The 243,793-nt window shown below is 43.3% G+C and overlaps 2 protein-coding genes and 1 pseudogene across 5 annotated transcripts; all 3 read right to left on the reverse strand.

The window, feature by feature from the left end:
• Positions 1-19,669: 19,669 nt before the first annotated feature.
• Hsd17b4 (hydroxysteroid 17-beta dehydrogenase 4) lies at positions 19,670-87,383 on the reverse strand. Its single transcript, XM_075968679.1, has 24 exons — positions 87,192-87,383; positions 85,012-85,065; positions 72,745-72,852; positions 72,039-72,098; positions 69,543-69,564; positions 69,402-69,448; positions 66,395-66,479; positions 64,597-64,784; positions 58,607-58,698; positions 55,067-55,091; positions 53,160-53,288; positions 51,897-51,997; positions 48,606-48,842; positions 44,384-44,435; positions 43,002-43,073; positions 41,829-41,932; positions 40,259-40,324; positions 36,814-36,883; positions 34,431-34,537; positions 33,263-33,349; positions 30,178-30,264; positions 28,723-28,861; positions 22,473-22,600; positions 19,670-20,086 (listed from the first exon to the last, which is right to left on the reverse strand). Exons 1-24 carry the CDS (start codon positions 87,247-87,249, stop codon positions 19,997-19,999), a joined length of 2,208 nt encoding a protein of 735 aa, XP_075824794.1. The 5' UTR covers positions 87,250-87,383; the 3' UTR covers positions 19,670-19,996.
• On the reverse strand, positions 67,771-68,714 carry LOC142847719 (small ribosomal subunit protein uS2 pseudogene; annotated as a pseudogene).
• A 40,683-nt stretch (positions 87,384-128,066) lies between the features above and the next one.
• Positions 128,067-241,472, reverse strand: Tnfaip8 (TNF alpha induced protein 8). 4 transcript variants are annotated; one of them, XM_075968683.1, is made up of 2 exons: positions 241,317-241,472; positions 128,067-129,600 (listed from the first exon to the last, which is right to left on the reverse strand). In XM_075968683.1, coding segments are annotated over exons 1-2 (567 nt in total). In that variant the 5' UTR covers positions 241,318-241,472; the 3' UTR covers positions 128,067-129,034. The 4 variants fall into 4 exon arrangements, with proteins under 4 accessions (XP_075824798.1, XP_075824797.1, XP_075824795.1 ...); XM_075968682.1 differs by lacking the exon at positions 241,317-241,472 and adding an exon at positions 190,885-190,903; XM_075968680.1 differs by lacking the exon at positions 241,317-241,472 and adding an exon at positions 166,571-166,702.
• Between the last annotated feature and the right edge of the window lie 2,321 nt (positions 241,473-243,793).

Below are 243,793 nucleotides of genomic sequence, written 5' to 3' on the forward strand. Positions count from 1 at the left end.
CAAGGCCTTTCACTGTATCAACAGGGGTAGGGGCTCATAGCTGGACTGCTTCCAGCTGAAGGCCTACGTTTTCTGATCTGGGAAATAAAACAGGTGCCCTCCACTTCCATCGACACAGACGGAGCACCCATGGCTCCCCAGATGGAACTATGAACCAAGATGAGTGCTTCCTCCTCTAAATGCCTTCTTTCCCTGAATTTGATCAGTGACAAGAAAGATGACGAATATAGTTATATAGTTCAGAGCATTACTGCTCATATATGGTTATATATATAATAGCATTACTGTTCATAGATTTTTATCCTTTTGATCACATTTGCTTTTTTCTTTTAAACTCTATTCTAGTTTTAACTGATATTTTGTAGCAATTATACATATTTTTATTGTAACATTTCAATGTGTGCATACAGTGTGTTGGTGTGGGAGGTCCTTCTGTCTCTGTGTTGCTTTTATTGGTTAATGAATAAAGAACTGCTTTGAGCCTATGGCAAGGAAGAACAGAATTAGGTGGGGAAAACTAGGCTGTATGCTGGGAGAAATAAAGGAAGAGTCAAGGAGAAGCCATGGAGCCACTGCCGGAGACAGAAGTGCTAAACCTTTGCTGGGAGGCCATGACCTCGTGGTGATGGACAGATTAATGGAGATGGATTAAATTAATATGTAAGAGTTAGCCAATAAGAAGCTAGAGCTAGTGGTCCAAGCAGTGATTTAAATAATATGGTTTCTGTGTGGTTATTTTGGGGCTAAGTGGCCGGATACAAACAAGCAGCTCTCTCCTCCAAAAGTGAGTAAAAATTTAATCATGTCTGTCACCTCAGATGTTTATAATTTCTCTGGGGTGGGACCATCACAACTCTTCTTTCATCCATTTGATATATTCAGCTAAATATCATCAACCACGGTTGTCCTGTGTGCTACTCTTTCTACGTAACTTCCTCCTGTACCCACTCATCATCCTCCCTTCATCTCTGTCCCCTGCCTGTTTCCCTTCTCTGGTTCCCAACACTCTACACTCTATGAGATGAAATGTTTATCTTTCACATGTAGGTCTTAAGGTGTGACATTTACTTTTGTGTGTCTGACTTATCTCACTAAATACATTTCCAGTTTTACTCATGCTTCTGAAGGGGTTAGACTTTTATTCTTTTACTGATGGACATTATCTTTCTATAGATATGCCGTATTCATTAATGGATGAACAAAGTGGCTTCCGTACTGGCTTCCTGTGAATAATCCTGTAATAAGTGTGCTCGTTGGTTTTTATTGTTAACCTGACATAACCTAGGGTCGTCTAGAAAGAGGGAACCTCGATTGAAGAATTGCTTCAAACTAATTCCCCTGTTACCATGTCCTTGAGGAATTATTTTGATTGCTGACTGATGTGGGAGGGCCCAGCACACTAGGGGCAGTATCATCTCTGAGCAGGAAGGCCTAAACTGTTTAGGAAAGCCAGCAGAGAGCAACTGGAAAGTGAGCCAGTAAGGAGAATCTCCTCTACGGTTTCTGTTTCAGTTCCTGCTTCATTTCATACCCTTCGTGATAGACTGTGGCCTGAAAATATAAGACAGAAATTAACTCTTGCTTGCTCTAGTTGCTTGGCATCAGAGTGTTTTATCAGAACGACTGGGAACAAACTAGAGTCGTCAGCATTCTGGTGGCAATATTTCTCCAAGTCTCTGATTTCATGTCCCTTGAATATATATTTGTGGTTATAGGAGTGCTGGATCACAAGACTGTTTTGTTCTTAAAGAACCCATGTGGTGCTTTTTGTAGTAACTGTAATAATTTATAGTTGTACCAACAATAAGAGTTGCCCCTCTGTGCCTCCTCACCAGAATTTACTATGCTCCTCTTTGAGATACTAACTGTTCGAACTGGGTAAGATGATACCTTGATATATTTTTTTATTTTAACTGGATAATAGCCCCTTGTTTCCTACATCTAACCTCCCAATGTCTGAAGTACAAGTGCAATGTTCTTCCTTCACTGTAAGTGATAAATTATTTGGCTAGCCTGTAACAGGGAGTAGTTTACATAATCACATAAGTATGTTGATATAGTGATAGATTTTATATGTTGTTAACAGCTGTTTATTTCTGCCTAAATCAAATATAATAGATAACCTTGTAAATACTATATAACCACATATTTTAAACACTTTTATAATATTATGTTAAAACATATCAATACATGGGTTTATGTCCTATAGGGTGTTTTTATTTGTTAAGAGATTGTTGTGTTTTTTAATGTATTTCTGATTACAATTTGTTGCTTCACATTTATTTCCCAAAGATGTTGCTAAATGGACTTTTATCCTGAGTTCCTGAAGTTTCATTTGTTAAAAAGAGCATTAACATAAAAGAATCCTGACTAGGGCTCAAAAGAAGATATATTACCTCATTTTGTCTAAACATCTAAAAACAGAAATCACATATTTTATTTAGAAGACTACAGCTTATCAAAACAGCATATGAAAATCAGAATCATTATTTCTAAACTATGTAATGGAAATAGTAAGTCATGGGGTAAACACGAAGAACTGAGGCATCTTTTTCTAGTGTCTGGGTCCAACTTTTCTTTTGTTTTGTTCTGTTCTGCTTTATTGTTTTGTTTTTGGTTTTTTGTTTGTATTTTTTGTGACAAGGTATTACTATGCAGCCCTGCCTAGCCTGGACCTTACTACGCAGACCAAGATAGCCTCGAATTCACAGAGTTCCTTCTGCCTCTGCCTCCTGAGTGCTAGGATTCCAACTTCCCTTTCTAAACAGTTTGAGTATTCACCATTTCAAACCATTCATGACAGAAAATCCAGTTAAAATTATACTCAACAGAGGGTTATTAGTTGAGCACATTATATACAAGAGGAAAAGGGGATAAAAGCCCAAGATCCCAGCATAAATGGCTCCTCCTTCATACGTATAAAGTATTTCACTTTCAAAAGTGAAATAGTGCTTGAGGTCAGAGTTGTTTGTTTATTTTTTAAGTTGTCTATAATCACATAGCTTACCTACTCTTCATGCGGTATGGCTTTCTTTCTATTACTGCTTGTAGAAAGGATTGCTATACTGCTTCCCCCCCCCCCACACACACACACACAAGACCTGCGCTGCTGGTTACATTGATGAAGGGAAAGAACCATGAAGTTCTATATTCCATTGGCTGATGGCATGTTAGTGAATGAATCAACCTCACCGCAGGATAGCTTTGCCTAGAGGATTAAGAAAGGTTTTGTATCTATGCCGGCACCATTTAATAGGAATTAATAGGAATACACACGGACCTGCAAGTGTAACAGGTTACACTAGGCTAATCATCTCGTGACACTGAGAGATGACTCTCCTCTGCCTCTGGTTCCTGCAGAGTTAAAAGCGCAGTCTTTGCAGAGGACAATGGCCTGTAGAGAAATTTTAACAATTTTATTGATAACCCACCCAAGATTAATTTTATATGGCATTCAATTTACTTGTTCATATTATGCATTTAATTTAGGATAGCACGTACTCAATATCATCAAATACGTTCCCCCTGGAGAGCAAAGATTGTCATATTGTCAACTTGATAATCCTGTCAGGTCTGTGATTTAGTGTTTCTCGGAATCAACCTTTCCGTATTATCTGCCTTCATAGTTCCAGAAGTATTTTTAAATTTTTTATTTGTGTAGTGTGTGTGTGTGTGTGTGTGTGTGTGTGTGTGTGTGTGTGAGAGAGAGAGAGAGAGAGAGAGAGAGAGAGAGAGAGAGAGAGAGAGAGAGAGAGAAAGAGAGAGAGAGAGAGTATAACTCGAAGGACTGGCATTCTCTTTCTAAGTCTACATGTGTTCCTTGGACCAAACTCAGGTCTCCAGACCTGTGTAACATGATTGCCCACTGAGACATCCTACCAGCCTCCAGAAATATTTCATATGGCAAAGAAAAGTCCCCCAGAATTTTACTAAAAGAAATTTTGTAGAATTTGTACTCAGTGTTAGCCGCTGAAACTCTACCTCCTGTTCCCTCGTTCCCTATCACAGGGCTCAGAATCCCAGTTCCAATCTTGGCCATTTCACCAAGAGTCACTCTGGAAACCCCAATGATCCTGACTTGGTGGGGATCCATCAAAGCCTCTTAACCTGAGCATGCATCAGAATCAACAGACCCTTGTTCAACAGATCGGATACAGTAGGTATGACGTCTGCCTAAAAACGTACCTTCTAGGTAGTAGGATGTGGCTGGTGTCTGGGTTCAAGCACAATTTGAAATCTCTGCATAGATAATAAAAAATTAATATTTATTCTGAGAAGAAACTATCTTTCCTGAATGCATGTCAGCTTCAAAGGTTAAAAGGCGTCTATAGGGCTACAATCCTCAGAACCCAGTTTTCAGCCTGTTTGTCATTTATCTTCTGATTCAAACAAAAGCCCAGGGAAGAGAAGTTACCCACTCTCTGAAGACAGATAAACTGGTTCATCCAGTCATTCTTAATCTAAATAGTACTCTTAAGAAGTAATTATTTATTAGCAAGTTAGTAAGCCCCCATAATTTATTATTAGTCTCTCCCCGTCTCCCTCTCTCTCTCTCTCTCTCTCTCTCTCTCTCTCTCTCTCTCTCTCTCTCTCTCTCCAGTGTGTCTGTGCCTCTGTGTGTGTGGGGGGGGCTGTATGTGTGTGGCTGTGGGGGTGGTTGGGTGTGTGTATGAATGTGAGCATGCCCATGCCTATGTGTATGGAAGTCAGAAGAAAACTTGTTTTTGATGCAGAATCTCTCTTATTTCTGCCAGAAACTGTAGGCTAGCTGGTCTGCGAATTCCTGGGAGAATGAATTTCTCTGTCTCTGTCTCTCTCTTTCTCTCTCTCTCCACCATGTCAAAGTACGAGAGCTAGGGTTATAGATGTGTGCCACCATGGCCAGTTTGATTCACATGGGTTCAGAAAGTTGAACTCAGGTTGTCACGCTTGTGTGACAAGCACTCTTACCCACAAAGCCATTCTGCCAGCCCCCGTACACACTGTTAAACACCACCAATTTACTAAGAGACAAAAGACTTGCATTGGCTTCCACCACTGTGAATGCTTTAAAGCTATGATCAATAATGAGAGTCAGCTGATTTTCCATTGTCCCCAGTGAGTTAAACAGCTACGATGGAAACTGATAGACCAGAAGAGGAGACACTGGGTTGGAACTTACACCCATGATGAACATCTTATTTCTTATCCAATCCATCTTCAAATGTACTTAATATACAACTTATGCTTTGCCAGGATTCCTGACACAGATAAGCCCCAGATACAGTCGTTGCTATGTTCATCATGAGGTAAAATAGAGTGTTGATTAGCTTGTACCTGAGATAGCTTAGGAAACAATCCTGGGTAAGTTTTCCTGAAATATTTTAAAAATATTTTTAGTAACCCTCCCAGCCACCAAACTACTGCACACAATCCCAAAGCATATTAATACCTACAAATAATTTATGGGAGGGACCTAAAATCACAAGCAAAGCAAAACAAAACAAAACAAAATGCCTTGTGTTAGGAATTGTAGCTCTCCTTTGTTCACCAAATCTCTATTCAACAGACTCTGAGAAAGAAACACATATACACACACACACACACACACACACACACACACACAAAATGAAGTGACCACCTTAGCATCCAAAGGCAAAGAAAACACGTCAGCCATATTTGCCTTTCTCCCAGGTTCTAATGTACACATTTGGACCTGTTTCTCCATTGCATTTGGAGGGAGAAAAGCTCGTAGTGGAAAGTGGTGAGATTGGTTTTCTTCACCACATATAATAGGGATGCTTCAGGTTTCAAAAACACATATCAGGTTCCCCCCCACCTCAGGTCTTCCATACCTGAGCCATGCAGGCCCCACAGAAGGGAGAAAAGCCTTGTTGGTCCACATAACTAGTGAGCAGCAACTACAGATGCTCCCCAGACAATCCACACACCATGCACACCGGTGCTGTCCCCTTCCTTAGGAAAGGCTCTGATGCGGCTGCTTAGGACTTGTCTGTCCTTCAGGATTCATGAATCCCAATGCTTCGTGTTAATAAGTTGTTTACTGCCAGGTATTTTATACAGTGAAGACATTTCTTTAGAAGCATGCTCGTGGTTAGCGAGTAGATTGAGGGGAATATTGTGAAGAGCAGTTAAGATGCTTTATAAATAGAAGTGGTTGAGTGGAAGGAAGGCTAAAGCAAAGCAAGGTGGCATGCTGTAGTCACAGCCTTGGAAACTACATCCCTGCCTTCCCCGGAATAAGCATCCCAGCCTTTAGACTGTTTCAGCCTGAATGAAGGCAGCAAGCCTCTTTTTTCCCACCAGCCCACTTTGGATTCAGTGATACAAATGTCAAGGTCCTGAACCAATTTAGACACAGTAGGGGGACGGTTGTCCATTTGTCAAAAGAACTTGGTGGTAGTATTTCCCAGGCTTCCTTGTTTATCCTTTACAGCTACACTGGGGATGGCAGGCTATTGTACTGAATGCCTTTGTTGGGTCACTCCGATGGCCAGTGATTTCCCTAAATGAGAGACTTCAGGTAAATAGAACTGGAAATGCAGTTTAGAGCTGCTACAAACTAGAAACTAATTCCTTTTACCAAGGTTTTGCAGCTGTGTCCTATAAGCCCAGGAACTCTTAGAGGAAATGTGATTTTGCATTAATAATATCAAGGGCTCTGGGCAAAACATCCCCCAAAAGCAGTTACGTGTGCCAGCAAAGACAGCCATCTTTAATACAGACCGAGTTTGGATCCTATTGTCGGTGCATGTCAGGCTCATTCACATTGTTCTAAAGCACATTTACTAGAGGGCTATCTTGTTTTCATGACATGTTCAAATATCCAAAGAAAGCAGAAAAAACAAGATAGCCAACTATCATTATAATATTACACACGTCAGCAAGCATTCTGTAAAAAGTAAACATTTTTATTATTAATTATTACTAGTTATTAAATTTTTATTATTAATTAAATGTATTAATTTGTTTTACATCCTGACAACAGTTTCCTCTTCCTCCTCTCCTCCCATCCCCTCACTCCTCCCCCTGCCCCCAATCTACTCCTCCTCTGTGTCTGTTTAGAAAAAGGCAGGCCTTCCATGGGTGTCAACAAAGCATGGAATATCAAGTTGAGGTAGGACCAACCTCCTCCCTTTGTATTAAACTGGGCAAGGCAGCCCAGTATGAGGAATAGGTTCCTGGAAGCTGTGCAAAGCATTAGTGACAGGCCCTGCATCCAGCACTGAGAGTCTTACAACTTGATCAAGCTACACAACTGTCACACATATGTAGAGGGCCCAGGTCAGTACCATGCAGGCTCCCTTGCTGTCAATCAAGAGTCTGTGAGGTTCTACAAGCCCACATTAGTTGTTTCTGTGGGACCTATTATGACCTTGACCCCCTCCCTGAATCATACAGTCCTTCCTTCCTCTCTTCAACAGGATTCCCTGAGCTTGGCCCAGTGCATGTTGGAAGAGGCCAATCGTTTTGTTCCCAGCTGCTCAGCCCCAAAATAATCACACAGATACTGTATTAATTAAACCATTAGCTTGGCCCATTAGCTATAGCTTCTAATTGGCTCTTACATGTTAATTTAACCCATTTCCATTAATCTGTACATCACTATGAGGTCGTGACCTACCAGTAAAATTTCAGCACATCTGTCTCCGACAGTGGCTCCATGGCTTCTCTCAACTCCGCCTATTTTCTCCCAGCATTCAGTTTAGTTTTTCCTGACTACTTCTGTTCTGCCCTGCTCTACTATAGGCGCAAAGCAGTTCTTTATTAATCAATGGTATCACTGCATACAGGGGGAAATCCCACATCAAGTACATGGCTGTGGATCTCTGCACTGTTTCCATCAGTCACTAAATGAAGGCTCTCTAATGACGATTGGAATAATTTCCAATCTGATTATAGGAGATGGCCAGATCAGGCTACCTATCCATTGTTAGGAATCTTAGCTGGGCCATCCTTGTGAGAGTTTCATTGCACCGGGTCAGTTTTGGCCATTGACCCTAAAATGCACCCCCATGGAGAAGTCTCTTTCATTACTCTCCCCTCCACTACCCCCAACCCAACCCCTCATGTTCCCAACCCTGCCAGCCCCCAGTCTACCCAGGAGATCTCTTCTATTTCTCTTTCTCAGGAAAATTCATATGTCCCCAACTCCCTCTGGGCCATCCTTGTTTCCTAGCCTCCCTGGGGCTGTGGACTGTAGCATGGGTATCCTTTACTTTACAGCTAATAATGGAAACATTTTAATATCTACAGAAGCATTAGTGCATGGAATGAAATCATTTATGTCAGCTAAAACCCAGTCTATATTCAGTCCTAATTGAAATGTTTCATTTTGCATAAAAGTCATGAGGTTTGATTTTAAAATTGATTATAATAACACCAATTATAGATACTAAAGAACTAGCAAGGAAAATCAAAAACCCACATTTTGTTTAACTGTGAAAAAAAGAAAAAGAAACGACTAACACAATCTTTTTCAACTTTCTGACATGTGTCCTTAACAGTGAGAGATGACAATAACAACTTTTGTGTCATTAAATATGTGCCAGATTAGGGTTGGAATCAAATAAAGTCTGTATGAGTGATACTGTCTGCAACTTTAAAGGGAAATGTGTGTGTCAAAAGAAACTAAATTGACCTAGATAATCTGCTTGCAGGCTGAGGGAGGTGTGGCTGAGTCTATGGGTACATCAAACTGACAGCCTTCTTGCGGTACTTTGGCAATGGTTGGTTATGCTCTTAGGTTTGAAAAACACTGATATGAAACTTAGTGGTTGCAGAAAATATAGCTCTGGAATCTCTGAAGGGGAATTCTTTTCATGTGGAAATGCTAGGTCCCAAGGGCCCTGTTTTGCACACCATAGCTGTTTGCTAACTCTACACCCTTCTCTTCCTACTCCCTAAACCACTTCCGTGTAGAAAACTGCACATAGGTTAGGTTTGAAAAAACAGAGATTCTATTCTATGTGACCTTGATTAAATTACTTGCATGACTCAGACTGTCATTTAGGAAACACTGCTGGTTACATAAGAAGGCTTTCTGCAGTGTTCTTGCTCTGAACACAAGAGCTATGTGCCGATTCCTTTCTAAATTGGAACTAAGATGATGAACTTGGTTTGGAGGACAAAGAACTGAACAGGGGGGCACTCCATATACTCAGGGTCACATTCACTCTCTGGATTTGCTTTTTCCCCAAATTTTTGTTCTTCCCTCTTCCCAGATCTTGTGGCTTTCCTGTAAAAAATAAAATCTGAAATCAAATTCTTACCCGAGCCCAGTGATCAACCAACCCTAGACTCTCTCTGAGAACCTCTGAAATGCTAGCTACTATTTAGCAAAGCTGCAAGAGTAGCTGGACAGCTCTTGTTAAGTTCACATTAGCCTTGGGCTTCTGCAAAAAGGGACAAAGGGAAGAAGAGTAGGAAAAGAGGCTAAGGGGAGAAAAGACATGCTGAAGAATGGATGCTCCTACCAGAGCTCTGGTACTCATTATAGTCAGTGCCTGATGCCCCAGCTTTTCCCAACCATGGCTATAAAGGGAACATAATTATACTTAACAGAAGCCACCTGCATTTTGAAGTCATCTTAAATTTAAAGCTTGTGGAGAGACTTAATTAAATTTAATGAAAACCATGGCTTCTAAACAAAGATGTATTATAGTTCCCCCATACTTATTTCTGAGGAAATTGAGTAGCGACCATGAAGGGTCCCCGTAGTTCTCACATTTAACACCCCAGTCTATAAATAAGACACTACTCTCTCCTATTCATTACCTAATAACGTTGTCAAAGTACTCACCTGTTCCTTTAGGAAGAAAGCAAGCCCTAGCTAGAAGGAAAACGATGAAAAGGGAGGAATTAGAAGTTATTCTGAGCATGACACATGGGGTCATCCTGACCTTCTTCCCATGCCTGGGATATTCAACCACCACACCTACCTTTTCTGAAAGAACTGTCTATTATTTGCCATGATGTGGAAGTGTCCATTTTAATGTCATAAGAAGTGATGCCTAAATCACAGCATGGAGATATGTGGCTCATGGTGGTCTCGCGGTAACTGTGACCACCATGTGAATTCACCAGTCAGGAAATCTGATGGCGGACCTCCTGCTGCATTTTAGGAGGCTATGGAGTTGCAGCGCAGAGCAACAAACACTGACTAGGACAGAACAGGAGGAGGAAGCAAAGTGGCCTCACCTAGGTCCACAAAGGACCTTGCAAAAGTCAAAGTCGGGATTCTCAAACGTTACTGTGCATCACAGTCCCCTGGAGAGCTTGTTAAAGCAGATTTCTGGACCTCACCCCCAGAGTTTCTGATTCAGTAGATCTGGAGTGAAGAAACCTGAAACCCTTCCTTTCTAATAAGTTCCCAGGAGATGTTGGTCCGACTAGCTCAGGAACTCTATTTTAGAACCACTGGTCTAAGATACAGTGTCTCCTGGATGTTCACCTTCCTAGATATGGACGGAGCGGGGAGGACCTAGGACTTACCACAGGGCAGAAAACCCTGACTGCTCTTTGGACTGGAGAGGGAGGGGGAAAGGAGTGGGGGGAGGGGGAGAAGGGTGGGAAGAGGGGGAGAAGGATGGGAGGAGGGGGAGGGAAATTGGAGGCTGGGAGGAGGTGGAAACTTGTTTTTTTTTCTCCTTTTCTCAATAAAAAAAATAATAAAACTGTTTTAAGGTGTAAAAAAAAAAGATACAGTGTCTCCGAAGTTTAGGGAACTGATGTATTATTTAGAAAGCTGTTGGATATTGGACAAAGCCAGCCTAAAGGGCATTAAAAAAATCTAAGCTACTTACTAATGACAAGAAATGAGTAAAAGTTGAACCCTAGAAAGCTGCCCTATGGGGAAAGATCTTCACCACCAGGATAGGGTTAGAGTCTCCCTGGGAACACTGGACAAAGCTATGAAGCATCCCACTGATATGATCTACCTGTTGGGGGCAGGTCAGGGACAGGCCTCTTGGGCAAAGCAGGCAACAGGTTGCAGAAGGGCTCTGGGTAAAGAGCCTCAAGGTGGGAAAAGCCTAGAAACACCAGAGTCATCCACAGGTACTTTGTAATTTATGTTTCCTCCCCTGGCATCAGATCTCTGACAGGCAGAACATAGCTTCATCCCACATAGACAAACTCGCATCTTCAGGGCTCCAGGACTTGACAATTCATATATAATAGAACAGTATCCTAATCATGAAAGGCTTCTTTCATCCACCTACACTGAGATCGCTGTCAAACGCCATCTTTATGAAACAGGAAGCACAGGACAATAAGGCAGAGATAGCAGATTTTCATATTCATTCTTATCTGACTCTTCACTCCATACGGTGGGACAAAAGAACAAGCAAGAGAACACATTCATGTATCACACAAGAGGTCCAGAAGGACAAGTCTTAGGCATTCTTAACAGAATGTATTCTGTTGTAGAAAGGATCTAAGCCAACTCAATAAAACAAGAGAGCTTTATTCTCTCCTGTTTCGTTAAGCAAAAAAAACAGTCAACAGGTTGCAGCAGGTAGCATGTCAGTACAGCACTGAGTTTGCTAACACTAGGTCAGTCCCTCACAGCCTTAGGACCAGAGAAGGTCTCCAGCACTGGAGACAAGCAAGTACCGGTTACAAAACCATTTACCAGTACATTGACAAAGGGATTAAAGCACACATCTGGATAGACCTCATGCATCTGATTCTGTTGATCCATGACTTTAGAAGCCCCAAACTAGAACAATATTAATCTCAGGTATATTTCTTACCCAAAGATACCTTTACAAAAGAATTGTCTTTAACCCATTTTAAATTTATCTTTTTCTGTTTAACTAAGCTCTTAAAAGCAAATGTCCTTTGAACATCAGTTCGGTATTCCTTATCATAAAATCTTACGTTTTTTGTAGAATCGTTGGAAATTCTGTTTGTGAAATTCTTTACTCTTTTGAAAAAGATTTATACTGTTCCAGAAAATAAATAGATTGGTTTACATCCCCACACATCAGCGCACCAGAACTTCTCATGTTCCACGCTCTCGTGAGCACTTGTTCTATACATCAGCCATTCTCACTGGGGGCAATTGGATCTGCAGCTTTAATCTGTATTTCCACGATAGCTAATGATATTAAACAGTTGCTTATATGTTTATTGGCCATTTGTATCTTCCCTAATCACATTCTCTACCCATTTTATACTGAATCACTTGTTTTTATTAAGTTTCTGTGTTTACTTATATATTCTGGATATCTGTCATATGAACATTATATTTTATTGCCCATCTCTTCACCATTTTGATTGTTGTGGAAAAACTTTTTATTTTTACATAATGCCATTTGTCAACTTTTGTATTTATCTTTTGTATGTATTTTGGAAGATCTTATTTTAAAAAAATCACTACTTGTCCCAATGTCTTCTAATGTTCTCCTCAAATTTTCTCTATTCGTTTCAAGTCTCAGTTTTCAGTCCATTTTGAGTTGATTTACAGGTAGAGCTAGAGAGGGAGTCAAATTTCAGTGTTTCTATGGATACCCAATTTTCACAGCTGCATTTATTGACAAGGCTGTCCTATCTCCAAAGCATGTTTCTAGCACCACTGATGAGAATTTGTTGGCTGTAAATACATGTCTCTGGGATCCATATTCTGTTGGTCTATGTATCTGTTTTTATGCCAGTATCATGGTGTTTTGATTGCTATGGCTCTACAGCTCCAGTAATGTCTCCAATTTTGTTCTTTTTCTAAATATTGCTTGGCCTGTTCGTGGTCCATTTTGTTTCCTTGTAAATTCTGGGACCAATTTCTCTAGCTCTACGAAGATGTCATTGTAACTGAAATGGATAACACATTGAGTCTTTGTACTGGTTTCAGTATGTGGACATTAATTTTCCAATCCATGAACTTGGAAAATCATTCCATCCTTTTTGTGTTTTCTTCACTTTTTCTTCAGTGTGTGTTTATCTGCATGGTATACATCTTTCATTTAGTAGGTTAGAGTTATTTCTTGTGATCTTCCTGTAGCTTTTTGAAAAGGAATGTTTTTATGATTTCTTTTTCAGCAAAATCCTGATTGTGTATAGGAAAGCTAATAATTTATATACTGGTTATGTTTCATATAACTTTGCTGAATTTACTCATTCCTGTAGGGGTTTTTTGTTTGGTTGTTGTTTTAATTTGTTTTGTTTTGCTTTTTGGTTGAAGCTTTTACTAAGTATAGAATCATCTGCAGACAGATGATTTTTTCAGTTCTTTCCATCTTATTTGCATGTCTTTCATTTCTTTCTGTTGGGAAATTACTCTGGCTTAAACGTCCACCAGTATATTTAGTAAGAATAATGAGAGCAAACCCCGCTCTTTTGTTCTGACTCTTCTAGGAAAATTTTCAGCTTTTTCTCCATCAGCATAGAGCTTTGGCTGGGGTCTTCATATACAACCTTGTTACTCTGAAGTATGAGTCGTCTATACTTAGATTGTTCAAGAATTTTTTTCAAGAAGGAATGTTGAAATTTAACAAATTGTTTTCTGCATCCACTCAGATGACGATACAACTATTTATACTTCATTTTATAAATGAAAAGTGCCACACTTAAACTGATTTCCATATATTGAACCATCCATTTATCTCTGGAATGAAAATAAGTTGGCCACAGGGTATGGCCAGTTTGGTGTGCTGTTGAATATAATATGCTATTATCTTAAGAATTTTTACATCTATTACTATCATTATCTATAGTCTCCTTTTCTTATGTTTTTCTCCAATTTGGGTAACAGAATACTTGCTTCATACAATAGGTTTGTAAGGATTCCCTCACTTGTAATCCTGTGGAAGAGTTTGAGAAAAATCATCATTAGTTCTCTTAAAGTATGGTAAAAGCCAGCAGTGAACCCAGCTGATCCTGAACTCTTCCTCACTGGGAGACTTTTTACTACTGACTCAACTTCATTACTTGTTATTGGTATATTTAGGGTTTTTCTTATGTCTTCATGATTCAAGGTTAGTTGATAATCAATGTCTAGAAAATGCTTTCATATCTTCTAGATTTTACAAAATGTTATCACATAGTTTTCCATATTAATTTCTAAATGTTTTTATATTTTTGTATTAATTGTAATATCTCATTTCTAATCTTAATATTATTTCTTTAGGACAGGATTTTCTTGTTTTATCAGTTAGTCTAACTAAAGATTTGCCAATTTTATTTGTCTTTTGGTTTTTTTTAGTCCTTTTCATTTATTTCTTCTCTGATTTTGCTATTTCTTCAACTAATTTCATGGTTCATTTATTCATGATCAAAGTTATACTGCTTGAGTTCTTCAAGTTTATATGCAAGCACCCTTGCTCTGTTTTCTTCTTTTTATTTTATATTTCTGATATATTACCATTTCATATTCAAAAATTTCTTTTCCATCCTGATTTCCTTGATAACATAGTGTACATCCAAAAAATGTGCTGTCAGGTACCAGGTATTTGTATACATTCTTGATATTTTTTTGTTTTTTTCTTTTCATTTTAGTTCATTGTAATCAGGACAATACATAAAATGTCATTTCAATATTAATAAGCCTATGGTGTTCATTTGTTTTCTAAGATTAGATATTCCAACATTAAATAGACAGAGGTCTATGATCATTATGATTCCTGTTGACTTGATCCCCTGGTCATATATAATTTTCTGTTTTGTCTTTTCTTCCAACTTCATCTCAAACCCTGTCTTGTGAGATATTTATAGTGATACCTGAACACTTTATGTTCACATTCACTTGGGATAATGTTTCCACCCTTCTGCTGTTAGTCATGTCTCGTGACTGCAGAGACAGTATGCTGTTGAATCTTATTTTTTATTCCATTCTTCTAGTTTGTATCTTTTAATAATGTAAAAATGTATTCCATTTACATCTCAGGCTCTTATTTATAGTTAAGAGTTCTTTCCATTTTTATTTTACTTTACTTCCAATAATTTCAAACATTTTTTTTCTTTTCTTCCTTATTCACATTTGTAGTTTAATGGTTTACTGTAAGGATAATGATTGATTCTGATTTTCTTCCCTTTTATGTATGTCTTTTATTCTAATGGAATTGCTAGTAAGCTTTGAAACCTGTCCTGGAACTAGCTCTTGTAGACCAGGCTGGCCTCGAATGCACAGAGATCCACCTGCCTCTGCCTCCCGAGTGCTGGGATTAAAGAAGTGCACCACCATGGCCAGGCCTTAGTAACATTTTTTTATGTTGTATGTAGAATGCCCTTAAGCATCTTTTCTATTGTTGTATTGTTTATATGTATATGCATATGGTACAGGCATGTGTGTACACATTAGTGGGAATATAGACATTTGTGCTTGCATATGCAAAGCCTAGAGACTACCATAGGTTACCATCTTCTATCACTCCCCACCTTATTTCGTTTTTATCTTTAATGTATTATTTATTTGTGTGTGTTGAGTTTATTTTGTTTATTTTATTGCATTGTAGCCCTCTTTTTATCATTAATTTTTTTTTACTATTTTAAACAGGCTTTTATCTCTTTTTTTGTTTTTCAAGACAGAGTAAATTTAAATATATTTTGATCATATTCTTCCCCATCCCTAAGTCCTTCCAGATCCTCCCCTACACCCAACCTTAAGTCCTTTTACATAAAAAACAAAACCCAATACAATAAAAAAAATCAAGAAAATGAAACCACACCCAAAAGGAAAAAAAAGAACCACAAAATGTAACCAAATAAGTGTGCATGTACACATGCGCCCACTCACACACACACACACACACACATACCCCACCATGCCACACCACACTGAACTGTGGAATTCATTATACATTGCTCAACTACTTCTAAACATGTGCACCTGTCCTGTGGTGGTTGATACACCCAGTGTCACTATTTTTTGTGGCTGGGTCTCTCACTGAAAATGGAACTCACCAGATCCAGATTGCCTGGCTTGGCAAGCCCCCAACACACACATATCCACCTCTCCCCACCCCCATCTCTCCCATTATGGATTACAGGCTGATGTCACCAAACCCAGCTTCTTATCTAGGTACTGAGAACCAAACTCAGGTTCTCATGCTTGCCTACAAATGATTTACCTACCACACCATCTCCCTGGTGCTCTCTTAAACATCTTTTAGAAGGCTGATCTGGACCTCAGAACTTCATTCAGTTTTTATGTCTTCAGAAGTTTATATTTCTTCTTCATCATGAAGAATATTTTTGTTAGGTATAATAATCCTGAGTAGCAGTTATTTTGATTCAGGACAGAGAATATGTCATTCCATTCCCTCCAAGCCTTTATGGTTTCTTCTAAGAAATCTACTGGTAGTCTAATCAGGATATTCTTAAATGTGACTTTGCACTTTCTAGTGCAAAAATTGGACCTTTTTTTCTTTGTCTTGTACTTTTGAAAGTTGGACTATAAAATTTTATCATGAGGATCTTACTTGGTCATATTTATTCAGGTTACACAACCTTTCTGTATAAGAATTTTTTCTTCTATTAAATTTGTTTTCCTTACCATCTTAACCTTTGAGTATCTCAAAAAATTGTAATTTGTTCCATTTATGATGTCCTGAAAAGTTTTAGAGCTATTTTCTTGCCTGCTTCCTTGCTTGCAAGTCTCATGTGGCATGCATTCACCTTTGTGAAGCAGATATTAAACTTGTGATCAACTTGTAATAGAATTATCCCTCAGGACTGAAGAGACTTGGTTACAGTAGTCTTGGAGCCTGGTCCTCAGTTACAGTCGAGAACCTGGTTGAAAGATGAAGCCAAGATCATTGAACAAGAAAGTATGAATAGAGTTATGGAAATCTCCTAAGACTAACTTCTTGGAGAGGGAGATTATGCTAATGTGCAAAGGCAAACTCTATGATGACCACACCTTGGTTTTAAGCTGTATAGCAGCTTTGAATGTTTGAGGCAGAATTAAAGAAGTAGGAAAGAAAATTGAGTCATTTACTAAAGTTACACAAGACCCAAAGGAAACCTTCATTCATTTCTTACAAAGATTAGCTTCAGCAATAAATAGAATGATACCAAATTCAGAAGCTAGACAAAAAAAAATTGAATCTCTGGCTTCTGAGAATGCTAATGCACAAAGCAAAAGGGTAATTAGGTCATTAAAGGCAAGATCAGCACCCTTAGAGGAATGGATCTGAGATACAATCAATATTGAATCGCATGACCAAGATGATGCTTAGATAGGAGAGTAATTTCCAGAGGTTTGAATAAAAATCAAAATATCAAGTAATTTCAATTGCAGTAAACAAGGTCACCTAAAAAGAGATTGTAAACCGGCATTCCTAGAAACAATGTTTTTTTTTTCTAAGCCTGATCCAAACATAATGCTCTTCCTTCTGGATTATGCAGAAGATATGGCAAGAGCAGACACTGAACTAATGAATGTGGATCAACAAGGGACAGTCAAGGTAACCCTTTGCTGTCGGGAAATACCTTGAGGGGCTTCTTGCAGACCCACAGGCCAAATTCGGTTCAGTTGTTTCCTGTCATCATGGAAGAAACTTCTTCCCAGAGCCATTAAAGAAAAGAGTGACTATTGTAAAAAAAACATACTGCTCTGGATGATAGAACAGCTATAGAAGAGAGAACAAAAAATTTAGGAGAAATGGTAAAGCAGATAGTTTGGCAAACTTCTATAAATGAACAAAGACCAAAATTAAAAATACAAATAACTGACATCACTGAAAATTTTGTACACACAGGTGCAGGTGTATCAATAACTGTAGCAGAAAGTTTGGCATTCAAATTGGCCTCTTCAGTAGGTAAATGTCCAGCTTTTAAGGATTGGATTATTATCTTAGGTAAAACAGAGTGAGATCTTGGATTGAATGTATAGGGCTAGAAGGACAGAGAAGAAAATTATGCCATACGTAGCTAATATAGCAATGAATTTGTGGGGATATGAATTGTTACAGCAATAGACAACTTAGATTTAACATTTCCCCACCAATTAGATTTAGTACACAGAGAAGGTTTTTTGGTGGTCAGACTATCAGGGAACCCAGAGTTTACAATCCACGAACACAAACCAGAAAGCTGCATGGGTGGGCAGACCACAGGAAATTGTCAAGTCACCACATGGTGGGCCATGGGGAGTAACCAAGTCACTGACTGTACCAGCCAAAATATTGGCAGCTGCATGCCAAAGACGTATCTCAGCTGCAGAGGGCTTTCAAGCCATGTGGGCAAGGTACCTGCTCCATCCTGTTACACTGCCCAATTGGGCATCAGATGAAGGGGATTTCAATAAAGTAGTCCCACACTAGCTCAGAATGGAGTATGATAAAGGGTTCTTTATTTGGGGTAGACTCACAGATCAACCATCCTCTACATGAGCAGGGAACAGGAACCGAATCCAGCAGACAAGAGAGTGCATCTTCTACATCTGCTTTTATAGTACCCAAGACCATGTCCAAAGTGGTCCAGCATCTCAAAGGCCATTGACCAAAGGAGTTCCCACAGCACCAAACTGCTTGTATAGCTGGGGCAGATTGCGAGGATACTAGCAACAGCACCAGGACTTATCCCCACTGTTAGTACTGGCTTTTTGGGAATCTATTCTCTTTAGATGGGTACGTTGCTCAGCCTAGATATAGAAGGGAAGGCCTTGGACCTTCCCCAAAGCAATGTGCCTTACCCTCTCTGAGGAGTGGTTGGGAGGAGGGAGGGTTAGGAGCTGGAAATGGGAGGAGAGGAGGGAATGGGAACTGGGATTGGTAAGTAAAATGAAAAAGATAGTTTGTTTTCTTTTAAAAAAAATAAATAAATAATCCCAAACTGCTATGAAACATGAGACTAATAACATGCTTCAGAAAGGTAGATAAGATAACCAAAATACAACTTACTTGAGACAAGTATCGAGAACCTAATAACCAACATGTTCATTAGTGAACTGGAACATCTAACTTGATAAGCTTCTTCTACTAGGACACCATTGAGCTTCCCCAAGTTCATCATGAGCAGGAATTTGGTATAATAAAGACCAACATTACAAACTACCATTGCTTTATTAAAATTAAATTGGCAGAGAGTAGATCACTCTGCACTTTAGGGTCAAGTCTGAGGGACCCATTTCCTTACCTGTAACCGTACTCCAAAAATTCCTTTGCTGTTTGGCCCAAGGTCACACCCCTATTCAAGGCTAATCAATTATTAGTTGTCTCAGGATACTTCTTAAGGATATCTCAGCTTCAAAGAAGCCTACCAAGAAAATCTGAGGCTGTGTAGCATCCTTTACCCCAAGCCCACTTCTGATAGATACAGAACTTAAGAGTACCCCTATGACATCTCCATCACAAAGGCTGATTCTCAAAGAGTCAGCAAAGAATGGGAATTCCGAGTGTAACAAAACTGATGCCCTCCATCCCAGCCTTACTATTCACAAGTCCCTGGTTCCTCTGCAGACAAACCAGCAAAAGCAGATGCACTGAATCTGAGGGAAATGGGGAAAAAGAGCTACGTGAGCACACTTGCTAGAGACTATCTTTATGATTTCAGGCTACTGATGAAGCAAAATGTCTCATTTGTGATGATATCAAGTTTCAAGCAGAGGGGATCAAAGAATTATTTGATAGCACAAAGACTTTGTTCTTAAGCACAGAACTATTCTAACAGCGGAAAATGAGTCCATTCTGGGAAATCCATGAAATACGGGATATGAAGAGAAAAGAAGTGAGATGAGCATTAGGTGGCTTTTATTCATTCAATTTTCCTTTCAACATATTATTGCTATTACAAATTCTAAAGAAACCAGACTTGAAAATTTTTTATTAAGATACAGATCTAAGGACAGAATAATTACTAGCTAGCTAGATTACAGTTTCTTGTAAAAATAATATATGAAAAATTAGTAGAAAATGAAAATCTGAAAGTCATCTGAAATCTGAAAATGTTAAGCGATTTCTGCTGCATGTTACTGTTGATCGTGTCACAGAATATTGGAGCATAATTGGGCGGAGTATGTAATTATTCCATTTTTGTTGACAGCACAGTGGGCCCTTCAGAGCTTGGCATAGTCTTTAAGAATCATCTGGAGCTTCTGACTCAGCAAGATGTTCCCTTTGGCCTTCAGTTTGCCACTGAAGAAGGCCTGCAGAGGGACAGGGAAAGATACCAACCATTACCCTTGCACTTAGTCCTTTTCCAAGAATACAGTCCTCATGTCATGTCCTTTCCACTGACTGCTGGTGTGGTACCCCTGTCTCCATCTCCTTCACTGCTGCTTACTCTGAAGTCTTCTCCCATTCTGAGCAGAGCTTTACTTGATGTAGTAACCTTGGTGGGCAGTTATCTCTTTCAGGCCTTAAAATACATCCTTCCACACTCCCGCCCTGCAGTGTTTCTGCTCAGAAGTCTGCTAAGTCTAAAGGGGCCATTAAGGACTTACATGTGATTGGGCACGTTCTCGGGTTTAAAGAATCCTCCTTTATCCTGTAGTTTGACAGTCTGACTAGGTCACAGTGACTGTTTTTCCTGATCACATTCATTGGGAAACTCTGAATCATGTACCATTACGTTCATGTCTTTCTCAACATTGGGGAAGTTTTCAACCACACTTGCACTAAATAGTTTCTATGTCCTAACCTTAACTTCTAAGAATTCTGATGTAAAAGTCTGACATTTTCATGCTGTCCCATACATACCAAATCTCTTAATTCTTTATTATTATTTTTGTCTGAATGTGAAATTTTTAAAGACATATCTTCAAACTAATATTCTTTTTTATGCTTGATCTAGTTGGGGGCTTTTACTAAAGTCTTTACCTGTGTTATTGAGCTCTTTGTTTTCCAAGGTTTCTTCCATATCTCATTTATATCCTGCATGTATTCCTAATTTCATTCATGTGTACCACGTGTGTACAGGAATTCAAAGAGCCCAGAGGGTATCAGATACCTTGGAACTGAACTAAAGTTACAAGTGGCTCATAGCCACCTGATATGGGCAGTAGAAACTGAATCTGGGTCCTGTCCAGCAATGGAGTGTTCTTAACTAGTAATCTCTCTAAGCCCATCGACTTGAGCATCTTTAGGATCCATTCCTAAAGTGCTGTCATAGGCAGGAGGTATCATCATATTACATTTGTTTCTCATATGTGACCTTACATTGAGATTTATGCTGTATGGTAAAATGGATATCCCTACTACTTTCATGGAATGGTCTTTTTAGAAAGCAAATTTCGCCTGAAAATGTGTCTTGGGATGCTGGTTTGTTATGCAATTTTGAGTTTGGCACCATGGGTTCCTATAGGTTCTTTTGACCATCATTAGTGTTTGGGCAGTACAGCATACTCAAGTCAGAGACCCACTGTCTCTGCAGATTATGTAAGAGTTGGGGGACTCAAGAAAAGTGGGTACACACTGTGTATAAATATGGGAGCAGTGACTTCTGCCAAAGGCATGCGTTAACTGTCAACACTGTCTGGGACTATATGCTCCAAGTCCTGAAGCAGTGACACCCCAGTGTTTCACAGGAGACACTTGGTTGTATTCACATGCAGTTTCTTCAGCAGTAGAGGAACAGCTGACGCAGCTGGCCCACATGTTGTGGGTGCACACACCCAAAAACCCCTAGCTGTGCACCCTGGGAAAGGAAACAACAGCCAGGGTTGGTTTTGTTGTTTGTTCCCAATTCTCAGTGGCAGTTATCACCAGGGACCAAGTAAAGTTGCATTTCTCAGAAACTTTCAAAATCTGAGGATTACTTATAAACAAGTATTTTAAAATAGCATATAAATATATACCTTTTAAACAAGTTTTCTTCAATTCTTTCATCTCATGAGTTTTGCTGCTATGTGGAAGTCATTTCTTAATACTTGTACATTCAAATAATTGTCTGAGCCCATTCATTTGTACAGACTACTACAAACTAAAAATAACTAATTTTCTCCTCTATGTAAATTACTGCATGGGCTACTTCAATTTTGTGTTTAAAACAGATAACATTTTCAGAATAATATTAACAATAGTCACAGAGGCCTCCTGTCTTACTGACGATTTCCATGCCCCGGAATGCTTTAACTTCAGTGACTATTACAAATATTCTATTTCTAGGTTTTCCATGAGTTATTAATACTTTATGTTGGCTTTAGTGACATTTCACTAAAGCAGAACTCTAACTTCCTGAGAAAAGCAAATCAAGGTGTTTTGGGGGGGTCATCTGTTTGTTTAATTTTGGAGGATTTCCGATTCCAAATTTTTAGATTAGTAACATATGTACAATCCCAAAATCTACTAGCTAAAAGTTGAAATACCTCAGATATTATTCAACTTATATCACACACAAGTTTTACACCTCAAACTATAGATTTAAAATGCCTAGTTTGGGTTTTATATTGTTTGTACTAAATGATAAATTGGACTTACAGCCCCCCAAAAAAATATTTCAAAGCTACTAACTGAAATAGTAATTTTTAAAATCTGACTTGTTGATGAGAATAGAAGTATAAACTTAATTAATGAAAACCTTCAGAACATTACCTTCTGAGGGTCAAGCTTGCCCAGGACCACTTCCATGAAATCCTCATCAGAAATTATGATGGTGGTGTCAGCGGAGCCCTTTGCGGGGCCTTGGTACACTTCTCCAGAGCCATTCTTCAGGTCAATGGCTGGGAAAACAAAAAAACAATGTGTTACATTTTCTCCAAAATACGGCACAAAAAGTGAACTAAAACGGAAGCTGTCGCAGCTCCCGAGTTATTCATGTGTTTTATACTTGTTCTACATGTTCTAGAACATGTTCTTTCTGTCATGTAGAAAATTTTTGTTGTGGTTGCTGAGATGGGGTCTCACCTGGTAGCCAAGACTGGTCTAGAACTCACAGCAATCCTCCTGCAGTGTTCACCAAAAGGTAGAGCTTGGAAATCTACTTTTTCTAAAGTACTTTGTAATAGTCGGCTCAGTAAATAGCTTTTTCTTAATGAGGCATTTTATATCTAGAAATACTCATATAAATAGGAATTGAATGTAGAACAAGTTTCTAACAAGTGAATTTGCTGGGATATACCTAAGGCCTTTAACGGGGTTGGGCCCTCAGCAAAGAAGGTACCCAGTAACATTGACATTGGAGAAAACTGACCTTCCTTTCCCAGCAGGAATCAACTACATGGCAAATAGCTTCTTAAGCTGGGCATAGTGGCAAACGCCTTTAATCTCAGCATTCAGAAGTCAGAGGCAGGCAGATCTCTGTGAGTTCAAGGCCAGCCTGATCTATAAGAGCTAGTTCCAGGACAGGCTCCAAAGATACTCAGAGAAACCTTGTCTCAAAAAAACAAAATCAAAACCAACAACAACAACAAAAAAAAAAAAGGCAACAGAAGGGGACAGAAAGGAGAGGGTATGGAAAAGTAAAGGAAAGCAAACCTCTGTCAACCAATAGACTCACCATCTACGGTTTTAATGCTGCACACCTCTGTCCAAGCCCCACTGGGGGGGCGGGGGTAGTGTACATAAAAACTGTGCTCAGTGTTAACACTTTACTTTGCACACATTCATATCAGAGTAAAGGAGTAACTATACCAAGCAACAACAATCCGTGGTTGTTCTGTTCCTCTTTCCCTCAAACTAACCCATTCACCATTTGCAGACATGAGACTTGGAACTGTGAGAAGCTCATGGCTACACTGATACAAGAAAAGATAGTGCTTAGCAAGAACACAGACATGTGGGGTGAAGGAGCCAAACAGTCAAATGCACAAAGGCTTTGGTGTATGTGGGAGAAGCATCACCGGGCCATTTAGAATCCAGATGTCTGTAGGTTACTACTGGTCTTCTGTAGGATAAACAAACTGCACTTCCACCCAATGGCAGAGTTCACTGTGCTCACTGTGAAAGTTCAGATTTATGATCATTAAGTCTCTAAAAGAGTTCAGAACAACTTCAGCTAGAATTACTGTCTCTACAGGGCAGCGGGGAGGTAAAACCACAAAAAGGGTGACAGAAGACGACGATGCCTTGGACAGAAAGGCCTTGGTGGTTAAAAACCCATCTTGTCACCTAATCCCATCCACTCTGTGAAGATAATATTCAGGAAGTGGTGAGCGAGCGAAAGGGCAGAGAAAGGTTCTCTACGCCCACCAAAGAGGAGCGGCAAGGCTGTCCTCAAATTCATAGCTAGGATTACAGAAAGCAGCCATCACTCCCTACTAAAAAATAAGATTTTTAGGAGAAGAAAAAGAGAGACAGCAAAGACATAAAACTTTGCTACTCTTCTGTCTAAAATTCGCAAACCTGATCATGAATAATATCAAATAAATCAAACTAAAGAATATTCTTCAAAATAACTTTTCCAAAACATCAAGGTGATAAATAAGACAGACAACGTATCTGGGTTCCAGCAGCCAGGAACTTGACAACAGCTCGGAGTGTGAGCAGGCCAGAAGGGGGCATTCACCCCCTCTCTCTCCGTTTCTACTCTTGCTACTACTACTGTTATTATTCCTTTGCTTTAAACAACCTATTGGGACAAACGGTGAAACACTAATAAGGTGGTAGAGCAGATAAGAACAGTGTATAAATGTTAACTTCCTGACACTGACAACCTCTCTGTGGTCAGAGAATGCCTTTGTTCTTGAAATAATAGAGTAGCCTTACACCCTTACAATACCAAGTCTCCAAGTTATCTTACATACATACACTTTTACAAAATGGGATAAAATTTGAACAATTTGAAGTAGCAGATGAAAGATAACTGTTACTTCTCATTAGAATCTTTGCAGTTTTATCTCTATGTCAGAATTTATTGTTAACAAAGAAACTTGGCAAACGATGTTAGGGCACGCTGCATGCCAAGAGGACTGTCGGCCTCTGAAGCGGGAGGTTCTGTGGGCATGGAGTCGGGAGCTGCACTAGAAAGCAGCAGCTGCTCACTGTTGGGAAAATCCTTGCTGATGATTTGATAGCAGATCCTTTCCAAAGACAATCTGTTTTCTGGAAATTCACAAGACACTTCTGAATCTCAACCCAAAATCTGAAACTGGCATCTTTAAATTTTAGTGTTAGGCCTAGTGAGCTGGCACATGCCTATAATCTAGCCACTTATGAAGTTAAGGCAGGAGAGTTTCTGGTTTGAGGCTAGCCTGGGCTATAAAGCAAGATCTTGCCTCAAAAGATAAAAAATTTATGTTTTAGCTGAAAAATCTTAAAGGATAATCCAATTTGACTTCAGAAGAGGAATCCCAAGCCACAGCTCATAGAATCTGATCAAGAAGGTTTGGATTCTCATCTGCAGGGAATCCACACTTCTTCCCATAGGGACAAGTTCCCAAAATGGATAAACATATTCAGAGAGCACCGCCATACGGCCACTGTCCCACTGCACCGGACACGCCTGACTCCAGTCCAGATATGCAGTCAGCTCTGGACACTTAGTTAAAACTCAACTAATTCACTTCACCAAACAATATTCAAACAAAAATTCATTGTACCTCTATGATCTTGGTATCTAGATGAAATTTTTACACATTGGTTCATATAATATAAAAGAATACAGGTATGGTATTGGAGAGAAATAAACCAGCTCAAGCCATTTGCCTAAACCTATCACTCTAAGGAACGTAGAACACCTTCTGTTTAGCAAGCAACATTGTGTATTTAGGATATAATAAGTACTTGTATACAGTTTCATAGTTTGAATGTACCCTATAACTCTAAAGACTCAAGCAACAAACGAATGACTTGGAAACATGTACCATGCACTTAGCATTACAATAAACTGTACAATGGAAATTTGTAAGTGGAATTTTCTGTGAACAGGAGTGACAGACATCCTCCACTCTCGCATCGCATCCTCAAGGTGGCAAAGCTGATGCACTCTGACCGCGCTTCCCACCCTCCGCTTGCAGCTGCGACCTACCCACGAGCAGCAGCACACAGCCACAATCTAGCCCAAACCTTGACTGACCACAGTTCTGCCCTCACAGTTCATTTTCTCGCTACAAACTGCTTTTCTTCCCCATTTTGCCCTTCCAGAAATGAGCCTCCATTCTCAAGAGCACAAGTTTAAAACCTCAGTGTTACCCCAGATGTCTTCATTTCTTTTGATATTCAGACATAAAAAGTGCTCAGGAGAGTTCAGTAGTTTCACATCTGTCCCCTCCTCTCCATTACTATCCTGACTCTAACTTAGGTCAGCCTTTCTTCTAGTCTTTTCATGCCCGTTTGTTTCCAACCCAGTAGGGGCCATGGTACATGAATCCTAAACTCTTCACTGAATGACCAATTTCTCCATCCTGACGCTAAGCTCATCTTTCCAGGCTCTGTCACCCGTGTTCCTCATGCACACACGCAGGTCTGTAATCAGCCTGGATATGTTCTGAATTCAGAATTGTTCTGATTTTAGTGACTCTGAACTAGAAAAGCCCCACCCCCAGAGGTGCAACACTGTATAAACAAGGACATTACTTCTCCACTCTGACACCGGAGAAGCAAATAAAGACAGTAATACCACCTACGCTGGGTCAGACTTTGTTAGCAGTGAGTTGTAAGAGGGAAAAGTTTCCCACCTCCAAATCTTTCAGCTTCCAAATTTCAAATCAGAGTAACTGCTTAACTTTTCAGGCACAAACGATTCTGTAGGCTACCTGAAGCCTCCTGCTCGCTCTTTCTTTGTTGTTTGGTGCTGGAAATGGAACCCAAGGCCTCCTGCACAGCAGGCATCCCCAGACCTAAGCCGCTTATTCTGCCAACTTTCATTCCTCTGGCATTACTGTTAACAAAACACTAGATTAGGACCAAACCGCTTACTAGACAATTTTTGAATGGAATTAATAAAAAAAATATGATCACTGCTAGTAAAACGTTTCAGTGGTACATTTCACCACCAAAGAAAAAGAAAGAGCATCATCTATACAGGAAACCTACTGAACAGAAAGCAAGCATCCATTTTTTGCTCCTCTAAAAGGACAGTGATCTCATCTCTCTGAACTGTGAGTCCCACGTGGCTGTCAGCACTTACCAACCTGCACCTGTGCATACTGACATGCGCTATAGCCCTGACAGGAGCTGCCAACAGAGGAACTGCGGTCCTTTCTCAGAGTTAAGCCCAAGGTCAAATAAAAAGAGGAGTATAACTAGGAATAGCCAAAGTACAACAGGTACAATCAGGACAAATAAGAGTCTGTTCCACGGGGACTCACAGACTTCTTTATTGACACTTTCAACACAATCAAAGATCCCCAGAAAAATAAAGGGACAAGGATGGCCTTTATTCAAAGGCGAGGCAAAAAATGGCATAGATCCTTGGGAAGGACTGCCTGTGTCCTGACGTTCAGTGCCAATTTTTAATTTTATGTAATAAAATGACACTAACAACAGTCACTGTTCTTAAACAAAGACAAGTGTGAATTTAGTCCCTAGCTTAAGGATGTACTATGAATACTGCTATTACTAAACACTGCACCCCGAGATATGAAGATGAGGGTAGACTGCTTTCCTTCCAAAAGCCCCGCACTGAGGCACTGAGGCCCTTCTCTGACTTGCTGTATTAACCAGGGGCTTTACCTTTCCCCTTTCAGTGGCAGGAGGAAGGGCATTAGATTTTCTCAGCCCTGCCAGTAGAGGTAACTCTGCCCTCACTCAGTCAGCCCTCCTGTTTCTAACAATAGGTGATGGGCCTTAGAAATAGCAAACTTCAAGGCACACCCTCTGTCTTCATAATCAACACTAACAGTGTCTCAGCTGATATCAGCATTCTCTCTAGAACTAGATTTAATTTTATTTGAAAAAAATTTCCCCACTATACACACACATTCTGCCCAGAAATGTGGTACTACCAGAAAGCGAGAGGAAAACATGGGCATGGTCTGGGACCGTGGGGAGGAATGCGACCCATCAGTGCCTACATTTGCTCAAGGACAAGGATAGCACACGGTAGCACACCTAGCCTATATACTCATTTCTAGTCCCTGTCCCTGTATCCTGTTTCTGGTATACCATGATATGAGCACAGCCGGACTGCTTACCAACAATATAAAACACGCAGTTCTCAGTACTTCAGCATTTAGCAAAACATCTTAAAAACTTATTGTTGGGGGGAAAGAGTAGAGGCAAGATATTCCCTAACGTAGCCTTTAAATATCTACTCTCTAGTGCAACACAGGGCTGGCACAAGGGATGCCTTCTACCATACCAAGAGACCAAAAGAGATTTTCACTGCAGCCAAATACTGTGATTTGCCTCAGTTACACAAAGACTGGAAGGAAAACAAGAACCCCAAACAGTTCACGGTCAGTAGTGGATGGTGGATTCTTATGGAGTCCTAGCCCTCCCTGGGGAACTACTGGCTACTGACAGATGCTGGAAGATGGGGGACTCATAGTCACGTCTTCAGTTACTGGAACTAAGGAGTGCACCCCTCGAATGGATAGGTCCACACCCATGCTCACATGGATAGTGCTGGTTAAAGTCAGTGGGTCACAAAACAAAAAGATACGAATGTAGATGAAGAATTGACAGAAAGAGGAGAGATTAACAGGCTGGGGTGGGTCAGAGTAATTAGAACACACTATATATGTGCATGAAATTGCCAAATAACATTTGTGATTTAAGAGAAAAAGTACATGCCTTTGAATGTCCTGAGACCTATTAGCTCTCATGGAAAACAAAACAAAAAAAAAAAACCTATGTAGGTTAGATTTAAATGCTTTCAAAGGGACTATTATCAACTATAAAATATACTTTACCTCCATTAAAAGTTACCTTAGAATAATATAAAATCAGAAATCTTACTTACTCCACTTGGCTGCAATATTTCCACCTTTCGTGATATGCCACTCAAATACAGCATTTACTTTCTTTACCACCTCACGTCCAATGTCCTTAAGGCGGCGACCTATTTCCCCAAACACGAGAGCACTCTGAAGCTCCTCACCCTGACAAAGAGGAAATAATATTTGAAAACTTCACAAAGAAATGATTACACATACATAAATTAAGAGTGATTTTTTTTTCCAGGTCATAGATAACACAGCTAACCTATTTTCTTCACACTAGGCTTATTTCACACTTTCTTTGTATTATACAACCCAGCATTGTTTGCCCTATCAGAAAAATTCCTTTTCTTTTTCTTGACAGGGTTTTTCTGTGTAACAGCCCTAGCTGTCCTGGAACTAGCTCTGTAGACCAGGCTGGCCTTCAATTCACAGAGATCCACTTGCCTCTGCTTCCCAAGTATTGGGATTAAAGGCACAAGCCACCACCATGTACCATGAAAATTCTATTTTACCATAATTTTAAGATAATATTTTAGTGTCTTAGGTAAAGTGCCTCCTGTAAAACCATGAGGTTATAATTTGAATCCCAAGCAGCCATGTCAAAAGCTGGGTGTGGTAGTGCACGGCCTAACCCCAGCACTGGTCCAGAGGCTAGCTGGGAAGCCAGGCTAGCTACAATGGTGAGCTCCAGGTTCAGTGAGGGACCTTGTCTAAAAATCAAGGGGGAGAAGTAACTAAGGAGGACATCTGATAACAAACTCTGCTGTGTTCCTGCAAGGTGAGTCCACCCAACCACGCCCCACACAAATTAAGGAAGAAAAAAAAAGAGGAAGCAGTGTACCTAGGTCTAATTAACTTCTCAAATAATCAAGTCCTATGGTATTCAGTTTTTGTTTCTAAAATAGTAGTAAATTCTGTGAAGTGTTTAGTTATTTCTGGCCGTAAGGTGTCATAGGCTTTAAGCTTAGATTATTCTCATAAAATGTTAATTTTTGTCATATAATAACATGGTTTATGAAGGAAAAAGATAATGCTTGTGAAAGTTTCAACATTATTAAAGTTAATATTTTGGACACAAAATACAAATATTTTATCAAAAGTCTTAGTATACTAAAATAATATTTTAATAAATAAGACATGATATTGTCTTCAATCTTCATACAAACCTTTAAATCAAGAAAAAAGAATAGGTTACTTAACTTTTCACCTTTTATTCTCCAAATACTTTTCAAAATTTCTCATTAAAACTGAGCTAGACATTCTTAAAGCAGACTATTTTCTCCTAAAGTATCCCAATATTCTGCAAAGATTTTTCAAAGCCTAAGTTATCAAAATATTTTTCATTCCAATCAGTTTTAAATTATGTCATTTCTTCAATAGGCTTCTCATAGCTAAAGGAAGTGGCCTGAAAGTCCCGAAATGGCATTAACTAAGGCTCGCGCAGGGAAGTCTGGGCGCCAGACTTCACAGCCTACCTTAGAAGGTGCCTGAGCTGAGACTCCAGACGAGGGCACAAGATCCACATACGCATTTGAAATGACAATGTCTCCAGTCTCTTGAACCTGAAGAGAAGTGGGGTAGGAAAGAAACACAGTTCACGCTGATAGTTTGCATGTCCATCATGAAATGCTACAGTCATTTTAAGGAAACCTCAGACTTTTCTTTGAAAAAAAAAATAGAAAGCCAAATAAGACAAAAGGTCAATGATGTAAATAATAAAATAATAAACATAAGGATTTTCTGAATTAATACAACTGTTACTAAGCCTGGAAAGAGAGTCAACTGATGACTTTTAAAAGAAAAAAGAAAATAAAAGACACTATGATCAAGTCTCATCTTCCAAAATACAAATCAAAGGAGCTGGAGCGGATGGCTCAGTGGCTAAGAGCACTGTCTTCTTCCTTACTCTTCCTCAGGGCCCCAGTTCAGTTCCCAGAACAGTTGGCTTTCCAGCATCTACATCAGGCAGCTCACAAACATCTACAACTCAAGCTCCCAGAGAGCTGACCCCTCCAACTTCTGGGAGCACCTGCACTCTCGTGCACGTACACATAATTTAAAAACAATAAAACCAAATATTTTTCAAACCGGAATGCTAATTTAATGACCTAGGCTAGAGCCTGAGTGCCGGTATTTTGGAGATTTTCTTTTCCTAAGCCTAAGAATATTTTTAGGGGAGCAAGGGTGAGCAATCAACTGTTGGAAATAGTAGAAGGTATGCCCTAATACCCCATGTGGAGCAAATGTGTTCTGTTAATATAGGTTAAAACTGGCTAGGAAAAGACAATTGTTTGCAAAGTCATAACTCTGGGTCCTATTTCAAGTCAGATGTATACACAGCATAAAGTAAATATCCCAAAAACCTTTTACACTTGACATTAAAGAAACTCTCCTTCCTCATTCTATATTTCAAATCATTCGGGTGACAATTCTTCCATAAGAACAATACAAGCCAGGGGTGTAATGTTAGCACCCAAAAGGCTGAAGCAAGAGAACTTCAAGTTCAAGGATAGCCAAGACTAAGGAAGTATGTTTCTGTACAGGCTGTGTTATAGCCAAACACTGTCTCAAAAGGAAAAAGAAGGATTTACAGTGAAGAGAACAAGTTTCCCAAAGTTAAGGTAGCAAGTGATACAACTTTGATCTTAACTCCCTTGACTACCTCCCTTCTCTCTTGAAAGGAGGGAAAATACCTTTCCCACAATTCGTTCTTTTGAAACTAAATATCCAGTGAAAAACACAGACATGATTAATGAAAAACCAAAATACACTTTAGCAAATTGCTTTCTTGTAAGCACATGAGCATAGAGTTCTGAAACACTTGTTTTAAATGTTTCTTAAAATACACTGGAAAGGAGGGAGTCACGGTAGGAGTCTTCTATGTCCCTGTAATTACTGGGGAAGGAGAAAATACTCTGAAAAGAGAAAGCATGTTTAGAGCCATTTAAAATGGAAGAACACATTACATTTAGGTTATTTCTCAGCTCTTTCAGTTCATAGAAAGTGCCCATGTATTGTTCATGCTAGGATTGTGTGAAAATAAAAGCCTATAATGTTTCATACGGTGCCAGGGTCCTCACATCTTTGAGTTCATACTATTTTGTGTTTGTGTCTTTCTTGCTTTCTTCATGGCTCTAGGGATTGAACCCGGGGCCTAGTGCACAGCAGATAAATGCTCTGTCACTGAGCTACATTCCTAGCTCATTTGTGCACGTTAATTTTCAAGTAAGATTCTGAATTCTAGGGCTGGGGTTATACAGTATTTGCCGAATACGGGCAACACCCTGGGTTCAATCCCCAGACTCCACCACCATTTTATGCAAGACAATAAGAAAACGAGAGAGCTGAAGAACAGGAGGAAAAGGTTTTAAGTGAAATAAGGTTTCAGAGAAATCCAGGGTGTGTGCTGTGTCAGTGGGAGTGAACGATAGAGTTTAAGGTACTACTTGAGCTGGGCTTGGCAATGCATGAAAGTTCTAATGGGGCAGCATGGGCTACAGAATAAGACTGTTTAAATTTTTTAAAAAAAAATCAGAGAGACTGTTTCTAAGGGTAAGGCAAAACTTACACCGGGGTCTTTAATACAGAAGAAATTTGCAAAATAAAACAAATGATTTCCCTAAACCATGAACGTGTCATCAGCATCAGGAAGGCATTAACACTACAGCAGAATTCTGCTAACCTACCAGTTCCTGAGGGGACAAACTACAGCAAAAATAAACCTGGACACTGAAGCTTTGGAGCCATGTGAAGCTGTATTTGTATCCTACTCAAAGACTGCTTATGGGGCCATCAGCAAGTCATTACCAACACCAAGGTTTTCTTAGGAACCTAGACTTTCTTACATTTCAATGCAGAGTTGTTACTGAAAGTTGCTATTGAAGACAACAGTGCTTATAGCATCTCCATAAATAAAAGTGTTACTGCCACTGCTGGAGACTTCAGTCTGTTCTACGCGATACTGAGTGATAGACAGAAAACTATTAGCTGCGCAGCTGTGGCAACAAAGGCTGCTTTGGAAACTGTGAAGAGTGAAACAGTTGAATGTCCTCCTAGTGCTTTTCTGGAGCATCACTGCGTTTCCCTCGAAATCAGTTAAATCAGCAGAGGGACACCTTGATGGGCTTGGCAATTATTAATTAGGCCCAGGCTCTATGAGGCAAAATGTTAATTTTTATACTTTTTGTGTGCTCAAGAGTACATGGTTTCTGTCCAGGGAAAAACTAAAGGCTCCAACCTCACAGTTCTCTAGAACACAAGTAAATATGCCATTAACACAGCAAAAACTTGTCTCGAATGCCTTTGCTGTTAGACCAGGTAAACTGCTGTTCTGGTTCTCTTGAGCCAGGCTGCAAGATCTTTCATTAGTGAGTGAGGGAAAAATTTAAAAGGTACATGAGGAATCTTAGTTTCAACTAAAAGACAGCATTAACTTTAAGAGTACTTCAAGTTTCTTCTCAAAGATTCCTATTACTAACCATAAAAATGCTAACAGAGAACAAAATGACAATGTGTCGTGAAGGGTCACACAGCACATACTTCCAACTCTATGATGTATACCTTGGTTTGAAAATGAATTCTGTTTCCTTCCTTCCACATCTCAGTTTGAAGAGTTTGTCCTGGATACACTGGCTTGGCAAAACGAACCTATTAAAATAAAAGTTTAAGCATTAAAAATGTTTTTACACGAAACTCTTCTACTTGGAAGGGAAATTTCAGAGGTCTACATAAGAGGGAAAAAGTAGAGATTTAAATACATTAAGCTTCATAAACGATATCTGAAATGTAGGAAATTAATAACGAAAGGATGCTGACAATCATGCACATTCCATAATAAGCTAATTTTTTTCTCTCAAAACAAGAAGCAGGGCTGGAACATAGCTCGCTGGTAGAGTGTGTGCTTGCCTGGGTCATCTGACGTCCTAAATTCAGTTCCCAACACTGGGAAAAGGAAAAGAAAAGGCAGCACCAGTAAGCAGCATGTTCTTATGACAAATCAAAAACCACAACCATAATCCTATTAGGTAGTGATACTGGCAGCCACCAGAACAATCTGGAGTTCAATGTAGTACTAATTATTCTGGGAGCTGAAGGCTCAGGTGAGCATACAGAAGAAAATATTTGCATATTTTAGAACAGGATCATTTATGTTACTGTGTAAATCTATACACACATTACTAAACTTAAAAAAACTAATTGTGATTAAATAAAACACATGAAAATCATGAGTGTTATTAAGGTCCAGGCATCAGAACATTTGTCTCCACTCTGGCATGGAGATTAAACTAATAAATAATTTTAAAGCCATTTGACACTGCCCTAGCGTCTTTCAGGTACACATCTTTGACTTAGACAAAACTATTGTAGGCAGAAACAGTTTCCTTTGTTAATAACAAAGTGAGTAAACAGTAAAACCTTGAATTCAGCTTATAAGCACACCTAAACATGAGGTCCCGTCAGAGCTGATGTGTTGTGAGAGATCAAACTCAGCCCCGACATCTTCTGTACAGCAAAGGCAGAGTTTCAAAAGTTTATATGCTGAGGCTGGACAGGGTAGTACACATCTTTAATCCCAGCACCCCAGAGGCAGAAGCAGGTGAAGCTTTGTGAGATAAAGGCCAGCTTGGTCTACAGAGCGAGTTCCAGGACAGCCAGGGCTACACAGAAAAATCCTCTCTCAACTCACTCCTCCCCGCCAAAAAAAAAAAACTATGCAAGAGACATATACCTTAATCGCCTTGAATCTTGACACATCATTATCTGCAAACTGCTGTAGAACATGCCTTGCAGAAAATCCAAAAGTACATAATCCATGTAATATGGGCTTCTCAAAACCTGAGAAAATTTGGAAAACTGTTATACACGAAAAATGCCATATCTAAGTATATATTTAATTCAGCATTTTAATGTCTTTTAAACTGCAATTTTACAATGAATTATATCATATACTAAGAAAAAGAACACGCCAGGAAAGAGGGCATCACCTTTATCACAGCACTACAGAGACAGGGGTAGGCAAAACTCTCTAAATTCAAGGCCAGCCTGGCCTACTTAGCAAGTCCCAAACTAGCCAGTGCTACAGATTGAGACTGTATACTTTAAAAAAAAAAAAGTTTTACCAACAGTACTTCATACGTCATAGGGAAAAATTAAGATATAAATAACAAAAACTATTTTTTGAAAAATTTGGAAACACAAAAAACGTTTTCATTTCATTTATTTGCAAAAAACCACAGTGGGGGACTTCATAAACCTTTTTTTTTATTGTTTTTATTGAGCTATATATTTTTCTCCATTCCCCTTCCTTTCTCTCCCCTCCCCTTCTACCCTCTCCCATGGTCCCCATGCTACCAAATTTTCTCAGGAAACCTTGTCTTTTTCAACTTCCCATGTAGATTAAGTCCATATATGCCTCTCTTAGGATCCTATCTGGTAGCCCTGTCCAGTGGTGAGAGTGGGGTGTTGAAGTCTATTGTTATTATTATTATTATTATGATGATGATGATGATTTAATGTGTGATTTAAGCTTTAGTAGTGTTTCTTTTACATATGAAGGTGTCCTTGTATTTGGGGCATAGATGTTCAGAATTGAGATTTCCTCTTGATGGAGTTTTCCTGTAACTAATATGAAATGTCCTTCTTTGTCTCTTTTGGTTGATTTTAGTTTGAAGTCTATTTTATTAGATATTAGGATAGGTATGCCAGAGGTCCATTTGACTGGAAAAATTTTTCCCAACCCTTTACTCTGAGGCGATGTCTGTTTTTAAGGTTGAGGTATGTTTCTTGTATGCAGCAGAAGGATGGATTGTTTTTGTATCCAATCTGTTAGCCTGTGTCTTTTTATAGGTGAGTTGTGTCTATTTATATTAAGAGATATTAATGACTAATGATTGCTAGCTCCTGTTATTTTAGTTTTCATTGTTAGTGATGTTATTTTGTGTGTTTTTCCTTTCTTTGGGATTTGCTGCTGTGAGATCATCTATTGTCTGTGTTTTTGTGGATGTAGCCAACTTCTTGGGTTGGGGTTTTCCTTCTAGTACTTTGTGTAGGACTGGGTTTGTGGCTAGGTATTAGTTAAACCTGGTTCTGTCATGGACTATCTTGTTTTGTCTGTCTATGGTGATTGAAAGTTTTGCTGGGTATAGTAGTCTGGGCTGCCATTTGTGGTCTCTTAATGTCTATATAACACTTGGCCAAGTCCTTCTGGTTTTCATTGCTTCCATTGAGAAGTCAGGTGTAATTCTAATAGGTCTGCCTTTATATGTTACTTGGCATTTTTCTATCATAGCCCTTAATATTCTTTCCTTATTCTATGTTTAGTGTTTTGATTATTATGTGGCGAGAGGACTTTTTTGGTGATCCATTCCATTTGGTATTCTGTAAGCTTCGTGTACCTTCATATGCATGTCATCTTTAGGTTGGGAAAGTTTTCTTCTATGATTTTGTTGAATATATTTTCTGTGCTTTTTAGTTGGACTTCTTATCCTTCTATCTCCATTATTCTTAGGTTTGGTCTTTTAATGGTGTCCCATATTTCCTGAAAAGTTTGTGTTAAGCTTTTGTTAGATTTAATGTTTTCTTATTTCTTCTATTGTATGTTCAGCACTTAGTATTCTCTCTTCCATTTTGTATTCTGCTGTTTATACTTGCATTTGTGGTTCCTTATCATTTTCTCATAATTTCCATTTCTATAATTCCCTTAGTTTGTGTTTTCTTTATTGTGTCTATTTCAGTTTTCATGTCTTGAATAGTTTCTTTCATCTGCTTGATTGCTTTTTTTTTGGTTTTCTTTAAGGGATTTGTTGGTTTCTTCCAATTTTTTGTTTGCTTTTTTCTCAATTTCTTTGAGGGAATTTTTCATTTCCTCTTTAAGGGCCTCAAACACTCTTCTAAAGTTATTTTTTAGGTCATTTTCTTCTGCTTCATCTGTATTTCAAGCAAAGCACACTCCATTTCCTGAACACTTCATACCTTTCTATAGCCTTTGAATAAATATGAGAACTGTCTTGAAATGCCATTGAAATTAGCAGTCGCAAGCAGCACTTTTTTTAAGTGTACTCTTAGTTAACTGAGCTAAGACTTTTCAGTAACTCACACAATTTACAACTCACCAGCAATGCTAGCAAAGCTAGGGTCAATGTGTAAGGGATTCCAGTCTCCACTGAGGCGGTACAAAGCAGCCTGCAGAGAAAAATTACCACAGTACTCAGTATTTTCTGAAAAAGCATTAAGTGCAGGGCAGGAGGCACAGCCAACTATTGATTAAAATATATAATGTACATAAATCTAGACTGTGATCTAAAAGATAACTATTTTCTACATCTGTAACTTTAAGTTTTAATAAGGTCTTTCACTGTAATCAGTAGAGTGAGGGATAAAGCAGTGAGAAAGAAAAGCAAGAATTACACACACACACACCCATCACCACCTAAGAGGAAACTCACAGAAAGGAAAACCCCACCAAGATAGGTAAAGGGCTAAAATCTCTTAGCCAATCAGAATCTATGCCAACTTTCTTAATGGGTTTTTTCAATTTGAAGTCTGTAACATAGTACTGGGCAGATATATAGCTTCTCACACACTTTCATCTTTCTGGCACACTAAATCCTGAATATCAGCTCGTGTACAAAACCAACCAATAGCTTGCCAGTATGACTCAGTAGCTCAGATGGTCACACTGCTGATTTACATAGGTAAGGCAAGAATAACAGGAAAATGTAGGCAACAGCAGGGAAAGCCGTCATTTTCTGGTATTTAAACTGTGCAGTTTTCAAACTAGAGTGCTCTTCAGAACTGAAGCAGAGATTCACAGGGCAGCTGGGTATTTAATGCATCTTTACAGTAGCTTGTTACACTCTATGTCTGACCGGACTCAGCATCTTTTCCTTATCAAGTCTGGTTTTGAGAAAAATTTCACTTCTCTGTGGCTCAGTATTTTTTACTGTAGTTATGTTCTTCTAAATACAAGATTTTTATGTGTTAGAAAAGAAATGGTTATTTTTTTCAAAAGCCGTACACAAACAGTAAACACCAGGAAACTATGCACCATCCAGTACTGTGTATACAAAGAAAAAGAACATCTCAGGCCCACAAAGGGAAGTCGTCAGACACGAGCCACATAATAGACTTTGGTTCCAGAGGGACCTGGATTCACATCCATTCCTATCATTGCTAAACAAGTTTCTCTACCAAGATAAGCCTCAAGCTAAGAGGACTCACTTTCAAAGAAGAACTGGAGAAATTAAATGAGATAAAACTCATGGGTATTGCCTCAGCGAACATTAGCAATTTCTAAATCTTTTTACAAGACTTTAGCAACAGTGTAAGTGAACAAAGTCTCTTGTTAGCACTTGATTAGAGCCCTGTCTACAGAGGACAAAGTGTGTGTGCCTGCGGAGACAATCCCCAGAAAAGCGCGCATGGCTGCGGATGCAAACCCCAGAAAAGTGTGCATGTCTACATGCAAGTCCCAGAAAGCATCTCTTTTGGGGAAGCAAAGACAAAAAAATATCCCCCAAGAGCTGCCTAGTGAATGAAAAGCACCAAGGGGGAATCTGAGGCCCTGTGAGACACAGAAAGCTAAACATCTTTCCAAATAAAACATCTCCCTACAGTACTCCCTACAGCCATCCATTAAGGAGGCGGCAGACAGCACTTTGCTATGGAGAAAGGATGCCACAGCTCCAAATTAGCAATCTTGGAAGCCAAGCCATCAGCCTTATGAAGGCCGTGCACAATGGTGAACAGATTGTGTAGCTTTACAGGACTGCATCTCAGGGTGGTTCACTGCTGCTGATAGTTTTCGCTCTCAGTATGCTGGATCTTCCTGTCTTTCTCCCAACTACTCTCTACCTAGCCTTTCAGTTCTTGCCCTCGTTTTAATTTTTTTTTCTTGGATTTATTTATTTTTATGTGTGTGAGAGCTTGGCCTACATGTATGTCTGTGTACCACATGCATGCCTAGTGCTCAGAGAGGCCAGAAGAAAGTACGAGGTCCCCTGGTACTGGAGTTACAGAAGGTTGTGAGCTGCCATGTAGGTGTTGGGAAGTGACCCAGAGTCCTCTGAAAAAGCAGCCAGTGCTCTTAACTCCTGAGCCATCTCTCCAGCCCCCTTCATTTGCTATTCCATTGCTTTTTCTTCCTCAGTTTAACTTATTACTAAGTTGCATTTGTTTTTAATTGTCTTTCATCTCCCATGTGCCCTTAACAGCAGGGCATCTCTACATCCCTCTGCATCCCTTTCTCCACTCCCACAGGGGGTGGGGTGAATCACGTGTACTTTCTCTCTCACACTGTGTGTCACTTCTGCCCGTCCAGTCTCTAGCCTAGTCGTGAGTCTGCACTTGGCTATTTCAATCCTCCTGTCAGTGTTCCTCAGGCCCAGCTAGTTAGATGAAGTTCCTCCTTCATGTGGAATGTTCTTTTACAAGGACGGGTGGTTGATACAAACTTTTATTTCTCAAGAATGGTGCTCCATTTCTCCCCTGCTCTGGGGGAATCTGATGCCATCTATCTTCCTCTGCAGGATACTTCACCATTGCCTTTCAGTCCCTCAAGGTCATTTTTATCTTTAAAGTTCAAAGATTTTACCAGAAACCCTCTCAGTGCTACTTACTGAAAATTAGCATTTCCTGGTCAATGTAAGGGACCCAGACAATCCCATGAAGCATTTGTGATTATTTTCAGTGTTCAGCCCTGTAAAGGAATTGTCTAAATCTAAAAGGGACATCAAGAAGACCTGGTTTTGAGGTCATATCTGCTTTCAATTTAGCACAGTAGGGATTTTAATAAGGAATTATCTTTTAATGGAAAGTACGACCTACTCAGTAACAACTGAAATCCCAACAGTGCAGTTAGTGCTAGACTGTATCTGGTGAAACCACAGCTTGTTTCTCGTCCTCCACAGTTACAACGCCTGGTGTTGAGAGCTGTCACTGCTTGGCCTTTTTACATCACTGCATGAAAATCTTGATTCTTCATGAAACACTTGTTTTACTTGTTATGGTCAAGCGAGCTAGCAGTGAAGAAACTGTGCTGTGGACATTTAAACAGCATAGCTGAGAAGTGGCATCTGTAGGGCTAAGACGGTACAGTTGTGCTTGCTTGCTGACTAGAAAGTTACTACTATACAAAACCCAGCACAATTTATGCTCTAATGCACAATTTTTCCATTTTTGGAAAGATCTGCTCATACACATTGTCCTCCATTAACCACCAATGTAAATGTGACTTTGGCCTTCACATACCCTGACCCACACCCTGCCTCTGCCTCTCTGTGCTCCGCTAGGCTTCCCCACATCTTCCCTGACAGCCTGAACGCCCACATCTCTGAGGAGGGAGCATCCATACCCCAATCACGTTTCTGCCAAGTCAATCATTACTGGCAAACCTTTCTGCCTATCACTCAAAGGAGTGCCCTTCTCCAAGAACTTAGCAAAGTCTGGTGTCTCATATTCCCTTGCTTGGAATAAGATGCCCAAGTTAACTCCAGAAGTATAGTGTGTTCACAATGTCAACAGAGCAGTTTCATCAGCCAGGTGATCAGCACTTCTCACCTGATTCAATGAGGTGGTGTCTCTCAGGACCGCATCAGGAGGTCGTCTCGGTACAGCCACAGCTGCCTGAAATCAAAATAAACGCATGTCAACTTAAATATATATGATTCTCTAACAAAACTAACATCACATAAACAACCAAGTGTCAACATAATAAACTCTGAAAACTAGATTAAAGATTTTTTAATATTTTATGTCAAGAGAAAAACTACAATTAAAATTTCATACCTCCTAGCTTTTTATAAATTACAGTTTCCCTAAAATGACTCTTTTCAATATAAGAAACATTATCAGACCTATTCTCAGGCCACAGGGGACAAAAGACAGTTTTTCCTATGTAAAAAGGAATTAAACAATTTACATATTTTAGTTTGTCATGTTAACAAAATAATGCATTTTTATCAACTTTTTAAATTTTGATTTTTATTATTAATTACATGGGTACACAGGAATGCAAGTGTGTATGGGGATCAGAGACATCAGATTCCGCTATATTGGAACTACATTGTATTATATTCAAACAACCACATCAATTTTTTATTTATTTATTTATATAGAAATAAAATATCACCAGGGAAGTGGCTCAAGCCTTTAATGCCAACATTCAGGAAGCAGAAGCAGGCAGATCTCTGTGAGTTCGAGGCCAGCCCGTCTACAGAGCAAGTTCCAGGACAACCAAGGCTACACAGAGAAACACTGTCTTGAAAAACAAAGAAAAGAAAAAGAAAGGGAGAGAGGGAGGGAAGAAATATCAACTGTGCCACAATTACACAATATTTTACAAGAAAGTCAACTTTTCTAATTATGGAGCCGGTGATTTTTACTATGAAATATTAAGCTTAAATATCATCAAATTTGTTCCACAAATCCCAAAACCACAATCCTAAAAGGCCATGAGTAAAAGGGCTACTTCTATAGTAAGAAGTTGCTGCTACTCAAAAGAGATTTTTAACTTATTTTTAAGTGGTTGGGGGAGAGAAAGGGAGAAGGGAGGGGGGAGAGAAAAGCTGCTATAGAAAGACTCATTCAGAGCCTATTAAGTCAGCCTTAGAGGAGAGTGAAGAAAGCTGAGCCCAGTGGCTCACTCCTACCGCCCTGGCACCCCAGGAAGCTGAGGCAGGAGGACTGCTACCAGTTTAAAGCAATCTGCTCTGCTTCATCTGACAAAAAAGCAAAAACAAAAAGGGTGTGGGGCTGGAGAGAGAGCTCAGCAGATGGAGTTTATACTACTCTTGCAGGGGACTCAAGTTCAGTTCCCAGAAGTCACCAGCAGTCTGATGTCTCTGCTTTCCCCAGACACCTGCATATACCCACACACAAACACATGATTAAAAATGGAAAGACGACAGTGGTCACTAGATAAGAAAGGGGTAGTGGGAAGGAATGCAGCAGCCTGAACCAGCCAGTGCGGACCAGGGCAGCAGGACAGCGGAAGGTCAAGCAGCATATATCGAGAACAGGTTCCAGGACATGCCAATGCTGTTTTCTGACTTACATTTTGAACACAGATACTGAGTTGCTATATGCCGCATAAAAATGTACAAATATTATACCCCCAAAAAATTCTTACTTTGAGTTTTTCTGATGTCCGTTTTCCACCAAAGCCCCCAGAGCCAACAACAAAGATTGAGAACTGATTATAACATATGAGCTCCTTCCCAGAATAAGAATGGACTAAAAAAGAAGAAAAAGGAAAAAAAGAAGTAGTTAATGAAGATAGGCTTAACACTTCCTTTAATAGCTAAAAGAATAAAACACGGCCAGTTCAAAGGTCAGCACCTACAGTGAGCATGGGGTTTGCCAAGTTGTACTGCAGTTTTCTCATCTCCAGTCTCTGGCGGCAGAGAGAGCTGCCCAGCTTCCTCTGTGAACCATGGGCTTATCGCTTAAATCGCCCAACTACCACCTAGATCTCAAGCTTTATCTGCCACTAATATTTCAAACAATTCCTCGAGAAAATCCAAGCTACCACACTCCAACCCTGAAATACTGTCAAAGCACTGAGAAAGAACATGGGTCTTAAGGAGACAGGGCAAGAATGAGGCTGTAGGATGGCTCCGGGGGTGCCATCATGCTGGTTCTGTTAACCACTCTATCCCTAGGGTGCCCAATACAAAGGAGGTTCCTCCTGCCTCAGCCAACTGAGTGCTGAGATCATTATTCGTGGCTTTCCATGCATTTTTACCTAAGATATTTCAACTTCCAATGTGTTTACTGGGGTGCAACCCCATGGTAAGTCAGGGAGCACTGGCACGGCCCCCAGGATTTCTCTCAGAAACAACACATCAGGCAGAGCTGGCAGTTCTACTCAGATAAAATGTAGTCACAGTGTTTACGTCATGAGTTCAACAGCCTTACATGCAGCCTAGAAACCCAACCGCAGTCTACACTAATTGAGTTCCAAACAGCTAACACTGAAAAGAGCATCAATAGCCCAGCCCAGCTGCGTCAACCCTACTGCAGGAGGTGTAACTCTCCCTGTGACGTGAACAGGAACACACTTCTCACTTCTGTGCTTAGTTGCGTTGTTTCAACCCAGTGACATGTTCCACCTGCCATAGCTTCAGCTCCAATCTACTCCGCCTCCTCCCTTATTTTTCTTAAAAACCCTATGAAAATGCTCACTTTGATCTCTTACACATTATAAAATGAACACAAACTGAATCGATCTCTGTGGTGAAGTGTGCTACCTGCAAAGCCTATCACTCTAATGATATTATTATAACAATTATAGATGAGTTACCGTCCATAACAATCACTATGCCCGATCCTTTATCCAGGATGTCAGCAACAACTGCTTCACATTTTAATTCTCCTAAAATGAAAGATAAATAATTACATGATAAATAATTAAGACATGAAAGGAATTCACCACAGTTTCCACTTACTTCAGCAAAGCTTAAAAAATTATGGTTTTAAATATTTTCCCCTAACTTTACACTAAAAAAGTATAATTGTTTATACAAAACATAAAATACAGAACATATAAATCACTAAACTTAATAATTACTAAATTTCTGATGTAAAATTGTGAGACGTTAATATTTCTGATGTAATTTTTTAATAATCATTTCCAATGACAGTGACACCTCTTGCAAGGTCCAACTGGCCTCTCAATCCTGGGTAAGCACAACTCCACTTCCTCCATTCCTTCGCAAATCTCTATGGCTTTTGTGAAACACTACCTAAATTTTCTTCTCCGAACTTTTTTTTTTTTTTGAGTCCTCATTTAACTGGTTAAACTCAGCGGGTAACAAAACAAAAGGAAACACAAAAGATAAAAACCAACGTGGGGGGGGGGGGACACAAGACTTGTGGAAAGAAGCAGATGGACATGGTGGAAGGAGGAGGGAGTGAGGGTTACCAGGAAGTATTGTTTACAAGTGTGAAACTGCCAAGGAAAAAAGTCAGTTATTTGAGACCTGCTTTTCTCTTTCCTCCACAACTGGACTCACACCCAGCCCCGACCACACCACTTGAACCCACAGGCACCAAATCCATGTTAATCCTTGAATGTACAGAGACAGGTACATTTTTAACTTCAAGGTTATCTTCTGCTAAGGAAAAAACTGAAGGTCACCCTGGGACATGACAGGCCTTATCTCAAAAAAGGATGGATAGATGGACAGAGGGGACAAACAGACGGATGGATGGGAGGAACAGATGGACAGATGGAACAAACACACGGTTGGACAGATAGACATACAGATAAGCTTTGGTGAATATCCAAAGTATTACCGAGAAAAGAAAAAAGTTATTAGATAGGTTTAGTTTTCTTCTCTTCCAAGGGAATAGGGAAAAATTACAAAAGCTACATCTTTCAACATTGTTTGTTTATGCAAATTAATCTTAAAATAAACAACCACAGGAACCATAACTGATACACAGTCATAATGGTACATATGTCACTACAGACAAACTGATAGTACTAAGTAATTTTACTGTTAGTGGAAGACAATTAGAGATCAGTATAACTACTGGTTAACTTTATCTACTCTCAGGTTACATGGATGCTTCTGACATCTTGTTGGATTGGGCTATGCTAGTTTAAGACAATAGATTGGCTTGGGAGGTTAATCGGAAAATTAAAGCATAGTATTAGGCAATTAGTTCACATAAACTCACCTGATCGAGGAAGCGGTTTATACAACTCCAAGTATTGCTCCCCATGAAGAACCTACGTTACAACAAATGCAATCTTATTAGCCAACTTTCTTGTACCAGTGTCTACCCGTGGGTACTGCTAAGCACAATGACATTTTACTATCCACACACCACGTCAGTATTCGTCCTGTGTCATCTATATCAGTAAGGTGTTTACTTCTTAATCATGCAATGTAGAAATAATTAGTATGACAGCATAAAGACAAACAGATCTTTTGGAGGAGAAAAGATAAATCTGTGTCCTTCAAATCCAGGGATCCTTACTGGCTCTACTGATTTACCAATGGAGCCACTCAGTCAGGCTCTGTGCCAAGGACTTATAATAATGCCTAGATCATACTGGGTATTCAGTAAGTATCCACTCAGTAAAAATGAACCAGTGAGCCTGGGCTGGTAGCTTCAAGTCACACAAACCAAGCAGAGATGACTCAACTAAAACATGAAGATAAACCTTACAAGCATATCCAAAGGCAAAATCAGCAACATTCTCTCTGTGTGTCTCAGAGTACAACCACGCACACTGCAAGGAAAAAGCAATGTGAGCTCAGCACAGCAGAGCATCATATGCAAGTAAACCTGAGTGGAGTTTCCACATCCAAGTGCCTGCACCACTACAGCAGGACCGCTCTCCAGGCTTCCCATATCCTAGTTCCTGCACCACCACCAGCAGGACAGCTCTCCAGGCTTCCCACATCCAAGCGCCTGCACTACAGCAGGACAGCTCTCCAGGCTTCCCACATCCAAGCGCCTGCACCTACTAGAGCAGGACCGCTCTCCAGGCTTCCCATATCCTAGTTCCTGCACCACTACAGCAGGACCGCTCTCCAGGCTTCCCACATCCAAGTGCCTGCACCACTACAGCAGGACAGCTCTCCAGGCTTCCCACATCCAAGTGCCTGCACCACTACAGCAGGACCGCTCTCCAGGCTTCCCACATCCAAGTGCCTGCACCTACTACAGCAGGACAGCTCTCCAGGCTTCCCACATCCAAGCGCCTGCACCTACTACAGCAGGACAGCTCTCCAGGCTTCCCATATCCTAGTGCCTGCACCACTACAGCAGGACAGCTCTCCAGGCTTCCCACATCCAAGTGCCTGCACCACTACAGCAGGACAGCTCTCCAGGCTTCCCACATCCTAGTTCCTGCACCTACTACAGCAGGACAGCTCTCCAGGCTTCCCACATCCTAGTTCCTGCACCACTACAGCAGGACCGCTCTCCAGGCTTCCCACATCCAAGCGCCTGCACCTACTACAGCAGGACCGCTCTCCAGGCTTCCCACATCCTAATGCCTGCACCACCACCAGCAGGACAGCTCTCCAGGCTTCCCCCAAACACAGAAGGAAGAGAGTGGAGCTGGAGTGAGTGCCTTCCTCACTGTGCCACGCTGCCGTGAAATCCAAAGCTAGGAAAGCTGAGAAGCAGACTTCCAGATGGCTGTCATAGAAGGTGAACATCTTACCTGATTTAGCACATAACATGGGACAGCAATTAAGAAAGCAAAGTGACAAGCACAGGTTTCTGGTCTTTCATCTAATGTAATCAAACATTCTAAGAAATAAGCTACCATTACTCCAACAGGAAAGTCATCAGCAACGGACTCATCAGTTCCAGAAACCTGTTCATAGCTCTGATTCAGTAACTATTGCTAGAGTCAGCTCGCACCTACATAAGGAACTAAAACAGTCCCTAGGTCAAGTTGATTTTAAATTATTTCTTCCTTCTTGAAATACTTTCTTCTGTCTTCTTTAGTGTCATGTTGCTAAGGTCATGGGCCATCCTATCCAATTTTTTGCGCTAGTTTTTCCACATCTCTTCAACCTCTAAATACTTCGGAGGTCCTAAACCCAGGTGTCTTCTCTACTTAAATTCACAGCTTAGGTGACTTTAGCTAATCCCACACTTTTAAACATCGCCTAAATGTGGTAGATCCTTATTAGATCTTCCCTTACCACTCTAGATACAATCAACTACACCTTCTTCATCTTCACTTAAATAAGTACCAGACAGGTCAAGCTTGTTCAAAACAAACTGCTGACCATCCTCCCTTAAAACAAGTACGTAAAGACTGGAGAGATGGCTCATCAGCAAAGTGCTTGCTATGGAAGCACGAGGGCTGGAGTGTACCCAGAGCCCAGGGAGAGGACCCAGATGTGGTAGTGAATGATTGTAATCACAATGCTGGGAGGGTGAACACAGGCGGATCCCAGGGCTTGCTGCCAGCCATCCTAGCTAAATCTGCAAACTCCAGAACAATGAGACCCTGTGATGTGGGATTCCGCTCTGTATGCTGTGAATACCATTGGTTAATAAAGAAACTGGCTTGGCCTGAGAGAGTAGAACAGAGCTAGGTGGGGAAAACTAAACTGAATGCTGGGAGAAGGAAGGCAGAGTCAGAGAAGCCATGTAGCCCCTCTGGAGACAAATGCTGGGAACATTAACTGGTAAGCCACAGCCACATGGCAATACACAGAGTACTAGAAATGGGTTAAATTAATATGTAAGAGCTAGCCAAAAAGAAGCTAGAGCTAATGGGCCAAGCAGTGGTTTAATTAATACAGTTTCTTTGTGGGTATTTCGATTCTGGGTAGCCGGGAAGAACAAGCAGCCTCCTTACAACAATCCTGTCTCAAAAAAAAAAAAAAGGTAGACAGCACTGAGAAATGGCACCTTGTGCTGACCTACGGCCTCTGTGTGCCCATACACATGGTATCAAGATGCACATGTACACACCATAAAAACGGTGTGTGTGCAAAACTATGAATGACAGAACATGCCTATAATTCTAGCACTCAGAGGGCTGAGACAGGAAGATTTCAAGTTTAAGCTCAGAACAGGGCTATATATCAAAACTGTCTCAAACCATGCAGGAGAAGGTATACAACTTATATGACTATATATTATGATATATTCTATGATATGCAAATACTATATATATTAGTCATATACTAATAATTATACATACATCTGAACATAATTATATCTACAAGATTAATGTTGTTTGAAAAAAAACACCTTCTACCTCACATTTTTTTGTCCTTTTATTTGGAGCTTTTGCTTAGATTACTAAAATCAATTCTTTAATGGTTTCTCAGCTTCTCCACTCGCCTCTCATACCCTTCTCCACACAAGAAGATTAAGTCAGAAAGTGGTGCACATCGCTCCTCAGTTTAAAGGATTACAAGCTGCTTCCCCTGCTCATCGAGAACACCAGCTGAAGGGAAGCTAGACATTCATGCCCACCCCTAGCCATGGAGCTATTGGCAATTGCTAGCTGCTGGGAATAGGGGAGACAGTTTTCTCCAAGAGCATGGCCCTGGTAGATTAACCAGGCTTCAATTGAAGACCACACAGCCAACAATATGTAGCCAGCACAAATCAATCTTGTTAGGCTTTTAAAAAGACACAAAGTTGTGTGGATAAAGACTGGGAAGGGCTGGGGTTGGAGGAATGAATATGACCAAAACGCACTGTATTAAACTCACAAAGAACTAAGAAAAAGATTAAAAATTAAAAATCTTATGGGACAAAAATTAGTATAAACTAAAATCTTTATAATTGCTACAAGGTTTTCTTCTCATAACAGCCTCAAATAGACCCTCTCTGCACTCTACAGTTAAGACTGACGTCTTGCTGTTCCAAAACAAGTCAAGGACATGCTGTCCTGGGGCCTGTCTATGCTAGAGATCCTTCCCCAGGTAATTAGTGGATGTTCTCCTTCATCACTGTTGTGAGGTGAAATCTGCCTATCCACTCTATGGATGAAGAAGCCAAAGCCGAGAGCAGCTACTTACAATTACAGTAGTAAGTAAATGGCAGAGAGAGGATTAACATTATTCCAGGATTGCAGGTCTATATATAAGTATTTTCTTCTTAGCATTTTAAATTAACTCTCCCCTCTTTTATTTATGAAAAGAAAAATCAAAAGATATACTAAATCATTAATCCTAAGCCAACCACCAAAGTCAGTTTATATAACCTTTATATATATATATATGTGTGTGTGTGTGTGTGTGTGTGTGTGTGTGTGTGCACGTGTGTGTATGTGTGTGTATGTATGTATTCATATTATATATAAATTGCATGGATGTAATGTTTAATAATATAGTATGAGATATTTATCAGTAACATTTAAAGAAACAGTTTAAAAAAAAGCCAATTAAAAGTTTCTTAGTAGGCATACCTTTGAAAACTCGATTGACAGCCCAGGAATCTCTGCTAGCCCTCCATTCATCATGGACTTCTGAGCAATAATAACACCAAAGGTGGGCAAACAGGAGAAGTCAGCACTTCCTTCATACACAAACTTCAAATCCTCCGGATTCTTGACAGAAGCTCCTACACCAAGGGCATACATAATACTCTCCAGTTCCGAATATGAAGAGGAGAATGAAGGAAGCTTATGGCCAATAGCAGCAGCCTAAGAGAAAAACAGGAAAACTATTGCCCTCCACATTAGCATCCATGGCCCCGACTTCAAATCGTAACTATAAGGTAGCAATACTCTCAGGCTCAAAATCAGATTTCTAACTAAAAACCACAGCTTCCTGGGTCACAAAATACCAGGGCAATCTGTAATAAATGATTTCTTTCTCGTCTACTACACTTCTTTTTTTCCTTCTAATGAAAATAGATCTTTTTTCCTCACATAATATACCCTGATTAGTTTTCTCTCCCTCTATTCCTCCCAGTTCCTCCCACCTCCCCTCATCTGATCCACCCCTTATGTCTCTTGTTAGAAAAGTGGCTTCTATAAAATAATAATAAAGTAAAATATAACATGATAAAATAAAACAAAAACTAACACATGAACTAGGACAAAACAACAGAAGGAAAAGCCCAAGAAACAGACAGAGACACACTTATTCACACACTCAGGAATCCCATAAAAACACTAACATGGAAGTCATAATATCTATGTGAAAGACCTATAGGCTAAAAAAGAGAATTACATATACATATATATAATAAAAATTAGCTTTCTTATATTAGTTTTCCATATAATAAAAATAAAACTTTATATGTATATATTACATAAATTATACATATATTCATATATATGTGTGTGTGTGTGTGTGTATATATATCCATATCCCCTGGCCTGACATTACATCCACCAAACAGTAAACTGACAAATATCCCAGAGAGAGAGCTAGAACCCTCCTCATATTCTGTCCCTAACACAATGAAGCATCTGGCCGGGTCAGGGGGTCAATATTTTGTAATACAGTTTATCAATGCTTTCCCTTAAAAGATCTTGCCTAGTGGACCAAATGAAAAAATGGAAAAGAACCATCAAAATAAAAATTCTTTCGCAAAAAATTATAAAAATTATGACTTTAAAAGGGTTACTAATGTCCAAGAAAAAAGACACTTGTCAAACTGAAGGAAAACAGCAAAAAGAAAGTTATATTTTAATGTTCAGCTTGTATGTGTTCATTCTATCTACATTTAGGGCATAGTTTACAATAAGCCACTTATTTATTTTTTCAATTAATGTCTTAAAGAATAATTTTGTTAAGAAGTTTTGGAATTATTGAACACTAGATCCCAAGTCGTGGCTGACTGACAGGAGCACCACACATGAACATCTTTCATCAGCAGTCGAGGGAACGGCTTTCTCTCTCTTCCATCCACTATCTCCCTGGGTTGCTTTTCAAATAGCAAGAAGGATGTCGGCTAGTGATGTGGGATGTCCTTATGTATATGTGTTGTTTTTATTGGCTAATGAATAAAGCTGTTTTGGCAATGGCTCAGCAATGTAAAGTCAGGCAGGAAATTAGAACAGAGATATAGAGAGAGAGTAGATGGAGTCAGAAAGATGCCATGTAGCTGCCTAAGAAGCAAGAGGTAACAAACCACGACGCTTGTGGTAAAATATAAAATAATAATGGAAGCCGGGCGGTGGTGGCGCACGCCTTTAATCCCAGCACTTGGAAGGCAGAGGCAGGCAGATCTCTGTGAATTCGAGATCAGCCTGGTCTACAAGAGCTAGTTCTAGGACAGGCTCCAAAACCACAGAGAAATCCTGTCTCGAAAAAAGCAAAGAAAAATAATAATAATAATAATGGAAATGGGCTAATTTAAGATGTAAGAACTAGCTAGAAATACATCTAAGCTACTGGCTAAGCAGTGTTGTAATTAATATAGTTACTGTGTGATTATTCAGGCCTGGGTGGCCAGGAAACGAAAAGAGCAGTCTCCTGCTACAAAGTGGCACCATCGTCATACAACTATACCCACATAAAAACTGAGAAATCTTGGGAAAGAATTCTAGACACAAAAGAACAGAGTTAAGCACAGCTTCTTGGTAGCCACATTTTTTCAGACAGGCTCTGTTTGCTGGCCAAAGCAGAGGTGCTGCTTCTTTAAGAAAAGGCTTCCTGGCTCATGCTGGTGGCACAAACAGCTTTCCAAAGGCTCTGGATCTACAAGGAGGTACTGCTATAAAACACTTATATGGGGTCAGTGAGCAACGTGGTACTAGTTACTTAATGGCAATATAGACCTGCTGCATCCCTGGCTTTGGGGCAGTGAGAAAGACTTGCAGAAGCAGTGAACACACCTCTGCCATGTTGGACTGGACAAAGTAAGCAGGCAGGGCCACAGAGTTGGTCCTATCCACATGCTTAGCATCAAAAAAAAGTGTTCCTGGTCAGAAAATGATTACAGACACACAGTAAAGACAGACTCATATGAATAAGACTGCTGAATGAGTCACATTGTTGAATAAACGTACATAGGCTTGGGAGAGAAAAGAAAGACTATACACAGTTCTAAAAAATAGATTAAAAAATAAAACAAAGTTTTTAAGGAGACAGCAAAAGTAATATAAACACTGGTCAAGCAGTGTTGTAATTAATATAGTTTCTGTGTGATTATTTGAGTCTGGGAAGCTGGAACATGAAAGAGCAGTCTCCTACAACAAACTAGTTAACACATCAACTGAGCAACTAACTTAATTCATCTCAACCCCAAAGAAAGACTATCAAAAATTACATGAAAACTATACTCCTGAAAACAAAGAAAAGCTTCCAGCTCCTATACTTATCACATAGAAATACCCAGGACAGAAGCTGAGCTGATACCTTCTACTCTCCTATCCCAGCTCATACACCAAGAAGAGCTTTGGGAAACAATATCCAAATCCCTTCCTCTCCTCTCAAGACAGACTTCCATCAAAGCAAAAAGCATGGTCAAGCCCAGAAAAATCTCAGAGGAAAGGTGGAAAAGATGAAAAGAGTTATCTGGACAGCTTCAGAACTGACTTCAAACCACATGCTCATGTGGTCACCATGAATTCCCTATGTGTTAAACTTAAGTCTTATTCCAAACAATAATAAATGGTTCCTGAGAACACACAACTGATTTTCTCCATGACAAATGACAGAGTGGCCATCTCCAAAAGAAAGGCTAAAAGGAGGAAGGGGGAGGATGAGTCTGTAGGTAGGCTTCAGGCATTTCCCCTACTTACAAATCCTGATGTGGCTGCAGATACCGCATGACTTGTGTGGTTTTGGGAGACTCCTTCTGAATCTACTTTATGTAAAACTTCAAGTATGCCACTCGTTGATTCTACAATAAAAAAGATAAGAAAAGATAGAATTTTGCTGTAAAATCTGAATAAAGAAAACTGCAATATGCAAGAAAGCACCCACAATACCCTTCCACGGATGATCCCATTCCAGTGGATGGCCCCACACCCGTGATACTGAACTAAATGGGTTACTAAAACAACAACAACAAAAAAAAGAGGATATGAAATGAGAGCACAGAAGGTGGATATGGGAGCAGTTAGAGGATGGTGTGGGGTGTGTATAATCAAAACACATTGTACACATATATGAACTTTTCAAAGAATTAATTTAAGATACGTTTTTAAAAGGACTCCACATGAACATGCAGTTAGTAAGTCATACATCTGAAACAAAAGCAGGAAGAAGAGTTACATTAGATGTTCGCACAGTAGGTCAGCTAACAGAAGAATATCTGGGACTACCCTGCTGAGCATTTGGGGTCTGAATTTTTCTAAAGAAGTCCTAAAATTAGGTATAGGTGACAAAAGGAGGCGGGGGTGGGAGAAAGAGAGAATAGCAAAGACGATGAGCTGAACCAATGCCACTCCTATAACTAAAGAAGAGAGCTAAGCCTAAGCAAAAGAACCAGAACTTCCAGGGCAACAGAGAAAACTGCATCAGATTATGAACATGTGGCCAAAGGCTGGAGAGATGGCTCTGAGGATAAGAGTGCATACTGCTTTTACAGAGGACCTGAGTTCAGTTCCCAGCACCCACATGAGGAGTTCACAACCTAGAACGCCAGCTCCATGACATCTGATGCCCTCTTCTCAGCTCTAAAGGCACCTGCACTAATGTACACACACACACACACACACACACACTTAAAAATATATGTAAAAATTAAAGAGAGCATATGGCAAGAAAATGGAAGACTCCAAAGCCAACCACCATCTGGGAAGAAAGTACATGAAGCACAAATAAGTACACACCCACAGCCATCCATCTACCAGAAACACACCAACCAAACACACAGGACTAAGAAGCACTGAACAAACTGCCTATGAAGACTCTTAGTACCTAGTGGAGCAGAAACCACGTATGTTCTCAACACCTAAGTATCTGCTTCGGCACAGTCAAAACAGACGAACTGCATACGGAAAAGACAACTTGTTGCCTCTCCTTCCTGGCCAAGAAGACCAAAGAACTTGGGACTGTACCTTGAATGGTCCGCGGCTTGCTGGCATTGCTGAAGTCACAGATCTTCTCCCAGTTGTCCCTCACTGCCTCAGGAGTCATGGGCTGATTCCTCTGCCTAACAGTGGCTCCGAGGGTCCGCTCCCAGCGCACTAGTTATGGAAACAAAACTAAGACACTGTGCACATAGCTTGAAGGACACAACATAAGACGCTTGAGAGCCATCTTCAAGAAAAAGGAAAATCCTAAAGGAAAGTCATGCTGGCTTCTGACGAGCTCTACCAAAACCCTTTGAAGATATTTTTCTTTAAAGGCCCGTTAGCAGAAATGTCAGGTTTTTAGAGAAAGATCTGCAGCTGAAGGACAGAGGGACACGGATAGGCACAAAGCATAAGAACATAAATGGATGAAGATGCTGTAGCAAGACCTACCGCTTTGCATGCTAAGTTAAATAGCACAAAATTAGAAATATCTGAAACTGAAGAGAAACTTCTCTAATTCTGTCAGGAACTGCTAATAGCATTGTCTCCAGCTGAACCTGGAGACGCAGTTCCTCGCAGTCACACCGACGGCAGATCGCTTAGCACAAGACAGTCCACTTTCCTTGTTTGTGGATGAAGACTGGCCAGACAAGGCCTGCTGCTGCTGCACACTGAGAACCAGAGTGACAGCAAACAGGTTCCAGCTACAGATCCTGGACTCCACAGCTACCAACAACTCCCCTCCAACCATCCTTGGCTCGCCCTCCATTCCCACAGCCTCACCAGAACCTTGCAGGGTCACAAGAAGTCCTACCGCTCTTGAGTTCTCTTGAGAAATTGAACACTGTTTTCTGTTTTAAACATCCATAGCAGTAACTAACTACTATAACATTTGAACATGATGGTGGACACCGGTGACCACTCAGTGTACAACATCTTAAAGGAAAGAAAACGACAGACACCAGTTTCTAGAGTTTTTCCCTCCTGTAAAAAGGGTCCATATGTAGTGTAGCTGTTACTGCAACCCTTACCTTGCTGTTTTAAATGTTATTTAAATGCTGTTAAGATAACCAAATGCTTAAGAAATATAAGTTACTTTGTGGTTAACTGATGGAAGTTATTAATGCATATATATACACACATACATACCTATATGTAGATATTTAGATATACTCTATAATATGTGAAAGTGTCCTTCATTGATACCAATCTTCTAAATAATTCTATGATTAATTATGATATCAGCAAACAAGTAAAAGCAAGCTGAGATTCTGAATTTTCCACTTTTTGGTTTTATTTTGCTTTGTTTTTCAAGACAATGTTTCTCCATGTAGCCCTGGCTATCCTGGAACTTACTCTGTAAACCAGATCCACCTGCCTCTGCCTCCCAAGTGCTGGGGAAAGGAGTGCGCCATCATGCCCGGCAAGTTTTCACATTTTTTAACACTATAAAGCAACTACTATATTTGAAACTTAGAAGATTTAAGAAAGAAAGTATCAAGGGTGAAGCCAAATGAATTTCCTGTGGGGAAACAATTCCCACACATCAGCTGCAGCTTCTGTCCCTGAAAGCTCTCCCCTGTGCTCTTACTTGCTCCTGACATCTTCCATTCTAAAAAGAAGAGAATTACATGAGAGAATTGGGAGATCTGCTTATCCATCTAGAACAGGCTCCTCCCACTTTTCAGACAGGCCAAATCTCTGTTCAGATTAAACAGCAGGAAGCATGTGTGATAATATCAACAAAAAGGAACTACAGTATCTGAAGAGAATAAGGTAAACCCAGTGCTACCTATAGGGATAGCAGACAGGTCCTTAAAAACACAAGAGGCTGGCAGAATAATTCCCATGTTTTAGTACCTTTAGCTGGAACAGTATTCTAGTCTGAGTATAAGCAGGTTATAAAATGAAAAAGAATTATCACAAGCAAAAACACAACAGAGACTTACATTTTCCAATCCAGCCTGCTCCAACCTAACAAAAAGAAGGGAAAAAAATATCATCTAATATAAATCATTAAGAGACTGTTTTGATTATGATTAATACTAGGATGCTAGAGGACAATGATAGCTCTGCACAAAGCCCCGGCTCCATCAAAGCAGAAGCCTGCAGCAAGCAATGCTGTGGGTGGGGATGCAAGAGGCTGAGATAAGGCAAGGGACCACATTCCAATTTCTGCATTATATTAGAAGTCATTCCAGTAAACCTTAAGGGGGACAAGTATCTGATTAAAGAAACTCATACCTGCACACACTACTATTGGCCAGAACTTACTGGAATTCCTCACACATAACAGAAGAAACACATTAGTAGCAGACACCTTAATGGAGCTAGATCCAACATTAAGACTTCTCATCACCTTTTGCCTTTGCTATGTATGGTGATTTGAATAGGTATAAGTCCCATAGACTCATGTGTTTGAATTCTTGACCCATAGGGAGTGACACCATTAGGAGGTGTGACCTTGTTTGTGGAAGTATATTATTGTAGGTGTGGGTTTTGAGGTCCTTTTTTTTTTTTTTTGAGATTTGTTCATTTATTATGTATATAGTGTTCTGCCTGAAGGCCAGAAGAGGGCACCAGATCTCATTATAGTTGGTTGTGAGCCACCATGTGGTTGCTGGGAATTGAAATCAGAACCTCTGGAAAAGCAACCAGTGAGTGCTCTTAACCTCTGAGCCATCTCTCCAGTCCCACGGTTTGAAGTCTTATATGCTCAAGCTACACCCAGTGTGGCACATGGCACACAGTCTCCTTTTGCTGCCTGAAGATCAAGATGTACATCAGCTATCTCTCCAGCACCATGTCTGCCTGCATGCAGCCAGGTTTTCTGCCATGATGACAATGGACTGAACCTCTGAAACTGTAAACCAGTCCCAATTATGTGTTTTCCTTTATAAGAGTTGCCATGGTCATGGTGTCTCTTCACAGTAAAAACCCTAACTAGGACAATATGCTCACATCTTTTATAATATATCCAATTAATAGTGGATTGATCAGCTTCAGTTTTGACCACAGGCAAAGGCAATGGATGGGGAATTGGAGAAATAGACAAATTTTCAAGAAGGCAACTTAAAACTTTCAAACATCAGCCTTTCAATGAACAATCCTCAAACATTCTGTCACTGGTTACTTAAAAGCATGCCAGCACAGAGCACTCTTCTGACTGACCCAAAGCTTTAAAGTAAACAATATGGCTAGATATTTCCTCCTAAACATTCATTCTAAATTTGGAACCACATGGAATCACCTTAGCTAACATCAAAATCAAAGCCAACATAACAAAAGATGGTTATTTTCCTCTGCTAAGACAGCACATATTTCCTGCTCAAGGTTCAAGTCATTCTGGGCAAAACACAGTTTCCATGGTCCATCTCAGCAAACACTATGAGCCCTTCTCAGAACAGCTGGCTCTTTGCTCTTTCTCTACTGGCCTGACTTGCTGCGCTTGCCAAGCGTACTTCATTTCTGGACTTCTATATCATTAGAATCTTACTAACCCTTTCCTCTGGTTGCCCTTTAGATATTTGGAAGGTGTTCAAGGGTAAGCTTTTCTAACTTCAGACCACCTAACCTCACTTGAGCAATTTGGTAACAACATCACCTTTAGCCATATTGTGAGTAAAGTAACAAACTACAGGGGCCAAAATATCTGCACCAGCTGAACCAATCTCATCTCCCACCAGCAACTCCAGGAATCCATCAGATCTGAGCAAAGCATACCTTCGAGTTTAAATTCAGATTATTTCATATATTTCCTACTATATTTTTCAATTGTATACATCAAACGTTACTCATTAAAAAATGTCCGCACATAGTAAAAGAAAGTAACAACATAAATTTTTATATGCATGCATGATCTCAGCCATATGAGTACAGAGATGAAGATTTATATAAAATATCCCATCTGAAAGAACAGTCTATGTAAAATGTATATCAAATAGAAGACTGGAAGGAGATATTGGAAAATTCATAGCAGATCTCAGGACAGTAATAATGCATGGTTTTTATTCTCTCCTATTCACATTCTTATTTAAGATTTCTGCACAGATGATATATTATTTTGTGTAGTTAATAATAATGTAATTATAAGGAAATAAGTAATATTTTGATTCCTAGCTAGGTAGAAAGAGGCCAGATCAAATTTCAAATTTTAAGTGGCTCAATATCATTAAATTTTTCTATTCTGTAAAATTAAGAATGCAAAGTTCCTTCTACATCTAATTTCTGTAATTTACACTTAGTTGGTATAATTAGAAAGGTGGATGTATATAACTTCACTCAAATATATGAGACCTTTCCTCCTTAAATCATTCATCAGCTTTTAATTCAAATGAAATTGGCTAATAATATATTAGTTCAAACCTAGGCAGGTTCTTATGCTCCTACGAAGCATTTTTAATTCTATAGTCTATATACTATGGGTTCATTACTGTTAGGGTAAAGGGATGTCTAACATAGAATGCCTTGGCTAAAATAAGGAGATCAATCACAAATGGATATAAAAATATGTAAATTAACTGGGTCTGGTGGTGCACACTATAATCCTGCCTACCTGAGCAGCTGGGACAGGAAGATCTCAAGTTCAAGGCCAACCTGGGGTAAGTACTAAGTTAAAGGTCAGCCTAGGTGAGACCCTGTCTAAAAATAAAAATATAAACATAAGAGAGCTGAGATGCTGACCGAGCCCTTGCCTTCTACAAAGCTCTAATCCAGTCTGCAGCAGCACAAATGGTTCCAACAAATGGTGGACTGTGCATCATTTTATTTTGACAATATTCATGGAGAGCTACAAAATAGGGAAAACTAGAAGAGCTTACTGCTGAACTCTAAATAAACAAGCTGTATTTACTGCTCTGTTACACACAAACATCATTTATAACTAAATTGGAGGAAGGAAACACTAGGCTCTCATGCGGGTTTTAAATGGTGTGCAGTTTTCACAAAGACCCCAAGAAGACTAAATTCTTCAGGGTTAATTTACCCCACAACCCTGCGAGCCAGCCAGTGCTAGGCCAAGTGTTCAAATTCTGGCCTAGCTGACTCTAAACATCTGTTTTATCATTTATCATTCATCTTCTTAAATCAATGAGATTTTCTATATTTTACTAAACACATCAAATCAGCCACATTGCAACTAGGAAAAAATATTAAAAATGAACAGCTTTGAAAAAGAGTTTGTAATGATAATGTCATTTTCTAAAACAATAGATCCACACTTGCCCGTGTAAAACAAGGTCTTGCTATGTAGGCTCGTATCCTCCTGCCTCGGCCTCCAGAGTGCTGGATAAAAGAGTAATAGTACATACCACCTTTCCCAGCTTGACACTTGTTCCTTAACAACATATACACAATATGTGACAAGCCAAATGTTACAACTACAACAGATTTTTTCTAGGTGTAAGCATTTGGGAAATACTAATATACAGTCTTTTTAAAATTTAATTACATAAACGAGGCTTTAGAAGAAATACAAAGTTTCACAGTACCTCAAATAAGCTACCATTTTCCTCACAGCTCTCATGGCAAAGCCAAAGGACCAGAGGGGCCACATAATCTGGCTTCAGGGCTTCAATAATGTCTGAAATAATACAAAAACATCAATAAGCAAGAGTACAAACAGGTTTCATACATCATTTTACTTTCTGAAAATATTATATATAAATAATCAAACTTTTTAAACAAATATGATAAAATTTTATGTAGATAATTCATCTAAGTTTAAAAGCTTTTAGAGATTTTTCATCCCAACTGAGAAAAACCTAACATACTCCCAAGTTTCTCCAATCACAGGCATAATGTGTGCCTTTCAACAGGCAAGCACTGTTGATAAAAATAAAACAAAAATGGACAATCTTAGGTACCACTCACTCTCAAAGGAGATCAAAGGGTTATAAACTAGAAAGGAAGAAGTCAACCATTTGCTATTTGCACAGGATATGAGAGTATATATAGGGATCCCAAAAATTCTACAAGGGAACTCCTATAGCTGATAAACACCTTTAGTGAAGTGACTGGATATAAGATTAACAAACACACAAAAAAAATTAGTAGCCCTCCTATAGGCAAACGATAAACAGGCTGAGAAATCAGAAAAACAATGCCCTTCATAATAGCTACAAATAATATAAAATATTTTGGTTTAACTTTAACCAAGTGAAAGACCTGTATGACAAAAACTTCAAGTCTTTGAAGAAAGAAATTGGACAAGACATCAGAAGATGGAAAGATCTCCCAAGCTCATGATCAGTAGGATTAACAGTAAAAATGGCCATCCTACAAAAAGCAATCTACAAATTCAACACAATTCCAATTAAAATCCCAACACAATTCTTTAAAAACTTTGAAAGAACAATACTCAAATTCACATGGAAAAATCAAAAAAAACAAGATAGCTACAACAATCCTGTACAATGAAGGAACTTCCAGAGGTATCACCATCCCAGATTTCAGGCTTTACTACAAGGCTATAATAATAAAAACCTCACCGTACTGGCATAAAAACAATTGGGTGGATCAATGGAATCAAATTGAAGACTCAGACGTAAATCTACACACCTATGGACACCTAATTTTTGACAAAGAAGCCAAATTTATAAAGAATGAAAGAAAGCATCTTCATCACTTCCCAACCTTTTGGCTAAGATCAAGTGAAGAAAACATTTTCAACAAATGGTGCTGGCATAACTGGATATCGGCATGTGGAAGAATACAAACAGATCCATACCTATCACCCTGCACAAAACTTAAGCCCAAATGGATCAAAGACCTCAACATAAATCCAGATACACTGAACCCCATAGAAGAGAAAGTGGGAAAAATCCTTGAAGGCATTGGAATAGGAGACAATTTCCTAAACAGAACATGAATAGTGCAGATACTAAGATGGACAATTAATAAATGGGACTTCATGAAACTGAAAAGCTTCTGTAAGGGAAAGAACATTGTCAATTGGACAAAACAGCAGCCTACAGAATGGAAAAAGATCTTCACTATCCCCACATCTGTCAGAGAGCTGATCGCCAAAAAATGTAAAGAAATCGAGAAACTAGACATCAACAAATCAAATAATCCAAGTTTAAAAATGGGGTATAGATCTAAACAGAGAATTCAACAGAAGAATCCCAAATGGCTAAAAAAATGTTTAAAGAAATGTTTTAACATTTAAAGGAATGTTCAGCATCCTTAGCGATCAGGGAAATGCAAATCAAAACAACTCTGAGGTTCCTTCTTATACCTATCAGAATGGCAAAGACCAAAATTACAAGTGACAGCTCATGCTGGAGAGGATATGGAGCAAAGGGAACACTCCTCCATTGATGGGAGGAATGCAAACTTGTATAGCCACTTGAAAATCAATATAGTGGTTTTTCAGAAAATTGAGAACCAATCTACCTCAAGACCCAGCTAGGACCGGGTCTGAATGAGCATGTGATCATACTGGACTCTCTGATTGTGGCTGACAATGGGGACTGACTGAGAAGCCATTGATAAAGGCACCGGGACTTGTTTTTACAGCATGTTCTGGCTTTTTGGGACCCTAGTCTATATGGATGCACAGCTCTCTAGGCCTGGATGTAGCAGGGAGGGCCTTGGACTTCCCACAGGGCAGGGTTCCCTGCCCTCTCTCAAGCAGGGTGGGAGAGGGAGGAGGGGGTGTGGGAGTGGGAGGGGATTGGGAGGAATGGAAAAATAAAAAAAATAAAAATAAAAAGACCCAGCTATACCATTCTTGGGCATATACCCAAACAATGCTTAATTATACCACAGGGCACTTACTTCACTATGTTCATAGAAGTGTTTTTCATAACAGCCAGACAAAGAAACAACCTAGATGTCCCTCAACTGAAGAATGGATAAAGAAAATATGGTATATTTACACAATGGAGTATTACTCAGCTGTTAAAAACTACGGCATCGTGAAATTCGAAGGCAAATGGATAGAACTAGAAAAAATTCATCCTGAGTGAGGTAACCCAGACCCAGAAAGACAAACATGGTGTGTACTTACTTATAAGTGGATATTAGCTGTAAAGGATAAGCAAGCTACAATCCAAAGACCAAGAGAAGCTAGGTAACAAGGAGGCTCAAGGGGGACACTCAGATCTTCCTGAAAAGGGGAAACAGAAGAGATTTCGTGGTGGACGGGGGGCAGGCAGGGATAGGACCATGAGGGATCAGGTGGGAGTGGGGGAGGAGAGAGTACTGAAAGAGTTGAATAGAAAGGGGGGTCATTCCGGGGTACAATGGAAACTCCCAGGAACATACAAGGGTGATCCCAGCTAGGACTCTTAGCAAAAGCGGATACACAGCCTAAACTGGCCACCTCCTGTGATCAGGCAAGACTGCCAATGGAAGGATTGGGACACCAACCCAGTCACATAACCTTTGACATATAGTCTATCCTGCCTATGGGATTTGCAGGGATAAGGGTGACACAGAGGTTGTGGGAGTGTCTAATCAATGACTGGTCCAGCCTGAAACCCATGCCATGTGAGTGAACCCACCCTTGACACTGCCTGGAGAGCCAGGATCCACAGGCTGGATGGCCCAGAGACCCAGGATAGAAGCAAACATGACTGTAAAAAAAAAAATGTCAATGTAATGATGCCTAATGATATTCTGCCATAGTCATGGATTGGTACCTAGCCCAATAGTCATCAGAGAGCCTTCATACAAATGCAGAGACCCATAGTCAAACACTAGGCTGAGTTCAGAGAATCCTGAAGAGAGGGAGGAAGGATTGTATAAGGCAGAGGAGTCAAGGACATTACAGGAAAACCCACAGAATCAACTAACCTGGGCTCACAGTAGCCCACAAAGACTGAACAACAACAGAGAGCTTGCATGGGACAGACCCTCTGCATGTAGGTGACAGTAGTGTAGCTTGGTCTTCTTGTGGGACTCCCAGTAGTGGGAGCAGGGGCTATCTCTGACTTTCGCATGGCTTTTGGGACCCTATTCCTCATACTGGGTCATCGTGCCCAGCCTTAATACAAGGTGAGGTACTTAGTCTTACTACAGTTTGATATGCCATGTTTTGTTGATATCTACAGGAGGTCTGGCCTTTTCCGAATAGAAATGGAGGAGTGGATGGTGGTAAAGGTAGAGGGGAGATGGGGGACTGGGAGGAGAGCAGAGTTGGAAAACTGTGGCCAGGATGTAAAAGACAGACAGACAGACAGATAGAATGAACATACCTTGTTGTAGAATATTATTTTAGGATATGTTACATTGGTTTATGCTATGAAACATTTGTTTAATGATGCAAAGATGTGTTGCATTCCTTTATGTTGTATTTGTTTAACTCTGTGAAGCTGTGATTTTTTTTTTTTTTTTGCCTATCTAAAATACCTGATTGATCTAACAAACAGCTAAGCGGCCAATAGCTGGACAAAGAAAGGACAGGTGGGGCTGGCAGGCAGAGAGAATAAATAGGAGAAAATGGAGGATCAAGAAGAAAGGAACGAGAAGAGAACAAGAAGAGGAGGATACTAGGGACCAGCCACCCATCTATCCATCCACTCAGACACCCAGACACTCAGCCAGAGAGTAAGATTGAAAGTAAGATACACAGAAGAAAAGGAAATGCCCAGAGGCAACAGGTAGATGGAATAATTTAAGAAAAGCTTGCAAGAGGCAACCTACTGACTGGGAGAAGATCTTCACCAACCCCGCAACAGACAAAGGTCTGATCTCCAAAATATATAGAGAATTCAGGAAACTAGACTTTAAAATGCTAATTAACCCAATTAAAAAATGGGGCACTGAACTGAACAGAGGAATTCTCAGCAGAGGAAGTTCAAATGGCCAAAAGACACTTAAGGTCATGCTCAACCTCCTTAGCAATCAGGGAAATACAAATCAAAACAACTTTGAGATATCATCTTACACCCGTCAGAATGGCTAAAATAAAAAACTCCAATGATAGCCTTTGCTGGAGAGGCTGTGGAGGAAGGGGTACCCTCATCCATTGCTGGTGGGAATGCAATCTTGTGCAACCACTTTGGAAATCAGTGTTTGGGTTTCTCAGGAAATTCGGGATCAACCTACCCCTGGACCCAGCAATACCACTCCTGGGAATATACCCAAGAGATGCCCTATCATATGACAAGAGCATTTGTTCAACCATGTTCATAGCAGTATTATTTGTAATAGCCAGAACCTGGAAACAACCTAGATGCCCCTCAATGGAAGAATGGATGAAGAAAGTGTGGAATATCTATACATTAGAGTACTACGCTGCGGTAAAAAACAATGACTTCTCAAATTTTGCATGTAAATGGATGGAAATAGAAAACACTATTCTGAGTGAGGTAACCCAGACCCAAAAAGATGAATATGGGATGTACTCACTCATAATTGGTTTCTAGCCATAAATAAGGGTCACGGAGTCTACAATTGGTGATCCTAAAGAAGCTAAGTAAGAAGGTGAACCAAAGGAAGAGGCCAAGATAAAAAACACTGATGACAACTTTTATGCTGGAGAGGATGTGGGGTGAAGGGAACACTCCTGCATTGCTGGTGGGAGTGCAAACTGGTGCAGCACCTTTGGATGTCAGTATTGTGATTTCTCAGAAAATTAGAAAACAATCTACCTCAAGACCCAACAATACCACTTTTGGGTATATACCCAAAGGATGCTCAATAATACCACAAGGACATGTGCTCAACTATGTTCATAGCAGCATTATTTGTCATAGCCAGAATCTGAAAACAACCTAAATTCCCCTCAACCAAAGAATGGATAAAGAAAATGTGGTACATTTACACAATGGAGTACTACACAGCAATAAAAAATGACACCATGAAATTTGCAGGCAAATGGATGGATCTAGAAAACATCATATTGAGTGAGGTAACCCAGACCCAGAAAGACAAATATAATATGTACTCATTCATATGTGGCTTGTAGACATAAAGCAAAGGAAAAAAAAAACCAACCTACAGTCTAAAACCCCAGACAACCTAGACAACAAAGAGGACCCTAAGATCTACATGGATCTACATAGGAAGGAGAAGAAGACAAGATCTCCTGAGTAAATTGGGAATGTGTGGGTCCCAGGAGAGGGTAGAAAGGGAAAACGGAGTATGGGAGGGGGCGGAGATAAATGTATAGCTCAATAAAAACAAATCAAAAAGAAAAAAGCTGGCAAGAAACAAGCCAAACTAAGTCTAGGCATTTATAAGAAAAAATAAGACTCCTTGTGATTTATTTGTGTATTACACTGTCTACAAAAATATATATCGATGTCCACCTAACAACACAGAGAAAAAGGAGGAAGGTTCATTTCTATGAGGAAATTAATGGTCACTTTTCAGACTTTCCACTGTACTCTAAATTTTTCAACAGTAGTCATAGATTACACAAAATGCTTTTGAAATTGGAAATTTTCTTTAAATATTCAGAAAATCAGATCCTTTTGCCAAGCTTACTGCACACCCATGTGACACAAGTGCAGACCCTGAGCACACTCACCTTCCGGCATCACAGTCTGTGTCATTCGGGACCCCGCACTGGGGGCAATGGTGTTACAGTGAATGTTGCTCTTCCTGCCTTCAATTGCCAGAGTGTTGCAGAGGCCCAGAATGCCCAGCTTTGCAGCACTATAATTTGCCTGGCCGAAGTTGCCATATATGCCAGAAGCTGAGGAAGTCATGATGATCCTAAAAGAAAGCAACCCCTCAGCATCATCTCTCCCGTGGTTTGCTAACACTGACACCCGACCTCATTCCTGATGCTGTGGAGTCTGTCAAAGGCAACTCTACAAACCATCCTTCACTTCTCACAGCTGTGATTCCTATAGTTACAGTACTGTTGATATAAATGTGATGCTTCAAAACTCAACTACAGGATTTAAGTGCATAGAAAGGATCTCTGGTCAGAGCCAAGTGAATTTAAATATAGAAATGTTTATATATTATCTATAAAAACCAAAAATATTTACAAATATAAATTAGCAACATTAAATTAAAATTTTAGCAAGAAATAATATACTTGTAATTCTCATCACTTGTCTGCTCAGTTTCTGAATAATTCTAAACGCCATCTTATAACCTAACCCACCCTCACTCAACTTAGAACATAAAAAATAAATCACACCATTTACTTTCAGAACTGTCAAGATCATGATAAAACAGAGGTCTCAGAAAAATTTAGCATTAATACCAACTGCTCCTATAAGTGTCTGAAGCCTAAATTGCAGGGCTGAGTATCAGAGTAGACAGTACAAATGGACCCACATCGAGTTATACTTAAGCAGGAATACACGGGAGTCCTGTTGCCAAGAGTTCACGAAGTCTAACCCATGGTGTGCTAGCACAGAAGAAATGGCAACTCATCTCTGTCTAACTGGTTACTGGGCACAACAAATAACATTGTGGTTAAGAGCAAATCTTCAGTGTCTACACAGCTTTCTATTATTGTTGTGTGCAGTTTCCTACAAAACTAAACATCTTCCATCTTGAAAGGAAGCACTTTAAGTCACACAATGATTACAGAGGTGAAATAACAGGATGTTCTGAGGAGAGGTAAAAAAAATCACACAATGATTACAGAGGTGAAATAACAGGATGTTCTGAGGAGAGGTCAAAAAAGCATTCCATGCTGCCATGATGCTGGGAAGCTCATTAAGTAAACTACTCAACAACTTCAGGAAGTCCCTGAAACCAACAAGATTCACTAACCTTTCTCTCCCCAAGGGTATAAGAAGTAGTAAAGACAGTTGCTAAAAGACACTCTCAACCTAGCTGAGCTGACTGGAAGAGGCTCAAATCCACTGAGACACCTGGAATGTCACTCCCCAACCTGTTGGATGTCCTGCAGGCTGTTCAGTGAGCTCCCGATATCCAGCTTTTGTGAGCTGTCACCATGCTAAGGTGTTGTTTTGGTGACACAGTTGTCTTGAGTCATTTATGCTCCTCTTGGTGGCCATCACCCCTACTCCTTATTTTGTTTTGTTTTGCTGAGCTGAACTCTGGTGGTTTCTGTACTTCTGGTCTATTGTTGGCTCTCTATCTGGGATGAATAGACATTGATTCACAATTCATATCCCCAAAAGTAGTGTCACACAACAAAAGTGATAAAGGCTCATGGGAAATGTATTAAAACTAAAGCGCACATGGTAAAAGAAAAACACAGACCTAGTGAGTGTGCACTGTCCAGCACTTTAGAGCCTGCACGTACGTGAGAATACTTGCCCCAGGACCAGACAACTGTTTAAGAGCACTTGGTGCAAACACCTCCAGTCCCCTCTGGTGACTTCAGATAACTCTACCTTCCATATTTCTGTTTCTTCATATGATCCCACGCTGCCCGGGTCACTTGGAAGGAGCCCCGCAAATGAACTCTATGAATTATATCTAAAATGGAAATTATTTTCTATATATTTTGTCAAAAGTTAAGTATGCCTCAGAATGAGCTTATATAAACATATTAGACTTGTACACATTTACACAAACATATCATTTTATATCCAGCATTTATAGCCACCTACTGTCATATTCAGATAACCACTTTTGCTTTTGTCAAAATTATACAACCAATCAGTAATTCATACCCATACCTGTGAACTTTTCCTATAACTTATAAAATTATTGTAATCCTTGTATATATCTAAGCATAACGCTATACTTAATTAATGACCATTCAAGATAAAAATCTATTACTATAACCTGCATGGGCAGGGAGACAGTTCAGTTGGTTTTTTTACATCTCTACCTGAATGTATACCAGGCAAGACAAACTTACCAAAGCAAATTCTGACTACCCTCCCCTAAGTAAGCACGTGTAGGGATTCAGCTCAGCTGGCAAAGTGTTGTCACATATGCACGAGACCCTGGGTGAGAGTCCCAGAAGTCAAGGGAGAAGTTAGACATGGAGGTAAATGTGTGTAGTTTCAGTGGAGGGAGGCGAAGAAGGTCATGGGCCTTCCTACCCAGCCAGTCTAGCCTAACGATGCGCTCCAGACCAATGAGAGGCCCTGGCTCAAAGGAGGTAGGTGGCATTTCTGAAGATGATAATCCAGCATTGTCTCTGGCATATAAATGCCACAAATTCACATGAACTAATATACGTGCATTAAAAGCAAATATCTAAATAAATAATACCCATGAATTTTACATATATAACTTGTACAAGAAATAACAAAACATAGTTAGACCACACTGCTCATCATCGGGGAATATTTATAAAATACTCACTGTTATCTCTATTTTTGTCATGATTTTCAAATGAGTTAGAGGGGTCTACTTTCAACGACTTAAATCCAGTGAGCCAACCATTTGGGAACACTTTAGAGAAACAACTCTAGATTGAGTGTTGTCTTGGTTTTGACCATTCTTACCTATTTGGGTTCACTCTGGAACCCCAAAAAAATGTTTTTATACAAATATAGATGAAAGGGAAGGTAAATGCAAAACCAAGACTAGAAAAGCGGGTGAAGGGTTGGAGGACTGAGTAGGGTGGAATCTCTTCAGTTAGACGGCAAAGCTCCACATGCTAGCCAATCTTCTCTTTCTCAGCTTTCCTTTCCAAACTGTCCCAAGGAAAAGGGACTAAAAGCTTTCCTTTGTTTAATAATTCTGGGTCACAAGGATACCATCCATGCCTCTTCCAAAAGTTCAAGGGCCAGAAGCTGAACTCTTTTTTTTTTTCAGCTTGTAGGAACTTTATTTTCCTTCCACCTTTTTTCCCTTTGCTCAGGTGACTGCAGAGGAGCTCCAACCCATTCGGTGGCCTGCGCTGTGGGAGCTGCTGACCAATCCTCAGTGGTTGGCTGGGCACTCCAGTCTTCAGTAGGGAACTGCTGGATGGGCACCAAGGGCACCTCACCCCCTCAGACCAGTCAGCCACCTCTGGCTGAGCAGCAGTGAACTCAGGAGCTGGTGCGGTCCATTCGCCCTGAAACTCCTCCTTGGTCACGGCCTTCTCAGCAGCAGCCTGTTCTTCCTTCTCAATCTCCTCTGGGTCCCTGTAGAAGTAAAGATCAGACATAACCTCCCATGGGTGGTCACGGGAGATAGTGCCACGCATGCGGAGTACTTCACGGGCCAGCATCCACCACATCAGGCCCAATGAGTGAGCTCCCTTGTTGTTGCACGGGATGGCGATGTCCACCTAGCGCAGTGGTGAGTCTGTGTTACACAGGGCAATGGTGGGCAGGTTCACGTAAGACGCCTCTGTGAGGGGCTGGTGGTCAGCCCTGGGATAGGTCACCACTAGAAGCCGTGGCTCCCTGAAGGCTGCCTGGATCTGGTTAGTGAAGGTCCCGGGGGTGAAACGGCCAGCAATCGGAGTGGCTCCAGTGGCGGCAGCAAACTTCAGCACGGCTCGCTGCCCAGTGTTCCTGGAGGAGATGACGCTGACATCAGCGGGGTTCTCGATGGCAACAATAGCCCGAGCTACAAGCAGCAGCTTCTCCCAGGTCCTCTTCAGATTGATGATGTAGATGCCATTGCTTTTCCTTTCGTAGATGTACTGCTCCATCTGGAAGTCGAGGTTGGTGCCACCTAAGTGCCTGCAGCGAGGAATTTGAGGACATCCTCCTCCTTCATCTACAGGACATCAAGGGCTCCGGACATTGTGTAAGTTTCCCTTTAAGTTACGTCGGAAACCAAGAACAATGCCGTATGGACCCGTCCCGGGGCAGCGCGGAAAGGCCAGAAGCTGAACTCTTAGCAATGATGGGATCACCCCAGCTTAGCTGCTAAGCCAGCCACTGTCCCACCACCGATTTGTTTACCTGTGATGGCTGATGAAAACTACCACAGACAGGAACAGAAGAAAAATAAACTACAAATGTAATTTCATCATTGTATCAACTCAACCTTGGCAACACGGGGAAGGAAAATGAAAAATATTTCCTATTTATTAGAAACTTCAGATAAGCGTGTAGGTTTTGTTCTACTCTCCTAACATCTTTGATTTTAATTTGTAGTGCCCTGGGCTCTTCTAAATCCTGCTCTACTCCTGGGGGGCAAGAGGACAACTATATAAAACATACAAAAAAAAAAAAAGAAGTTGACAGCCTCTTAGGGAGAGAAAAGGAGAAACATTGCAAGAAACAAAACTGTTTTCCGTAACTTCTGCAAATGACTTACCTATTTTTTAACAAATGTTTAAAAATATGATACTTCTAACTATAAAAAAATCATTGTCAATAGACTAAATTCATTTATATTAACAGCAGCAAATGGCAAGTATTTCCTTAACTACATAAACACATTAAATATTAAAAAGACAATGTATAGTTCCATTCCACAGAAGCATGAGAAACAGCTTACCCCAGTCTTCATCACTTATCCTGGAGAAGGAACGGTCCCTCAGGATTCTAAAATATTAAAATAATACGTATGGTCAGAGTAAAAGGGAAAATATATAGTGATGAATACAATGGTGTGTAAAATGAAGATTAAAAAACTCACCCAGCATTGTTGACCACAATATCTACAATATAAGAAAGGTCAAAGTTACATAAACGAAAGCAATCATATTAATTTGCACCTGCTTACAACTCACATTTATTTTAAAACCTGATTTTTAAAGCCTACCCCACCCCAAGAAAAACTAAACACAACAAGAATGCTGCCAAAACAAAATTTCATAGCGATAGCCAAAATGACTAACTGCAAACAACACAATCATCATGTCGTACCTTCCTGTCAGGCCTAAGTATCTATATTTCCTTTCTTCTACCAAAATCCTTTTCACTCAGAGGGCTGGCTACACCCTCTTGAGTTCTGAGGACTCAGAATCAATATAAGCCATCTTGCACTTAACTTCAAGTCCACTCAGAAAGGTAACAGTTCTCTCCTTGCTCCTGAACAGAGAAAAGATCAAAAGTTCAGGAAGTCACTGAAGCAAACACCAGGATTCAGGCCTGCAATCCAACCACTTGAGAGGTGAGGGCCAGAGGCTCTTGAGATGAAAGCCAGCCTCGGCTACACAGCAAGTCTGAGGATAGCCTGTACTACAAGAGACCTTGTCTCAAAAAAAAAAAAAATATCCAGTCCTCCCCCAAAAAAAGAGAAGAAAAGAAAAGAAAACCACTGAAGTCAGAAACTAATGCTCTATTTGATGTCTTCATAAGTTCACGATCCAAAGCAAGGAAAGCTTTTGCAGATTCAACCACTGGAATCCTTGGCTGTCCCCATCCTCTGCCTTCACACTCTGCGGTTTCTGTCCCTGTCAAATAGCACCTGACCATGGCTCTTATGTTTGACCTAACCAAACTAGAACAAGAAGTGTGTTAAACTCAACAAGGGAGGGGCACACTCAAGTGACAAAAGGAAGTGTCGATCAGACTGAAAACACAGTTTCCTTTCCCTTTAGCGATCCATTCATTTTAGTGAGAATGTGGGGGCTAAACCAGGAGGAGGTTCCAGAAAGAGAGGAAGGACCAACAGTACACTTCTAAAATGAAGAGCCTGACTGTGCTGGGTAGTTTTATGTCAACTTGACACAAACTAAATCTGAGAGATGGAAGCCTCAATTAAGAAAATGCCTCCCCATGAGTGGTGGTGGCGCACACCTTTAATCCCAGCACTCGGGAGGCAGAGGCAGGTGGATCTCTATGAGCTCAAGGCCAGCCTGGTCTACAAGAGCTAGTTCCAGAACAGGCTCCAAAGCTACAGAGAAACCCTGTCTCGAGAAACCAAAAAGAAAGGAAGGAGAGAGGGAGGGAGGGAGGGAGGGAGGGAGGGAGGGAGGGAGGGAGGGAGGGAGAGAGAGAGAGAGAGAGAGAGAGAGAGAGAGAGAGAGAGAGAGAGAGAGCGAGCGCAAATGCCTCCCAAGATCTGGCTATAGGCAAGCCTGTGGGGCATTTCCTTAATTAGTGATTGATGGCCCACTGTAGGTGGTGCCATCCCTGGGCCTGGGTTCTATAAGAAAAGAGGCTAAGCAAGCCATGGGAAGCAAGTGAATAAGTAGAGTTCCTCCATGGCTGCTGCATCCGCTCCTGCCTCCAGGTTCCTGACCTGTTTGAGTTCCTGTCCTGACTTCCTTTGATGATATGGAAGTGTAAGCCACATAAATCCTTTCCTCTCCATCTTGCTTTTTGTTCACGGTGTTCATCACAGTAATAGAAACCCTAAGACACTTATATATATATATATTTCTTCTAAATTTATATGCTATCAAATCTTATGAACATAATTATTAAAATGAATGCACCAGGTCCATTACTGCCAAAATACTGATTTATCTCAAAAATAGTATTTAAGACTTAATTGAATTATGATTAAAAAGGGCAAAGATTTTATGCTCATAAAACTTTTTAATCATATAAGGTGCAAAAAATAAAAAAGCTAAACATATATATATATGTTATTATATACCTCACCTATTATGAAATAAAACAGGTTAAATAAAATATTTGAATTATAAGACAAACCCAAAAATGTAATTAGCAAGAGAGATTTGTTTGTTAAAGAAATGTCAATTCGAAAATATTGTATTGGGAAGCTAGGAAATGCTTTATAAGGCCATGTACCAGCTAGCTTTCATTGTCAATTCACCCACCCTATAAGCACCTGGAAGAAAGTCTCACTGAAAGATTGTCTACATTGAGTTCGCCTATGGGCAAGTCTGTGGAAGACTATCTAATTAAACTAATTGAAATGTGAAGACCTGGCCCACTACAGGTGGCACCATTCCTTAGGCAGGGTTTTCTGAACTGTGCATGGGAAATCGAGCTCAGCCCAAGCAAGCAAGGAGCATGCACGTACTCACTTCCCCTCTGCCAACCACTGCCGCCACGCCTGGTGTTTAAGCCCTGTCATGACTTCTCACAATGATGGGCTATAGCCAAGGCCTACAAATCAAAATAAATCCCTTTCTCCCCTAAGTTGTTTTTCCTAGCAGTTTTTAACCATCACAACAGAAATGGAACTTATAGAAACCACACAACCAGGAACGCTCACCTATTCTGCCGAAAGCATCCAGTGCTGTCTTCACGAGCTTCTCTCCTTCTTCAACGGAATCTGAGAAGAACGACGAGGACAAAACATCAATAGTTTTCCCACAAATCACTTTCTGTGGCTCAGGGCGCACGGCTGATACTATCACCAAACAGAATTAAACTCAAAAAAGGCACAAGCAATCAACACAGAGTCTAATATTACCAAAGAAATGTTTATGCCAGACAGTTCATTAACCAGCAAAATCAGGGTAGACTGGATGAATAAAAGATGCTTGCAAGAACTATAGCAATACTGCCCAATAAGACTGCTTATGGAAAAGGGGAGGCAGCTGACCCAGCAAAGGCTGCTCACCACTTAGCACAGTAGACTGAGAAGCCTTTAAAAGAGTACTAAGAAGAATAAAAGATGATGCGGTGGAGATATGCAAGATCTTTAGTTTAAACCAACCTGTAAGAACACAGCAATCTAAGTACCACAACCATTGATGAAATTACCTACATTAAAAGTTTAGAGATTTCTCACATATGACATAAAGTATGTTCTCAAAAGGCTTGGTAGATAGGTAGACTCTAATTTCATAGTTACAGTGTAATGCTGAGTTACGTCTCCGAGATGACTAGCGTGAGCAGTGTTCATCAGCAGAAGGAAAGCTGAGAGTAACGCTTGTCACATACCGTTGCTGGGACAGTCTATGCCTGTCACATACCGTAACTAGCCACTGCCTTCCCACCTCTCCTTCTTATTTCTTCCACGACTTTGTCTGCAGCTGAGGAGCCTTTACCAACTCCCTTGAAGTCTCCTCCTAAGTCATTCACTGCAATGCAAAAACAAGCAAACCGTTCATTTTTCACATCTTCCAAGTACATTAGATATAAAATCCAAATTATCGGTGCATCTCTTCAATCACCTGCCCACGTCCCCAGCTACGTCACCACCAATCTTACCAAGTACAAGGTAAATGTGTGTGATTAAAAGAGGCCTCTTGGCTGGGACACAGCTGTGCTGTGTGGTGCTCACCTCACGTGGGCAAGCCCAGATTCATCTCCAGCACCAAGAAAACAAAAGTTTGCAACACAAAGACGAACAGCAAATACTTAAACCCAGGCTCCGATCATGAATTCTTTACTTTCACTATGCTTTTCCGACAACCCCTTTTGAAAAAATAAAAAGGGGGGGGGATGAGGGAGGGGTGCGAAAAAAATCACTTCAGGAGTAAATATACAAGAAAACAATGCACAGGTTTCGAGAAGCTTTAGAACAAACAAAGAAGTGGGCCTTGGAGTTTCTGACTTCCTGAAAGTTAAGTGAATAACAGAAGTTTTAGCCTAAGTACTTATCCAGGCCAAAGTAACCGAGTACTAGGGACAGATGACAAACTCAACTACACAGAATTAAACATAACATGCAAGCACTAATGATACGTACAGATCAACGCCAAGTAACCTAGAAAAGCAGAATTTAAGAAAAATATTTGGAGCATTTGGAGTAGATGGCTCCTGGAAGGGGGCAGTGGGGAAGGACTTGGTTTTCTTTAAGGGGCTGGCCACTGGGAGTCTGGCCATGCTCCATTGGGTATAGGGCCAATACAAACTGAACTTTTCTTTTTCTCCTCCTCCTCTCCTTCTTCTGGGAAAGGAGGTCACAAGGGAGGGTGGGAGGTCTGACCTGGGAGGGCCTGGGAAGTGAGTGTGATCAGGGTGCATGATGTGAAATTCCCAAATCATCAATAAAAATACAATGTTTGCTGGGGGAAGAAAAGTATTTGTGGTGAAGACTGCATTGTGAATGTCATTTCTTTATGGCTGTCACATGATTTCAGCATAACCTAATAAAGTACTAATCACAATGGTGAGAAGTTACATACTACAATTATGTTTTCCAATATTGATGAGGGGTTTTTTTCTGAAGGAAAACATCCTTTTTAACTGAAGTGAGGTGATAAACGAAGGAGAGAGGAAAAAAAAGCAAACACCTAGCACACTAAAAACCGCCACAAGAAATATGTTTTCAGTTTTTTTTTCTTTTTTAAAAAAAATGAGTTTTCCAAATTTAGGCAGGGATGTTTTCCTAATCTAGTAATATTACTAATCTTGTTGAAAATGAAAACTCTCTGTAAATACACAAATAATAAACAAGTTTACACTACCCTCAAGACATGGAAAGAGGGATGATTATTCAAAATCTGAGTTCTATTAATTGTTCATTTCCATGCAATTATTTAAATGACAGAAAACAACTACTTAAAAACAATCAAAATTTAGAGACAGGCAAGAGTTTTGATGACTCTTTTTAAATTAATTTTACATTTTTAATTAAAATATAATTACATTACTTCCCCTTCCCTTTCTTCCTTCTTTAAAAAATAAAATATCACGAGAACTTCTAAGACCAAATTGACAAATACAGCATTTCAGTGTAATGAAACACTGCCCCCAAGTGGAGAAGTTAGAAAGTGCAATCAGACACAAACACTGAAGGTTGGATAATGCAGAGAAAAAGGACACTTTGCTAAAAGTACTGGAACAGTTAGTTACTCAATAGATCGCCACATTATAAAACTAAACTATCAAATTCGCTCCGTTACCAGGTCTCAATCCTGCGACCTAGAAACACCCTATTCAAGTGCTGAATGGCTGGGAAAGCAATAATTTACAAGTTTATTTGTAATCAAATATGAAAAGCATTGTCGGTACCCATACTATGTAGCAAGGCTGCCACTCCAATGCATGGTCAAAGTTCCAGATGCAATAGTAACACACCAAGCAGTTTATATTTATGTAGGTCTCCCATCCTTTAACAGTTATACACTGAGGCATTTAAGGTTCACAGTTCTTTAAAACTTCACAATAATAACTACTCCTGTGTTCAGTGATTAAAACAGTTTACACCTTAACTCAGACTAGTATAAGCAAATGTTAGTCTAGAACCAGAACTTATTGTGCTCCTCAGTCACACCCAGGTTACTTGACCTTAAAAAGAAGAATCATTTCTACTGAGAAAATCAAGCACGTTCACTTGAGGAAGACACAGAAAAAGGCTAAAACAGCCACTCCCCTCAGGTCAATGGCACGCGCAGGCAGATCATAAGAGCGGAGGATAGCATTCTCAGCTGAATCAACAAGTTTCTACAGTGTGATATATTTGTCAGTTCTCCCTTTAAAAATCCTTTTCAGGGGCCTGGGTCCCAGAATGTGCTTGTAATCCTTGCACACGGGAAACAGGAAAGAGGGCCAACAGCTTCAGAGACACCCTTCGCTACGCAGTTAATTCTAGACTAGCCTGGCTACGGCAAATCCTATCTATAAAAAAAAAAAAAGCTGGGCAGTGGTGGCGCACGCCTTTAATCCCAGCGCTCGGGAAGCAGAGGCAGGTGGATCTCTGGGAGTTAGAGACCAGCCTGGTCTACAAGAGCTAGTTCCAGGACAGGCTCCTAAGCCACAGAGAAACCCTGTCTCGAAAAACCAAAAAAAAAAAAAAAAAAAAAAAAAAAACAGCTCACACCCTGGAAGGTCTCTAGCTGGGCAGTCTACTAAGGACTGTTTTGTTCTATTTGGTTAGGTTGGGTTGGGGGTTGGTGCTCCTAAAAATCTACTCTCAAGAGTTTCAGTATATAATGGCTATATTGGAAATTCACAGATCCAGGGAATTCTAAAATACACATGGACAACACACCTCACATACATACACACTCACACAATCACATACACACACACTCACATATACACACTCACACAATCACATACACACACACTCACATATACACACTCACACAATCACATACACACACTCACACAATCACATACACACACACTCACATATACACACTCACACAATCACATACACACACTCACACAATCACATACACACACACTCACATATACACACTCACACAAACATACACACACACATACATACACACAATCACACAATCACATACACACACTCACACAGTATTCCACAATTAGCTTCACAGGTAAATTAACTAAAAGAGCCAAATTATCCAGCTGTAGTCATCTGAGAGCTGCACACAGAGAACTCCCACTTCCCACAGTTGCCCGTGCCATGGCTGTGGCTCTGGAGAACTCATAAGCGCCAGCCACTGCTCTAACTCACGTTTCTCTGAGCACTGCTGACCTCACACTTCATTCTCAGGTCCTTCGCCGCTTTGCCTGCTTAGTTCACCACACTTTGTTTGGAATATGTTTCTCAGATACATTTTTTCTTTTTCTTTTTCTTTCTTTTTTTTTTTGTTTCAATACAGGGTTTCTCTGGCTGATTAGGCTAGCTGACCACTGGGCTTTCAAAGGGCTGAAATTACGGCCACCTGGGCCATGACATCCAGCATTTTCTTCTGTCGTGACTTCTGGGAATCTAACTGAGGTAGGTCCTCAGGCTTACACAGCAAGCATTTTTACCAGCTTTGTCATCTCTCCAGAACCTGCTCACCTTTAATCTGCATAAACCATGCAAACCAAACAGACTCACTTCCCTCAGGGCCCCTTTTCCACCTCACTAAGACTTCCAACATTCTTCCTCAACCTCTCCCTCTTCAGAAAAGCACAGACCCTGGCCTTCAATTTCCTCAGGACTCTTAGTTCCCAATTCAGGTCCAGGGCTCGACCAGGAGCTCCGCGCTCTAACCCTTGGGTCTGCAGTGAACTGCGGGGTGTGCTGAGAAGTCCCTATGTCCCTTTCCTTCCTTCTACATCACTCCACGCCTAGCTCGCTGCAGCTGTCCCTAGGTGGTTGCCATCTTAAGACCTCTGCTGCTGCAGTCAGCTTCCCAAGGCAGCTGTCATGGTGTCTCAGCACCTTGCTCAAATCTGTACTAGTTTCCTGCCATTCGGTAGTCAACGCTGAAGCCGCCATGTAATCTAGGCTCACTTCAGCACTTTCACTAACCACAGGCTCTTCCCACGATAGTTTATATATAGTTTACATAGCAATTTCTTCTAACTCTCCACCCAACGAGCAAGAGTAATACTTGTTTAACTTAAAGGGCACTGCATATGTACACATGTTCACACTCATATAACATTGCAAGGACCTGTCTCCGAGTCATATCCAGTTCCTGACGATGGAGATGAATGAGTAAAGGAGATTATTACCAAGCCTGGCAACCTAGGCTCATCCCCTGGACTCTCATGGGGGAAGGAGAGAACTGACTGCTACAAGCTGTCCTCTGAATGTTACATAATGTTACATGTACATTATGGCATGTACAGCCCATCCTCCATGCCCACACATACACCAATAATAATAATATAATTTAAAATTTTGTTTTAGAAAGAATTACTTTGGGGCTGGGGATATAGCTCAATGGAAAAAGTACTTCCCCAGCTTGCATAAATTCTAAATTCAATCCCCAGCACGAGGAGAAAGGTCATTTCATCCCGCTGAGGATGGAGGTCAGAAGGAAACAGAACATGTGCATGCAGCAGGCACAGAGCCTCAAATATAATCCCTAGCATCTCCCACATCCCAAAAGAGGCATTTCATTAACTTTACAACAGCTTGGTTCCAATGGATTTTTTAACCAGCTTATATTTATGCACTGATAACTACCAAAAAGAATTTCTAAACATATGTTATTTGGGGATCACAAGGTGTCAAGGAACTCATATGAAGGCTGAAAGGAAAGAGCTTTCCTTCCACTACATAGGTCCGGGGGGGGGGGGGCTCAGTCACCAGGCTTCTCTGTCTTAAGAGTGAAGGCAAGTGGCCGGGCGATGGTGGCGCACGCCTTTAATCCCAGCACTCGGGAGGCAGAGGCAGGTGGATCTCTGTGAGTTCGAGACCAGCCTGGTCTACAGAGCTAGTTCCAGGACAGGCTCCAAAGCCACAGAGAAACTCTGTCTTGAAAAACCAAAAAAAAAAAAAAAAGAGTGAAGGCAAGACGATTAGGGGTTCAAGGGCAGACTAAGTAACCTGACAACAATACCTGTTTCAAAAGAGAGAAAAGAAAAATTAGCAAGGTATTACATATGTGTTGTGTATGTTATACATGTGTGTGTGTGTGTGTGATTTTTTTACATTCGAGAAAAACAGCTTCTACAAGGCATAGCCAATAGTTGCTGAGGACCCTGTTGAGCTTCATCTAAAGCTACATAGCTACCAGGGAACCGAGGGAAATCGGGGCTGGCTATCATATTGTTTCCAAAGTGTGATAGAAAGACAGACAGTCCTCAGGCTCAGGAAGAATCTTTTCTAGAATGGCTACAAATGTATCTGAATGCATGAAGGGCTCAGAAATGAAGAGCCACTCAGAAAGCAAAATCCTGAACTAGCTATCTGACTTGACCCTTGCTACTCCTGCTACTCAGAACAAACACTGCAGGCTAGGGAGCTACTAAACAGGATTCCCACCACCACCAGCAGCAGCAGTTCTAGTGATTAGAATGGCCAAGCCTCAAACTTATAGAGGACTGTTCTCTGTGGGGTTCCCTGCAGACTTTAGAGCAGGCAGGGAAAAAAACTTCAGAGGGAGGTAAGAATGAACTCAACTGGATTTTATTATAACTAGAGCTGGACCAGGACTTCCGAGAGTCTGGTCCAGATCATTTTCCTTTGGCCATACAATTTTGGAGAAAAGGTATTCGGATAACAATTAATTCAGCCCCATGGGTACAGCAAAGCGTGCATTGAAGCTCTTCGCAAAATACATGTGGCTTCATCTGTAAGATGGGTTCCTGCTGAAGTAGAGACAATGCTCTAGGTAAGGGTCTAGGGAGAACGACTGAGGTAAACACAATGCCTGTGGGAGTCATGACTGGCCTGGCCCTAAGATAACACTTAGGCTATAGTAAAGTACAAATGACATCTCTCATAAGGATGGGGTATAGGGCCTAAAGGCAATGCTCAAGATTTAGGGAGAATGGGCCTGGGATTAATAAAAACATAAATTCTGGGAGGTCCGGGCAGATCCTGCCTCATCAGACAGCAACGAGCACCAGTGGTAAAATGCACCACCCCTGGAATTCCAGGGGAGCAGCTCCGCACCTCATTCCACTGGAGAAGCAAACTGTGGGTGTAACTTCCCTGGCTCCTCTGGCACTTACCTGTGTGCATGAGGCCTTTCTGCCCCCTACAGTTCTCTATTTCCTTAATGGGGCCAGATGGGAAGAAGCCTGAGGCCTGAGGCCTATGTCCGAGGGAGAGTTTCTGCAATCCTAGTCCCTTTAGATGTCCTCTCATTAGCGAGGACACAGCCTTCCTGACTTAATCCTCATCAAAGAGCCACACCTCGGCACAGCTGGGACTCAGTTTCAAGACCATCAGTCAAGCTTAGCAATCCCTGTAATTGATTATCTTTGCCTCACCAAGGAGGCCAGCATTTCCTTAAAGGAGAAGAAAACTGGAAAAGAAAGACGAAGACCGATCCTTGGATCTCTTTTCCTGTTCATCTGTACCCAGTGCCTAATCAGCCCTGGCTTTAAATACTACCTACACAGGGGCGACGCTCAGATCACATATCAGAGGAGGAGCAGAGGAGCAGCACCAGCTGATTTAATACTAAATCTAACATTCTGTTTTGTTTAGGAACTGAACTGTCAGAGACCGAGAGTGCATTTGTAATGGAGACTGGTCACTCAAGAGAATAAAGAGTTGAAGGCTATCCTTGACCAATGATTGAATTCCAGGCCAGCCTGGGCTACATGTAGCAGTGAGAGAGAGAAAGAAAATAAAGAAAGGAAATCAGCTTTTCAACATAGACCTGGCCTCCATCTCAGAATGCTGCTCCCACTGCCTACTGCAAATCTAACAGCGATGTCTGCTGCCTGCCAGTTTGCTCCTCCGCCACCCTCCCCTGACTTGGGAAATGGACACATTTAGTTTTTCAGATGCTCAACTCAAAAACCTAGAATCATCCTTAACGTTCCTTCCCTTTCATTGCACACATAACCATTCAACAAACCCCACCCTACCTACGTTCAGAATACACCCAGAGTTCAACCTCCATTCCAAACACCCTTTCTTTTTTTTTTTTCGTTTTTCGAGACAGGGTTTCTCTGTGGTTTTGGAGCCTGTCTTGGAACTAGGCTGGCATTGAACTCCCAGAGATCCGCCTGCCTCTGCCTCCCGAGTGCTGGGATTAAAGGCGTGCATCACCACTGCTCTGTGTTCCAAACACCCTTTCTAGACCACTAACGTTTCCTGCATGGATTTATGGTATGCTTTTCATGACCAAAACCAATTACCTAAAGCAGGCTATTTAGGTAGAAACAAGAGCTTGATTAGTACAATGCTTGCTAGCATGCACAAAGCCCTGGGTTCTAGAGTACCTGTACCACAAACACCAGGCAAGAAGGCACACATTTGTAATTTCAGCGTGTGGGAGTGGAGGCAGGAAGATCAGTTCAAGATCTTTGTTAACCTATGGGGTTCAAGGTCAGCCTGAGCTATGTGAGACCTTGTCTCCAAGAAGGGAAAGAGATCCAGAGCTTGGGCTATAGCTCAGTCAGTAAATGACTTGCCTTGCAAGCATGAAGCCCTGAGTTGGATCCCCAGAATCCACAAGAAACAACTGCGGATGGTGGTGCCCTCGATCCCGGGGCTGGGGAAGCAGAGCCGGGAGGACAGCTGGAGCTTGCTAGCTAGCCTAACCAAGTGCTCTCCAAGCCCATAAGAACCAGCTCCTGATGAGCGGTACCTGAGGGTGACCTGTATGCACGGGAGGGCGAGGGGGGGAACGGACACAACAGAGTTAACACCACATGACAATAGGTGGAACCTGCATTTCTCCCGCTCCCTGGCTCTTCTCTTTCATCACAACGTCAACAGATTTTATGAAGGCAGTGCACAGAAGGTTGGTTCACTGAAACCTAATCTCCTCCAAAGGTCCCACCTCAAAAACATCAAAACACCACTGTGAGACCAGACCTCACCATCTTAACACACACACACACACACACACACAAAACCAACTGGGACTAAATTTTACCACACGAAGCCTTGGAGAACACCCAAATCCTATGCAGTGAATTACTGTAATAGGTTCTGGCTAGTCTCCTTGCTTATACTTGTTTATTTTCATTTTAAAAAAATTACAAAGTATGTGCAAAACAACCAACCCATGTGCCCAGTCATCGTGCCCCTCCACTTCCTTTCCACTCTTGATCTAGTCCAAGATGAGCACCCAGAACAAAGCTTTCATCCCCTAACCAGGACACTTGTGCTGCTCCTCCACGCTCACTCTGCGACCTTTCACCATTCGAATCAGGTCAGAAGCCAACCGTTCCGTGTGTCCAGCCTCACACTAACTCTATGCTCTTGTTTCTGGCTTTTATTCCCTTCAGTGACCCCACCAAGTCCAGCCACACTGACCCCCTTGCTAACTTTAAAACACACCAAACCTGCCCCCAGCCTCAAGAGTATAATTTCAGAGCAGAGGAAATCGCTGGATGGCTAAGACCACACTGCCTATTCTTCCACAGGACCCAAGTTTGATTCCCAGCACCCACATACATGTCAAGTTCCAGAACCCTCTGCAGCTGTAGTCCCTGAGGATAAGGTACACACATGGTGAATGAAACATAAGCAGACAAAACACCCATAACACATATGATGAATGATTTTCAATAAAGAGTGTGATTTTACTTTATCACTGTTAGAAAAGAAACACTCTAGATGCTTGCCTTACCCACCGCTCTCCGAACGTTTTCTCATCAACACAAGAACCAAGACCGCTGCTGTGGTGGTAGAGGCTGGAGGAAGACAAGGCCTCCCAATACCACCAAGGAAGCAAGATCTCAACTCAAGCTGGTGACAGGCTCATGTGGTGCCATGCCTGACGGCCTGAGTTTAATCCCTTAGATCCACCAGCATGGGGAAGGAGAGAACCAGCTCCTGAAGGTTGCTCTCAGACTTCCATACATGCTCCACAGAACACACACACACACACACACACACACACTTTGACTTTTTAAAATTAATTCTTTTACAAGATTTCATGTTGACTTATGAATTCAGTAGAGCTCAGACACACAATGTGTACTTGATACTGAGGTGTAACTCAGTATTCCTATATCTTCTTTGAAGGCCTTAAATTTTTCATCCAAGTTACTCAGTTAATACTACAGATTGGGGAAGTAGGCAGAAAGGGATCGTGTAACTAAGCAGTAGATGGAGATTTCACCTGGTTTCAAGGTCAATCAGTGGATTTGCCTCACGGACTGACTTTCCATCTCTCGGGATCAGGATTGCACAAGGGTGGGAACACTCTGAATGTAGCCCGCAGGGATTTAAACTGTGGTTTACCCATGGCTGTGTAAGTACAGCAAAGAAAGAAGTCATGCCCATCTTAGTTCATAAGACTATAGCTTGACTTGTCCAAGATGCTACTTCCTCGGTTCAAGAGAACAAAACTTTCTGACTTGTCAACTGCAGTTCCTGCTAGAAGCCCTAACTCTTGTCTTTTATGTTCATGATCTCCAGTTAAAGCATAACTCAGAGACCTGGGTGCCGCTATCTGCTGCTCAGTTCCCTGCACCTGCCTCAGACGTGAGCAAAGTTTTACTAAAATGTGCCACTTATACAAAACCAAATTTGGGCTGTTAGAGTGGCAATCCCGTGCACTGGATTACAGCTAACATGGGGTTGATAGAAAGTTTAGAACGAAGCTTATATCTTAGTCAAAATAAAAGAAAATCTTACGCACAAATTTAAACATTCCACAATACTTTATATTTGTATTGTCATGAAATTAGAACGTGTCTTCAATGATGCCCTCAGCTTCAGGCACGGCTCAAGGGTTTGGTCACGGAAGTAAGAGTGGACGAAGAACCACAGCACTTTTGAGCCAGGGTTTCTGGAGCCAGCCACCACAGAGCTCCAACATGTCTTAGGGTTTCTACTGCCGTGATGAAACACCGTGACCAAAAGCAAGAAGGGAGGGGAAGGGTTTATTTAGCTTACACTTTCACAACCAAGTTCATCATCAAAGAAGTCAGCACAAGAACTCAAACAACCTGGAGGGAACCTGGAGGCAGGAGCTGATGCAGAGGCCATGGAGGAGCGCTGCTTACTGGTTTGCTCCTCATCATGGCTTGCTCAGTCTGCTTGTTTTTTTGTTTTGTTTTTTTGTTTTGTTTTTTTGTTTTCAAGACAGCGTTTCTCTGTAGCTTTGGAGCCTGTCCTAGAACTCACTCTGTAGACCAGGCTGGCCTCAAACTCACAGAGATCCACCTGTCTCTGCCTCCTGAGCGCTAGAAAATGCCCTACAGCCAGGTCTTATGGAGACATTTTCTTAATTAAGGTTCCCTCCTGGCAGATGACTTTAGCTTCTGACAAGTACAAAACTATCTAGCACACATCCTTATGTCCCCTCTGAGTAAGAGCTGCCATCTGGGATCACAGTACAGGAACAGCTGAATGGTCATAGAAGGATGGAGTATCCGCCTATCCGAACAAGTCACTCCGATGTAAAACTGTGAACTCATTATAATCTAGCATAAGATGATTTAGATAGGAGACAAGCTACTCTGTTTCTTAGGTCTTATACTTCTTAGGTCCTCTGAGCCAATGAAGGGATATACAACAAGTCTTCCAAGAACAAGATAGCCTGAATCCTAACAATGAACCAGAAGGTTATCAGTGTACAGCGCAACGTGGTGCTAATTAGGAAGGAACATAATGCCTTGGTGGCCCATGAAGTTTCCAGGAAAGTCACAGATGAGAAAAGGTGAGTGGCCATCAGAAAGGGACACTGTATCGAGCTTGGTGTGGTGTTGCACACCTGCAATCCCAGCATTTGGGAAGTTGAGGCAGAAAGACTGCAAGGTGAATACCAGCCAGGGTTAGTAACAAATTCCAGGACAGACTTGGCTAACTGTCTCAAAACTTATGTGTAGTGTGTGTGTGTGTGTGTGTGTGTGTGTCTCTCTGTCTGTCTGTCTGTCTATAGTTTCACAAAAACGGAATCCTGCGTGTGTGTGTGTCTGTCTGTCGCTTCAAAAAGACTGAATCCTGCCAAGTAACACCTAACTAAAACCATCTTTCTGCCACATTTAGCAAATATTTTATTTCTGCTTCCTTGAACTTTCAGCTAGGACTTATCGCAATAGCACAGTAACCACCCATAGGCAATAAGAGAACAAACAGACGTATTGTCCTTGTATATCTGGTCGCTTTTTTGAAATCCAGTACTCATCGTCTGAACTTGACATATTCAAGGTTATAGGAAAGCAAGACCTGACACCCACGCTTATGTCACTGTAGTTTATTCCCCCTCATACTCTGAGAGAGAGCCTGACTGCAGAACCCAAGTCTGCCTGCTGTGAAATTATTTATGAAATAAGATTTGTGATGTGGGGGTGGGTGATGTCTGTGCAATTCTGTGTGCTTGGTTTGTTGTTCTGGGGGTTTGGGGCAGATTGTTTGCTTGTTTATTTCTTAATTTTACCAAGGGCTTCTCCTTTAATCTCTTGTCAAGAGATGAGCTTCTACCTCAAAACGTAACAGTCATTGAGATGGCTCAGTGGTTAAGAGAACCAACTGCTCTTCCAGAGGTTCAATTCTCAGCACCCACATGGCAGCTAACAACTGTCTATAACTCTAAGATCTGACACCATCACACAGGCATACATACAGGCAAAACACAAATGCACATAAAATAAAAATGAGTATTTTTTTAAAAAGTTGCAGCTCATGAGACTAAAGCCAAGAGTCAATGCTTATACCTCTTTATCAATTCTTTTAAATGAGAAAGTCTATAAACACACTTTACTTTAGAAAGTGAGTTAAGCCAGGCATGATGGTGAAAATCGGTAATCTCAGCAAGCCAGGGCTTAAAAAAATAAAAATAAATAAATAAGCAACCTTTAAAAAGGAAAAAAATTAGCCTTGAACTAAAAACCTCTCTGACAGAAGTAAAAACTATGACGTTAAACCATAATTCATTATGCACCAGGAGGACAAAAGGCACCTGTGAAAACTGTGCTTTTGCTGGCAGCTACTAATTAAAAAGACAACTTACCAACCACAAACGCTCCTCTTTCTGCAAAAGCCAGGGCATAAGCTCGGCCCAGTCCTAATCAGAAACAAAACAAAGAGAAAAAAGTTGCAAAATATTAGCATAATTATTTTAGTCCATGAAACTTGATCTCCATCTTAAAATAACAAGTTAGCAACTGGTTACAATTGCAGATGGCATCTTCATTGGTACTCTCAACGTCCTCTCTTCTGACTGCAAAAGATAGAAAGTTGGAGCCGCTTTTGCTGGCCTGCTTTCCCTAGAATTCCCTAGCATCCTCCCCGGTTGCTCAATGCCAAGTGTGAACTGGAGACCATCACTAGGTGGATTTTCATGAAATTTTAAAAGTAGAAATGACAGCCGGGCGGTGGTGGCGCATGCCTTTAACCCCAGCACTCTGGGAGGCTGTGAGTTCAAGGCAGGTTCCAAAACTACACAGATAAAACCTGTCTAGGGAGGGAGGGAGGGAGGGAGGGAGAGAGAGAGAGAGAGAGAGAGAGAGAGAGGAGAAATGACACAGATACCTTATTATTACCAGTGCTCCAGCACCTGCTGCTTAAGAAGCTGCTTCTCCTGAAATATCCTCGTATTTAAAAAACCCGAGCCTAAAGAGGTAACTTCTTTTTTAAAAAAATATTTATTTATTATGTACACAATATTCTGTCTGTGTGTATGTCTGCAGGCCAGAAGAGGGCACCAGATCTCATTATAGATGGTTGTGAGCCACCATGTGGTTGCCGGGGAATTGAACTCAGGACCTTTGGAAGAGCAGGCAATGCTCCTAACCACTGAGCCATCTCTCCAGCCCCCAAGAGGTAACTTCTTGATCTGGTCTCCTAATCCTTGGGCATCAGCTTCCATACTTCAGGTCCCTGATGTCCTAGGCTACTTAGACTATGACAGAAATCCAGCAACAGATCAAAGGGATGACTTCCAAAACCCCACTTCAAACGCAAATGCTTCTGCTGAATTCTTTACCGTTCTAAAACATCCAGTGATTTCTACAACCTGTGCTGAACCTTGAATATCCAACTGCCAACTTCAAATCATTTTAACTCTAAATTTGAGAGACTAGCAAGAAGAGACGAGCTTTGGGGAACCAACCAGCAAGAAGATACTTGTCTGGCTTAAACGTCTTTAACTTTTTTTTTTTCAATTTTAGTTGCTAAGGGGAGAAGCTTAGCAAGAAATTTATATTTGGAGTAAACTGATAAATACATATACAAATGAACCAAAATGGATAAATTAATCAGACTTTTCCCAGTGTTGGTGGCAGACATGGGTAATGACAGCCCCTGGGAGATGGAGGGAGGAAGCTGAGGAGTTTAAAGCCAGCTTGGGCTAGATGAGACCCCCACCTCTTTAATAACAACTGGTGCAAAAGAGCCCCTTTACCTATAAGGGTGAGAGATCAAAGGTTTAAGTCGATGCACTACACACGGAGGTTAGAGGCCACTCACTGCTGTGAAACTAATGGGGAAATTTCACTGCAAAACATCTGTCTACGTGGAGTTGTTTAATTTCCTGTCCTTTAAACTTAGCATTGCTTCGATTACAATTCTCCTAATCTGCAATACAAGACTGGCAGCTTTTCCACCGCCTGACTCACTTCAGAAATGCCTTTGCTCTCAAGTTCTCCTCTCCTCTCCCATTATCCCTGTATCATCCCTCGCCCTTTCACACATTTGAGTTTGCGACCTTTGCCACAAGTCAGGTGAACTTTGGTATGTGGCCCTCTCAACAACCTGAATCACAAGACAGAGGAAAACAAACACTAAACGACCGACTATTCAAAGTCAAGGAGCTGGCAACTCAATCCCTTGGGAGGAAAGCCGGGCCCAAAAAGTCTTTTTAAGCCCATGTGTGACTTGACAGAGGCCTAAGCGTCCAAAGGCAGCAGAACTCACAGTCCATGCCCACACACGAGAGAGGAAGAACTTTTACACAGTTGTGCACCCGGCTACACTGTTGACATCTCTCCCCTGGGAAAGCCGTGGGCCTTGGACGCTCCATCCCGGCTGGGGACTCCGGAGCACCTGCCTGCATGGTCAATGTCCCGGTGCACCCGGTGCCCCTACGTGCTCGGCCCACCCGGGTCCCCCTCGATCCACCACCAGCTCCGCATCCTGCAGCTGCACGCCGCAGCCCTGCCATAGAGACAGTGGGCCCGGCGCGAGGCTCACCTCCCCCGGCGCCGGTGACCAGGACCACACGCCCGTCGAACCTCAGCGGCAGAGCCATGAGTCTAGCCGGCACCAAGCACACACTGGCAGTGCACCCGGGTACGCTCGGCTTGATCAGGACAGCGGGCAAGGAGAGGAGGGGCGGGACACCAGCAAGTCACCCGCCGGTTTCAGGAAGCACACGCCTGTTTCCAAGTGGGCCTGCGTGAGGAAGGCTTGGCATCATGGGAAATGTAGTCCAATACGATTCCTCTTAGAAAATTCGTCCAATAGCATTGGCTTGGAAATTCTTTTAGAAGAAAGCGCCGCCAAGATCTGTGCGGCGAAATGGCTGATTCCGTTCTCTTCTTGCTTATATCTCCCTATACCTTCACAACGCGTTCTGAGTTCAGCCACTGACCTAGATAAATAGTACTTGACTTCCATTCTGGGGAGGCTTTTTGACATAGCCTCTGAAAAATACAGTTATCCTTCACAGCACTGATCAAGACTTCTCAGAGTGTACCCCCCTGGATCTACTATATGAAAATCATTCTGAAACTGTCAAAACGCAGAACCTGCACCCCCACCCCCACCCTCCCCAAACAAAGCGGGACCCCTCCCCCCGAAAAAAAATGAATTGCAGCTAAATGAGTTTAGGATTTACATGTTGGGAACACCCATACAGTGTTTTTTTTTTAAATTCAACAAATATTGGGCAGCTAGACCTTAGAAACAAACTTACAGCTCGGCAAAAAGAAAAAAGGAAAGAAAAAAAAAGGCCAATGTCATTGATAGAGTTAGAGTGCTGGTTAACTTTGAATAGCACTGCAACCTGACAGGACTTGGGAGAAAAGTGTGCTGACAGACGGTGGCAAAATAAAAGACCACTATGCACCCACGGGAGGGGGGGGGGGAGCCTTCCCAAGGAAACGAAACAGAAGTACTGAACCTGGGGTGGGGAGGGGATTGCAGGTAGGGGAAATACTAGCTAGGTTGGGGCAGGAAGAGAATGGAGCCACCAAACTAAAGAGAGGGATGAGATGAGATTTCAGTGTGTGCATTTCCTGCAGAAAATGGTCTTGAGCAGGGCTCCTCCAGATGGTGGTGAGAATCTGCTTATTTACAGAAAGGTCACTTTGTCCTTCTAAGGAGTCTTGAGGAGAGGTGGACAAGAACACATAAAGGGCCAGGGAGGAGATAAAAGAGGGCGGAAGAGGAAACACTGAAGAGGAAAATGTTGGATACATTTTGGACAGAGTGAATAGATCTTTAGGGGCTGTTGGATGTGAGGGGAAAGCAACTGAAAGACATACCCTGCCTTGACAAGCTGTGTTATGATGGGCTGTTCATCGAAGCAAATAATGGGAAGAACCACTCCCGAAAGAGAACACGGGCTCAGTTTTAGGCAGCTGCGTTTGGGGAAAGGGGGTGAAGATTCTGGGGTAGGTGCCTAGCCAACAGCTTTAGTGCTGAGATCTGGCTATGGGGCTTCCTTGCTCCAGCAGAGCAAGAGTAGTCAATGCCAAAGTTCATGTCCCTTCGCTGGCAGCAAAGAGCCTAGCTCAGCCAGCACTTCGTTCTCTGGGCTCTGTCCAAACGTCCTTATCTGGTTTGACCCTTGAATTTTCACCTGCCTGAAACCCGAGCAGCGAGCAGCGCAGCTCAGAGAGTATGCAGGACTCAAGATGGAAGGTGGCTGGGGGAATGCCTCTCAAGATGGAAGGTGGCTGGGGGAATGCCTCTCAAGATGGAAGGTGGCTGGGGGAATGCCTCTCAGGATGGAAGGTGGCTGGGGGAATGCCTCTCAGTGGTGAAAGGCTTGCCTGGCATGAGTGAGATCTTGGGTTCAATATAATTTTTTTAAAAGATGTTTAGTATTGAAAAATTAGCAAGCTAACAGCCAAATTTACCAAACAGGCAAGATAATTTAATTATCTGTAATTGCCAAGATAATGAGGCTCTCTTCAGCTTAGTCTACATAAAATAAAGTAACATGGTGCTAATTAACCCCTTATTTGCCCATTGTCCTGGCTCCTATACTTTCCTTACAAGGAAAATAATTTTGAAATTACCAATCCATTTGAGCTTTCTGTTCTGCTTTTTTTTCAAGCCCTTCTCCGTCTGTAAAGTCAACATCCTTCACTCAGACTGTGAACACACTGTTTTCTGGACAATCCTTGAATAGAAAAGCAGAGACAAAGAAGAAAGTTAGAAAGGGGGCAGAGCGGGGTGTGAAGCCAGTGACACTGGCCTTTCCTGCTCCAGGCTCTGCTTTGTGCTCAGCACCCACAGAGCATAGTTAAGGAGGGAAGCAGGGAGGAAGCACGAGACGCCAAGGGCTCGTCAAGCTCCGGATCTTGGGACCTTTACTCCGACCCAGTGACCTCCAATAAGGCGGGTTGAGGCCACCTCCGCCCAGAAGGCACGTCTGTCCTCTTTGCTGGATTTTCTGCTTTCCTGACTGACCACGCACAACCCAGCATGCGAGCATTTCTAAACAGAAGCTTAAGTTCAAATGTAAAAGTTAGCCTAGATGTGGGGAATCGGGAACCTGACTCTGGCATAAGCTCAGAAACAACTTTGTAACAGTGTGGGTTTTGTGGCCCAGAGCCCCTCTGGGGAAGCCTCTACAACTAGCTCAAAGGGGCAATACACCAATACTTAATTATGTGTACTGGTGTTTGTGGGGGGGGGGTCTTCCTTCCCTCTCAGCCTGTTGGCTACCAGGTCAAGAGGGGAAAGAGGCAGATGAGACAACAGAGTGCTTTGGCGGCCCATGAGCATGAATGGAGGCAGCCCTCCAGGAGACAGATTTTGGTGAAAATTTGCATTAAGTTGCACAGCCCTATCACAGGGCTTAGTATGTGGCAGTAGGGTCCAATAGTGAGTCCCTAGTTTTATGGTTTTTGTCTCTTTAAGAGGCAAGCCACGCCCACTCCCAGTGACCCCTGCTTCCCCCTCCCTGCCATCTTGAATCTCTTACGGTTCCTTCTTTGCGCAGGTGTCTCTTCTTCTCTGTCTCTTTCCTCCTCTTCTCTTCTCCTTCCTCCCCAACTTTCTCTCTCTCTCCCCCCTCTAAGTAATAAATATCCAATTCTATTCTCTACGATGTGTCTATTGCCTTTTACCCACTGCCTGCTCAGCCACTGGCCACTGGGAAACCGCACGGGAAGGGACCAGCCCACCGGGGATGGCTGCATACTGCTTCCTGGGACCCGCCAGCATTTTTTAAAAAATCATAAAACCTAGCACACGTGTTCTCAGCAGAACTGTGCCAAGAGTCTAAACTAAAGCTGAATAGGGCCTCTGATTTAGAGATAGCTTTTAGATAAGGTCAGTCCTCCTGGCCCAGGGACCTTCTCAAGATAAGGATAAGAGCAGGTAGAGGCAGGAAGTTCTGCTGCAGGGAGGGAGCTCCTTTTTTGCCCAGCTTATGGAGACAAGCTGCTAAATGGTGGGAAGAATCTGACCAGCAATGACTCCCAACATGTATTTGGGATAGCTCAAGTTCCAACGTAACCACTGCAGAAAGCCAGTTTTGATCTTGTCTTGTAATCTTCCTTGGTATTCCACTGGCCAATCTCAAACTTAAAACTCAGTTTTGGCTATTTCTAACTTGTCCTGGACCATGGCCAACAGAAATAGGTAAAAGCAGGTGACAAACAAAGTAAGTCTACAAATAAATATGTCTAGAATATGAATGATTGCATATTTAGAAATTGCAATCATTGAAATAGAAGGAAGTGTCTGATTTAAAATATTACAAAAGAGGTGTTGTTCATAAAGGATTGTTTATAAATGTTTGCTTACATTTAAAGGGGGATATAATATATAGATGAATACTTTACATTGATATGGATCTTGGTTTATTGATACAAATTTAAGGTCAATTTTGTTATATGTATATTTCTGCTCTTGATTAAGGTATTGTGAGTTGAAGAATAGTTATAATTATAGTTTTCCTTAGTTATGATAAAAGATAAAGTAGATATAAATGTTGTAACTATAATTCTCGCTTGATACTTGTTTTGTTATATGTAATTTTACTAAGTTAAAATTAAAAACTTTCTTTTTATTTAAACAGAAAAGGGGAAATTGTGTGGGAGGTTCTTCTGTCTATGTGTTGCTTTTATTGGTTAATGAATAAAGAATATGCCTTGGCCTGTGATGGGGTAGAGTAGAGCTAGGCAAGGAAAACAAAACTGAATGCTAGGAGAAAGAAAGCAGAGTCAAGGGGAAGCCATGTAGCCACCAGAGGGGAAAGATGCAAGCTGCCAGCTAGAACCTTACGAGTAGGCCACGAGCCTTGTGGTAAAATATAAAATAATGAAAATGGGTTAATTCTAGATGTAAGAGCTAGATACCAATACACTTAAGTAATTGGCCAAGCAGTTTTGCAAATAATATAGTTTCTGTGTGGTTATTTGGGGCTGAGCAGCTGAATGAACAAGGTGCCACCTACTACAGATTGGCACAGTGATGTGGGTAACTGCAGCCACATAAAAACCTGAAAAAGCTTAAAAAGAGAGTCTAGACACAAAAGAACAGAGGTAAGCATGGCTTTTGGTAGCCACAATTTTTTTTTATGTCTAGATGGGCTGCTTTAAGAGGGGTGTGGTAAAAACTGTGTGGCTTCTTTATAAACAGTGGCTTCCTGGTTTGCCAGCACAAATGGCTCTGACTCTTTTGGGAGGTCCAGCTATGGAGCATTTTAATGGGGTCTGTGAGCAGAGTGCTACAGCTTGCTTAATGGTCACATAGACCTGCTGTGTGCCTAAAAATGGGGCTGTGAGCATGGCTCTCAGAGGCAGCAAACATGTCTCCACCATGTTGGATGAGGGTGGGCAAGCAGGCAGGACTGTGTTGGCCCTAGTCAGACCCACTTAGGATTTTAAGAAGCAGTCCTGGTCAGAAAATAATTACAGGTACACAACAAAGACAGATTCATATGGAAAAGACCTCTAAATGGGTCACAGTGTGTTTTAAAAATGTGTGTAGGCTTAGAGAGAGAAGCAAAAGAGTAAAGAGACAGTAAATGTAATACAAAAGAGTACAGACAGTCATAGATTAAAAGAGTAAAGATAATAAAATAAGTATTAAACTTGTAGGAAAAGTAATAAAGTAAGAAAAATAAGTCATGTAAAGATGGAATATACATAAAGAGTCTGGATTACGTATATTATTGTGTTTATTTAAATTTTTGACTATGAAGGTGCTAAATACAGAGACACATTTCATTGTATAGGCTACTAAGCTAAACCAACATATATATCCTAAAGGTGTCTTGACTTCAAAATATGGGTCTAAGGATATGTTGCTTTGGAAAAGGGGTTCTTCTTTTGTTTCCACAGAAGATGAGAACCTGTGGATTAATTCTAGACTAATGTGGTTTGATGGACCAAGACCCTCTGAAAAATCACTGTGAACACCCTCAAAAATACTTCACCCAACAAAAAGCAGGAAGCAGTTTGGAGAGACCTATTCCCAAATATTGTTTATAAATGTTTTTATATATAAACGGGAATATGATATAGAGATTTACATTGGTATGGATCTCAGTTTATTGAAACAAATTTTAGATCAATTTTGTTATATGCATATTTCTGCTCTTGATTAAGGTTTTGTGTTTGTGCAGCCATTTAAAAACATAATGTATAATTAAGAAATTCAGGTTACTAGATAATCATCTATATTAGTCAAGTTTGTAGTCATGTTAGTTAGGTTTTCTATATATAAAGAGAGACAGATTTCAGTTAGGTAGGTATCAAAGACTACAGAATATAGCATTTAAAATGTTTTAAGAACTTAGTACTTTTCATGACAATGAGACACATCTACTCCTGGCAGTACCAATCTACTTCAAGAGGATGATGGGCATCGAAGAAGCTCCTCATGGAGTTTGTTAGCCATTTGGGAAAGAAAATACTCTTGCCTGGCCTGCTTGATGGTATGCTGTGTGAACTAGACATGCAGGACCCACAGAGAAATGACTACTAAACTCGCCTAAAGGTGAGACAGTCCCTTGGACACACACACACACACACACTTATATACTTACAGCTTTATATACTTAAAATCTTTTAAGCAGTATAAAATCAGAATGTGGTTATCTATTTTTAAGTAAATGATTACAATGAATACAAGTAAAAAACAACATGTTTTCTATATCCCTTACATGATTAAACATTTTATCTATTACAGGTAAAAAACAAGTTTTCCCAAGAACCCATATACATTCACACCCAAGCAACTTATTATAGATTGAGTATAAGCAAGAAAGGCATTTTTCTTAACCAGTTCGTGTGTGCGTGTGTGTGTGTGTGTGTGTGTGTGTGTGTGTGTGTGTGTGTGTGTGTGCATGTATGTGTGTGTATATCAGAAAGCTGATGGCAGAAATGGTACAAGGAATTAATCATCACCCTGATCACCAACCCATCCCTCCTTCCTAGCAAGAAAGTTCATCAGCCAGCAATAGCCAGACTGCCATTGTTCTTGTTTCCTGACCTCAATGAGTCCTTCAATCAACTATTAAAAGTGGGCCTTTCTAAACTTTAAATTATTTTCCAAGATTTTCTACCTGAGAGCCATTAACAAAAACATCTCGCTCTAACCTTAAGTCATATCTAAAGCTTTGTTTCAGCTGTGGTGTACACCAAAACCCTGTACACATCTCCCAACATTAAGATTCAAAGAACTTGCGCTAGCTTAGCTTCCAGGACTGTTTCTTTTCTTAACCATGAACCTAAGCCACAGTTTATGTAGTTCCTCAAGAGAAGCTAGCTGTGTGACATTTCCTTGTTCTTATTTTTCTAGCCTCAGCAGGCCCTGTTTTACCAGGGGCGGGGACAACACCATTCTTGCTTTCACCTGTATTGGTTTTCCACTAAACTAACTTCTATCATAGTCCCTCACTGTATTTATTAAAGACCCTCAGTCATCAAAATCCTACGTAAACTTACACTATTATACTATAAGATTATGGCATCAGTTGAACAGTACAGCTTAGTAGAAAATCATCTTCATAATGATCCACAGGTAAAAACACCCAGTAGGATGGGATATTTCCATGAAGTGATCATACCACATCAAGGGCAATGGGAATCTCCCCTTGCCTATTCTCATCATGTCAGAAACCAGAGAAAACTGGCAGCAGCAAGCACGTAAAGAACAGCAGTAGCAAGACACATTCTGGAACCATGGCTCTCAGAGGTCTTGCCTATCCAACATTCACCCATCAGTGCCTTGCATGCTGGCGGGCCAATCCCCTGAAGTCAGCTGCCACCTGCTGCTCCTCTGACATGGCCACTGGCAGGTCTACATAGAGAGTTCTAGGCCAGACAGGACTGAATATTCAAATTCTGTCCAAAAAAAAAGGCACCTTAGTGTATTTAGGGTAAATAAATGACCTTTGGGATTTTCCCCTTTCTGTTTTCTAGCATAAAGGACAAGTTTAGTAGAATAGAGATGTCCCTAAGTCCAGCATAATACAGACCATGACAAAGAAAAGTTCTACTTCATTCCCTCAGTGACCCTCAACCCACCTGCTCTTGGCTTCACCTCAAATCTAGATAGGTTCTAAATCCTCTTACAACACTATGCGGACTTAAGTATTCTTCAAACCTGCTGCAATTTATCTACTCTTTGAACTCATTTAGCAACTTCTATGTGAGCCAAAATATTACAATAAAAATTACTTTTAAAATGCTAGGGATTAAATTCAGAGTCTTGCACAAGATAGATGTACCACTGAGCTAAACCCCCAATCCCCATAAAAGATAATTTTCTATTCGAGAATTGTCCATAAAATAGCCTGCTCACAGTCTGAGTGACGACCCAATCAAATGGAAGATAAAAACAACATTCCTATGAAACGAAGTTAGCAATTATTGAGTATCCAGGAAAATAAATATTCCCTTAAGAGCAAGGGTCAGGTGAGTTCCTTTTAGCCATTTTAAAGAATCTCTTCAGGTATGACACAAAACCACTTCATCTCAGTACAGATAGGTCCTTCTGCCTCCCAGTCATGGGACAAAGTAGAGACAAGAGAACCAATGACAACGTAATGTTCATTGAGCATTCTCTGTTATAAACAATCAACTCTTGTGTCTGACCCTGTAGTCTTTAAGGTTTACTTTTACTATTTTTAAATTATATGTATAAGTGTAGGAATGATACGTGTGAATGTGGGTACCTACAGAATCTAGACAAAGGTGTTGGGTGCTGTGGTGATTTAAAAAAAATGGCCCCCAAAGGGAGTGGCACTATTAGGAGGTGTGGCCTTGTCAGAGTAAGTGTGGTCTTGTTGGAGGAAGTGTGTCACTGTGAGTTTGGCTTTGAGGTATCATATTTGCTCAAGTCACACACAGTGAGACAGATCACTTCCTTTTGCCGGCAAGTCAAGATGTAGGCCACTCGGCTATGTCTCCAGCACCATGTCTGCCTGCACTCTACTGTGCCCCACCGTGATGGTAATGGACTAAACGTCTGAAAAATGTAAGCCACCCCAATTAAGTGTTTTTTTCTTTATAAGAGTTGCAATGGTCATGGTGTCTCTTCACAGCAATAGAAACCCTAAGACAAACGTCCTGTAGCCAGAGTTACAGGAGGCTGTTAGCCACCTGATAGGCGTTCTAGGTACCAATATCCTGTCTGCTGGAAGAGCAGTATGACCTTTTAACCTCTGAGCCATCTCTCTGTCCTCCACAAGTTCCAGCTCATTTTTTAAAGACTTATTTTTATTTCAGCTATGTGCTTATAGATGTGAATATGTGCATGTGTGTGTGGGTACTCTCGGTGGCCAGAGACATAAGATTCCCCTTGAGACTGGAGTTAAAAGACATGTGAGCCACCAGACATAGGTGCTGAGAATCAAATTGAGTTTCTCCGTGAAGCAACAAATACTCTTAATCTGAGTCATCTCTCTAGCCTGACCCTGGACTCGTTTGTTTGTTTGTTTGTTTGTTTGTTTTTGTTTTTTCAAGACAGGGTTTCTCTGTGTGGCCTGGCTGTCCTGGCACTCAGTCTGTAGCCCAGGCTGGCCTTGAACTCAGAGATCTGCTGCCTCTGCCTTTACAGTGCTCAGATTAAAAGCGCAAATTACTGCCATCCTTTGACCTCTACTAAACCAAGTACTTAACTTTCAGCTTCCTCAAAATCCTTACCAAATCCGTGCTGGGCAGGCAGTGGCGCAAATCTTTGATCCAAGCACCCTGGAGGCAAAGGCAGGTGGATATCTGTGAGTTCAAGGCCAGTATGATCTACAGAGTGAGTCCCAGGACAGCCAGAGTTACACAGATAAACACTGTCCTGAAAAAAACCAACAAAATAAAAATAAAAATCCTTAGCAAATCCATGGGAAAAGAAGAAATGCAAGTAGCATATTGCATAAAGAAAAGAGCATATGATTTCAGCCTCGATATTATGCAGGAGGTCACAAAAGAGAGGCATCGATCTCAGCTGAAGGGGTTTAGATGGAAAGGCCACCAAGCAGAACAGAGATTCCTGGAGCAGAAACGGCTTTGTCCAGCTCAACGGGAAGAAAAACAGGAGCAACCAGGGTAGAGTTGATAAATTTGGGATGACATGCAGATTTTCAGATGTTTTTGTGGGCAAAACAAAGAGTTTAGAAAATTAAGGCTGGAAACCAGGGAGAGGAGTGAGAATCTGAAAAGCAGAAAAGACTAATAATATGCAAAAAAGAGTTGATCATGTGGAATAAATGAACAAAATTATTAAGGATGGGGAGCGAGGAAAGGGGAAAGAGAGAGTGGGGGTGAGTGCAGGGAATCCCCATATTTACAATCTGGCTAGGAAGGGGCATCCCTAAGGAAGTGTGTGAATGACCGCAGCATGCAGAGCACCCTGTCAGGAGGAACGGACAATGGAGATGGCAGCAGCAGGTGCCGCGGAGGCTGTTTTCCCAAGCTGATCTAGTGTCAATCATTAGTCGAGGTGAAGACGTTTTCTAAACCTTAAGCCATGTTTTAGCTTTGGTCACAATAAACAAAAGAGAAAAGAACACATTTCTCCACCCCCTGATAGACCACCAAACTTTATATCTCTCCTCAAAGAGGAATGGTCAATGATTGGAGAAAGTCAGAGATGTTCCCTTAATGAACCACGTAAGAATGGATACAAATAGGGCTGGAAAGAAGGCTTGGGGGTTAAGAGCATTGGCAGCTCTTCCCGGTGTTCTGAGTTCAATTCCCAGCAACCATATGGTGGCTCCCAGCCATCTATAATGGGATACGATGCCTTTTTCAGATATGCATGAAGATAGAGCACCATATACATTAAATATTTTAAATATTTTTAAAAAAACAAACAAAGAATGGGTAAGAATTCCATAAGAGAAATGCAATCATAACAGGGCCCTGACATTTCTCTTTCACTTCCTACATCTCTCCAGAGGGCTTCTTCCACTTCCTTTCCTTTAACATGTGGACCAACAAGCTGCCGAGAGTGTTTCTCAGCCGGTAAGAGGCTCATCCATTTCCCTTTTCTTGTATGGCAGCTTTGTCCAGATTATCACGTAAGACATGAAGGTGCAGCCTAGATATACTTGATACAGGGCGGCAGGATGAAATCAGCCTTTTCATCTATCTATATGACGTGTTTCCTGTGGTCTTCACTTTACCACCTTAAGCTGAAGAGCTAGGCGTGTGAAACAGAGAGTGACATACTCTGAACCTTTAAACATATTGGTGTCAAATGTGGTAACACAGGAGAAATACTTTCTTGAAACCAAAATATGAAGTATTGAGATGAAAGCTTCGTTTCCCGGCTAACAAAAACATCATGGTTGAGTAAGCAACTGGATTCTGGCTGCCGCTTTTCCTGGCTGAGCTCACACTTAGACCTGAGCAGCAGAGGTAAATAAGAAAACCAGCTCATTTGGGGATAATACAAACTGTCCAAGAATGCATCTTGCTAAAGTTTAGGTGTGGTTTCTCCCCAAACTCAGCTGGTAAAATGAACATAGCACAGGTTGTTTGGGGTTTTTGTAGTGATGCTGCTTTGTTGGATTTTTTGTTTTGTCTTGTTGGTCAGTCTTACTATGTAGTCCTTGCTGGGCCAGAACTTACTGTGTAGACCAGGCTAGCTTTAAACTTTTAGAGAACTTTTTGCCTCTGCTCCTTGAATGCTGGGATTAAAGGCATGGGCCTCTACTCCCTGCCAAATATTGTGGGCTGTGTTTTGCTTTTCATTTAGCTTCTCCTCCATTTTTTTTTTTGAGCTAGGGTTTCTTGTAGCCCAGACTAGCTTCAAATTTGCTCTGTAGTTGAGGATGACCTTGAACTCCCATAACTCACTCCCAAATGTTGAGGTTACATTTCTTCCTCCTTTATCTTATTTCTTATCCATAAGTAGATAATATACACTGATTCTGCTACAGGAAGACAATTTTTATAAGAAGTCATGTCTGATGTCACAAGCCTATTAGCCCAGCACTGGAAATGCTGAGGCAAGGGGATCATAAAGTTTGGACTACATAGGAATTTTGAGACCCATTGAGGTACGTAGTGACGTCCTCTAGAAGAGGAGGAGGAGCTGGAGGAGAAAGGAACTGATTTGTAGGAAAGAAGCTTACACATCCTTTGGAGTAGCAAAGTTTATGTCTTATGTCCTTCCTGGGCCTCAAAGCCTAGTCCCAGTGGAAACAGTAGCTGCAACACAGCTGTAAGGAAGCCTTAGGTTCATGCGGGAGATCAGAAGAAGCACACAGAAGCATAACTAATCTGTTTATGAAAATATTTCCCAAGGGAGCTTAGGTTCACCAACGCTGGTCAGCTCACCACAGTAGACTGTAAATCCAACAAAGTCAAACAGGAAGCTTGGTCCCCAGATAGTCTTAAATCACTTTGCTGGCAACTGCTACACAGGTCTGGCTTGGGCCGAATCTGGCAATGTCATTTGTGCTTTCGATACCGTCTGCTGGTGTTTTCTAAATATCATGAGCAGGCGACGGCTGCCGCAGTCGTGTGAGTTATAAACCTTCGGCAAAAGTAAGATTCGTGAGAGAATTACAGCTGAGTTCATCTTACTTTAGAAGTTCAAGGAGATTACATTAATTCTTGTTTCAAAGCACAAGATATAGGGATGGCACTCGGTGCTGACCAGTGTATTAAAGTTAAGCTTTTAACAAAACCCATCCTTCCTGAGCCTCCCCTGAACAGGGCTTGTCCCACAGCCACCTCCCCACCCAGGTCTCCCATACCTTTTCTCAGGTGTTGATTATTTACAGATGTATTTACTATCAAACAGGAGGATTTTTCTAACAAGCTTTCTTACTGGTGATTTTGAACTTAATACATTCATATCGAAAAAGATACATTGACTTCAATCTTTTGGAATTCGTCAGATTGGCCTTCTGAGACATCATTTTGCCTGCGTTAATCAGGATTCCACATGTGTTTGACAAGAATGTGTGCTTTGTTGTCTGGGGCTTAGGCTCTACACATGGCCATTAGATCAGGTGTGTGACTCATACTGTTCCTATCATCTGTGCTCTTGCTGCTATCTTTACTACTCTCTAGTTACTGAGATATCTAAAATATCCTATTCATGCATCTTTCTAAATCTCTTTCCATTTTTGTCTTATTTGTTGTTTTGCCTTATTCTGCCTTCCTCTGGTTCTCTACTCTGCAGCAGGCCAGGATCCAGAAGATACTCAAACCACCATAAAAATCATGAGAAGCCTAGTAAGATTTCAAAAATCTGATAGGTTTTCTGGATTGCTATTTTACTAGGAAATAATAACTGTGGGAAGGGGATGCCTTGTGATGCAAGACTTAGGCAGGCAGCCCTAAAACACGATAAATTCATCAAAAGGTGTAGACTACCATTTTTACCAACAATACAACTGGGATTTTGAAAGTTAGATAACAGGAGAACATTGACATCTGTTATGCCCAAATCCCCGAAGTCCCTGAAAAAGCCAACAAGGAGACTGAGTCCCGTATGTAAAAGCAAAGAGCCTTTGTTTTATGCAAGTTTGCAAACTCAGTCTCTTGGCATGTCCAACATATTGGAATAAACTGAGAGTCCCGAGCTCAGTTAGAATAGGGCTTTTATAGTAGTAAAGGTGGGGGTGAGGGGTTTCTGAAATTTAGGACCCCTGACTGGCTGACATTTGTCTAGGGGTGTCCTGGTGAGTGTGTACTGACAAGTAGTCCTATCTACAACAGTTGAAATGTTAGGCCTTTCCTTTGGATGGTCTGTTTTGGGGTGGTGCTAGGTAATCTCAGTTTGTGGTTCTTTCTGCAATCAGGTATTGCTTCAGGGTAAACAACTGAGATTCAGGCCTCTTATTAAATTTATCGATGGCCAAGTTCCACACTGGCAGGTGATAATGGTTGGAAGTAAAGAACTTCCTTTGGGTGATCTGCCCATACTTAGCTTATCATGGCTGGCCCCCACATTTCCCCCTTTACAAGCACCAATGTCAGGACCCAACCTTGGGTCCTACCTGCCCTTGGTTTTAAGGACTCTGGACCTAGTGTATTAGCAGGCACTATAGGTAGTTATCTTGTCCCCCATGCTAGGGAGAATCCCCTTGTCTCAGTCTTTTAATTTTAATTTTGGGCAGGGGGCATGGGATGATGTGTTTCTTTCTGCAACTACTTCAAGCTGACCTTGGGGTGCTGTTTCCAGGCCCAAGCAGATTGAAAGGCTAGCCAAAGGTGGGGGGAAGGACATTTAGGCAATGGGGCACTCATCAGACTTTGTAGAAGGAGCAGGGAGTGTTCATATCAGCTGGACTGGTCCACATCAGCTTTCGGGAAGTCCAGGGCTCGCCACCATTTAGAGCAGGTTGCAGTCAGCAACTGATGCTTAGATGCGTCTACCAGCCAAGTGGAAGCCTATTGAGATAAATTTAAACTGGGAACAGAAATTAAAATTTAGATAAAGAGCAGATAACAGTTGTCTGTAAACAGGAGGTAAAGACTCACACCTGAGTCCTAGCTAACAAGTTGGCTATAGCTTTGTGGAAGAATCTGGATACTTTTTGCTGTTAAACTGACATTATAACTGCCCTAGCCATTAATACTATTAGAGATCTCAGAGGGATAAATAAAGTATTTCTGAGTACAGACCAAATAGTTTCTGAATCTATTAAAAGTGACAGGGACCAGAGTCCATATAGAGTTAGTCATACCCAAGTCTCCATAGCATTGGAGGCAGACATATTCCGAACAGCAGTCTTACTGTCTAAGCCAGGCCCATAAGGTGAATTTTTCTTTTTATGTGGAAGAGGGACATGGAAAAGACTGACCTTATTTTGTCTAGGCAAAAGTGATGCAATAAATTCTCCAAGGTCCTGCTGTTTGTCCACAGTCTGGACCGGGTCCTGGCAGCAGGTGTTGCTCTAGGGGTCATCTCGCCCAGTTGTCAGCGTCATCGTAATCCAGTAGAGACACCATGGTGTCTCATAATCTTCTCTGGAGACCTTGGGTTACTGCTAGGATCTCAGAGTCTCTGTCTCAAATAATAAGCTTCTTAATCATTATTTTAAATGCCATATTTTGCAGATCTCTGAAGTATGAGGGGTGCCTAGGTATGTCTGATTAGACAAACTTTGTTTTTTATTTCTTGCTTGAAGTTTGACTTTGAAAACATATATAGGGAACTAAATAAAGCTTATTCCTATAACCAAGTATATTAGGACTTTAAGGATGACTGACTAACTTGTATTTCCTAACAGTCTATGATGAGTTAGCAGCTTTTACAAGACTGGAACTCCACACTCTGTAAGGACTTTGAATTAAAACTAATAAAGAAACCAAATTATTCATTCTGAGGGTAAACACAGAACAAGTTTATATCTAGCTGTTAATGCTGTCTCCTGCAAAGGCAAGGAACAGGTCCCAGGGTGAAATGGGAACAGGAGAGAGTCTAAGAGCTAGCATTGCCCTAGGGCAAACTGAGACTCAGGTCTACCTTCCTGCTGATCTATAGAACCCATCTTGGCAGGTGTGTACCAAGTTGACCTGGGAAAGCTGCCCTGGGCCCTACATTTTTTCCCCCTTCACAAGTACCGATGACAGGACTCAATCATGAGTTCTGTCTGTCCAGGGGCTCAAGGGGGTGATACTGGAACCTTAATACCATCAGTTGAACACTATTGACCCACTTTTTTGAACAAAAGCCATCAGTCTGTTGATAAGAAGAAGCAAGATCATTAGGGGCCTGTTAGAGTTGGAAGTAAGGTTGTTAACCAAGGAGACCAGCTGAACAAGTTTTCATCCCTGTGAGTGTTCTGTTCCCTATCATTAGGAAGGCCATTGAATCTCTAATTACCCCAGAGTCATTGACATAGAAACAACATTCTTTCCCCAGAAGAGGAGGTCCAAACCTCTTAGTATCTATACAAAAATTTATGATTCAGTTTATCCAAATAGCTTAAACCCTAACAATATAAAACATAATATATTGTATAGCACAGATGTCTCACCGCCTTATAAATTTATTTAAAAACTTAAAATCTCTTAAATGTCTTTTTGTAATATTAAAAATAAAGTACTTCTTTGGCCCTACCCTCGACAGCATATGCAGCCTGTCTTTTAGATCTCAGCCTGCTCCATTTCACTGTAGCTGGTACTTTTGGTGACTATCACCTGGCACTGGCATTTTTAAAACTATTAAGGTCGGTCCATTGTTACAACTGCATATTATTTGAGATTCTAGTCCTGTTATACATTTGTAAACGTTAGCTGGTTTTTTTTATGATCCCTTTATGTCTTTTTAACCATGATCACCTGGGTGACTCTTAAATTAACAAAGTCTAGCTGTCAGAACAAGGTACATTTTGAGTATAAAAACCTTGAGGAGTAGCTTTAATCAGTCAAGATGGTGGTAAAATCATGTGGCATCCATTTTTTTAACTCTAATAAAATGACAATCTAAAATTTAAAATGGATTATGCCTTATGATTTTTTAATTACCATGCATAGATTTTAAGTAAATAAAACATCTGCTCAGCTGACGAACCCATACTAATACATCATCACTCCAAGTCCACCCTTGCCATTAGAGTTTAATCTCTGGGATGATACGCATCTAACATGTCAAACAAGGTCATTTCCCCACCCGTGGCTATTTCTCCTTCCTGCCTCCACTACTCCCTTGCAACTGCTGATCTCGTTGCTGTCTCCACAGTCTGCCTTTTCCCAACTGTCAAGTCACCTGGAGTCCGACCCTGGAAGCCTTGTCTGACGGGCTTCTTTCACTTAGCGTGCATTTAAGCTTCCTTTGTGTTTTTCTGTGGCTTTGACAGCTCTTTCGGTGTGTATTGCTGGATATGACTTCGGTGTCTCATTGTGACACAATGCCGAAAAGTATCTTTGCTTCCAAATCTGGGCAAACTACAGAGATGATGTAATAACCTACTTTGCAAATGGTACCTTATTCCTACTGGGCACTGAAAGCAAATTAAGCTCAGCTACAAGGACACAGAACATGAATATATTATGAGCAAATCATCTAGGGGAAGACCCTGAAGTTTGTCCAGCGTGAACAGCGAAACAAATGCCAACAGCCACCTTGACCCCGTGCAAGCACCAGGCCAGTTAAAGAAGGCCCTAATAGAACCTCTCCCTGAAGAAGGCCTCATCTCAACAGATGCCCTTGACCCTACCCATTGAGAAGGTCTCTAAAGAAACATACAACATGTAAAGCTTGGTGCCAGTTCACCTTCCTTGGCAAAAAGAGTCTATTTCTGACTATTTCTATTTCTTCAGATATGCTAATCCCATGCAGAATTTCAAAAGGGAATTTTTGAAATTGTGTTATTATTTCTGTTCCTCCCTATGGACAACAGAATGGAACCTAGAACTTAATAAGTAGACAAGTTCATAGATGGTGCCTATATACAGGCAGTAGAATATGCATATGAATTTAGACCTCACATTTCAAATTTGAAGGTTATGTTGTTTTCCTTCTGCTAGAATAGAAGTGGAGAAATTAGGTATTTTCGTTTTTACTGAATTCCTAAACCCCCATGTTGATCCAGAATTTGGTAGAGAGAATGTTTTGCATTGTTTTGTTTCTGCTTTCTTGTAGTGCTGGGGATAGAAGTGAGGACCTTGTGTGTTCTGGCCAAGTGTTCTACCACTGAGCCACATCCCCAGCAGAAAAAAGAAGTTTATAAAACGGTCTATGGAAGGGCATAGTGAAGCTACGTGCTTCTATACACAGCTAAGTTCCAGAACTCTCTAGAAGTACCCACTTCTAGACTCTCTGCTTTTAGCTCTATCAAATTGTTATACCCAACCCAATTCTAGTGAAGAACTAAGGTGATTTAGCCAAGCAAGTTTGTGCTTGACAATGGCGACACCCCACCACAAGAGGGAGTAAAGAGCCACCGTAGCAGCTCATTCAGTGTGTGGACTGATTTATTTATTCATCTACACATTGAATTACTTATTCAAAAAGGACCTCACTCTATAACTTGAATTCATGATACTCCTCCTTCTCAGTTTTGAAATTACAGGCATGAGCACCACACCCGGCCAGAAAGCAGTGTTCAAGCTAAACTCCATTATGCTGGAAAGTACCAGCAACTTTCGTTCCAGCCGCTCTAGCCCTCTTTCTCCTAATAATCCATAAACTGACAGAAGGTAGAGCTGATACCGGTGCATCCTGCTGCAAAGTCCAGACCACGGGAAAGCAGCTCCTTCCACTGTGTCCCCAGACTGTCTCTGCAGCGGAATGCAGATAATACTGATTTCCACATCAGTGGGTTCCTGTCTCCAGGCTGAAAACGCCCTTCGGGGTTTGTCTCTGTCCCCTGAGGTGCCTTCTACCAGAGTCTAGATAGCTGATTTAACAGTTCAACTGCCTTTTGAGCCTGCCCTCGGGTGATTAGATGACATTAGGAACCAGTGGTAACCTTCAAAGGCCAACAGCAAGCTGTAGGCAGAGAAGTGTCTCATATCTCAAATCTAGCTCATAATTTATATCTTGAATGACGTGAGGACGTATCTCTGGTTACAATGCCCTGTCATCATTGGGTCCTTTGCTCCTTAGGAAATCTTAAAAACAGGTACAATAAATGGTAACACGTTGAGCTCAATACCATATAGGGGCTTAGGGATTTGGTTTTTCATTATGGTATAGCCTCATAAAGGGATGGTTAATGGAGCCAAGTAGGACTATTCTCCTCAGTAGAATCAGTCTGATGCTGCAAGCAGAAATAGTAGTCGAAATATATTAGGAGGTGTAACACAAGGGTTCATTAACAATGGCTGTGAGCCTCTGTCGGTGATTTCCCAGGTTCTGGCTGGTGCAGCCCAGCACAGGCCCCAAATGTCTGGGACCTCATTTCCTGTCTTTGTTTTGTTTTGTGAGACAGTGTCTTACCTGGCTGGCTTCAAATAAAAACATCTTCCTGTCTCAGCATCCTAAATGCTTGGATTAGAGGCCTGTCATTCACACGCACACACACACACACACACACACACACACACACACACACGATTTCATTTAGAAGATGTCTTCGAAGAGTTCAAGCATATTTGCCTGGCGAAAACATGAATTTCATTTGAACACTGCCAGTGTAGGCATCGTGGAGGGGAAGAAGAGCGGGGGTAGAAGCAAACTGAGATCAAGAGGTTTTACAGAGACGAGGGCTGAGAAAGAGAAAAGCTAAATCTTTTTGGTGTGAAAATATCCAGAGGGCTAAAGGAAGGAACGCGGGCGGCCCTGAGGCCCTGTACTGCATCGATGGCAGAAACTCTGGGGGAGCTTACCACGCCCACACCCACTGCACCCAGAATCCTGGAATCCTCCCACAGGCTTCAGATGGGGAAAGTCTCCTGGTTCAACGCCATAAACGCCTCTCCCTCAGGCCTTTGACCGTTAATGCTGCCCCTCTTTCCCCGCACCCATCTATTGTGGAGAACATAGGACTCCGACTCACCAGATGCTTACGTCCCTATCCTTTTATCAGCCGTTTCCTAAGCTCCAGATCTGCGAGAGTCAACGCTATTTACAACTGGGGTCCAAAGCCCAGGGATTCCAGAGACGCGCAGGCTACCCTTGTACTCGGGCTTCAGCGAAGAGGACCGCTTCCTAGTGCCTTGTCGTTTCCCATCTCTGAATCAAGTTAGAAGAATGGGAATTTGGTCAGATTTTTTTTAAGCTGCGACAACTCTGGACCTATTTCTACGAGAACAGATTGTCTGGAATGCCATGGGCTACGCAAATACAGTAAATGAGCTCTAAGAACTGGGGTGAGTTCCCTAGATCTCTTTCCAGCCCACCCCTCTGTATCACTGAGCCTCACATAACGATAACGAAATACTTGATAAGCTACTTGTGAAGTTTAGGCTTATTCTGGCTATTGTTTCTGAAGGTTAAAGTCCAAGATTAGGCCAATTTGTTTAAGCCTTTGATGAGGGCCCCATTTCATGGTGGATCGACGTGGTTAAACAATTTAAGTGTCCACGTCTCAAACTAGAAAGGAAGCGGGGCGGAGTACGGAGTTACAATAATTCCTGGCATACTTCCAAAGAACTAAAGCACCCTAGGTCCTTCCTCCTACGGATGCAGGGCACCCCCATGATGTCACTCTGCATCTTAAGTCTTAACCGATGGAACTTTGTGAAATGCTCATCGAAACCGTAGAAGTCTCCTGATACAGCCTAACTAGAGCTTTAAAAACAATGCAAACAAACTCTTAGGGTCAGACAATGTGACAGCCTTGACTTTCAGCTGTATTGTTTGTGTCCAGGCACACCTTGGCCCTGCCCCTTGGGAAACTGGTACAGTATGTTGCACTCTGCGCCCTGCATCAAGCTTGCGGACAAGGCAGACAGTAGCCTGTCCCTTTTAGAAGACAAGCCCCACCTACCCACGCTTTCTCTTCTCTCCTCTCCTCTGAAAGCGGGCAGATCTCTGCATGCCCCCTCTCCTTCCCTCCCTACCCCCTTCACTCCCTACCCTTTTTCTTCCCTTTCCCTCTCTTCCAACCATATTCCTCTCTGTCTCTTTCTCTCCCCCCCTCCATTCTTTCTTCCCTTCCCATTCCCTTTATCTCAATAAACTCCACACTCAAGCTCTGTCTGTTGCGTAGTCTCTCACCTGCTCCGGTTTGGACACACCCTCCACCAAGGTCCCAACTGGCACTGTATCATAACACTGGTGTGAACTGCTTTCATGAGAATCACTCCTGTCCAACTGCTGGGTGCTGTGTTTCCATTTCTGCCCATATCTTCCATTGATTTCTGTTGTCACCAAGTCACTTACATATGCAGAGCCATCAGGAGACAAGCCTAGACAATAATAAGAGTTGACAAACAACACAGACTGCATATTATAATCAACGTGGCATGGGAAACTTGAAGGTGCTATAGCACAATGGAAAGTGTTCTGTTGTTAATTCCTTGTGAAGCAAAATGTGTGGTTAATGAGCAATCATCGATATTAATCATCAATAAAAGTAAAATAAATAAAAGTAATTGCCTTTCATTCTCATCGGGCTCATTGCAATACAACTATGTGAAGTCAAATGCAAGTGACTCATTAGGAAAGAATGGTTGTCCTCCCACAACGAGGACATCCTCAAATGCATAAAGAAACAGGCAAACAGAATTTAATGAATCTCCTCAGAAAAGACATCATAGTTCCTCAAAATGGCTCAGTCTGTCCCCACTAGAAAACCCCACAGTGAGCCTTGTGGATGTCCCAGGGAGTCCTGAGTCCCGGAATCCAGGTCTCCTGTTGAGTTGAACCCTGATCTAGAACACACAGGAGCCCGAGGGCAGAGGCAAATCCTGCTGAACTGGATGTACACTGACTGGGGCAGGGTCGTGGGGCAGTTTACATAAGAGTGTGAGGGAGGAGGTCGGAACCCACACAGCCTGGACCGTGACTCTCGCTTCCACAGTTTAGCAGCTGGGAATCCTTCGGCAATTCCTTTCTTCTAAGCCTCAGTTTCCCTATCTGTAAACTGATGTTTGTACCTTCTGGAGTTCTGAGAGACAGAAACAAAACAGACCTCCTGCCAGGCACAGAATTGGGTCTTTGGATCAGTGTCTTGGACCAGTCTTGGGTTGGGTCTTCTTTTGTTTTGTTTTGTTTTGTTTCTTTCCACAGATCCAGTGGGAAAAGTTTAGTCTGAACTTGTCCATTAGGACAACTGCCATGGACAATGTATTTCAGCCTTAAACGGAGCAAGGAGAACACAAAGACTCAACTCTTCATCGACACTCTGTCCACATTTGTTTCCTACACTGTTAGAGCAAAATGTGACTGGGGAAGAGAGGATTCATTCCATTTTACAGCTTCCCATTGAGAGAAGGCAAGGCAGGGACGCCAATGGACCTAAAGGGAGGAACTGAGGCAGAGGCCGTGGAAGAATGTTGCATACCGGCTTGGTCTCATGGCTTACTCAGCCTGCTTTCTTATATAGCTGCCCCCGAGGGCTCTGCACACAGTGGACTGGGCCCTCCCACGTCAGTCATTAATCAAGACATTGCCTCACAGACTTGCTATAGATCAATCTGATGAAGGCATTTTCTCAACTGAAATTCCATTTTCCCAGATGACTCCAGGTTTTTTCAAATTGAAAAAAAAAAAAAAACTTAACCAATAACACATTCAGCAATAGTTAGGTGTCCCTTTGCCTATTAGCTTGAAAGAGTTGGTGACTAAATCTGAGGCAGCACAAAGATTGTTTAATAAATCCAATGGCTTCTTTCTAAACAGTTTGGGCTTCTAATTTTAATCTATGTGATTTTTTTACTCTATTTCTGCCTCAATGCTGCAATAAAAACCACTATCACATTTTCCAGAAAATGAAAAATTAAAAGCATTATTAATAGTGACATCGTCTACTTGTGAGGATACACTAGATATTTTGGTCTGAATTCTTTAGGTCAATCATTGATTATAATAACTTCTTGAAATAACTGTTCTTTAATGTAATATAGCCACTTTTCAGAAGGGAACATTGAGACTCAAGAAAAAAATAAACCAGTTCCCCACATTTCAACTATAAACCTTGTTTTCTTCATTTAATATACTTTCAAAATACTTTAAGTGAAAATTCCAAAATGAATAAGGAGGATTAAAGAGCTGACTACGTCGTTAAAGAACTTGTTGCTCTTCCAGAGGACCCTGGTTCAATTCCCAGTATCCACACAGTGACTCACAAGACTCTGTACCTCTGACGGCACGAGGCATGCATGTGGTATACAGATATACATGTAGGCAAAACACTCATATACATAACATAATAAAATAAACAAACATAAAAATATTTTGATTTAAAATGAATGAAATAATAGTATAGATTTGAATCAATACATTCTCATGATTCTTCAGGACTTCAGTTCTGAGATCTAGCTGACCTGTCTTCCCTGACCATGTCTGTATTTGGTGATCTATATTACAAGGCTTCCTCGGCTCCTTCTCTACCCTAACCCAGTTAGAACTCTCCACAAAGAATGCAAAAACAAGCTCACAAAATCATCTTGCATCAACCAGAACTCTCTTGGTCATGCATAGTGAAATGTTACTCAAAATTGGCTTAAGCAGCCAGGTGGTGGTGGTACATGCCTTTAATCTTAGCACTCAGCAGAGGCAGACAGATCTCTAAATTCGAGTTCAGCCCAGTTTACAGCACAGCCAGGGCTATACACAGAAACCCTGTCTCATGCAAACAAGCCAAAAAAAATTGACTTAAGAATTACAGTGTGTTGTAATAGGAGCAGCGGGCTACGTTCCGGCACCCGGCCGCCCACATGGCTAGCTCTAGCTTATGCCCCGAAATAATTACACAGAAACTGTATTCTTTTAAACACCGCTTGGCCCGTTTCTATCTAGCCTCTTCTCGGCTAACTCTCGCACCTGGACTAGCCCATTTCTAATAATCTGCTGTAGCCCACGAGCTGACTTACCAGGAATGATCTTAACCTGCGTCTGCCTGGAGTGGGAGAATCATGGCAACTTCTTGACTCAGCTTCTTTCTCCCAGCCTTCTGTTCTGTTTACTCTACCCACCTATGTTTTAACCTATGAAGGCCAAGCAGTTTTTTTATTGCTTAACCAATGAAATCAACAGATTGATATATGACACTCCCACATCACTTCCCCTTTTTCTGTTTAAACAAAAAAAAAAGGAAGGCTTTAACTTTAACATAGTAAAATTACATATAACAAAACAGTTATCAAGCAAGAATTACAGTTACAATATTTATATCTATTTTATCTTTTATCATAACTAAGGAAAACTACAACTATCTATTCATTCTTCAACTCCATCAAAGACTCCAGAAGGATATAATACTACCTAAGTAAACAAGAAATAAGAAAACTCTAGAAATGACAAAAACATCTCGCTGCCTGGACAGTCACCCAAAGTTCTTTTGTACTGTTGGGGCATCCATCTTCAGCCTTCAGGCCCATAGTATCCAGAAGACATTTTCATCAAGCAGGAAATTCCAAAGACAGTTCAGTCACTTTCTGCTGTGTCCTGCAGAATGTCTCGCAGACTCTTTTATGAGTCAGGAACCCCCGAAAGACCATCTCACCTTTAGGCAAGTTTAGCAGTCCTCTCTCTGCGGGTTCTCTTTGTCCAGTTTATGCAACAGTCCAGGCAAGAACAGTTTCTTGCCCAAATGGCTATCAAACTCCATAAGGATCCTCTTCGATGCCCATCTTCTTCTTGAAGTAGATTGGTGCTGCCAGAAGCAGACATGTCTCATTGTCATGAAAAGCCCTAAGTTATTAAAACATATAAAATGCCATATTCTGCAGTCTTTGAAAGATATGAAGAATGTATATCTAATTGAAATATATCTCTATATATCTAGAAAATCTAACTATCATGACGACAAGCTTGACTATTACTGATGATTATCCATTAGCAACCTATATTTCCTAATTATACATTACATTTTAAATGAACTACACAATCACAATAGCTTAATCAATATCAGAAATACATATACATATAACAAAATTGACCTTAAAATCCATACCACTGCAAATTATTCATACCTATATCATTTCCCCCTTTAAATGTAAAAGAACATTTATAAACAATATTTTGGGAACATGGGTGCAGTTTTTTCTCTCCAAACTGCTTCCTGCTGAATAGGGGCGCTATTAATCAGATCATTTAGGGTGTAACCTGTGTGCCAGGTTTATCTCAGTTGTCAGTTGAGTGAAGCAATTTTTTGAGGGTGTTCACAGGAACTTTTCTGGAGGTCGTGGTCTATCATACCATATCGGGATAGATGCAATCCACAGGGTCTGGTCCTCTGTGAAAACAAAAGAAGACCCTCTCCAAAGCATCATATCCTTAGACCCAAATTTTGAAATCGTAATACCCTTATATCCATTCTGGTTTAGCTTGGCAGCCCATGTAATGAAATGTCTCTCTGTACTTAGCTCCTTCACAGTCAAAAATTTTAAAGAAAACACAATGTACATAATCCAGACTCTCTGTGAATTTTCCATTTTTACATGACTTATTTTTCTTTATTTTTTTAATCTCTTAACTATCTGTACTCTGTCTCTTTAAAGACTTTACCTTTTTAAAAAAAAAAAACCATTAATTTTTTCCTCCATATTTTTTTTTCTTTTCTCTGTCAAGCCTATGTACATTCATCCAACAGTGTGGTCTTTTATGTCTGAATCTGTTTTATTATGAATCTGTAACATTTTTTTACTATCCAGGAGCATTTCTTAAAATGTTAAGCAGTTCTTAAAAACTTAAGTTGCACCATGTACAGATAATACGGTACCGCCTGTGTCCTACCCAGTTGAAACCTTAACTGCACTGTTATTATGGTAATTATGGTAGTTCCTGCCTGAGGTCAGCCCAGGTCAGCATGGAGCAGCCGCTCCTGCCTCAGATCCATTTGGTGCCCCTGAGCTGAGCACAGTTCCAGGCACACAGCAAGTCCACATTGGAGCCTCACTCAGCGGTTTAATTCTGAGACTGAGCGTGCAGCACAGAAACTCTTTTTATCCAAGTTACAGCCAAATCTGACACGCAGAGCACTGTGCAGTCTGAAAACACGTCTCTCCCGCCATGCTCTTCTGCCTGCCTAAGCCTGATTCTGCAGTCTGCCCAGGTGCAGGCGGGGAGCGCTGAGAGCCATCAGCACTCTCAGAGCACTGTCCTTCAGATCCCAAGAGGGAACACAAGCATCCAGTCCCATAAAATCCATTGAAATGCTTTAAAGCCAGAGTTCACGCTGGCAGCACAGCCCTAAGAAGCTGCGCTTTAAAATGACACAGTGTTTTTCTGCTGCTGATGCCGAATCAGGAAATCTCTCTACAGCATGCCAGCAACAAACAGCAAAAATCTGTGTTAAACTCTCTCTCCCTTATTTTTAAGCCTTCTCAAGTTTTTAAGTGGATTTAGTCCATCACGTCTGGGTGCCACTCTGTTGTAATAGGAGCAGCGGGCTACGTTCCGGCACCCGGCCGCCCACATGGCTAGCTCTAGCTTATGCCCCGAAATAATTACACAGAAACTGTATTCTTTTAAACACCGCTTGGCCCATTTCTATCTAGCCTCTTCTCGGCTAACTCTCGCACCTGGACTAGCCCATTTCTAATAATCTGCTGTAGCCCACGAGCTGACTTACCAGGAATGATCTTAACCTGCGTCTGCCTGGAGTGGGAGAATCATGGCGACTTCTTGACTCAGCTTCTTTCTCCCAGCCTTCTGTTCTGTTTACTCTACCCACCTATGTTTTAACCTATGAAGGCCAAGCAGTTTCTTTATTGCTTAACCAATGAAATCAACAGATTGATATATGACACTCCCACATCAGTGGTGGCCTCCATAGGCTCATATATTTGAAAACTTAGCAAGCAAGAAGTAAAGCTCTTTGATAGGATTAGAAGGATTAGGACGTGTGGCCTTGTTGGAGTGGTGAGTCACTGGGTATAGGCTTTTAGGTTTAAAAGCCCAAGTCAGGCCCAGTGTCTCTCTCTCCCTCTCTCTTCCTATGGAGAAGGATGTAGTTCTCAGCTACTGTTTCAGCAACTGCTGGCAGTTTTTCCTGCTCCCCACCATGATGATAATGGACTAAAACTCTGAAACTGTAAGGATACCCTCAATTAAATCCTTTCTTTCATAAGAGTTGCCTTGATCATGATGTCTGTCTTAGTCAGGGTTATGGCTGCTGTGATGAAACCCCATGTCCAAAGCAACTTGGAGAGGAAAGGGTTTATTTGGCTCACACTTCCAAATCATTGTTTATCATTGAAGGAAGTAAAACGAGGAATTCAAATGGCATAGGAACCTGGAGGCAGGAGCTGATGCAGAGGGCAAAGGGGCGATGCTAACTGGCTTATTCCCCATGGCTTGCTCAGCCTGCTTTCTTATAGAACCCAGGACCACCAGCCCAGGGGTGGCCCCACCCACAATAAGCGGAGTCCTCCCACATGAGTCACTAATTAAGAAAATGCCCCACAGGTTTGCCTACAGCCCCCATCTTTTGGAGGCATTTTCTCTATTGAGGCTCCCTCCTCTCTGATGACTCTAACTTGTATCAAGTTGACATAAAGCTAGTCAGGACAGTGTCTCTTCATAGTAATAAAACAGTGACTAAGATAAAAATGATGATGGTAGGTGGTATAGAAGTGCATTGGCTTTGAGCTTGAGATTCCCACGATGGTCATGGCCCGAGCGTTTGTTTTCTCTTCTTTTGTTGACTTTGCATTACAGATTGGGTTTTTCCTCACAGAAGCTCCAGACTCACAGCCTCACTGTCTCTTGTCGAGTGGGAAGAGACAATGGCTTCTTCTAGTATCTCTGGCAGAGATACTGGAATAAGCTGAGCCTACTAGTGCAGCTCTGTAATTGCAGCTACTCAGGAGTCTGAGGCAGGATTGGAAGCTCAAGGCTTCCTTGGGCTGGCTGCTCAGTAAGTTCAAGGCCAGCCTGGTCAATTTCGTGAGACCCTGCCTCGGAAAGTAAAGAGAGGGAAGGAGACACATAGAGTGCTTGCCTAGCATACTCAAGGCATCGGGTTCAATTCCCAACACCCACAAAAAATAAATAAATAAAAATGATCAGAAAGATCTGCAGTCTATTGTAAAGATCAAATCCAGGACCCTGTGCACTAAGTAAGCATCCCGAATGCAGGGACTCTTGCATTCTAGCTTGTCCAACCAGGATACTACACTCCAGTCTCTACAGCCAGGTTAGTCTTGATTGCATCACAGCATTATATATTTAGTCCTGAACCAATCATTCTTGGACAGGAATGCAATGTTCTGGTTGGCTAGAAGAAGATCGTACGTCCAACTGGTTTCTATTTGTTTAGTTTTACTACTAATGTGTGAGCTTGTGTGGATGTGTGTACGTGAGTGTGTATGTGCGCATGAATCTGGACGTGCTTTCCCGGAGGGCATGCCAGTCAGAAGACAACTTTGTGGAAGTAGTTTGGTTCTTTCATTTTCCTTTAATGTGGGCTCCAGGGGTGGAACTCATATTGCCAGGGTTTTGAAGCAAGTACTTTTACCTGCTGAGCCATCTTTCTAGTCGGGTCCAGCTGTCACCACAAGGGGCAACAGTACCAGCAACAGAACTGGACAGAGGTGATACGACTAACGAAAAAAGTAGGTATTGTTACGGTATTACAGCTTTAGCAATGGACGTCAACTACCACAAACATACATGCAATCTGATCACATATATTCTTAAATTTATCTCCAGTATACTGAATAACAGTAAGATACAATACCAGATATCAAGAAACTGATTAATTCCAGGCCAGATCACTTCTGTTGTAATATAAGCAAGAGACCTATGTTTTGGGAAAGAGCAGATTTAGTCAGTTAATTGAAAACACCTCTCACCCAACAGTTGTAAGCCAGGGTCACTACTTATGAATGCAGAGTAATAGAACAAATGCCAGTCATCCCCCTTCCCCTACACTGTCTTGGCCATGACCTTAGAATTTCCAGGATTTTAAACATTGGCGCCAAGGGGAGCAAGCTAAGAATTTTTTGAGTGTTTCTTAAGGAGCTAGTAGAAAAGATGGGCTCTTCTCAGATGATGCTCATATGGACTACATTTTGTACACATGGAATTCATGTTAAAGCCACAGCCAGGGGCAAGAGTGGCAGAGAGAACCTTCCTTAGAGTGAGAATTCACCAAGAACATGATCTCAGCGGAGCACCACGAACAGGAAGGACCATTGTTGGAGGGAACCAGCAGCCTGCTAAGTCAGGCTTTGGTTTTGGTTGCAGGGGACTGAGCACAGCCCTGGCACCTGTGGTTACATTTTTTCTATTATATTAGAAAAGTAAACATATGCTGAAGTTATAAGTAGCATATATTTCCCAAAATGAAGGTGAACATTTTATTGTAAACCTGAATCTTCCTTAAGCATACACGGTAACATATTAAAAGTTTTTGGATTTTTTTAAATATTTAGCGCATTTTTGTTTTTGTTTGTTTTTAAACAATTACTTATTTTCATTTTACAAGCATTGGTGCTCTGCATGCATGTATGAAGGTGTCAGACCCCCTGGAACTGGAGTTACAGACAGCTGTGAGCTGCCATGTGGGTGCTGGAATTGAACCCAGATCCTCTGGAAGAACAACCAGTGCTCTTAGCTGCTGAGCCATCTCTCCAGTCTCACTCCCCACTTAGGTTTTTTTCAACAAAAACCACAAAACACACAGACAAAAACATCAGAAATCTGAAGGACTTTTGGTCCCCAAAATTTCAGGTGAGGGCCACTAACCTGTAATGAAACACTCCTCCTAAACACTCTTGGTATTGGGGCTCCTTCTCATCAGATCGCTGGGGTGGTAGGCTAAGTGTGCGGCAGATCTAGAATTTAGCAACCAGAATTTTCCTAGGAGAGAAACAGTTAACTATAGAGAACTCTTGACCTACAGTCTATACTCAGCAAGCCTTGTCCCCTTCCCATCCCTGCCTATGTCTTGTAGGTGACAGCAATGGTACTGCAGGTGATGCCTGCAGTAGTGGTAGCCATGGTAGTGGTGGTGGCGGGGGTTAAGGCTAACAGCCGTAGAGCGCTTCTCATTGTGAGGCACTATGTTGTTGTTGGTTTTGTTTGTTGTTGTTTGACTTAAATGCCTTCTGGACGTTATATGCAACAGCTACAATCCTTCGTACTCAGATAGAAGTAAGCAACCCACACATCATCAGAGCCATTTGGTGGCTCCTCATCCATAGGCTTAACAGCCACCAGAGCTGTGGATGCAATAGCAAGAGATCCTGGTTTTCATATTTTCTGTAGCAAGTTAGTTCTTACATCTAATGACCGCTAGTGTTCTGATTTGCATATTCATGATCAAGCATCACAGAGGTAAACACAGAGCTAAAGTAACTGAAATTTTAAGAGCAACTTTTTTTTTTTTGAAACAGATTTCTCCGCAGCTTTTGGTTCCTGTCCTGGAACTAGCTCTTGTAGACCAGGCTGACCTTGAACTCACAGAGATCCACTTGCCTCTACCTCCGAGTGCTGGGATAAAGGGCATGCGCCACCACCGCTCAGCAACAGCAACTTTTTTTAAAAATTGTTTTTATTGAGCATTATATGTTTTTCCACTCCCCTCCCTTCCTCTCCCTTCCCCTTCTACCCTCTCCCATGATTCCTACCCTCCCAATTTATTCAGGAGATATTGCCTTTTTCTGCTTCCCATGTAGATTAGATCCATGTATGTCTCTCTTAGGGTTCTCTTTGTTGTCTAGATTTTCTGGGATTGCGAATTGTAGACTGTTTTTTCTTTGTTTTATGTCTAACAGCCACTTATGAGTGAGTACATATTATATTTGTCTCTCTGGATCTGGGTTACCTCACTAAATATGATGTTTTCTAGATCCATCCATTTGCCCTTAAATTTCAAAGTGTCATTTTTTTCTGCTGTGTAGTACTCCATTGTGTAAATGTACCACACTTTCCTTACCCATTCTTCAGTCAAGGGGCATTTACGTTATCCCCAGGTTCAGGCTATGACAAACAATGCTGCTATGAACATAGTTGAGCACATATTTTTGTGGTATGATTGAGCATCCTTTGGGTATATACCCAAAAGTGGTATTGTTGAGTCTTGGGGAAGGTTGTTTACTAATTTTCTGAGAAACTGCCACATTGAAATCCAAAGTGGCTGCACCAGCTTGCACTTCCACCAGCAATGCAGGAATGTTCCCTTTACCTCACATCCTCTCCAACATAAGTTGTCATCAGTGTTTTTAATTTTGGCCATTCTTACAGTTGTAAGATGGAATCTCAGAGTTGTTTTGATTTCCATTTCTCTGATGGCTAAGGAACATTTCCTTAAGTGTCTTTCAGCCATTTTAGATTTCTCTGTTGAGAGCCTGTACTACATTTTTTATTGGATTATTTGTTTTTTTGATGACCAATTTCTTGAGTTTTTTGTATATTTTGGAGATCAGACCTCTGTCTGATGTGGGGTTGGTGAAGATCTTTTCCCATTCTGTAGGCTGCCATTTTGTCTTGTTGACTGTGTACTTTGCTTTACAGAAGCTTTTCAGTTTCAGGAGGTCTCATTTATTAATTGTTTCTCTCAGTGTCTGTGCCACTAGGGTTGTATTTAGGAAGTGGTCTCCTGTGCCAATGTGTTCAAGTGTACTTCCCACTTTCTCTTCTGTGGTTGGTTTTATGTTGAAGTCTTTGATCCATTCGGACTTGAGTTGTGCATTGATGGAGGAAGGTCATTGGTTAAAATAAAAGAAGCTGCTTGGCTCTCATTGGTTAGGAGATAGGTGGGAGGAGTAAACAGAACAGAATGCCGGGAGGAAGAGGAAGTGAGGTCAGACTCAACAGCTCTCCTCTCCGGAGCAGACGTAGGAGAGACGCCATGCTACCTGCTCCAGGGAAGACGCATGCTATGAAGCTCCGACCCAGGATGGACTTAGGCTAGAATCTTCCCGGTAAGACCGGTGCTATACAGATGATAAGAAATGGGCTAGTCCAGGTGCGAGAGTTAGCCTAGAAGAGGCTAGATAGGAATGGGCCAAAGCAGTGTTTAAATGAATACAGTGTCTGTGTAATTATTTCGGGTAAAGCTAGCCGGGCAGGTGGCTGGGGTGTTGGGGATGCAGCCCCGCCGCCGCGCCCATATTAGTACAGTGCATGGTGGTAGATATAGATCTATTTTAATTCTTCTACATGTTGATACCCAATTATGTCAGCACCATTTGTTGAATATGCTTTCTTTTTTCTCATTTGATATTTTTTGCTTCTTTTTCAAAAATTAGGTGTTCGTAGGTGTGTGAATTGATATCGAGTTCATTTTCATTGGTCCTCCTGTCTGTTTTTATGCCTCTGTTTTTAGGCTGTTTTCAGTACTGTAGCTCTGTAGTAGAATTTGAAGTCAGGGATGGTGTTGCCTCCAGAAGTTCCTTTATTGCACAAGATTGTTGTGGCTATCCTGGTTTTATTTTTTTAAGCCACAGAGCATCATGCAGAGGGGAACAGAGACACATACTAGCCACCCACGGGTTCTGGAGCACTAGGGTGAGTGGCAGAGGAGAGGGTTCTCAGTACTGGCTGCAGAGTCGAGTCCCGGTCAGCTCACTCACTTTTCAGCTGTATTACATAGAAGATTCTCAACCTGAGGGCCTGGACCTCTTTGGAAGGGTCAAGTGACCCTTTCACTGGGGTCAGCTAAGACCATCAGCAAATACAGATGTTTGCATTATGATTCATAACATCGAAATCACAGTTATGAAGTGGCAATGCAATAGTTTTATGGTTGGGGTCACCATCAAATAAGGAGCTATACCAAAGAGTTGCAGCTCTAGGAAGGTTGAGAACCACCGGGATAGAATATTTGTTGCCTTCTGGGTGCCAGTTTCTCTTCTGTAAAAGAGCACGATGCTGCATAGCTGTCGGTGGAAGAGGATGACAGCACTTGCATGTTGACGCTCAGAGAACACTTAGAACAGCATCATGCTCAGAGTGGGAAAGTCTAAATTACAAGACAACCAATGTCTGTAAAATGTGTGCAAAGGAGACAGAACTTACAAAAAACAGGAAAGGATCAAACCCATGTTTATCTCTACAAGAACTAATCTTGACTTGTCAAGATGTCCTACTTCCTCTTTTCTGGAACAAATAATTTTATCATATGTGAGAAGTTGGATCAAATTTCCCCTTGGTTCACTCTCACTTATACACAGGCGAGCTTAGACTTTCAACAGCCCAGCTACTGATTAGAAACAATGATACAGCAGGCCAAACCAGGCACCTATTCACCTATATCCTTACCCAGATGATTTCAGAAATGCCATTTGGTGAGGTGACAAAAAGCTGATGCCGTGGGTTCCCAGATTCCAGGAAATGTGATAAAAAAAAAATCCCTACTCCACCTCCCCAGTCACCTTACACCAAACTCTCCCTAAAACCAGCTGTTACTCCCTTGAAGGTATTGGTATAAAAGGTAAGTGGAAGGTGAGCTATTGGAACCTATTCTTCACAGCGCAGTCCAGTTATGTATTGTCAATATGCGGTCACCTCAAAATACCATTTGGCTAATGAAGCATCTCAGACCTCAAACTATGGCTTGTTTGATTGCGGACATCTTCATGATTGTTGATATCCTTATGGAATTCGCTGCATGGGGCTGGCAGTCATCACTCCTGAGGATAATTCAGCAATGTCTGATGCGTCTCATGATTAAAAAAAAACAGTTGTAAAAGAGTACATGCTGAATGACTCACTTGCAACCAGTCTAGTTTTGAATAAAAAAAACAAAAGTCTCATCCACGTTTCTTTTACCTATACTATCTCTTATACAGCCATGAATGTACATATGTATGTGTGTGTACTCACAGACATGCACAAACACATTCAAATACCCTCGCCATGGATACTGAAAATTTGCCACCACTTTGAGTCTATTGCTTTTAAAACATCGATTTAAAACCAAACTATTTGAAAAATCTTCATATCAGGAAGCTATCTTGGGATCCTCAGCACACTGGACAGCCTAATTTAAAGCTGAACTAACTGCACCATCACTCCACTCCCCATCAGCCACAAACTCTTTAGAAATGGCAGCCAGGTGTTCCTGAAGGGTCCAGTGTTTGTTGAATTGCATAGTTAAATTCTTTTGTCAGGCACGTGGCGGGGGTGGGGGGGACGACTCACCTTTCACAGGGGCAAGAATGTAACTCTGAACGGGTTAGTCTATCATTATTTCCTGTATTTGTTTCTAGTAGAAAACAATTCCCTGAAGAAACTCCGGACCCCCCAAGTATTGGTGTCTTTGCTGGAACCAGGCAAGAAAAAAAATAATGACATGGTATTTAGTCTGTAAAGAGAACTTCAAAGAGCTACTCACTCTCGAGTTCATGCCCTGGCGTAGTTCTTCCCATACCGAAGCCAAGCTGCACGTGTGTGCACATTCCAAAGAAAAGTCAGACCCTCATCAGATCTTGGAAGATCATTTCTAAATATAGGAATACATTGCTTGAGCAAAATGTCTTTGTGCACATAAGAACCAGAAGGCACACCAAGCGGTTTATGCTAATGATGTCACTGATAGTGAGTTTTAAAATTCACCTCAGTCCCCGAGTCATTTGTGGTCCTTTACCACTGGAGAAGCTAAAGACTCAGTAATGACAGTCAAATGGATGGGGCATGCCTCGGCGAACACCCTGGATCCCACCAGGCAGAGGAGCTTTCTTAGGTGGTAATACTTTGCATATGTCGTCACACATTGAGTCTGAAAGAAGTGGGCTATAAAAATCTACTGGAGGAAGTCCCCTAGAAACATTGAAACTGGTCTCTCCTGGACTCTGTCCTGTGCACCGTTTCCTTTGCTGACTGTACTCTTGCACTGTAACAAACCATAACTGTGGGTACAACCTTTTCCTGGCATTCCCCGACCTTTCCTAAAGAACCACCAACCCCAAGGGACTCCCGGAAGAGCCTACATGGCCTTTGACTAGTATGCTGAGGAGAAGTGATGCTCGATCTGACTTGGTATGAGTCATGTGGAGGACTGGAAACTTCTGCTTGGGGGGACTTGTGGCACTCCTAAGAAACAGGAGGCAGAAAGTTAAGCAGAAACTGGAAGCGATCAAGAGGCCTAGTCACCCCAGGGTCCCAGGCTAAGCTTCAGTCACAATATGACTGTAACCCAGGAGAGAACTCAGTGGAGAGAAATGCCAAAGGACACGGTATGTAGCATGTCGTAGCATTAGCAAGCATGAGGTCCTGTGATCAATCCCCAATCGAAAATTCAAACAGGGAAAGGTCTGGCTGAGTGTATTTAACCCTACAAATCATGAGGGACACTAAATTTTTTGTCGTTGTTGTTATTGTTGGTTCTGATGGCTTGTGATCCAGCAATAGGTGACTAATGCCAGCAGAAATGATCAAATAATTTACACACATGTAGACTGTGATGGTGTAGAGGCCAAACATAAACAACAGCCAGACAGTATTTTTCACAACTCAGTCCAAAATAATTTTTCCAAATTGAAAGCAAAAGCCAATTTTTAGAGGGGACCTGGATTGCCTGGGGTTCTCCGGGTCTGTTGAAGCCTGTAGCTGAATTGCTTTTATTTGTATTGCTTCTTGGGAAATGGCGGAAGGCCAACCATAAACAGTGTCCTACAAAGGAACACTCCTCAGCTTTCAGAGCCCCTCTGTGTTTGATTTTATCTTTCACAAGAAAATATGAAATAGTTGGTTCTTACAAGTTTTAGACACATGGGGAGAAAGCCCCCTGGCAGGCCAGGAAATCAGTTTCCCCGCTGGTTTCGTTGTGTGCTCTGCACCCTGCTGGGTTCTACCTGGTCACCCTCCAGTGACTCCTGGAGGAAGGGATGCCAAACTCCTGACATACATGGTCTGAAAACACTGTGGAATGTTTCTGTCTTCAGATTTCAGGGCCTGTTCTGTGGTGAATACTTTAGCAAGGTAAAAATGTGACTGCTTGGTCGTGAAAGCAAGAGTCCCCGACAGCGTAAAAAGCAGCAGTGTTGAGACTTCCCTCCAACCATCAGCAAGGATTCGTCCTTGGAACAAGTTGTCTAAGAAGACAGCAGCAGCCTACAGGGAAGATGCAGCAGACGGGGAGGATGCAGCAGACAGGGAAGATGCCGCAGACGGGGAAGATGCAGCAGACAGGGAAGATGCAGAAGACAGGGAGGATGCAGCAGACAGGAAGGATGCAGCAGACAGGGAAGATGCAGCAGACAGGGAAGATGCAGCAGACAGGGAAGATGCAGCAGACAGGGGGGATGCAGAAGACAGGGAGGATGCAGCAGACAGGGAAGATGCAGCAGATAGGGAAGATGCAGAAGACAGGGAGGATGCAGCAGACAGGGAAGACGCAGCAGACAGGGAAGATGCAGAAGACAAGGAGGATGCAGCAGACAACAGGGAGGATGCAGCAGACAGGGAAGATGCATCAGACAACCGGGAAGATGCAGCAGACAGACAGTGAAGACGCCCTTTAGCACAGAGAACTGACAAAAATCCAGCTCTTGAGAAATGAGAGCAGCTTGTCTCGGAAACTACCAGTTACCCCACATGATGGTGACAATAAAGATATCTATCCTTTACTTCTCTGCCTCGCATTTATGCTTGACATCAGGCGATTTTAGATGACTTAGCTGTCTGCATGCTTCTAAGTGGAAAACTCGAGGTACAGAGACATTTACTGCCTTCGTTGACTTTATGAATCAAAACACTTACTTTAACCACAGGGCAGGGAACCCTGACTGCTCTTTGGACTGGAGAGGGAGGGGGGAAAGGAGTGAGGGGAGGGGGAGAAGGGCGGGAGGAGGGGGAGAAGGGTGGGAGGAGGGGGAGGGAAATGGGAGGCTGGGAGGAGGTGGAAACTTGTTTTTTTTTCTCCTTTTCTCAATAAAAAAAATGAAAAAAAAACACTTACTTTAAAAATCAGATATTAACTGTTAAAATGTGTGTGCACATATTCTGTGGGAGTCAGAGAACGACTTGTGAAAGTCCGTGCTCTCCCTCTATCATCAAGTTTCCAGGGATCAAATGCAGGCTTTCAGGCTTGGCAGAAAGTGCGGTTAGCTGCTGAGCCATCTCACTGGCCCCGATTCAAGTATTTTTTTCCCCTGTGTTGAGATTAAACTGTAAGCGCCTGATGGGTCACTTTATTTTCACAAGTCAAAACCAGAATGATGTAGCGCTGAGTAGAGAAGGCAGAATTCCCTGAGCCACCCAGGAAGAAAGACAATGGGTTGACTCACTGACTGCCTGATCTTACAAAGGTCTCATGGAACTTTGGTGAGTGCAGAGCCGGGTTCTCTGCATGTGCAGTGTTTTCCAAAGTACAGATTTTTTCCTCTTGGCTGGGACGGCTGTCTGGCTTGTCCACATCCTCTCTCAGTGTTCTGTAGACAGTGGCATAGTATAGCTCTCACCTGAAGCTCAAACTCATGGCTGGGTGGAAAATGCTTCTTGGGAGAGATAGACTAGCTCTAACACATGTGTAAGTATCTCTTTCAGTATCTCCCTGAGGTAAAAAGGTCCCTGTTGAGGAATAGCACTTTAACTTGGAGAAGATGTGTTACATTTATTTATACGGTGCATTTACTTAACTATGTAAGGATGTGTTGCTTTGCCTGCCTAGGTGCCTGATTGGTTTATTAAACGTTGATTGGCCAATAGCTAGGCATTAGAGGGATAGATGAAGCCGGCACGCAGAGAGAATAAATAGGAGGAGAAAAGGAGAGGAGAGAAAAGAGAGAAAGACACCCAGGGCCCGCCAGCAGACATGGAGTAGATCACAAAGGTAAAAAGCCCTGAGGCCAAGCCATAGTTGAAGAGAAACAGGTTAAGCTGTAAGAGTCGGTGGGTCAAATACAAGCTAAGCAGATCATTCATAACTAATGAGTCTTTGTGTCATGATTAGGGAGCTGGTTGGTAGCCCAAAAGAAAGACTGTTACAGGTCCCTCTAGTTCTGGGCCACACATTAAGTGTTCCTAAGGACACCAGGGTAAAAGAGACATAAATGTTCACTACTTGGAGGTGCTGGCAATGGGTGATTGTAAGCACAGATCGATGTGCATATGGTTTTGTGGGTAGATACACTTGAGTGCTGGTGCATGTGGAGGCCAGAGTCCCTGTTAGATCCCCTGGAGCTGGAGTTACAGGCCATGGTGAGCTGGGAGCGGAACTCGGGTTCTCCGCAAAAGCCGTATGTGCTCTTAATCTCCGGGCCATCTTTTCAAGCCCTAAGCTTGATATATAATCTTTATATATAAAGTTCTGTAATCTTGAGTTGAATTACAGAAAATGAAACTGTTTCAGAGCTAGGATAGAGGTTTTTTTTTTTTTTTGTCTGTCAAGTAACATTTTAAAACTGCCATGGGTTTAAGTCACATGAGGGTTTCTCTGCAGGTGTGTAATTTATCAAGCCAAACACTGCTAAGTCCTGCTAACTTAGAAAACGCAAACGGGGAAACCCAAGGCCGACGACATACTTAACACTACTATTCCTGATAACACGCGGTTTCATTAGAATATTTTAATTTCCTAGCGATTGAAGAACACTGAACTCTTAAACATATCTTAGCCTATGGATAAATGCACTGAATTTTATCTGTTTGTCAAGGTGGGTGTGTTAGATTATATAGCTGAGCTCATATATTCACATCAAGTATCTCAAGGAGCACTTAAACTCTTGTGTGGAGGGGGGAACATCCAACCTGATAGGTTCAAGCTACAAAACCTAGAATTTTAAGCCAATGAGTGGCAGGAATCTATCAGAAGTTTGAGCTTTGTAGGCTTTTGCTTTGTTTTACATGTGTATTTCACATAGGGGTGGGGGCTTTCCAGAAAATTACAAATGAGATACTGTGACAGACAAAAGGAGGTATCATTAAGGTTTCTTACACACGCTTTTCTTTGAAACAAACTGAGTTGTATATGTAAGTCCTAATAATCAGAAAAATACATAGGTATGTTTTAAATCTTACTTGTCAAAATGTTTTCAGCCTCCAAACCTGGATATAATGTCAAGGCTTTGAACTGATGTCATATTACTCTTTGGTACACAACGAGGGGCTGTCTTCGAGCAGGCAGAGGTCTGTGCCTCCACCAAAGGCTGTCTCGGGGAAGGGCGCCTCATCTCGTGAGCCCGTGTTCAAACCATCCTTCATTGTGAGCCCCAGAAGAGACAGAAATTTGAGCTACATGATGCCTTCAAATTAGAACTCATGCTGTAGCAATGAAATGCCTCTGCATAAAATTAGGCCCAGATCTTGGAGGATAGGTCAGATCTATAATGATCTGAATTTGATCTAAAATGTCACTGTTTGCAAAATCTTTTCAGAGGCATAAAGGCTCTCCTCTGAGCCAAAGACGTGTTTGCTATTGCTTTTAGCCAGGCTGCATTTAAATACAAGCAAGGGTGCATTGATACTGTAGCTGTGATGCATTACTTGTGATCTCAAGAAAAATTTAATTTCCTTTGCCTCAGTTTCCTTATTTGCAAAGTCATGAAGATTTTGGTGGGGGAATTTTGAGTGAGTGTGCCTGGCACACGGAAGCCATATCATAAATGTTAACTGCCAATATTGGCTATCATTTACTAATTATATATCTCGTACTTTTTTTTGCAGAAAATCCATCAGCACATAATAAAAGTGGTTCTAAAACATTTCATTCTCTTACCACATCTAAAAGGACACCATTTAGAAGAAAAAGTTAGAATGCATATAGAAGTAGACACCTATAATCCTAGCACTTGAGAGGCTGGGGTACAAAGATCATAATTTTGAGGCCAGGGTTACAAAGTCAAACTTTGTATTTAGAACAACAAAACAAACAAACAAAATAAACAATGAAACATAGAAAACATACACACATAAGATCCCAAACTTAGCTCAGAGTTATCTATCTACCCTAAGCTTGTTCATTTTTTTCCTCGTTCCAGCCTTTCTTGCCAAAAGGCATGCAAAAGGGGAAGAAACCTGATCACATCAGAAATTAGCCTGCTACACGGACCAAAAGAGAATCTGCATGCATCAGAAAATAACTTGCTAATCATGACATTTTAATCGACATGGAAATACGTACTTTCCAGGCAAAAGACTAACAAGGCAATGGTTTTCAGACAATTCTGAAAAAAAAAAATGGCAGCAAAGATTCCCTGCTTCAGCATTCGGCTGATCTTCTTTCTATGTCTGTGAATTTGGCATTTGTAGATTGAAAAACATTTTATTAAAAAAAATGTGTTTGTAGGGGCTAGTAACTTAGCTCAGTAAGTGAAGGCACCTACCTGCTGCAGGTGCTTGATACACGAGTTCCACCCCCAAACCCACAAGGTGGAAGGCGAGTACCAGCTCCTGCAGGTTGTCCCCTTGCCTCCACAGGCATGCCCCCCCACAACACAAGTAAATATAAAAGAAAGTGTTGGTACTGAACACACACACACACACACACACACACACACACACACACACACCTTCTTTTTCTTGTGATTATTCCATAAACAAAACATTTTGTTGTTTTTGTTTTGTTTCCAAATGAGCAGTTACACCGTTCATGTGCTGTGAGTAATCTTGAGGAGTGTAAATACAGGAAGGTATATAGGCAGGATAGATGCAAACACTATGTGATTTTCTATAAGGGACTTCGGCATCTGCAGTATTGGATATCTGTAGGGTGTTCCTGAACCAGTTCTCCACAGGTATTTCTTTGGGCCTTCCTGGGTGTGCTGGCTAGTTTTATACCAGTGTGACAGAAGCTGGCGTTATTTAAGAGAAGGGAGCCTCAAGTGAGAAAATGTCTCCATAAGATCAGGCTGTAAGGAAGCCTGTAGGAAACTGCCTTAAATATTGATCATGGAGGACAGTTCAGCCTATTTTCAGTGGTGCCAGCCCTGGACTGGTAGTCCTGAGCTCTAAAAGAAAGCAGGCTGAGAAAGCTATGGAGAGCAAGCCAGTAAGCAGCACCCCTCCGTCAGCTCCTGCTCATGTTCTTGCCCTGACTTATTTCAATCCCATTGTACCAAAGTGTGAGCCAAATAAATCCTTTCCTTCTCATGGTGTTTCATCGCAGCAATAGTAACCCTAACTAAGACATTGGCATATAAAACTAAGGGATGCTACCATCGTCCACACACACACTGTGTTGCTACTCTACAGGCCATCAGTATGACCCAACTATGTGCAGACATCTCTACATTTCTTCTGAGGTCTTCTGTATGTTGTTGGTCATGTCCTGAGCTAGAAATTTAAGAAGCTGTCCACATCACTAGCCATACTTCTGCTGGGCAAGATCTGGTAGAGAAGAGAATATGGCAAATCAGATCCTCTGTCCAATCACACGCTTAGCCTCTCTTGAGTAGGAGAAGAGCTGGCCAAGGAAGGCTTGCTGAGCTCGGAGTATGAACCATATAGCATTTACAAAGTCCAGTAGTCACTAATGCAGCCACTATGCTAGTGTTACAACATCTAGCAGTCGTCTACAAGGCTCCAGGAGGTAAGAATTATATTTCCAGCTCAAATTAGGATTTAATGTCACTCAGGTATACATACTTTTTGCCTTTGCTGTTTGCCTTAACCGAACAAAACTGAGCCTCAGAGAAACCTGACCATTTCCTTCTAGTCTCTGATGGGTCAAAGCAGATTTTCTGGAATTTTTCCTTGTGGGATTTTTTTTCTGGTGAATTTTTATTTCACTGTCAATGTTCTCAAGAACAGACTCAGTGGCAGTGGCAATATTTAGTGCTGGGGGTTGGGTCTGTTGTTTCCTAGATGATAGAATTGGCCAGTAGGCTTCTAGTTCATTTTACAAAATAAGCAAAGGTCTACTTTATCATCCATGCACCTAAAATTATACAGAAAGAGCACACCACTTGCTGGAGACAGACACGGTCATCGGTCCACTCATCAAAGTAGCAAACAACACAATCCAAACCCTAAGTAGTTAAATAAAAAATGACGTCCTTTATTCATCAAGCCCTGTTAAACACTGAAATGCATCCATCTTTCTTACATTACTTAGCAACGCCCTGTCTATTCTTTCGCCCCCCACTCCCCTAAATTAGTCTAATGAGTTCATCCTTAAACTCCAGATTGGTTTTCTTTTCTTCATACTACTTACATTTTATTGTTTCAGTATCAAAGCCGATCTAAAAGTTCTTTTCTCCTATGTGTGAAATGGACGTTAATGTGTGTCAGCACATGTTCAAGATGACATCAAAGTTAGGCCCCACGCATTTCAAGACAAGGTTTGAGAATCTAAGTATCTCCAAGGATCCAAAAGAGTATAACTCTGTCTCAGAAGCACACTCTTATTATGGGCATATTTCTCATTTCCACAGTTGTGATTTCGGATATGCACTTCCCTGCTTTCCTGAGGGTTCAATTCGATGGCCTCAGATTTAATTCCTGAATGTCAATTTCTATCTAGAACAAAAAGAATCAAGCAGACTAGGAAGCAGGATTGCTTCAAGAGGATCAGTGACAACAGAGGCCCTTGGCATTTTAAAAGAGCTACACAGATAGTAAAGGATAAAAGTGAACCAAGATACACAACTTTGTACACGTTAGAAATATCCAATGTGCCACCAATACAATTTCCCTAAAGCACAAAAAGTCCCAGAGACTGGAGCCACACGCATCTGTCTTTGTAACACTCTACATTTGAATTCCTAACTATCTATTTTCCCCACATCCTGACATTCATTAAGACGTTTTCAGCCAGAATTTTTGGCAATATGCTTTTTTTTTTCAACAACAACAAGCCACACAAAAGTACTGCCATTAATGTCCAATGGTTGCATCAGGCCAGGCCTTTCTGAAATACATGTGATCTTTAAAAGATTCTCTGTCTTCCCTTCATGAGTCAGCAGTGCTCTGTCTTCACCAAAATCACTTATTCCACGAGCTCAGATGTTCTCCTCATCCAACATTTTGTTGATGCCGTCGCAAAGTTTCTGTAAGTGAGGTTTAAATTTCCCAAAGGGATTATACAAGGCAGCCAAAAAATCACAATCTGAAAAGTGATCAAAGACGTGATTAACCCGTCCGTGAGACTTGGCGGTGAGGTGGCGCTGGATGATGTCATGCAGCAGCTCCCGGCACTCGTTCAGCAGCCTGGACAGCACGTTGCGGTCGAAGGTGTACTCCACCTGGTGGAAGCTGACCACCGTCATGGCGAGCTGGTGGACCTTCTTCTTGAACTTCTCCATCAGCGCCAGCTCGTCTTGATTGAACTGATTGTTCCTGTGGAGAACGGCCAGCTTGATGACTGTCTTGATGAGGTTCTTGATGACCCTCTCCGCCTCCTTCTTGTTCTGGGTGTACTCCTTGGTCACCCGGTAGAGCTCATCCAGCACCTCGCTGCTGGTGTCATCGATCAGGGTGGTGGCGATGGATTTGGATACCATTTTACCCAGGATCTTCTTTTGCGCCTGGACGGCCAGGTTTTTGGAATTGAAGACATCTGTGGCCACTGTAAAACAAAATGAAAAAGGATGGAAGATTAGTAAATAGCAAGTAAAACAAAACAACAACACAAATCTCCAAGAATTAGGGAGCACTTTCCCCCATTCCTTCACCATTCACAGTCTGGCTCCCATTTGCTGATATAAGTCTATGTTCAGAAAGAAAAAGACTCATTTCATTTCTTGTACATTTCTGCGCATTGGGTTCTCATTTGTGGAATTAATGGGTTGATGTGTAATTAAAATCCTTTATGCCTTCTGCTATGTAGTCAGTGATTTCTTCAGCAGTTAATATTTATAACATCCTTGAAAATATCTTCTGGGCGCCAGCACACATGTAGCACACACTAATACACATATACATACGCATAGTCATATAAGTAAAAATAGATCTAAAACTTAAATCTGTCTTGTGAAGTGGTAAACCATTTTATCCAGCTTAATTGTATAAAACCATTAAAAATTTTAAGTCAACTCTATACCTATTTGCTAGGCATCTGCAAACCTAGGCATCTTAAAAAAAACTCATTTGAGCCAGGGTGGTGGTGGCACACACCTTTAACCCCAGCCCTTGGGAGGCAGAAGTAGGTGGATCTCTGTGAGTTCAAGGCTAGCCTGTTCTGTGGAGTGAGTTCCAGGAAAGCCACGTGGTTACAGAGAGAAACACTGCCTGGGGGCGTGGGGAGGGAGGGGGAGAAGGAGGGAGAGAAGGAGGGAGAGAGGGACTGACTCTTTTGAATGAAAGCAGCTTAAATAGCAAGGCCATGATACTGAGCAAGATGGCACATTTACTCCAGCAAACCCAAGGGAGAATCCTCTCATAAACCACTTACAGAAAGCTTAAGTGCCTAAGACATTGGTCATCGCTCTCTCAGCCATCCCACCCACTTTGAATTTCACTCCCCGATGTCAGCTTTTGGAAGGTTATGCTCCAGAGAGAGCTCACTGTCAGCTGCTATTTCTGATCCACTGCTTCTTTTACGTTTTGAGGAAATAAACTTATTTCATGAGCCGATGAAACACGTTACATGCAAAGCATACTCTGGAAAAGCGGATCCCGGGAGCTGACATTTGGAGTGACTGTGACTTAATTTGGCAGATGTTTAATGCTCGAGAAGAGTTGCACAAATTACAGATTAATAACATATGAAACGGAATGCTGCTAGCTTAGGGCCCATAGAGAAAATGCTCTACAAACCAACATTAGCTTTATTCTACTATGATTGCCCCTTCCATGTGCTGGATGCAATCGGAAAGCTTGTCTATGATTCTGCCTTTTCTCCCTCTCCTGGCTGAGGGCTCAGAACTCTGGTTCTCCGGGTATCCACCCCACCATAGGGTTCAGGGATCTCTCTCCTCTCTGCACTTGCCACAAAATGCACTCAGAGCAGTTAAAATATAACCATTTAGTTTAGATACACACCTCAGGGCACTGGTGATGTAAAATGATTTCTAGTTTGGATAAAAGTTCGCATCATTAGGAAGCAAAACAGCAGAAGTAGCAAACCCAGGCTGGAAGGGCATATACGAACAGTAACTGCCTCGGTGTGTAGGTTTCAAGCTAGATGTAAGGCGGGGACACAGAGAGTCGACATTACATCTGAAATCTGGATTCACGGCAAGTATATTGTCTCATGCAGGTTATTCCAGAACGGCTCCTACTGTGTAGAGCTCACCCAGGAACACACAAAGTTGTGCATCTCCTGAAAGGGCGTCCTGGTGCAACCAGAAATGGTGCCCTCCCAGCCGTCATATGACATTACAGAAAGTGAAGTGAGAGTGCAGAGGAAGAACTGAAATACGTTTGGAGAGGGAGGAAAGGAAAGTGAAAAGCTGCGAGAAAAGGCCAACTTTGGGGTCCAAGCTTTTCAACCATTTTTAGTATAATAGTAATCCATTCTTATTCCCGTCTCTTGAATGATTTCCAAGAGCGTTAATTCACACTGATGAAATTCTACACAAAGAGTTGGTACCCCAGCAGATAATACCGCCACATTATGGCCAAGGGCCTTCTTTTATATCTCCAGATACAGACCTTAAAAAAAAAATCAATCTGGTTTTTACAGGAAGAGACACACAATCACTTTCAGATACATAACACATAACTCAGATTTCAGCAACCTATTTTAGATGAAAGCTCGCTCTTCTGCTTTGAATCTTTTAGAGACTGGCATAGCCTACAAACATCCTATCTAGAACCTACAATCTCAGTACCCAGATCAACATACTTTCCTTTGGGAAATACTGAAACCAGAGTGGAGAGGGAGGGAGGGAAGGAGGTTCAGACTCCTAGGTGCTAATTTCTCAGGGCTGAACTTGCAGTTTTGCATCAAGTTACTTTCCTCATTAAATCTCAACATTTCATTTCATTTCAAACATACCAGAGAAGTAAGAACTCTATGCCACAGCATTTTAGCTTCCTGCAAGCCAGCGGGGGTGGCGGGGAGGGGGGGGGCGGAGAAGTCAATCTCCTGCAGACTAAGCAAGGTCCTCCCCCTTTACTGTAAGCAAGGCAGAGCCCAGACGTGGAAGTTGATCTCTGGGGCTTTTTCTTTCCTCCCAGGACTTCCACATGACACTTGCATTTTAATCTTTATGTCAACCCAGTGCTCTCCTCTTCCTCTCCACTAGGAAGACTTCCATCCAGTGGTTTGATTTTTCAGCCTTAGAAACGGCCTCTTTTGAGCCAAGCAAGGTTGTGGCTGACAGCCACTTGCCAGGGATATGTGGTCTGGGATCATCAAGTGTGACTGTTTGCTTTCTTGGACATTAACTGCGCTGGCCTCAGCTGCTGGGGATCACTGTCAGTTCCACATGCTGGCCCAGGTCTCTTAAAGGTCCACTGCATCCCAGAGCTAATCCTGGACTCCTGTCTAGTCTCACCCCTATGTGATATCATCGCCATGGCTGCAGAGAGCAGCCGTGTGCCAGTGACTCCCACAGTCCTGATTCAGCCTTGACTTCTTTTCCAGACTCGTTTAGCAAAAACATTTAAGGCTGTTTTCTTCTGAGATTTTGCAGACATCACAGATGTACCATGTCCCCAACTGAATCCTTGTCCCCCCCCCGCCCCCATCCAGTATTTACCAGCTCAATTAATAGCATCTCTCCTGGCCAGAGACCTGGGAACCATCCACCATCTCGTCCTCCCTTTTCTTAGTCTGGTACCAAGATTTTTCCATTTTTACCATTTATTTATTAGTTTCTAAAGTTTATTCAATTCCCTCCATCTCTACAGATATTATCTAGTTCAACTCCTTTCCAATGTCTTTTCACACTACAATCAGGGTACTTTGAAAATGTACATATAAAATGAGGTGCTTTTTTATTTTTCCACAACAGGTTTTTTTCTGTAGCTTTGGGGCCTCTCCTGGAACTAGCTCCTGTGGACCAGGCTGGCCTTGAACTCACAGAGATCTGCCTGCCTCTGCCTCCTGAGTGCTGGGATTAAAGGCATGCACCACCACCACCAGGCAAAAATGAGGTTCTATTTAAGTTTTTTGCTAACCATCACACTTTCTAGTTCCTAAAACCATTTTTTTTTTTTACCGAATTATTCACAGCTCTCCCTTTGGGCCCTGAGCTCTCCAAAAGCAGACTCCATCTGTCTACTTCTCTGTGCCATGCCCTGGGCTTGGGCAGGCACCAGTTTCTCCCATCTCTTTATCATGCTTAAATACTTCTCTAGGAAAATGTTTTGGCCTAAAAAATATATGAGTTTAAAATACATACTTGAGTGTTTCTGTTTGCTTATTTTACAACTTAGAGAAATCAGCACTTGTGGTAACTCACTAAATATGTGGGCTGTCACCCCACCCCCAGGGTAAGCATACTTCACACCACCAGCAATTAGGTTTTTTTAGAGAGCAAAGACTTACGTATACTAAGGGAATACATCAGATGACAACGACACAGATACTGTGAGTAGAAGCAGGGTGTAATATTTCTGACTTGAACCGCAGTGGAAGATTAGCTATCCTGGCCCAACTCTGCTTCTTGCTTGGTCTGTGTTTAAACAGGGGACAGAGAGATGAACCAACACATGTTCATGGAAGCAACTGAGATGCACACAGATGTTCTCCAAGGAGACGGTGTTGAGAATATTGATCAACGGTTTACCAATGAAGATGAATTCATTTGCCTTGGGAAGAGACATAGAAATTGTTGGCAGGAAGAAAAAAGTCTGTGTGAGGTCCTATTCCATTCCTAGTTTGGGGGGAAAAGACTGTTCTACAGAAAAGAATAACTTTACATCTGCTCACCTCCCCCTCCCTCTAGGACTTAACCAAACAGTCCACTTCAGCAATGTTTTCTGTAAAACAAACTAATATTTAGGGAATCCTGCTTTTACCATCAACAATCATAAAGTTGGAGATAAATATTGATGGTAAAAATATTCTGACCCATGTGTGCTCCGAAGAAAACAAAGATGAAAAGCCTTTTGATAATATCAATGAATGAGATTTTCTGAAAGCTGACAAAAATGCCCCACGATTGCTGATATGACACAAAGAAGGACTCAAGTCACGTTACACATTTATCAGCAAACACAATGTTTTCCACTCAACAAGTGTACTACACTTGGTATTTTTGAATGCTGACTACAGATACACATGTCATTCCAGATGTTTTACCCAGTTAAATTCAATCCAGTGGATCCAGAACGAGGAAGCACGGAAAAGAAAACCATTTGAAGAGCACATCTGGCCATTGTGCGGAATGCGTCAACGTTCTTTAAACAATGCCAAACCTTAGCTCTCTTATATTTGAATAATTCTAAATGTAAATGAACTTAGGTGAAAAAAAAGGGCAGCTTTGGGGATAAGAAAGTGGTCAGAACCAAGCCCAGCTTCCTCAGGAGATCAGTGAGCTAAGAGGTGACCTCCTTACCCTGGGATCTGGCAGTGGTCCAGGTGAGAATGACTGCTTATGTATCCTGACACCAGTCTCCGTACTGAAAATCTCCGAAGTAGGAAATCAATAGATCAATAGTACAGAGAAGAAATGAAATTACAGGGAAAGCAGGGGAGGACAGGGGAGGACAGGGGAAGGGAGGAAGGGCCAGAGGAGGGGAGGGAGGAGCGGAGGAGGAAGGGACCGAAGGCACAAGTGGGGCAGGGGCTGGAGTGGGAAGGCTGTGGCCAGTAGGAGCTGTGTTATCTTTATGAAGTGTAAGGACAGCTGGCCCTGAAAAGATCAGAAGTAACAGCATAGCTGGAGAGAAGACAAGTGCCAGACACCTTAGCACGAACTGTATTTATGTCCTAAGAAGGCAGCGGCCATCCCAGAGATTGGTATCTTGGGAGAACTGATATACCTTGGATCCTTAGCTTGACCTTCAATTGCACAGTGGCATGCGTACATTCTCATGATCTCAAGTGGCTAAGAACCAGCAACATACACCACCACAGACAGGGACAAGGCTCCTGCTTATGGGGACGGAGGGTGAATAAAATTTTCCCAGTGTAGTTACAGTGAGTCTTGGTATTCTTGTCTGCGTATCTTTGGATTGAACTTTGGGTACAGTGTTAACAGGTTGCCTTGTTGCCTCATTAACTCAGGTAAGACAGATCTTCAAAACATCCAATTTGTATTCATTAGAGAGTCATGAAATTATCTTAAAAGTATACCTCCCAACACATATTGGAATTTTAGCAAAAATATTTCAAGTTGGAAGGCTGCAGTAGAATCGTCGGGGTATGAGTGGTCCCTGCCGGTGGCATTTCTTCCCAGCACCCTGGAAAAGCAGTTTGACTAATCAGCCCAAACACTCTGCAACCAAGGAGTGGAGGAGCTACTGCACTGCTCGGGCTATTGCTGGGACCAGGTTTCCACATCTGTAAGCTGAGACTGTTTATTGATTCAACCTCTCGGAGTTGTTTTACAAGTCAATAAACGGGATTGCATGGACCTGCCACAGTGCCTACCACAGAGACTCCTCTGAAGACTGCGAGGAGAACACAATGCATTAGCTTCATACATATCTCAGTACTCTAGTGATGACTTGCATTTGGTCAAGATCAGTCAGCTCCTTCTGTCAGCACTATGAAACTGAGAAATGCAAGGCACCAGGCGGTCACGTGGGAACAGAGGCCCCCTGTAGTGTACCTAATACCAACTTAGGTTTTCTTCCCCATGATCCCACTGAAACACATGCAAATCTTTTGGAAAGAGAATTTCAATTTCTGAAGGATTTCAATTTCCCTTAGCAACAGATTCAACTGTAGGGAGGTAGTAGGAGGGTCTTTTGTCTGAGGAAACTGGTCCTCCGAGAACAGAAAGAACGCCCACCCCACGGGGACAAGAAGAGACACAGTCGCAACATGCGTGGTATGCAAAGCTGTGTGACAGAGGCACCTCGAGAAAGAAACGAAACAAAGCAGTAAAAGCCACACTGAGGCATCACCACCCCAGGCCTAGCTTTCCACAGCCTCACGGAGACTCAGACATGGGGGACAGGAAGCCAGTGCGGCAAAACAAAGGCCCAAGTGGGAGAGAGTCGGGCTGGAAGTCTGGGTGCAGGTTAGTGTCTTTGGAATTCAGTTTCCTCATCAGCTGAGTTGGTGGTGTGGGGGAAGAGGTTTCCTGGTGGTGTGGACAGAGTGAGATCTAGTAAGTCACAGATATTAAAGCAGCCATCGGTGTGCTATGCTCCTGAGGGACCTTCACATGAACTCTGGCTTCAGCCACCCTCCCTGGTGTGACGACAAAACTCAGAAGTAGAGACTGCTTAAACAGAGGACCCAATTCTAGCACAAGCACCCTTCATCTCTTACAGCTGATAATGTGTGGACAAGACAAAAAAAAGCCCTGAAGATGACATGAAGAAGGTTTTCCCTGTATGACCACAGGCTGTTTCAGTGACATTGAACCTGTTTGACATGATTTTGAGGTTAACTGCATGTCCTTTGTTCCTATGCCGTATTTTATGGTGATTTTGAACATCTAAAGCCAGGGAGACAGGTCAATGGGTAAAGCTAGAAGACCTGCGTTGGATTCCCAGAACCCATGTAAAAAAGCCAGGTGTGGTGGCATGCCCCTGTAATCCCAGCACCAGAGAAAAGGAGGCAAATGGGTCCAGGGCTTCCTGCCCAGTCAGAAGAGTGTGCTTGGCAAGCTCTAGACTAATGGTACATTCTGTCGCAAGTGAGGTGGACAGCATCCCTGACAATGACACCTCAGGATGACCTCTGGACTCGACACAGGTACACATATGTGCATGTGTAGCTGCACACACATCTGCAGCCATTTGGACATGATTATGCACACACATGCAGCCATATGCACACGATTATGCACACACATGCAGCTGCTTGCATATGATTATGCACACACATGCAGCCGCTTGCATATGATTATGCACACACATGCAGCTGCTTGCATGATTATGCATACACATGCAGCCACTTGCACACAATTATGCACACACACATGCAGCCATATGCACACGATTATGCACACACATGCAGCCATATGCACACACACACACACAAAAGACAAAGCCATCTGCTTCAGTCTTTTCACACCCTATTATTAGACTCACCTCTGCCTCTTCCCAGTGTTCTCTAAAGATCATTCCACCTCTTTATTGCCTTGGTGGAATAAACTATGGCAAAACATGCCTATTGCCTCCAGAAATGTTTAGATGAAGCAGTATGGTTGGATCTCAAAGAATGTCAGTTTCATAAATGTTAAGACAAAAGTTAGAGAAACAAATATATTTTTATGGCTGCCCAAAGTCAGGGCAAGACATATATAGCCATGAGTACTCATTAAATTATTCAAGGTAATAATCGCAGTAAAGATACAAACAATAGACAATAATAACAGTAGTCACCATGAAAAAATAGCTTGGTTAGTTTTTTAAGAATTTCGGACAATGTATTTTAATCATATTTGCCCCACAATTCTTCCCCTTAGCACCCAAATTCATGGCCTCTTTTTTGTTATAATCCCTTACTCCAGTTTTTGCTGTCCTTGTACCTCAGTGTGGGGCCATCCACGGACGCATGGCTGACAACCAGAAGCCACATCCTGACTCTTCTTCCCACAGAAGCGATACACGCCACAGTTCTTCAGCAAAGGGCAGGGGCTCATGAGTCTCTTCCCCTCCATGCTAGAATACTAACCAGGCAGCCAATGTTTTAAAGAATCCTTATTATACTATCCGGGAACCTGCATTATCTCACTGAAGTTTCATACCAAGCCTAGAAGGAAGACTAGTACTGTCAAGATGTTCAGGTTAGGTCTCAGAAAAAAAAATGAGATAATTTCTTATATATTTTAATCTTATTGTTTTCATTACCCCAACTTATTCCTGATCCTTCTCACCTCCCTATCTACCTAACTTCATGCTATCCTTCTTTCTTTAAAAAAAAAAAAAGACAAAAACAAAAAGGTCAACACACACACACACACACACACAAAGCACACTTAAAAAAACATGGAGTTCCTTTTGCAGTGGTCAACTATTCCTGGCCACAAGGCCCATCCTGGTTGCTACCTTTATCAAACCCCTCCCTTCAAGGCTCAGGGATCGATGTGGAAGAGGATGCAGACAAACTGTAAGAGCCAGAGCTGGCGATGACTCCAGGGAAACAGTGGCTCGCAGACACAGCAGGACTGATACGCATGTGAACCCACAGAGCCTGACAGCATGCACACGACTGCACAGGTCCAAACCAGACAAAATCCCAGTGTTGACAAGGGTAAGTGGACACAAAGTCACTGACCAAGAAGCTGCTGCAACGGAAACCTGCTGGGAAAGGGAAAATTAGTTTTTTCCAATGGGGTCTCACCGAAATTGAGCTACTGTCAAAAGCCACACAGTCAGTGGGTGGGAGAGATGAATTTGAATGCATACATGTCCAAAGCTAAGCTCTTCTCTGAAAGTCTCATGGATGCATGAGTTTTAGAAATAAAGTTTCAGCCAGTCTGTGGTAGTGCACACCTTTAGTCCCAGCACTCAGGAGGCAGAGGTAAGCAGATCACTGTGAGTTTGAGGCCAGCCAGGTTGACAGAGTGAATACCAGGACATCCAGGGCTACATGGAGAAACCCTGTTTTGAAAAAGGAGGAGGAAGAAAAGACAGAGGAGGAGGAAGAGGAAGAAAAGGAGGAGGAGAAGAAGAAAAGAAAGAAAAAAATCTAAGGTTATCTTTCTAAGGGAAGGGAATTTAAAGAAAGAGAAAAGGATCTAAGGATGTCTCTCTATGGGAAGGGAATTTAAGGAAAAGGAGTAGTTCCAGCCCAGCCGAACTTGAAGAGCTTGTGTTCTCAGGATGCACCTGCTTAGCTTTGAGATGTCAGGGTGTTTAATCTAAAAACAAAGAAGTGCTTGCACTGTTCAAGAACAAGAATGTCACCAAATCAAGTGCAAAGTGTCTCAGCTTTGCCCCCACTCGCTGCGCGCTCTGATCTCAACCCTTGCTTCTAAGAGGCAACAACTGTTGTGAGATTTCTGGCATCTTTTCAGAGCTCTGCATAGCTCTGCCCCTGCACAGATAAGCAGATGTATGAATAGATCCTGAGCTATGTGAAGGAGTCTTAAAGCTCCTCCACCTCCGCGCTTTGAATCTCAGATAGGGTTTCACTCCGTAACAGCTCCGGCTGGCCCGATACTCATGATCCTCCTAAGTGCCAGGATGACAAGTGTGCCCCACCACACCTAGACTGAGGCTCGCGGTTCTTAAGAGCTGTGATTTCTGAGTGATGAAAGGGACACATGACAACGTGTAGGTGTTCTCAGTTCTACGCGGAACTGATATGAAGTGGCGGCGTGCTGAGGAGCAAGGCCACACCCGTGTCACTGTGCACATCACAGTCGTCGTAAGGGGCCCTTCGGAGTGCTGGGCGGAAGCAAGGCTGTCTTCTTGAAATGTGTGAAAGGGGGACCACGCACCGTGATTAAGATTATCATACAATTTGTCATCCACGCGAAATACCTTAGAACAGGGTGCTCTTGGTGATTGCACCACGACAACAGATCTGTGAACACCTCAGATAAATGCAAGTGGCTTTCCTACGAGAATAAGAAAGGAGCAAAACTAAGGAGTTACTCAAATATTTATAAGAATTTCCTTGAGAATCCCGTAAACATATTGACCAGGTTTTCTTCCAAACTTCATTATAAATAAAAATACTAGTTTTTAATTTAATTTTTTAAATTTTTCTTTTACCATTTCTTTTGAGACAGTGATTTTCTGTGTAACAGTCTTGGCTGTCCTAGAACTCACTTTGTGGACCAGGCTGGTCTTGAACTCACGGAGATCCACCTGCCTCTGCTGGGATTAAAGGTGTGCAGCACCACCACCCAATTTAGTTTTGTTTGTTTGTTTGTTTTTAAGATGTGAAGAGGAATCATATTAATGGTGTGGGAAGAAGTCTCTCTAGTCAAATAGTATCTATGCAGTTAAAAAAAAGGATTATTAAATTTTGCTTAATTAAGTTTCCTAAAAAACATTTCATACAGGACCCAAGGCTAAAATCAATTAAGATAATCGATTCCATCTTTTATGTTTTTTATCTGATAAACTGATGAAGGTTCTTAGTGTTGCTTTGGAATGGACTCATTCAGCACAGCTCACAGCAAGCAAGGGTGGGCCAAGCGGTCATGGTTGGGCTGTGGAGCGAAGCTGGGCAATACAGTGATGCAGGCATAGCTCCTGGAATCAGGCAGCCTATGTCAGAAGCTGCATCATCCCCTAAGGTCCCTAGAGACTGGACCACATCACCTACTTCCTCTGTGCCTCAGTTTCTTGATCTGCAAAAGGAGTTTAAATAAAAATAATCCATATGAAGGTCTTAGACTAGCATTAGCTGTCGGGTAATCAGGTGGATTTGTGCAATTATCATCATTTTAACTGCTAGCTCATCATTACAGTGAAGTCTGGTACATAATGCCTCGGGTTCACGTGAAGGAAGAAGAAAGAAGATTAGATGTAACTCATACATACCATTCAATGAAAACTTATGTTGCATGTTTCTAATGTGCCAGAAGCTGTGGCTTCAAAGATAAATAACACTCTCTTTTCTTCAGGCATCCAGACTAACAGAGGGGAGGGGGATGTTGGGAACAGGTGGGATGCACCACAGAAAGTCCACAGGAACATTGCGGAAAAAAAGCAAAAGCAGTGAAGATAGTAAATGTTAATGTTTGAATGAGATGATGGGGGAGGGGGGATTAGAGTGAAGGTTTCTCAAAGGGGGGCTTTGCCTCAAAAGAAAAGCAATTCCTGTCTTAGAGAAATAAGCAACCATATTCCAGAGCGAACACAGAGACTTCCTCCTTGCTTGTGAGGCATTACAAATTCTGTTCATTAGCATCTCTAAAAAATAAAAGTCAGCTGGGCAGTGGTCATAGCAGCGGTGGTGCACGTCTTTAATCCCAGCACTCGGGAGGCAGAGGCAAGTGGATCTCTTGAGTTCAAGGCCAGCCTGGTCTACAGAATGAGTTTTAGGACAGGCTCCAAAAAGCTATAGAAAAACCCTGTCTTCAAAAACCAAAAAAACCAACCAACCAAACAAACAAAAAACCAGAAGACAAAGAATGGATTTTAGGGGGAAGATGGAAACATCAAACATGTAAGCTGTGTATAAGTTGTCAGGGCTGTGGAAGTGTTTGCTATTAGGTTTCTCAGTTCTCAGTGTTTGGCAGGGAAAGGAGACAGAACCAGGCATCCAGTGCAGAACTCTGTGTCTTGGGCCACTCGTACCAGAAGGGCATGGAAGTGGCTTGGTAATTACCACGACAAGTGCATCAGAGTTTCTAACTCTTCTATCAGAAGTTGTATTTGGGAGGCACTGAGTGACCATGACATATAATAGAGGTTCTACCCTGCTCTGGGGTATGCTCCTAGAACACTGGACTTAAAATCCCAAGTAGATATGTGTTGGCCACAGAATGACATTGAAATCAGACTCAATGGATAACATTCTCTTTCAAAATTATATGAAAATCGAGATGTTGACTTGTGAATGGAATTCACAGAAAATATTTTCAAGAGAGAGCCTGTGAGGGTTTTGAGAATGCGGCTAGGAGTGTAAGAAAGCAAGCCTTTTCTAGATGATACCACAAAGCACAGCTGGAACAGGGCCTACCTCCTACACACAGCATTGAAAGGAAAGGAAAATACCTTCCAATCGTTTGTGCAAAATTGACTGTAGCGAGTGATTCTTTTATTTTCAAATTAAGTAAATCTTTATTTATCATGTTGAGCTTGGAAATGCTAGTAGTTCTTACAGATGTTCCAGCTGCACTTGATTTACTTATATTTATTTAAGCATATAGCGCTTTCCCACTGTTGAGTCAATGCTGTCTTCTATCAGAAAGTGGTGAAAACCCCTCTAAATAGCTCTGCGATTTCTACACTTTTCTAAGTCAAGCCCTACAACCTGCCAGCAGCCCCGGCCCCGATGAATATTTATATTCATGTGACGTTTAGAAAAACAACAGCAAGTTCTAAATCCAGCACGCGAGAGTGACGTTTAGTACTGAGCCAGCTCTCAGATTGGTATCAATCAGCAGTCAATGCACACTTCCTGGTCTAACCAGGTTGCCCCTGGTCTGATAATAAAGACAACCGAACAATATAATTTCAGTGACCACTCTGTAGTTAACAAAATACTTTAAAGTACTTTCACACTCATTTCTGATTTGGACTATAATTTACCACCCCCACCCCACCCCACCCCCGGGAGCCAGAGGAGTGAACCATAGCTCAGAAGCTGAGGGTGCATAAGCAAAGACAGGCGAGGAACATTACTTCCTAGTTGCTCTGTAACTGTATGCTGCAAATTAAGGCAACGTTTATTGTTTATTAATTTCCCATCAGATACTACATACTGCTAAGCCAGCCACATTCCACTCCTTGGAGCTTGTATCTTCCTTTACCCAAAATAAGAAGCAAAGGTCTTACACATCAGAGGATAGAAAACTAAAGAAAAAATCATGTCTGTCTACCTTTACCCTGGCTCTTCATCCCTGCCACTAAAGAGCTTTTTCATTCTGTAAACCTAAGTTAAAAAAATCTCTTCCAAGAAACCTTCCCAGATCCAACGGCCAGAATAAATCTTTCCTTCTAACCTGCTCTGTGCTTGATAAGGAAGTTCAATTTCTATCTGACCGTAACTGCTTATAATCCTTGACAAGTAAGGCGTCAAATCTTTCATCTCTATATTCTTCACGGTGCTTAACATATGCCCTCGAGCTAGCACAGAATGAACCGAGTTCCAACTCTCTAATCTACCTTGCTGGACCCCACGGGGATCCTTCACAACTCCTAAAGACATGTCAGAAAATCAAATCAGTTCTTTACACCTAGAGTTTAACAATGGAAATGATTTGTACTCTATGGCTAAGAACATAACCCTATAAATAGGAAATAGACACCATCTTTCTTTAGTGGTACTGGTGATCAAACCCAGGGCCACATTGTGGTGGGCAATCCCTTGTGTTTTAAAGGAGCAAAATATATCAAAAAACAAAACAAAACAAAAACAAAACTGATGCATTTTCTATTTTTCTATTTTTAAACCATTGCTTTTCTCTCCATCCTCAGTCAAACTAAATAACTATCTATCTAATCTTTGCAGCAAATGTTGTAGAATCTTCCATACAAATATCTCAAATCCATCTGAGTATTTTAGGAGCAGCATCCTGTTGGCTTTACTCTGGGCATCTCCTACATATGCCTCTTGGCACAACCTCCCAACATTCTGTTCGCAACCTTTCCCCAGCCATTATATTAACTTGTCAGTCAAGTGTCTTACGGCCATATCGACATCTTGTGGGCAGATCCTGACGAGGGCAAGCGAATGGTGACATATAGGCCTTTGAGTAAACTACTTAACTCAGATATCAAGGCATTCATGTTCTAGGGGTCTGATAAACGCAAGTCCCTTCCTTGGAGGCTCTCCGCAGCACAGTTCCTGACTTTGGGTGCTTCCAAAGAAACATCTGAGTCCTTGGAGTCGTTCTTTCCCCGTTGTCTGTTGTCTGTCCGCCTCTAGTTCAGGGGCTCAGGAAGCACTGCAGAGTCTGCAGCCTGGACTCCCCAGATTCGGGTTCTACACAGAGTTGTATTGCTCTTAGGGTTAGTGTTAGAAAATGGGGACAGTTGAACCTCAAAATCTTTGTTCCCGAATTTCTTTGAACAATCGTTAAGATCCGTGCATAAGATGTCATGTTCCCACATGACAATGGTGCTCCTGAGCTACGTTGTGACCCCTCTCTTTTGAAGGAGCATGCCTAGAGTTTTGAGTGGGTGACCTCTAACCTGTACCATATAAATGTCACTAGACTTTCAAGGGACTTCTGGAGCTCCTACTGAATAGTCTGGAATTAAAACTCCTGCCGAGAAGCTCTTTCTCTGATCTAGTCCCTACATGATTATAGGTTTTTAGGGAGGTTGGACTGTTAAAAGTCAGCATGAAGGTCCTGTAAGAAGAAAATGCCTCCTGATCAAGAGAACAGACTCTCTGGCTTGGGTGCAGACATCACGTCCCAATGTGGCCAGGTCCATCTCCTGTCCACGGACCCACCCCCAGAAAGATGGGTTCACTTGGAAACATGTGAATGAAACAGTGGGAATAATTTACTCTTTGAACTAAGGCCCTGACGCAGGCTCATTGAGCCAATTATTGCTGAGCAAGGACTTCCTCCCTACTGCAGTTTCTTACTCTGAGACAGAAAAGGAGAGCATATATGTTGATGAGTTTGAAAAAGCGTTTCAAAAAATAAAAAGAGGAGGGATTTATAAAAAAACATTAAATATGAGTCTTTTCAGAAAAGTCAAATACTCTAAAATTTTGTTTAGGACAAGAAATAAAAAAATTTTTTAAGCCCCACCTTATAACAGTTTTATGCCAATGTTTTAATCCTCCCCATCCAGTAAATTCTTTGTTTACGTGAAGGTACACACACACACACACACACACACACACACACGCACACACACGCGCACACACACACACACACATGCACACACACACATGCACACACACACATCGTCCAGCCCAGCAATGTACTCATACATTAGTGTGGTGGTTTGAATAAAAATGGCCCTGTAGGCTCATATATTTGAGTGACCAAGTGGCCATCTGAAAGGATTAGAAGAATCATTAGTGGCCTTGGTGGAGGAAGTTTATTACTGGGGGTGGTGGGCTTCGAGGTTTCAAAAGCCCATGCGTAGGCTCTCTCCCAGCCTATGAATCAGAATGTAGCTTCCAGCTACTGCTCTGGCAAGTGCCTGCATGCCACCATGCCCTCTGCCATAGCAATAATGGACTAACCCTCCCAAGCTGTAAGCAAGCTCCCAATTAAATCCTTTCTTTCATAAGAGTTGCCTTGGTCATGGTGCCTCTTCACAGCAACAGCAAAGTACCTAAGACAGTCCCAGGCTTCTGCTATATTTGGTGCCTTATCTCATTTCTATACAATGTGTCAACTGGGTCACAGAGAGGTGGTAAATTTGCCAAGTTCATAAAGATCTCAGGAGAAAGTTGAACTAATTGTCACTGTATCATTGTGAAACCCTAAACAATTAATAAACTTAGAGGTTGGGAGGAAGCCCTCACTCCACTCATTTCTCATAGCACAGATTTTTTGTTGTTGTTGTTTTAACTGAGTGTCTATTATGTGCTAAGTAGAACACATGCACACAGTAAGTTTGGATTCTAAAGGAAGACCCATGACAGAAACAAACAGGTAAGTGCCAAGTAGGGCCAGGGGCCATATGAAAAAGAAGTGTATAAATGAGAGAACATGTTCTTCCATCCAGGGTGGTCAGGGAAGGCCTTTCTGAAAAGGTCACATTTGAAAAGAGACCTGAAGAATGCACAGGAAGTAACCTTGGCCTGGTGCAGCCCCCAAGCTTTCCCCACAAACTGTCTTGACTGTTCTGCCTAGCTCTTACTGGAGTAGGCATTTGTGGCTTTGCTTCCATTGTAACCTGGAGTAGAATCCTTGTGACTGGTTATACTTTATTACGTATTCCTTGCTATAATAAATTTTCAGTTAATCTCTAGCATGTAGTGCCTAGATTTGTGGGGAGGAGGCAGGAGGATGGGGAGGAGTAGGGCATGGATACTGTTTCCATGAAACACAACCAAAATAAGCAACTACAGATGATGTATTTTACTATCTGTTACACAGCTACCTCAACGACGCTTATACAAGCGATGCATATTTCACTGTCATCTTCTGGGAAAAAATATTCTCCTCATTTAATCATTAAAGACAGGAATAAAAAATAAGCCTTCTATTGATAGCCTTGGAACTGGTAGGGAATACCTACATCTGAAGAGATAATATAACTCTGTTTTTAGAATACATTTTTTCAAACTATAAAAAAGCATTTTCTTTACAATCATTGACAAGAAACTGGAAAATGAGGGTCGGGGCAAAATGACTCAGTTGTTAAAGTGCTTGCTGTACAAGCTGGTAGAGTTCCAATGTAATTATCTTTGTGCTGGGGAAGTGGGGACAGGAGGAGCCCCGGGACCTGCTGGACAGCCTTGCCTATTCAGAGAGCATCAAGATAGAGACCCCCACCTCGAAAACACAAGGTGGATGGCTCCTGAGGCTGACACTGACTTCCACACACACATGCACACAGACACCCATACACATTTACCCCATACCTATGTACACCTACACAAACATCGCACACATATACCTAGAAGAAAGCATTAATTTACCTAAATTCGTTGAAAAAGAAAGAACAAACTGGATCTATTTTATTTTTTTCCCCTTTATTGAAACTGGCTGGCTTAAAATTATATTTAGAATTTAAAATAACAAAGCCCCTCTCAAGCCAGAAAGACAAATATTTAGTTAAAGTAACCACGGTCCTATGATGTTGACAGCACAAACCTCGTATATTAGACTCATTCTTTTCAGTTAATGAAAATAACTAAAACACTGTTACAGTCCTTTCTCGCGAGAACTGAAAAACATGCCCTGAATATATCAACTTGCTGTCTTGGAGATGGGTTTCTTCTGTAACGGTGGATATCAGGGTAAAGTAAACTCTGGCAAATAACACAACAAAACGGGTCATTTTTATGACCCACTGCCAAATATCAACAACACAAATGTCTTCTCTCAGAGACTTTGTCAGCGCCCCCTCCTCGGAGCTTCCATCACACCCACTCCCCACCCTGCCCCCTCTTTCATCAGCCCCCTGCTCCAGAGATGGAAGAGGGCCAGCAGAGGCCCACAGGTCAGCCCAGGGTCACCACGTGAGTCCTATTAACTTGTGATGGCCCTCTCTCCTTCTGCAAAGGTTTTGGCTGGGGCACTACCTACAGCAGTAAGAAGCAAATTCTTCCACTTAAAACTTAGCGATTTCTGCCACTTAGAAGCCCATGGCTGCTGCTGTCCAGTTGAACCAAACACTATCACTTTTCTCCAGCTGTGGTAAAACTCACGGCATGTAAAATCTACACTGGTACCATTCTAAAATCATTTTGTTATATCCACATGTTGAGCAACCATCTCTAGTATTTAATTCCAGCATACTCCTATATCCACCAAAATGGGGCCCCATAATATGTAAAAATTTTGCTTTTGTAATTAGTAAAAAAAAAATCATCTGAAAGTTTGGAGGGATTTCCCCCCACTTCTTCTTCATAAAAAACAAAACCTGACCTTCTGCCGGCAGGGACTGGGGAAGGTGGGAAAGACATGTCCTCTCCAATTTCCTACCTGTCCATCAGCATAGGGGAAACTCCCTAGCTCCGTGGGTGTATGAGTTAGCATTTCTGACTGGAATGGCCAGGGTCCTACAGCATTGTGAGTCACTTTACAAGAACCTAGGATAAGGCTCTCGGCGACTCATGAGCTTCCAGCCGTTTGTTCCTGCGTTGTCCATCAAACTGGGCAAAGGGGCTGCCACTGGTCTCTTCTCCACAATTCCCAGGCTCTTGTCGACTTCTGGACTCGTTTTTTCCTCATAATGCTTCCGCTTTTAACCTCCCGATCTTTCCTGAAGTCTCTCTCCACCTCAGGTCACGTTCTATTCACCTCGGCTACATCTTCAGCCTGGTTCCTTTAATACTACACTCTCACGCTTTGTTTTCTACCTACCATCTGCATTCTGCTTCCTTGTAGCTACTTAACATACTTTTATTACAAGATAAACCTACTTAGAAAGGACACCAACTCTTCAGTGTGAGTGGAGACTGACATCGGTCCCTTTGAACACATCAAAGTCATCAAAATCAGTCACTCCTGTTTTCTTCATTTGCTATTCTTAACGTAAAAAAAAAAATCATTCAACGGAGACAACAGACACCGGCGCGATTAGCTGCTACCAGATGCTGCTGTTTGCCAAAGGCCACGAGTCTGTGTGTAGCTTTGGATTACAAAATGAGTCCTGTGACTAAGGAGGCAAAGGTCACGCAGTCCAAATACAAGCATTCTCTGGAATGATACAGAAGATAAAAAACAAACAAACTAGAAGCACCTGGTCTCGTGAGACGTGGTTGTCTGGATACTGCGTCTGGGATTTCCTGAAGCCGCTTGCTGTAGCACTAGCACCACAGGGACCATGTTTTGGGAAACAACCACATTCCATTCCAAGTTCCCAGCACCACCATCTACACCAACAGTTCTGCCTCAGATACTTTTCCGTGATCCTCTCTCCCCAGAATGTGGCATCCCCTCTGGGTCCTTAACTCATGTGTAGGTCTCGTAACGCCTTGAGACTGTTTTCCTTCCCGGATGAAGCTACCGGTATCAACAGCCCCCTTATCCTGATCAGGTTCCTGTCCTATGCCTGCCTTGACATCTTGGGGGGGAAATGTAACTTTAAAAGTTCGAAACTAGCTTCCAAATGAACTCAAATATGTCTCAGCTGATGCTCAATGCAGTAAAAGGCTGAGGCATGTGTATGTATGTGCCTCTCTGCCCTTCTCTCGCTGTGGGTTTCACAGAGCACTGAAGATAATTATCGGTGGACCGCATTCCCTGTTCTAAGAGTTATCCTTCCGAGCAAGTTCTTGTTAAAGGGAAAGTAAAAGTAGCTAGAAGGCTGGGGAGTAGAGTGGGGGTTGGGTGAGGTTTCTCAGCTTGTTTCCAGGGTGGGCACGGGATGGATCTTCTGGGTGGTTCAATGTGTCCTACATGTCCATGAAGAAACAGTTCACATGACCAGGGCCAATGTGGGAGAAATAAGAGTTCACGTAAACAAACAACAGTATTAACTAACATAACCTTAAAAAGCTATTGAGATATAATTTGTGATGGTAAGATTTGTAATTTCAAAGTACCTAGATTCGTGTTCTAAAAGACCTAAGCCCTTGCGAAATCTGAAGAGGCAGTACAGTGTTCCCACTTTAACGGCTGGGAATATAATCTTACTGAGTCAAATGATTAACCAGGTTTATGGCCATCTTTTTGGTCTTGGGGAATAGTTCTGATCATATCTGCCAGTTACTTTTCATTGAGACTTTATAAATAACAGGACCTCCTATTAAAATGTTGTTTCTATGGAAAAAGATAATGCTTTACTAAAATTTTTATTATAGTAGTCTCACAGCTGCAAGAGGTTGAAAATATCTCTTTATCCATCTCGTGTAGTTGGAACAAACAATCTGAGGCCGAGTACAGTTCTGCCCGCTCGAGAAGACACCTGTGGCTGTTCATGTGCTCAGGCTGCAACGAGCATTGGAAGCGGCAAACACAGTGCGGGTTCACACCAAGGGACCCAGGGGAAGCATCAAACACAGTGAGGGTTCACACCAAGGGACCCAGGGGAAGCATCAAACACAGTGAGGGTTCACACCAAGCGACCCATGAAGAAATGGCAACCACGGTGCGGGCTCACACCAAGGGACCCACAGGAAGAAGCAAGACTCACGGGATGGCCCCACTGGACCTAGTCCACTCCCAGGAGGGGAGCATTCGGCCTTAGAGTGCAGGCCCCCCCCCCCCCCGACAACTACCTCCTGCAGGCCCCGCCTGGTCAAGATTTGACCACTTCTCAATACTGCTCAATTAAGCGCCAATCAAGTGTTGAGCACTGGAACCAACCTTCGGAAGACGGAGCACAACCAAGCCATAGCACTAGCTAAGAAAAATAACACTGCATTTATCTCTCAGAAGTGAGACTATGAATATTCTAGAGAATGCATCAGACTTATAAATCAATTCTTTTGAATATATGATATCAAAATTCTAAAACAATATTAAATCTATTCTAGTTAGCTAGTTTCCCCTTGAACTTAAGGGGGGTTGCTCTTCAATTTGTGCCACTTAGTTCCCTAATTTGGAAGGAAAAAAATGCTTGGGGAAGTTAACGATTTGCCAAAAGGGAAGGTCTTTCTGGCCTCCCTCTTGCTCAGCCATCTTTATTGCCTTTTGCTGGTCTTGGAGTGAAGGAAGCAGATGCTGGTGCATGCGACGTGGTCTCGGGCAGTATTTTTAACCTCTCAGCTGTAGAGAGTTAGTCTTTATATAGGCAATGGCAAGTGTTTCTCTGTACCTTGATTTCCCTGAAACACACAAATACACAGATGCCAGAACCCCACCCACATTCCAATGCAGGGCACTTTCTACTGCAAATAAACAAAACGAAGCCCACACACTGTCCTTAACTATGCATCACTGTGGAATAAACCACGCCGCACATGGTCCCACCAGAATTTATAAGCTATTTAAACCAGTGTTTAGAGAATTTAGCTCACATCATAAAGGAGTTTAGTCCCTGACCATGTGTTAAGTATGTACAAAGCAAAGAATCTCCTTCTATCATATCTGCATCGCGGGTGGTGTGTTCCTTCATGGCAGAGTGCTTGCTTAGCAGGTATAAGGTCCTAGATCCTTAGTAACACACACACATACACACACACACACACAATTAACATAAAATTTACACTAATAGAAAATGGAGTGATACTGGATAAGAAAACTACAAATATTTGGGGTGATTGGCATTCTCATGGTTGGCGCACATGAAAAGTTCTACAGCAGAATTCCAATGAATTTTAACAGAGAAAGATGTTTGTGTGTGTGTGTGTGTGTGTGTGTGTGTGTGTGTGTGTGTGTGTAAGGGGGTAACCTTCAGGTATTCCAGACATGGAATTTGGCTAAGATATTTCTTTTTTCCAATAGCACCATAGGATGTATTTTCATAAAGTAATTATGTCTGACCCAAATTTGAAAGATGAATTTTTAGTTTCCACCACATTCCCACTGAGTAAGAGGTTAGGTAACCACAGCCAGCCTGCTAAAGACCCCACTGTGGTCTGACTGCTCTAAGCTGAGCACTGTGGTTCAAACACCTATCACCAGACTAAGTACTCCCTGTGTAGGCTCAAAGGGAGCCAGGGACAAGGTCCTTCCAGGTCTTCCTAAGCTTGTGCCTATGTAGTGTTGTTCAGTCTAGTTTGAACTGACTCTTGTGATGGGAATGGTATAAATATTAACTGAGTATCATACACACTAGGCCCTATAAACCAGGTGAGGTGCCCAGAGGCATAATACATATCCAGATTTAAATAACCCATGAATCTCATGAAAATCACACATTTTGTTTTTGCAAAATATTTTATATTGTGGACCATCTAGAAGTGGGCCTATCTTCACACTTCACTGGGTATCAAGTACTTTCTGTTTGCCTACAATGTATTATTCATCATCAAAAAAGCTACAACGGGGAGAGAGATGGGTCAGTAATTAGGAGCTCTTGCCGATATCGCAAAGGATCCAGGTTCAGTTCCCAGCACTCATATGTAGGCTCAAAGCCATCACTAACTCAAGTTCCTGGGAAACACACACACACACACACACACACACACACACAGAGAGAGAGAGAGAGAGAGAGAGAGAGAGAGAGAGAGAGAGAGAGAGAGAGAGAGAGAGAGAGACACTTATGTACATTAAAACAAAACCAAATACAACCAAACCCATGAGAGACTGGAAAAATGGCTCAGTGGCTTAGAACATGGATCCAGGTTTGTTGCTATTGCAGAGGACATAGGTTTGGTTCCCAGCATCTACATGATGACTCATGGCCACCCACAACTCAAGTTCCAGGGGATCCTATGCCTGTTCTGACATCCTCAGGCACACACATGGTACAGGAATACATAGATATACACAGGCAAAGTACTCATGCATATAAAATAAATAAATCTTAAAAAAATTAAAAACAAAGAACTACAAAGTACAGATCTGCTACTCACAGGTCCAAGTGTCTTGGCTTCTAAAAAGCTAAAATGAATTGATATTTTGCACCAAGGAACTGTTTTTACTTGATGAAAACTCATATATAGGGTTTAAAATGTTAAAAGTCAAGCTTTAATCTAAAACAAAGCTTCAGCAGGAAAAAAGAGGAACAAACAGGGAAGGCACACATTCTAGAGTCACAGCCATGTCTTGCCCTACTACAGAACTGTGCTGGCTAGTTTTATGTCAACTTGACACATGCTAGAGTCATCCAAGAGCAGGGAACCTTGTTGAGAAAATGGCTCCAGAAGATTGAGCTATAGGCAGACAAGCTTATAGGGCATTTTCTTAATCAGTGATCAATGGGGAAGCCCAGCCTATTGTAAGCAGGAAAACCTCTGGGCTGGTGGGCCTAGGTTCTATAAGAAAGAAAGCTAAACACGCCATGAGGAGCAAGCCAGTACGCAGCACCCCTTCATGGCTTCTGCATCAACTCCTGCCTCCAGGTTTCTGTCCTAATTGAGTTCCTTCAGTGATGTGGAAGCTTAAGCCAAATAAATCCTTTTTTCCCCAACTTGCTTTGGTCATCGTCTTTTATTCCAGCAGTAGTAACCCTAACTGAGACATTCCTTAACCATATATTTTATGTTTATGATTTCTTTCTAAACTTAGCAAATGAAGTCTAGCTGCGTCTCTGAAGATGTCTCAACAAATTGACACTGACTTCCCCCTAAGCTAACTAAAAATATTTGCATGCATTTTGTATTTTAAATCTGGCATGCCCTTGTATTTGACAGACAAATGGGAACTCAAGGGGTCAACAGATGCTGAGTTGAGGATGCAGAAGAGTCTCCTCTCATCAATGCTGCAACTCATTTGTAATTTCCACAACCTACAAGCAATACTTCTTAAATCCTAACACAGGAAAAGGGTGTCGCTTAAAAGTTAAAGAAGAGGGACTGGAGAAATGGCTCAGTGGTTAAAGCACTGCCTGCTCTTCCAAAGGTCCTGAGTTCAATTCCCAGCAACCACATGGGGGTTCACACCCATCTGTAAGGAGATCTAGTGTCTTCTTCTGGCCTGCAGGCACACATGCAGACAGAATACTAACAATACTGTATACATAATAAACAAATAAATCTTTTAAAAAAAAGTTAAAGAAGAGACACCAGATAGAATTTTTCCCCCTTAAGTTAAAGGAGGAAAATTTTAATATTTAGAGAGAGGGTAAGGAAAAAGAAGAGAAGTTTCTTTTAGAGACATAGCTAAAAGGAGCAAAATCACTAAAAAATATTTTGGTGTCTGTCAAAACAGCATGGTTATTTCTGAGTGAAAGAGAGATCTGATTTAAAGAAGTCTAAAAGTCACTAGGCTAAGCGGAAGGAGCTTCAGGGGTGGCTAAAGGTGATGTATCATATGGGCCTTATATTGAGGACAGGTCTCTGGTCTGCAGAGTTACTCAAGGCTCACCTTCATTTAGCTTAAACTTTCTATAGGCAGGTCAGGTAGGTAGCTCAGGAGGGTGATAACCTTAAAATGAGCTAAAATAAAAAAAAAAAACAAGTAGAAAATACAGACCTAGAAGATTCTCAGGACTATTCCAGTATCGCCATAATTTGTTTTTTTAAAAAATCAATAAAACACCAACAGCATGAGAAAAGTTTCAGTCTGTATAATATACAAAGTTAGGTGAAATGAAGGCCTGGAAAAATGTAAAATAGCATTTTTGAACTTTACCATATAACGAACACTGGAATGAGTGACAAAGACCTACTCTGTCCAAAATCCCCCACTTTATTTTAAGCTTGGAAATTGGTTAGTCATATCTATACTAAACACTTCCTGTCCACGGGCAGGCTAATGGCAACCAACTGCCAAGTTCAGAAGCTGCCTACATTCAGTCAATTGAGTCATTCATGAACTAAAAAAAAAAAAAAAAAAAAAGCGCCATAGACTTAAAAAAAATCTGGCTGACTAAAACTATGAAGGATATACAATGCAAAACAGGATAGACCACTCCACAAAATAGGGAGAGATGGTCCACAAAAATATAAAAAAATAGAAGGAAAGTCATAGACAATTCTATAGTAAGAAAGCAAGTGCTGGTAGGTTCTATGATACTCTAGAACCTCTACTAAATAAAATTCTCTCCTTCCATCTGTCCTGGTTACCATTAACTGTGAATATGGCACAGTCTAGAATCACCTGAAAAGGGTCTAAATCAAGCAACTGTCTTGATCAGGTTGGTCTGTGGGCATGTCTGCGAGGGACTGTCTTGACTGTCTTAATTGATGGTTGAAGACCCAAGGCACTGTGGGTGGCTCCATCCCTAGCCGGGTGGTCCTGGGTTGTATAAAATGGCGAGCTGAGCTTAAGCCTATGAGTGAGCCAGAAAGCAGGCAAGCAAGCAAGCAGCATTCCTGCACGGTTTCTGCTGCAGGCTTCAACTTGAGTTCCTGCCCTGACTTCCCTAGATGGACTGTGACCTGGAAATATGAGCCACATAAATCCTTTCCTCCACGAAGCTGTTTTTGGTAAGAGTGTTTTACCACAGCAGCAGAAAGAAAACTCTAACACCTTCCTCTACCATGAACTAATCCAGCTGACATTCCACATCTCCGTGGACAAAAATGCCAAAGGCTGTAAAATGCTCAATGAAGAAAACAGCAACAACAAAGACAACTAATTGATCTGTTGTCAACCCTTTATCTTTTCATTCGGTTCAAGCGTGTTTTAAAGGAACAAGAGCTAAGAGCTAAAAACCAATCAGGAATGTACATGATGGTGACCGATTTACTGATTGCAATGTTATATTAAGAATTCATATTTGGGAAAGAGAATGGAAAACAATTAAGGATTGCAAGGGTGACCCTTTCCCCTGGCAACCTTGAGAACTGTGTCAGGATTCAGCTCTACTGCCTCTCCCAGTAGCAATTATAATATACCTGATTAACCCTCCGATGTGTTGAAACAAGCCAGTTGCAGCTCGACTGCTGAGAGACACGAGGAATGCCTGCCCGCCCCCACGGCCAGACGCTCCCATGAAACTATCCCACAGCATGCTGGGATACGAGGCCATAAGAGGAATGTGAAATAATCACTCTTACATGGACTTCTAGAATTATCAGCTTGATCAAGAAGTCAGAACTAAGACTGAGTGACCAAACAACATAAGCCAGTTCTATGCATGAGAAACCCTAAACCTAAAATTCTTCCCAGTTTACACTGACTCGTCGATGAGGGCAGCCCCTATAGAATCGGGTGTAGCTTCCGTGGCAAGGGGCTTTGGTTATAAATCCACTCAACAGTCCCGTAATGCTGACCCTGTCCAAACAGATGGCCCAGAACAGCGGGCAGATCTGAAATGATTGCCACAGGCTGGCTCTATTGCTTTGCTAATTGATCATTTGCCATTTGCTAGTTTTCGGAGGGAATCACTTTTATAATCCAGTAAAAAATGTTACTAGACATTCTAGCAAATTCAACACAGCCCCGGCTGGCTTTTGACTGGCCCAGGTCAGCATGCTGTAGGGGTACCAATGTTACTGCCTTCTTTATGGGCCCCTCATGCAGATCCAGCCTGAGAAACTTTTTTTTAAATAATCTTTTAATGGCACCATTCCTTTGGCTCCAAGTTGGCACAGCACATTGGCAAACAGCACCCATCCCGCTTCCTGCTAAACCAACCAAAATAAGCAAACTGCCCAAACTTACCCAGGCCATCATCGTTTCTTGCCTGGTAAATACTGCAGCTCACTTTGGGGGTTTTCAGTTACATTTTGTCCAATTCACATTATTCCCACACTCCTCCCTTCCTCTCCTTCCATGCGCCCACCCATTCTTACTCGCCCCTCCCACCCCGCCCCTCCCACCCCACCCCCCAGTTCTCTCTCATTGTTCCCTTACTCTGGAATCTGCCAAAAGCCTCCTCCCTTGACTTCCTGTTCAATTCTGGCTTCCAGTCCTTTCTTCCCCCTGCCTTTCCTAGGTGCTACCTGTGCCCCAGAATCCCACCTCTGTTGACAGCTACCCAGGAGATGACTTCTCAAGAATCTAAGCCCAGCACTTGGACCTGTGATCTGAGGAGGGGTGTGTTTTCATCCTAGCTATCTCAAAACTGACTTACCCGATTTTCATTTTAACCCTGGAAAGAAAAAAAATCATTTGCGAAGCACCTCACTGTCAGGGGAACTGTTGGTGCACGACCATCTTAATTTGACAGGAGAATTCTGGAGAAGGAAAGAAAAGGTTGTTTCTTGGCTTTTCATGAAAGGTGCTGGGAGGATTCACTGTGTGAATGTGGTCAGCACGCCTGGGCAGGGTTCTGCCTTGGGGAGCTATTGTGAGCCTCCTTATTTACTTAGCTCCTAAATGAAACTGTACATTAACTTTATCTCCCAGTTTCTCACCAGGAGCGAGCCGTGTAACGTATTTCTGCTGGCCTATGACAACCGTTCCCTATCTTAATTACAGAACAAAACTGACATTTCTCAGAGTGCTTCTGAGCGTCTCAGTCCTACCGAGCATGTGTAAAATCGCAGTCTGAAGAGCTCTGGGTTAGATGCCAAGACTAGAGCACCCTGGCAAAGGCCATCAGTGTCTTCCCACAATATACAGCTTGGAAGAGAGAAAATGAAGGCTCGAGGGGAGAAAGGAATAAAGGAAAATTCTCTTGCTATCAAGGGGGGCAAAGGTCTTCGGAGCACAAAGACCTGTCTGGTGGTATGATACAATAGGAAATCAACACTATCTTCATCTCTGGCTCCTGGCCAGCGTTCCTAAAACCCTGGGAATTTCCTAAGTGACAAGAACATCTATTCTTATATGTTCTAGGTTCACTGTTTCTGTCACAACGGTCCTAAGGGAGAGAAGCCACTCCTATGTATCACCACAAACTCTTACCTGTTTATGCGAATGAGGCAACTCAGAGAATAAGGACTGGCTGCTAGGAGGAGGGAACTCCTCTGTCTAGAGAGGGAGAGGAGCTAGAGACTCTGCTCAGCCTCCTGGGGCTAATGAGCAGACCTTCCTGGAGGTACTTAGCTAGTAGCCCTGGAGGCACAGAGATGCTTAGGGTCCTGTCCCAATCCTTTCCTTGGTATCTCCTCTGTTTGGCTCTAATTGTGCAGGTTCCTTTATTATAAGCCGGACACTTTCCTGAGTGTTTGAGCTGTTGTAGCATGTGGGAAAACTTTTTTCTGCCCGTTTTACATTTATTTTTTTCCTCTCGGCTATCTTTACCTGTTACATCCATGTACTGGGGCTCATCTGGTGATGCCCCAGAGGCCTGCAGACCTGCTCCCCAGATTCCCCTCCGCACGGAGGGGAGGTGCTGGGATGGACAGAATGACAGGAGTCTGTTGGTAAGACTCGGAAAACACATGCAAGGGAAATCATGGGAGCTTAGGAGGACTGGGTACTTACAGAAGGACAGTCTTCATTCGTCCATTTAATAGCAGCTGAATGCCCAAGGCACATTCCAATCCTACCCCACCCCAATGGCCTCTTCAAGCTTTGGCTCCCGGGTTTACTTGAGTCCAACTTCACTCAAGGCTCCAAATGGGGGCAAAGCATTCTCTCTAACATTCCTTCAGACTCACTGGCCATTTCTTCCACGGACTCTCCTCCTGGCTTCCAAGCCCATTCTCTTTGGGATTTACTCCTCTCACTGGTATGAGTCTATTTCTTTTTCCTAACTAGTTCCACCTCTCTCTGCTCCCCGCCCCCATAAAAAAAATGGTTGCTTTCAGAAAAATAAACCCATGGTCCAGCCTTTTCTTTCTCCACACACTTTCTCGCAGAGTTCAAAGAGCAAGCAATCTCTCCACCTGACTTTGCTTCTCAATATTTATAAGGCTAAACCTTGTTTATCACTAGAGGACACATTCCCTCTAGAGTCTATGTACGAGGCTAAGTGCCGTCTCCAAAACCATTAACATGGAGGCAGGGAACCAAATCTGATAACATAGGCCTTGCGATGCTATTGATCCCCAGAGCAGGACTGCTATCGATTTGCTCCCCACTCGGTAACGACTCACAAGGACACTACAACCCCTCCAGCTGACTCTTCAGTGGTAAGCCATCAGAACAAGAGCCAACACTTCCTCTGCCATGGTCATTGTCTGTCAGGGGCTGCGGAAAACAGCAGGCCACTGCCCCTCAACTATCTCCTAAAAACAAATGTTCTGACTCCCAGAACGCAGCAGGCTTGCAGGCTCCCTGGAGGTAAGGCTGTGGGATGGGCATCTGTTCCTGCAATGCGCGCTCCAGGTCAGGCACTGACTCCTTCCCCGCCCCCACACAGACAGCACATTCTCCTGAAGGCTTCCCCACCCGACCAGCACTCCCAGTAACTAATTCTTCTTAAGGGGATGAAAACAAGTGGGCCTACTGGTTAAGGCTCTGGTCTGCCCCTTTCCCACCGAGGACCTATTTGCAGAGCTAAATATTACTTAATAGTGCCTTATCTCTTATTCTCACTGGAGAAGGTCGAATGGGAACACTACATTTGTTCAAATGGTCCATTTAGGTTTTTAAACTTCTCCAAAAGGCAGTGGGTGACATCTATACAAACAGATTACTCTCCTGTTTCAAGGAGGCTTCATGGCCTGAAGGCAGAGATCATATTTACATACGTCCTTATTCGTCACGCATGCCAGGGAGAGGGTAGAACAAGGCTGGTGGGCGGGCACTGTCAACCTGGGTGCCGCTCTCCAATATGAAAACTTTAGAGTGAAAGATGTACGATGCGATATTGTTCTAACACCCAATCACGGTGGGCGATTCTACACGCACTCGCAGTGAGGATTACTTTAATTACAAAACATTTTGCTAGCCAGACCTCTCTTAGACAGCCATGCACAGGGCCTCATTTTACTCTCATTCATTTGTGGTATGATTTTAGGAACAAACTGCATTATGTACCCTGCTCGTTTCACCAGTTTCCAAGTTGTTGGCGTCATCTGCGGAACAGAAATGTCCACAAATAAAAGGCTGGGGCACATTGCTGACTTTTGTATCGTGTTGAGATGAAATCACTGGATCCTGAGATTTCTTTCCTGGCTGTGTTTCTCTTCCACCCACCCACCCTTTGGCTACTTCCTGGATTACTAATAGCCAGGAGCAGGGAATTTAATCATCCATGCTCTCCTGACAGTTCAGAACGACAGAGGCATGGTGCGTGATCAGGCTGGTAAAAGTTTCAGAGGTGTGGATGGGGAGCCTCGATTGTACCCCAGCTTTTAGAAGTCGGAGAACCAGGTAACGCAAGGCCAGTGAACAGCTCCCTGGAGAGGAAAGAATGTGCCCCATCCCGAAAAAAATTTTCTACTTCTAGTCCTTGTCAGCACACTGTACTCTAAATCAAATGACTACAGTAATGGAAAGGGATAACGGTGTAAAAGTCTCGCCTTCAGGAGAGATTGCTATGCCTGTTACATTATGTACGACATCAAGGTCAGGCTTACCAAGTACCGGGCACTGTATCATAGCCAACCTCATCACTGGCCTTGCCTTGTTGTTCCCTCGGCCAAACCAGGGCTGTAAAGAGAAGATACAAGGAGGGACCTGGCAAGGCAATGAATGAGAACCTGGAGTGCCACACCCCATGGGTCTGAAACAGTGAGAATCAACAGCATCCGATGCCCAGCTTATACAGCATCATAGGGGTCCATTCCCTCAGAAGAGGATTCTAGAAAGTCACCACCGTAAACTGAGTCTTCTCCTCAATTATAAATACTTGACCAGCTAAACTGTGAAACTTCTAGAAGAAAACCTTCAGGACGATGAAACAGAAAGGGGCTTCGGGGAGAGGGGGGAGGAAACAAAAGCAAACAAATGAGAATACAGCAAACGGCAAGGGCTTCTGTGGGGCAAAGGACACCATAAAGACATAACCTACAAAAGAGAAACTATCTGCAAACCATTCATCTAACGAGAAACAAGGGACAGATTACTGTAACATGCAAGGAAATTGAGTAACTCAATGGCAAAACCTCACGTCACCCAACCAAAATCCAGAAGACCTCTCTGAATGTGTGTTTCTCAAACAAACGACCAACAAACACATGAAAAGGTATTTGCTCCACACCTGTCATCAGGGAAGCATACCTGGAACCGGCAGTGAGAAGCCAGCACCTCAGTTACAGTGGCTGTCGCCAAGGGGAAAACAAAAACAAATATGCTGGCAGGTATTTTAATAAAAAGAATTCTTATACACTTTTGGTAGGAATACAAATCAATACAGCATTACACAACACGCTATGGAAGTTCCTCAGAAAAACAGAGATACAATTACCACATGACCCAGCAATTCCACTGACTGGGTGCTTATCCAAAGGAAATAAAATCAGAATGCCAAAGAAATGCCCGTCTGCCCATATTGAACACCGCACTTTCTAATACGCAAGATATGGGACCCACATTGTTCATTGATAAGTGAATAAAGAAAATGTGGTATGAGGACAAAATGGAATACCTTTCAGTCATGAAAATAAATGGATTCCTGTCATTTGTGGCAATGTGGCTAGACCATTTTATATTCGATGTAGTAAGCAGACACAGAAAGTCAAATGTCACATGGTCAAGTACAAAAATACATTACACAGAAGGAATAAGTCCCAGGGTTCTACAGCCTGGAGGTGACGACGGTTAACAAGACCATCAGCTAGCTCTAGAGAGCAGCTCCTGCCCTTGGATTCCTCTGTGTTTGTAGGAGGCAGCCCCCCTGCGATGCTGGCTTCTAGATCTCCTGCACTTGGGCTGTACAGAGGCACTGGAGAGTGACCTGGGCAGCTGCCTCCTGGCAAGAGGCAGCAGATAGCGTGAGCCAGAGCCTCTGTCTCCCCACTTCTGACTTCTCTAGGGCACAAGTAGACCCAGGCTACAGAGACTCTTCCTGAACCCCAAGCTTATGTGAGGATGGACGAGGGGTGGGTTTAGACACGGCTGGAGCTTTTACACGGGGGTTGAGGGACACATTCTGCAGTTAGTGGGGTCTCTGTTCAAATTCTGGTTTTACCTTTCCTAACTTCGGGTACAGTTATTCACACTTTGAAATGAAGCTGCTTAGCTGTCAACTGGGATGGACACAAAAGACCGTGACACAGCATGCAATGAGAGTACGCCCAGCACGGATCTAGTGTAGGAAAGGACTCCGCATAGCCTAGCTTCGGCGCCGCTTCTTCTGTGTTCAAGGAAATTCACGATGCTGGCAAGCTACTGAGACCCTGACCGCATGCTTGTTTTATCTTTGCTAATAAGAATACCTGTATGAAAATTTTAAGAAAATCAAAATAAGCTGATCCTCTGGATTCGGAAGGCGCCATTTCTATTTCTAGAAAGAGGAGAGGCAAGTTTTAAGCAATGCTCTTTCCTCAAGATTCTGCCATATCACATATCTTCATTTAAAGTTGATCACTTAACAAACCACCGTTAGCTCCTTCCATATGAGATGCCCCCAGTTTGGCGTTGGGGGTTCAGGAAGGGAAAATGTATAATCTTGTTGTCAAAAAGTTCATAATAAAGTGCAGGCAAATGGAATGACTTATTGTTAACGCAGGGTGAAAACAGTGCATACTGGATAAGCACAGGATACCAGGGAACAGGCTGGAAGAGCATTCTCTGCAAAATGGGTGTACTTGGAGGCAGAACGCACTTGAGGCAGAACCAGAGCGATCACAGCCAAGGAAACGGGGCTGTTGAGAGGAACGGGGAAGTAACTGAACAGAACACTGCTGGCCAAGTGCTGGGGTAGAGTGTTGCGGTTAAGGGGATGCAGATTAGAACTTCCCATCTTGCAACAGGCCTCCTTAACAGGGTTGAAAGACTCAGACTCCCATTTCCCAGCACTGGAATCGGAAGCACCCTCTCCCCCAGCAGCAAGGGCAGGGACTCTCAGCCAAGACCAACCAGATGGTTAAAATCTGGGGCCTTGAAGGCTAAGATGACAGAAAACCTGAATAGTCAGAGGTAGTAATGGCAGTGGTGGCAACCTCACCAGATGGTTCTTGGGGTCTGCCTGTGCTCCCTAGCACATCCTGAAAGCCTGGGTTTTGAGCCTGTTAGTGGGTGCTGAGGATCTGACCTCAGGGTTCCCCGCAGGGGCACAACTGGAAGATGGTGGAGGGTTTCAGGTGACCAGAGGGTGTCAGGGTGAGACTGCGCCCTGTCCTTGTTCTCTGTGATTTCCTGGACACCGCATTCACGGTTTTCCTCATGATGAGCTGCCAACAGCACAGACCCAGGCAAGAGGACCATCCATCATGCCCTGAAACCTCTAAAACAGCAAATCAAAATAAACCCTTCAACCAGAGAGATTCCTAACTGCAATCCTAGCATCCACAAGCCTAGGACAGGGGGACAAGGAATTTGAAGCCCCCAATGGGTATACATAGTTAATTAAAAGTCTATTCTAGGTTATACAGTAAGAGCCTATTAAAAAAATAGTAACAAATAAAAATGTTCCATAGAAGTTGATTACCTCGGGTATTTTTATTAGAGTGACAGAAAGCTGTCTAAACACAGTGAATGTACAAATTATTCAAAATTTCCATCAATTATTTTGTTTACAATAACAGAAACTACATTCCATTTTTTGCTTCTGGAATTGTAGCAATGGGGGCAATTACTATAACAACCCAAGCACAAACGCTCAGGTGCAGGACATATAAACAAGATGTATTCCAGGAGGAACGAGGCAGGGGAAGTGGGAGGCCTTCCTTGGTGACTACTTGGAGGCAGAAGACAAAGGAAAGGACAGAGTTAATAGGAACATGCAGGAATCCAAAGAGAGGGGGAGGACATTCAGTAGAAACTCCGAAGAGAGATCAGATTTGTGCTGGCAGAAGGGGTGTGGTCATGTGAGACTTATTGAATTGAAGGTTCCTGTTCAATGTTCAGAGCACAGTACCTGCCAGCCAGCTCAGTATACAGGTGGTTCTTAGAGGAGACCAGGATGGAGGCAGAGCAGATGTGACACAAGAGCTGGAAAAAGAAAGGGAACCAAGGGATGCTGACGTCAGAGGAACCAAGGACGATGCTAGTTCCTAGTGTTAAATACAGCTGTATTTTGGTGGTGGTTTTGTTTATGTGGGGTGTGTGTGTGTGTGTGTGTGTGTGTGTGTGTGTGATGGGAGATGGGGAGAAATTGTGGAGGTCAAAGGACAGCTTGTAGGGATTGGTTCTCTTCTTTCCCATGGGAGTTCCAGGGATTGGATTTAGGTCATCCAGCTTGGGCAAGCACCTTCATTGGCTGATCCATTTTGCTAGCCTTTAAACTTATTATTATTACAGTTTTAAATGATCATTTTGACAAAAGATATGACCAGAGGTTTACTGATGATTTTGACAAATTTGTAGAGTGATGAACCAAAAAGACAAAAGGGAAGAAATTTCACAAACCAAAACACAAAACCAACCAGATTTTAGTAATGCAAGGTACCAGGAAAAGAACATTAAAAGGCCAGGTATGTTGGTATGTAACTGTAATCCCAGCACATGGGAGGCTGAGGCAGGAGCATCACTGTGAGCTCAAGGTTTGCCTGGGTTACACAGCCAGATGATATCTTGAAAATTAAAACAATCAGAAAGTGTTTTTAAAGAAAAGTTCATTTTAAAGGGCAGATTAGTAATGCTTAAAACTGGACCAAGTGATGGGGATAAACTTTATACACGAGTCAGCCGTTTCGTCTATGGTATTTAACAAGCACCTCTCTCTGTGTAGACTCTGGGGACCAAGGTGGTGGAAAAGACACTTTTGCTTAAGAGACTGCAGCCTGGAAGGGAGGTTACCCAGTGTGGTGTGTAGCAACAGAGGAAAGGACAGGAGTTCTGAGAACAGACATCTGGGGGTTCTGGTTCAGATAAGGGAGGAGTTGGTTCAGAAACGGCTTCTCTGAAGAGCTGGTTAGGAAAAGGGCTCAGATAAAGCAAAGAGTATTAGGGCAGAAACGTGGCAAACACTTTTTTTTTTTGAGAAATGAGAACTCATGTAAGCGTGGGAGGGAAGGAACCAAGAAAGATTGTGTGGAGGGCCACGGTGGAAGGGTGTCATTCTGGAGTATCAAAGACACCTGCTCCACGGCTTGGTGCATGTGGCTGCCAGTCTGCAAACAGAAGGTTGTCTAATGGCCATCATGTTCACTGTGAAATATTGGAACTGGTGGGGCAGGAATGACCTGGGTTAGGGGGCAAAGGGAAAAGGCTCGTGTGGGCAATGAAGCAGAGAGCTGTACTCTCTTGCCAGCCAGCCCTCAATTCTCTCCCAGGTCCTCAGGAAGCGATGATAGCTTTCGCATTTCCACCACTCAAACCCTGATTGATTCTCAAGGCAAAGGAGTCTTGGATTCTTCAGTGCTTATGTCTAAATCATCCTCAGTGATCTCAGCTATCATTCATTTTTACTACGTTCATAATTAAGCAACATACTCAACAGGAAGCAACTAAATGCCAAATATGTGGATATTAATTGTCTGCTCAGGAAGCCCAGATCCACAGGAAACTGTTGAGATCCTCTTTTCAAAGGCATTCTCCTCCTTAATAAACTGGCTGCTTCCCGTTCACTTTATGGCTAGATATTGTAAACGCTTTCTCCTTCGTAGCAAATTCTGGATTTTTTTTTTAAAATCATGTTAAGCACTTACCTACTGGCAGACAGGCAAAATGAAAGCATTTCTTCAGGAGGTGACTATAGGCGGGAGCTACTGCCAGCACAGAGCCAAGGGCATTCTAAGCTATGAGAGCTGAACAATCTCGGCAGTCATACTCGTCCACATTCATGCACGTGCGCGGATAAATGGGCCTCTAAGGACTTGTACTTCTGATGGCATCTTTTTCAGATTCGCCCCCAGTGAACGTACGCTAGTCTCTTACTAGGGTTCGGAATACTGAATCGGAAGTATCCACCACTACCACAAATGGGATGGGAAGCATCCACAGGCAATTTTCTTGCCATTCAAAGAGTGTGAAGGGCTCCGGATGATCTCTCACTAGACAAGACAGACAAGGCTACCCCCAGGGGAAAAAAACCACAAACTGTAAGTGAAGGGAGGTAGGGAAGGATGGGATCGGCGAGGAGAAACAGCAAGAAAACTAAGTGGTGATAGACTAAGTGAGGGGTTGGGGTCCACAAAACAGCAGCCTGGCAGATACACACACACACACACACACACACACACACACGCACACGCACACGCACACACAGGCACATTCTAACACACATCCTAGCACAAGCTTCAATGCATCAATCTGGTCACTAAAGTAATAGACCAATTTTCCTCAGACTTGGTTTAAAAAAATAAAACAACTTACCCTAACTGCTATCAATTTAAAATTCTAGTAGCTCAGGTTAATTTAAAGAAACGAATATTCTGAATTTCCTCTAAAATGAAGAGGGCAAAGGGTGTGTGGCAAGTAACCACTGCAGGCAAGGACAGATGAGGAACAAGTGAAAGGCGCCCACACACCACAGCTTCCATGTGGCTGCCTGCAAACTCACAGCCAGAGGCAGCCAAAGGAGGCGAGACTGTGGATGAAGCTAGAGGGAGGTGTAATACAGTTGACCTGGCAGTATTCATCCCCTCACTCCCCCAACTCCTTTCCTAAAAGTCAGGGAATAACAGGCCTGGAAGAAAACGCTATGCAATTTACAAAAAAAGTTCTGGAACGACTTCTCAGCCCAGCTCCTATTTCCTTTGACTACTTCTGACTTCATGTAAATTGCACAAAACACAGCCATCAACACAAAGCTCTCTTGGTACAGAGGCCAACAAAGGGAGACACCCTGCTTCAAAGCAACAATTCTCCTAGCTGTCACTTCTCATGCTGGCTGGCCCGGATTTCTGTTAAACAAGCCCTTTCAATGGACAGTTTCCCTCATTCCACATAGTGAGGTACATGGGCCACATCGAAGGCCTACACTGCAAAATGTAGAACTTTCCTTGCTCAGTTGCTGCCCCAGGAGCTGTGGCTGACTTGCAACTTAGCAGTCTCCAAGATGCTAACTGAAAAGAACGGGGGATTTCACAGCCTTGAACTAATTTTCCCCAGCCACCTCAACTCCCACCCCCGTGTACAAGTGGACTTTTGTATACATAAAGTTCCAGGAAACAAAGCACACAAACACTCATACACAAATAAACTCCCAAGCTAACACCAGCTATAATAGTGTTTTGGTTGGAGCTTTTCCAGGCCTGTCACCGGCTCTGTTAGCAGTAAATGAAACTCTTGCTTTTGCAAAGACAGAAAGGGACAACCTCTCCTATTTCAAATGGTAAAAGGGGCCCCTCACATCTTTCGGTCCCCAGCAAAACGAACAGCAGAAGAGTTGGCAAAACAAAACAAAAAACAAACAAAAAAGAACGTATTCCCCAAATAAAGATCTTTCGCTTCTCTCCTCACTCAGCTTCCCCTTTTAGCCGGAAACGCACGTCCCTTCCAATTTCTGACACCCCTTTTCAAGAAACCCGGACTTGGGCTGTTCCTGGGAATCCAGCTTTGGGCTGTCCCCAGGCAGGCGGCCCATTCCAGGCGCTTTTTTCTTTTTGTATTAACAGTCAAAGCTCGCTTTCTCCTTTCGAGAGAAATCTGAAAAGCAGCCTTGGTGGGCAGGCTTGGCTAGGTCTGATGCTGGGTTCCTTGCCTCTTAACCGCCTGCCTAGTGGGACAGGGCTGCACCCTGGGCTCTCCGCGTCCAGCCAGGCTGGAGAGAGACAAAGTTCCCCACCGCTTGCTAGCTGCTCCCATCAATGCCTGCTCCCGCCCTCCTCCACATTCCTGCGCTGAACTTGGCGAGCCGAGCGGCTGGCGTACCTTCCTTGGGCTCCTCCGCCTCGGAGAGCATGCTGTCGGGGTGCACAGCCGCAGACGCCACCGCCGCGGACATGGACGTGAGGCTGCGAGGCTCCCAGACGAGAGCGATGCACGCGGGCGGCGGGACGCGGTGGGAGGAAGCCGCTGAGATCAGAACCTCCCGAGGCGGGCGGCTGGCTGCGGGAGGGATTTTCAGGGGAAAGTTCCGCAGGAGTGACGAATCGCGTGGGGCTGGGCCACAGGAGTCCGCCCCCGAGGGGCCGCCGCGGGTGGAAGCGACCCGGCAGGTGGGGCCCAGCACAGGAAAGGTGCCCTGGAGAGAACGGAGGTGCGAGGCAGAAGTGCACAGGGGCAAGCTCGCACTGCATCTGGGGGTAGCACTTCTGACATTCCGTCTTGGGCTTTGACGTGAAAACTCTTTCAGGGCTGCTATTTTTTTTTTTTCAGGCTAGTGATACAGATGCTGTTGCAAGCGTTTGGAAGAGTCCCGTTCGCAAGGCACAAACTTCACCAGTGCCAGGAATGGCCTCTAAGAAAGTCGGACAGGATGGGCAGAAGCCCCCTAGTGCGTGGCTGGCTCCCTCTAACCAATGCTGGGAGTTAAAGGCCTCTCTGGCTTTGGGAAATGCTGGCAGACAGGAGATAAAAGGCCAAAGGGCAGGAGGGCCCAGAGCACAGCAGCCATCCTGCCCTCCCCTCCCCACCTGGCCCTTACTACAGACTCAGAGGAAGTCCTCTTAGCCCTGGGTGGCCCCGGTTTGCCCTTCAGAGAAGTGGGTACGACAGCTTCCACCACTCTACCTGTCTTCGGAGGTTATATATTTTACCAACCCTTGTTTAAGCACCAATCCTAGGGTGAGGGAAAGGAAAATCATCCAAAGGAAGGAAACACCTAACTGGAGATTACGTGGAGAGGTACATTCTTTAAGAAATGTCTTTTCCAGCCGCCTTCCTTTTCCTTATATCTATTTTTATATGGAGGGGGCAGGCTCTATGGTCAATTTAATGAAAGAACTATTTAAACTGCCTAGGTTTCTCAAATCTGGGTTTAGATTGAGCTCTGCTATTTATTATTTATACGGCCTTAAGCAAAATAATAATAATAATAATAGACCTCTCAAGTATCTATTTGCTCATCTATAAAATGAAGATAAAAGTAGTATGTAATTCACAGATGTGTCTGGTATTGCAGCCAGTACTATAAACAAAGCAATTTGATAGAATAAGTGCTACACACGGGTTATCATTAACTATTGCGCCTTATGACAATAAATTTTTATAAAGGATATTCTTGCCTTTTACTTCAACATTAAGTTTCAACAGTACCAATTCTATTCACAGGCAAGGGGACATTATAAATAGTAATATAAGGTCTGATATTAAATCAGTTCCTATTGACGGGTGATTGATTCTAACATGCCTAAGACCCTTTCAGAATTTTATATCAATTTTATTGAAAGGGCAAGGTGAACCAAGACATAATAGCCAGAGGGAAGAAAGAAACATCTGGAAAATATCAGAGCTGTGGAAGCCTACAGAAACCGTACATGCTTTGAAAAGAATAACAGGCTGCACCCTTCTGAAAATCAAGGTTACCATGGTCCCCACATCCTAGTGCTGGTCAGTCTATGCTCCCTAATCTTAGGTTCATGGCAGACACAGGCTGAGATAAAGATGGAGATGGTTCTGAATGGGAAAAAAAACCGCTCCCTTGCCAGGCATACATGGCCTTGCCCGTCCTTCTGAGGAAATCCCTCTGGCCTTCCCTACCCTACAGCATCTGGCCTTGCTTTCCACCTCCGCAGGCCAGATGTCCACGGATGTCCACCGCGGGCTCTGAGGAACCTCGTCATGGCTGTGTGCTACACAAACGAGATAACTTTTGTCAATCTCTAGCTGGGGTGAAGCAGCATCTTTCCCAAGATGAGGTGATGATTACGCAAATGAGGACTGCCCAGCTTCCACATTCATCTGCCCCAAACACAATGACTTTCTCACTTCCTTCAGGAAGTGCCCCTTTATGTAATATTTATTAAATGTCATTTACAAACCCAAGGACATGCAAACCTCCTAAGGTCTGTTGAGCAGAAATCCTTAATACCCTGCTTGTTTTTTACACGGGTTCGCAAAACGGCCTTCAGCCCAGCCCAGGTTAGCCAAGGAGAACAAGTGCTGAATGAACAGTTTGAATGCCGCCACAGCAGCCCGGTAATCAACTTAGTGTCCCGTTAACAGCCCTGCTGATCTTTGAAGTCACCAGGATCCTCAGGAAACCTCCAGAGAAACTTTTTTTTTTATTCAAATACAGTCCAGCGGTCACCTTGGGGAAGAATGTCCCCAGATCAAATTCAGGAACAAAGGATGCCCGGCTTACCTAAAAAGACTGTTGATGATAAGCACACCATAACCTTAGAGCCGTCTGCCCTGGGCAAACTATTCTGCTTCATGCCTCCAACTTGCAAAATCATGGCAATGGACGGCTGGACCTCCAGGGCTCTCATCTCCTCATGCTACTTCCAAGTGAATAATTGGTAGTGTTGATTTTGCTAGAATTTTATTCAAAGTGGGCTGGGCTAGTCATAGTGGCTAATACTCCAGGACATCACAGGGATCTGCTACTGCCTCTCTGACTATTCATTTTTGTCTTTTGGAGACGGGGGTTCATGGATCCCCAGGTTGGTCTGAGATTTGTTAAATGAGCAAGTATGACCTTGAATTTCTGATTCTCCTGCTCTCACGCCCAGTGTGCTGGGATTGTAGGCTTGCACCACCATGTCTAGTCTATGTGGGTCTGGAGATCGAACCCAGGGCTTCATGCATTCCAGGCAAGCGCTTTACCAGCTGAGCTATATCCCCAGCCCCCTATTAATTCCTGTATGCTTGAGAAACAGCCCAGCATCCTTCCTTGAGCAATAAGCTCAGAATTCACATTAACCATCCTTTGTAGATCACTTACTATAAAATAGCCACTAAACTGATTGGTTGGGGCTGAGGACCTTCCATCCAAGACACCACTCAACTCAAGCCTCCAAACCATGGGAAGGCCTCACTGGTCATCTCTCCGGAGCCCTCCCTGCCCCATATCCTTGCTCTCAGTGCAGAAAGGGGACTCGTTTAACAGTAGAGGCCATTTATGTACCTTCCAAGCAGGAGCAGCTCATGCTTCCTGTGGCCTTGTATGTTGATGAGCAGAGGGGCTAGGTTAGGGGTCTGAGCATGAAGTGGAACAGAAGCGCCCGAGCCAGCAGAGGCAACTAAGAAAGAGCGAGGCGGCGGGAAGAGAAAGGCGTACTGTCACCAGACTCTGGGAGTGTGTGGTTATGGGTAAATTCCATTCAGACTTCCAATGACAGTGCCAGCAAATCTTACATAACCATCAATATTCTGGGTGTGAGCAAAGGGTTCTGAGGGAGTGAGAAGCGCTGACGCTGAGGTGCGCGCTGGCAGGCAGACAGCTATGCATCTGGTGCGCACTTGTTTCCTAGGATTCCATTGTTTGTTTCTGTTTCTCTCCTAAGAAATCATCCGTGCTACAAAGCTTTGCGTAGATAATCACAAAGCTCGTGCGCACCCGCATGCAAGCGCGCGCACACACAAACACAGAGACCAGGTTGGAAAATACTGAAGGATTTGTGAGTCCATGATCCTTTTCCTAGAATACTTGTCAATAATTCTTTTTATGTTTTCTTTTTGGAAACAGTGTTGGAGTTTATTAAATAGAGCTTTCACGAGAGTTCAGTCTGAGTATTAACTTTAGGGGTGTCTCCGAGAGGTGCTTAAGAAAAGGGTACTATATACCCAAGAAATAGGTCTGGCTTCTCCAGAGACTGTGGCACCACTGTGTTCTACAAGAGACTGCAGGTATGACTTGGTGGCTCTGAAGTGACATTCTTCAAGGGGTTTCTAGGAAACTTTTCTCTCCTGGTTTTTTTTTTTCCTATGTGGTGTGGGAGGGGTGAATGTGATGAGGTCAAAGGGTGGTTTCTGAGGTGCAGCGGATAGTGCAGGCTGGAAAGGAGGAAGACTAAACTCACAGGTCACATGACTCATTGCCATGTGACCATTTTGCTTGAAGAGTATAAAAAGGAATTCTACGTAGGTATTCTTCATTGCAAATTTTGTTACTTATGTCAAAACTCTTGACCCTGGGTTAGTGAGAGAATGCAACTACACTCCAGGCTGAGGGGCTCCTTTCTCTTTCCACGTTCTTTAAAATTTCCCTGTCTTCCTATTTTGCCTCAATCTACTTCTCTGGAATTTGGTTTAGTCTTAGTGGGGTCGATGATGGCTGAAGATTGAATTTTTGAAACTTCACTGCTAAACATGAACAGAGACCCTATCTACCGAGGGATCAAATGTCTGAATCTGTCCTCGGCTTGGAGACTGGAGGATCTTCATTCAACGAGAAACTAGCAGAGGGACACCGTGACTATAGCTGTATTTACTAAGTCACCCCTTGAGTTCACTATATGTAACTAAAGAAAGGCGGTTCTGCCTCCCCCACCCATCGCAGCCCCACTAGCCAGTCAGCAGGCAAGGCTCCTGAGGGCAGGCCACTCCACCCCCATCTCCCATTGGGCCCTGGAACCTACAAGCCCCACTCTGCCCTCCCCAAACCCAGCCACTACAGCATCAGCAGCCCCCAGAGGCACAGACGCTGACTGGAGGAGGAGACGGGTAGATAGCAGCGCAATGGTGCATTCAACAACATAAAAGAGCAATACGGTACCACCAGAACCTCGTGGTCCTACAGCAGCAAGACCTGAACATCCCAACGCAGAAGAAGCAGAAGCAAACGACCTTAAAAATAACTTTATGAAGATGATAGAGGCCCTTAAGGAGAAAATGAAAATTTTCCTTAGAGAGATCGAGGAAAAGAGACAAACAAAAAGTTGGAAGAAAAGAGGTTCTATGACTTTTCAAGTCTCTGACCTGAGGAGCAATGGGCTCCAGGACAGAGTGGATGTGGCTGAGCTTCCTTCCTGCCTCCTGCATCGGTCCTCCCTGCACAGAGGAGGGATGCCTCAAAGACACTGGAAGGTCACCAAAGAGTTTACATCTGGCTGCTGTTCCAGCACAGACGGCTCTAATCCTTGTTCGCATGCTGAGATCACCACTCCAAATTAAAGCCATTCCAGTCTTGACATTTAGTGCTTTAAGTAAGCTATAAATTTAATAGCCTCTATTTATTCAGCTACATGAGACCATAAATGTGTTGGGCCTTTTTTTTAATTAAAAATTCAGTTGGGACCCCAACTAAGCTTCCTTGGATATGAAGCAAAATCAGAATTAAGTGGGAGGGAGAGGACCCAAAAAACTCCAGACTCAATTTGGGTTTCTTAGCCTTCTTATGGAGAGCATAGCAGAGCCCATGCCGGCAGAACCTTGCTTGGATTGAAAGGGTTCTCCTCTAGTTACTCTTTTTAAAAAATTTCCTCTACAAACAGGCAAGTCGTTAGGCCTCTATTTGCACATCTGTAAAATGGGGGTAATGCTACTTATCATCAGTGATGAAATGAGCCAAGAAGCTGGCCAGGTGTGCAAACTACAGCACACCCCTTGTCTCATGTCCCCATATTTTCATGAATGATGCCAGACTGGTTTGGACTGTTCAGGAATGTCTACTTGGAACCCTACGTGCTGACCCAGATTGATGAGCTACAGAGAGTGAAGGCAAGAGGGCTGTAATTCTTCCTCTGCCCAGGTTAATGGGGTCAAATGGGAAAGCCTCAGGGGAGGTCACAGAAAAGATTCAACAGATTGATGGGAAGGAATCCACTGAGTCAGGGCAGCACGGAGTCACGCTGACTGAGGCATGCTGGCCCTCCTCAACTTAGGTGATCAACAGCCACAACCCAGGTGAACATCCGTCAGACACAACAGTCACAGGAGCTAAGTCTGCACGCAGCATGAGCTGTCACCCCTCTAGCCCCCCGTTTGACGTGACCCCTAGACACGTCAGCAGCAGCCTCTCTCCTCCACCTCCTCCCTCGCCTCTCTTAGCAGAGACACTTTCCGTAGAAGGCAACCCCACTTAGAAAGCCCCTCTTTGTAGTGAGCCAAAGTCCAGTTGAAGGGCCGCAACGAGAAAATTCTTTCCCTTCTAACCGCTGCCCCCACGTCCTTTACACTGAAGAAATAATTTTGTGATGAGACAAACATAGATTTATAACTGAATTTTCTTCTTCAACAACTTAATAGAGAGCCCCTCACACTGGCTGGCTGGAGCGGCATGCAATCTGAGATTCTTGTGCAGCCTTCCAGCGCTGGCTGGCCGCACACATCTGTAATTGATTACTGCGACGCGTTCAGAAGCCAGAGGGGCTCTGCTCGGGACCTCCAGTGATAATCTCTTCTCTTCTCTATGTTGCCTGGGAGGGGCTGAAGAACAACGCCAAGATCGGTTGAGGAATGAGTCCCTAAAGCAGAATCTCAGACTGCATCTGAGCAGAGGTTTTTCCCCCCCCAAGTTTCTGAACAAAATCTGGAATCCCAAAGTCGTGCGCCACATGTGGAAATTTGAATCCAAACTCTTAGCCTGGGATCTGTTTGGCACTTTAACCTACGTCCAGTTGTCACGATCTGATTTTTACATCAAGTTTTGGACATGAGCAGAATCCAGGAGGTTCTGGCCGTGTGCCAGGTGGTCATGGTCCAAGGGACAGAAAAGGCTGGTGGAGAAAGCCCGGGATAGGGTGGGCTTTCCAGGCAGAGTGGCCGAGGCTGACACTGGACAGACAAGCTCAGCAGGCGGTAAAATGTGAAGTGAAGCAGAACTTATCCCAACAGGGTTGCGGGGCAAGGAGCGGCTCCTTCTCTGCTACGGATCACAAGTTTTTCTACTTGACCAGGTCAGGTTCTGAAACCGGTTTATTTGGTCAGTCCTTAAAGGGGAGCTATAGAAATAGGTGTCGGTTGTGCCTCAGAATATGGGGTACATGTTCTGACTCCCCACCTGGCTGTGCACACGCTACAAAATGTAATATTAAGCCCACTAATTCTGTAGAATAAAGTGAAAAATCATTAACTTTCTCAGTCTGAAATCTATTGCCACTGACTTTTTTGTAAACTACCGAGTTCAGCTAAGTCCCCTTACAGGCCATTTAATTTTTTTTCCCGATTTCAGCTATACGTGATTGTTCCAAACAGATGCAAATAATTGGAAGGTAGCACATGGGCCACAGTCCAACCTAATTTTATCCTGGAGCATATGGTGATGTAGAGCTGGGACCTCACTGTTCTCTTCCTGACTCGCTCTCCGCACCTCTGCCTGACCTTTCACGGTGCCGGTAGCCCTCGTACATGAAGGGTGAGCATTCAAGGTCATGTAGTTTTTTTTAAAAACTGATAGACATGCCTAACAGATGGCTCAGCAGTGAACGGTACTTGTCCTCAAGCCTTTTGGCTAGTTCAATCCCTAGAGCTCCATGGTGGGAGGGAACTGACTCCCTCAGATTGTCCTCTGACCTCCATGTACACACCACACATACAACACACACACACACACGCACATCCCACACACATGCACGTGTGACCTGTACACACACTATTAATAAATGTAAAGTAAAGAAAGAATGACCGTAAAATATTGACATAACTTCACATCTCTATGGAGCATGCTGTGATATGTTAGTACATTCTATGTTGATAACAAAAGACACTTAGGCCACCCATCTTGGTCAACATTTTTCATTTCTTTGTATTGAGAAGATTCAAAAGCTTCTTTCGTAATCATTTTAAGCTGTCTGTCATCCCATGGCAAAATGTTTCAGAAAAGAAGCCAGCTATAGTTGGTCCCAAAGAAATCACAACCCGTTCACATGCTAGAAGCAGCATTCGCTCAGTAAGTCTTAGAGAAATTAAGGGATAGGCCCCCAGTCTTCAGTAACTTCCTGTGAGGGCTCCAGAATTAATACCGACTCTGTACCATGTTTACTTTACACACGACTCCAGTGTGTCCCTAACTAAACCAGCTCCTTAGCCTCCCATTAGTTATAGTAGTGTGGCCTAAAGCGGCTGCTGAGGACCAACAGCTGAAGCTCTGGACGGCCACACGGGGGGTCTGTGTGCCTCACTCAGGGCACTACAATAAACTCACGAGGGGGCCATGGCATCCTAGATTGGGGGCGAGGAGGGGAACAGAATAAATTCAATCTCTTGGGCGATGTGCAGTACATGAGTGTTTGCCCGAGCCTGTTCACAGTGTAATGTCGCTCTGTGCTGTTTTTCATGTGATGACATCATTTCTTTCTCAAGAAATGTGATAAACACAATTCCTCTGTGCATGGGAATGCAGGGCAGGAAGTTAGGGTCGCAGGACACTATCTGATCTCAAGGCTGAAGAAGTTGCGAGGTGACTCATGACAGACCCCCCTTACTTCACATTCCCAGCCTGTTCTTCATTATCCGCTCCGAGAAAACTTCACCCAGGGTTTCTCCCCCGGCTGATGGAATTCTGTACTTATTCAGTGGACGGCACTTCCTAAATTTTATAGGAAGCAGTTCCTTTCTGGGACTCGGCACTTGCTTTCTATGGGTTCCCTGGTGGAGCTCCCATGAGCTGGCTCCCCTTGTGCACCTGACTGATTGACACTACCTGGCCTCAGGCAGTTCCGTCTGGCATTCCCTTTAGGTGATGGACAAACGTCCCAAGTGAGAAAACTCCTCAGGAGCAGCAGTCCTCAGCAGCTTAGCGGGTGGCTTTCCAGCAAGTTCTGTCCACACAACAAACACCCTAGTGACTTGGCTGCCACCCAGTGAGCCAATATCTGGAGTGGGGGAAGCTGTTCTTTCTTGTTCACTAGCAAGCTCTGTATTTCCTACCAGCCAGACACCACCAGAAAAAAAAAGAAAGTTAATATTCTTTTTAATAGATTTGCTTTTATTTCCACGTTTATCATTGCGGTGAAATACACATGTCATAAAAATTATCATTGCAACTGTGAAAATGTGTACATTAGTGACATTTAAATATATCGACATGTCCCTACAGCTATCAATACTACATCTTCGGAGTGTTTTAAATCTTGGAAGCTAACTAATGGGCTACTTTCTGTCTCTAGACTGACTACTCTAAGCAGCTTATCTATAAGTGGGCTATACAGAACTGGTGATTTTGTGACTGGCTTTCTTCACTCACCTTCATCCATGTCAAGAAATGTCTGAATCTCCTTTTAAAGGCTGAGTGATATTCCACATCATCTCTGTAGCAAACTTTGGGTGGCTGCCACCTGTAGCAATTGCTATCCTTCACAGTTATTTTTGTTATGTAATCAGAAGTGGAATTTCAGTGTTAAGTGTATGTGTGCCCATGGGAGTTTATGCCACCATGTGTTGGTACCCATGGAAACCAGAAGAGGAAGTTAGATCTCCTGGAGCTGGAGCTACAGGAAGTTGTGGGCCATCAGTGTAGGGGTTGGGAATCAAACCTAGGTATTCTGAGAGACCAGCTAGTGCTTTAACCTCTGAGACACCTCTTCAGCCTCTATTCTAAAAGAAGAGAAAGAGAGAAAGAGAGAGAGAGAAAGAGAGAGAGAGAAAGAGAGAGAGAGAGAGAGAGAGAGAGAGAAAGAGAGAGGCCACTACAGTGTTTCCTAGCTAACCTTTCATTTAAACTTTTATGCTCAACTTACTATACAAGTTTCCTGATTGGACATTGGCTAATATGTACAGTACCTCACAGGTACACATATGCCATTAGTAAATAAAAAAGAAAATACCCCCCCAAATCTTTCAATTTAAGTGTATTATTATTTTCATAGGATTACAAAATTATTAGTATATAAATACTCATCAAATTGGCCACATATTTCCAACTGCCTAGGACTGGTCTGCTTGGATGACTGCTGAGGGTCCCTGAACCTAGAAACATCTACCCCTGAAGGCACCATCAGAGCCCACCTTGACCCCCTTTCGAACATCCTGATTTTTCGTTTTACATAACATTCATTTTCTTTTCTCCATTTAAGCAACAGTGACTAGAAGTCTGATGGTTATCATTCATGTTAGCTGCTCTCTTTCCCCCTTTATTTCTAAACCAAGTGCCAGTCAAAATGTTTCCTGGCCCTTTCTCCTCTACTCCCGCACCAAGAGTTAAGTCATCAGCTCTAGGTGCAACACCTAGAATTTTTAAAGCTGGTTTCTCCCAGCAGCACGGGCTGAAAACCCAAATGCCTGCCAAGGCTACAATACAATAGTCCCTATCTGCCACAGTCCTGCATCCCTCAAAGTGACACAGATAAGCTGGGCTGCAGGTGAGACCCTATTCTCGGTCAGTGTCTTCATCTCTGCCCCAATAAAAACAATAGCAACGCCTGAAAGAATTAAGTGTTTCAGGGACAATTTTGTGCCCACAGACTCACAGACACAAAAGGGTTAAAAAGTGATCATTCCGAAACGTTTGACACTTGTTTCCATTACCTGGGAACTACCTGCAAGAACCCTTACTGTGAACCATGACGCCCTGTGCGGTAACATTGTGGGGCAGCTGCTGCCAGCCTAATTTTTTCCCTGCAGCTACATCCTCTTTTTGCCCCTCTCAAAGCCACACTTAGGCCTCCTCTTTCCTGCTGAAGCCAGTAGTGAACTTCTCCATGCAACTTCTACTCTTGATAAGCTTGATATCAGATGTCTTTTGAGACAGACAACTAGGTTGTGCTATTGCCAATGCAAGGTTATCCCTCATGTCTGTTATAGGTCCTTTCCATACCTATAACAATATAACCAATAAAATAATCATCAAAACATTTCATGATACTGACTTATGACAACATGTAAGAATAAACTGCATTTCCTCCACCCATAAAGCATATTACAAGAAACGATGAAAACACAAAACTGCAATCTTCAAAGAGAGGGAAGTTTAAAGGAGCAGTTGCATTGCACTGAAGACCAAGGCTGGCAAGCCGCACCGACTCATAACTCTTAACAAGTTCCCAAAAATTCTGTCAGAAAAGGAGCCAAGAAGAAAGCAACTCTGCCAGCTGCAAGCCTTCTGTTTTACAGTGTGTGCAGAGTGGACGTACTTGCTTTATCATCTTTATAAACAGAGTGTGGGGGCATGTGCAACCTTCCCAGAAGATGCTCACCAGACTCTAGACGGCAACGGCTGGGCGGCACTAGGGGCAGCCTAACTAGCTACTCTCCAAGCCGCCACAATTGCCATCCGGATCATTAATAAGACAGACTGAGCAACATTCCACTTCAGCTGATGAAATTTCCAGGGCCAGGAAGATACTGGCAGCTGCTGCCACTTTACAAAGCAACAAATTCAGCATCCTCAGATTGAAAACTTTGTTTCCTTAAGAACTAACATCCGCCCTACGCCACCTGCAAACATACACTAATAAATCCCAGATGGGAATTCCAGACACTTCTTTGCTAAGGCCGTGGATTTCTTCCAGGCGATAACATCCTATTTAGCTGGCCTCCCATCAGCGAGCCGCCTTGCAGAGACTGCCTTCATCTACAGGACACCCTGTTTAAAGAGCTGGTTTGGGATCTGCCGTTGCACAACGTGTAATTAATTCTGACCTTTTTTTTGTTTTTTAGATAGATAAAAAAATATTAATGTAAAAAGGCAGCATATTAAGAAAGCAGATTCTGTGGAAGTAGAAACTACGGCTAGTGGTTATTAGAGAAGGAGAAGGGAGCGGGGGGGGGGGAAGCAATAGGTACAACAAAGGGTCGGATGGGAAGTCTGAGCTCTAGTGTTCCACAGCACAGATGAATGTCCGTCATTTACCGGATTAACCATTGCTTGTATGAAGAACGAGAAGAGAGGAGTCCAAAGTTTCCCTTCATATAGGAACGATAAAAATGTGTGTGTGTGTAAATAATAGTTACCTTGATTTATTTTATCATTACACATCATCACAATGTCCCCTATAAGTGTGTGCAAATATTATGTTACATATAAGAAGAAAAATTCTTTAGAAAGGGAGCAACTTGTTTGTCTTGTTATTTGGGCCAGAAAAGGGGAACTCCCTCTTGACCATCCCCTCAAATTCTGAATCAGTGACCCAGGCATGTTATGTACTTACGTTAAATCATGTCATATCTCAGCAATTTACACATCACCTTCTATAATGTATAGCAGGCTATGTGTCACAAGAGACACATCACGGGGCGTGTCTCTGGACAAGATGGCGCACCCCACACCACAGAGTACTTCCGGTCCTTGTGGCAACTGCTACAGAAGAAATCTCGAGTGTCGCTCTCAACACTCACTTCTCATGAATTTGCAGACTCTCCGAGGCATTAAGTGGCTGGCCCACAGCCACCAGCCAGGGCTGACACTCCACTGAGAGTCTTCTGACCTCATTCCGTGCTTTTTCTCTGCACCCATGGTATCTGAGCAGGAACCGATGCTGCACGGTTAAACGTGTCGTGCATTTCAGAGGAGGGTTACAGAAAGCAAGAATCACTGAGAGTAGATCCCATACGGAGGCCTTGAGACTGCTGCCTGGGGGAAAGGGTACCAGACATTAATAGAAAAGCAGAAGCTACTGAAGGAACAGGTGTGGCCAGAGGAAGTAGGCTCCACTTGACACATCTAAGGCAGCTAAGGACTGGGTAGGAACCCCCATGGGAGGAGCTTCACCCCCTCTCTGACTCATTGCCCATATAAACGGAGCTCCTGGGCAGCTCACAGTCTTCTGAGAAATCACACAGAACATCCACTCTATTTGTCCAATCTGCAGGGCGTGTTTAAGAAATTATTATTTTCATTTATGTGTATTGGGGCTTTGTCTTCATGTATGGCTATTGCCATGTGCATGCCGTGCCAGGGGAGGCCAGAAGACAGTGGCAGATCCCCTGGCTCTGGAGTTACAACTCATGGTAACAACACATGGGTGCTGGAACTCAAACCCAGGTTCCTTTGGAAGAGCAGTCAGTGCTCTTAACTGCAGAGCCAACTCTCCAGCTCCCAGCAGGGGTGCTTTCTTGATGAAGTGGGCTACAGTTAACCATACACGTTACAACGGAGATGTGGCCTTTCATTCATTCCCAAAACCTAATAATGCTTTGTCTATGTTTTATACACAGGCAATAATTTCGGTCCAATGTCAAGAAACAAAAGATCAGAATCCAAAGTGAGCGACAGGTTTGCACTTTCCTTCTAACTGTTCTATCAGGTATAGATAGCCTGGACCAATGTGTGATATGAATGACCTGTGCTTTAGAGGTTCTAACTGTTCTATCAGGTATAGATAGCCTGGACCAATGCGTGATACCGGATGAACTGTGCTTTAGAGGCATGGTGGAGAACGCTGAGCTCTCAGATCCACAAAGCAAGATTGCATATGGTGAAAATTACCTTGAGCATCCCTTAAAGAGCGCAGAACACTCGGCACAACCTTGTGTACACACAATGCTGTGAGAGCCTTAACTGTTCTACTCTCCAGCTGTCAATCAGAGAATTCAAGTTCTACCTCTACGACCAACTTGCTTGGTCTCCGGAACAATGCACTCTCCACTCTGTTACAGCCCTGAACCTCCAGGTGTATCCAGCTCTCACCACTTTCACACAGGCAATGCAGAACTACTTGCTGTTGATAGGGTGGTGAATGCCAGTGGCCACGATGTCCTGACAACTATCTTGTCCATTGGGGCCAGGTGCCATTTTTTTCTTTTTTATTAACAGTATCTATTTCCTCCTCGACAGCTTCAGCTGTATACCAAAGGGACCCGGGAGACTAAATGTTGTTAAGGAAGCTGGGGGCTCACAGCCTGCTCTAAAGAAAAGCTGTATTATTTCAGGCACCATCTTCACTGGTCCTTTCTCCATTCTGCAAAAATCTGTGGAGCCCCTCTCACTTACAGGAAAATGGTGTCTGTCCTTGACCAGCCGGTCAGGGAGCAGATGAAGAAAGAGGCTAGGGATGGACTCATAGGGTACACTAATTAAAACACAGGAAGAAAAGTTCAGGAGCAAAAAGATATGAGGTGCCATGAAAGTTCAGAGAGAAGAACCTAAGCCATTACCAGAGGATGGAGTCATCATAGAAGCCTGGCCGAAAGACACGCTGACGCAGACTGCGGGGTGTTCTGGGCACTGAGAGAAACACATGCAAAGACCCACATGGCCAAGAATGACCAGTGGGGAAGGAAGGCTGACAAGATCAACGGCTGCACTGGCAAGGAAACCACTGGAAGTCCTTTAACAAAGAATTTTGTCACATGACTAAAGACAGAAGCCAAAGGCTCTGTAGAATACGCTAATAGAGAAAGCATGGTGGGCCATTTATTTACAAAGTTCCCCTAAAAGGTGTAAGTTGTGAGGAACGGTTGTTTTAAAAAGTGCCTTTGAAAGGGGGATATTTGAATTTCCACAGTTGTACCAATGCCAACACCAGCCACAGGGAGGTGGGTAGGCGCCCTGAATCTCTAACAAAAACACATTTGCAAGAATCTGCAAGGGCTCTGGCAGAAGTTGGAATAATGTATTTTTAAAGAAGGACAAACTCAAAACCCCTTCCACTTCCCTGTGGTTGATGCTGGTCCAGCAGGTCTGACCCAAGCTTGCCTGAGGCTCCCAGGACCCCAGCTGGCCTCTGGTCGAAACAGGAAATACTCTCATTAGAGAGGCGGTACTCAGTGTGAAACTCTGCCCTACTTCCTGTTCTTCTTGGGGGGCTCTTTTGAAAATACAAGCATTCCTTGGAGGAAGGGCCTGGGAATTACTAACATCTGACAGCAATTCGCTGGTTTCTGTTTTCATTTTCTGCAGAGGTGAGGGCTATGGGAGCACCTGGGTGGGGAGTAGCTCTGTAGAGATGAAAGGAGTGTGGGGAGTAGAGAATGAGCAGCCATCATGGCTTCACTCGGCTTCACTCCCAGGTCTGGCAGACCAGTAATCTCATACCCTTCGCATACCGAGAAGAGGCAGAGAGAAGAGCCACAGCCACCAGACATCACAGAACGGGATTGTGCGCTTCAAAACCTTGGGGTTCCTGATCTGCAGCAATGCAAATTAGTTAAGTGTCATAAAATATTCAGAACCATTTTGACTGCAATTTCCATCGCTGCCTCACTGATCTGATTGAGCCTCCAAAGGCCAAATATGACTTTTATGAGAAAACAGTTTCCTTCCCGAAGTTTCCAATTCATGGGTGAACAATTTGGAGGTCTTGCTGACTGTAGAGACAGCCAGTTTTCTAATCTAAGGTAGAAGCAAAGCCAGTCACAAAAAAGGAAAGAAAAGCAAAATGATAAAAAGCTTACATCCATAAAATCTTGTATCTCTCACTTTAAATAAACACAACAGTGATAGCCAAAGTCAGTAGGCGTACATCCTGAACCGATACCTCATTGGCCAGACAAGTTTTCCTCCAACTCCAGTGCCGTACAGCAGTGGTTGTCAGCCTTCCTCATGCTGAGACCCTTTCATACAGTTCCTCGTGCTGTGGTGAAGCCCAAACATAAGACTATTTCATTGCTACTTCATAATTGTAATTTTGCCACTGTTACGCACCACACTGTAAATATCTAATGCGAACCCCCCAAGGGGGTCGCGACCCACAGGTTGAGAACCCCTGTGTTAAGGGACTTTGTATCATTCATCAGAAACCTCAAGATCCCCAAGTTCTTACCCGGCACTACTTTACACATTGTTATTTGCTGTGAACCACTCACATGTCTACGGGTTACCTTCTTTCCTGCTGAAGTAGAGCCTGCTCGCTGCAGGTGAGCCATTGAGGAAGAGGATTGCTGATAGACTGCAAACCGTAACTCTGCAACAGCACTGTGATCTGATTCTCTACGAAACAGGAGAGCGAAACTGCAGCGACACCCACCGGTCCCTGCATAAAACACGGCCAGGCTTTGAAAGCACTTCTCTAGAGAGTACGGCTGTGGGTCACCAACTGATCTGCTCTCATGGACACTGCTCCTGGATTTGTCACTGACATCTGAAAGTCCCAGGGCACAAGCCTGGCAGCCAATATCCTATTCTGGCTTGGCAAAGGATGTAACTCCATTCAGTGAGCTGTGGCCACAAATGTGGTCACTATCTGGTTTTCAACCAATAACCCTTGCAGCAATTCACACTTGTTAGCCAGCCAACTGAAGCATCTTCCTAGCTAATTCAAAGCATGCCATACAGGAATGAGGCCGTCGGCTGTCTGTGTGTATGGGTTCTCACCGGGAGGACTTGCGTCCCCACAGCTACCTAAAACTTAGTTCCTCAAGATACAGTCTGCCGCAGCCTGCGTAAAACCCAAGGATTAAAAAGAAATCCAAGGGCAGAATCATTTCCTCATTCTTCAAACTCATTTATAAACAGGAAAACGGGTCCAGGAATTCGCGCGATAATATCCGAAATCTAACCACACAGGTGTCCTTTCAGAAATGACACAAATGAACCTCCAGAATCTGGACTGTGACCTCAGGAGCTCCGTGCTCCTCTCTGACCAGCCTCCTGAGACAGCAGTGGTGATACGCCTTACCCCAGGTCCTCCTCGGAAATCTCACCCAGCCCACTTCAGGTCTTCATTTGGATTTGGACCAAAATCCACTGATAACAAGGTAGTCCTTGCTGTGTGGCTAGGCCTCTGGGTATCAATTTCCTTCCAGAACACAGTGGGGATTGCTGCTGACTAGGGACAATGCTCCATACTCTGGTACACCAAGTCAGCGATCTAAACCAGCGTTTCTCAACCTGGGGGTTGAATATCAGATATTTCCATCATGATTCATAACAGCAGAATTATAGTTATAAAGTAGCAACAAAAACAAATTTATGTGTGGGGGTCACCACCACATGAGAAATTGTATTAAAGGGTCATAGTGTGAGGAAGCTTGAGAACCGCTGCTGTGAAGGATAATGATGTGGGAGTGTCATATATCAATCTGTTGATTTCATTGGCTAAGCAATAAAGAAACTGCTAGGCCCATTGGATAGGCCCACCCTTAGGTGGGTGGAATAGACAGCACAGAACGCTGGGAGGAAGAGGAAGTGAGGTCAGACTCCACAGCTCTGCTCTCCGGAGCAGACGCAGGAGAGACGCCAGCCAGGTCAGACATGCTGAATCTTTCCCGGTAAGACCGGTGCTCACAGATTGTTAGAGATGGGTTGATTGGGATATCAGAATTAGCCAGTAAGGGCTAGAGCTAAGGGCCAAGCAGTTTATAAAAGAATACAGTGTCCGTGTAATTATTTCGGGGCGTAAGCTAGCCAAGCCGAGCCAGGCGGCTGGGGTTTTGGGGTCCCAGCCCCGCCGCTCTTATTACTACAGGATAAAATGGTTTCCTCTGTGTCAACCAGATCACCACAAAGGGGTATTTCCTGGCCCTGCCTGTACAGCTTTCCCTATGACCAGCTCCCTGAGTGCTGCCGCAGCCTTTCCCCTGCCCCGCCAGTCACTCCCAGGCAGGGCTACCGACAGCAAAACAAACTCCCAAATATTCATGTCCAGTCTCAAAAGGTTTACATTACCCAGAGCCCACTCATTTTGATTAAAGTCAGTCAAATATGATGATGAAACTCATTTATTTATAAGACTGGCCTTTGCAGGAATTTAGTTATACAGTTGTTTAAGGCTATATTAGACTTGAGTGTTTATAGTGACATGTAAATTACAAGAGGTTGAAGAACTGTGATTAATTTTCTCGACTTCCATTGTCAGGGTTGTCTGTGTTCCCTTGAAGACGCTTTGTGGACCTTTGAGCATTTGTGTGTGTGATCTACCGTGGTACAGTGGTCACGTGATTGTCGCATTTTTATCAGCTGTGAGTCAGTGGTCGCTGGCCAGACCATTCGCTACACACCGTGGCCAGTCACCAAATGAGAAGCACCTTAGTAGGAAGACCATGTGGCCTGTGCACACTGAGGCTCAGCACCTCTCACAGGCTTCTCTCCTTGGCAGACACCTTGACCATTTTAACCCAAGTATAGTAATCTCAGATGTGTCTGCCCTGCAGAAGGGGTGATGCCTAACGCCATCACCAAGCAGATGCACAGCCAACAGCTCAGTTCTCCAAACATCAGAGGTTTGTCCAGGGCATCTAGAAAGGGGGCTAAGTGAAGTGTGGAGCTCTGACAGGATCTTAGCACCGTGAGAGCAGCCAGTTCGGGGGGAAGCTCACCCACAGAAGGAACCAGGAAGAAAGTGGGTTCTAGATGTCACTAAGCTCTTAAATCAAACCTGGTCCTTGGTACTGAGCTGATGCATAGCTCCGCTCTGTGCGAGCCGGTCCAAACCTGCTCTCTCTTTCCCCTACACGGAGAGCTATTACAGACACCATGTTGGGATGGCTAAGGGGAGACAATGAGAGGATTTCTCATCTTCCTATCCACATCACCATATTTCCAGTGCCCGAAGTTCATTCAGCAGGTCTAGGACCCAGAGGTACAGAGCTGGCCAGCTCTTTAGCCAGGCCAACATGAAGGCTGGAAAGAATTCCTCCAGCAGGGCCAAGCCCAGCATTGGATGGCAGTGCCATCAGAGGCAGAGTCCCAGGCAGGTGAAGGTGTGCAGGCCATGAAGGCCCAGATGTGTCGGGAGTCTGACCCTGGCTGCAGAGCCTGGTTCCTGGACTTGATCCCTGACTCACAGCTCAGGGGTTTAGCTTCCTAATAGACCCCATATAGATAGGTCCTGTCACATGTGACTGACTCCCCACCTCCCAATGGTGGGCAAAAAGGACAATATTTGTGGGTTGGGACAGGTACCGGAAAGGTTTTTGCAGGCCAAAGTCCCATGTTCCAAACTGGAAGGAGCCAGGAGTGACGTCAGGTGTGATTTGGGGTTTTTCCTGGGTGGCTGAAATCACTCAGGAGCGTCACGATACATGTGGTGAAGGGCAGATGTTTTCGGAAAGGTGGCGGCAAATCAACAACACAGCACTAATATAGGAAGGTTGGGTTTGAATTTGCCTTTGAGGGTGTTCAAAGTCAGCTGGGTTTGAGAGCTCACACCTCTAATGCCAGCATTCAGAAAGCTAAGTTGGAGGATCTAGAGTTTGATGCCAGTGTGGGCTACATAGCAAGACCTTGTTTTTACCAAAAAAAAAAAAAAAATTAAACAGAACCAAAAAGTACTCAGAGTCCATTCAGTGCTGCTTTGAACAAGGAACACAGCACACGGTCAATCACAGTTCTGCCCTTCACTCTGAGCTCACAGCCAATCACAGTTCTGCCCTCCACTCTGAGCTCACAGCCAATCACAGTTCTGCCCTCCACTCTGAGCTCACGGCCAATCACAGTTCTGCCCTCCACTCTGAGCTCACAGCCAATCACAGTTCTGCCCTCCACTCTGAGCTCACAGCCAATCAATCACAGTTCTGCCCTTCCACTCTGCAGCCTCACACCTGAAACTCAAAATTCCAACAAGACAGCTTTCTGGAAGCTGATAATTCATTTGGGCTTTAACTAGCCTCTTTTATGCACCTTTTACAGGGCCTCCCATTCCCCCATTTCCCACATGTAGCAAATACTTTTGATGTTCCGCTTAAATTTCTTCCAGCAAGTCCCCATTCTTAGATTCCCACCAATTCTGGCTACAAAAGCTCGCCTAGACCTACTCTATAGTCCTGAAGACTATAAAGCAAAAGAGAGCACAACTCTGGCCACCCAGGCTCCCAAGCTAATCAGAGAACTTTACTACAAGAACTGAAAACAAAAAAGGCAAATTCACACTTGTCCTAGAGGCTCCTAGAGAGTTCAGTAGTCACAACAAAGGAACATGAAGTGACCTTGACTGGTGTTTAAAAGGAAGAAACTATTCAAACCAACACAAGTGGAAGATGGTGGACAACTGTGATCATGATGATGATGGTGGTGGTGGTGACGACAGGGACAGGCATCTCACATCTACAATATGAACTCTAAGATGAGCAGCACATCACGCAAGAGATCCTAGGATTAATTCACACACAAGATGAAAATCCCTTCTTCACTTTCCCTGCTGGAGATAGGACACAGGGTGATTAAACAAGAGGAGACAATGCAGGTGGCATTCTCAAAGTCACCTTCTTTTGTACTCATCCCTGGTCTGACCTGCACAGCACAGTGATACTGGAGGACTTGGCCTGTATCCAGAGGACAGCAGTCATAAGATGTAAAGAAATGCAAAGGGGAAAAATGGTTTGAAGTAGGCCCACATAGGACAGAAAGACAAGGATAGGGCAAACCTGTGGAGGACGAACGGCATCTGGTGACCGAGTTCTGACTCTTTTCAACTTCTGCTTTCAAATTAATTTTAAATCACATTTGATGTTCAGTCTCACTTTCCTGACAACTTAGGAGTGTAGAAACTTCATCTTATATTAACTATGCACAAATAACTCAATCATGAATGCAGGTGAGGAACAGGTCATCCGTCTACTTATTGGTACAGAATTATCAGGAAAACACCAAGGATTTATCTTCATTTCCCCCAAACAGGAAGGCAGTGATGGCATGGCCGTCCTTCGGACTCAAAAGGGAACGAGCCATTGTTCTGGTGGTTGTGGGGCCTCTATTAGTGGGTACATGTGCACTGGGGGAAGACAAAGGTAATACTGCAGAAACAATGATGGTAGAGGAACCTAGAGCCCTCAGAGGTCTGAGGCTGTGTGCAGCCACACATCCCTGCCCGGGTGAAAAGGAGAATTTTTATTCCAAAATGGCACTACACGTGTGGACGGCCGTGGACACTGCACTTGATTTCTTAGGCCTAGGTTCATTTGTCAGCTAAAGGAATTAGATCCAAAGGCTCTCGCTTCATGGCCAGTAAAGTTAAATAGATTACAACTATGTGAGGCCCCCATACGTCTCTAACCCATCTCTTCTCAGAAGTTGGGAGCTGGAAGGAAACAGGATGTTCTGACCTCAGGACCTTTGCAGCTGCTTGCATTTTGCCTAGAACATTCTGCCCAGGGCAATCTTAGCTGCTTTTCCTATACTGTTCAGGTGATTCTAATAAGCTCAGCGAGTTTAGTCACAACCACAGTTGCTTATAATAGCTCATCAACACACGCACATGCAAGCATGCATGTGCACACACTCACACACAGAGGGGGGAGGGAAGGAGGGAGGGAGGACTAGGGAAGGAGGGAGAGGGAGAGAGAGATCAGTACTTCCCTCCTCGTGTTTAAACTTGCCCTTCTCAGCACTCAGGTTGAATTGTTGTATATTTTACTTATTTATTGTGTTGGGGTCAGTCTCCTTCAACTACAACAGCTGCTCTCCAAGAGCATGCACCTTTACCTGCCTAATTTACTTCTGTACCCCCCGGGCCTAGAAGAATGACTGGGACCCACAAAGAACACAGTGTGTAGTGGGAAGCAAGACAGGAGCGCCAACCCTAATCGTTTCTTTGGCTCTCAGTACTGAGGGCTGTGGTGCCCAGGATCCTAGGTCCCTCCCTCTCCACTACCAGGATTTACTCTGTAACCACACGGAAAAAAAAAAAAACAAGACAACTTAAGACAGAAAGGCCAGGGCCAGCTGCGACATGCTTTGATTCTGCGGCAGAACTGGGCACGCGCACGCCCACTGTCTAGCCTCCTCCTCCGTAAACAGTAACATTTGGCCAATGAGAAGTTACAATACTGCCACCAGTTCCAAATTCCTAGCGTCTAAATTAATAGCATACGTGCGCAGGGAGGATAGTGCATTCCTCTGCTCTAACTCTGGACTTACAAGACCCGAAGGCAAACGGAAGCAAGAGGCGGCACTCCCGTGTGCATCTCACATCACTCCACTAGAGGGCAACATGAGATGTGCTGGCACCCAACGGGGACATACATCAGAGAAGGAGCAGCCAAGTCCCTTGCCCCCCTAGTGCTCTGCTGGGTTCTCGCACCCTCTTTTCTTGTTCACACAAGCCTTCCTATTTCCAGTCACTAATTTATAAACCACTCTCTGGTGCTTCAGGCTTACCCGTGAAATCATCTGTCTCCAGCCCTTTGGAACATTCCCCAAACCTACTTCTTCCACAAGCCCTTCCCAAGCAAAGCTGGCTCTGACTCCAGCTGTATCATGTATACACCATGACATCAGTCACAGACACATGTCCCTTTTTATATACTAGATAGACAGAGAAAAAGAGGGTGAGGGATACATATATGCCACACAAACATATGAAGCAGGCCAAAGATCATGTGTACAGCCCTGAGCATCCAGAAGACATATATTTACCTTATACAAATGATGTGCAAGTGACCACACTTTACACAAGAAAAGTTACGACTCTGCAAAATAGTACCAGCTGCCAGAGGTTCAATTAATGAGCTTAGACAAGTTATATCACACCTATGTCTTTCCATTTCTAGTTCTTCCTACTATCCACTTTAAAGTCTAAAAATACTTCTCTTCTTAACCCTTTTCTTTCCTTTATCTCTTGCTCTTCTTCCTCTCTTGAGCAAGTCTTGCTGAAAATCCTTGCATTCGCGATCTTCCTGCTTTCACCTGCCAAGTGTGGGGTTTACAGGTAAGCTTAGCATACTTGGCTCCCCAAACGCCTCAAATAGGAAACTTTTAGATAAACTTATGCGGATACTACGCACAGACCTGTACAGACATGCGTAAGTACCTAAAGAACCTCCAAGGCTGTTTAAAAAGCTCTTTTATTTCCTCTCTTCACAATTTTTCCAGTTTACCTCAGAAAATCAAATTGTTCATTTGTAGCAACATTAAGTGTGGCTATAAACAAGCCTCGGGTGCCGTTTTTAAAATGCAAAAGGTTTTATATGTGGGTAAAGTTGCTCTCTGGCTATGAGGGGAAAAATAGGAATAGTAATATTCGGACAAGCAGTTACTCAGTGGGGAAGAGAAGTAAACTAGGTGTTTACAGAGCCCTGGGAACAAATCAGAGTGTGCTACCGTTCAAAAACGCAGGGAAATATACAAAATAAACTGTGCCTTTAAAACAAAACTACAAGATCTTACAGAGCTATGTCTCTGAAACTTTTCAAGACTTATTTGTTCACAAGGGAAATTATCTAACCATGCTCTGCAGATGCCTTTTTTTTAAAACCTGTAATCCCCATCTCTCCTTCAGCTTAATACTGGCTCCCCACAGCCAGTTCCATGGCAGAAAGAAACCCATGAGTTAGTGAGCACAGCCCCTCCAAAGCCATGACCAAACGTTACTCCTCCAAATCCATCAGTACCAAGTGACTTGGGCATCTGAACATTCCACCCAAAGGTGGAATTCTGCCTCCAGACTGTCCACGAACAATCTTAACTTACCTAGTCTTAGCATTTTCTCCCTGTGCTCGTCAAGAGGACCACATCAAAGTGTCTTGAGTCACACAAACTTGAAGAACATTCACGGCACCATCTTCCCAATCAATTCACACCATCCTTCTGGGAAAGCCACCACAAGCTTACCAAACGAATGCATAGCAGACTGGTCAACAATGGTCACTTTAGAAGTTGTCCTGTTTGTCATTCTGGGCGCTGCATTTTGTTGCTGGTAGAGGAATATGCTATGCAGTTTTTTAAGTGTGTGGTCACAGAGGTCTCTGTGTTCACACTGAGAATGGACTGGAGGCTGCCCGCACTCCCTACCTGCAAGTCACACTAACACAGAAACACAGGCTTACTGTGCTTGGCAGACAGGCAGAATTTTAGAAGTCAAGCAGAACAGGAAGTCTACTGTCCCGACACGCTAGTGGAAAAAGCAGATACTTCAATGGAAAAAAAAGGGGGGTTGGGAAGGACAAAAGGGAGTGGCTCCATTCACAGATGCCTGGGGAAGAAAATTAAAAAGAAAAAACCCACCCCATTCCTACCTTGCCAGTACAAACATGAAGGAGTGCCTATTAATAGGAAGTATGGCTCAGAGGTGTTCTTGTTCTCAGGACAGCTAGGGAATGCAGCGAGAACAATGTTACTGCTTAAAACCACCAGCCTCTTGCTCATGAAGAGGACTTATAAAGAATTCAAGTCTGAGTATGTTTAGGTGCACATGAATACACATACACGTATGTATGCAATGTGCCTGTCTCCATAGAGATGGTCTAATAGTCTCTTTACTATCTTATTTAGCTACCTAGGTCTTCAGAAGTCATCGCAGCTAACTAACTTCCCTTAGATAAGATTCTGCCCATACTCCTCACCCACTCACCGCACGTGAAGCCTTCTCCTGCTGACTTCCACTGAAAGCTTGGGATCTGCCTTTAAATCCTAGCTACCCGCTTTATAATTTCTCGGCACCATTTTGTGATAGTTACTACAGTTGTTACCATCCCTGGCTGTATTTCTACCTTGTTGCCCCAGGGGCATGCCCTTGATTTTACTTTTCTCCTCTGTAGCATTGATAATCTGGCTTATGTCTGCCAGGCACCGCGCAAAAAGATACAAAGTGGAAGATAATTTGCTAGACCTGGTTCAAATTCCATGTATGCAGCTTTCTGGCTTGTAGGCTCCCGAGTTATCTAACCTCTCTGGACAACTTTGCACATCCGCAAAATAAAAGCGACACAGCCAACTTCAGAGACCATCTATCGAAGTGGGAAGAGACAAATGTGAAGCAAATGACAAATTGTCTTATGCAGAGGGAGTTCTAGCAGCAATGCGAACTATCAATGACCTGAATTTAAATAATGTCCTTTATTAATTGAGGGAGGGAACTACAAAAAATGAAATGAATGTCAATTTACAAACATACGTTTATTATTTTCAGAAGGAGGCTATGAAATGTGTTTTATAAACATTCTTTTTGTGTTCACAAAGATGTCATCTCTCCGAATTCTGACTGGCCCAGGATGCTATGAAAACTTCATCAGTGGAAAGAAAATGTCAAGAGATATCTATTTCAAGATTCCAAAAACTTCCCAAACGTGGTTGATTGATAAAGATGAGGATAATTAATAAAAAGCAAAATATAATACCCGAGCTAAAGGAAGGCCTCCTACGTCCCTAAAATGGCCCCAGTGGTACTCTGTAGTGAGGCAGATGCCAGGCACTGCTTCCTCTGTCTACAGCAGTCCGGGTGCACAGTGAGGCTGTGGGGGGGGGGGGTTGGAAGAAGGCTCCTGTGGCTCCCATCGACTCGCCTGTGCAGGATCCAAGCCCAGGGAAGGAAGTCCCCAAAGTCCCAACACCAAGCAAGAAAGAGAATGCTCTAAGTATGCTATCCTCAGGTACCAAGGGCCCTCCAACCCAGCAGGACATTCCTGGTCTCAAGGAGGTCCCAGAGGTCAACAGAATAATGGGAAGCAAGGCAGCTGGATGGCATTCTTCTTCCACAACAGCCGTCTGCTCTCCCGTGAGCTCAGAACACCCAGGTCGTCCGTGCTTCTCTCTACTCACTGCTGTTTAAAGTTGTCCCGGCATGCAGACTTGTGTTCTGCTCATCCCGTATCAGCTGGTTACAAGGGGGTGGGGGGCACCGGCAGAGGAAGATTCTCACGTCACTATCTGTGGAGCCGTCCAACCTCACAGGGTAGCCTATACACCAAATATTTAACTCCTACATCTGCCTCTGTGGATATGAAAACAGCTCTTCCAAGCTTCCCTAGGACTTGCAAATTCAGCCACTTTGGGTGAATTCAAGGATCCGCATTTGTTATGATGCCCAGTGCACACACATCCTCGTGCTGCGGCAAGTGGGGGGGGGGGGGGGAGCAAGGGGTCAGAATTTCCAAGCCTGGACACTGGTTCGTGATCTAGTGGCCAAAGAATGTGACCAGACTATGCCTTGATCAGGTAATTTGTATACAAATACATGCTATTCTTGGGCTCTTAGTCTTCTCTCTCTCTCTCTCTCTCTCTCTCTCTCTCTCTCTCTCTCTCTCTCTCATGATGAGCGCACACTGTAGGGGAGTACAGGAATGCCTCCATGCACCTCACTCTCACTCATGGAGGTGCTCTGAAGCTCTGAGGGGACACAAGGACACTGAGTAGCCCTCCCTGGGGATTCCAGAGCCATCTATCAGAGGTTTCTTCATCTCTCTGCAGCCACATGTTAGAGGCCACTAGAAAAATCAGTTGTTCTATATGCTACATAGCAACTCATAGCAAAAACAAAACCCAATGACTTAAACCCAAATCCGCCCTACACCCAGGGGAAATGGGTGGCAGTCCCACTTTTCAAAGAAGATGGTAGAGCAAGGGGCTGAGTAAGTAGCGTCTTCGAGGCTCTTCAACAACAGGGCAGGGCTGAGAAAAAAAGACAATGAGGTCAACCCCTACCCTTCCAGAACTATCTCCAGACACACATGCTAGCCTCATTTCAGTGGCTGCTTATTATATACTCCAAGGTGGGGGAAGAAAAACTTCCTGTACAGCCACCCACATCCTTATCAGCAACACATTGCACACAATCACCACCACACTGGTGCCTGCATGCAAAAGATAGCTTCATGTATTACATCTGATTCTCAGGCCTCAGAGAGAACTGGAAACATTCACAAAACACCTCGACCTTTGCAGCATGGCAATCCCAAGACACGGCTAGCCCATTGTGCACACACGATTGCGACTGCCAGCGTCAACTCCATTTTCTGTCTCCCTCTTATTCCATTAGTCCTCTTCTGCCCCCCTAATCCTACCTGACTTTGTCAGTACCCTAATGAAAACCATGATTCAACCAGAGTCCCTCTCCTCTTTTCACGCTGTTCCTCTTCATTCACCTCCTCTTCGAAAAGGAGGTCATAGGGGAAGAGGCAAGGAACTGTATCGCTCTATCAGGAGATAGTGTTTGAGACGGGTACATGCTCAGAAGTGCCCTCCAGATAGTCCATAAAAGACAGCCCTGATAGAAGCACCTGACGCAGGGGCTACCTCGGCATGGGGGCCCAGGGTCCAAGCCTAGACATGCTCAGGGAAATCTCACTGCTGAGTGCCCACCAGCTGCCCCACTGTGAGAGCTTGATACTCCCAGGTCCTGGGAGGCGGGCAACATTCTCTCCAGAACACAGACAAGGAATCTGAGCTCCACCTCATTCTCCTGTCTGGTTGGAATGGGGAGACGGGTGTATCAGGTTTGTCTCACCCCAAATTTTTGACTCTCCCCTCTGCATATCATTCCCCCCACCAAAAAAAAAATCCTTGGCTCATCACCTAATACAATGGGGACAGGGAGGGAAAATAATTAAGAGGACCTAGAAATGTCCCACCTTGGCCCAGGTAGAGCAGCAAGCTGAGCTGTCCTGCAGGGGCCAGCCCTGGCCCAGGATCAAGGTTGGGCTGGAGAGTTCCCATATCCATCACTTGTGGCAGCTGCCATTCAGAACCTTCCATCCAAGCAGCTACTCAAACAGCAGTTCTCAACCTGTGGGTCGCGACCCTTTTGGGGTCAAAAGACCCTTTCACATGGGGTCACATATCGGATATCCTGCATGTCAGATATTTACATTATGATTCATAACAGTGGCAGAATTACAGTTACGAAGTAGAAACGAAAACAATTTTATGGTTGAGGGAGAAACTGTATTAAAGGGCCACAGCACTAGGAAGGTTGAGAACCCCTGGGCACAAAAAATAAGCGTGGGGAGGCAGGCCTTTCTACTAGGTAATAAGTGCCGCTATTATCCAAGTCTATGTTTTATTAAAATGTTATTCTTTGGGTTTTTTTCTTGGAATCTCATAATTTTAGTGTTTACAAGAGCTCTGGTATCAGCAACCACATCTCATAAGCAAAGAAAATGAGACAGCACAAGAGGCTGAAGGTCATTCCCCGTCTTCGCTGGTGGGGAATGGCCATGCAGTGAGGTCTGAGGACTCCAGTGAGCAGGGCGGTCTATCTTCTGGAGAGATTCATTCACACTTGCACCAGCAGCGACAATGCTAAATCAGCATTTAGAAAGCAGAGAGATGCCAAGTGCCAACTGTAGCGGCTACATTGGCATGGTGCTTGGAGGTGGTTTATTCCCTACTAAGCTGAACAGAAACAGAGCTTTAGGATTTTATAGCTCTCTCGCACCGCAAACCTTCACACAAAACAGAACATGATCCCCAGTAATAAATATTAAAGCAATTAAACTCTCAACTGGACAAAAGAAACTATCCAGTCTCGGAGTAAATCTCCCTATACGTTTCTGGAAATTCTACTTATTGAAGAAGCGCAGGATGTTTTCCAACCTGACATCCAGGCCTTTCCCCAGCCCCTTGCATCGCCAGCCTGGCTGGCCATTGTTTCTGCTGTCTGCTCACTGGTGCTGCTCGCAGGGGAAGCCAAAGGTGGCTTCATGAAGACACCACATCCCAGAGACTCCAGCAGGACATTTTCCATTTTTCATTTTTTTTCTAGAGGTCATCACCCCTTGGTCATTATATGGTATTACCAATGGGCCTATTTGCATGGACACATTTTTAAAAAATGTAATAAAAATTAATTGCAAAAACTCAAAAAAGCACCTCATTTTGAGTGTTTGCCAGGGAGAACGATGCATCACACAATTCTGGGCCCGAGGCTGCATTCTGTGTACAACTTCTCCACCACCTCCCCCTCAGCCTGCTGAAAGGCTACATAACTGGGCCAATCCCTGCAAATCTCTTCTCAGTGGAAGATGGAAGCAGACTTTCTAGCAGACTACAGCTCATCCCCTGGAAAGGGGTTAGAGTCCCCACTTTTCCTTTCCCTAATGCATTCCTATTCTAGCAGATGAGGACCCAAGAGCCCCCATTCCCCTGTCCAATGGCATTCCATCATCCTCGTCTATCGTGTTACTGCCCAGAAGAGCACACAGGATAATTTAATCTGGAAAATGTCAACCAACAGTAAAGGGCTGAAATTTGGCACTTGCTGAAGCTACGATTAACTCGGAAATGAGGAAACACAAAGGCTCAACTGTCAACTGACAGTCAACATGGAAAAGAGACTGACCAGTAAGCGAACACACAATACATAAAGGACAGATGTGGGGCCATCAGCATGACGGAGTTGTGATGGAGACAATTGCAGCTGTGGCATAGCGGATGCGTACCCAACACCACAGGAACGGCAGCCTGGCAGCAGGAAAAGCTGGGCACGCAGGGCCTGCTGGGGGCCCCGGAGTCAGGAAGGCAGGGCAGAGCGGGGCACGACTGCACTGCTGGAAGCAAGGTGTGTAAAGCAACTGCAAGTCAGGCAAGGGCTAGAACACACAGTTCATGTAAGATGCTGTCAGAAATCCAGACCATCTGGTGGGAATGCGAAACAGACAAACGCCTGGAAGGCAAAGCGGCAATAAAGATCAAAAATCTTACAACTCCACAGTCCCTCTGAACCGCATCCAAGCACATGGCCAGCGAAGGCGGGGTGAATGCAGCCGCTCTTGTGTAAGGAAACTGTACAGATTGTGACCAACAACGAGAATTGACATGAGCTGCGTGGCGGTGGCGCTGGTTATCAGCACACGAGGGAGGCCAAAGCTGGTAGATGATGGAGTATTCAAGGCCCGCCTGAGCTACCCATTAAGAAGACAAGGAGTCGGGGGAGGGCACAGACCCAACTATCTGAATAGGACCGTACTTGGAGGAGGGCACTTCTACAGCACGGCATGCCACACGGTCTTTAAACAGACCTTGCAGTTAATAACATGGAGAACCCTGGCAGAGGCTACAACACAATACATTGAGGCAGAGGGCCTGTGAGGTGGTGCAAAGGGTAAAGGGGCTTGCTGCAACCTGAGTTTGAACCTGGGGACCCACATGACACAAAGAGAGAATTAACTCCCCAAAACTGTCCTCCAGCCTTCACATGTGTACCATAATGTGGACACGTCCACACACATACACACATAAAAATACACTTTTTAAAGCAGAGAGATTATAGGAAACAGAATAGCGTCTTTGTAAGCAGAAAAATGTCTGGAGGGATGACATGTACAAACATGTTCTTTGAGCTTTAAAAAAAAGGTTTATTTATTGTATTTTATATGTATAAGTACTTTGCCTGGATGTGTGTCTATGCGCCACATGAGTGCGTGGTGTCCGAGGAAGCCAGGGCATCAGATACTCGAGCTGGCGCTTGCAGCTGCCATGTGGATACTAGAACCCAAAACGAGGCCCTTTGCAAGGGCAACAAATGCTCTCAATGACTGAGTCATCTTTCCAGCCTCAATATGTTCCTTTCTAAGTAATAAGAGCAAGGAGGGTTTGGTCTTGTTTGTTTTTGTCAAAGTACACTTGATAAATATACTTCACCAACATGGTATTTTTTTAGTAGGAGAACAACAGATTGATAAAACACGTAAATGACAGGGAAATGCAGGAAAGACTGTCCTATGGCACCACAGAAATAACAGAGGCTGCTGTTGATGGGCTCAGCCGGACAAACCTCTATCTTCAAGGGGAATCTTAAAGCAAAACAGAAAAACAAAGCAGAAAGCTTGACTAGCACTTGGGGCAGGAAGTGTGTCATTCCTGCCTGGCTAGTCCCTCTGACTCAGCAAAGCTGCTCAGCCCCTCTGATCCTCGTGGTTCGGTTCCTGGTGAGATGGCAGGTAGGAGCTGTGAGGAAACTGGCTCCTCCCAGCCCAGGGAGAACCTGAAACGCTGGGCCGGGACTCTTCTAAAGAGAGGAATGTAACCTGGTCTTTTGTAGACTCTATACAACCGACCAACTGTGGTCTCTTACCTTTTCACCGTTACAGAGGAAGAGATCCCGTCTGTTGCTTAGAAATGAGACGAGAACACAAGACCCAAACCCTGTTGCCCTCCCTTCCCAAACAGACTTAACGAGCAGTGGGGACAAGTCCCAACAAGTCTCAGGTATTCCGATTCTGACTTACTGGAGACAATGCTGGAAACCTTCTGAGAGCTCAAGTCTACTCAGCCAAGGTGCCCTGCTCTGCCCGGAAAGCCAAGGTGCTTCGGCTCTCATGGGCCTTTTTGTTGGGCAGCTTCCTGGACTCAACTCTCAATGATCAAAGAACACAGACTGCAAATGATTCACCAAGAGAACCGCACACACTTCTCTTAGTTCTGAAAACTATGAGCAAAAGAAACAAACCCAGAACCAAGAAACCGAACGAAGTACAGGCTCAGGAAGCCCTTAAACTTCTAAGGAAAATTAAATTAGAATTTGAGGACTTTGACAACTGCTATCCAGGGCTACTGCCTTCCCACCACCTTCATTCAGCAGGCCTCGGTGTGCCCTAAAGAAAACTATAGGATGAAGGATAAACACGAGGCCAGAGGAGGCTGTTTGGACAGGAGGTGTTTCGGAAGGGAGAGAGACAAGAACGTCTCAGGAATGCCACATAACAAAGGCGGTTTGGGAACAAGTTCCTACAGATCTACTTTCTGAGCCCTGTTAAAAAGCTGGAACTTTAGAAAACCCCAAGCCCCCTCCAGTCTGGGAGTGAAGGAATCAGAGGGATGTTTACTAAACCAACAGCGGTGCCTGGAGCCGGGCAGGGTGGTGGAGCATGAGTCAATCAGCTGCCCTGAAAGCAATCTACATAAAATAGGTCTAGTGTGGTCTTGGCTGGTTAAAGCAGTCAGTAGCACACATGGCATAGATGCTACAGATGCTTAATGAAAGAAGGGACAAGGCTGGGGGTTCATTAGAGACAAAGACATGGGGGCTGGAGAGATGGTTCAGAGGTTAGGAGCATTGCCTGCTCTTCCAAAGGTCCTGAGTTCAATTCCCAGCAACCACATGGTGGCTCACAACCACCTGTAATGGGGTCTGGTGCCCTCTTCAGGCATGCACACAGACAGAATATTGTATACATGACAAATAAATAAATATTTGAAAAAAAAAAGAACAAGGGAATAGAGACAAGACATAATACAGCAAGATGCTACCCAGGTTTCTGGCCTGTTTGCTGAGGAGAGAAAGCAAGCTCAGTTTTCTTCACTCTGAGTGTGAGTTGTCCGTGAAACACTAATACATTCCAGGAAGACACGGGGATGGAAGACACAGATAAGGACTTCATTCTGAAATATAAACGTGGAAGTCGTCGGCATGTAGAGAATCTGAAGACCTACAAATAGACATGACCATGAGGGGGAGAACAGAATGAGGGTGAAGAACACCAGCAGAGCCGGGGAAACGCCAGTGCTTACAGAACCGACAGAGCAGAGCAAAGAGCCCAGGGAGGCTAAGGAGGACAAGCAAGAAGGAAGCAGGAGGAGATGATCTGGAACCAGTCTGTCTACACAGCACTGGAGCAGAGCAGAAGAACCCTGAGTGGTCAGGAAGAGGAGTGAAAGGTGTCTACCCCTCACTAAAGCAAAGGACGCAATCACTTCCTTCCCCGTATCTATGTATTTCTAGAGTCCTCCATCAAGCTGAGTGAGAGTCAACAGGAAGAGATTAGGTTTTGAGAGAAATGTAGCAGTAGATGCTGGCTGTAGCCCTTGACAAAGCACAAAGGACTACCACGGCGACAGAGTACTACAGTTCCATAAGACAGGCCTCAGGGAGCGGCAGGCCACTAGTCACAAGTATGTCCTGGTCATTGAGTGTGCTTTAGTGCTGTTTGTTTGGTGTTAGGACAGCACAGTGACAAAAGTCTTACCGTGACCAACATGAAGTGTGTGCGCACACGCATGCATGCATGCATGCATAGACATGCACGCGCGTGCACACACACACACACACACACACACACACACACACACACACACACACATATATATATATATATATGGAGAAAAAGCAGCACCTCTGTAGAGAGTCTGGCTGAGGGGAGCACTTTGGATAGGTCTTTTTCTGTTTCCTCGCTGGGTATTAATCATGACTCCATAATGCAGGGGAGACTTTAATCTTAGTCTAACCCTATACAGTGTGTTCTCAATTTATTCATAGTTGTATTAAAATACTATTACTATCTCAAAAAAATACTATCTTTAGGTATGCAGACATTCCAATTTTTTTCTGGCTCGGCAGTATTTGTTTACTTAGGCGTGTCTTCTGTGTTGTACGCATGTGCACTGTTATACAGGCACATTTGTGCAGATGTGTGTGAAAGCCAGAGATGGAGTATCTTCTTCAATCGCTTCTCCCTCTTCCCATTTACTTATTCGTTTGTTTGTTTGTTTAGACAGGGTCTCTCACTAGACTGGTTGACCAGCGAGCCCCTGGGGTCTTTCTCTCTCTGCCTCTCTGTGCTGGGATTACAGACATATGCCACCACAGCTGACATTTGGCCTGGGAGCTGGGGGTCTGAGCTCAGGTTCTCAGCCTGTTCAGCGAGTGATTTACCAACAAAAGCCATCTCCTGAGCCCCGGTTTTTGTTTTTTGAGATCTAAGTTTGCGGTATCGAGACCCTTCCTTGAAACTCGTCATGAGAGCCATTACAAAGGTACTTAATACTGGTAGCTGGCAATGGTCCAATGTTCCTTTACAGGAAGATGTGAATAGCTTGCGTGAATGCAGTGTGTGTGTGTGTGTGTGTGTGTGTGTGTGAGAGAGAGAGAGAGAGAGAGAGAGAGAGAGAGAGAGAGAGAGAGAACGTATTGTGCCCTTGCTAAGGCATAGAAACAGAGAAACAAACTGGAACAGAGGAAAGCTACATTACTTAAGGACTGCATAGAGCAAGACCAAACCTTGGAGGAAAGATAGATTTGCACCAAGGCTGCAGATATCAGTGGTTAAGAGCACGCTTTAGTCACTGTTCCATTACTGTGGATACCATGACCAAGGCGACTCTTACAAAAGAATTAAGTTGGGGGCTTCCTTACAGTTTCAGAGGATTCGTTTATCATCATCCTGGCAGGGAGCACGGTCTCACAAAGGGAGTCATAGCACCGGTGTAGTTGAGAGCTTTATATCTTGATCTACAGGAGGGAGGCAGGGAGAAGAGGGAAGAGAGACTGGGCCTGGTATGGGCTTTAGAAACCTCAAAACTCACTCCCAGTGACGCATCTCCAACAAGGGACTATCTCCAAATCCGCCCAAACAATTCTTCAACAGGAGGCCAACCATGTAAATATATGCGTTTATGGGGGCCATTCTCACTCAAACAACCACAAAGCATGGACTGCTTTTGCAGAGCTCCTGAGTTTAAATCCTGACATGTGTGGTAGGTGGCTTACGTTTGCCTGGGACTCCAGCTTGGGGTGATTCGACACCCTTTTCTGGCCTCTACAGACACCGCACTCTCGAGCACAAACCCACACATAGACACTCACATATTATATTTTTTATATATTATATATATAAATTTATTTATATATATTTTATATATATAAAATAAAAAGAAAATTTTTTATGATACTATTTTTTTATAATTCATTTAAGTTTATTTTATGTGCATTGGCATGAAGGTGTCAGACCCCCTGAAACTGGAGTTACAGGCAGTTGTGAGCTGTCATGTGGGTGCTGAACCCAGGTCCTCTGGAAGAGCAGTCAGTGCTCTTAACCGCTGAGCCATCTCTTCAGCCCTTTATGAGACGATTCAAAAAAGATAGTATGGAACCATCCTGACTTCTTGGAAGCCAGGATTATTGTACATGTGACAGTGTAGCTTTTATTCCATATGCTTGTGTATACACCGAACATAATAAAAAAAACATTGAGGTGTATATAGAGTAGGTAAATCAGTTAAATACATTGGAGAGCTGATACCAATTAGACAATAGACAGATACAGAGTAATGGTAATGTCCTATGGAACTAGGGTGTATGGCACCTGCAAGGCAACCCCCCCAAAAAACTCGATATACAAGCATTCCTAAAAGTTTCACAATTATATAAAAGTGAAAATGTATTTCCCAACCTTCTTAGAAGAAAAGAAAGACCTCCGATAGATTATAAGATGAGATTTCTTACTTCTCTGGTTTGAAACAGGCCAAGCAATTCTCAAAAACTTACTTAAATCTTGTTTGTTCCCTTGACTAATTTCTATGGATTTAATTTTCCTAACTTTGGTCTTCTTCCAAGTCATTCAAATATGATAAATTTAGATCACCAGAACAGGGAGACATCTGGCCCCAGAAATCAGAACCTGGTACACCAGCCTCGGGGACGGGCACAAAAGAGACTCAAAGGTATATACTATAAACCACTTCCTCGCATATTCTTGCTGAGCGGACAAATCTGTACCCTCCCTGCTGTGATTTTCCCCGAGAGAGGCCCAGACCTGGCTCCGGAAGCTCTTGAATCTGATATCTTCAGTACTGGTTCTCATCCTTGGTTCTAGTGATATTCGGGCCAGCTTAACCCCATGCCGTACTATATCCTATGTACTGAAGGATGTGTCCAGCAGGATCTCCCACCACCTAGATGCCTGAAGCATCCCGTGACATCCACAAAGTCTGTAGGCATTACCAGATGTCCCCTGGGGAACCAAATCACCCACAGTTGAGAGCTATGTTCCAGCGCGCTGGCTTTGAAACTTGGCCCCTCACTGGAAGTCACACTCCACGGGCATTTCTAAAAATACTAGCTCAAGTTTCACCCGGAGAGGTTCTGATTTTATTTCCTTGGGGTAGGTCCTGGGCTTCTGCATCTGTGAAAGAAAGCCTGAGGTTCCGCCATGCAGACGGGTGAAAAAATGTGTCCTGAAAAAGCTATCAGTGATGTTGAATACCTCACTGGCTCAATCCAACACAACACAAAATAACTCGGCCCTGCCTCTGAGTTAGCCCTTATAACCTTGGTAGTAGAGTGGATATGATAAGAAGAAAAAAAAAAAGTAGAACAGATGGAAAAGGCGGCGGCAACAATGACCTGCAATCCTCTTTTCTCCTTCAGTTGCACAGAAACAAGTGAACCACTTCAGGGTCAGCAGCATAGCCCAGTAGGTAAAAAGTGCTTGCCACCAAGTCAGATGACCTGAGTTTATTTCCTGGGAACCACATGGTAAAAAGAGAGCTGACTCCTACGAAGTCTCTAACCTTTGACCACACACACACACACACACACAACTAATGGGGAAAAAAAGAGCAACCAAACAGCAACAAAAGCACAAACATGCTAAGCTATGGGAAACTTACAAATACCCTTCGGCGGAGGAACCCCCAGCGTGACAGCTCCATAGTGACAATAGATATTCCTAAAACAAACTAGAGAAATGTCAAGCTTGTGACAAATGAGAAAACCTGTGGGCTGGGAAGATTCCCCCCACGACAGGAACTGCAATTCCGTTTTTTGGGGGACTCATGGTCCAGCAGATGACACTGCCAGAGATTTCCTTGGAGCCAACCACAAAGTTTACCGCCTATACAAATGCTTCACAACCACAAACAGCCCAAATGCCCTCCTCCTCCCTTCCTCCACACTCAGCATCTTCTGCCAGCTTCCTCACTATTGAACAACACTGGGCTGGCTGCCAGTCCTCGTGGAGAATGACATGGCACTGCCCCAGAGGCACTGTTCCCCCAGGACCTGTCTCAGGCTCGGGCTTCTCATCAAATGTATGCCAGCCTATGGGCTGTGCTAAGTAAAGCAGGTCGTCATTTCTTTAAGAAAGAGCAAGTGGACACACGAGTGCTGGGAACGCCTCTCCTATTAATAGTGACTGTTAACTCGTACTGCATACTTAAGCTGCATGCAGTACTCACATAAGCACCAAAGAAGCACTGCATATCCCACGCAGTGTAGACCAATTGTAAGACACTTTTTAGAACACACACACATTTTAGAGACAAAGTAGTTGACGCTCAGGCAGTTTAGGAAACACATCCTAGGGAAAGTTGAGCGCAGGCTCCATTACTCTCTGACTATTCAAAGCTACTTTCCCCATCTTCACTGAGGTTCTTTTAGTATATGTAGCCACTCCTAATATAGAAGCTAGGATAAAGAGTATAATAACCAAAATAGGTATTTTTTTTGTCTTTTAGCATATAGCTGTTTTTCCAAGTAGGGCTGACTATAACCTAACTTTACCTTCTGTTCTAAACTCTTACATCCCATGGAGCGTCTCCAGGGTTTTAATGACCACATTTGCCTTCTCTGCATGAAGGAACAGGCTGCCCTGCCCCGAAGTCTTCTCTCTCTTGCAATCTTCACACTCACGTTTCCCTAACTTTACAAGTCCATACTCTTCCCAGTAAACAAACACACCCTCCCTTGGCAGCAGCATGTTGGTCCCCAAGAATCTCACTAATCTTAATCTGAACTACACCTTCCCACTGAGACATCTTTATTTTCCTTTCTTCTGTGAAAAATAAACACATTCTATATAAAAATACAGCTATGCTGAGCACTTGCTCCAAGACTCTATACATACAAAATCTCACGGTCACCCTTATGCCTGTTCTCTCACAGGCTGGGCCTGGAGTCTCAACCACACTACCCACATTATGCTGTTTCCTTTGGTGTTACCTTTTCATTATAGCCCCAGAACCATCTTGTGAGCATGTGTTTTAAACAGTGCTGCAGGTAGACCAGATGGCTCAACAAGAAAAGCAATTGCTATGAAAGCTTCACAATTTGACTTTCATTTCTGAAGCCCGCTTGTTGAGAGAGAGAACCAATAACTGTAGGTTGTCTTCTGACTTGCACACATGAGCTGTGGCAGAGTGCGTGTTCCATCACTACTACCACCACTGACACACACACACACACACACAATTAAAATCTACTAATAGGGAATCTCTTTCCGACAGTCTGTTAGAGTGAGCCACACTGCCTCTGGCTACTAACTCTCAGCCTCCTCTCACCCTCCTCATCCTATCTCTGCCCCCCCCCAGAAAAGGTGGTAATCTAGTGAGGAATATCTCCACCAAGATATTTCCTCATTTAAAACATTTTGAGACAATAATGTTCTGAAGACCCCACTCGGGTCTGGAAATGGTGTGCACCCAGAGCGAGAGATACCCAGTGCAGTCCCGAGCTGCCACAGTTCCTCCTGGTTGGGTGAGCTCGCTGGTTGTCGTGCAGGGTGAGAAAGTAGAACACGGAGCAGGCAGCGGAGCATTCGATACAAAGGAAGGAAGCTGCGGTCTGAGCAGAGAAGGAAATTGCAGAAAAGGTCTCTGATCTTTGCATTTCACAAAATGTAACCAAAAATATAAGTAACCGTCTTCTTTAATACCAGTTGCAGTTAGTAAGAAACATCATAACGACTTTACAACACACCACCTTTTTACTAGGTACCAAAAATAACTGGAAAGGGACAGTCACCTGGAACACTAAGCAGCGATGGCTCTGAAGCCTTCCCAGTGCTGTATCCAAGCAACAGTCTTAGGAGAGATTGTAAAAATTCATATAGTCAAGAATACTTATCATTCCGGGATGCTTAAGACCTTCTACAAGGCCACTCTGCATAGGCAGCCTTTCATAGAGTTGGGGGAGAACAGGCTGTACCCTGTGCCATCCACAAAGTTGGGAAGCCAATGGCGAGGAAAGAGCTCACAGGAACGCTCTGACCTCCACCTTAATCAAACAGAAAGGGGAAAACTGACTTCTGAGGCTACTTGTGCCAACACTGGGGACCCAGAGGACAGGTGGGAAGCTGCGGAGATGTCGGCAGGAAATGTGGTTACCTGCACTAAAGCTATCATTTCATGGATGCAACACCCAGTTCACAATGTTACTTTAATGTTAATAAACAGTTGGGGAAGATGCATGAAATGCCGGAGTGCTGAGCCATGAGAAGTTGGATCAACTCTAAATTACAGGGGGTGGAATCAATCTCCAAATTCTGCAACTCTAAGTAGCATGACTTCCTACTTCTTAAAGTACAGTTTGGGTCTCGATTTCTTTCTTGAAATGTGGCTCTTTGGGAAATGAAAAGGTGTTTGTTTGTTTGTTTCAAAGCTGGGGATCAAACCCAGGGCCTTACATGCGGTGTGCAAACTCCACCACCATCCTACAGCTCCAAGCATGAAAGCTTGCTTTCAGTGACATGTACTGGGCTGGAGAGGTGGCTCAGTGTTGTTAAAGTACTTGCTACACAAGCATGAGAGCCAGAGTTTGGATCTCCAGCAGCCACGTAAGAGATCAGGTATTGGCTGCAGGCCCATCATCCTAGCACTGGGAGGCAGTGACGGGAGGATCCGTGTGCCTTGCTGGTCAGCCATTCTAGCAGAATTGGTGAGCTCCAGGTTTCATAAGAGACTCTGTGACTGAGGAAACAATGTGAGGCCAGAGAGACAACTCGGCCAGTGGGCCTGACAGGAAGAGCAATCCCTGAGCCCGGCATTTAAAAAGAGCCCAGTGTGGTGACACCACCCGTCAGCCCACCACTCTTGTGGTCAGAACAGAAGAACTGCTGAGACGGTCTCTAGCCAGCTCTCCTGAAGTACACAGCACAGTGCAACAGGAACTAGAGAGGCTTTGACTCAACAAGATGGAAGGAAAAAACTGACCCCTGAAAGCTGTCTTCTGATCTCCAGGTGAATGTGGTGGCACTCGTGTGCCCATACACGTGAAATACACAAACAGACGAATGGGTTAGAGGAAGACACCCAAGATCTACCTCAGGCCTTCATGGACGCATGCACAGGCATGTGCACCTGTACACATGTGCATGCAAATAAATAAGCAAATCAAATACAAATCCCATGTGCAGACCCCAAGAGGGCAGCAGCTGCTAAAAATCAAGGGGTGTCTACAAAGCTCTGGCTTCCTTCTGAGAATGCTTCAATGGAAAAATAATTAAAACTGTATTTTCATCCTTAGAGTGATTTGCAAATAAATCTTACAGGTCACGTATAAACCCATTCTCACTAAAATACACTCTATTTCCTTGATTCCCAACTTGGTACCAATTGAAATATGTACAATTTCATAGCAGATTTTTGGGAAGGAAGGATTAGGATGTTATCTGTACACGCCACTGTACATTTCAAATACTAAAATTTGTAAAAATGAAAATATGCATATTAGAACTAAACTACTATTATATGACTAGGTGAGTATGATATACATAAATAATTTAGAGCTGTCTATCTAGATACTTCCCTAGGATCTTTTCCCTACAGAAGACTCCAGCGAAAGGTACTTGTTTGTGCTTGATTTCTAACACTGGAAAAATACAGAACCCAGAAAAAGGTGTTTACAAAATAGAACTGTCTGTCCACTTTTTACCTAGACATTTTTCTAGAAATGTACCCTATGACTACTATTTACTATTAGACAAGGGTAGAAACAGGGGTGTGGAATGCAGTACTAACTGTGACATAAAAACCTAGAATTAACATCAATGTTCAAAAGTAGGGAAATGGTTAAATAAGCCATGGACTTGAAATATGGGATACATATTTAAACGTGAATCTCTAACATGAAGCACCACGAATTAAATGGAATTGCATCTCTCTCTCCCTCTCTCTCTCTCTCTACAAATCTGAAATGACATGCTTCATTCAGTGATGTACATTTAATGTTTTAAAAAAAAGTAAACTCCAGAGAAGTAATTATCTATATGTTAGCAACTGTAGAAGTCACATTTCTTCATATAACATCTAAAATTAAGTCTCATCATACAATTAACAGTGTCTTCAAGGCCATGAAATTCAGTGGGGTGAGTAGTATCTGTAAAAGCATGTGTAAAATATGTGTATCTGAATATGCAGATAACGTTTCTGGAAAGTCACTTCTAACTGTAGAAAATGTTGTCTTCTTTGTTTTAATTCACTTTGTCCTCCATCCTTATTTGAAGCCTGAGTGTTTCCTTGAATATATATTATTTCCAAAACAAAGTGTAACTTGTCCCAGGTTCCTAAACAGAACGGTTTGGGTAACCTGCTGCTTGGAGGAAAAGACTTTTATTCATAGAAAAACTTACTTCGTTGAAAATGAACAGTGAAGATCAAGGCAGGGTACATTCACTAAGAGATGCCTGAGACAGCAGAGACGTCGGGGCAATGTTCTCCGCAGCCCTTTGGTTCTCTAAGAACCATGAAGGCCCTGGTAAGCACAGATAGCTCTTGCCTCTCCGGAAGGCAGCTGAGTAACTTCTATGAGCACTGCAACAGGGGCATCAGCTCAGAGTTTGGATGCTGGGAATCTACAGCTCATACGCTGATGTGAGGACGAGAAAGCTTTATAACATAAAGAGCAGAACGACGCCCTCCTCCTGTGGCATGACGGTCTGCAGCTGCCACCGCAGACAAGTCATCAGTGGTCCTACCCCGCCGCAGAGCCTGAGAGCTGCAACAATGATGGTGCAAGCAAGACATGTATGATGGTGTAACAGTGGCATTTATATCTCGGAGGAAACCGATAGCTGAATAACTGGACTTAACCCCTGCTCAACTGGAGGGAACTCATGCCTGATACTGTAAACCCAGTCTAAAACCCATGGCTAAAGAGGTCATAGAGTAGGAGACCTACTCAACTATGTCACTAAAGTGACACAGTTTCCAGCTGCCTTCTAAATACTCACCCTATGTCGCAGGAAAGTCCGACTCTCACAAGTCATCAAGGCAGCTTCCTTTGCAGACTACACAGATTATCACAGGGAACCACCACAGTCAAATGCAGAAAGTTCATGACTATGGAGCGCCCAGCCCCAAGTAGGACAACAACACACACCGCCTACACGTAAAGTACAGAGAACACTGTAGGAGAGGTGGCATGCAGATTGCAAGACCCTGAATGTAGTGGCATTTCAATTGTATTTTAATAAATAAAGCCTGCCTGAAGATCCGAGAGTAAAACAGTCCCACTGGTCAGCCTTACAGACCAGGTTATGGTGACACACACCTTTAATCCCAGTAGCCACACGAATTGCCACAGAAATCGGGTGATGCATGCCTTTGACCCCAGTGGTGCACGCCTTTAACCCCAGCCATAGAGAGGAATATAAAAGAGGGGGAGACAGCTCCCAGACACAGTCTGATTCTGAGATTCTGGGAGGCAGGATCGCCGCTTCAGACTGGGGTCTAGGTATGAGCCAGTGCCTAGCTGTTGTGCTTTTCAGATCTTCAGGTTAGACCTCAATTTCTGACCCTGAGCTTTTATTAATCATGTTTCACCTGAGGAACTAGATGACTCCTGTATAATAATTCCTTCTGGACATAACTGGATGTTGCTTCCATGAACTCTCAACAATATGCTTGTCTGCCTGTCCAAGACCTGGAAAGACCTAGCTGACGTGCCAACATGGGTGGGGGAGAATTTCACAAGGACCCACCCCTAGATAAAGAACCACAGGCTGTCAACTGCTGAGGGAAGGGGAGCCCCAGGTTCTGCCTTTGCTTTTGTTGTTGCTGCTTTCCTAAGTAGTCAGTCCCAAACATGAAATAAAAACACTAACTTGACTCATTAGTACATATATACATACACACATACATGTACACATTCCACAAATATAACAAAACAACTATAGAAGAGGTTATGAGTTCTAAAAGGGGGTTCTTGAGGGGACCCACGGGAAGACTAAAGGGGTGTGGGGTGGAAAGAATGCAAATACAGTGTGCTCGTGTCTGAAATCCCCAAACTGAAAAAAAAAAAGGTAGATTTGAGATGAGTTTAACAAACTCTATTTGAAATGCTTTTTACAATTCAAATGAGAACCACAGCCCAGGCAGGAAAGGTTTGGATCTTCTGAGATTAAAACCTTTCTGTTTAAAAGTGTTTAGATACTAAAGCCCAAATTTAAAATGACCATCTTCTCCTGAAGAACTAGAAAATTCACTCCCTTTGCAACATATTTAACTAAGAAAACAGTTGCAGAGGGAAAAAAATCAGTATTTTGAGGCAAGAAAACTGTTAAGGTGCCTATCAAAGTAGTTTAGTTCTGAAGCCTATTTTCTGTCTGTAAAGCAGCTTGTTTAGATTCTGTCCGCAGCGAGCCAGTCACTGGGCATCCCTTCAAATGGTTTTCCCTCAGTGCTTTCAGTTTGGACTTTAGAGATTTAACTTGGTCTCATGCGATGTGATCTCTTTTTATCACTGTACCATGGCGGGGTCAGATTATATTGACCCACTGATAAGGATGTGATTATAGGTCGACTTTTAAAGACAATCTCACCGAGCCAGTCCTTTCTGAAAATCTGCCTCTCATTTATGTTTTGTTTGGCGTGTGTGTGTGTGTGTGTGTGTGTGTGTGTGTGTGTGTGTGTGTGTAGTCTGTATGTTCACACAGTCTGCACGGTTCACATTTGTGGAGAAACATGTGTATATGCACAGGACACAATTCCGTAGAGGCCGGAAGTTGATAGCCGGTATCCTCCTCTGCTTTTCTACTTTATTAAGGCAGAGTTTCTCAAGGGACCTGGAGCTCACTGCCCCTCGCCAGCCTAGACAGACAGCGTGCCCTGGGATCCTCTGTCAGGTGGGTCGCCACGCCCGCCCAGCTTCTGTGCGCTACAAATTCGTGCGCCAAGAGTGACATGAACACAAGTGAAAATGATTGCACGAGGATACGATCCTAGTGACAGGAAAGTTGTCCCCTAGGAGGGAACCAGGAGGGCGAGAGGTCTCAGTTGATGGAATGAGTCCATGCCACCTTGGCTCACTGCACAACAGATCCCAACAGAAGCAAGCTTGAGCACTGCACTGCGAACTCTAAGATTCTGTTTATGATTCCAGGCAGCCGGGAAAAGCGTCCGGAATCCCCACGGATCACTGAGGAATGGCCACGGGCTTGTGCCCCTCCACACGCTCTTATCTAGGCTACTCAGTCTGTACTGAGATAAAACAAGAATTCTTCTCCTTGCAGTTGGGAAGATGGGGAGAGGGGCAGGATAGAGAGGGATATGAGAGAGTCATAGGGTGAAGGAATGGGATCGCAGTAAGTTGTGTACACATATGAAATTGTCAAATTTACAAATAATTTTTCTTATTAATAATGTCGGAGAGATTAGTTAAGATTTCATCAAAATTGACAACAAGGAAGCAGCCAAGCTAAGCGGAGGGCCCCTAAGTGCCACTCTGGTACAGCCCTTATTTTCAGCAAGCTAGCGTTTTTGATGGGCTCACAGTCCATAGCTGTACTACATAGCTGTACTCACCAAGATACCTGGGAACAGAACCTGTTTCTACCAATTATAGCACCAAACCCGTACAGTAAGCCAGGACTCAATGTACTAGCCTTGCTGTAAGGATGAAATGAACTGATACAAACTAAACCCTTAGAAAGTGTCTAGCTCTTCAACGCATGCTGGCTAACATATTCACCTGGGCAGAGGCAGTCAACAGACTAGTTATTATCGTGCAGAACGCTAAATCTCTGGAGGAATTCAGAAAGGAGTATATAGCGTACACAGGACAACAGACGTGGTTGGGAACATCTCAAAGCCTAGCTCTAAAGGCAGCAGCCAGCTGGAGCAGGAGATGAACCTTACAAAGGAGGTTTGCTAGAAAGCCCATGGAGGGAAGAAACAGTTCCAGCCAGCAGAAACGGAGCCCTCTCATAAGGGAGGAAACCAGGCTGGAAAGGTGGATACAAACCAGCCTTAACATGCAAGGTGAGAGAGTTTGAACTCGACCCTGGCCAAGGAAACCCTTTTGTGATGATCCAGCTGCGGATAACAGTATTTGCCTCTTATACCTCACAAGCCCTAGGGAGAAAAACTTGGGAGAAAAGAAGAAGACTCTCCATTAGCATTCAGAAGACTGAGGGGGAGAAGGTTGAGGGAATTCCCATTCAAACTTGTTTAGCTATTTGTCCTTGGAGCCCATACCAGGTAAATGGACGTACATGAAATATTTTATCCCCTAACAACAGTGAGAGACTCTTGGGCTAGGTTCTAGAGAGAAAAGGCACTTGTTGTGTGTTTGCTTCATACTAACGAGTTCTTATAAAGCAAAGGGAAGGGTGACCCGCCTCGTGAAACCGAGTGGCACTGAGCTATTGCCCTTCAGTACGGCGAGTAACCTCCCACTGAAGTCAACCTCCTTGTCTTCTCGGTTCTATTGGTTTGAAGTGAGCATTCATTTTTTGGGCTCTACACCATTTGGATTTACTCTACGACTCCCACCCATGAGAGTGGGGAGAGAGCCTGGTCCTCGGCCTTGGAGCTCTTGGAGATGTGAGTCAGGGTATTTTTACTGTTCCGCAGGAGCAGCAATCCATCTGACTCAGCCCATACCAGAGCACACTGCACCGCTTCCCCTGCAGGTGTGGAGGTAGGGCTAGAGAAGGGGGGGGGGTGCATGAATATCTATCCCCTGTACCATATGCTGTCAGTGGCAAAACATTAGCTGCTCCCTGAGCCTCTGGCTCTGAGACTGCACACATTCTCTACCAGGCAACTTGCACTTGAAATAAAACACAACGCTCATTAACGGGAGCGCATTCCGCATGACCTCACTAGCCTGGGTAATGGGAAACCGAGAAGTTATCTCTAACTGAATTGGAATGTTTACACTGGCTGGACAGCTGCTCCCCCAGAGGAGTCAGTTCAGGAAGCTGGCTCTCTTCTTTTCCAGGTGTGTGGTTCTGCTCTGGATGGGGCTAGGGCACAGAACAGGGGTCTTTCTAAGACAGAAGAGCCAAGAAAAGAATTGCACACTGGACAGGTTGGTGGTGCCAAAGTTCAAAACACAAGCTTGAATAAAGGCGGAAGTCTTAAAATGGAAGAAAATATTGCATGTCCAACCAAGACTAGGATATTCAAATGGGAAGCATCCTTCCATACTGAATCTAAAACTGTCTCCTGGAGGCTTGTGCTAAGGACCTCATGGCTAGCTTACAGGCTTTTGGGGCTAACTTCATCAACCCATGGATGAGGTCATGGCTAAAAGGACTTTGAGGCCCTGAGACCCAGAGGGAGAAACAGTCACTGAGGGTGTGTTTCTGAAGAGATTATCCTCTTCCCAGATCCTTTCTCTCAATCTCTCTGCCTCCCAACCATCAAAAAGGTTACCAGTTCAGCTCTTCCACATACCCCTGCCCCTGCCTGACCATAGCCCAGGACAGACAGAGCTGAGGCTCCATGCACCTCCCAAGCTCTGTGCCAAAACAAATCCTGCCTTCCTTCAGTTGTTTTTCTTGGGTTTTTATTTGGTCACAGTGGCAAAAAGTGACAAGTACAAACACTGATGTGAACTTAGAGGTGGGGAAGAGGCCAGGGGTGTTTTCAAGCCTTTCTGCTGCTTCTTCTCAGCCGCGCTGCCCTGCTATGGGGGTGCTGTTCGGTTCTGCAGGTGAGTCATCTTCATTAGAAGACGTGAGTGTTAATTACGAAGGGAAGCAAATGTGCTGATCCAGCTGACCCTGATGAAAAGATGATCAAGGAGCCAGAGGCTCCAGATGAGCTCATAAAAAGCCATTAAAAGACTATGTCACACACACTCTCCTGCCGCCACCCCCCCATGCACAACAGCATAGCTGATAGAGACCTCTGAGTGATGCCCTGCCAACCTGAGCTTAGTCCCTAGACCCTACAAGGTGGCGGAAGATAATACCTAAAAGTTGTCCTCTGACCTCCAGACAGGCATTAATTCTCTCTTTCTCTCTGTTGTCTCTGTCATCTCTCTGTGTCGTTTCTCTCTGTCATCTCTCTCTCTGTTCTCTCTCTCTCTCTCTCTCTCTCTCTCTCTCTCTCTCTCTCCTCTCTCTCTCTCCCTCTCTCTCTCTTCGAAAGACTACGGGACAAAGGATTGTACAGGACTACGGAAAGCCACACACTATCCCACGCGATAGAAGCGGGTGACCTGATAGATGCAGACCTAATTCTCTGCCATCTCTTCACCCTATCCTCCTCCCTGAGGGCTGACTGTTGCTTGTCACTTTCATCCAGTGACTAGCAGAGAACGCAAGGAAGCAGAGGAGAAAACAAAAAACTGAAGCACAGCCAGTGCTCTCAAGCAATCTGCCTTCCCCGTAAAAGCACACACGCACGCACGCACACACACACACACATACGCGCACACACACGCACACACACGTTTCTAGGAAGAAACTGTTGCTTCTGAGAGCAGAGGGACTCACTAGCTAAGCACCAGTGAGCAACTACAGGAGAGCTGCCCCTGGGAACCAGAGGACCTCCACACAGCAGGGGCTGTCCATGGAAATGTAAATACATCGGGGGAGAAAATGGTTGTATGAGTCCAGATAGATGGCGAGTGGATAGTCAATGTAGCCTTTCATTTGATAGAAGATGAAAACTGAAACTAAAAAATGAGATTAGTTGGTGGATGCTCAGAAGCCGAAGAGTGTAAGTGGCACCTTCTTTCCTGAACAAACTAGAAAAGTCTTAGGAGCATCTAAGTTCCTGTAGTTCCTAGACTCTCATTTCTCCCATGTCTTCCCCAATGAGTTCAATGAGACCTTGTAGTGGGTGAGAGGGGGTGCTGGGGACACTTGGAATACACATCTACCCTAGGAAATAAGATGGCATTTCTACTGCCTTATAAGTATAGGCTAATACTGTTAGGTCAGGTTTTTTTTTTCTCATGATGATGACTTGTTAAGTGTTTTTATTTTGTCTTTAGACTCTTCCCTACAAAAATCATAAACCAGGATTCCAGAAAGAGTCCATCCTACTGGATTCTGTGAAAGCCCACCACAAGATCAACAGAGAACTTGGGAGTACGATGTAAGGGAGATGCTGAGGTCTCCAGCTTGAAGCGTCTGAAACACACAAATAACCATCAAAACTAGGGGTGGTCAAGATGCACAGAAAGTTCCAGGGAACCCCTGAGAAAAAGAAACCCCAATTAGAATGGCAACTACTTAAAATAAAAAATGAGAAATGTTGACAGATATTTGGAGAGAAAATTACTCTTAAATGCTGTCCATGGAAACGTAAATTATTAGAACTGCCATGGAGAAGATATGAAATTTCTTCAAGAATGAAAACCAGATCTACATCATGATTCAGCCATACCACTCCTCATTATATGTCCAAAAGAAATGAAATCACCATATCAAAGAAACACACATCATGTTCATACTAATTATGGCACCATTCATAATAGATAAGATACGGAACTAAAAGAGGTGACTATCACTGGATAGATGGATGGGTAAAGAAAATGTGGACTCTCTGCAGAAAGAAAATTAATTCACCCATACAGATGGCTGAAACCCTAGCTTTTCTGCAAAATGAGTGGAGAAGGAAGACACTGTGTCAAGTGAAATAAATAAGCCCAATAGAGAAAAGAGAACAAGTACCGTACGTCTCCGAGGTGGAAATGAAGACACTGACCTGGATACAGAACCGTGGAGGCTAAAGGTGGGGAGGCGGGGAGATAGAGACACCAGATTTGATCACCACATACATACTTCAATCTTGCCAGCATGTGCCGAAAAATAACATTGCCAATAATCTAGTTTCTGCACTTGCAGCACCTGTCTCTGCCACCTTCAGATCAAAGCTGGGGGCCACTGGTAATGTTTTCAGTGCCAACCTTGTGCCTCAAGGGTTGTCACTACATTTTACTAGTACCTGTGTCTGCAGCTCCCCAGGGAGACCGTGCCTCCTCTTTCTTGCTGACCTCATACGGGGTCCATGAAGGGAGTAAATCATATGTGCTAAACTGAAGACGGTGGAAAATGGGCCTTTGGTGGAAATTAGGTTTCCAGGAAACCAAGAACACAGGAGCTATCAAAGAACAGTCTGTGGTCAGCTGGCCACAGCACTGATGTCCATTAGATGGCTGATCTCAGACAAGTTATTCAGTTCTTCTCTGCTTCAGCTTTTTTCACTAAGATGGGGACAAAAGTCTACCTTCGGGGGAAGGGAAGATGGCTCAGTGGGTAAAGTGCCTACCATGAAACATAAAAACCTGAGTTTGGATTCCCAGCACCCACATAAAAAGCCAAGTATGGTAGTGTCTGTCAGTGACCCCAGGACTGGAATACAGAGACGAGGATTCCTGAGGCTTATCAGCCAGCTAATCTAGCTGATTGGGTGAGCTCCAGGTTCAGCGAGAGACCCTATCTCAAAACCAAAGGTGAAGGGAATTTGAGGCAGACACCCTATGTTGACTTCTGACCTCTGACCTCTACATGCACGTGCAGACAAATGAGTTTGCACACTGGTACACACATGACTATGGACACACACATACAGCGTTTTATTCAGTCATAAAGAACAAAATTTTGCCATTCACAAGAAACAGTATGAACTAGAGACCATTGTGTTACATAAGATAATTCAACCAGACTCAGAAAGACAAATACAGCATGTTTTCTCTCATATGCAAAATCTAGACTTATCTTTTTTAAAATTTTATTTATTTATTTATTAAAGATTTCTGCCTCCTCCCCGCCACCGCCTCCCATTTCCCTCCCCCTCCCCTAATCAAGTCCCCCTCCCTCGTCAGCCCAAAGAGGAATCAGGGTTCCCTGACCTGTGGGAAGTCCAAGGACCACCCACCTCCATCCAGGTCTAGTAAGGTGAGCATCCAAACTGCCTAGGCTCCCACAAAGCCAGTACATGCAGTAGGATTAAAAACCCATTGCCATTGTTCTTGAGTTCTCAGTAGTCCTCATTGTCCGCTATGTTCAGCGAGTCTGGTTTTATCCCATGCTTTTTCAGACCCAGGCCAGCTGGCCTTGGTGAGTTCCCGATTGAACATCCCCATTGTCTCAGTGTGTGGGTGCACCCCTCGCGGTCCTGAGTTCCTTGCTCGTGCTCCCTCTCCTTCTGCTCCTGATTTGGGCCTTGAGATTTAGACTTATCTGTATAAAAGTGAGAGGCCGACTAGCTGGAAGGGAGAGGTGGACCAGCTACTGGTGGTAAGACAAGAAAGAGTAGCAGAGAGATGAATATGGATAAAATATAGTAATGTACATATATGAAAATGTCATAAGGAAACATTATTTCAAATGTTGCTTTAAAAGTAGTTTTTAAAATATTAACTGTTCACTATTTTTGGCATTCAAAATTTCAAATATACACAAGAGTTGAAAGAAGATTGAAAGAAGAATATGAGCTATTAACACCCACCACCCACTTCAGGAAGTAACCGATGGAGTGTCCATGCTGTCTCACTGATCTCTCGACTTCCTACGTCTTGGTTTTTAAATACCACTCGTAAAGCATGGTTTAGATTAACTTATTTAACTTTATGCACATGAGTGCTTTGCCTGCACATGTGCATGCCTGGTGCCTGGGGAGGCTACAAGGAGGCACTGGATCCCTAGGAATTAGAGTTAGCAGGTGGTTGTGAGCCACCACGTGTGTGCTGGGAACTGAACCTGGTTCACCTGCAAGTGTGACTCACTGCTCAGCCCCTGCCTCCCTCCCCTGTCCTAATAAGGTAAATTATCACTTTAAGTACACACATTTCAATAACTCTGATTATAGAGAGTTATGCAACTGTTACCAATATCCCAATTCTAAAATATTTCCCTGGTAAAGACATGTGGTGTGCATATATAATGGCATACTCTTTAGCCTTTGAAAAGAAATTTCATTTGCAACAACATGAAAAACCTGGAGGACACCGTTCAGGAGTATCTGAAGGAGTCTCAACTGGGGGACTCCCTTGATCAGCCTGGCCTGTAGGCATGTTTGTGGGCATTTATTTTTATTGCTAATTAATGCAGGAGGACCCAGCCCACACTGGGCTGCATCCCAGGACAAGTGGTCCTGGAATGCCCATCAGTCCTGAGGAGCAAGCCGGTAAGGAGCGTTCCTCCATGGTCTTTGCTTCAGTTCCTGCTTCCAGCTCCCCGCATTAAGTTCCTGCCCTGACGTCTCTCAGTGAAGGCCTGTAACCTGAGCATTGTAAGATGAAATAAGCCTTGTCCTCCCCAAGTGGCTTTTGGTATTGATCACAGCAACAGAGGACAAATTAGAACATGGAGCTTACGTTAAGAGAAAAAGAGCCAGCACCCAAAAGATAAACACGGAATGACTCATCTGTATGTTGAAGAGAAAGGCATAAGAGCAACCAGAGACCGGTGGGTGTGGTAATCACAGACACAACATTTCGGCTAGACAGGAGAACCAGCCCAGAAGATCTGTTGCACACCAGAGAGGTGCACATCCTGACGGCCGCAGTGACCCATTTGTTGCACACCTGAAAACTGCTGGGGAACGGGTCTGTGCCCATTCTCACCTATGGGCAACCTCAGGCAGCATATGCAGCCTTTCTTTGCCTCAACTTCCTTCAATGGAAAGGACGAAAGAAATAAGTAGCAATACCTACGTTAACTAGCCTGATTCCGCATTCCATGAATGACATTACCAATACATCATGATGCACACCACTGACATATTTAAGGTTTACTAAAATAAAACGTTTGCAAGAGGAGACAATCCTGCCATCTGTGTGATAACAGATGTATCTAAAAGATATTAACACTTAGAACACATTCCACCATCTCAAAAATACTCTTTTGTTTTCATCCTTAGGCAGCTGGTAACCTACTTACCTCCATAATAACTGCTTTTCCCTCGGACAATATGCAGTCTTTGCTATTTGTATCCCTTAGTTAACTTCATCTTTTTAAAGGTTTCGAAGTCCATAATGTACTAAATATGGTAAGGTGTTCTTGTTTATTGATAAACACTGTTGTGTTGTATAAATGCATCCCATTGTGTTTCCATTCACTAGCAGGGCTTTTCCAGTCAGGGACCCTTATGTATAGTGAATACACGAGCACACTCATAAGTATTTATATAGATATATATTTTTTTCTGCATTAGATACCCAAAAGTAGCATTCCTGGGGGGGGTGGAGCTATTGCCCAACAAAATCATAATTTTAGAATTACGATTGTAACTAGAATCATAATTAGAATCTGAGTAGATCTCAGCATCATAAGACCCAGTTTTACATTTAATAAACAAGGAATTAAAACCAAAACACATTAGCTAATGCCCCCAAATGCACAGCTCCCTGGTTGCTGCCAGGATTGGAACTCTAGGGCTCCCATTCTTAAATTCTTAAGTTCGCCACCCAGAAACCTCCTTCCTGGAGCTCTCTCACTGCATCTGGCCTGGCTGCCCTCCTGGGCATTGCTGCTAGGGACAAATCCTTGTGAGTCCCTCCTCTCAGGGATTTTCCCTCCTCCACTCCAGCAGGAAGCTTTGGGCCTCTGGAATCTGAGGACTCATTCTGAGGGTCCCCTGTTCCTGCCCCACCCCCAGGAACATCCCCATTTTATGGCCCTGCCCCTTTCTCTACAACCTCACCCACCGTTCGTCGTCTAGTCTACTTCCTGTCTTGGAGTCCTGTGTCATTGGGGTTACGGGTATCTAATCTCCGACATTCCCGAGGGCTGGGCTCTACCTCTAGATTTCATTCTTAGTTTCATGGCAGTTCTGCAACGGTGAGAAAGCATAAATGTCCCTGCTACCTTAAACCCAAAAGTCTCTAACTTTGTGAAATGGTCACTTTGGTGAAGCGCTTCTGTAGTGATGTAGGTAGACAGTGATGCTACATTGCAGTGTGTGCATGAGCAAGGCAGCCCTTACTCAAACACAAACGCCACCCTTCTTTCACAAGGAGATGACTGCATGAGCAGAATTAAGCAAAATAAATATTTTTGATTTGGGTTTTTTTTGTTAAATAAATTTTTTTTTTACTAGTTTCCTCTACACATTTTGGCAACTCGGGATGTTTTCCACTCACAGAAATCTTTTGAAAAATGTTTTAACTGCATTATGCAGCATAAGCTGGAAATGGTGGCTATCCGCACAGAGTGAGTGGCCGATACTATCCACCAGCTAGCGAGTGTTTACTGTACACCAGGGTGTTAGGAGCACAGCAGAAGAAACACAAACAGATAAGGCTAGGCCCTGTGGCCCTGCAATCTCCGTGTGACAATAAGACAAACACATGGAAGTTAAACAGTACAGGCAGTCTGTGGCCAACGCAGGGGCAAGAGTCTCACAGAACTTAGAAATGAGAGCTGAGCACCCAACCCTGAAGCTCACACCCAAACACCAGCTACAGTGTGACAGTGATGAGGCTCCTGCCCAGCTCCAACCCTCCGGAGAGAGCCTCATTCCCCACCTTAAGACCTTACAGGTGCTGACCCCTTCTTATCCTGCTGGCTTTCATTCCAGCCAAACTGTATGAAAAGCCCCGAATACAGACACCAGGTGCTGCCCAGGCCTTTCCTCCTGGTCCTTATTCCAGGACATTCCTCCCCTCCGCCAGCCACTACCAACCCATCAACTTCACATTTCACCTCCTCTGCCAAGGCACTCAACAATGTGTCCTTTAACACTCAGCTGATCTTTGCCTCCTGAATCAGCTTGTCCTCAGGGCATCTCTGGTGATTCTTACTTCCCGGTGCTACCCCTTTCCATACACCTGTGTAGCTAACTGTGGAAAGGACTATGTGGCTCCCAGGCCTTGGTTATAATGGATTCTGGAGTCTTGTACGTGAACTATGTTGGGCCACTGTCTCTAGGGAGACTCATCCACAATGTAGGGGATTTACTCCAAAAAGCCCGTCAGTCGGAAAATGAATATGAGAAATGAGACCTCCGGCTTGAAGCCAGCATATATGGAAGCAATCTTGAAATCGCTCCAGAATGTCTGGATTTTGCAGACCTGGCCAGCTCTATGACTTCAAGCTATGAGACACCTCAAATCAGTACCAGACAGTTGCACTGCTCCCCAATTCATGACCTCTATATGCAAGGTTATATACTGATCACTAGTTGATCAACTCACGATAAAAGAGACAGTTGGTAAAATGGTGCCTTGGGTTGACATTATATTGATTCTGAGAGAGGGAGTGGGGGAGGTGAGAGCACGTGTGGAGGAGGGAGGGAGAGAGAGGGTCAAGAGAGAGAAACAGAGTTTGCGTGCGTGAACTTTAAGACTTAAAACGGTCCGGTCTGAGGATATGCATCAATGGTAGCCTAGCGCGTGAAAAAAATCGCAGTAAACAAGCCAACATTTGGCTGTGTGGAAGCAACAACTGAGGGCAGTGTGGACTCTGATCCTCACCCTGGGTCTGAGGGATAATCCGGGACAACAGGATCCCGAGCACCTCTAGGCCAGGACTCTCCCACTGAGGCGTGAGAAGCAAAAGACTCACGGTCACCTGTGGCGAGTGAGCATGTGGTCATCAAGAGTCAGTCATGAGCAAGGGGACGGGGAGGTGTCCGACAACAGCACACAGAGGGCAGCCCCAGTCAGGCCTAGGGAGCCATGCCTGGCACCTCCCTGGCTGCAGCCTCCATGCTGAGACGTGTTCTCCTGCTCCTCCCCTATTCCAGGTCGATGCTGGTGTCCCCTATTCCAGGTCAATGCTGGTGCTCTCTCAAGCTTGGGGCTAAGTTCCAGTCTAACAAATACCCTTCACGCAGGTTTTTGGAGAACCCACAGAGGCTGCTGTAAAAGAGAAAGTAAGGCTGAATAGCTCTTATCAAAGGCTATAAAAACAACAAAACCAGGAGGGGGAAGAACGAATCATTTGTGGGCCTTTTCATAAATCAAACCACAAATAAACACGAAGACCTTGTCATCCCTACTGAGAACTGCTCAGCTCTCCGGTAGTGTTCTCTTTGAGAAATTGCAGACTCTAATGTGATAGAGTAAAAAATCATGAACTGAGTAGATAAAAGGATGGAACTGGGAGATATTACACTGAGTGAGGTAACCCAGACCCAGAAAAAACTGCACATGTTCACCCTTGTTTGTGGTCTTCAACTCTGAATCTTTAGGTTTGACTGTAACTTTGAGTAAACCTTGAAAACCAGTGGAGTGAGAAGGAAGGGATAAGTAGGAATGAGGATGATGTAAAAGACCATAGGGAAATATTGTTTTATAAGCCTGTGTGTGTGTTGTAGTTACCCCCCACAGAAGGATAATGTTTCCACCAGGAACCACAGATTATCTAAGCCTGATCCCAGTGCCAGGCAAGGGATGCCTTGCTTTAAAAACAACACAGACTATTCCATTGATCTTGGTTGCCTGCTCAGACTTGAGGGTTAGAACCTATTGCTGAAGACGCAACACACTCCAGTCGTGGGCCATGGGACAAAATCTGGTACTGATCTGGAAGTCCCCTATAGGGCCAGCTCTCAGAGCTTCAGAAGGTGCTACACAAGCTAAAGGGGACGGACAATCAGTAGCCCTACCTAGCTATTAACATGTGAACCCCAGTCATGACCAGCCCAGCAAGCGACCCCCAGTGCTGCAACAATGGCAGCTACATCTTGGGGGCAGCCACCAATTGTCTGACTGGACACAGGGCCCACACAATAGAAGGGGATTCCTGCCTAGTATTATAAACCTAGCCAAGAACCCATGGCTGGAGAGGTGGACTGATATTGGGGGAGAGCCCACAACTACCATTTTGCTAATTAATATAGTGTCCAACTGCCTTCTAAATGCTTATGTGTATACCCTTAGAGGAGTGGAGCTCCCTTACCAACGCATCTTCTTTTGGCAGCAGGAGGCTATTACAGAGAATCATAACCGGTCAAATGCAGAGAGGAGGTGACCGTGGAAGTTCCCAGGCCTAAATGGGACATCTAAACATTAGCCCTACTCCTCAGGCTTGGGGAATATTGAGGAAGAGGGGGTGGCCGACTGTAAGAGTCAGAGGACTGGGATGATGACCGTAGGGCTCTTTTAGACACGACAGGACTGATGCAGCCGTGAACTCTCAGCAACGGGGTTACCTGCACGAGACCTAAGCCACACCACACCAGTCAACATTCTAGGATGGATGAAGGAAGGGTACACAAGAATCCACCTCTAGCTGGAGAGCAACAGCGGTACTGAGAGAGAGAAAATCAGTTTCGTTCAGGGATGAACATTCTGATAAGTTGCCCAAGCCTAAATGATCAGCCTAAATCCATATATATATATGGGAAACACTAATTGGATTCAGAGGTTGTACAAGAGTGTATGGCTGTGTGTGTGTGTGTGTGTGCAACAATAATAACTATAGAAGAACAAATAATGCATTAAAGAAGGGATTGAGGAGGTGGAAAATGGGAGGAATTGGAGGGGGAGAGGGAGGAGTGGAAATAGTGTAAAAATAGTTATTTACACTATATGAAATTCTCAAAACATTCAAGTTAAAAGTAGTAAGGTGTGACCACTGAGCACACACTAATTACTAAGCATAAGGCAAATTCAGGTTGAAAGGACTTTTGTATTAATGACTATGGGAGATGAAGGAAACAAACTTTAAAACCGCTCTATAAAGGAAAGCTAAGAACAGCAAAGTTAGCTGGTTCTCAAGGTCAAAGGGAGCCGACGTGGCTGTAAGTCCAAAATGCAGCGCAAACCTTGTCAGCTTCACCTGGGGACAAAAGCAAGACGGGGTCCAAGAAATTAGTGCCTGTTAAATTCAGTGCAGCTTAATGGCCCTCTTTCTCTTTGGAAACTATATCCACGGACCTCAAAGACCTCAAAGAGACTCTGGCACTTAGCCTAATTCTTTCCTTAGGTTATCCACACCTCTTCGGCTATAGGTACCGGCAGACGCAGTTTCTTCTGAAAAGAGTCCTTAGAGATTGACTCGTCTGTGTAAATTATCTCATCCTTTCAGTTAAGAAACATGGATTTTTATTACTGAACAATTTGCGGCTAGTTATACAAACCTGCAGATAAGGAAGGGCTGCTGTCCAGCTGCCGCCAACACACCTTCGTAAATAAAAAGCCATTGCTTAGGCAAAAACCTGTCTAATCTCACAAGGATGTGTGTTTAATTAAAGAGCAGGCTCGTAAAGGCCGGAAGATCTTCATCTCTCTGCGTGTGCTGCAAATATCAACGGATCATCCAAATGGTTTTATTCCGTCCATCTCGGTGATATCAGAATAAGATCGCTGATTTTGAAAGTACATCATGGCATTCCTCTGACAGCATCTGTTTTACAGTCTCCTGTTCTTTCTCAGCAAAGGCAGCAATCAAGTGAACTTTCAGAGTTTCCTCTTGAATTAGAGCCACGCGCACGAAAGCATGGGAACCGGGTAGGAAACAGGCTCAAGTGGAGTCCCCATGCGAAACTTGAGTCCTCCAGTCACTCACAGGTGAGCACGAGCAAAGATGGAAGGGACCCAAGAAAGGAAATACGACTTTATGCAGCGTCCACAGCTTCCCTGTGCTTTCTTTCCAAATTTACTTTCCTGGGAGTTGTCTTAATAGTGGGTGTAATATGTTTACTTTTCTAGCTATCAAGATAAGATCTCGGTTCCTTAGATAAGACCTTACAATATTCAAGTACAGGGTGGTAACATGGGAACCACCCTAAGATCCTAGTTGCCTAAAAATTCCTCAGTAAGGTTCCAGTATAAACTCTGTAAGAGGAAAGAGACAGTCTAACCTATTAATCACACTGGGTTCCAAGGGAACAGTCTCATTTTTAGCATCAGGCTTTTTCTTTCTTTCTTTTCTTTTTTACTTTATTTTTATTCTGTGTTTAAAAGTGTTTTGCCTGCACATATGTCTGTTTATCGTGCGCATGCCTGGTGCCCACAGAGGTCAGAAGAGGGCACTGGATCCCCTGGAACTGGAGTTCCGTAACTCCAGTTTGTGTCCCAATACCCATCCTGCAGATGCTGGGATTAGACCCTGGGTCCTCTGCAAGAACTAGTGCTGCTAACCACTGAGCCATCCCTCCAGCCCTCATATCGGACTTTCCCAAATGATTCTTTGAATGAGAGTCAAAGTATTTGAACACATTATAAAAATGATGTCACCCCTTAATACGCACTGCTGACAAGACTTCCTTCACAGAAGCAGAAAGTAGACAGTGGTTGCCTGGGCTGAGGGTATGAAGAAGGATTGGTCAAATGGTGCAAACCTTGAGTTCTAAGATGAAGAATTCTGAGGTTTCTTACTGTGCAGGGCAGTGTCAGGGGCTAATAATACGGAGCCCTCCTAAGAGAGCAGATCTTATGTGTTCTGACTGTACATGCAGATTGTAACGGTAGGGTGAAGGTGTCCATTGTTGGCTATGGTAACCCCGACACAATAATGTGAGAAAGGCAAAAACTAAAGAGGTCTTTACTGTGCCCAGAAAGCTATCTGAGGAGGCCAGAGGGAGGCTGCATTACAAAAGAATGTTGTAAAAGTAGAGACCTGGAAGGAGTTATAGGACCTTTGACGAGAGCAAAAGCACGTCAGGACTCAGAGAAGGTTTGAGAGGCATCACCTGGGCTGGGTCCAGGACAGAGAAGACGTGGGTACACCCTCGCACACTCAGGGAAGAGCAGGGTGTGATTGGGTAACCTGCTAGGGATTTGGGAAAGGAATGGGAAGGAAGATAAGGGGTGTGGTCAGAGCCTTGAGGGCTGTACAAGGAGCTTGGAACCTGACAGTCTATTCGTTCCTCACTTGTTATAAGAGAAAAGACTGAGACCTGGAAGCCAGACACAGTTTCGGGGAGATGCACGGCGCTCCAGGGTATCTTGCATGAGCACTATGCCCGGTACACGGATGGATGATGAGCCCCCAGGCCAGGCCTATGCTCTACCACACAACCCTTCAGGCCTTCAGCAGATCCTGGAGAACCACGGACCGTTCCGAGCTAAAGAAACACAATCACCAGAGAGTTGTGTTTTGAAAAGAGGAGGTGGAACTGGAGAATTACCCAATGCTGAGAGGCAAAGGTGTTTGTATTCGCTTTGCTTTTCCCAAGCAAGCTATTTTTATTCAGATTCTTCAAAGGGGGCATTAGAAGGACTCCAAACCTCAACTGAAATCTAAACTCTCTCCTTTGCCAAATATATTTTTATTATAAAATTGGAGCACCACAGACAGAATAAAATGGAAATCTAAAACTCCTTCCCTTCCAAGCTGCAGTTCTACTATTAATGGTACAGTGTTCATTCTTTTCAAAAATGCCTATGCACTCATAAACATATAATACGCCTTTTTAAAAAACATAATGAGATCATTATTTGGTGTTTTAACTCAATCTGTCTTAAAGATCTTTCCATATCGGAGCACAGAGGCCAACCTTGTTCTCAGGCTGCGTAGGGTTTCAACTCCAGGAAGCACCATTTTATGGACATAAGTAGTCAAGCATATTGAAGCCATTGAAGGGTTTTGGATGTTATTTTGTTTATTTTGCAATTCTGTGGATTGACTACGGGGCCTCATGCAGACAGGTGAGTACTCTACCCCTGAGATATTCTCTAGGTCCTTTCTCAGTCTTAAAAACCAAACCGTATTGAACCTTTTTCGGAACAAAACTTTATCCACTGTGGGCCACTCGTATGAGCATCTTGGTGTTGTCACAGATGGGTTCTCTATTTAGCAAATGTCAGAGCGAACAGTCATTTAGTGAGGAAAGGGATCATGCAGATAGTCTAAAAATAATTTACTCACCAGAGTCTCTCCAGGACAACACTGGACAGCCCTGCCCGGAGCCTCCTGGGAAGACTCGGAGTCAGGATTCTGGCTTCCCACCCCAAGCTCCTTGGGTAACATTTCCCATTCTATCCCAGGGCAGGCAGTGCAATATTCCTTCCCAGGGCACACAGGACACTGCCATCCTGGTTCTACGAAGGGCTTTAGTCTCCCCTGGCTCCTGTGATAGTGAAAGGAAGATCAGAGCCAGGAGGGCCCACAGATAATTTAGTCTGCGCTTTACCTTCTTAGATGTAGACTTTCGGGTGACCGTGCATACACAAGTCAGCAAGATAACACAGTCAGTTACACAACCACCACCTGCATGCCTGTCCAAGGTGTTTCCCACAACGCGGGACCAAATGAATATTTTCTTAGCTTTTAAAATTATACCTTAATTACTTGGTGGAGGATGGAGTGTGTGCTGATGTCAGGGCACAACTTGTGCGATTCGGCTTTCTTATTAACAGCAGTTAATAACAGCAGTTTCAGTGGCAAGCCCCTTACCTGCTGAGTCATCTTGCTAGCCCCAAATACATATTTTTTAAGGACTCTGAGAATATGTGGAGACAATACAGTGTAAATAAAAAAAAATCACCTTTTCAGAGGCCTTGAAACTTGACATGCTTAACAAGTTCTCAAACTGATACATTAGTTACACACTCACACACGCACGCACACCACACACACAGTGCTGAGGTGGTAATTAGCAAGGGCAGAGAACACTGCTGACTTGCTGCCAGTGAGACATGCTGCTCTCCAGTTTGCACTTCTGACAATGGATTGGGAACCACAGAGCTCCATCTGACATCCTCTTCTCCCTCCCATCATGCTCCAGGGTCGAGACGAGATATTTTTAACAGCTCCAAAGAAAGGCAACAAAAGTTCTAAACTTAGAGTAATAGCTCCACCCGCTAACCCTTGCGCCCAATCTGTTACTGACCAATGGCAAGCACCTTCGTGTGTCCCGGAATGAAGTTGGTGACAGAATACCTGCAATGGTGGACAGTTCTTGCAACAGGTGTGGGGAAGGGACAACAGGGAGGGTGAGGGTCGTGAGCAAATTCAGAGACCATCTACAGTATGAAAATGTCATAACCAAACTCACTCTTTCACAGGCAAACTAAGCATATTAAAAAGGATGGGCTCAAATGTCAGATTTCCCTTTGAACTTGTTCTGAGTCTTTGCACCTTTAAAGTGGTAAAAACAGGGACCAGAGTGGTTATAACTAGCTCGGTGGGTAAGAGTCACTGACTGTCCTTACAGGGGACCTGAGCTCTATTCCCAGCACCCAAATGGCATCTCACAACCATCTGTAACCCTGTGATGCCTCTGATGCCTTCTTCTAACTCCATGGGCACCAGGCACATTTTCATATATATGTGAAGGAAGGAACAAAGCAGGCAAGAACAGGGAAAGGGTGCCTATCAAAGAAGGTGGCAGCCCCAGCACCCAGTGAGACAGCAGTGATTACAAATGCCAGGTTGGAGACGTGGGAACGTGGCTATAAGACAAAGGAAATGAGAAGGGAATGTATGGACAGAGGAAAAAGGCATGAGGACCATGCTGATTTTCACCACGGAGCCCTATTGGGGAAAGACCGGAGGTTACATGTGTGCGATACAATTAGAACACAGTCTGACAGCCCAACACGGACTGCCACCCATGGGTTACTGCAGCCACACATATGCCCAAGGAAGAGCTGCCTCGGTAAGCACAGCTACACCTGAGGCGAAGCCTCACCTCACAGGAGGAAAAGAGTTCAAAAGGACGGATGGTTCCTCACAGGCTAATAAGGAGAAGAAAACCACCAACACCCGTCCACATCACTTCACAAACACGTGTTTAGTGATAGCTGTGCACACTTTTATAAGGTTCAGCTGAGGTTTCAGAGACAAAAGTGCTGAAGTTACCAAGAGCACAGAGTTACTTTATTGTGAATTGAAAGGAAGAAGAGATTATTTAGTATAGGACTGATATAATCATAAAGCCGGCACTTGGTAAAATAACAGCTCACTAATTCTAGGACTGGAATGCTGAATACACAGCAGATTGATTACAATGTTACACGGATGGACCACAGAGAGCAAAATAAAATTATATTGCCATCATTGGAATTCTGACAAGGGTGACATACTTTAGAATCTCAAGGAAGGAGAATGTGAGCTGTGGATTTTATACCCAGCAAAACTGACTCTAGCTTGTATACAAAAGTCACAAAATGTTAGCAATAAATTAGTGGCTATCATTCCTATGAGTCCTTCCTATTAAGTTCACTTGAGAATCTTCTTTACTTTGGAGTGTGGGAACTGGTGAAAATGCCTAGAGAAAGAACACTAGATGGAGATTACAGGGCGGACTGTTTGATATGATGGCTATATGATCTTTCAGTGAGGAGAGTAAATCATATAAATAAATTGGGTAGAAGGAGCATGACATATGCCAAATAATATTCTCTACTGTAACAAAAAAAAAAAAAACAGGATTTGTTGATCCCACTGAGCAAGAATAAGACCACTACCACAATTTTTTAGTCAAATTTGACGCAAGTTTTCTTAAATACTGGCCAGGAAAATGAACACTGGCCAGGACCATACCTGGGATTTCCAGAGAATGGCCATGAATTACATTAGTCTAGTGCTTATAAAGACAAAAGCCCCAAAGCCACATACTGCCCACCTTCATCCAATCAGAGGCAAGCATACATCCTGATGTACTTCCTGTATACATACCTCCCACCTACGTGTGACCAAGCACATGCCATGCAGTTGGGACAATCCACCTTGTTTATAGAAGTAAAAACATGTGGCTTGTTATCTTACATGAACAGCCCCCAGAATTCCAGGAAGTTATCTGTCTGTGGGCAGGAGGGGCTTACCTTTAGAGGCATGTTTGTTTTATGGCTCTCTTAAGCACAGTAATTAAAACTTAAAACATAACTTTAACCCTCACAGATTCCTACTAAAGGGGGAAAAAGAAACTAACAAGCAAAAACCTACAATGATCATAGTGTGTAAATATAAATTTAATATATAATCAAGAAATAAGAAACTCAAAAAGTTTCTTATCTTCATAAGCGTCTATATGTTTCCGTGTGGATGTGTGTACTTTCCCCGTTTGGAACCCGAGAGAATGCCTAGAAAGACCTGTTCTGGCGAAGGGGCCATCTCCCAACTGTTTTATGGTCTGAAAAAATAAACAAACAAGCCCAAAGATTCTGAGGCTCACTGCAGGTCAAGGCAAGAAACATGAAGAACAAGCTTTGAATCCCTTTAGCATGGCAGGAAACACATTATGAAAGGACTCCGGAGCCAATAGAAGAGGATCCCTGGTCTGCCAGCCCTGGCTAAGTCTTCACGAAAATTAAAATTAAAATGTCAACAGCCGGAATGTCATTATGTATATTTACACACACTAACAAGGGTTTAAAATAGTAAAAGTCTCATTGTCACCTTCCAAGAATGATAGGAAACTAATTCTAGAAAAATTCGGTAACACAGAGGACATAAGCAGTTATCTGGCTGTTCTGTTTGTGAATTATACCTCTAGGAAACCAATTAATGATTAAAGAAGAGTCTCCTTTTATAAAATTATTCTGCCTACAATTGATATGATAAAATGCAGAGGTGAAAAATACCCCAGTCTGCAAGTTCCAGTGAACTGATCCATCTAGACACAGTGGGTCAGTGGCTGCATCCTTCAGAAAGTGGGAAAAGAGGCCCAGTGGCCTTCCAGGGACAGCATAGTCCACCACTAGGAATCTTGCCAGAGGGGTCCCGCCTGAGCCCATCACACTGGAACCAGATGTAGGAAACAGGAGGGAGGGAGGAGCTGCATCCTGATGACAGTGAGGAGCCTGCAGAAACAGCCCCGCCCCTTCATGAGTTCTGAGAAGAGGAAGGCCGCCAGGGGATCATCTCACTAACGATATTTAGAAGACACACCAAGAATGTTTTCTGTCAAGTTAGCGAAACTAAAGCTCTGTGTAACAGAATGCACACTTAGGTGATATCGCCAAAGAAAGGTGCCAAGAAATACTTCCCACTAGCAGGTCAACGTTCTGGAGGGACAGAGGGGATGTGTGGTTGGGACACCCAGGGGCTGTCTTAACACTGCTGACATGTGCCTGCCTTACATTACCTCAGGAAGTCAGGGTTTCTTTAGTGTGGATATTCGGTATTTGTGTTTTAGTCTACAATTTATAAAAAAGATTAAAATGTTTAAGAAACTAGCCATGTCAGTGCTCTGATGGAAAGGACCACAGGATGCTGGACAGAGGAGTTGGGAACCAGGCTCCCAGGATTCTGCTTTAGTGAATCTTCTGTGTTGAAGGTAAATCATTTTCATGTACAGGGGCAACTAAAGCTTGACATAACATTTCAAAACACGCTTAGAAGCTTGTAAGAAAGGATGTGCTCCAAGATATCTTAAGGACAGCTTTGATTTAAAATGACTTTGCTTGGGCTGGTGACATCGCTCCACTGACACACTTCTGACCTAGCCCTGGTTTTAAGTCCCAGTCCTCCAGAAGAGGAAGCCAGAGGGTCAAGAGTTCAAGGTCATCCTCAGCTACATCAGGAGTTCAAAGCAAGTTTGGGACCTGCGAGTCTTGGGTGGGGAGTTGTAGGGGAAGACCTTGCGGGGAACACAAAAGGCAGTTAAATGCTCAGTGTTTCTTGCGGTGCAGAGACACGTGTCCCCCCGGGAAATGTGAAGTGGACAGCTCAGCACAACCCTTGAAGCAACTGAAAACACTACAGTGTAAAAAAGAGCGAAGTATGGAGGCCAGCTACTTGTAGAACCATCTGGCCGGAGCCCTAATGGCTGCCAAGAGGTCACAGGAAATCAGAGTGTTCCTAGAAGCTATTCTGAGGAGCAAATCCCTTAGGGCAGTCAGAGCAGCAGCGCAGGACACAGCTGAGTCAGGGTGTGGCCCCAGGTCAGCTGGACAAGCTGTGGGTGTGGGGGTGGGGGTTAACCTTCCTCACCTGGATGAGAGGATTACCAGTAGTCCCTTCCTGTGGTTCCATTCGGAAGGTGAAACTGAACGCGCCAGCACACACGCCTGGCCCATCATCAGCACTCGATAAATGTTTGCCATGATTATCAACGGAGCAAAAGTTTCTGGAAACGTTAGGAGTGTTTCTGTCCTCAAAAACAATGTCCCCAAAGTAAGAATGCCATTTTAATAAGCCCCTGATCTAGAAGATAAAGTTACTGCTGGCGATCCTTACACACCTATGATTTTTAATATATATAATTTTTATTCTATAATATATAGAATTTTTAAAACATTAGAATTTTTTAAAAAAAATATCCGTCCCATTACCATCATCAGTAGAGAGTTATGATTACAATGAGACTAGAATTATTGTCAAGAGCAGCCCTAACTCAGCAACCTTTTAGTGGGCAACTCGGGGCTAATCCAGATGTTATTGGCCAGCCCACGTGTCTAGCCCTCCTTCTTCTTCCCGTTGACACAATCACTGGGGAGTAGAGGTCTCCCTCCATGGCCACTGTCCAATCACGCAGCTTCCTCTAAAGGGTGACTATAGACAATGAGAAACGTCAGGAAAGAGCCCCTTCCCGTCTAATGAAGAGGACTCTACAAGAGACAGTGTCATGGCCACCTCCATCATGCCCTGCGCCCGCCCCCCCGCCCCCTGCCCCCGCGTGCGCACACACACACACTTCCCCACTACTTGCCTCTGGATGAGGCTGGCGGGCCATGCCCACTGCTAAAGAAACCACGGTCTGCCCATGCTATGGAGAGAAGAGAAAGAAGGGAGACAAATGACATTGTTGAAGCCGCTGATGACAACCCCAGACTACCCTTCACATAAAATAATTTAGTGATCTTACTGTTAAAACCACTATGACTGGGGCGCCCCCTTAGCTGCATACCAAAGGTCCTTGATGAGTATGATCTGGCCATCACTGAACATAAAATCCTAAGGTGACGGGACTGAGACATGAGGTCTCTGGAGCAGCGATTTGAGTCAGGAGCCTCATAGACTAACATTATAAATGCAGGCTGTGAACTCAGGTGAACAAACAAGAAAGCATTTTAGGAGAGACTGCTGATGCCTTCACGTCTGGCTCCTCAGCTCTCAGAACTGTGAGAAATAAAGTTCTTTTCTTTTTTCTTTTCTTTGAGACAGAGTTTCTCAGTGTAGCCCTTGCTGTCCCAGAACTTGTTTTGTAGACCAGGCTGGCCTCAAACTCAGGGATTTGTCTGCATTTTCCCTTGAGGGAGGGGATTAAAGGTGTGTACTACCACCTGGCTAAGTTATTTTCTTTATAAATTACCCAGTGTTGGGCGTTTGTCATAGCAGTGTTATCGTAAAAAGACATTCCCCAAGATCAGTTTGTTGAAGTCTTGTCTTAAGAGTGTGACTACATCTAAAGACAGAACCGTTAAAGAACTGAGTCTGTTAAAGCAAAGCACTACTGGGATTGGGCCTTTCCCACCCTGCCTGGTGTCCTCATACGCAGAGGAAACGATACACAGAGGCACCAGGCAGGCACATCAAAAGAATCCATTGCTAACAGATCTCAACTACAAAAAATACTATAGAAAGTTCTTCATGGGTCGGAAGAGATGGCTCGGTTGGTAAAGACCTTGCTGGCAAGCACAAGGACCTGAGTTCCTACCCCCAAGACCCACTCAGAAACATAAAGAAGCAAGATGTACCCCCAGCACTGGGGAGACAGAGAGAAAGGACAACCCCTGGGCTGGCTTGGCAGTTTAGCTGAGTCACCATGTTCCAGGGTCACTGAGAGACCCTAAGTACAAAAATAAGGTAGAAAGCAATTAGCAAAGACACCTGGCATCAACCTGTAGACCACACACACACACACAAAGAAACTAAAATAAAAAAGGAAAATTTTCAAATTTGAAGAACAAAAATATATCAGATATACATTTGGGTCACCAGTAAAAATGACAGGACCCAAATACATCAAGCGAATAGGTAAATTAAAAATAAAAACAAAAACAAAAATCCAACTTCTTCCTGCCAGTAAGATGGTTTATCAGGTAAGGGCATTTGTCACCAAGTCTGACAACCAGAGTTTGATGCCTGGAACCCACGTGATGAAAGACTGACTCCCATAAATTGTCCTCCGACTTCCACACACATGTACTATGACACACAAGTGTGCATGCATGCACGCACTCACACATTACACACATGTACTATGACACACAAGTGTGCATGCATGCACGCACTCACACATTACAGGGTAAATCGCTAAATGTAAAAGGAAAAATTTTCTCGCCTTTTAATTTCTATAAAACCTGGTTATTATGCATAGAAGTGTGTCCCTCTTAAGTTTTTTATTTCAAGGTCCTAAATTCCCAATGTGACCATATATGGAGATAGTAAAGAGATAATTAAGGTTAAATGAAGCCATAAGGATGAATGTTGGCCTAATAAGAGGGACAGACACCAGAGACATCACAGCAGGACACAGAGGGAAGGTAGCCATCTGCTAACCACAGAGAGATGCCCCTGGAGAAGCCAAGCCTCCGGCATGTTTATCTTAGACTCAGAACTAGGTATTCTGGCAGCCTCTGACAGGCCCACTCCTACCATGACTGTACACGTGCTAACGGGAGCCATAAAAGGGAAAAGAATTTTAAGGGTGATTAAAGGGACCGTTTTGGAGAGGATGTGTTTATATCGTGCATCAGGCAGAAGGTGGTTCATTCTCTCCCGCCATCTGTCTCCAAAGTCACTGCCCGTTCTTCCATCTGCTCACTCCTCAAATGGCGAGGCTGGAAGGCCTGGTGTACTGGATCTGGGCCCTCAAGCCTGGTGGACAGTGGCTAGACTCAAATCCATCCATCTTCATCCTTGTTAATAACCAATTAAATATTTAAAGCCAGAAGGCAAAAGCAGCAGATTAACTGAGATTAGTACTGTCATCAGGATGAGGCCTTTATTATCCATTCTTTCCATAACCCCTATTAGAATGATAACTTTAAAAGTCATCAGAATTCCGTAGAAGGAAAGGAGGTCTTGGGTACTAACACAACCCAAAATTCATGGAAGGGAAAAGAAAAGCAGAAGTTATAGCAGGATGGCTTTAAAGGAAAAAAAAAAAATCAACGGTCTATTTCTGGTTGCCTACAATTGCACAGTCAAGGAGGAAATGTGAGAGCAAGACAGGTTATTCCTGGAGGTTCTAGACCCTCGGGGTAGAACAACAGGGCTGGGTTAGGGAAAATGGGTCACTAGGCGGCTCCAAGTCAGGCCAGGCTTGAAAGAAGGACGTCATCCTAGACCAGCCACCTACAGAGCTCTTGTAACGTGCTCAGGACAGCCGCACAGCGAACCCACAAAGTTACCATCGTGCATGGCTGACAGATTTCCAGCCACTGGAGGCTGAACACATGACCTGAATACGTGACCTTCCCTGGAGGTCAAATGTGGATTTATTTCTGGGTGTACCACTACAAGTTTTGATTGTCAACACTTCCAATCCAGTGAGGACTGACTTGAAAAAACAAAACGACTTGGTTATTTCTTAAGATGGGTATGCAGGGACTGGAGAGCTGGCTCCGTGGTTGAGAGCATCAGCTACTCTCCCAGAGGACCTGGGTTCAATTCCCAGCACCCACAAGGCAGATCACAGCTATTTGTAACTCCAGTTCCAGTTCCAGGAGATCTGATACCAATGCTCATAAAGTTAAATAATTTACAAAAAAAGATGGGTATGTATTCTCTGCGTATAATTCATTTCAATGTTCATTCACCTTTAAAGCCCCTCTGTACACAGAGAATAATAATCCTGCGCTAAGAGATGGTTTGGTGGCGAACGTACTTGCTGTGCAGGCAGGAAGACCTGAGTTTGGACCCCCAGCTTGGCAGCATGCATCTGTAATCCCAGTTCTAGGGGGCAGGTGGGTACCCCAGTGTGGTGGAGGAGACAGCAGATCCCTGGACCTCAAGAGTCAGTCTAGGTGAATTTGTAAGCTTCAGGGTCAATGAACCAACCTGTCCCCAAACTTGAAGGTGCTAGAAAAAGACACCTGACATACACACGGGTCCCTGCCGCCGCCCCCACATACACATACAGAAATATATATGTACCCCGCTTCTCATGTGCATATGCAGAAATCACAGACACACACACACACAGAGAGAGAGAGAGAGAGAGAGAGAGAGAGAGAGAGAGAGAGAGAGAGAGAGAGAGAGAGAGGCACGCACACACCCAAATCCCTGTAGATATCTGCTATCCAAATAAGTTTTCTCAAACAAGACATGAGAACAGCTCTCCCAGGCTAGAGGTTCTCATTTTGCCTTGTGTTAGCTCCCAGCATGGGGGGAGGGAGGGTAGAGCAGGGAGTAGAAACAGATTCCCCGGTCTACCCTGGTAATGGAACCCAAGAACGTTCACCTACAACATCAAGTTTTCCCAGTTACTGACATGTTGTTCAGCCAGAAGATGCAGACAGCAGACACAGTCACCTTTTTGGCTTCCCAGAAAAGTCCCAAACTCTGCTCTTGGAGCAGAGGCTTCCTGCTGGGAAGGCAGCCAGTGCACAATCCACCAGGCAGGGAGGGACTCCTCGTGGCCACCCAAGTTCTCCAGCAACACAGAGTCTCCTGAAGGGGCAACAAACAGCAGCTGTGCCTTTGGGTCCTACCAGTGCTGCAGGTTATAAAAGCCAAGGAGCAGAGAGGCCGAGCATGTAAACAGAGATCCTCTCCGGAAGCTGAGGAGGTCTGAGCTCAGTCACCTCTCCCAGGTACACCCTGTGAGTCAGTGGGGGCCTGTCTACACAAAAGTGGTGACAGGGTTATTTAATCAAGCACCAGCCATTTCCCAGAAAGACTACCTCATCGTTTTAGCGAGAGAGAAGGGAAAATAAAGAAGTTGTTTCCTGATCACTTCATGATGGACTAGTCACACGCCGGGCTTGCTTCTTGAAGGTCTGAGTCATCAAAGCCTGTCTTGAACTTTGAAATCTGCTGCCAACATTGTGCTGGCACCTTTGCGCATAAGGCCATGGCCTTTGGTGTGGTGTCTGCATGTGTGTGACTCTGGTCCCAGTCAGACGGGCAGCCCAGGATGAGAAAGCATGGGTAACAAGACTGCCATGGCATATACCACAGCCTCTGCACCTGCCGTTTCCGTTCGAGTCCATTTTGTAAGAATTCTTTTCAGATTTATTTTTAAGTTATGTGCATGGGCGTATGCGAGAGTGTGTGTATGTGCACAAGGGAGTGCAGGTACCGGGTTCTGGTAGAGGCAGAGGCCGGAGGAGCCAGATTCCCCTGGAGCTCGAGTTACAGGTGGCATTGAGCTACCCAGAGTGGTTGCCGGGAACTGAACCCTGGCTCTCTGCACGAACAAAGAATGCAAAGAATGTTCTTAACCTCTCAGCAGATTTTCATCTTTAAAAATAAATAAATCAGCTGGTAGCACAGAGGCAGGAGGATCTTTGTGGGTTCAAGGCCAGTCTGGTCTACACACTGAGCTCCAAGTCAGACAGAAGTATGTAGAGATCCTGTCTTAAGAAAAGAAAAAGGGGAAAAAAATCCACTAAACAAACAAATAAATCAGGTTTAGGAGTGGAGAGGTTTATTCTAAGTGAGCTCAGCCTGAAGAGGTAAGAAGGCTGTCTGGGCCGCTTTCTACTGTTTGGCTCCTTTCAAATATCTAATCATTTACTGCATGCTTTGCTCAGTCCTGTGTTCCCAGAAGAGTACCATTTCCCTGCCCTTTTGTCTCCTGGAGTTCATACTTAGGGTAAGGATACATCAGCCCAAGCAAGTCCCTTGCAAAGCCATGGGCAGCTATCTGTGTCGGATGCTATTTCTTCAATACCCGTTTGAAACATGGGAGCGGTGAAAGACCAGTTCACTAGTCACAGCTTCATTATAACAGGTCTTAAAAGCATCCCCCAGGGGCTGGAGACATGGCATAGTGGTTAAGAGCACTGGCTGCTCTTCCAGAGGGCCTGGGTTCAATTCCCAGCACCCATATGGCAGCTCACAACTGTCTGTAACTCCAGTTCCTGGGCATCCGACACACTCACATAGACACACATGCAAGCCAAACACCGATGCACATAAGATAAGAATAAAAAAGCATCCCTCATGTGCAGGGAGAATGGACACACAAACTCAGCAGTCCTGCGCTGGCTCCTTCAGCAGCAGCATTGCCGTCATAGAATAATGTAAATCTGCAGCAGGAGTTCAGGGGAAGTGTGCTATTCTCACTCTGCTCGCTGGGCTCATCTGCCTTTTGTGTGTGTGGGGGGGGTGAGACACTCATGCTACAAGTACAACCAGCACCATTTACCACTATCCTTCCTGTTCTACAATAGCCCAGGGTCATCAGCACCTTCCTGAGAGGACACCAACTTGGCTAACTAAAATAAATCTACCACTAATTGAGTGTCTGAGAAGGTTTTAGTTTAGTCCGCACAGCAATCATATGATGCAAACCGTGTCACCAACTCAGAGGAAGCAGGCCCGGAGAGCTGATGTCAGTCGTTCAAAGTAACATAGCCCGTGGTGGCTGAGACAGGAGCAGCTGACAGCAGTGGAGTCATCCTAACCAAGCACTTCCTGACTAAGCCAGCCCTTGTTACTCCCATCACCGAGGAAACGAGCATGGAAAAAAAAATCTGAACTTTACTCTCGTCCTCCCTTATCAAAGAAAGAATTAAACCTAAGATTTGTTTGTAAACTGGTCTGACGGGCTCCCGCGTTGGCGCTTCCCAGCGACCTCCTACTTTAGTCCTGGACCACAAATATTTGCTTCTACAGAAGAAGCAACTGTCCCCTAAAAGGATGGGGTAGGTATTACCTGGTTACTGCTGAGACGGGGATGTTGTTAAACACTTTTCCCAGGTAACATCCATGCTTGACACAAATGTTTAAGGAAAGAAAATATTATAGAATCAGGCTTACTGCTGTTCTGTCAGGCAAATGTGCCCGGTGTAGTTTCTAATCATTGAGAAATGAAAATAATTTAGAGAATCTTTCTACTATACTCAGTAAGTACCTTTCCTTTGTGAAACACAAGAAGTTTTTAGTTCACTTTGCTTTTATCCAGTCACCCGCAGGGACCCCTTTCTCACCAATGTCCTTCTCTGTACAAAGCTACCAGTCTTCCAGGGCATCAGATACACAAGAGAAACCTATGAACTACCAGGCATACAGTAAGAGCTCAATTAATGCTGCTGCAAGAATGAGTGACGCTCACTCGCCTCCTACATGCTAGAAATGAGGAACTGGGTACCTCTAAATTTGAATAGCCCTGGGTGTTGTGGTCAAGGACCACTGAGAAGTGGCTTCAAAGGTACCTCTTGACTGACATTCTGAAATCACCCACCTTCTATTTTTGACTCATTTCTTTATCTTCAGGCCAAAACAAAAATTAAAAATCAACCAGCTTCCACTCGGAATTATTCTTCATTTACGTTTTGTGACAAGATATTCCCTTTCTTCTTCCTCCCCTCCATGAAACATTCATCTCCATCTGTTGGACAGTAGCATCAGAGAAGAAAAGTCTAGAAGCTGCAGTCCACAGTCACCAAAACCAGATATGGGATACCAGAATATGAAAAGGACTCTTAGCTACAAGGAAGTACTAATACTGAGTTAAGAGCATCTTTGGGGTGTTTGTTAAGTTCTTACTGTAAGCTTTGGTATTAAATGCAGGATGTGGGCAGTGTAAGAAACGGAGCAGGAAGGTGAGAGAAGCTACCCTGGCCAGGCACCACCTGTATCTCCCTTCTTAGTTTCTGTATCAGCCATAGAGCCCTAAAAATACCAAATCAGAACAAACTGTCTACTCTATCGGGTTGGCCCTGTGCACTGGGATTAAGTTAAGATTCCCAGTGCTTCCCCGTGGCTCTCCGCCTTTCTTTCTGTCCCGGAGAACACAGGGGGCTTGTGTTTGTCACTGTTATCTCTCCCCTGACTCCTGGAAGTCACTACCTTGTTTCCTTTCAACGTCTACCATGTAAAACTGAGAGGGTGGTGAAGCGCCACTCTGCTAAGTGTGGAACTCACATCTGAGTCTGAGTGAAATCTCCAAGTAGGGAGGTATTGCTTCAAAGTAGGGCTAACTCCAGGGCAGAAGCTTAACTGCCCTGACGTGATGGCCCACTCAAATTCAACAATTTACTGTTTTTCCCTTAGAAATATCTCTCTCTCTCTCTCTCTCTCTCTCTCTCTCTCTCTCTCTCTCTCTCTCACACACACACACACACACACACATCTCTCTCTCTCTCTCTCACACACACACACACACACACACATCTCTCTCTCTCTCTCTCTCTCTCTCTCTCTCTCTCTCTCTCACACACACACACACACACACACACGGCATTTTCCAATGAGCACTGTTTAGATGCAATCACTTCTCCCCACATACCCTTTCCTCTGATTTCAACAGAAGGAAAACGGCAGAAAAGCTGACCTTGCAAACCCTCTGTGCCAGGCCAATACAGAGCGCTCAGCCCTGGTTTCTGTCAGGGGCCCAGCACGGTCAGTCTGTCCTTACATATGCTCAAAACCCAGGCAGAGACTGTATCTAACAACACACGGAAAGTGTGCTGGTTAAATTTGGTAAGACTGACATACACAACAGTTTCACCGGACAAGAGGGAACCTCAGCTGAGGAATGGCCTCCATGAGATCGGCCTATGGGCAAGTCGGTGTGGTCATTTTCTTGATGAACGATTATTGTGGGAGGACCCAGACCATGGTGGCCAGTACCACCTTTGGGCAGGTAGCCCTAGGTTCATGGGGACCGAGCCACTAAGCATTGTTTCTCCAGCTTCAGCTTCAGTTCCTGCCTTGACTTCCCTCAATAACACTACTGTAAACTTTCCCCCTTCCTAGTTACTTTTGGTCATGATGTTGCCACAAAAGACAGCAAAATAGGACAGAGAGTTAAGAGACAGCAAAGATGAGATTTCCAATTCCAGCAAGCCCCTTTTCCTTTCCTTAGTAAGCACAAACCCATGAGAACAAAAGGCACAGTTGAGTAAATCTCCCGTGAAGATAGTGTTTACAATCGGTGCAAGATGGCTACACTTTTGGTGGCACATTCCTCCATTTGATGATTTACTCATGACTCTTAAATCGGGAAATCTAGTAAGATTATAAAATCTAAAACTGTCACGAGAGCAGTAAGCACAAGACATTCATTATCTAAACTATTTACATTTTACAGGGAGAGGAGACCTAGTTTACTTTCCTAAGCTTTATTTACTTCCTTTACAAGCAAAAGCTCCGAAAGTGGGTAGTGGAGGCGGAGATTAATCTATACTGAGGGAAACAGCATCCCAAAAGACCGAAGAAAAGATAGTTATTTACTACCTCGAATATTAACGATAAGGTGTTGACTTCACTACCTATGACAGATTTAATTAGAAGGTGGCAATAAATGTTTCCAGGTGTTTAATTAAGTGTGATAATTATTCCTGTCCCTAAACAGAAATGGAGTCATATGTTTACACTGCAAAGTATAATGTTTCCTTAGTTAAACCAGCGTGGAAACACCTTTGTGTAATACAGGATTCATTGCATGATAAAAATATCTGCTGTGATAAGCAGCGCTTAAGAGTGATTTAGCAGCTCTTACCTTGCAGCCACCAAAGCAGGCTGGTGGCTTAAAAGCCTGTTAGGGTTCTTTTCTTTAGCTACAAAGTTTTGTTAGCCATGCACCTCGGGAAATAATTTGTATTCAAAGTGTCGTTTCCCTACCAGCATCCAAGAGGATTCTCAACAAAGATGTGGAAGACGTTTCATGGGAATTCTACTTCCACAGCAAACACACAGTAAAAATCAACTGAGCTGTAGGAAAACCAGAAATTATGACTAGATGGGAACTCTGGAACTCAAGCACTGTAAGTCTGTTAGGATGCTGCAAACTGATGAAGGAATCTTTCTGTGTAGAAATATGCCCTCTGCAGTGAGAGTTACTGATGACCCCTCTTCAATAAAAATAATTTATAGTAGGATGAAATTGTCAGACTTAAGCAACCCAAGGACGTTACTGTTTCAACACTGGGCAGTAACTACAGTTGCTGGTGCTGTGAGTTAGGAAATCAATTGGTTTAGAAACTTGGTGTTGCTGAGTCAATGAACATCTTACAGATGCCCAAGTCGTTTTTGATCAGACTGGTCTTGAAAAAGCGTATCAGCAGTCCTGGGTCATCAGGCCCTGGGAACCCATCAGGTGTTCTCCCAGCAGGTGCTGGAAGCTCGGCGCCACGGGTAAGCACGTGGGACATTCAGAACCGCACACAGGCATACAACTTTTTTCACCTCACGATCTTAAAGCAAAACTGGTCGCTGACGGTTTTACAATGCAGGATTGGATAACAATCTGAGGCCACCATCTCAGTCTGCAATCTGGGGCATCCTGAACACAGGCAAGCCTTGCTTCAGCGCTTGAGGTTGGTTACCGGGAGGACATGACAAGAAGAAAGTCAGAGAAGAAAGGGAGGGGTGTGGAGAGGGGTTCAACGAAGGAGTTGGAGGAGGTCGCCCAGGCGGTAGAATCCCAGCAGCGGAACGGGGATCCACAGTGCGGGGCGGGCACGGTAAAACTATGGGACTTCCCGAGCTGCGCTCTCCCACGCGCTTACACTCACTTGCACTCCCCACACGCGCCCACTCACACCCACTCTCACGGCCGAAGCTCTGGGCGAATTGCAAGTGCGTCCCCAGGAGCACTTTAAAAGTCCCAAAATAGCGTCCGGTTTTATCATTACTATTCTTTTGATCCTACCCCCGCCTCCCCAGCCTCCACTCCTAGGAGGGAAGCACTTACTCGGAGGAAGGGCGCGGTGGCGCCGGGACGAGAGAAGAGCGGGACGGTCCCGCAACGTCGACCCTCAGAGGCTGGACCGCTGGCCGCTCCCGGACCCCTAACAACCCCAGGCGGGCCCCAGCGCGGGAGAAGTGGAGCTCGCCCCTGGGGCGGGGCTGGGAGGAGGCAGGGGCGGAGCCTGCAATGCCGGGGCGGAGCTGGGAGGTGGACGAAAGGAGTGGCCAGGTTGCTGTGGGGAAGCAGGGAGGAGGTCAGGGGCGTGGCGTGGTGGGAAAGGGGCGTGGCCGGGGCAGGGACTCTGCGGAAGGGGCAGTTGGGGAGGGGCTGAGTTGCTGGGCGGGAGGCGAAGCAAAGGCCACCAGCTAGGGCGGGGTCTGGAGGCAGAGAAAGAGCAGTGTGGCCGGGAACTGGTGGCGGGGCGGCTGGACCAGCACCTCTCTGAGGGCCCCTGAACGCAGTGGTTGGTGCTGCCAACCGAGGACAGAATGGACGCTCACAGAGTAGCCCAGACCTCTGGGTGCTGGCGGCCAAGACCTGCTTGAGAGATCTGTTTCTTTGCATAAATGTGTGGTCAAATAGTGCCGAGCTCATGTACACCCTGCCAGACACTTAACCCATATATGTGACTGACGACTTGTGGAGGTCTCTGGATCCTGCCTCCCTTCCATCCTTTTCGCTCTTTCCCTCCTCGTTTTAAGATTACCCAGTGACATTCTAAGCGCTTGCAGATCTTTGGCTTCCATTGTCAGCCGTTGTGGGATACCATCTATCTCTGGGTTAAAGTCTCCTCTTGGCTTCTCGCGGGAAGCTTGTGGTCTTGGACACGCACGCTCAAACTCACACACTCCAGTGTGACTGTCTGACTTTACCTGAGGAACAATAGACTCCAGAGGAAACAGCAGGACGAAGCCGACTCTGGGACTTCCTTCTGTTTAAGGGCCATTCCTGGGTGGCTATTGTAAGTGGCAAGGACCATCTACATGGGAGTGAGAGGAACCCACCTGTCGCATAAACATTCACTAACACGACTAGCTCTGTGTAAGGCGTTGAGAACAGTATTGACGAATTTAATATGTGCACGTGACCATTCTAATCTTCTCAACAGTCTATGAGATAGGTCTTAATAGCGATCAGAATTTAGTGAAAAGAAGGAAGGTTTAAGAGACTGCTCAAAGAAAGCTGCACCCTCAGGAAAGGGCAGATTGACTGGAGCGGAGGAAAGAAAGCAAAGCCTGGGTTGCTGAAACAGACAAAATCACAGCAGCATGGACTTCACGCAGAACACCGCTGTCTACTGTCTGGGCCTGTAATGAGGCATCAGAGGTACCAGACGATTTTTCTGGAAGGGGTACTCTGAGCTGGGTTTGGATAAGTGGGAACTTCCTAGTCCTTTCCAAGGAAGGAGCAGGGGTGGTGTGTAAGTTTCCTTCTAGATGAAAACATTCCAGCCGGGCGGTGGTGGCGCACGCCTTTAATCCCAGCACTTGGGAGGCAGAGGCAGGTGGATCTCTGTGAGTTCGAGACCAGCCTGGTCTACAAGAGCTAGTTCCAGGACAGGCTCCAAAACCACAGAGAAACCCTGTCTCGAAAAACAAAAACAAACAAACAAACAAAAAAAACAAAAACATTCCATCTTGGATAAAGCTCCCAGTAAGCAGGAAAATAAAAAGCTCAAAATAACTTCAGGAAGTCCCTGAAATGAATCAGATTCACTAGAGCCCTCCCTTACAGAGTAAACAATAAAAACATACAGGAGGAAGCAGAGCTGCAAGCACCAGCACCACAGTGCGACCAGAGCAGCTTCCAGGAAGAAAGAGAAAGCACCTGAGCTGTCTGGAGGTTCAAAACAGAGTCACCCGGAGAGAACACTCTCCAACCTGTCGAGCACAGGCTGTGCACCGTACTGCAGGTTTCCCAGCTTTTGTGAGTTGTTACCCATGCCGGGGTGGGCTTTAGTGACGCATCTGTCTTTCAGTCATTTCTGCTCCTTTAAGTAACCCCTCACCCACATCCCTGAAAGTAACCCCAATAAATCTCCTTGGTTCACCAAGTTGGACTTTGGTGGTATCCATACTTTGGGATCACTCTCTGGGGTGGGTAGACATGTGTGTTTCGTCGTCCCCCCCACAAAAAGAAATGTTTTGTCACACGATAAGTGGCAAGCATTTTCCCACATTACAAAGGATCAGGGACCAGGTACTGTGGCTCATGCCTCTCAGCACTCAGAAGCAGAATCAGGTGGGTGGATCTCTGAGACTTTGAGGCCAGCCTGGACTACATAGTGAGCTCCAGGACAGCCAAGGCTATGTAGTGAGGTCCTGTCACTCTGCAAGATATCATTATTACAAATATTAAAGGAATAATGCACAAAGGACCGGAAGAGAGGAGGAGTAGTGGTTGGACTGGTACTAAAGCAATAGACCAGAGCCAAAACTAAAGTCTCTCATCTTCCAGGACCCTTGGGTGGTACTAAAGCA

Source organism: Microtus pennsylvanicus, chromosome 4 (genome assembly GCF_037038515.1).
Source record: "Microtus pennsylvanicus isolate mMicPen1 chromosome 4, mMicPen1.hap1, whole genome shotgun sequence".
NCBI classification, from domain to species: Eukaryota; Metazoa; Chordata; class Mammalia; order Rodentia; family Cricetidae; genus Microtus; species Microtus pennsylvanicus.

What these genes read in the sequence shown, in the direction of transcription:
- Hsd17b4 (XM_075968679.1), bottom strand. Translation starts at nt 87,249, where the DNA reads ATGGCTCTGCCGCTGAGGTTCGACGGGCGTGTGGTCCTGGTCACCGGC. An exon ending in AAGAGGAGCGTTTGTGGTTG is followed by an intron (nt 72,853 to 85,011) that starts GTAAGTTGTCTT and finishes TTTGCATTGCAG; the next exon opens with TGAATGACTTAGGAGGAGAC. An exon ending in GAATTCATTTTCAAACCAAG is followed by an intron (nt 30,265 to 33,262) that starts GTATACATCATA and finishes ACTTCTCTTCAG; the next exon opens with GTTCAAGAGACTGGAGACAT.
- Tnfaip8 (XM_075968680.1), bottom strand. Translation starts at nt 166,643, where the DNA reads ATGTCCGCGGCGGTGGCGTCTGCGGCTGTGCACCCCGACAGCATGCTC. An exon ending in GGCGGAGGAGCCCAAGGAAG is followed by an intron (nt 129,601 to 166,570) that starts GTACGCCAGCCG and finishes TTTGTTTTACAG; the next exon opens with TGGCCACAGATGTCTTCAAT.